Source organism: Dendrobates tinctorius, unplaced genomic scaffold (genome assembly GCF_039654945.1).
Source record: "Dendrobates tinctorius isolate UK_male_01 unplaced genomic scaffold, ASM3965494v1 ptg000084l, whole genome shotgun sequence".
Taxonomy (NCBI): domain Eukaryota; kingdom Metazoa; phylum Chordata; class Amphibia; order Anura; family Dendrobatidae; genus Dendrobates; species Dendrobates tinctorius.
In genome coordinates, this window is record NW_027361752.1 from 25,736,300 (window position 1) to 26,024,657 (window position 288,358).

General features: G+C 42.9%; 2 protein-coding genes across 6 annotated transcripts in view; one reads left to right on the forward strand and one right to left on the reverse strand.

Annotated features, from left to right (window-relative positions):
* Positions 1 to 18,091: 18,091 nt before the first annotated feature.
* CHODL (chondrolectin) lies at positions 18,092 to 142,815 on the forward strand. 5 transcript variants are annotated; one of them, XM_073584496.1, is made up of 7 exons: positions 18,092 to 18,240; positions 80,578 to 80,890; positions 98,107 to 98,264; positions 104,090 to 104,137; positions 108,694 to 108,777; positions 109,139 to 109,241; positions 142,240 to 142,815. In XM_073584496.1, exons 1-7 carry the CDS (start codon positions 18,231 to 18,233, stop codon positions 142,322 to 142,324), a joined length of 801 nt encoding a protein of 266 aa, XP_073440597.1. In that variant the 5' UTR covers positions 18,092 to 18,230; the 3' UTR covers positions 142,325 to 142,815. The 5 variants fall into 5 exon arrangements, with proteins under 5 accessions (XP_073440597.1, XP_073440596.1, XP_073440593.1 ...); XM_073584495.1 differs by lacking the exon at positions 18,092 to 18,240 and adding an exon at positions 19,066 to 19,393 and having other exon boundaries at positions 142,142 to 142,255; XM_073584492.1 differs by lacking the exon at positions 18,092 to 18,240 and adding an exon at positions 19,068 to 19,393.
* A 65,084-nt stretch (positions 142,816 to 207,899) lies between these two features.
* The window catches only part of TMPRSS15 (transmembrane serine protease 15), a 473,521-nt gene continuing 393,062 nt past the window's right edge, over positions 207,900 to 288,358 (reverse strand). The window contains exons 19-25 of the mRNA XM_073584497.1: positions 261,804 to 261,899; positions 245,484 to 245,533; positions 243,028 to 243,193; positions 239,833 to 240,014; positions 215,670 to 215,765; positions 212,849 to 212,988; positions 207,900 to 208,207 (exon numbers count right to left, since the gene is read on the reverse strand). Of these exons, the coding sequence (XP_073440598.1) occupies positions 208,052 to 208,207; positions 212,849 to 212,988; positions 215,670 to 215,765; positions 239,833 to 240,014; positions 243,028 to 243,193; positions 245,484 to 245,533; positions 261,804 to 261,899 (886 nt within the window). The 3' untranslated portion in view covers positions 207,900 to 208,051. The remainder of the gene's footprint in view (positions 208,208 to 212,848; positions 212,989 to 215,669; positions 215,766 to 239,832; positions 240,015 to 243,027; positions 243,194 to 245,483; positions 245,534 to 261,803; positions 261,900 to 288,358) is intronic.

The window sequence follows — 288,358 nt, forward strand, 5'->3', positions numbered from 1 at the left end:
TTGGAAAAAGAAACCAACATTGTTGTCATAGTTCATTCTCCTTCTCATAATAATTAATGAGAGCAAAGCCTGAAGGTATGTTTCCACGTACCGTAATGTGTGCGCTTTGGATGGAGCGGAAACCCTGCTCCGCCCAAAGCCCCGCCCCCTTCTGTACACGCGGTGATTCCGGATGTGCTCATTGAACACATCCGGAATCGCCGCAGGGTCGCCATAGAGTAGGTAGTTTACCTTGCGGAGACTGATCGTCTCCACAAGGTAAACCGACATGCTGCAGTCTAAAAAACGCGCCGCATGTCCGGATAAGCGGGTGTGTCACCTGCGTAATCGGACGCATAGGGGAGACGGGATTTCATAAAATCCCCTCCACTGTGCTGGAACATCTGGCTGCTGCCGATTAAACGCTGCGGCAGGACGCAGCCTTCAATCCACAGCAAATACTGAATGTTTCCGGACCGTGGAAACATGCCCTTAAAGTGAACTTGTATATTGTTTTGTGAATTAATGCCATGTTAAATCCATGGTGGTTGGCTTGAAGGTCTAATCAGGTTTTATTGGGAAACTGCCAGGATTTCTCTGATGTCAGCAGATGCCATTGGAGGTCAGTGGTCTTTCCAATGTTGATTTTATGGACACATTGGCTGTGTCAGGCCAATAGTTTTTGTGTAACACTATGTCAAGGTGTTCCAACATTTTGAGGCCTTTACGTTCTAGTATTTTTAGATACTGGAAAAGGTTTAAATTATTCAATAAAAATGTATAACGCTTTTTAACATTCAAATTCTGGAAACCTGGTCACTAGATCCATTGGGTTAAAGACAGCAAGTCCGATGAAGTCTTCAGCATTGAGTACGTGTAAAGTCAAAGGTTGGTCACAGAGCTGTTCGGTATGTTTTACTTGAAATGTGGCCACATCAATCTCATGACTGTGGAGGCCCAAGTGTCTTTTGATGTCCATAATCATTAGTTTATGGCTCATCTTAGCTCTACACTCTAATCTCTACTATCTCTCTGACCATAACTATCTGATAGTCCAGAAAGTTAAGCTGCTCCGCTCTGGCCATAAGTATCAATTAACACTTCTGTCCAAATGAAAATGGTGCATACCACTTCAAAAATATAGTTTATAAACATTACCTGAGTACCAAGTCACAGGATCAAAAGAACACATGCCAGAATAAGTCATTAACAAAATTCAGATTTTTTTATTTATGAGTTCAAATATTACAAAATTGGGAATGACCAGGGAATACCTCCTATGAGTACACATATACCATACAGGATCTATAAAGAATAAATAGAATAAATAACTAAACCCACAGTCACAATAATCTATTTGCAAAATGCAAGTACAAGTTAATAGAGTATATATTTTCATGCTCTACAGTGGCGCAAGTGGATTTGTAGACCCACTGTGCCACAGGGTCAGGCCAGTCTAGGAAGGGGCGTAGCTAAGCGGCTACTGGGTGTGAACTGGAGCTCCTGATGGTAGAGAGAGACTCGGCTGCAGGTAGCTAACAGGTACCATTCTTAGGCAGATGCCTGTTGTGAGCTCATTTTCAGGTTTGCCTCTGGCTTCTGGTGAGGGTTATGGAGCTGGCTGTGCTGACAGAGGAGTAGTGAGTTCTCTATCTGGACTCCCTCTGTTGGTGAAGGGAGGTGATGAAGCTGATCTAAATGGCAGAGACCCGCCACCTGAGGAAGAGGACTGCGATTGGACATCAGGAGTTTCTGATTGGATTTAAGGCAGCCGACTCCCTAGTTTCTTGCTGGTGATTTTTCCTGACTCTGGCTCCTGGTTTCCAGTTTGGTTCCTGCCTTCCTAAAGCTAAGTTTTCTCTGCTATTGTTCATATGAGTTTTTGTCTGGTTTACTTAGTTTTTGTGTTCAGCCAGCCCTGGCTGGGACTGGGCTGAATCCCCATTTTGTCTCTGATCAGTTGATCTCTTTTGTTCTGTCTTCAGAATATACCTGAGTGCTGATATAGTGTTTTGAAGTCTAGCGACTTCAGGGCCTTTTACTGTCAGACATGTTGGACATTATTATGGCAGGGTTTTTTGCGTGATTGCAGACAGCGGCTTTTCTTTCCTGTCCTTTCTAGTTAGTGAGGGCCCCATCGTTTGCTCAGCCTATCTTTCTATCTGTGTCTGTGTTTTCATCTTGTTTCACCAACAATACATGTTGGGGGCTGTCTATTGCTTTGGGGTCTGCTCTGGGACAGTTTATATTTTCCCTTTCTTTCTTTAGGCTTATTTACTTTTCCGGCCGTGACGAGGCATCTAGGACCACCGTAGGCACGCTCCATGGCTACTGCTAGTTGTTGTGGATAGGATCAGGGGTCTGCAATCCGCTAGTTACCAACCTCTCCGGTTTTCTGGGCTTAGCTTGCTTTTTGTTTTTCCTCCTCGGTGACTCATTCATAACAGATGCCAGTACTGCAGCTGCTAATCCCGGGGGTCAGGTATGCTGACACAGGCTAGGACTATGTTCACATGCACGTCTAGGATACTGAATCAGGGACTGGCTACACACGGAGCGAGGAACAATCTTCAGGCACTGGCCGCACTGGGACCAGGGAACTTTGGGAACAGGTCTGGCCACTCTGCAACCAGGGGACAACATTCAGCCACTGTCCACACTAGGACTAGGGATTCAGGTTAAGGACACTGGCCACATCTGAACCGGTGATTCGGGTTCAGGACACTGGCCACACCAGGACCCGGTGACAATGTTCAGTACACTGCCACACCAAGACCAGGGATTCGAGTTCAGAAATCTGGCCACACCGGGACCAGGGATTTGGGTTCAGAATATTTTCCACACAGGGACCAGGAGACAACATTTGGGACAATAGCCACACCAGGACTAGAGATTCATGTTCAGGACACTGTCCACACTGGGACCAGGGGACTTCACAACTGCAATGGTAGAACACTACGCTATCTAATGACTAATCTCATTGCTTGGCGACTTGGGAGAGGGAGTCTTTTATACGGGATGACTCCCAGCAATAGGATGAGAGGCATCCAGCATGTGAAGTCATTATACTTAATGCCTCTGAGTATCAGGCTGAGTGCATTTTACTATATGTGCGCTGCTCTGTTAAAAGCAGGGGAGCACGTGTCACCGGAACTAGAGGTGCAAATTCATCCAGGGCACTTTGAAGTATTTCATTGTAATGCTTCAGTGCAGAATCAGGACATGAGAGGGAGGAGATAGAGGCCAATGAAGACTGCAAGTTCTTCATAAGTTTCTGGGTGTTAATGGCATGTATGTTTCTATAAGTATGGACAGTGGGGATGACCTGAGCGGCCTGGCAGTTCTTGATAGAGAATGAAAGAAGGTTGTGGTCAGAGAGCGGGAGAGTGGAGTTTGCGAAATCATCCACTAAACAAAGCCAAGAGAGGACCAAGTCGAGGGAGTTTACGTCTTCATGCGTTGGAGAATTAGTAAATGCGAAAGGCTAAACGAGGAGGTTAGAGATAAAAGGTGAGTAGCAGATGGGGAGAAGGGAAGAGCAATGGGGATGTTGAAATTGCCCATGATGAGGGTAGGTATTCACAGGAGAGAATATGTGGAAGCCAAGTGGCAAAATGATCCAGGAACTGATGGGATGGGCCGGGAGGATGATACACCACCGCCACTCGCATGGAGAAGGGGGTGTAGAGTCTGATGGCATGGACCTCAAATGAAGGTTGATATTGCGGTCATGTCTCCATCCAGGTCCTCATATTTAGTTATGTTCCTAGGTTTGAGAGGCGTCAAATAGAAAAAAAAGTGAAACAAAAAATGTAGGCAATTCTCTACTAATACCCCCTATCCTGGTATATATATATGTCCCCAATCCAGGTATACAATGCCCCCTCATCTCTATCCTGGTATGCATGGCCTCCTCATCCCTATCCTAGTTTGCTTGGCCCCCTCATCCCTATCCTGGTATGCAATATGCCCATCCCCATCCCTACCCTGGTAGGCATGGCACCCATCCTCATCCTGGTATGCATGGCCCTCTCATCCCCACCCTGGTATGCATGATCTCCTCATTCCCATCCTGGTATGCATGGCCCCCTCATCCCTATCCTAGTATACATGGTCCCCTCATCCCCATTCTGCAATACATGGCCCCCTCATCCCCATCCTGGTATGCATGGCCCCCTCATCCCTATTTTGGTATGCATGGCCCCATCATCCCTATCCTGGTATGTATGGCCCCTTCATCCCAATCCTGGTATGCATGACTACCTCGTCCCCATCCTGGTATACATGGTTTCCATCCCTATTCTGGTTTGCATAGTCCCCTCATCCCTATCCTGGTATTCATGACCCCCTCAGTTTACAATGCAACTCCTCCTCATAGAATACAATACAACCCCCCTGCGAGTATAAGGCAGCGCCCCCTCAGAGTATAATGCAGCACCCCTTCAGGGAATGATGCAGTTCCCCCTCATAGAGTATAATGCAGCACCCCCTTAAAGAGTATAATGCAACGCCTCCCTCATAGAGTATAATACAGCCCCCTCATAGAGTATAATACAGCTCCCTCACATAGTATAATACAACCCATCACACACAATATAATGCAGCCACCCTAAACACACAGTATAATGCAGCCCACCCACACACTTTATAATGCACCCCCCACACATACTGTAGTATAATGCAACCCTCCCCCCACACACAGTATAATGCAGCCCCCCCACACACAGTATAATGCAGCCCTTCACTCACGAAGTATAATGCAGCCCCTACACACAAACTATAATGCAGCCTCCCCTACACACACATACACACAAATACAATGCAGTCCCACAGTCCAGCAGTATTATACACGCTATAATGCAGACACAAACAATACTTAGCTTTCTCTATTCCACCACTGCTCTGGCTTCTGCAGCACGTCTCATCGGCTCCACTACTGGCACAGCATGACGCATGATGAAGTGAGGTCATCATGCTCCCGCTGAGTCAGAAGCAGAGGAGGAATAATGGGAGAGGGAGCGTCATCTGATGCCCCCTCCTCCATCACTATTTTCAACTGTATCGGCATCTATGATGCTCTCATAGTGGCTTGGTCTGCCTGTCCCAAATGCCGGCCCTGCCTGTCCCTAATGCCAGCTCTTCCTGTGGACCGCATGAAGCAACCTCAGTTTGAGACCACTGGCTCAGACAATTTATGTGGTTTGAGGCCCTGGACCTGGACAAATCTAACGTAGATCAAATTAAACCCTGCCCCACTGTCCCAAAAGGCTGAAATAACCACCTTATTATTGCCCAGATGGATCTTAGCTGGTAAAAAAATTATGACCTACCCACAGAGAAAATATGTACATCTGGGTTGTCAACCTCCCTCCTTAGTTTTCTGGCTGCTGTTGAACAATGCGATAAGGAATGACATGCACCCACAATAAGACCCTTTCCACCATGGAAAAAACACACTCCCCCTTTATGTCCAGCTACAGTTGGACTAAAAGAGTGAGTAGATTCCCTTGACCAAGGACCGGCTGCAAATTGGAGTTTCTCTTTATGTCTCTGGCAAAGCCACCTCAAGGGAAACCAGTCTCTCATACACAGCAAAGGCATCCTTTATCTTTACAGATAGCCTTTGACTGAAGTGGCTATGGAGCACGGGGTCATTCCGTTTTATATCTGTGGACCACCTCTGCAACCTGGAGAAATACTTGTCTGTTGGCCGGTCTCCCTGCTGAATCTGACGTAGTGTAGACTTGGCCAGGGAGACGCGGTCCGGGTCGACGTATATATGACCCAGCACATGAAAAAATTCCTCAGCTGTCTGAAGCAACTGAGAGTCTGCCAGTAGAGAAAATGCCTATACTTGGGGGGTCACCCTGAAGGAGAGAAATTATAATATCCACGCATTGCTTCTTGTTTCCTTAGGACTTGGAGTGAAGACATAATTTAAAGTAAAGGTTACAGGCCTTCCTGAAACAACAAACTTGTCTCGCCCACAGAGAACATGTCAGGCAAAGTGATCTTGGGCTCCACCAGGGGATGCCTATAAGTCACGGTCCTTAAAGACATGTTTAAGTGCTGCAAAACAAAAGTGCGTATGTCTACCACCTCCAGGCTGAATTTCTGCAGTTGCCTTGCCAGAGCTAGATAAAAAAAAATCCTTTGGGCCAGTGTTAATGTCACAGCACTGTTGCAGGATAACCTGGGGTTATTGGCTCCCTCCCTATTCCTAAAACTAAGGGCACCTTAGCTATCCATTCCCTGCATTACGTCTGATTGTGAAGATGCCAACACCACATGCCATGCTGAGCTCTAAAATCAGCCCTTATCTGTCCACTCCCCCACCCAGGAAAGTGGGGAGTTGTAGTGTATAAGAATACACCAGCCAGACTGCCAAGGAAAGACGTATAGGGATAAATGAAAATACCAATGCCACTAGTATGGAGTCAAAAACAACAGAGCGGAACACTAGGAAGTAAAGGAGAAGGAAAAACCAAATAGGAGAGGATGAGGATATGCACACTGACAATTTACCAAGCAACAGTCTTCTGAACAACACTCCAAACACCTCCTCAAATAGCTAACACCTACAACTCCAGAACCATGCAGTATGAAACTATCACTGGCAATGTGTTGCCAGAGGCGAATATAAAAAGCAGGGGAGAGACACCAACAGTGAACAGCTCAGACCATCTAAGCAAGAAATCTCCAGGAGCTCTTAACTGAACAGATTACCCCTATACTGTTAGCAGGAACCAGCATTAAATTTAATACAATGATGAAGTGCTTCTAATTAGTGCAGGAGTATGTGAAGTCAGACACCAAAGTCTTCTGTCCCCTACCTGTTGTGGTATACCGGTGACACCTAGACTGTAAATTTAAAAGTTGCACTTATATATTTTATATGTTGATTAGGCTTTATTGCTTTAACACTGAAAAGCCCTTTAATCTTGGATTGAAATCACCCAAGCAACTACAGATATATCCATTTTATTGTCAGCTGCTGGGTAAAATTTTACAGTAGCAGTGAAATTTGTATATCTTGATTGTTGACTTCAATATCCGTTACGCCCCATCTCCTACCTCCACCACTATCAATTTTATTGCTAGAAAAGATCTATTTTCCAGATTAAACTATCTTGAAATGTTTCAGCAGATCTTATTTCATTACCTGTAATCTAAAATCTATATAATAGGAGTCTGAGCAGAAATGTTTTATGCCTTATATGATCTGTCCAGCTAGTTTCTTAAAAGCTGCAGTATTAACTGATTTATGCATTTATCTTTGTATGATGTGATCCTTGTTTTTCATGGATTTATATTGCATGTTGGGCATGACACTTGATATACGTGTTTTTTTAATGGGTCATTTGAGTAGTAAGGCGCTGCTAATGGTATTTCAATATTTTTACTGGTAGTGGTAGTTGTGATTGAATCACAGTTTTCTCTGATGTAGATCAAGCAGAGTTTGGAATTCTGAGCTGTGTATAACCCCACCCACACCACTGATTGGCTAAGTTATCTGTATAGTGGTGGGGAAGTGGTTGGACTAGGAAGCACGAGGCGACTTGTCCACTAGTGATAATCACCTGTTTATAAAGCACTGGTTGTAAATGAGCAACATGAGGCCCAGTAAGTGACACATCCCTGGAATCAGGGTATCTGTCCCTACATCATGGTGCTTTCAGATAACATAGAAAGAACCTGATGACAGATTCACTTTAAGGAACTCAAAGGTTAAGGTACATCAGTGTCAAATCACACCATTATTCACTGTCTTGACTAAATTGGGCTTCATGACAGATGACTAAGGAGCAAACCACTGTTGAAAGAAAATCAAACATTAGACTTGAATTTACCAAAATGCATATTAACAAGCCATAAAATCTTTTGGGAGAAGGTTCTTTTGACAAATAAGACAAAACTAAAGCTTTTGCAAGTCCCATCAGCTCTATGTTAACAGACGGAAAAATAAGACATACAAAGAAGACGACATTGTGCCTACTGTGAAACATGTAGGAGGCTCCATTATGTTTTAGGATTGCTTTGCTGCATTTGGCACAGGGAGTCTTGAAACTATAAAAGGTGCAATGAAATTACAAGACTATCAAGGCATTTTATGATCAAATATGCTGCTCAATGTCAGAGCATATGGTCTGAGTTGCAGGTCATGGGCCCACCAACAGGATAATGACCCTAAACACTCATCTAAAACATCCAAGAATGGCTGAGAGCAAAGCATTGGACTATTCTGAAGTGGTTTCTACAAGCACTGATCTAAAAATATATACTGTTCAAGCTCTTTTGAGGAAGTACCAAGAAATGGGTAACTTTGATAACCATAGAGGCAGTGGTCAGCCAAATAAACTTAATTCAGCAGATTAAAGACACATTAAGTTTATTTCCCTTCAAAATCATAAACTGCCAAGCAGTTCCATCAACTCAGGACTGGCAGCAAACAGTGCGACCAAGATACAAAGATCTACTGTTTGGAAAAGTGTGGCCAAAAGCCATGCATTCGACATGGAAACAAGGCCATGTGACTCAACTATGATTTATAACATAGAAACTAGGGTACATTAAAATGGCAGCAGGTGCTCTGGACTGTGGAGTCAAATATTTGACTATTACAACGAAGGGCTTGAGCGGGATAATATGGGTCTGCAGGTAACAGTGAAGCATAGAGGAGGGTCCTTGCAAATTTGGGGCTCAATTTCAGCAAATGGAGTTCGGGATTTGATCAGGATTAATGGTGTCCTAAATGATGAGAAATAGAAGCAGAAACTTACCCATCATGCAATAGCATCAGGAAGGTCCTGACTGTCTCTAAATTTATTCTCCAACAGAATCACGACCCCAAACATAAAGCCAATGTAACTAATCTTCAACATAAAGAAAAGCAAAAAGTCCTTTAAGTGATGAAATGGCCTCACAGAAGCCCTGATCACAGTAACGTCAAGTCTGTCTGGGATTACATGAAGAGACATCTTCTGCACAGGATGCTTTCAGAAATAGTGTTAATTGTCTAATTTTATCAATAAACAAAATGCAGATTGAGTGAACAAAAAAAAGAAATCTATACATGAACAAAATAAAAAAATTCAATGCTGACACACTTCTCAACATTGAAATTGCAACACCAAGAAAGAAAAGTCAGGGAATTATGACGTTATGTAGTTCACAGGATCAATAGACATGTTAGTCATAACCAAATTATGAAAATACAACATTTTAAAACATCTCAATTTATTCAGTGTCAACTCTGAGCACCACACGCACAAACACACGTACTGTACAGTAAATAAAGTACAAGATTTGACTGCTATTCATAGAATCATAGAATCAGAATCGTAGAATGTTAAAGTTGGAAGGGACCTCCAGGGTCATCGTGTCAGACCCCCTGCTCAATATAGAATTCACTAAACCATCTCAGACAGATGTCTGTTCAGACTCTGTTTGAAGACTTCCATTGAATGAGAACTCACCACCTCTCGTGGCAGCCTGTTCCACTCATTGATCACCCTCACAGAGTTTTGTCTAATATGTAATCTGCATCTTCTCCCTTTAAGTTTCATTCCATTGCTTCTCATGCTTCTATGTGCAAATGAGAATAAGAATGATCCTTCTACACTGTGACATCTCTTCAGATATTTGTAGACAGCAATTAAGTCTCCCCTTAGCCTTCTTTTCTGCAAGCTAAACATTCTCAGACCTTTTAACCATTCCTCATAGGACATACTTTGCAGTCTGCTCACCATCCTGGTAGCTCTTCTCTGAATTTGCTCCATTTTTTTGTCTTTTTTAAAAAGTGGTGCCCAGAACTGGTCACAGTATTCCAGATGAGACCTAACCAAGGAGGAGTAGAGCGGGATAATTACTTCACATGATCTAGACTCTATGCTTCTCTTAATTCATCCCAGAATTATGTATGCCTTTTTTGCTGCTGCATCACGCAGTTGACTCATGTGCAGTCTGTGATCTATTAGTATACTAAAGTCTTTTTCACACATGCTGTTACCTAATTATATTTCTCCCATTCTGTAAATGTAATTTTTGTCATTCTTACACAAATGTAGAATCTTGCATTTCTCCCTGTTACATACCATCCAATTAGTCGATGCCCATTGTTCAAGCTTATCTAGATCCTTCTTAAACCTTTCTCTGTCTTCTCTAGTGTTAGCTATCCCTCCTAGCTTTGCATCATCTGCAAATTTGACTAGTTTATCTTCAGATACTTTAGCTAAATAATTTATAAAAAATGTTGAACAACACTGGGGCCAGGACAAAGCCTTATGGTACTCCACTTTTCCAATTGTATGTGCAACCATTTATTACTGTGATGTCACGGGTGACTGGATACTCTGCCTCCAGCACGGCGAATATATATGACACCCGTGATCCTGGATACACCGCCTCCAGCTGTGCGAATTTAAACAACGAAATGTGCAGCCGGATACACCGCCTCCAGCAGGTGAATTTCAATAGTTACACGTGTATCTGGATACACCGCCTCCAGCAGGGCGAATTTACAGAGATAAGGGAAACACCAGGCAAACTGATACAATGGAGGGCCCTGCAATAGGGAACAGGGACGTGGAGACCTCCTGCACTCCCCTGAGTCAGTGTCTCTACTCTCCTGACGGTCCCTAGGCAGGTTCCACACCTGGCGACGAGCAGGATACCTAAAAACCCTAGCTCGCCCTGCACCTATCCCTTTCTAATGAATTGGATGGTGCAGAAACTCATCCCACCACTGCACTAAAACACACATAAGGAAAGTTACAAACAGGGAAAAACCACTTAGCTTTGCTTTGTTGCTATTGCTCCCAGCAACAGAGTCCAGCACCTGAGTGCAGCTTTCCTCCTGAATAGATGCTACTTCACCAAACCTTTGTCAGAGCTGCAAGGAACTCCTCACGGTTGCTCCTTCCACACCAGGACTCTGACTGAGCTGCAAGGAATTCTTCTCTAGCTCCTTCCTCCACCAAGGATGGTTGGAAATGACCAATATCACCAACAGTGAGTGAGACACCTGACTCTCCTTTAAAGGCACGAGCCAGAGCAATCACACCTGCTAGTGATTCCCATGTAATACTAGCCACAACCGGGGGAAAAACTAGAACTAAAGACACCACTGTGTAATGACCCTAATGGCCACCGGGGGCAAAACTAACTTTAAGCAAACAGCTTAAAGGAAATAAAAAGGTTACATGTGATTTTATCTGTCACAATCCAGCATGGATCATGACAATAACCACTCATTGAGTATGATCACTGAGCCAGTTATAAATCCACCTAACGGTAGCCTTGTCAATCCCAAAAAGGATTCCATGAGATACATTATCATATGCTTTGCTGAAATTGAGATATACTAAATCTACTGCATTTCCCTTATCCACCCAGTCAGTAATTCCATCACTGAAGAAAATTAGAATAGTCTGGCATGACTTGTTTGCTACAAACCCATGCTGGCTCTGGTTAATTATTGCATTCTCTTCCAAGTATTTAAATACATGCTGTTTATTAATTTGTTCAAAGATCTTTCCTGGTAAAGAAGTAATGCTCACTGGCATGTAATTTCCTGACTCCATCTTCTTTCCTTTTTTTAACATAGGGACAACATTTTCTGGGGCTTCTCTTGTTCACCAGGAATTGAGTGACTAATGGTTCTGCAATTTCCTCTGCTATCTCTTTCAGTACACTAGGATGTCATTCATCTGGACCAGGAGATTTAAATTAATTTAAATTAGCTAAGTGTTCCCTCACCATCTCTCTGTTTATAGATAGCGTGTATTCTGTTTGGCTACCCATCCATGCCTCTTACCTCCGCTTCTGATCCCCAAGGTCTGTGCACATCTGTCAAATCAACTGGCAGTGCACTTATGGCATGCGCGTGCTTGCTTCCCGTCTCTTGAAGAGACAGAGAGCACTCTTGACAATGATCCTGGCACAGCTATGTCTAACCTATAACCTGCTTGCATTCCTATCACATCTGCTTTCCAGAAGCCACAAAGTCTGTACCAATACCAGTGTCCATCCTTTATGCGATCCAGAACCACAGAGTCTGTACCAGTACCAATGGTAGTCCTATCATCTATCCAGAACTGCACAGTCTGAACTCGCAACGGTGGCTGTCTTGTGTGCTATCCCAAGCCGCACAGTCCGTATCTGTACCAGCCGCCATCCTGTCCTGTCTGGGATACTCTATCCGAAAGAACATATCTAACTCTTGGGGTCAGCTACTATTTTTCTGGACACTGCCCTGGAGTGGTACCTGGCAGCTACCTGCTGCACAAGCCTGACCTCAGAGGCTCCAGTGAAAACTAGGAATCTGCTAAGTTACGCCCCTCAAGGGTAAGCCCAGCCTGTGGTGCAGTGGGTCCATGTTCCACGAGCGTTACAGATTTATTTATTCCTTCGATAGCATGGTACAGATCAGTAAATGTTACATTTGCTTTCTTATATAACGCTGATGCAAAAAAGGAATTTAAAATTTTATTAAAGTTTTTTAATTTATTAATAGAGTAATTAATATTATTAATAAGGTTATTAATAGGTGACTGAAAAATATTCTGTCACACTGAATGCACTTGGGCAAATCATCAAGATCCACTGCTGGCAGTTCCTTTGCAATTGCCCATCAGTGGCATTCCATAAGTGCTCAAGTCTGAAGACGTTGCAGAATATGGTAGCATATTTAGGTCACACAGGCTGCTCATAGTAACATAAGCAACATGCTCAACAAAACATGCTGTTATTGAACGAAAAGTTATGAGTCTCAGAAAATGGTGACTCAAACCAATTTATTTTTTTACAAATCTCAGATTTTTTTTTTACTCATGAAAACATAAAAAAAAAGCTATAAAACTTTGGCATTACCGTCTTTGTATTGACCCGAAGAATCATGATGCCAAATGATTTTCAATATAATATGTATGGATATGTAAAAATTAAACCCAAAAACAAAGGTGTCATTGTGTGTTTTTTTCACAATCTTACCACACTTGGAAATTTTTCTATTTTTCAGCACATTAAGTGAAAAAGTGAATGATACCATTCAAAACTACAACTATAACTGCAACTCAGAAAAAGTAGCCTCTATTGTTATATTGACATCAAAATAAAACAGTTATGGCTCTTGGAAAAGGGAGGAAAATGGAAATTGAAGTAATAAAAAAAGGCCCGGTCTTGAAACGGTTAAAAATAGACCACCAGTGAAATAGTTTAATAGAATTTATATTAGTATAGTTTTTATTTGCCTTTGTTGTAGCAATTATTTAGTTACATGTGAAACATCTTACAAAATACAATATACCGTAATTGCAATATATGCTGTATACAGGTACAACACGTTCCAGTCTGTTCCGGCATTACTGTATATGAGATTATTCAGGTAGGAGCATTCAGTGTGGAAAGCTGCTGACCTGTCTTTAGCGCACCCTTCCACCCTTTCTTCAATCTCACTTCTTTAGCAAAGATGTTAAAATGCTCCTTTGACCCTGATTTGATTATCAATCAACCTGACTGGAATTTGGTTCCATTTTCTACTGGCGAAGCATTTCAGTCCGCACAAGCGCTTAGGTCTGAAAGCAGAAAAAAGCCTCTGACCACTTGCAAGATGAACGAGGGCCTATTCATTTAGTAATAATGGACAGAGTAGACATAGAGGCACGCCGAGAAATCACAGCTAATCATACAGGAGGGAAACAAGTATTTTTTTTCTTTCTTTTCTCCTGCTTCTTTCCGTTTTCATCATTTCTCCTTCCCTTTTTGTTTTCCTTCCTTCTTTCTTTCTTCATATAATGCAACCCTATAGTCCTCTATATAGTATTGTGCTCTCCCCATAGTCCTTCATATAGTATAATGCACCCCATTGTCCTTCATGTAATATCATGTACCCCTCATAGTCCTCCATCTAGTATAATGTGCCCCCTTGGTCCACATAGTATAAGGCACCCCATTGTCCTCCATATAGTACAATGTAGTCCTTCATGTAGTATAATGCACCCTCCATATATAATGCACAGCCCATAGCCCTCCATATAGTATAATGCACTAATTATCAAACCAGACAAGACGACACAGTAATCTCACAGAAATTGAGGGATTTTCATCCATTCTGGCTTGGAAAATTCTTCAAACAGGAACTGGAAGACTTTTGGCTCGCTGCAAAAAGGGTTTACAAGCTGTGATACTTTGAAGATGGGGTGCTAGTAGGTACTAACCATGCAGGGTGCTCAAACTTTTGCATTGGCCCATTTTCCTTTCAGTAATTTTTAAAATATAATAGATGTAAATATCTGTCATCTTTAACTTTAGGCCTTTTGGAGATCATTTCATCTTTAACTTGCTTAACTGTTCACAGTAACATTTTGATCAGGTGTGCCCAAATTTTTACATGACAGTGCAATATAATGAACACCCCATAGTCCTACATACACAGGCCATTCATAGTCCTATATATAGTTTACTGCACATGGATATTAGTACAATACGAAGCACATAACCTTCATATAATATATCTCATGATTCATCCCCACAGTGTGTCTGAGATGCAGTTACTGACAGCTCAGTCACCAATCTGGTACCCGGGTGTACTGAAGCTGTCAGTACTTTGAGTGACAGTTCAGTCATCCAGTTTGGTGCAGGGGCATTCTAACCTGTTAATGTGTTGATTGACAGCTCGGCCATCCAATTTGAGACTGGGAGGCGCTGGCTGTCTCCAGATGTTCATTGTCCCAGGTGATTGATAGGCTACTGGGCTGTTACCCCCAGACCTCTGACACACGTACATTCAGCTAACTGTGCTTTGTCTCTTTGTGCCTTGTGTTCTGTTTGTAGATCTTTTGTTGCCTGACCTTGGACCTCGTTCTGTCCATCCATCTGTTTAACCCCTTCTGCTCTGATCGATTATCTTCCTGGTATTCTGACCTCAGAACATTACCTGACTATGCCTCTGTCTTTTCCTTCTGTTTATAACATACCATCCACGTTTTTGACTTCGTACTTTTTGACTATCTGGTCTCATGGCTTGGCTGGCTCTACGTCAAAATAAGACACACAGCCCATATCCTTCATATAGTATAATGCACGGCCCTTAGTCATATATGTAGTAGTATGGCCACCACCATATACTCACCTATTTAAAAAGTAACTCACCTTCCCTGCGCTTCACCGCCACGCGGTGTCGTCTTCAAAAGGCGGGCAAACGATTGGAGCACATGACATCACTGCCATGCACCCCAAGTCATATGCACATCATCGTCAGCTGCTGGCCTCTAATTGGCCAGAACTGTGTTTTGCTGCACACAAGCCCAAACTGTCTGTGCACCACAATACCCTTTAGCTGAGTGCACATCCGAGGACGCACATCCACCTGAAGCATTTGCTGGTGTTGGCGGGTTCCTCACCAGCTGGACCTGGAAATAAGTATTATAAAACATACACTTTTGTGATAATGCAGCCAGACTCTGACTTATGCTGAGAGCTGACTTGTCAGACAATACACATATGGGCCGATTGATTAGAACATGTGTTGTACATGCCAGTCTTAACGAATGGGGCTGATGTAGTAGGATGAGTCTAATTAATTGAGAAGCACACCCAAGTTACAGAATCACTCCCTTCAACGTTTTTACTCTCTTTATTATCATATTATATAGCACTGTATATTTACAATTGCTCATTTTGCCTTTCTATCAAGTTAATTTTTGTCTTTTTCATTAGACATATAACATCCCATGATTAAAAACAGACTAGCTGAATCCTTCCAAGCTCTATGTAGAAGCAGGAGGTCTCTTTTCCCTGCATGAGTCATCACAGCAAAAGTTCCTGGCAGGGAGGAGGAGGGAACAGCAGAGTAAGGAGTTGATGTGGGGGATGAATCATGAAGGAAAAAGAGACTTCATGTTTCTACATATTTCATTTTGGGTAGAAAAGCAAAATGAGCAATTGCAAGTACACAGTGCTATATAGAGTTGTGCTCAAAAGTTTACATACTCTGGCAGAATTTTTGCTTTCTTGTCCTTTTTTTCAGAGAATATGAATGATAACACCAAAACTTTTTCTCCACTCATGGTTAGTGGTTGAGTGAAGTCATTTATTGTCAAACTACTGTATTTTCTCTTTTTAAATCATAATGACCACCCAAAATATCCAAATGACCCTAATAAAAAGTTTACATACCCCATTTCTTAATACCGTGTATTGCCCACTGTAACATCAATGCCAGCTTGAAGTCTTTTGTGGTAGTTGTGGATGAGGTTCTTTATTTTCTCAGATGGTAAAGCTGCCCACTTTTCTGGACAAAAATCCTCCAGTTCCTGTAAATTCCTGGGCTGTCTACAATGAACTGCACGCTTGAGCTCTCTCCAGAGTGGCTCAATGATACTGAGGTCAGGAAAGTCCAAGTACGTCCCATGCACAGCAGTATTTGCTGATAACATGCTGCATTCATTGTTCCTTCAACTGTGACCAAGTTTCCTGTGCCTCTGTAGCTCACACATCTCTAAAATATCATAGATCCACCTCCATGCTTTACAGTAGGAATGGTATTCCTTTCATCATAGGCCTTGTTGACCTCTCTCCAAATGTAACGTTTATAGTTGTGGCCAAAAAGTTCAATTTTGGTCTTATCACTCCAAATTACCTTTGTTCCAGAAGTTTTGAGACTTGTCTCTGTGCTGTTTTGCATATTGTAGGTGAGATCATTTGTGACATTTGTGCTTTAATGGCTTTCTTCTGGTGACTCGACCATGCAGCCCATATTTCTTCAAATGTCTCCTTATTGAAAACAGCCACACCGCTAGTTTTCAGAGAGTCCAGTATTTCAGCTGATGTTATTTGTGCGTTTTTCTTTGCATCCCAAATGATTTTCCTGGCAGTTGTGGATGAAATTTTTGTTGGTCTACCTGATCATGGTTTTGTTTTTACAGAGCCCCTGATTTTCCATTTGTTAATCACAGTTTGAACGCTGCTGACTAGCATTATCAATTCTTTGGATATCTTTTTGTATACCTTTCCTGTTTTATACAGTTCTACTACCTTTTCCCGTAGATCCATTGACAATTCTTTTGCTTTCCCCATGACTCACAATTCAGAATCGGTGGCTGGGTGAAAGATGCAAGAGTCTGTCTGGATTCCAGAAACTCACTCAGCTTTTATGCACACACACTGATTACAAGCAATCAGGTCACATGTGAGGATGTTACCTTTAGTAGCCAGTCAAACCCATTTGTGTCAACTTCTGTGCATGTTATCAGACCAAAATCACCAGGGTATGTAAACTTTTGATCAGGGTCATTTGAATGTTTTGGGTTTTCATTATGATTTAAAAAGTGAAAACACAGTAGTTTGACAATAAATGGCTTCACCCATCCACTAACCATGAGTGGAGAAAAAGTTTTGGTGTTATTATTCATATTCTCTGAAAAAAGACCAAGAAAACAAAAATTTTGCTGGGGTATGTAAACTTTAGAGCACAACTGTAATTTGATGACTGCAATTTAGTAAGATAAAAATTTTGATGGGAGGAGGAGGAGAGCTTCTGAATTAGGTGCATCTTACAAGTTCCATGCATCTCCATCAGAAATGTTCTCCAGTCAGGGACTAGAGTACATTCCTGGAGAAGTTTGCACCAACAAAGTAGAGTTAATGTTCTTCAGAGTCACACCCTGTCCTCCCTGTGCTCCGCTCATTTTGGTAAAGCTGGCCAGAACTTCAGTGAAATCATCAAAAGTAAGAAAATTCTTCTGCAAAACTTTTCTGAATTTTTATTATGTTTCAAGTCTAAATTCTGCCGCAAGCACAATAATAAATCAGACCCATAGTCCCTGTTCAGCTTCATGCTCCCTGTGGTTCAGACAGTATGAGTCATACGGGTTTCACTTAGAGAAGCACTCCTCCTCCTCCCATTGAAGTTTTTATTTTCTTAATATATTGCAGTCCCCATATTATCTAGCACTGTGTTCTCACAATTGCTCATTTTGCCTTTCTACCCAGCTAATTCTTCTCTTTTCCATTTGGTCTATGACATCATATGATTAAGAGCAGACTTGCTGTATCCTTATAAGCTCTTTGTAGAAACAGGAGGTCAGTTTTCCCCTGTATGAGTCATGAGTCACTGCAAAAGTCCCCGAGGAGGAGTGGAGCAGCTGAGTCAGATGTTGAAGAGAGGAATGATAAATGCACGGAGAAGAGACTTTATGTTTGGACACAAAGCGAAGAAAGGAGAAGAATTAGCTGAGTAGAAAGGCAACAAAATGAGCAATTGTAAGTACACAGTGCTATATAATATAATGACTGCAATATAGTGAGATCATAAAAACTGTGATGAAATGGCATTTTTAAGGCTGGGTTCACATTACCTCCTGAGCTTCCATCTAAGGTCTTATAGTTTCCTTTTTCACTTTCTACTGATAAGAAGACGGACACCTTAATGGAAACCCGACGAAAAATAGTCAGTGGGGTCCCACAGAAGCTGCTTGCGTTCATGTGACTGATCTATTTCCATTTTTTTCTGTTCATATAGCAGAACAATGATCAGAATGCCAGTGTGAACTTATGTGCACACGTTGGAGATTTTGATGCGGATCTGCAGCGTTTTTGGACACACGGAATTGCATCAAATCCTGCAGTGTAGCGCACAGGCAATGGTAAATTAAGAATTGCTGGGCACATGCACGCAAAATTGCAGCGTTTTTTTTTTTCCCGCAGCATGTCAATTTTTTTTGCGGATCCGCAGCAGTGGCTTTTAGTCTGGCACATATTCTCTTTCTTTGCAGTTCCCCTGCCAGGACCTACGATGTCCATCTTTGATCCTATAAATGTCTAAAGGATGAAAGCTTAGGGACCAACATCATAATACTTTTCAATGCGACTAGCATAGTTTCTTCCTCTTGCATCCAGGTAATGAAGTAAAATGATTCCAGAACATCATTCTACTTCTTTGCACCTTGTAGAAGAACTGCAGCTCTGACAACTTGCTTCTACCTCTCTGTGCCAAATCTATGGTTCAGCTATGGTCTATTACATAAAGCAAAAAAGCCTTGGGATTGGCTGCAACAGGATGGAGGGGACAGAAATCAATAGCTCTGGGATGGAGCTGGTGACTGCAGAGTTCTCCAGGCATTCACAAGCTTTGCTCATTAGAGAACAGGCTGTGCTTAACATGACTTCAAACAGCCAGTGATCCCAGGCTGCCAGGCACAGGGGATGTGAGGAGCACACTGCCAGCTCTGCCAGGACCACAGCTCAGGAGGCGGATTCCCTGCACTCACATTTTTATATAGATATATATTTTTATTATTTTTATTCCTGGACATCTGTGTGATCATGCAGCCAATGCTTTACTCAAACCCATTCCTGGTGCTGCTCAGTGCCATCCTCTGGGGGCACAGCTCCTCAGATACTCGGGTGGTGAGTGGTAAGTAATGTGCCAATGTGCAAACTTTCATCAGGAGCCTGTATGTGTGCTGGGGATCATATGTAACATATGGCTGGAAATGTAATATGGTTAACCTAACCATACTGTATATATGTATTTTAACCTGCAGTCCTATGTAAAATATGTCATGAATTGTGCTAACTAGCAAATTTCTGCGCTCACGTAACTTTTATTCCCAGGTCCTCATGTTACAATGTTTCTTGATGCTTTGTTGTAGCTAGGAAACTGCTACATTCAGAATCCAAGAGTCTCGGTATTTGTAGATGGAGCCAAAAACGGAATACAAGTTATTTAGAAACTTTATATAGTTTATAAACTTTAGGCTATGTTCACACTGGGCGTTTTTGCTGCATTTTTATGCTAATTTTCAGCTGAATTTGACAGTACCGGCTATGTCTTTGAGATGTCAGAGATTGTTTTTTTTTTTTTTTTTGTCATCAGTATTTTGTATTTTGCAGCGTTTTTAGGGCATAGAGCATGTCGCTTCATTTAGCATTTTTCAACCATTGAATTGAATGGAAAAAATGCAGCAAAATCGCAGCGATACCTGCGTTTTTGCCGCAACTTCTTTCCTGCCTAGCACTCAGGTTTTGCTGCAGAAATAAAAAAATATGCAGCCAAAACGCCCAGTGTGAAGATAGCCTTATTGTATTTTGGAGTGAATTTGCAGATGTCAAACAAACTTCACAAAGTTAAAGCAAAAGTGTCCGGAAAGTAGTGACTAGCCTTTAACCAAGCACCACAGGGATTGTTGAGTTTCAGGATCTGCAGGTGGCCATGACTGTAAAAATGGGTGGCTGTATAAAAAAATTGGAGACCCCAAAATATTATCCTAGTGACTCTAACAATGTAGGAAGTGACAAGTTCATCCCTGCTATGTCTATTGCAACACTTTGTTTGTTACGGGACTTTTTATGGCACCCACATAAGGCTCTGTTCACACATCAATATTTTTTGATCAGTATTTCTATGCCAAAAACCAGGAGCGTTTACAGAACATAGAACAGGTGTCAATTTTTCAGCTATAGTTTTTTCTCTGTAAGGTTCAATCCTCGTTTTGGAATATAAGAACTAGAGAAAAATACGGACATGTGAATGAGGCTTAAGTCATAGCGCTGCGCGTAAAAATGGCTAAATAGACAGACTGATGGCGCGTTCACACGCTCAGTATTTGGTCAGTATTTGACATCAGTATTTGTAAGAAAAAAACAGAAGTGGTGACGTGTTTCTATACTGAGGTACAATACTGACCAAATACTGAACGTGTGAACGTAGCCTGATAGTCTACATGTAGGTGTTGTTTAAGGAGTGTACACTCAAGTTTAGTATCCATCCCCAAAAGTGTAGATGGACAGATGTAGCAGTGCTGAGATTTCCAGTAGTGTTGAGTTTGTAATTTGGCATATTTCATTGTGATATTACTTATTTATGATTACTACTAAGCATATTATTATGATCAGATTAATGTTATTTGGGGTCTTACATAGGACTGCAGATAAACACAATGAAGTATAATATCCAAGGGATTAAATTCCATGTTCAGTTCCAAACTTAAAGGGGAATTCCAGCTACAAGTTATCTCCTATGCACGGGATTGATGATTACTAGTAGATTTGTGGGGATCCGACCACTATAGGACTTGTGGAGGTAGTCGAGTACAGTGCTCGGTTATCGCGCCCAGTCCTATAGAGATGGCACATCGCAGCGTGCGCACATGTGCAATTACTTGTCTGTTTTGACACATCGGTAGGAGGGATGTCACAAGCCCCTCCATTCTGGAGATCATTGGGGGGATTCGGCGGTTGATCTCCCAGCATTAGATATCTATGGATAGGTGATAACTTGTAATTAGTGATGAGCGTGAGTGCTCGTTACGCGAGTTTGGCGAGGGTGCGCAGGTATGCACCAAGTATCGCGGGGGCTCAAGTGAGAAGGTCGAGTCCCAGTGGCCACAAGTTTCGCGGCTGTTAGACAGCCACAAAACATGAAGGGATTGAACCTGTTTGTCAGGCAATCCTCGCATGTTTTGTGGCTGTCTAAGAGTCACGAAACATGACACCAGTCCATGGGGACACGTCACTCGAGCACCCGCGATACTCGATGCATACCCGAGCACACTTGGCAAACTTGAGTAGCGAGCATTTGTGCGCATCACTTGTGATAACTACAATATCCCTTTAAGATAACTCTGGTATCTCAGTTTGGGTCTGTTATCATGCATAAACAATGTAGTATCTATGAGTTGGAAGGAAAATTCAGCTCTGCTGCACCTCTATAGTAATAATTGATGAGTTACAATGGGTTAATACACTGCTGAACACAGTCGAGCTGTCAAGTGATGTCAGGTTCAGTTTTAAAGCAAATTTGGCAAGTCCATGCGGCTGTGTGCATAATGGATAGGTAAGAGCCGGGCACTGTAATGAGCACTTGGCTATTATTTTAAAGTGCATGAGTGTAGAGATAGGGGCAATGAACCAAAATCTCCATTCTGCAGATCCATGGGAAAATGGAGCCAAATGACTAAGGACTGCGATATAGCGACATCTCCAATGCTTTATGCTGTAGATACGATTTATATAGTCACATATTTCATTTATTTACTAATAAGTGACTGCAGATTAAGTTTCCTCACTTGGGAGAAGTGTTGTGCCTCTCACATGTGGAGTAAAGTGTGATTATTATTATTATTATTTATATAGCGCCATTAATTCCATGGTGCTGTACATGAGAAGGGGGGGTTACATACAAAGTTATAGATATCGTTAACAGTAAACAAATTTACAATGACAGACTGGTGCAGAGGGGAGAGGACCCTGGCCTTGCAGACTTACATTCTACTGGATAGCGGGGAAGAGACAGAAGGTCGGGGGTGCAGCAGCTCTGGTGGTGATGAGGCGGCAGCTCAGGCGGTGGTGAGGCGCCAGAATGGTTATTGCAGTCAGTAAGCTTTCCTGAAAAGATGGGTTTTCAGGTTCCGTTTGAAGGATCCGAGGGTGGTGGATAATCGGACGTGTTGAGGCATGGCATTCCAGAGGATGGGGGATATTCGGTAGAAATCTTCGAGGCGGTTGTGTGAGGAACAAATAAGTGTGGAGGAGAGTAGGAGGTCTTGAGAGGATCGAAGAGTACGTGAGGGAAGATATTGGGAGATTAGTTCAGAGATATAGGGAGGGGAAAGGTTGTGGATGGCTTTGTAGGTCAGTGTTAGTAGTTTGAACTGGATTCGCTGGGGAATTGGGAGCCAATGGAAGGATTTGCAGAGGGGAGAGACCGGGGAGTAGCGAGGAGAGAGGTGGATTAGTCAGGTAGCAGAATTGAGGACAGACTGGAGTGGTGCAAGAGAGTTAGCAGGGAGGCCACAGAGGAGAGTGTTGCAGTAGTCAAGGCGGGAGATGATGAGGGCATGTACAAGAGTTTTAGTAGATTGAGGACTGAGGAAGGGACGGATTTTGGAAATATTTTTGAGTTGGAGGCGACAGGAGGTGGCAAGAGATTGGACGTGCGGTTTGAAGGACAGGGCAGAGTCGAGAGTTACTTCAAGGCAGCAGATTTCAGGTGCCGGAGAGAGCATGATGCCATTTACCATAATAGATAGATCGGGTAGGGAAGATACGTGAGATGGAGGAAAGATAATGAGCGTGATGTAAATGCTTATTTGGGAACTTGGAGCCATGTAATATAAAGTTTTCCATTGAATGATACTGAATATGTGATAGCGGCAGGCAGGGGATTCCGCTCTTGTAGACCAATATTGAGAAGATTTACCCATTAACGGGATGGTCCAGACGTGTGTATTTTTCACCACTTGTAACTTTTTTCCCTGCCCCAGCCAAAAGTTTCTTAGTTTGTAATTTACCGTGGGCTGACTCTTTGGCAGTAAGTTTATGTATGTAAACCCTTAGTTTACTATATAATAATAATAATAATAATAATCTTTATTTATATAGCGCCAACATATTCCGCAGCGCTTTACAGTTGAACAGTTTCAAACACAACAGTCATAAGTAACAACGTTAACAATACAATAATTAAAGCGAAATAAGACGACCCTGCTCGTGGAGCTTACAATCTACAATGAGGTGGGGGAGATACAAAGCATAGGTTTGTATTTACAATGATGTATTTACAATGACGGTCCAGCCATCTTCAGGGGGTGGGGGTTAGATGGAGATAGTGAATGGGCTACACACAAACATAACATGACTTTGATTACTGAATGTGATAGGCCGCTCTGAACAAATGTGTTTTGAGCGAGCGCCTAAAACTATGCAAATTGTGGATGGTCCTAATATCTTGGGGTAGAGCATTCCAGAGGATTGGCGCAGCCCGGGAGAAGTCTTGGAGTCGGGAGTGGGAGGTACGGATTAGGGCAGAGGTTAGTCGAAAGTCATTTGCAGAGCGCAGCGGTCGGTTAGGCCGATAGACAGAAATGAGGGAGGAGATGTAAGGGGGTTTACAATATAAAGATCCTTTCACCGTTCCTACGAGGAGCTGGAAATGTTTAGCTTTCAAAAAAGAAGGTTAAGAGGAGACTTAATAGCTGTCTACAAATATCTGAAGTGATGTCACAGTGTAGAGGGATCATCATTATTCTCAGTTGAACATGGAAACACAAGAAGCAATGGGATGAAACTGAAAGGGAGAAGATGCAGATTAGATATTAGAAAAAACTTTTTGACAGTGAGGGTGATCAATGAGTGGAACAGGCTGCCACGAGAGGTGGTGAGTTCTCCTTCAATGGAAGTCTTCAAATAGAGGCTGTACATCTGTCTGAGATGGCTTAGTGAATCCTGCATTAAGCAGGGGTTTGAACACGATGACCCTGGAGGTCTCTTACAACTCTAACATTCTATGATTCTGTGATTCTATCAGGTTGTACAAGAGGTGCAATAATATAAGTTCATGTTATTCTCATTACTATATGGTCACTGAAGACTGTACAGAGTTAGAGAGTTAAACACCAGGGAGTGATAGGGGAAGAAGGGGGATAGCATAAAAAATTATTTTATCCACCTCCCTGGGGTGACTGGAGGAGAGACAGGTGCAGAATAGAGCCCCTGTGCAAGGACAGTATATGGGCCATTTGCTGTCCAGTGATGTGCATGTCCATATCAAATGACAATTTTGGGGAGATCCTCAGATAGATCCGTCTGTGTATCTTCTCACTTACATGTGGTCTGTCTTTTCTTAAAGAAGAAGTTCCTGTAACTTCGAAAGGCGTAGAATGAATAAAAACCACAATTAATTTATTAAACTTTATCTCGGACTGATGTCTCTCCACCATTCAGCAGCACGGAGGATCTCCACAAAAACTTCCTTTCGTATGGATATCTAATGGTCACAGTGTGACCTGTGGATCTGCAGCACCTGATAAGTACAGCATACAAGCAATAAAAAACTTACATCAGGTTAGCACATTTTGACATACTTTCCTTGCTGTACATAAAACCCTATTGAGCGCTATTCTTTATCCCTAGTATATTTATTAATAATGCGTATGTGACAGAAGCAGTTTGCTGCTTTGGAGTTAGGTAGTGGCCCCCTTACCTCTTGGGACCCTTTTCAGCTGAACAGGTTACGCCGATGAAATTTCCGCGCCTAGGAAGAGAGAACAACGCTGGGATGTGACGATTCCTTCTGGTCTTATTTTCAGCCCCTTTTACTTATGAAAAAGCCCACATAGTTGGGCATAGGTCATGCATCTCATAGGGTTTTTCCCACTAAAGAAAGAAGTTGCAATTTTTTGTCTTTCCATAGAAAGGTTTAGTATCTCAACATTACAGCAACAGTTCAGACGGTGGCTTTCTGTAATAACGGCACTCATACATCTCAGGGTGCTTTACTATGGCCGGTGATGGATCTTGTGCCATTTAACTTTTTCTTATTGGTTTCAGTCTATTTTTCTCAATACTCTTTAGTACCTCAGGTCTGCATTCTTCCAGTGATATGATGGCAAACATGCATCTCAGTTGTTCAGACCCACACCTTAATCTGGGCACCTGGTACAGTCTAAGGCCAAGTACAGACAAATGTATTTTTGGTCAGTGTGCGATTCAGCAAAACGTCGAATTGCAGATCGACCAGTGGTAATTTATTGGGCTGCGCACATGTTCAATTTTTTCCTCAGATCGAGCCAATTATTTCCACACACTTGGCCTTGCAAGTCAATGAGTGCATGGAAATAATCGTACTACACTCAGATGTCATGTGAGTGCACTCTGACTTCCACGCACTGACGGAATGGAGAAGATGGAGAAATTTTGTCCTCCATCTTCTTCGCACAATGTGCTTGTCACGGTGATGTGTTTGTGTATATATGTATATAATATAATGACAGGGTCTCTGGCAATGTAATGTACACACGTACATTACAAATTGCCAAAATACCTGTCGAGAGGTGTAGAAGTCTCATTGACAGTTACCGGAATCGTTTGATTGCAGTGATTGCCTCAAAAGGTTGTGTAACAAAATATTAAGTTAAGGGGACCATCACTTCTGTCCAGGACTATTTCACGAGTTTTATTTTTTAAAAAATTCTGTGGAAGCATGGTTGAAAAGCAATGTCTGACTTTCATTTTCATAGATATTTGATTTATTATTACTTTTGTCCGATTCAAGTTATTTATGTTACTATTGTGGGTTTTTCTGTCATTAAACAAGGGGTACCAACAATTTTGACCACGTGCGTATGTGAGAAGAAATATGTATCACGAAGATTAGATTGCGATCTTCTGTGATGTGAAAACCCAGAAGTTTCTCTCCAGCATGTCATGTCCTGAGAGAGGTTAATCTGCCGTGACAGGGTTGGGTTTTTTGTGAATGGCTGTAAGAGATGGGCGGGACAGTCACTCACCATAATCCCTCACTAAGGGTGTGGTTCGGCAAGATAAATATCTGACCACTGAGTTTTCTTCTGTCTGTGGATCTGAAGTCAGGAAGCTCCAGAGAAGAGTTTATGTGCAACTGCGCTGGACTCTGTTGATTTGACCCTGAGCAGGTGGATCCCCACAAGCATATGGACTATACTATACACTATCTTTTGTTTTCCAGGCCAAAAAGGCCATGTTTGTGTTTTTGAACGCTGCTCTGGTTTATGCCGTGTTTGAATAAACCAGCAGAAGATCACTTCTTGTGTCTCCCTCTGTGAGTAGCTATATATACACATATATATAAGTTTAGCATTGCTGTAATCAACATTGACTTGAAGAACTAAGCTTTAACACTCATTGAACGTTGTAAAAAATCAAACCCAAAAAACTACAGCGGAAAAGCATTTTTTATATTCACTTTTTTTACCTCACTTGTAATTTTTATCTACATTTTTCCTATGCACCGGTAATAAAATGAATGGTGTCATTCAAACAACATATCATTTCACATAAAAACAAGGCCTTGTATGGCTATGTTGAAAAAATATAAATAATAACAGGGCTATAAATAATAAGGAAGAAACTATGTGACAGTAGATGACACTATACAAGAAAAAGCGAATCATTTAACAATGAATCACAATACTGCAAAGCAACCATTTAACCTGAAAAGTAGTGTGTAACACCCTCAAGTCTCCTAGGACTGTATCTAAACTCTTTCAAGATCTTTAACACATAAATGGTCAAAAACAATGTCACAGTGACCTCACCATAGAAATGGATGGTAAACGGTAATAACTAACAGTTCTTTTAATCACACAGTGCACTGTCAGACTTTCATGTCTTTTAAATAAAAAAATGGTCAAAATGTATCCCTCTTAGTCATTTGTGGTTAAACACACTGTGAGTCACAAATTGTGACCGCGCAGTCTGCACAAAAATACGCTGTGTGTTCTCTGCACCCATATCTGTGGGAGTACTGTCCTTTAAGCCACTGTGTGTACTCTGAACTCCGTGCCAGTGGGAGTACTGGCCTTTAAGCAACTCTGTGTACTGTGCACCTTCCTACTTGTGGGAGAACTGTCCTTTAGGGCAGTTTCACACGTCCAGATAATTCCGGTACCGGAAAAAACGGTACCGGAGCTATCCGTGTGTCCGTGTGCATACGTATGCTATCCGTGTGACATCCGTGTGCTATCCATATGTCCGTGTGTACCATCCGTGTGCTGTCTGTGTGTCTGTGTTTTTGAAAAATTATTTTCAATGTTAACCCTTTGACTTTTAAAAATGCACACGGATCGCACACATACAGCTCACGGACAGCATCCATGTGCGGTACGTGTTTACACGGACCCATTGACTTGTATGGGTCCATGTGATCCGTGCTGTTGCACAAAAACGGACATGTCAGCATGTTTTGCACACGGACACACGGTCCATGCAAACACGCTGACATCTGCATAGACACATTCATTCAATGTGTCTACGTGTGTCAGTGTCTCCGGTACGTGAGAAAACTGTCACTACACGTACCGGAGACACTGACCTATGAAACTGCCCTTAAGCTGCTGTTTGTGTGCTGCATCCATATATGTGGGAGTACTGCCCTTTAAGCCGCTGTGTGTACTCAGTACCCCATACCTGTGGGAGTACTGTTCTTTAAGCCGCTGTGTGTACTCTACACCCCCCCACCTGTAGGAGTACTGTCCTTAAGCTGCTGTGTGTGCTCTGCACCCACCATCTGTGGGAGTTCTGTCTTTTTATGTTGCTGTGTGCACTCTACACCTCCCCACCTGTGGGAGTATGGTCCTTTAATAAGCTGTGTGTACTCTGCACAAAAATCTGTGGGAGCACTGTCCTTTAAGCCGCTGTGTGTACTCCGCTGTGTGTACTTCTCACCCTCCCGTGTGTGGGAGTACTGTATTTTAACAAGCTGTGTGTACTCTGCACCCATATCTGTGGAAATACTGTCTTTTAACAAACTGTGACTACTCTGCACCCATATCTGTGGGAGTACTGTCATTTAAACCATTGTGTGGTTTCTAGTATGTTGAGAAATGAATAATTGGCATGAACCATCTGGTTGCCATTTCTAGGCCCCAAAAATATTTTTTCTGGACTAGTGTGTGTTTTTTGGTAGTCTGAAAAATAAATAATTGGCATCAGCTGTCTAGTTACCATATCTAGGCACAAAAAATAATTTTTCTGGACTAGTGTGTGTTTTTCAGTAGTCTTGGATATAAATAATTTGCGTCAACCATCTTGTTGCCATTTCTAGGCCATAATTTTTTTTTACTAGAATAGTGTGTGTTTTTTGGTAATTTGGGAAATAAATAGTTGGCATTAACCATCTCATTGCCATTTCTAGGCCCAAAAATAATTTTTCTGGACTAGTGTCTGTTTTTTAGTAGTTTGGGAAATAAATAATTGGCATCAATCATCTTGTTGCCAATTCTAGGTAGAAATAAAACTTTTTCAGGAGCGTTATGTGTTTTCTACTACTGTTGCAAGAATTGACAAAGTAGAAAATGGGCAGCAATGCTTAGCTGCCCATGTCTCCAAACAAAAGAACTCTCAGGATGCAGTAAACCCATGTATTAAAGATGGCGGCAACACAGGTGCAAAATACTGATAAGACAACCACTCACAGCCTACCAATTCATGGAGGGGGTGATTGCTTATTACATGATTGCACAAACGCAGCTTGTATAGGGCACTGTTTACATGCAGGTAGTGCACAGAATCTGGTTTACAGCCTATTGGTCACGCCCATACTATTAGGTCAGGCGGGCTGCCCAGCACTATCTAAATGCATCACATATGAACAGACATCCCAGTTTACAAGACCAAAAATTCTGTGCTTGGCTGCATCCTGAATAATAAAGTGCAGAAAATACATATAAATATGTGAGATATTGGTCGATATTTTGGCCAAGATATGTAAGCTTGCAACCCGCATCAAGGGTCCTCACACTTGCGAGTCCTACCACTAAATTTGATAGCAAAGCCACAAAAAGAGGACCACCACCCCTACCATTGTCACTGAGCATCTCCACATCATCCCATGGAAGTGTTCAGCTTTTTATCCCTCAAATTCTCAGTAGAAACAGGAGTCAATCCCCTAGTCACCAATGAGCTATAGTCCTGAATGACAGCATTTCCAAATTACTGGCCTTTGAAATGCTGCCATTCCAGCGGATGGAGACTAACAGTTTTAAAAACTGATTGTTGTGGCTGCCCCTTCAGTACTTGTTCCTAGCTGCCAATACGTCTCCAGGCGGGCCAACCCTACCGTGAACAAAAATGTTTTGGACCAAATCAGGTGTGCACTGCACAATGGCATCAGTGGCACAATCAACATAACTAACGATACGTGGACCAATAAACATGTCATGGGATGTTACATCTCCCTAACTGCCCACTTGGTAAATTTGGTGGCTGAGACAGAGGCGAAAAGCGTTCTATCGCATGTCCTACCACCACCTAGGATTGCTGTGCATTTATCTGTCCAGGTTTCCTCCTCCTACTACTATGCTTCCTCCACCATTCCGTCATTCAGTCACAGGAAGACATGCACAACCAACTTGAGTACAGCCAGAGGGAAACAACAGCAGGCTATTTTTAAACTCCTCTGTTTGGAGCACAAATCCCACAATGTGCATGAACTGTGGACTGGGATCAAACAGCAGAACCTCTAGCCCTGGCTCGGTGGTGTGCGATAATGGTCAAAATTTCATAGCAGCTCTGGGCCTAGCCAGTTTGACGCACACCTCTTGCCTCGCACATGTGCTGAACTTGGTGGTGCAGAGCTTCCTGAAAAACTACCCTCACTGTTGGAGCTGCTGAAAGTGTGGGCAATGTGTGCGCACTTTCAGCATTGTCACCCTGCTGCTGCTTCCCTGTCTGTACTGCAGTGTTACTTCTGCCTTCCCGCTCAACAACTGATATGGAAAGCACTAACAAGGTGGAACTCCACCTTGATTATGCTGGAGAGACTGTGTGAGCAGCAGCAGGCAATAGTGTAGTTTCAGCTGCAGCATTGCACGCAAGAGTGGAACACCATCACTTTACCACCAATGAGTGGGCCTCCATGCGGGATCGTATGTGCCAAATTGTGCTGCTTTGAATAATCCATCAATATGGCCAGCGCTGATGACACCATCATGAGCATTAATATACCACTTATATGACTGTTGGAAAAAACAATTCAGGCCATGATGGATGAGGTGGCGGCACAAGAGGAATAGGAGCAGGAGGAGGAGCAGACCCAATTCACAATGTTATCAGGCCTGTCTTCCACACATGACTTGGAGGGTGGGTTACTGGCTCAACATTGACCAGGTACCAGTTGTAGGTTATTTAAGTCAGTTCCATAACAGAAATAAAAAAAAGTCTAAAAAGGTAAAAAACAAAAAAATAATGTTGTATTACTCCTCCCTTGAATCTTTATTTTACTTAGTTATATATTGCCATTAATTCCACAGTGCTTTACAGACATTATCAGCACTGTGCTCATTTGGGTTCACAATCTTCCCTATCAGTATGTCTTTGGAGTGCAGGAGGAAACCCTCACAAACACGGGAAGAAGATAAACTTGCAGGTTTTGTCCTTGGTTGGATCTGAACAAAATATCCCAGTGCTGCAAAGCTGAAGTGCTAACCACTGAGCCACTGCGCTTCCCTGCCTCTTGCACCTATACTGCCAGGGCTACCGCCTCCTCCACTTGAACCTGTTCTGTTGTGAATTCACTTTCTGGTCTACCTCTGGTTGCTGGTGAGGGTGGTGGAGCTGGTTGTATTGACAGAGGAGTCGTGAGTTCTCTTTCCGGGCTCCCTTTGGTGGTTGCAGGAGGTAATGAAGCTGATCTAATTGACAGAGACCTGCCACCTGATAATGAGGACGACGATTGGACATCTGGAGTCTCTGACTGGATTTAAGACAGCCGACTCCCTCTATCCCTGCTGGTGATTTTCCTGCCTCCTGAGGTCTTAGTTTCCAGTTCAGTCCCTGCATTGTTACTGCTTGTGCCCGTTTGCTTTTTGTCCCTTATTAGATTGGCTTCTTTTTGCTCTGTTTTCAGAATATGCCAGAGTGCTGATATAGTGGATGAAGTCTAGTGACTTCAGGGTTTTTTTGCTATCAGAAGTGTTGGACATTTTTGCAGGGTTTTTTGGCATGATTGCAGACAGTATCTTTCCTTTCCTGTCCTGTCTAGTCAGTGTGAGCCCCATCGTTTGCTCAGCCTATTTTCCTACCTGGGTTTGTGTTTTCATCTTGTCTCACCGACAATATATGTTTGGGGGCTATCTTTTCCTTTGGGGTCCGCTTTGGGGCAGTTTAGATTTCCCCTTTTCTTGCTTTAGGCTTATTTAGTCCTCCGGCTGTGTCGAGGCGTCTAGAATCATCATAGGTACGCTCCATGGCTACTGCTAGTTGTGTGGATAGGATCAGCGATCTCCAATCTGCTTAGTTACCAACCTCTCTGGTTTTCTGTGGCTTAGCTTGGTCTTGTTTTCCTCCTCGGTGACCCAATCATAACACTGTTCCTCCTGGTTCAAGATTCTTTTTTTTACTTCTGCTCTGCTTAGCATATGTAAAGGTGCAGCTTTAGTGAAGGACAGTGTTAGGATTTGTGTGTGTGCAGTTTTTTAAAAACACAATATGTTTACTGTGCACCTGTATCTGTGATAGTACCATGCGTAACCAAAAGTTTTAATCATCTTCAACTGTGTCTGTGGGAGTGATGTGCTTCTAAACATATTTTTCTACTCTTATGCAATCATGTCTGTGATAGTACTGTCCAAAAAGCTGCTGTGTGGATTATTTACCACTTATCTGTGGATGTACTTTTGCAAAAGCCACTGTTTGTATTGTTTAACACATATCTATGGGACTACTGTGCCTTTAAGCCGCTGTGTGTACTCTACAACCCTGCTTGTGGGGGTACTGTGCCCCATTGTCTTGGTGTGACATTTTTAATCAACTTTCTCAAGGAATTGTGAAAACATGCTCTGTGTCTGAAATTTGTTATTAGCTTCTGTAGGGGTTTTTGTGCCCAAAAGCCTCTGTGGACTCTACAGCCGTGTCTCTATGAGTAGTGTGACTAAAAAATAATTTTACTCAACCTTTATGGCCAGGCCTAATTCTCATTAAACGATGTAACTACTCATTCCAGTTACAGAGCCTCTAAAATTAACATTGCTGTCTATTCTGTCTTGCAACATCAACTGCTGACTCAGTTGAGAATTGGTTAATTTGCTTGACTGTTGCCTTCAAATTAACCAATGTGAAGGATGTGGTACCCATTTATCAGTCCACTTTTCCGGAACATAACCCTGATTCTACATTACCGGTGTGTAGTCTGCAACCTCGCCTGTGGGCAGTTTGAGATTGGATAGCTGAGAGTGCCTCCATTTCCTTCACTTTGTGTTCCACCGGGTCACCTCTTAATCATGGCCCCAGTTCAAACAGACAAGAAAAAAGAAGCAGAGTACAATTCCATTATCCCTAGCTGGAGTATTTGGGTGTGGTCGAGTGATATCAAACTCTTATTTTTTCAATGAAAACACTTCAGACCCCCCGGGACCCTGAAGCAACAGCATTGGGGAGGTGTCCCAAGACAAATATTCTGGGACTGGCAGAAGTCAAACTCGCTGAGGCCCGCCAGCTGTATCCAGAATCAAACTGAGTTTTTTATTTGCTGCTGCTTGTATGCTACTGGAGGTGAAATTTTGGAGCTGTGGGGGAAATGTGAAAACATGCTCTGTGGGTGAAATTATTAATAAGATTCTGTGGGGGTTCTCTGGACCTTGGTCTGTTGGTGAAATTTTTAAGCAGATTCTATGGGGGTACTCCGCCCCATGCTCTCTGGGTGAAATATTTAACAGGACTGCTGGTAGAAAGCCTTACTGCAGACTGCCAGCTTAATTCACGATCATGCTACGAGCTTTTCCATTGGTGGCATTTGTAACATACACTACTGTAGCAGACATTTTTGAGCTGGGGGGGTACTGTGCCTCACTGTCTGAGTGTGAAATTTTTAATCAGCTTTCTCATTAAAATGTGAAAAAATTTTCTGTGGGTGAAACGTACCATAGTCTTATGTGAGGGTATTGTTCCCCATGTTCTGAGGCTGAAATGTTTAACCTTCTTCTATGGGGGTGTTGTGAACCATGCTTTGTTGCTGAAATTTGAAGGGTCCAAAAAAAAAAGGATGCACAATTGTCTAATTCAGACTGGTGCTAAAGGCCCTAATTCTGGCGTGGTTGCCTACTTTGAACAGTAAGTTTTTCAAGGTAACGTCTTCAGGATTTGAAACATACTATATTTTCTTCAGATGCATTTGCAGTACACACAGTACTGTAGCATACATTTTTGAACATTTGGCGTATCATGACCCATGCTCTGTGGCTAAAATTTACTGTATTCTTAAGGGGTATTGTTCCCCATACTCTGAGGTTGACATTTTTAACCTTCTGTGGGAGAATTATGCCCCATGTTCTGTGGCTAATTTTTTTATATTCTTATATGGGGGTATTCCCCATTCTCTGTGGGTAAATATGAATCGGCCTCTGTGGGGGTACTGGGCCACATGGTCTGAGAGTAAAGTTTGTATGCTGCTTCTGTGCGGATACTGTCCCCCATGCTCTGTGGGTGAAATTACTAACTGGACTGGAAGCAAGCCTCTGTCTCTGTGGGGCACTGTTAACATTTTTATGTTATTCATTTGCTTCCTATTTTACCATGATTGCTATGGTGACAGAACTTTAAGTCTTTTACCTATCTACATTTGTTTGCAGGGCAATTGTCCCTCTCTTGCCCCCATTTTTCTTCCTCTTGCAGCCTCCTAGCCCTTTCTCCGACCATTATACAGCCATTTTACAGCAGTGAAGTTCGGGTCCCCATTTACTTATATAGGGTTTGGTGTCCAAGGTAAAGTTTGGACTTTTTAAAAAGACTGGCAAGACCCAGCAATCCCGAACATGTATGGGTTCGCTCATCACTAGATAGGTCCAAAAAGCTAGCACCAGCAATGTGGCGCTATATTGGTGTGGCATGTACGGATGTAAAATTTGATTAGTAATACAACTGCACAAAGCAATTGCTTACAACACACACTTCATGTGGTAGAAAGTTACAGATACAGGGAACCTGTTACTATGAAAATACAGTCCTATCTAAGGCATCATGTTATAGAGCAGGAATACCTGAGCAGTTTGCTATATATTTGTGTGTTAAAATTCAGTATAACCGGTGTTTTCATCATTTAATTCTCCCCTTCTGGGATTTTCGGTCCAGTGGGCAGTGCTATCATTGATTGATAGCTTTATTTGTGTAAGTGTGTATATAGAGATCACTGTCAGTCACCAATAGGGCTGCCCACTGGACCAAGAAATCCCAGAAAGAGCAGAGGTTTAAATGATGAAAATACAGGTAATACTGAATCTTTTCTCACAAAACTATATATTATTCCACTCAGCTCCCACTGCTCTATAACATGAGATCTGCAGAGTGGACTGCATTTTCATGGTGACAGGTTCCATTTAAACTTCTCAAATATGGGGAATTTTGCTTTGTATTATAATACAATTATTCCCCCTTTCATAAAAGGATTGTAAAAGAGGCACAGAAACTCAGTACAGTTGCTAGTAACAAACATTAATGCTGTTTTTGACTAACAGTGACATAAAAACATTTTCTTAAAAAATATTGTGCTCCCTAGCTGGTGCTTTCTTGTGCATTAAGAATGAAATAAAAATGTGTATCTGTAATTGAACTGCAGCAGTACAAATGCCAGCAACACCATATTGCTGATCAATCACTCTGATTCTGATACTGCTACTACTAGCACGTCTCCTATCTCTCTCTTGCTATCAAGTGAAACTCTATTATTGTTAGATTACTACTCTCACCTTCACTGCTGAAATTATTTACCACATTGCTGTCTGAAGTATTTGTCCAATTCTTTAGGGCTTTCTCTTCCTGTCTCTATTGTTGGGCTGTGAGTTCCGATATCCTTTCAGTATTCTAAATCACCCTAAAAGATCTGCTGCATTCCCTGCCTTGACATTTTGCAAAGGCTATGATAGTTCTTCTGGTTTGCTGCACTATACCATGTAATGTGATAAAACGTTGGTGAGAATATTTTTGATGACCCAATAGAATCGAATCTCAAATTGCTTGAAATGGCCGGGACCTGTAAAGGTTATGAAATGTATCTAAAAGTCAATTTGCAGTGGATTGATTTGATCAATACAGGGAACAGACTGTATAGTAATGGACAGTATTATGTAATAATGGATGGGTTATACATAATAAGGGAGAACACTGTAGTAATGAAAGGCTTTATACATAATAAGTGAGGACACTATATAATAACGGATGGCGTTATCCATAATTAGTGGATTGCGCAATGCAAAATAAGAGAAAATATTCAATTTTTTTCTTGCTAGTGAATATGATATTTGATCTTACCGCGATTGCTGAGCCCACCCCTTTTCTCTGGTAGGCAGCACTATTCTAATTAAAAATAATTAATTATGATTTTATTTCTTTAGCGCCAACTTGTTCCGCAGCACTACAAATCAGAAGGGACATGTACAAACTACATAAGGCATTACACACCAATGTATTAGTCTAACAAGTCGCAATTTTACAATTTCTTTATCTATACTAGACTCAAGTGGCGTCCAGTGGCAGTCCGGTTTCCAGACTTCAGGCTCCTCTATGGCACAAAGGCAGATGTCAGGAATAAAGGCATGTCTTAGTTGAGTAGATATGTCAAGCATTGGGGTGGGGTGACATTAGAGATTAGACAGTGAGAATATTTTTTTTTATTAAAGGTATGGCAAGGCTAGCACCATCTCCCATCTTATGGCACACCATTAACTGTGGAGCTGCAGGAAGCCATCTTTGGATCACTGCTTAGTTGTGCAATGGTAGGACAGGTGACCACGTGCGAATGTAGCACTATGTCCTGAAGTTCAGCGAAATTGTGGAGACTTCCATTCCAGCAATTACCTACAAATTCAACATTGATTATCACAGGACCAGTGAATAGCATTCAGGTAGAATGCAGAGATGTCAATCTATGATAGCCCTATCAGGGTGATTTTTAAGCAAAAATTGGATTGGTCTCTTGATGGTGTGGCTTAGGCTACTTTCACACATCAGGTTTTTTCCGACAGGCAGGATCTGGCTATTTTTAGAAAAACCTGAAATGGTGAAATCTGCAGCCGGAACCGTTTTTTCTCATTTACTTGTATTAGCGCCTGAACGCGCCACATGGCCTCCCGTTTTTTCCGATTTTTGCTGGATCCAGCTAAAATTTTGATTCCTGCATCTGGAAAAAACATCTCAAGTAAAGATTTTTTGCCTGCGGCGAAAAACCGGAGAGAGCAGTATCCGGCGCTTCCGGCTTTTTGCTACAATGCAAGTCTATGGGCGCCAGAATGCACTAGATCCGGAAAAAGACGGATCCGGCTACTGGATCCGGTTTTTTAATTCTGAGCATGCTCAGATCCAATTGGCCAGCCCCCAGGAAACGAATATAGTGAGGCCCTCATCCATTACCAGCCTGCTAGACGGATCCAGCAGAAAAATGGATCCGTTTCATCAGTTTTCCACAATTTACGCTGGATTCGTCGCTCCGGCGCAACGCTGGATCCTGCCTGTTGGGAAAAAACCTGATGTGTGAAAGTAGCCTCATAAAAAAATAGAGTGGTACAATCTGTGAAATAATAATAATTTTATTTTTTTATATAGCGCTAACATATTCCGCTATTCCGCAGCGCTTTACAGTTTGCACACATTATTATCACTGTCCCCGATGGGGCTCACAATCTAAATTCCCTATCAGTATGTCTTTAGAATGTGGGAGGAAACCCACGCAAACACGGGGAGAACATACAAACTCCTTGCAGATGGTGTCCTTGGTGGGATTCGAACCCAGGACCCCAGTGCTGCAAGTCTGCTAACCACTGAGCCACCGAGCCGCCCCTAAATATAAATAAAAGAAGAAAAATATATATATATCTAAAAGCAAATGTAGTCTGGTCTATATAGCAGTAATACAGATCGAAGTTTCTATCTTCAATGTCCACATTCTTTTTAGTGTTCTCAGATGACTGAAACACTTCTCAAATATATTTTTTTACTTCCATTAATCCAGGCCTTAGCTTCAAGGTTTACACCATATTTTGTAAGCCCGCAAGTGCAGAGCCCTCTCCTTTCTAGTCTGTCATTGTTAGTTTCTTGATTGTAATCAATATGTGTATTTTGTATGACATCCCGTCTCATGTACAGCACCATAGAATCAATGGTGCTCAAAAAACAAATAATATTATTTTTAATTGTTAACAAAAAATGATTTTTGGTGAAACAGATGCCAATGGATATATTTTAAAGTGAGTATATCCCCTTTTTTAATATATACAGTACAGACCAAAAGTTTGGACACACCGTCTCATTCAAAGAGTTTTCTTTATTTTCATGACTATGAAAATTGTAGATTCAATCTGAAGGCATCAAAACTATGAATTAACACATGTGGAATTATATAATTAACAAAAAAGTGTGAAGCAACTGAAAATATGTCTTATATTCTAGGTTCTTCAAAGTAGCCACCTTTTGCTTTGATTACTGCTTTGCACACTCTTGGCATTCTCTTGATGAGCTTCAAAAGGTAGTCACTGGAAATGGTCTTCCAACAGTCTTGAAGGAGTTCCCAGAGATGCTTAGCACTTGTTGGCCCTTTTGCCTTCACTCTGCGGTCCAGCTCACCCCAAACCATCTCGATTGGGTTCAGGTCTTGTGACTGTGGAGGCCAGGTCATCTGGCGTAGCACCCCATCACTCTCCTTCTTGGTCAAATAGCCCTTACACAGCCTGGAGGTGTGTTTGGGGTCATTGTCCTGTTGAAAAATAAATGATGGTCCAACTAAACGCAAACCGGATGGAATAGCATGCCGCTGTAAGATGCTGTGGTAGCCACGCTGGTTCAGTATGCTTTCAATTTTGAATAAATCCCCAACAGTGTCACCAGCAAAGCACCTCCACACCATCACACCTCCTCCTCCATGCTTCATGGTGGGAACCAGGCATGTAGAGTGGTTGGAACCAAAGATCTCAAATTTGGACTCATCAGACCAAAGCACAGATTTCCACTGGTCTAATGTCCATTCCTTGTGTTCTTTAGCCTAAACAAGTCTCTTCTGCTTGTTGCCTATCCTTAGCAGTGGTTTCCTAGCAGCTGTTTTACCATGAAGGTCTGCTGCACAAAGTCTCCTCTTAACAGTTGTTGTAGAGATGTGTCTGCTGCTAGAACTCTGTGTGGCATTGACCTGGTCTCTAATCTGAGCTGCTGTTAACCTGCGATTTCTGAGGCTGGTGACTCAGATGAACATATCCTCTGCAGCAGAGGCGACTCTTGGTCTTCCTTTCCTGGGGCGGTCCTCATGTGAGCCAGCTTCTTTGTAGCGTTTGATGGTTTTTGCCACTGCACTTTGGGACACTTTCAAAGTTTTCCCAATTTTTTGGACTGACTGACATTCATTTCTTAAAGTAATGATGGCCACACGTTTTTCTTTACTTGGCTGCTTTTTTTTTGCCATAATACAAATTCTAACAGTCTATTCAGTAGGACTATCAGCTGTGCATCCACCAGACTTCTGCACAACACAACTGATGGTTCCAACCTCATTTATAAGGCAAGAAATCCTACTTATTAAACCTGACAGGGCACACCTGTGAAGTGAAAACCAATTCCGGTGACTACCTCTTGAAGCTCAACAAGAGAATGCCAAGAGAGGGCTAAGAAACCGTTGGTCATGGGGGCGGAGTTATAGGGAACCGGGAAAGTTATAAATTTGACAGGAGGGTTCCAGAAAGCTCCAGTCCCCAGGGGGAGCTCAAGTGACGAGGAGACTGTGACAGTTGCTGCACTGTGAGGAAAACCCAACCAGGGGGACTGAGGAGAAAGGAAGTCAGGGGGGTGGTACTGACACGAAGTGCCGCAGTATAGATGAGGCTCCGGGTGTGGGACACCGTATTGGAATGACGCTTGACCAGTAACATTACTGTTGGTGTATAGGCCTAAGGCAGCCACAGTAATGGAGCTGTCAGAGCGTCACTGAGTGTAAAGGGGGCGGTACGTAAATATACGCCCCTGGAGAAAGTGTGTCACCCAGTATTCTGTAACCGGAGAACCGTGAAGAAAAGTGCCATGTGCTGTGAGGCCGTCTGGCAGACGGCGAGAGAAAGAATAAACTTGGACCTGTTGCTCCCGAAACTTGCCTCCAGCTTGTTTCTGAACGTTACTGCGCGGTATCCAGAGGGACCACCCCCCAGCCCGGCCCACCGACCCTTCACTTGGCGTAGTCAGCAGGATCAACACCGCTAATACAATATCTTCTGCGGCAGGCCTTCCTCTGAGGAGTGGGAACGGACTTGGACTGCACTGTGTGGATTATAAACACCTGTGGATTACAAATTACCAACCTGTGGATTACAAATTGGGAGTGCTATGGCGTATCTGCGTTGCCAGCAGAGGACCCGGGGTGGTACAAGGTCCCGAGCAAGATGGTGGTGCTGCTTCAGCGTAGAGGAGAGATCCAGGTGTTTGCCGTTGTCTCCAATGGACTGGGGCCCCCTCCTATGTACCCTTGGGGACGGCAATATGTACCAGGAGGCTGATGCTCCCACATACTGGACCCTGACAAGTGGGTGGAAAGGCCTGCTGGCGCCCCACCCAGCAGAGGGAGTGGAACAGAGAAAAAGATTGTCTGCGGCTGTTTGGAGCCATTTCAATTGCTGCCCACTGGACGGGATGCGACGCTGCGGTTGTAGAGGCATTGGCCGCTTGGAGTGGCGATGGCGGCGGGAGGTTGAGCTCCGCCAGAAGATCTATACCTCGGAGTCACGAACAGCCAGTCCGGTTTCGGGTGGCGGAGCGGAGCCATGGCGGATCCCACGGGAGCAGCCGCCCAAGATACCAGCAGAGAGCCCCTCCGTGGAACCTCTGGGCCTGGAGGCCAGCCTCGCCGGTTGGTGGAGTGAAGAGCGAAGACTGCAGGAGCAGCCACGGGAAGATGTGATGGAGACCGTGATGCCGGGGAAAGTGAGAGTTCCCCCGGCTCTGCCAGCGGCTCCGCAAGCGGCCCCCACCACTCAGCCGCAGCACGCGGCCTCCTGTGATCCCGAAAGGCTGGCCAAGGAAGACCCCACTGTCTATGCGGAGCTGAGTGGGCCCTCCACTCCCAGCCCCGAGCCACCTCGCCCGGTGACGCCACGCCCGGTTTCGCCGGTGCGGAGCCTGTTTCCAGAAGACGCTGTTGCGTCCCCCCTGCAAGTGGTGACATCCTCCCCGAAACCAGCTGTTAATCCGGTTATGACGGCTCCGGCTGAAGGTCCGGATGCAGTCCACCCTGCGGCCGCGGTTATGCCGGCATTGGAATTGGCTGCGGTCTATTTGTCAGGCCCTGTGGCCCAACATGCAGAAAACCTGTCTGCCCCTATCCGCCACCCGGCCACAGCGGCAGCTGGACCGCAGACGTCACCAGCCACCTCTGCCCAGTTTTTGTCCCCGGCTAAGTCCCGCCCACTGGACTCCCGGGCTCACACCGGACCCTCCGTTTGGGTCGCAGAAGTGGTAAAAAAGAAGAAAGCCAGGGAGCAGGAAGTATGGAATCTGCTTCATGCAAAGGGGGAGGCTGGCATGGCGGTGACATGATCTATGGGACGGCTCGTGTATACGAATATACCCAGGGGGTATGGGTTCATACGCGATCTGGCTACCGGCCAGAAGGTTTATATTAATGTGGCCTCTATTCATCATGGCCGGGCTCTACATGAGGGGGACTTGGTGTCGTACTACAAAGAGTACTGTCCCCATGGCTACTACGTGGTAGCTGTGATTGCCGAATCCTAAGGTCACGAGCCCCCATAGGAAGAACTCACAGGACACTCCTTACATCCCGGGAGCTCCAAGGCTGTGGGGCCCCTCGTTGCTGGCCACTAGGAGGTGGCTTGAACTTTCGAAATTTCGTTGCACTGTTGTGCAAATCACAATGACAGTTTGCGTCCAAGTTAATGAAAAAAAAGTTTAATATAAAAATTGAAGCTTTTTTTGTGTGTTAAGCCTGACAAAGTGGGGATGTAAGGAGAGAGGAAGTGTCCATGTTAAAGGAAGGGGGAGGAGAAAATCTGATATGTTTATGTTTATTATATGTTGGTTTTAACAAGCAATAGAAAAAATGTAAGAAAATGGGGTACTTGTGATATTATAGAGTTGTTCTGATGTATGATATGCACAAGAAAATGCGACAGGTCCGGGTAAGGGAAGGTCTGTGTGACCAAAGGAAGCGTGAGACCGAAGGGGTCTATGTGTTGAGAGGGTCTGGGAGACCGAGACGCCGACCATGACTGGTAACTAAGAGAAAGACAAAGAGATGGAAGATGTGAAGCAGACAGTAGTCCTAGGTCAGGCCCCAGACACCACGGGTACCCGAGGAAGAGGAAGGCAGGCGCCGGCGATGATCTGGTAGGTGTAAGGCCTCGATCATGGCGTACCGGATTGTGAAAAGTGACAGAAGGGAAGAGTAGGAGAATAAGATTGTCAAGGATGAAAATAGATAAAGGAAGGAGGAGTGTAGGGAAGGTGACCTGACGGACGGACTGACTGGTAAGATTTCAAAAGGGAAAACAGCTAGGAAAGTGTAGGTGACGTGCAGTACCTTGAACTGACATTAGAGGGTGGGGAGGAGTGTGAGCATAGGACTTGACATCAGCTTAGGGCTAAGAAACCATTGGTCATGGGGGGCAGAGTTATAGGGAACCGGGAAAGTTATAAATTTGACAGGAGGGTTCCAGAAAGTTCCAGTCCCCAGGGGGAGTTCAAGTGACGAGGAGACTGTGACAGTTGCTGCACTGTGAGGAAAACCCAACCAGGGGGGACTGAGGAGAAAGGAAGTCAGGGGGGTGGTCCTGACACGAAGTACCACAGTACAGACGAGGCTCCGGGTGTGGGACACCGTATTGGAATGACGCTTGACCAGTAACATTACTGTTGGTGTATAGGCCTAAGGCAGCCACAGTGACGGAGCTGTCAGAGCGTCACTGAGTGTAAAGGGGACGGTACGTAAATATACGCCCCTGGAGAAAGTGTGTCACCCTGTTTTCTGTAACCGGAGAACCGTCAAGAAAAGTGCGGTGTGCTGTGAGGCCGTCTGGCGGACGGCGAGAGAAAGAATAAACTTGGACCTGTTGCACCTGAAACTTGCCTCCAGCTTGTGTCTGTACGTTACTGCGTGGAATCCAGAGGGACCACCCCCCAGCCCGGCCCACCGACCCTACACTAGAATATAAGACATATTTTCAGTTGTTTCACACTTTTTTGTTAATTATATAATTCCACATGTGTTAATTCATAGTTTTGATGCCTTCAGAGTGAATTTACAATTTTCATAGTCATGAAAATAAAGAAAACTCTTTGAATGAGAAGGTGTGTCCAAACTTTTGGTCTGCACTGTACATTGCATCTGTTTACATTCTTTTTTTTGTAAATGATATGGAGGGGGAGTAAAAAAACGGATAGAAAAACTGATGCAGATGTATGACAGTACGTATACACCCATTTTTCATACATTGCAGTGTTCTAAAATAACGGAACCTGATTTCATTTTTTTTTAAGGATGAAAAAGTGCAGTAGGCTGAATTTATCTCATCCTGTTAAAAAAAAAGGATATGTGGGCAAACGTATGTCAAACAGATATTGATTTAACATTCATTTTTAACATTATATTGTAGGTAAATGCAAATGGATCTATCTAAGTATGTTCTTCTTACATCACAAATGGACACATCAAGTACTCCGCAAAAACATGGTGAGAAACTAAGGGAACTTAGAGCATCTCTATATTGGTGCCATCCGGATAAGTGAGTTTGAGTGAACCTAAACCTCTTCCGAAATGCTGAATTTTTATCTTTTTCTGCAAACGTCCGCTTTGTACATAATTCACCCTGCATGAACCAATACATTTATTACTTACAATAAAATCCCTAAAAACCAGAACCTCAGTAGTAAACAAGCATCTTCCATATGTTTCAACACGCCGCGTAATCTGAAAATTGCATCTGGGAACCACACATTTCTGTTCATGGCATCTTTGCATTTTTCATAATATTCATCCCCTTGATGAGAAATATTTGTGAATATATCTTTCCTTTCCATGTAGGTTATTTCAGATACCAACACCTGGGTATTTCGACTGAATAAACAGCATCACATTAACTCCCGTGGCTGCGGATGTAGCATTCAGCATATCCAAGTCACATCCACTTATGATTTGAGCTCAGTTTAGTACCAGAGATGATTTTGCCGGATTGGTGGAGGGTGGGGGGGGCGACGATACAAGCGGCATTCATTACTTTTTTAATAACTCATAGATAGAATAAATCTCGTACTTGCAGATCAACATTTTCAGCCTCCCGTAGACAGCTGTAGGGTGGCGATGCAAATCTGCTCTATTCTTCCACCTCGACTGCAGCGCTCTCCCATGACTTCATAAAGAATGAGAAGTGATGATAATGCACTTCGTAGAGATGCAATTACTTTAAGTATATATTGGGCAGGAAAGATGCAAGCTAATCTTGTTACTCGCCATTTAACGACCAGTGTATTAATCATAGCCATTATACCTTAATGACTGCTGTTTACTGCATTCTATTTTTTTTTAAAGTCGGCTGCTATTTATATGAACGATTGCTGTTCCTTTTACTTCTGGATTACAGTCGCTCCATAATGCAGTGTTTCCCAAACGTAACAAATTCCTTGTTACCGTCTTACGTTTGGGCAGCTCTTTTTTTGATGCCTCCATACAGTGTTCTGGTCCTTAGGGATCATCATGCTTGTTATTGACTTCACCGATATTTTAAGGGATTTTACCACCGCCAAGAAGATCGTTTGCGGCAGGAGTCTCCATTTCCATCTTTTATTGCTATACTGCATTAAAGAGGTGGGTGGCATGACAGGTCAGAGATTAGAACTGGTGTCCCGTGTTGGAATATGACCAAAGCCAGCAGCTACATGGAGTTTGTATGTTCTCACCATGTTTGTATGCACCCCCTTATAGTAGTCTGAGTTTCTGCCACACACCAAAAAATATTGAAAGATTAATGAAGATGTCTAGCACTCACATGTTGATGACTTATCAGGGGGATAGGTCATCAATATGAGATGTAAGGGGGTCCAACACCTGGTATCCCCAGTGATGACAGCTGTCTATCTAGCAGCACAGCAAACACACCAACAGGCAGATACTGATAGCAGAGGGCCATTGTACTGGATGGGTGCTTGGGCCTCTACCTGTATGCATAAAATAAGCATATAAACATTCATATACACATATACTGTATGCTTTACACATATATACATTATACACAAAATTTACACTTTGTGTTATATTGCTCAGATGATCAGAGTTTGTATTATTTTGCTTTCACTGGGTGGGACCATGTACTGTAGCTTATAGGGATGCCAAGCTAGCATTCCAATTGGGTTTCTGTGCATTCTGTAGATGGGTTCAGATGGCTACATAAAAAATTGAGCCAGCCTTGACTGGAAATAGTAAACATGACTTGCTACGTATACCGCTTTGTGTGCTCGGGTGCATGAGCCACCTAAGGAAAGGCAGGATCCCAGCGGAAACCTTGGCGGAGGCCGGCATGGCATTGGGTTGGAAGGAGTGGGGGTGTTTTAGTTACAGAGGGGTGGCCCCAAATTCGGGAGATTTATATGGACAGGAAAGGGAGGGGTCCTACATTATCTAGCTCTCAGGGGTCATGAATAGCACTCTCTTAAGTTCTAGCATTTCGGATTGTTGATAGTTTGGGACATTTTTGTGACATAGGTTATGGTGCTCCCGAGCCAGTGGGGTAAGGGCTGGGAATAATTATGGTTTATGGTTTCTGTTTTGGTAATCAGCAGATTTTTGGAGCTTCAAGGACCCTACCATTATTATATTAAACTTAAATTTATTATGTGTTTAAAGGCTGATGTGACCAAAATTATCCAAACTACAGTGTCATGGCTTTTATTGGTAAATCCTAAGTGGGAGAGGTTTTGGGTTAGGGGACATTAAGGTTTGGGTGTACGGTTATCTCACTGGAGGATCGATAACACCAGTGTCATGTATTGCATGCATTATTCTAGTCCATAAAATAGCAAAGTAGTGCATGTTGTGAGTTTCTCCATGCAGACCATCGGTCCAAATTGCCCATGTGTACTGGCACAATTGCTCTAATGGGTCCGTGGGCTATCTGCAATCCGTGACACACACAGAACAGCATACGGACCAATTGTTTGACCGTGAAGGAAAGCCCTAAGGGTGGGAAATGTTACAGATTTTGCATTGGATCCCAGGAGCTTGGAGTCACACATCTCCATGTTGTCCAATAGTTACTATCTTCTAGCTGCACCAATGGCACACATAACGATTAAAGCCAGTTAACCAGACTCAGTGCTCATGCACACAATCATATTTTTGGTCCAAGGTGCTATCAGACCAATGTTATTCAATGAGTCAATGGTGCAGAGCGATTATTTTCACTGGCCGAATCAGAGCATGCACAATTTGCCTCCATAAATCGAATAAGACTCGCCCATTCACGTCTATTGGTGCACAAAAAAAATGATATGCCATATGGAGCCACAGTATAGAATCCATTTTTTTATGGATACTTTGTAATTCTCTAACAGGAAACTGTAAATGGTTCTGTAAATGATAACTAGCTGCTGCTGTAAAAAATACATACTGTATATGGACTTCACATGGCTCGCACAAGGGCGTCAAGTTCTTGCCTGGAGTATATATATCACATAACTGACCATTCTCGACTCAGACACAGATGAATCCCCCCAGCATACAGTGTATGCTCTGGGGAATTCATAAATCTGCAGTCCCATCGAGTGACTGTTGACTTATCATTCTAGACCAAACAACCCATTTAAGGAGTAGCCACCAGAAGGCCTTTACATATTCATTGGATACATACTAATTTTCACCTCTGCTGTCTAGGACATCGAATTGTAGATGGCTACATATATTAATTTAGTACTAACTCATCTGCTTCGTAGCATGGCATGGGTTGCCAGAATAGGGGTATACCCACGCAAGTATATTGTGCCCCCTAATCCGTGGATCATTAACATTCCTTGAGTTCTTTCCACAAGCCGGATATTGAACCTCGTATTCCCAAAGCAAATTTATTGTAATTTAACAACATATTAATGTAACTAAAATAAGACCAGGTTCATATTTATGTACATTGTTTCATTTAGAGGCATAAATGGAATTCATGTGCAGAAGTCTCAATTTCTATTTAATAGGCAAAATTTTACAATTAATAGAATTTGGTGCCTGATAGAACCTCCCCTGTGTCCTCCTTACCGACCCCCACTTATGCTGCACCGCCGCATCTACCAACATCCTGGGGCATTGTACTGGATGTTCCCTTTGGTTAGGTGTGTCAGTTTTTGGCTACAAAGCTCTTCATTGAATTGCTGCCATATCTATGTTGTCAGGGGTGGAAATAATAAGACTGATTGCTCAAGCAACCAGGGCTGCCAGCTTTGGCTTAGTAAATGTTTCGAGGCTTTTACACTGATTTACAAAAAACTTTTTACAGTTAAGTCTTAATTTATCAAATTCCATCCTCTCTGTTTGACTTCAGAGATCTCATCAGTCATATCAGTCTTTTTAGAATGATATGGACTACATTACAAAATAGGAAGCAGGCCTAATAATTAAAATATATAACGGAGCTTGAAGATACAGTATATTTAAGGCATTTAAAAGTAATTCTGATTGGACGGCATCAGGTTATAAATGGACACACCCTAAATGAATAATACCCATTAAATTACAGTAATAAATTATTAAAATAATTAACCGAGGAACAGCAAAATGCAAATGTCAAGGAAAAGATGCTCCAGAATTGCTCTGTTATATCGTATAAAAATAGTTAATAAAATAGGAGCTGACAGGTTCTTTTTAGAGAATATCTGTCACCAGGTCAGATGTGGTCAGTTTTTGCTTCTATTTTATTTCCATTGCTCTTCTGAGTATTAAGGTTTTTTTCTATTCCTGAGATACGGCACTTTTTTTATCGCTAAATTTTTCTAAGTGGGTGTCGCCCTTAGGATCTGCCGGGGGTCGGCGTGTAAGTAGGCTGTTCTGCAATATAAAGACAATAAAAGATAAAAGGGCCCATGTCTCTGATATTGTATGGCAGATTCAAAAAAAGTAGGGATAAAATAAGAGCAAAAGCTGTCCTTTGCTCTGGTGACAGGTTCCCTTTAACTAACTTATTAATTTTAGTTTAGGTTTGCCTGATTAAAAAAACAAAGAAACAAAAATGACCTGTACTGTATGTTTGCATGTCTATGTTAGCACTAATTTGTTCATCTGTGACATCAGTTTTTCCAGTACCAAAGAACTGCGTCATCAATCATTCCAAATTTTCTTTGTTGCCCATAGCAACCAATCACATTGCAGTTTTCATATTTCTAGAATGTAAAGCAAAATTAAAGGATTGTGATTGGTTGCTATGGAGGACAAAATTGTTATATCTTGGGTGGGACATACTGTATATAGGACTAAGAGGGGCAGAGTTGGTCTGAGGGGCCTAAGAGCTGCCAGAATGAGTTTGATATGTGTTTGTCATCATTTGGATTACAGGAAGTCAGAGACCGATTTCCTGTCTATACCAGAGAGCATGTACTGGACTGGTTGTCAGACTGGAGATCACATGACACAGCTGCCCACAATGAAAAGGGGGACAGTATGGAGTAAACTTAGCTGGGCTGAGACAAGTTACACTGTCAGCGTTGTACACAACTGTTAAAGTACCAGTGTTACTTTTATTTTTCCATGCACTGCCATAGGAGCTAAGTTGTAGTACCTGAGAGCGGCACACTACACAGTGTACTTCTGACACCACAAAACCTGTTAATACAGTGGGTACAGAAAGTATGCAGACTCCTTTAAATTTTTCACTTCTTGTTTCATTGCAGCCAATGAAAAATTTTTTGGTAAATTCAAAAAAGTTCATTTTTTTTCTCATTAATTTACACTCTGTACCCCATCTTGACTGAAAAAAACGGAAATGTAGAAATTTTTGCAAACTTATTAAAAAAGAAAAAAATTAAATATCACATGGTCATAAATACTGTATTCAGACCCTTTGCTCATTATTGAGTAGAAGCACCTTTTTGAGCTAGTATAGCCATGAGTCTTCTCTGGAATAATGCAACAAGTTTTTCACACCTGGATTTGGGGATCCTCTGCCTTTCTTCCTTGCAGATCCTATCCAGACCCATCAGGGTGAATGGTGAACGTTGGTGGACAGCCATTTTCAGGTCTCTCCAGAAATGTTCAACTGGGTTTAGGTCAGGGCTCTAGCTGGACCACTCAAGAATGTCACAGAGTTGTTCTGAAGCCACTCCTTTGTTATTTTAGCTGTGTGCTTAGGGTCTTTGTCTTGTTGGAAGGTGAACCTTCTGCCAAGTCTGAGTCCAGAGCACTCTGGAAGATGATTTCATCCAGGATATCTCTGTACTTGGCCGAATTCATGTTTCCTTCAATTACAACCAGTCATCCTGTCCCTGCAGCTGAAAAACACCCCATAGCATGATGCTGCCACCACCTTGTTTCATTGTTGGGAATGTATTGGGCAGGTGACGAACAGTGCCTGGTTTTCGCCACACATACCTCTTGAAATTATCACCAAAAAGTTCTATCTTTGTCTAATCAGACCAAAGAATCTTATGTCTCATAGTCTAGGAGTCCTTCATGCATTTTTTAGCAAACTCTATGTAGGCTTTCATATGTCTTGCACTGAGGAGAGGTTTCCATCGGGCCACTCTGCCAAAAAGGCCCCACTGGTGGAGGGCAGCAGTGATAGTTGACTTTGTGGAACTTTATCCCATCTCCCTACTGCATCTGTGGAGCTCAGCCACAGTGATCTTGGGGTTCTTTTTTATCTCTCTTACCAAGCCTCTTCTTCCACAATTGCTCAGTATGGCTGGACGGCCAGGTCTAGGAAGACTTCTTCGATTGAAGGATTATTGAAGCAACTGTGCTCTTAGGAACCTTTAGTACTGCAGAAATTCTTGGCCAGATCTGTGCCTTGCCACAATTCTGTCTCTGAGCTCCATGGCCAGTTCCTTTGACCTCATGATTCTCATTTGGTCTGACATGCACTGTGAGCTGTGAGGTCTTATATAGACAGGTGTGCGCCTTTACAAATCAAGTCCTATCAGATTAAACACAGCTGGACTCCAATGAAGGAATAGAACCATCTCAAGGAGGATCACAAGGAAATGGACAGCATGTGACTTAAATATGAGTGTCTGAGCAAAGGGTCTGAATACTTATGACCATGTAATATTTCAGTTTTTCTTTTTCAATAAATATGCAAAAATGTCTACATTTCTGTTTTTTCTTTCAGTCAAGATGGGGTGCAGAGTGTTCATTAATGAGAAAAAAAATGAACTTTTTTTAATTTACCAAATGGATGCATTGAAACAAATTTATAGGGGTCTGAATAATTTCCGTACCCACTGTATATGATTGCGTGGTGCAACATGTCAGATTATATGACCTGTTATTAATCCCTAGATTATAATATCTAAATCCTAAATACCCCTTTGACATAAGAAGTTTCTATTTTGTTTTTTTCCCTAAACCCTCATAATTATGTATGTTATGTAGTGCAAGTGTATTAAGAAACTTACTAATTGCCATCTTCCACGTTTTCCAGCATTGTTCCAGTTTGCTTTGGCCCAATCCTCAGATTTCCAAGATCAAACTATATGAAGTGATGCTACTTTTCCATTGTAGGTCGATGAGACCCCAAACAAGGCTTCTGTGTGAGCTCGTTAGACTATGGTCATACAACCATTTTCCTCTCTTTCTACAAAATCGGTCCGATTATGCTAATCACACTCTGATCAGACTCTGGGAAGATTTTGATCAGAGTGTGATCCAATTTTCTCTGAGGTGGAGAGAAAAAAAAGTTTCTCTATATTGTCAGTCCATGAAAATTGGACTTCACTCTTATGTCATCTGACTGTGGTCTGATTTTTTTCACGGACCCAGAAAATTGAGTGAGTGCCATCAGATTCTCAGAGACAAACTGTGCATGCTGCAATTTCTTTATCAGACCGTCTTGGTCTAAGGAATATATTGGACATGTGTACAACCCCATAGAATAACATGTGAATGGGTGCAACCAATCAAAACGATGGATAGCACTCGCCTGATTTTTAAAGTCGTCTGCATGAGCCCTTAGTCTGTTTTCAACACACTTGGCCCAGAAGACGACCGGAGTGGCAGTGAAAACCTGTGAAAATAGTGATCAATAAGTATTGCACTACATGACAAACTGTGCATAATTAGAAGGAATTGGGAAAAAGAAAAGTTACTGAGACTTCTCCTTTAAAGGGAATCTGTCACATATTTTTTCGCCTATAAGCTGCGGCCACCGCCATCAAGGACTTATCTACAGCATTCTGTAATGCTGTAGATAAGCCCCCGATGTAACCTGAAAGAGAAGAAAAACGAGTTATATTATACTTACCCAGGGGCGATCCGGTCTTGGTCCGTTGGATGTCGCAGTCCGGTCTGGTGCCTCCCATCATCTAGCGATGACGTCCTCTTCTTTGCTTCCTGTCCTGGCTCCGGCGCAGGTGCACTGCTCTGCCCTGTTGAGGGCAGGGCAGAGTACTGCAGTGCGCAGGTGACGGGAAAGGTCAGAGAGGTCCGGCGCCTGCGCACTGAAGTACTCTGCTCTGCCGTCAACAGGGCAGAGTAGTGCTCAGGAGCCGGAGCCACGACGGGAAGCAAAGAAGAGGTTGTCATCGCTAGAAGATGGGAGGCTCCGGACCTGGACCACGACACCCATCGGACCCAGACTGGACCAGTACCGCCCCTGGGTGAGTATAATATAACTCGTTTTTCTTCTCTTTCAGGTTACATCGTGGGCTTATCTACAGCATTACAGAATACTGTAGATAATCCCCTGATGGCAGTGGCCGCAGCTTATGGTTGAAAAAATAGGTGACAGATTCCCTTTAATAAACCGAATTGATCCCACAGCTCTTTGGTGGGTGCATTGTGCCAATGAAGGATATTGTGTCATTTTTTGGTTCTGTACAGCAAGTCAACATTTTTTTTATTGGGGAAATGGCCAGATTGCATCTTACTATCAAAAAAATAATGCCATTTTTCCTTACTCTATATTTACAGTTACAGGTTTTTCATCTGTAACATGGGCAAAGTGGAATGCCAAATAAATATGTGTACGGGAGAGTGAGCTTGTCAACCCTTGGGCTCCTACATATGTTAACATCAGGTCTGATAAATGGGGAGCAGAGATCTATTTAGCTGCTGCATTTTGCTCCATGTATTCAACAACCTGACAAGAAAAAACACAGAAAGCTATAGCATTCATGATTTCATACATACAATGTACAAATTGAGGTTTACTTCTCTCACTAGATTTGACCTTGCTGTGAGCATAAATGCTTTTTTTTATTTCATGTACAATGATTACGGATACATTTCTTTATGTTGTAGAATTTGCCTCAAATCTCTTTCTGCTCCCTCCATGAGAGTTTGGACACATTTATTGTAGTAGTTCATAGGTAAATACAGAATGAGACATTCACGAGGACCATATACACCTTATATTTTTATCTTATGTTTAAATATATTCTGATAATGCTGAATTTAATCCTGCAAAACTATATACCGTAACATTTTTTATGTATATAAACATTTTAGACTTTTAACAATCTAGCACCCAAGTAATTGATCTGTAGAAAATAATCTTATAAAGAGAAATATTGTTCATATTGTTTTTGCATTTAAAATCAAGGATTTTTGTACAAAAGCAGCAGAGACAATTGTTTAACAGCGATAAAAAGAAATTGGTCATGGCTATTAGGGACAAAAATATTGTGGCTAACAAGGTGCCCTCTGAATCCCTTAAAAAAGTTGTCTAGTCATACGATATCTATCCTTAGATCTGATATTAGACTTGCATTCCAAAGAACTGGTTCAGCAAGAGAAAATTCTTAGAGAGCAGAGTTCGAGGTTCATGTTATGGTAGTTCTTAGATCATTAGCTGGGTAGAGTTGTAGTTAGAGATGAGGGAGATGTAGGTCAGTGCAGAATTGCAGAGAGCTTTGAGAGTGAGAGTGATAAGTTTATGATGTATTTAATAGAAGATGGACAACTAGTGCAAAGGCTGGCACAGCGTGGAGGCATAAATGTAGTGGCTGGACAGAAATATGATCCTGAGAGTTTAATAAGAAGGAAAACTATTAGCAGAGAATTGCAGTAGTCAAGATGTGAATGAATCAGAGTGATAGTAAGAGTCTTCACAGTTTTAAAAGTAAAAAAGGTCAGATTTTTATATGTTTTAAGGTGCAGGTGCCATAAAAAAGTGAGTGGATGTAGGAAGTGAAGAAAAGATCTAAGTCTAATGTAACCCCAAGACAGTGAACATGCTGCTTGGTAGTTATAGAAGAACCATGCACAGAAATAGAAATATATGGTTTAGGTAGATTATTAGGAACCACAAGGAGTTCAGTTTTGGAAAGATTTTGCAAGATAGAGAGTGTGTATGATGTTACATGAATAGTCAATTATTGGCATTTTATAAAGCATTATAAAGAGCAGCTGTGTATAATTGGTGTGTTCAGCATAAGGATGGTACTGAGGGACACAATTGCTGATAATTTGCCTCCTAGGGGCAATATAGTGAAAAAAGAGGTGGAGATCTAGGACAGAACCCTGAGAAACCACAAAGGAATGAGAAGAGGAAAAACAGCCAACAAAAAAATACAGTGAAGGAGCGATTCTAGAGGTAGGAGGAGAAACAAGAGAGAGTGTATGGTCTAGACCAATAGAGCAGAGTACAGTGAGGAGGAGCTGGTGATCCAGTGTCGAATGCTGCAGAGAAACCCAGGAGAATTAGCATGGAGTAGTGACCATTAGATTTAGCTTTTAGTAGATTATTAAAGATAATAGTAAGGTAAAATGGTAGTTTTTGTACAGTGTTCAGTGAAGAAACCATATTGTAAAGGGTCAAGAAGTGAGATATACAGTTTCATGAAAAAGTTTGGGCAACCCTGGTCAAAATTATTGTTATTATGAACAGTTAATCAAGTTGAAGATAAAATTATCTCTGAAACCCTAAAGTTAAAGATCATAGAATCATAGAATGCTGGAGTTGGGAGGGACCTCCAGGGTCATCGTGTCCAACCCCCTGCTCAATGCAGGATTCACTGAACCATCTCAGACAGATGTCTGTCCAGCCGCTGTTTAAAAACTTCCATTGAAAGAGAACTCACCGCCTATCATGGCAACCTGTTCCAATCATTGATCACCCTCACTGTCAAAAAGTTTGTTTCTAATATCTAATCTGTATCTTCTCCCTTTCAGTTCATTGCTTCTCATGTTTCCATGTGCAAATGAGAATAAGGATGATCCCTCTACACCGCGACAGCCCTTCAGTTATTTATAGACAGCAATTAAGTGTCTTCTTAGCCTTCTATTTTGCAAGCTAAACATTCCCAGATTTTTTAAGGCTCTGTTCACACTGGGCGTTTTTGCTGGGGTTTTTTTGCTGCCTTTTTTATGCTGATTTTCAGCTGTTTTTACAGTATTAGCAAAGCCTATGAGATTTCCGAAATATCATGCACACATTTTTTTTTTTGTCATCGGTATTTTCTGCTTTGCATTTTTTTTGGACATAGAGCATGTCATGTCTTTCAGCATTTTTTCAGTGTTTTTCACCCATTGACTTACGAATAGGTGAATGAAAAAACACTGCAAAAACGCAGGTATCATTTTTATGTAGCCTGTTTGCTGCAGAAGAGTCAAGGACAGCAGGATCTGACCTCACAGTCAGCTTTGCTGCATCTAGATGGCAGGCTGCATGATGTGACCATATAGCCTGTCATCCAGCAGAGAGACTGAGCAGCAGATCCGAACACGGACCTCATTCATTGAGTGGAGGCCCAAACATCCAGTGTTTGCCACCCTTCCAAGCTCTGCCATGCGCCCAAACAGTGTTTTACCCCCACATATGGGGTATCAGCCTACTCAGGATAAATTGCAAAACAACTTTTGGGGTCCAATTTCTCCTGTTACCCGTAGGAAAATAAAAAATTGGGGGCAAAAATATCATTTTGGTGGAAAAAAATGATTTTTTTATTTTCACGCCTGGGCGTTATAAACTTCTGTGAAGCACTTGGGGGTTCAAAGTGCTCACCACACATCTAGATAAGTTCCGTGGGGGGTCTAGTTTCCAAAATGGGGTCACTTGTGGGGAGTTTCAATAGTTTAGGTACATCAGAGGCTCTCCAAACGCACACGACACCCGCAGACCATTCCATCAAAGTCTGCATTCCAAAACGTCACTACTTCCCTTCCGAGCCCCGACGTGGGCCCATACAGTAGTTTTCTCCCACATATGAGGTATTAGCGTACTCAGGACAAATTGGACAACAATTTTAGGTGTCCAATTTCTTCTGTTACCCTTGGGAAAATAAAAAAATTGGGGACTAAATGATCATGTATGTGGAAAAAATACGATTTTTTTATTTTCATGCCCGGGCATTATAAACTTCTGTGAAACCCTTGGGGGTTCAAAGTGCTCACCACACATCTAGATAAGTTCCTCAGGTGGTCTAGTTTCCAAAATGGTGTCATTTGTGGGGGGTTTCCACTGTTTAGGTACATTAGGGGCTCCAAAGGTAACATGACACCAGCAGAGCATTCCATCAAAATCTGCATTCCAAAACGTCACTACTTCCCTTCCGAGCCGAGACGTGTGCCCATACAGTAGTTTTCTCCCACATATGGGGTATGAGCATACTCAGGACAAATTGGACAACAACTTTTGGGGTCCAATTTCTCCTGGTACCCTTGGGAAAATAAAAAAGTTGGTGACTAAAAGATCATGTTTGTGGAAAAAATACGATTTTTTTATTTTCACGCCCGGGCGTTATAAACTTCTGTGAAGCACTGGGGGGTTCAAAGTGCTCATCACACATCTAGATAAGTTCCTTGGGGGGTCTAGTTTCCAAAATGGTGTCATTTATGGGGGGGTTCCACTGTTTTGGTACATCAGGGGTTTTCCAATTGCGACATGGTGTCCGATCTCAATTCCAGCCAAAAAAGTCAAATGGCGCTGCTTCCCTTCCGAGCTCTGCCATGCGCCCAAATAGTCGTTTACACCCACATGTAGGGTATCAGCAGACTCAGGACAAATTGCACAATAACTTTTATGGTCCTCTTACCCTTGGGAAATTAAAAATTGGGGGTGAAAAGATCATTTTTGTGGAAAAAATATGATTTTTTAATTGTACCGCTGTATGTTATAAACTTCTGTGAAGTTCTCACCACATATCTAGATAAGTTCCTTGGGGGGTCTAGTTTACAAAATGGGGTCACTTGTGGGAGGTTTCCACTGTTTAGGTACATCAGAGGCTCATCAAATGTGACATGGCGTCCGATCTGAATTCCAGCCAATTTTGCATTGAAAAAGTCAAACGGCGCTCCTTCCCTTCTGAGCTCTGCCATGCGCCGAAACAGTGGTTCCCCCCCACATATCAGGTATCAGTGTACTCAGGAGAAATTGGACTGCAAAAGTTATTGTGTAGTTTGTCCTGTCACCCTTGGTAAAATAAAAAAAATTGAACCTGAAGTATTTTTTTGTGAAAAAAAGTTAAATGTTCATTTTTTTTAAATATTCAAAAAATTCCTGTGAAGCACCTGAAGGGTTAATAAACTTCTTGAATGTGGTTTTGAGCATCTTAAGGTGTGCAGTTTTTAGAATGGTGTCTCTTTTGGGTATTTTCTTTCATATAGACCCCTCAAAGTGGCTTCAAATGTGATGTGGTCCGTAAAAATAAAATGGTGTTGCAAAAATGAGAAATCGCTGGTCAACTTTTAACCCTTATAACTTCCTAACAAAAAAAAATTTTGGTTCCAAAATTGTGCTGATGTAAAGTAAACATGTGAGAAATGTTACTTAATAAGTTTTTTGTGTGCCGTATCTCTGTGATTTAATGGCATAAAAATTCAAATTTGGAAAATTGCAAAATTTTCAAAATTTTCGCCAAATTTCCATTTTTTTCACAAATAAATGCAAGTTATTTGAATGAAATTTTACCACTATCATGAAGTACAATATGTCACGAGAAAACAATGTCAGAATCACCGGGATCCATGGAAGCGTTTCAGAGTTATTACCTCATAAAGGGACAGTGGTCAGAATTGTAAAAATTGGCCCGGTCATGAACGTGCAATCCACCCTTGGGGATTAAGGGGTTAACGAGGCTTGCAATATGACTTAGGATAAGAGCCAAGTCAGAATCTCAATTTGCAGACACAGCGTTTCGTGCAATTGGCCATCGTTCAATTGGCTCGTCAGTGCAAAGTATGAGAACTGATTTGGCTAGGTGAGAGGTCTAAGGGATACAATTGCATATTAAATTTCCCAGAGGATCACTACACGGCAAATAAGCCTCCTTACCTTCACATGCCAGAGCTAAAATGTCACTTTCCACAAGGTGAAACCTTAGACCTCAGTCAAGAGCCTCTCATCTAGCCAAATCAGTTCTCATACTTTGCACTGATGAGGGCCAATAGCCCAAAAACACCGTGTCTGCAAATTGAGATTCTGATTTGGCTCTTATCCCAAGTCATATTGCAAGACTCGTTAAACAACAAGCAGCAAATATTTTCTCAAATGATGAACCTGCTTCAAATTTTCTAACAAATTGTTTATTAAGTTTCTTATATATCACATTATTTATTAAGTATCATTCTCCATATTCCTTCCATGATTAGCATTCTTTGCAAACCATTTCAAAATGTCCACAGTAGCCTGGTCCATTCATTGCATATCTTTCTGATTTACATCACAATTTGCAATCATATTCTACAATTTTGATTGCTTCCAGGCTTTTTTGACTTTTTTATTGTTCCCTATTTATGTTTGAATTTTGCTGATACTGAAGATAAGGATTGTAACTTAATAACTTGCTGTTTCAGCAATAAAATAATCCAAGCAGCTTGCTTTAAGAAAGATTGGTAGCCAGTCATAAACTCTTCTGAAAAATTGGATAAATGAATTTGACTAATAGGAACAAGAAAACCCAATTACTGGAGTAGTATGGATCAGATCCTGGGTAATTAGTCATAAATTCTATTAGGATTGCAAGACAGACCTCAGTAGAAGGCAATATTAAACATATCAACATGAAGTTACTGCTAATATGAGTTCAATCAAATAAAACCTAGTAAGAAAATGTAATAACTATAGTATATGTGATCCACATCACAGAAAATATGAAATCATGAAGGATAAAAAACACAGAAACAAAACCTAATTAAAGATATTGAAAAGTAAATGATTAGCTATTGCAGTAATACCTATACTGTAATACTACATTGTAAAGATATACACTTCTCTAGTATAAACCTTGGCACTCTGCACTGGCCCTAGTTGTGAGGGCACTCTCTTGGCTAGGTCATCTGATGCTCCAACTATTGTGAGGGCTCTGGCTGTGCTAAATGTGAGTGTTATTTGCGCACTGTATAGTGGCATTATTTATATGTACAGTATGGTACAACTATGTAAATGTATTGTATAATGGTATAGCTTATGTGTACAATGTGGCAGCATTATCTGTGTGGACATTATTCATTCACGATGTAATGGATGTAAATATGCATAATACAGTACAATGCACGAGCCTCTCTTGAGAAAAGTCTTCACAAATTTCTAGATATTTTGTGGTCTCAAAGTATTTGCTGGGATATTTAACTAAAATGTTAATATTTACCAAATTCTAATATAATATTTAAATCCCTTCATTCTACTCCTTTCCTAGATGTTCACTAGACCTTGGTCCTTGATGTTCATCATCTATAGGCAACAAAGTTGTAAGCAGGAGATGTCAGATATCCAGTATTATTCGTGCTTCCAGCTTCCATTGGGGTTGCCACCCTTGCCTACATCAGAAGCCAACATCATTGTTTGGCTCCCCAGAAATGAGACCTGGGGTTTCAGAAAGTGAGAAACCAACTTTGTTTTTACTTTCCAAAGACTATGGGAAGTTGTTCCTAAAAGTCTAAGGAATGCTTTTGGCCAGAACACAAGCAGCTCTGATCGGTGGTACGATTATTACTGCCGGACAGAGAGCTGCAGTTCCCTTGCTGTAAGGTGACAGCATGAGCCAGCAGCTGTGACCGGCAGTAAAAACTTTACCTCCGGTCACAGGCATCGGCTGATGATAGAGTACAACACTCATCAGCCTATGCCTGATGAGAGTATTCATCAGCCAGCACCTGTGCTGTGTAAATAAATAAATTAAAAAAATGACTTTGGGGTCTGCACTATTTTTGATAACCAGCACTGTCAAAACTGACAGCTACAGGCTGCAACCCTCAGCTGTCAGTTTTATCATTGCTGGAAATCAAATATAGAGGTATCCTCACACGGTTTTTCAAAATCATTTAAATAATTAAAAAAAACGTCATGTGGTCTCCCCCATTTTTGACAACCAGCCAATCTAAAGCAGACACCTGGGGGCTGGTATTCTCAGGCAGGTAAGAGGTCATGGATATTGCCCCCCCAGCCTAAAAATGGCAGCCTGCAGCCACCCCAGAAATGGTGCATCTATTAGATGTACCAATTCTGGTTCTTTGCTCAGCTCTTCCCACTAGAGCTCTGGCAGTCACAAGTTGGATAATGGTTGTGGGGTTGATGTCAACTATTTTATGATGCCTATCCATTAATAACCCCATAGTTTGATTGGAAAAAAGCCAGAATAAAGTCCTTTATTTGAAAGAAAAACACTGACTCCTTTATTTGAAATAAAAATAACAAAGCACAGTTATACTCACCTTAAACCCATTCCAATGAAGCCCTTGTCCCCTGTAAAAAAAACCTGAAAATAATAACAACAAATATACTCATATTATGCCCATTCCATCAAAGCCCTTGTTCCCAGTAAAAAAAAGAAAAATAATAACCATATTCCTCATCTGTCTGAAATGAAGATGTCCCATGCCATAATCCATCTCTGCGATATGTGGTTTACAACCTTGATGGTGCCATAATGCGACTATCCAGGCTGAAAACCACGGGAGAATGAGGTGCTTTGATGTCACTCACGGTGACGTCATAGAGTTCATCCCTGGTCATTGAATCTGCTTTCCTACACTTTACTGTGAGCCTGGACAATCACTGCGAACACCATGAACAGCATGAAAATTCAAGAATTGGGAGAGAATTGTTGGCCTTAATTAGTGATGAGCAAGTATACTCGTTGCTCGGGTTTCTCCCTAGCATGCTCTGGTGACCGAGTATTTTGGCGTGCTTGGAGATTTAGTGTTTGTCGATGCAGCTGCATGATTTGCGTCTGCTAGACAGGCTGAATACATGTGGGGGTTGCCTGTTTGTTAGGAATTCCACACATGTATTCAGCCTGTCTAGCAGCCGCAAATCATGCAGCTGTGTCGACAAACACTAAATCTCCGAGTATGCCAAAATACTCGTAGACCATCTGAGCATGCTCGGGGAAACCCAAGCAATGAGTAAACTCGCTCAATACTAGTCTTGATGAATCAGCAGTTTTTTTTATATGTGATAGAGTGTATAACACCTTTTTAAGCAGTCAATTATTTTTTGCCTACGAAATTAAAAATTAACATTATAAGTTGTAAGATGAAGAAAATGATTACAGTTAATTGTGCACTGATCAACAGCGGCTTTTATGTTGAACAGTAGATTGATCAAGTGCAAAATTTACTCTGTAGATTGTGAACTGGCCTTTGTCCAGCAGAGTTCAAAGAAAAGTAATCACTTTGGTGCCTTTGTGTAAAAATTTTGGAGCTGGATTTTTTTTTGTCTCATTGTTTTTGCCCTTTGAAACCCTTTGTAAGTAAATTGAAATTTCACGTATGTTGAAGTCTTTTCTAAAACTGTACTTGAATGACATTATAAAATACACCACTTGGGCAAATCATGTCAATTGTGTGCGTAAAGCCCCATACCGCTTTTCATTTCTTGCAATTGATCTTTCATGTTGACTCGGTTCTGTTCATTTTCTTCTTTTTTTTCCCACCTGCCTCCTCCTGTTTTCAATCTAACTTCTTTGCTTCGAAAAACACAATTTGGATTTCCATTTATGTAAATTCTCGTCGGCAACCTCCATTAACTTTCTTTGGCGGTGATTAGTCACAGCTGCGCTCAATCCTATATTAATGTAGTGTTATGCATTAAATTTCATGAGGTAATGTACGACCTAACCTTACGAAGGTTTTGCTATCAGCCGGAATCATTTATTTTACAACGTACCCCCCACTTCTGTGGAGCATGATAGGCCTCCTTGTTTCTTACGTGATGGCCTCCGGTGAGTCATCTGTCACAAATGAGCTGAGTCATAAAGTCCATGGAAATGAGTAAACAGAAAAGATCCATTTGCATCTAATGTGGAATAGTAAAGCGTCAGCGATGGGCCGCCAGATAGTATAAAAATGTATTAAGTGGACAAGGGGCTAAATTACAGAAAAGAATCCATTTTGGACAATCAATGTTTAATATACAGTATGGAGCAGACGCCAACGATATGGACATCTTTTCCACTTAAAAGCTACTGTAAAATTGCCATGACTAAGACTCTTGGCTCAGAAGCCTTTGTCATATAACACATTGAAGATCTTTCCCAGATAGAGATATTTGGCGACGGACGTACAGTCTCATTTGAAGAAATACAGAAGCTCATAATTATTCTGGTCATATTAGCAATAACTGGCAAAAAAAGTGCTGAGGGAATAGTTTCATTCCTGGACGTGTCGCATCTGTCTTGCGTCATGTTCTTGGCAGTTAAATTTATGGAAGACTGGAAGTACTGTACTTATAGGCTAAGATTAACAACTCTGCTTAAATAAACTGCTGGCTTTCACAGGGGTTTTCCACTTTCAGTTGTACACAATACTTATTAAAATGTTGAGTCCTTATGGCCCTTGTGTCAATAAATCTAATGCGTATTCTCCGAGCTGTCCATGACTGTCTGCTTTAAATACAATTATATTAAAAAGTCAGCCTTGATTTGTAAACTACACATGCGGCAGGGAGTTTTTTTTATTGAAATTGTACCTGCCATTTCACCCAAAACCCAAGTAGAAGCATGGTCTTTCTGCCTTCACCCATGACGATACGTTAAAACTGCTTTTGGTGCACTCATCAGTCTAATATATCTAGAAATTGTGCCTATTGTCATACATTGTAGCTTATAATCCCCTCTTTTTTAATGAGTCATTCCACTTTATCGGCCTTCTGCCATCACTTTTGATGTTTGAACTGACTTTGCTTCTCTACCCAATATGTATTGCTTCTTCCACTATATAATGACTTGTCTGATATGAAATCAGAACTCACCTATTTATCATGAGCTTTACAGATAGTAACTGCCTGCAGTCAGTGACCCCTTTTGTATCAGGTACTGGCACCATTTCCCACACTATTGAAGCACCATTGAGCTGGCTAACATCATTTTGCATTGACACACGAGCCTCCCCATAATGCCCTGCAGCTATAATATCTTATGGGTTATTATTCCTTGTTTAGGAGGTTCAGTTACTGAGTTTGTTCGTCAGAGTCACTAGTTAATTCTCTCTCTCTTGTAGAGGGTAAGCTCTTATGGTCAGTGGACTCCTCTCTCGTTCTCTCTGCTGTAGAGTTTAAGGTCTTATGGTCTGCGTAGTCCTCACTTGTTCACTGTGCTTTAGCCTTTAGGCTCTTATGAACAGTGGGATTCTATTTCTTGCCTGTAAAGTGTAAGCTCTTATGGTTAGCAGGGTTTTCTCTCTATATCCAGTCCCCATGTGTATTTTCAATGAATATTTTTAAGCTCTAGTGTGGGTATTACCAGAGAGATTTCACTGGGGGCGTGTATTTCTTCCTCTTTCTGATGCTGACCAATCATGAGCAGTCAGCAACGCATTGGGGAAAGAAGAACACTCCCCCAAAATAGCTTAAAACAGGCTTAGTGCGAGATAGGTATTCACAAACAGTCTATTTTCCTCACTGCTGAGTGATGAAATGTGCTGGAGCACAGCAGACCCGAGTGTGATAAACGGTCAGATTTCTGCTCTTATCTCTTGTAGTCGGTGTGGTGGGAGGTGTAGTCAGGTGCTTCAGAGTTGAGTTTCATTACAAACATTTCTAGCAGTTCTCTCATAATGCTGCTAGCTCTGTCAATTATAGGCAGGTATCCACACACAGGGAAAAAAGAAAATGCCCCCACTTAGTGTGTTCTTTCCCCAGTGTGTGCCTACTTATGATTCAACAGCATCAAAAAGAGGAAGAAGCACATGTCCCCACTGAAATCTCTCTGGTAATGCAAATTAGAGTAAAATAATAACTGTTTAGGTAACAAATACTTTGATTACCAATCTGTAATGGAGATGCAAAATAAAAATGTTTTATTCTGCTCTGCAGCACATATCATCATGTGTCCAGTTCAACAAGAAAAATTTGGTGAAAGTGTAAGTATATTGGACTGTGCTGCAGCATTCTTACCACTGAAGACACCAATTGGGTTGTGTGTGAATAGTGTCCTGTTTCTTTGTCAATATTATGTCATGGGAATTGTGTTGTACTGTTAGTATTGTACAGTATAGGATGTATAGTGTATGACATTGTGTGTTAGATAGTATAGGGAAAGATAGTTGATGGTAGTTTAGGTAACGATGACAGTAGGGTAAGATAGTTAATGTTTTCGACTAGCCCATAGTGGGAAAAGGTTGATATTAGAGCAAATGATTGCTTCCTGTAGGTACATAGTTCGAGTTTAAAAGGTCAAGTGAGCAGTGCTGCCAAAAATGGGCAATCCATAGAATTAAGAGACAGGCCAGGGATAACTAGATCTTAAAGAAGTCATAGTGGACTTCCAAAGGAGGCATTCATGGATAGGATGCTGAGTCACAACCCCTACCTTGCAACACCGAAGGTAACGGATCTAAACAGGACTGAGTTTGTGTGACTGGTTGGTGTTCCGAGCAGTAGATCCAGGGCTCCAGTTATATAAGAAATAGGATGTGGAACAGCTGAATAAGTAGAGAGACTTGCTGATCAAGACTGTAGTGTTTAGGCGGGGTTGTGGCGATGTAGCAAAGCACAGGGTGGCAGCTGCGGTGGAGGCACTCGTCCCCCTGGCGCACTTCATGAAAGAGTGGGTCCTGGCTGGTTGTTGATGTTGGTGTTGTGAGGGCCTTCTGCCTATGCAGGCCACCTATAGCTGATGGTGTTGCCTGGCCAGGACCATAGGTTTCAAAGTTCAATATAGGAGACTCCTGTTCTAAACCACAGTCTTTACTTAACGGTAACTTGGTAAGGGTTATGTACAAGTAGTAGCGGCTACAATGTCTTATTGATATGTCTATCACAGTGTAAAGAATTTTTACACACATTGTTTCCTTCCTCTCTACTCAAAGACCGGTGAAGCACACTGTTTTGCCCTACTTCGTCTCAGCCTAACTTGTCACCACAGTCCTGATCAGCTCTCTACCTGCTCAGTGGTTCCACATCCTGTTTCTTCCACTTTTGGCACCCTGGATCTAACACTTGTGACCACCCACTAGCCCCACAAACTCAGTCCTGTTTAGGTCCATTACCTTAGAGGTTGGAGTGTCAAGTGAGCAGTGCTGCCAAAAAGGGGCGATCCACCGAATTAAGAGACAGGCCAGGGATAGCTAGATCTTAAAGAAGTCATAGTGGACTTCCAAAAGGATGCATTCATAATACGATGCTGAGTCAAGACCCCTACCTTGCAAAGCCAAAGGTATCGGATCTAAACAGGACTGAGTTTGTGTGACTGGTGGGCATTCCGAGCAGTAAATCCAGGGCTCCAGTAATAGAAGAAATAGGATGTGGAACTGCTGAATAAGTAGAGAGACTTGCTGATCAAGTCTGTAGTGTTCAGTTGGGATTGTGGCGATGTAGCACAGCACTGGGTGGCAGCAGCGGGAGAGGCACTCGTCCCCCTGGCATCTTCATGAAAGAGTGGGTCCTGGCTGGTTGTTGATGCTGGTGTTGTGAGGGCCTTCTGCCTGTGCAGGCCACCTGTAGCCGATGGTGTTGGCTGGCCAGGACCATAGGTTTCAAAGTTCAATATAGGAGACTCCTGTTCTAAAACACAGTCTTTACTTAATGGTAACTTGGTAAGGGTTATGTACAAGTGGTAGCAGCTACAATGTCTTATTGATGTGTCTATCACAGTGTAAAGCATTTTCACACACATTGTTTCCTTCCACTCTACTCAAAGGCCGGTGAAGCACATTGTTTCGCCCTACTTCGTCTCAGCCTAACTTGTCACCACAGTCCTGATGAGCTCTCTACCTGCTCAGTGGTTCCAAATCCTATTTCTTCCACTTTTGGCACCCTGGATCTAACTCTTGGGACCATCCACTAGCCCCACAAACTCAGTCCTGTTTAGGTCCGTTACCTTTGAGGTTTTGCAAGATCATGGTTTCTCATGACATGTTTTCCAATCCAAGGACTCCTTTAAGGTGGAAGGCCACTCTGTCTCATCTTTGGTCAGTTTCAGTTTGCGCCATTACATGTCCCTTAAGGGGGCTATACACATAGCGATATCGCTAAAGCGTCACCGATTTTGTGACTCAGCAGCGATATCGCTAGTGATATCACTACATGTGATACTTACCTCTGACTGGCTCCCCCGCTGGCTATCGCTGATCATGCGAGATCATCCACATTCATTTCTCGTCGTCAGCTTCCTTCTGGTGCCGACGAGCGAGCTATGGACGCGGGTGGAAGACAGCGGTCATCGCTTCGTCTGAAAGGTAAGTATGACCGCCGAGCATTGCTACATCGCTGGTGAGATCTGCCTGTGTGGCAGCTCACTAGCGACCATTTAGCGATGCACCAGCGATCCTGACCGGGTCGTATCGTGGTCGGGATCGCTGGTGCATCGCTAAATGTAAAGGAGCCTTTAGTCTCCTTTGCTGCAGTTTACCCACAGTGGCAACATTACTCACAGACACTTCCTACTACTACTTGACTTTCTTTTTATCTGCCTGACTACAAGAAGTGGTCTCTTTCCTTAACACAAAGCCCTTTCCCACTATGGGCTAGTCCTGAACGTTCACATTATCCTTACCCTAACGTCACTATCTAACTACAGTCACTATTTATGCTACCTATCTTTTTGTCCTATAATCTAAAGTTTGTATTTCCTATGCTATACACTATTTCCTGCACTTTCATATCTTACATTATGCGTTATACAGGAACATATCACATGGCACATTATGTACAAAGATGCAAGGCATAATACATATTACAATGTGATTGGTGTTTCCAGGGATAGGAAGGTGTCAGCTATTGCCCACCACCCTTACGGCGATGTAGGATGAAGCAGTGTGTCTGCAGAGCCCTAGAGTAGAAATAAGGAGGAAGGATACGGTGTGAAGAGAAAATGCTTTATACTGCAGAGGAAACGGTAAACCCAGCCAGGACCCACACTTTCATGTAGCTTGGCCAGTTCGTAAAAGGAGATGAGTGCCTCACCCGCGGCTACCGCCCTGTGCCTTTTCTACAAAAGGTCCTCTTTACGGCGGAAGTCATCTGACTCCATATACAGCTTTGTGTAGTGTGCACAGTTGGTGGAACGGCCTTGCATTGACACATGAACTGTAAAATGAACTCAGTGGTGATATTGATGTAATTGGCACAAGACTGTTGAGCCTAGTGATTGACTGCAGTGGTCACTTACCATAGTCATGACTTTTCCAATACAACCTGTCAATCTAAACCTGGGAAAGCAGCAAGGAGGCATCACCTTATCCGAGCACAATCTCTTATCACTAATTGTCATCTTGACTTTTTAACGATAAGCCAAACTGCACCTTTATTTGTAAAATCTGCTGCTTCCTAACAAAAAAAGCCATGCTTTAATCAATATGCAAAAGAAGCTGAAGTGCTCCGGGCAAAATCAGCACTTGAGAGCCTTTTCCTCCCCAGATTTATTCCCTATCTAGATCCACTTTCTTATTGTTTAGTGCCAGCTGATAGACTTGAATGACTGAGGGGGAGGAATATCAGGAAGGCAGAGACTTGGTAAATCCCCCCCGTTTCGCCCAGAGCATTGCAGCCTCATGTGCATGTGGATTAAAATGAAATGTGTTATGGAGATTTCATCAATAAAGATACCGACTGGTTTATCTTTCAAAGACTTGCATGACAATACAAGTAGTGTGGAGGGAGATTGATAGTCAAGACGGATTGCATATAAGTGTTTAAAGGTTCTTCATAAAATCAATAAACTGTATGGGAAATGCATGGACACCGCCCTTCTAATCAACAAACAATTGTTTTAATTGCTCTCTAGCTCATGTATGTAGGTTCAGACCCTCTGCCCTAATATTATTTGTAAGATAGGTTTTTACAAACCAGAAAGTTCCTTTAAATGTTGTGATATTGTAATTACTTATAGTATCTTCCTAAAGAAAAACAGGTGGAATTTTCCTTTAAGGGTAAATTAAAAAAAAAATAAAATTGATATTTTAACATACTGCTGCCTATAAAGATATAATATCTGCTGATATCATCATCCAAAAATAATAATGCTGCAGTGTAAAATGTGAAGCCAATGCAATATAGATGCTCTTCTGGGATGGTTATTTATTACTGTTGTCATTAAGTCCTAATATAATGTAATTAAATGCATCTAGTTAGCTGTTTGAGCCATCCGATGCTGAATCACTGCGGCATCACTCATTCCTGGACTGTCTACCGATAATGATGAGCAGTGCAGTCAGAGCCATCAATCTTCTGGGATTACACTCAATAAAATGCCTCTGCTTTGTATTAAACGCATTGTTAAATGGTATTGTGAGATGCAAAATTCGTTCGCCACCGTTACTTTTAATAGCTTGTCCACATGACGGCTACATGTCCCGTCTGTATATACTGTAGGGATATATTCCTATATCCAAAGTAGTAGAAACAGATTCCAGACCTCTCCCACCCACTCTGGACTATATAAATATATATATTTTTGTATGATAGTAGTTAGTTGTTTTCAGCTTTTGGCCTTAAAGTGGATCTGTCACCAGTAGTGATGATTGAACATGCTCGGATAACTATTTTGGGTGTGCTCAGATAATATATTCAAGGTCCGGCGGCTGTGTGTTTTGTAGCCGCAGGGACTAGTACATTTTATCCGAGCACACCCAAAAAACTGGGATAACACCCGAGCCTGCTCAGAACGCATTATCCGAGCACGATCGCTCATCACTAGTCACCAGGTTTCATAACAAAAACTGCCTAAATTTCAAAATAGATCCTCTTAGACCTGATAAAGTTGATGTGCTTAATTTGAAAATCCATGTCAGAATGGCTCAAAATTTTTTTATGAACGTTTGACTCAATCTCTGTCCACCTAGTTTGATTGACAGCTTATCAGTGTCCCGCCTCCCTACTGAGCTCTCACACTGCTCGATATTACCTGCAGCTATCAGTCATGCTTTGTGAGCAGAGACTAAATATACAGGTGCATCTCACAAAATTAGAATATCATTAAAAAGTTAATTTACTTCGGTTATACAATACAAAAAGTCAAACTCGTAAATTATATAGAGTCATTACAGACAGAGTGATCTATTGCAAGTGTTTATTTCTGTTAATGTTGATGATTATGGCTTATGGTAGAAAAAGGTGCACAAGCAACTGGGATAACTGCAGCATTGAAAGAATTGTTAAGCAAAGGTCATTCAAAAATTTGGGGGAGATTCACAAGGATAGAACTGCTGCTGGAATCATTGCTTCAAGAGCCACCACACACAGACATGTCCAGGACATGGGCTACATGTGTCACATTCCTTGTGTCAAGCCACTCATGACCAATAGACAATGCCAGAAGCGTCTTACCTGGGCCAAGGAGAAAAAGAACTGGACTGTTACTCAGTGGCCCAAGGTGTTGTTTTCAGATGAAAATAAATTTTGCATTTCATTTGGAAATCAAGGTTCCAGAATCTGGAGGAAGAGTGGAGAGGCCACAATCCAAGCTGCTGGAGGTCTAGTGTGAAGTTTCCACAATCAGTGATGGTTTGGGGAGCCATGTCATCTGCTGGTGTAGGTCCACTGTGTTTTATCAAGCACAAAGTCAGCGCAGCTGTCTGCCAGGAAACTTTGTTGAACTTTATGTTTCCCTCTGCCGACAAGCTTTTCAAGATGGAATTTTCATTCTTCAGCAGGACTTGGCACCTGTCCACACTGCCTAAAGTACCATTACCTGGTTTAAAAACAACAGTATCACTGTGCTTGATTGGCAGCAAACTCACCTGACCTTAACTCTATAGAGAATCTATGTGGTATTGTCAAGAGAAAGATAAGAGACACCAGACCCAACAATGCAGACAAGCTGAAGGCTGCTATGAAAGCAACCTGGGCTTCCATAACCCCTCAGCAGTGCCACAGGCTGATCGCCTCCATGCCACGCCACATTGATGCAGTAACTGATGCAAAAGGAGCCCTGACTGAGTATTGAGTGCATTTACATTTTGGATTTTAAAATCATTTTCAAGCTGGTGCTATAAAGTATTCTGATTTACTGAGATAATGACTTTTCTGTTTTCATTGGCTGTAAGTCATAATCATGAACACTTGAAATAGATCACTCTGTGTGTAATGAGTCTATATATAATATATGAATTTCACTTTCTGTATTGAAGAACTGAAATAAATTAACTTTTTGATGATATTCCAATTTTGTGAGAAGCACCTGTACTTGGATTCATTACCTACTTCACTTATAGGACTTTGTATCTTGGTCTCTATTTACCAAAGCATCAAAGCAGTTTAAAATTTGATTCACATGAAACTTATTCAATGGTAGTCGTATGAGGCCTGATTATAGCAATAGCTAATCCTTAAAGTGGACTTAAAAAACCCATCACCTTAGCACTAACAGGCATGTACCCGACACCAGACATTGACCGCTCCTGCCGTAGATTCAGTTGCTCCCCATCAACAGAACAGCAGTCTGTGTTGGAATGGTGAGACTACTGGTGTCATGCTGATTTACAGACAGCTTCTCCCAGTTAGGCAGCAGGAGCCATCTGTCAGTATGGCACCAGTAGTCCCACCCTGTTAACAGAAAAAGGAACTGTCACTCTGACTTGATGTCAACAGAAGTCTGTGACTGCTCTGTGTCTGCGGAGAATGGCGCTGGGCATCACAGGCAGGTAGGTGGCAACTACCTGCCTGTTAGTGCTAAGGTACTTTTTTTTTCTTTAGACTTCCAGGTATTCCTTTAAGCAATCTTACCTAAAGATGTCAAAAGGCACAACAAGGCCAGAAGCATGAAGAAGAATGAATAGAAGACTAGTATGGCACCCAAGAAGCCAGTGGAGGACAGGCAGAGCTCTGCGAGGGGCTATAGATGAATTTTTTTTTTTTTTTTTTAAACAAAGTGTCTAAAAGGAACTTGTCATCTGTTTCATGCTGCTCAAACCACAGGTAGCATGAATAAGGGCCTGGCTGCAGGATTGCAGTCAGGTATTATTATTATTATTATTTACGAGATGGTGGCCCGATTCTAACGCATCGGGTATTCTAGAATATATATGCAGTTTATTTTTGAAGATTTAATAATAATGCAATAATGCACCCCCCAATCCTGATATGTATGGTTCTCTCACCCCCAATCCTGATATGTATGGTTCTCTCACCCCCAATCCTGATATGCATGCTACCCCTCAACCCTCTATCCTGGTATGCATGGTCCCCTGACCCCCCAATCCTGGAATGCATGGTCCTCTCACCCCCTAATCCTGTTATGCATGGTCCTCTCACCTCTCTTTCCTGGTATGCATCGTCTTCTTACTCCCCTTTTGGGGTGTGCATGGTCCCCTCACCCCCCCAATCCTGGTATGCATGGTCCTCTCACCCCTCTTTCCTGGTATGCATGGTCCCCTCACCTCCCAATCCTGGTATGCATGGTCCCCTCACCCCCCTATCCTGGTAGGCATGGTCCCCTCACCCCCCTTTCTTGGTATGCATGGTCCCCTCACCCCCTTTGCTGGTATGCATGGTCCCCTCACACTCCAATCCTGGTATGTATGCTCACCGTCAGCCCCCTTTCCTGGTATGTATGGTCCCCTCACCCCCCAATCCTGGTATGCATGGTATCTTCACCCCCCTTTCCTGGTATGCATGGTCCCCTCACCCCCCTTTCCTGATATGCATGGTCCGCTCACCCCCCAATCCTGGTATGCATGGTCCTCTTACCCTCCTAATGGGGTATGCATGGTTCCCTCACCCCCCAGTCCTGGTATGCATGGTCCTCTCACCCCCCAATCCTGGTACGCATGGTCCCCTCACCCCCCTATCCTGGTATGCATGGTCCCTTTACCCCCCTTTCTTGGTATGCATGGTCCTCTCACACCCCAATCTTGGTATGTATGCTCACCGTTACCCCCTTTCCTGGTATGCATGGTATCCTCACCCCCCTTTCCTGGTATGCATGGTATCCTCACCCCCCTTTCCTGGTATGCATGATCCCCTCACCCCCCTTTCCTGATATGCATGGTCCCCTCTCCCCCCAATCCTGGTATGCATGGTCCTCTTACCCCCCTTTTGGGGTATGCATCGTCCCCTCACCCCCCCCCCCAGTCCTGGTATGCATGGTCCCCTCACCCCCCAGTCCTGGTATGCATGGTCCTCTCACCCCCCAATCCTGGTATGCATGGTCCCCTCACCCCCTTTCCTTGTATACATGGTCCCTTCACCCCCCTTTCTTGGTATGTATGGTCCCCTCACCCCCTTTCATGGTATGCATGGTCCCCTCACCCCCCTATCCTGGTATGCATGGTCCCCTCACCCCCCAATCCTGGTATGCATGGTCCCCTCACCCCCCAATCCTGGTATGCATGGTCCCCTCACCCCCCAATCCTGGTATGCATGGTCCCCTCACCCCCCATTCCTGGTATGCATGGTCCCCTCACCCCCTTTTCCGTGTAGCCACGACCAATCACTGCCGCGACCCTGTACAAAAATAATATTAAAAAATAAAAAAAAGTTATTCTCACCTTCCGACGGCCTCCTGTCTTCTTTCCATGCGCCCGGCCTCGCGTTCCCAGTAATGCTTTGCGGCTTAGACCGCTGATGACGTCGGTCTTTTTTCTCGCTCTCGCGAGAGTGACGTCGGTCTTCTTTCTCGCTCTCGCGAGAGTGACGTCATCAGCGGTCTAAGCCGCAAAGCATTACTGGGAACACGAGGCTGGGCATGTGGGATGAAGACAGGAGGCTGTCGGAAGGTGAAAATAAGTTTTTCTTTTAATTTTAATTCTCTTTTTTTTTTTACAGATTAAGGCCTGCGCTTGCCGCTGATTGGTCGCAGCCTGGCGGCCGCGACCAATTAGCGGCAGGCACAGCTTACCATTACAAACAGCTGCGCCTGTCGCTGATAGGTCAGCGGCCCGTGATTTCGGTTACAGACAGACACAATAAGGCGTTTATATATATATATATATATATTATTATAGCACCATTTATGTCATGGAGCTTTACATGTGGGGGGGTATACATAATAAATACAAGTACAGTAATCTTAAACAATACAAGTCACAACTGGTACAGGATGAGAGAGAGGACCCTGCCCATGAGGGCTCATCTACAAGGGATGGATGCGGAAACAGTAGGTGAGGGTAGAGCAGGTCGTGCAGTGGTTTGGTGGATCGGTGGTTACTGCAGGTTGTAGGCTTGTCAGAAGAGGTAGGTCTTCAGGTTCTTTTTGAAGGTTTCCATGGTAGGTGAGAGTCTGATATGTTGTGGTAGAGAGTTCCAGAGTAGGGGGGATGCACGAGAGAAATCTTGTATGCGATTGTGGTAAGAGGAGATAAGAGGGAAGTAGAGAAGGAGATCTTGTGAGGATCGGAGGTTGCGTGCAGGTAAGTACCGGGAGATGAGGTCACAGATGTATGGAGGACTCAGGTTGTGGATGGCTTTGTATGTCATGGTTAGAGTTTTGAACTGGAGTCTTTGGGTAATGGGGAGCCAGTGCAGGGATTGACAGAGGGGAGAGGCTGGGGAATAGCATGGGGACAGGTGGATTAGTTGGGCAGCAGAGTTTAGAATAGATTGCAGGGGTGTAAGAGTGTTAGAGGGGAGGCCACAGAGCAGGATGTTGCAGTAGTCAAGGTGGGAGATGATGAGGGCATGGACTAGGTTTTTGCAGATTCTTGGTTGAGGAATGTACGGATCCATGAAATATTTTGAGTTGAAGTCGGCAGGAAGTGCAAAGGGCTTAGATATGTGGTTTGAAAGAGAGATCAGTGTCAAGGATAACCCCAATGCAGCAAGCTTGTGGGACTGGAGAGAGTGGGCAGCCGTTTACTTTAATGGATAGGTCCATTGAGGGGCGTCGCGTGAGATGGGGCAAAGATGATGAATTCTGTTTTGTCCATATTAAGTTTTAGAAATCTAGCAGAAAAGAAGGATGAAATAGCAGACAGACATTGAGGGATTCTGGTTAGTAGGGAGATGATATCAGGTCCAGAGATGTATATCTGTATGTCATCAGCATAGAGGTGATACTGAAAGCCATGAGATTCTATGAGCTGTCCGAGGCCGAAGGTGTAAATGGACAAGAGCAGGGGCCCTAGGACTGAACCTTGCGGGACTCCAACGGATAGGGGACACGGTGAGGATGTAGTGTGTGAGTGGGAGATGCTGAATGTCCGGTCTGTTAGGTATGACGCGATCCAAGATAGGGCCAAGTCTGCGATACCAATAGATGAGAGGATCTGTAGTAATAGGGAATGGTCCACTGTGTCAGTGGCAGAGGGCAGGTCCAGGAGGAGGAGGACAGAGTAGTGTCGCTTGGCCTTGGCGGTTAATAGGTCATTGGTGACCTAAGTTAGGGCAGTTTCAGTGGAGTAGTGTGGCTGGAAGCCAGATTGTCAAAGAGGGAGCAAGTAGAGAGGTGGGAGGACAGTTCAAAATGGACATGTTGTTCCAGTAGTTTTGAGACATAGGGAAGAAGTGATATAGGGCGATAGCTAGATATAGAGGATGGGTTAAGAGAGGGCTTTTTGAGGATAGGTGTGATTGAGGCATGTTTAAAGCTTGAGGGGAAAACACCAGTTGTTAGTGATAGGTTGAAGACATGGGTTAGGGTTGGGATGAAGACTGTGGTGAGGTTTTGGATGAAGTGGGATGGGATCAGGTCAAGTGCACAGGTGGTGAGATGTGATCTTGAGAGTAGAGTGGAGAGTGAATCTTCTGTAATGGTGGAGAAGTTGGTTTTGAAGGAGGAGGGCTGGGCAGTTAGGAGGAAGGGCTCTGGGGGTTGTCGACCAAAACTGTCTCTCATGTTATCAATCTTCTACTTGAAAAATGAGGCAAAGTCTTCAGCTGAGAAGAGTGGGGAGGAGGTGCTGGGGGACGGAGGAGAGAATTGAAGGTGTTGATTAACTGTTTAGGGTTGTGAGACAGGGAGGATATGAGAGATGAGAAGTGGGTTTGTTTTGCTGCAGCAAGTGTGGCCTTGAAAGTAGTGAGGGACTGTTTGAATGCAATGAAGTCCTCATTGGAGTGGGATCTTTTCCATCTCCGCTCAGCAGCCCTGGAAGCTCGCCTGGTGTGCCAGGGCTGTCTGTTGATTTTGCGAGCTTTAGTATGTTTTACACTGAAATACTAGGATGTTTTAGAGAAACTATAAGATCTGACCAGGAATTACTGGACGAGACCAGACTAGTCTAGTGCTGTCCATGGCTGGTTTCTCCTCTGACTGTTCCAGCTGATTGACAGGTTTCACTCATGTATGGATGTACCGCAGTAGGAGACCTGTCAGTCACCTAGTGCGGTGCAGGAAAAAAGTCAGCTAGTGGCAGTGCTAGCCTAATGTGGCCTTTGTCTAGAGTCCCCGGATCTTCAAAATATATTTTCTTGGAAATGCCAGAGCAGAGTATAACATACCTGTCTGCAATAGTATGCCATCAGTAGCGTAACTTGAAGCTCATGGGCCCCAATGCAAAATCTTCCAATGAAGCCCCCAATTATTGCAAGTCTTGCATAGTATTGGTCTTTTCATATAGGCCAAAGGAACTTTTTGGACCCTTTAGGCTCCAGAGTTCGGGTGTGATGAAACCCCCACACCTATTCTAGTTACACCCCTGGCATCCAGGCCCTGATTCATGGTACCCAAGGGTTTGGGCAGCAAGAATCTCCTGACTTGTTCCCTTTAACTTTTTTATTGTGCCATCGTAGGATAAATGAGTAATTGCACTTTTCCCATTTAAATCAATAAGCTGTCAGTATAGACATGTAAAAGATGGAAGGAAAGAGGAAAATGACTGTATGTGTATATAATAGTCCTTATAACTGCCCTGCAATATGACTAGTGATATTATCCAAGCTATACAGACAGCCCAGTTGCAAGGTTCGGACTTTGCATTGCAGCACAGCTGCCTCCACTAGGTGGCACTAGCACACTAGTTTTCCATGTATTCAGGAGATAGTTCATTTGCATATTTTTCCCATGCAGCACTGCTAATAAAAGTCCATGCCTAGCTAGCCTCCTTAAGGAGAGCCAGACCCTTAAAGATGTATCCCAGGCATGTTTACATTCACTTACTGTTGACTTTTGAGCCACTAGTACAAACACTCCACTTTTTACTAAGATTTGCCTAATAGTTAATTATACAAATCAGATTAATGAAGCAGACAGCCTCTTAACATACTGGAAAATCACATGCTGCTATCCTAATTTTTTTTTTTTTACGACCATCATTATTGCATTACCTTTTAAATTCTGTATCAAGTAGATGTGAAGCCCTGTCCATGCGTATTTGGCACAGAGTGTAACCGGATTATCAGTGTGTCGGTGCTGCAGTGAATTGGATTTCCACAAGGAACTGTATTATTCTAATTGATTGGCGCAGCGTTCGAAAACTTCCATTGTTTTCAGATCTCATTTCGCAGAGTATTTCTCTCTAGACCACATAGTGGTTTGGTGTACTTCCAGAAGCGAAACCATTTATATTTGATAAGACACTAGAGATCTCTTCTCGCTTTATTGGCTAAAGTAATTCTGACAGTAAAGAAATGTTATGCACGGACGGACAATGATCTTTAATGTGAAAGTGAAAAAAAAAAATGCTCAACTTTAATTTTTCATCACCGCTATTTCCATAATTGAGGTTTATGTAAATGAGGCATGAAATCTTTAAACAGGCCTGAACAAGGTGCGCTGTGCAGTTCATGGAGGCCTCAATGAAAACGTTGCACCGAAAATAACGGTAACCGTTACAACATATCAGATACCAGATTATATTTTAGGTTACTTTTTACTGTCCGTTTTTCAATGTAGGGTAGCAGTGAATGTGAAGACACAGACATGGAAATTCCATCAATCTGGATTATTTGGAATCTAAGTTGTCTTATTCCCAAATAATAATTTCAAAGTGCCGGCCACTAGTTGTCTCGTCTTTCTGTAAAGTGATGTTTCTGCATTTTTCCTCAGGTTTTTTTCTGCACCTTTTTTTCATGAAAAATGCAGCATTTTACTCTCCCAATGAATTGAATGAGATTTCTCCAATCTCATACGGAGATTATTTTTTCCTTGCCAATTTCAATAAGTTTCAAATCTGCAGTCTGTTAATTCTTTCAGAGCTATTGCAACATTTTTCACCCTTCATCATAAATGGAAAAAACACATAAAAGAGGCACACATAAACACAGCCAAAAAAAAATTTCACGTTTTTTATGCAGCCAAGAGATATGTTTTTGGTGCAGAAATATCTGCAGCAAATGCTTCACCCCTTCGTGACATCTGCCGTACATGTACTGCACGTGTCGAAAGTGGGTTAGATGTGAATGTGGTTTATTTCGTCAACGCGTTTCAAGGTTTTCAAACCTCTTCATCAGGACAAAACCACAATAATATATGAGCTGTTGTGGGTGTAGGGAACAAGCTCGTCCAAGTCCTGGCAGGTGATGGCTGTGTATTATAGCCACCAACAGCCGCTAACAATCACAAAATTTCACAATTTCACTGCACTTGGATTTTTTTCCCCATTTTCCAGTACACTGTGTGATAAAATGAACGGTGTCATTCAAAAGTACAACTTGTCCCACTAAAAGCAAGCCCTTATATGTCTACGTGGACAGAAATTTGAAGAGTTATGGCTCTGGTAAGAAGGAGAGGAAAAAACAAAAATGCAAAAATGGAAATTGGCCGTGGTATGAAGGTGTTAAAGGAGGGGTCCGAAAGTAAAATCTATTATAATAACCCTAAATGCCTATCTATTTAATGTATCACTCTAATGATTGTTTGTAAAACACATTAATAAAAAGTCCCAATCCTGCTCGTTTTATTTATTTATTTTTTACTACTTCCTTTGATTACGCTATCCCAGTGCATGCTGGGATAGCCAAACAGAGTCATCAGGGGCAGAGGCTGCAGTCACTACCGCATCCTCTGCCTCCTCCATGAATCGAAGGGTCATTATTGACTGAGCTACTTCCTACTCTACTGAGAATGCGTCGGTTGTCAATTGATGTATGCTCAGTAGGTTCTGTCAGTAGATTCTGTTATTAGTTCTCCAGTATTTTCAGCCCAGCTGTCTCCAATCAATTTGCAATTGTAAAAGTTTTCCTTCAATTTAAATTCTCGTTTGTGGTGGCGACGCTGGTCTCTGCTTTGTCTGTACTGAGTACAATAACAACGCTCACTGACAGTGTGCTCTCGTGCCAGTTCACTACATCTGATCAGGGTCGGCAAGGGGAGCGCACTGTCACTGTGCATATTGCATAGTAGCAGAATCTGAGAATCTTTGTCTGTACTGAGTACAATAACAACGCTCACTGACAGTGTGCTCTCGTGCCAGTTCACTACATCCTATCAGGGTCGGCAAGGGGAGCGCACTGTCACTGTGCATATTGCATAGTAGCAGAATCTGAGAATCTTTGTCTGTACTGAGTACAATAACAACGCTCACTGACAGTGTGCTCTCGTGCCAGTTCACTACATCTGATCAGGGTCGGCAAGGGGAGCGCACTGTCACTGTGCATATAGCATAGTAGCAGAATCTGAGAATCTAATTCGAAGGAGAACTGTTACAATTGTAAATTGTGAAATCCCTTTAATGCATGCATATACCCTAACTTTCTGCCCACTGTTATCACATGTAATCTGTCTCTACTTGCAGAGATACCGAGACATACTACAGAAAGAGAGGATGTGTCTCTGCCCCTGCTTTCAAGCATAATCCATTTGTAGCTGCTGAGACACTGTGATAGATTAGAGGAAGCATGACTAGTCTTTGTAACTTTGCTTCTACTTGTCTATCAAACTTTATATATAGTGTTACAGGGTCACTGGCAATGTATTTGAGGGGAGATATATGTCGTGAAAGTTGCTATACCCTATGATGTGAAGCCAAGAAGTTTCTCTCCAACATATATGTGCTGAGGGTTAATCGGCCATGATAGGGTTGGATTATTTCTGAGTAGCTATAAGAGATGGGCAGGACAGCTACTCTCTATATCTCCTCCCCGAGGGTGTGGTTCAGTAGGTTAAATGTCTGGCCACAGACTTCATAGAAAATAGACTGTGTGTGTGGAAGCGAGGACGTTTCTAGTCTGGAGCTCAAGTGTGATCTTACATTTGTAGTTTTCACAAGGCTGGAATCGCTCTGGAAATTACTTCTTAAGTGCTGTTTATTTTTCAGTTATGGCAGAAATGACTGTTTTGCATTGCTATTTTTGTTTTGCTTGTTTATATAGTGATAAACCAGCCCCAGACTTTAATCCCAATTATTCCTGTGTCTACTGAAAGTAGCCGACAAGTGAGTAGTGCTATCACAGTAGGCATAATAAAAAAACAGCCTTTCATTTTGGGGTAGGCAAGCAATAAAGCTGTAAGAAAATGTCAGGAACAATGTTGACTAGGAAGTGATGAAATAAAAGTCCCGCACCAATAGGACTGGAGAAATGCTGATGAAAAGAAGCTTAAAAAATAGTTGACTACATTGTAGAGCATGAGACTTGGGACAGGTTCTGGATATATTTGACTGGGATGAGCAGAATTAAGTTTTTTGGTATTTGATGGTAACAAGCCCACTCTTTTCTACAGGTTTTGCACAAGAAGACACATATGTTGAACAGAGTGGTGGTCAGGTACGGACTGGGGCTGAAATTCAGCCCTGGCATTTGAAATCACACAGGCCCATGGTGTCCCCGTCCCTAAGCACCAGATGGGATATATTACTACTATACTAATATTACCCTGGATGGAGGAAAGCAAGTGACTGAGTCAGCAACCTTGTGTTCCATCATAACTCTTAACAGCATGGGTGTCTTGAGAACACCGATTCTGTTAACAACGTAGCAGACAAGGCAGCCCACAACAAGACAGTCCCTTCTGGCATTTGCCAGAATTGCCAGATGGCCAGTCCGGCCCAGGTGTTGGTAGATATAGGAATCTTATAGCTGAAACAATGCATCATCACACACTCCAGCTGTGCTTCCATTCTATTAGCAAATAAAACAAAACCAGTGATTCCAATTAACCTACACTCCTCTCTCTAGACTGAAATCAAAACTAACAGAAACAGCACAGAACAAAAAAAAAAAACAGGTGCAAAAAACATGAAAAATGTGATGAAGAGCAAAGAAAAAAATAAGCTTTCCAAATGTTGCAAAACACACAAGAAAATATAAGAATACTTACCTCCTAACCTTACACTATGTATTAGTTGGCTTACTTTGGTTCAAGTTACACCAAATTCGCTATTTTTGATATAATAAAAATGATCCATACACAGAAGTCATTTGTCTGTGGTGATTAGTGATCTGTTTAGTGAAATAGTAAGAGCCAGAAATACAGCCCTGAATGAAAGCTAATGGTGATATAAAGCATTCTGTCTCAGCCATTAGTCTGGCATTTTACCAATGATCATAATTACCATTCATCACTGTTGGATTTTTATGGCACACATGTTAATAATTATGATGGGGGAAGGATAATTCATGTTAATATTCTGTCAAAGGGTCTGAAGAGAATGACTCTTCCCCCTTTGTTCATAGAAGAGTAATAGTTAATATGGGGAAATATCACAGTATAATATAGAGGTATATAAAGAGGGTCTCTCACCTTTCTCAGCTTACTTTTCATATCTTGCAAGTATTTAGAGTTTTTTTTTTTCAAAAGTATTCTAACTTGGAGTAGTTGAAGTGGATCTGTCAAATCAGATTTTACAATACAAACTACACACATTATACCCTAAATATCTCAGAAAATACTTTGAATAGTAAAGTCACAATAGCTGTAAAATCCTGATATGAAGATTCACATTTTATGAGTCCAGTTATAGAATTAAATAGCTCATGAGTCCAAGTGTATTCATCTTCTGTCCACCTAACATTATTGACAGCTGCAGCTTGTACTGAGCAGTGTGAGATCTCAGGAGGGACACTGAGGAGCTTAGAAAGAGTTTAAATTTTTGGTTCCAACCTCATCAGGTCTAAGAGATCAATTTAACCCTGATACAACCGATATTAAAGGGGCCTGTTCTACATCATTTGTGATTTTGTAACACTAGACAGACATCAACTAAGAGAAATGTCAAAGCTGAAAAGTGTCCCTTGTGAAAAAAAGTGTTAAATTATAATAAATGTTATTATTTTCAGTAATTTTTTTGTCCATTACTAGTGTTAGTATTACATAAATTAAAAAAAAGGAAAAAAGTTATACATTGAGCAAACCCAAATTGCAAAGTTCGGGGTTCATACCAGACACCTAGTGTCCATTACTGAACCCCGAACACTGACTTTTTACACGATGTCTGGTTTACTGTTCGGGTTTGGTGACAAATAAAGTTTGTTGAAATTCTTCTTAATGATTCTCGCAACGTCTAATAGGGAAATTTCATTTTTTGCATGATGAAATTTTTATTTTACTGTACTTTTTTACATTGCTCTCAAACAAAAGAAGGAAATAAGTGATATGCTAATGTTTTGCCTTTTAAAATGGCTCCTAGATAAACTACAGAATCAATGTAAAATAATTGTGAAATGTTGGCAAGGAAAAGTGAAGAAAAAATTACAAAACTTAGTTTAACCATAGTGAAATACATGTTAAATGTGACCTACAATTATTCTAAATTGGTTATTTTCATTACAGGTCGGAAGGTTTGCTATGCAGATTATAAACATCCATGTTACAAAATTGCTTATTTTCAAGACTTGACAGCACGGGTTGGCTACCATCAGGCACGTGAGGTTTGTGAAGGGGAAGGAGGCCATCTTCTGAGCATTGAAAGTGAAGCAGAGCAAAAACTCATCGAAAGAATGCTTCAAAATCTCACAAATTCAGGTTCTGGAAAATCTGATGGGGATTTCTGGATCGGACTCTCAAGGAACCGAGAATCCATGGCTTCATCTAGTGCTTGTCCAGACCTCTATAGGTGGGATGATGGAAGCACTTCCCGGTTCAGGTAATTATCAATGTGCCTCATATACTAAACTGTCAAAGGGCCGTGCATCATAAAAAAAACTATAGGTCTTTATTGGAGGTGAGAGAATTTCCCAAATTTTTTTTTCCAGGCAGATTCCCTGAAGTCACCTGGCATATTCAATTTGGTCCAATAAAAATGTGTTCGTTGTAATCACACTGTTCTGTCCTCACTAAATGAAGCATAATTCATGTAGCTATACAGGCAGTTAAACGGCTATACTGGGGGTCCAATAAGGAGACTGCAGATTGAATCTGTGCTCTATTGAATGTGATGGTATATTGACGCGGTGACACTACAAACAAAAACATATATGCATACAATCAATACTGGGTTCATCCAGGATTCATATATACATAATACATCATCTGCACTAATAGCTAACCAAGGTAGAACTAACTAAGCAGGGTAGTATGAGGCAGGAATTGGATATAGGAAACATAAGTACATACCAGCGATCCTGTCACAAGGGGAGAAGAAAATTGAGATGCTTCCTGAATGCAGGCAGAAGGAAAATGGTGGACTGGAGGGAAAATGGGGGCTGAACTAACTTGCAAAAGGCTACCAGGATGCATTGCAACCTTACCAGAATGCACTGCAAATGGAGGGAAATAGCAAAGTGAAAGTAAACACATAATAACACTGCGGTTATGACACTGGTCACTAGATGGAGCCAGAAAACACTGTAAATATTAACAAGCAGATAATTAGGATTTTGAGTCAGATGTCAAAGACAGAACACACACTAAGGTAGAGCGGACAGAACTTTAAGAAGACAACAACAAATGTGTTCTGTAAAGACACAAGGTTCAGCTCCTCTGTACTGTGTTAGTTATAATCACAAACAGCTCCGCAGTGAGAGCAGGAGGCATAGACTGTCAGTTATGAAAATTTCACACTGATATTGCCCTTTTAATTTTAAATAAGCTCTGGAGGGAGATTCTCAGGGAGACCTAGGTCCGGCCTAGAGATTTTAACAGCTCATTTACATATTAACAAAAATGTGGATTTCTCTGGAATAAGATATCTGATATCAAGGTATGATTTTATTCAGCTTCCTATGACTTACATGCCCATATAGATGGCTTAGGATAGTTGTTTCTGCTGACAGATTTCCTGTCAATCTCAAGTGACTATGGCTTACATGCCATTAAAATGCTCCGAGGACTCTCCAAACTGCAAACCATAATAAGCAGAAAGAAGAGTTCAAAAACATTTACCTACCGGTCCTAGATCCTTACCTGGTTCTTTACGCCATCTCCTGGCACTTTGCAACTCCCAGTTCTCTGCAATGGTGTTTAGTCCCTTCAGCACATAGGCCAACAGATTAATTGATGTAAATGCCTCCTATGTGACTGTGTGGGTCTCAGCAATTAAAGAATTGAGGACTGATTCTTGTGAAGGACCAGGAGATGAGACAGATGTTGTAAAGAGTCAAGGGAGGACCTAGAGCAGGTGAGTATTTTTTTATTTGATCCTTCCAAGACTCACAAAAATCCAGCAAAGTCAAGTCAAATTCTGAAAATTTTGGATTCACCGTAATCCAAAATTTTGGAGAAATTTGTAACAAAACTGATTCATAACAATGTTGATTTGCTTATCTTTATTCTTCCCTATTTGTAGTCACAATAGTACAAAAATTGTTGTGCCACTTAGCAAAAATGAGCAGTGACAAAATTCAGTGGACTAATTTCTCCAATGGGGGTTGAGCCCCCACCTATTAGGCCTTAGAATTTCTGTTGTGTACACAGGCATGTCAGTCACTATAAAGAGGGGAGGGAGGAGGCGGAGGTGCTCTCCTTATAAATATACGGGACTTATAAGTATAAGTCCACTGTACTGTTGCAATCTCTCACAACTTTAGCTTGAACCTCACAACATGTTTTGTCTTCTAAGAATACAGACCTGAATCTGCTGCTCTCCAGCACATAAGCTGACAGATCTGCTTTTACTAGGTCAATTAGTGCATTCATTGTAGCAAAACAAGTTAATTGAGTTTATTATAACATGTTATTAAGAAATTCTTACAACTTGCAGATGGAAGGCAGATTCCTGTTGCCTCATTCAGCGATTATCCACTAAACATTTATTTTTAGAACAATTTAACAAATATATGTTTTTAATTTTAAAATTTGGAAACAAGCAGTAAAGGAGAAATGAACGGGACCCGGAGATTATTTCATAGGATGTTTTCATGCATTTTCCTACAGTGACATGTTACAGCTATAATCTACAGAATTTCCTGTAAATCACATTGTATGTCAACTAAAGATGATGCTAAATGAATTCTATGAAATTATAAAAGCATACTTGCTCTCTTATAGAATTAGTGACATTGCTCTTGCACTCAGTGTAGAAGCTTATGTTCATTCATTTTAATGGAGTCTTACTGTATTACCAACCAGTGCCCATGGACAAGGTGGTGCTGTCATAAAGAGAGTAGCAATGTATTTCTAATCTCACAAAACTATATAATTTTATAAATTCATATGATAAAATTAATTTGTGTTTTGGTGTTATTTTTTTCACTTAAGTTTTTATTATTATTATTATTATTATTATTTTATTTATTTTAAACACTATTCATTTCAGGCTCTATAATTGGAAAGTGGAGTCAGATTCATATAATTTAAAAATGATACAAGTTGAAAAAACTAAGGCTAGTTTCATACTAGCGTATAGCCGAGGTGCGGAGGGCTGCGGGCTTCCTCCGTGAAGCCCCGCCCCCATCCGCACCTCCTCCGTTCTGCCTCGCCTCTGTCGGCATGCGTACCCTATCTTTAGCATTAGGTATGCAGGCTGTGCCGATTAATGCAGATGCTTCTGCATGCGTCTTTTTGACAAGCGCACCAAAATGCAACATGCTGCGTTTGGCGGAGGCCGCCGCACTGTCAAAACTAAGGCAGACTCATACCGAGGGGAGAGGGCCCTGCCCTCATGGTTTTTGGGAAGGAGACAGTGGGTTAACGGAATGGAACTGCTCCGGTGGTAGTGAGGTGGCACCGTGGTTTTTGGAGGCTGCAGGCTTTACTGACGTGATGAGTTTTATGGTTGTATCTCAAGATTTCAATAAAGTGTCAAATTGGAAGAAAACGTGGATATTCCCCGCGCTGCTGTAGCAATGACGATCCAGACATATAGATGATAAAGGATGGTATTTTATTCTCTATTCTCAAGGCGTATCGAAGTCAGTACGACTTCCTCATCTAGATCATCTATATGTCTGGATCGTCATTGCTACAGCAGCGTGGGGAATATTCTCGTTTTCTTCCAATTTGACACTTCAAATCGGTCAGTGAAATGACTGGTGGATCTGCGGCTGCTGTCAACTCTGATGAGTCTTATACGCTCTAATAGTATAGAATAATATCTGAGTACAAACCAAGTGTTTTTTCCAAATTTACCACCAGATAAGGCCCTATTGGTGCTTTTTGTCTCCTATAGTGTTTCTAAGATTTCAATAAAGGAAGACAACCTGATGTGTTGCAGCAATTAATTTTAGAGGATGGGAAATGCTTGGGAGAAATCGTGAAGATTATTGGGGGACATACATATAAGGACAGAGTAGGGAGAGTGAGTCTCACGGGAGTATCAGTAACCAAATAATTGATGGCATAAAATATATATCTAGAGATGTCTCATAAATAGAGGAACAGATGAAAAAAACAATAATAATCAGCATAGCCATAGTCATAATAAATTTATGACTACAGCAGAGTAACATTGTGAACACTTAATCCAGATAACTATCTAATCAATTAAGTAAACACCCAGATAGCCATTCTTACCCATGTTTTCCCCTGTGCGACACCAGACTAGCAGCCCCAATGCGCGTTTCGCTTGGGCTTCCTTGGGGGGGGGGAGTCTGTCTATACTACACTGTAAATATTCGAGTCTGTAAATGAAAATGCAGACACTATTTTTTTAACAGCCTATTATTCTTTTTTTTTTTTTTTTAAATTTGTTTATTGAACAAAAAGGAGAATAACATACATATTGGCTTATGATAATAAAATACACGCATAGCCCTTACAAATATACAGAAAACAGCCGGTTATACATTGTGAAGCATGTATATCCATTGACTTTCACCAGCTGTTATCATATTATTCATTCATATAATAAAGAACATTCCTAAACTACAACTATATCAACTGGTGCCTGCTACTGCGCAGCCTAATATCGTATATCATGTTATCTCACATATGATGTCTCAGTTTTGCAAAGTAAGGTGAGAGGAATTCCACCTCTCCCAGATCTTCTCAAACTTGCCCGGGCAGCCCCTATTTTGATAAAGTGTACGTTCGTATGGAACAATCGAGTTCACCAGGTCAATCCACATTCTAAGGGAGGGACATGAACCCCCCATCCACCGTAGTGCCAACACCTTCCGTGCCATAAATAGTGTTTCACGCAGAAAAATCCCATCATAATGACCCCAATTCTCCTCATCCCATACCCCAAACAAGCAGACCCATGGTACAAGAGGAACTGGGGCCCGCATCAAGGGTGACAAAATCAGGGTCACCTCTTTCCAGTACTGCAAAATAATGGGACATTGCCAGATCATATGAACAAAATCCGCATCTGGTGAATGACATCGCAGACATTCTGATGATTGAAGACGACCCATCCTGAAAAGTCATGTCGGAGTTAGGTATGATTGATTAATTATATACAGCTGTATCATTCTATTATTAATAGATGGTGATACTCCAATTGGAGACTCCAGGATCTCCTCCCACTCCTCTCCCTGAGCATCAGGGATGAGTCTGTCCCATTTACTTTTAATAGAGCTTATAGCAGATTCCGTTCCCGCATGTACGTGTATAAAGAGGAGATAAGACCCTGGGGACCCTGTGAATTAAGGATTCCTATCAGAGGCAGAGATGAAATAGTACTGTCCCCACCCCCACATCTCATGTGTGATTGAAGAGCCGACCTCAGCTGTAAATAGCGGAAAAAGTGGGATCTCGGAATATCATGTGCAACCTGTAATTGCTCAAAAGACACCAAGGTCCCCCTGTCATACAAGTCTCCCATTGAGGAAACATTATGTTGCATCCACAAAACAGTGGATGGATGGTTCAGTAGTTCTGGGAAATAGTCATTATTCCATAGGGGCATTTCAGCTATAAAATCTTTAAACCCAATCGCTTTCTTAATCTGTCTCCATACTAATCGCGCCAGTCAGAGCAAGGGTAGTAGACGAGGGACAGTAGTCCTCTCCAACTCAAGGAAACCTAGTGGGCAGTCAGTTCGCGCAGCATGGAGTAGGTGGCTTTCCGAATTGGGGAGGCAACTACCCAGCATCCATTTATTTAAAGCTTTAGCTTGCCCAGCCAAATAGTATAAGAAAAAATCTGGTAACGCCGCCCCACCTCCCTTTTTTGGTCTCTGCAGGGTGGTCAATTTAAGTTTGGGCCTAGTTTTCCCCTAGATGAAAGATGTGATCTGGGAAATGAGATTTACAAAGAAGGATTTGGGTACTATTACAGCACTATGCCGAAGGGAGTAGCTAAGCTTGGGGAGTAATATCATTTTAATTAGGTTTATACGTCCGGCCAATGCTCCAAGTTGTGAATTTCATTTTAACTAGTTCCAGCAGTGGGTGAATATTGAGTGAGTTGTGAGTCAAGCGTACTATTTGGAGATATATATATATATATATATATATATATATATACCCAAATATTTAAAACTAGATACAATAGGCAGCGAGGAGAGAGCTTCTAGTTTGGGGCATTGGGGCGTGAGAAAGGGGTAGCAGAGTGGACTTCTCTCAAATTATATATAGACCAGAGTATTTACTGAATCTATCTATAATGGCAATTACTTGTGGTAGAGTCTCCTCCGCTTCATCCATGAATATCACCATATCGTCAGCATATAGACCAATGGTGTCTACCAGACCCGCTATATTTATACCTTTAATACCAGGGGAAGATCTAATACGTATTGCCAATGCCTCAATCGCAAGAGCAAATAGGGCCGGGGAGAGGGGGCACCATTGACGAGTCCCCCTATGCAATGGAAAAGACTCAGACACAGAGTTGTTCACTATAATACGGGCTTTGGGTTTCATATATAGTATTTTGATCCATTTTATAAATTTATGCCCAAAGCCATATCTTTGTAAGCACGCGGAGAGGAAAGGCCACTCAAGAGAGTCAAAAGCTTTGGCAGCATCTAGCGATGCCAGTGCCCACTTGTCTGGCATTAGAGAGCTATATTGGGCTATTGACTGGACCCGTCTGATGTTAATGGAAGTGCTCTTACCAGGCATAAAACCTGTTTCATCAGAATGTATAAGGCTCAATATAATCTAATTCAGTCTGGTAGCTAGAATCTTAGTAAATATTTTATAGTCCACATTTACTAACGAGATAGGGCGGTAGGATCCACATTCCAATGGGTCCTTCCCCTTCTTCTTAAGCACTATGATATTAGCTTCGTAAAAGGATTCAGGCATAGATTTCCCTTTCCAAATTCCCCAAAATATTTTAACCAAAAGTGGTGTTAATATATCCCTATATTTCCTGTACAATTCAATAGGGAATCCATCCGGCCTTGGTGCCTTCCCGGAGGCCATGTCTGTTATGGCATTTTCTATCTCCTCCGCAGTAAATTCAGCGTCCATAAGGGCCCGTTGTTCAGGATCTAAAGTAGGGAATGTCACATCTGACAGTCTAAACACTATTCTGAGTATTAAGCTTTTCCTCAGTTGCTTTAAACACACTTCTATTATTTTGCACATAACTGACGTCTGGTTTAATAAATACTTGCATTTACCATGGCATAACAGTTCTGGAACATTTATTCTTAATTTCCTTTTCTCTTTAATTTCTCTTAGAAATGTATAAAAATCAACAAATGGGCATCATTATTTTTCTTTGTCGACGGGATGTTGACAGTGTCACAGTGTGAAGGACACACCCTATTGTCAAGGGGTTATGTACCTTTCTATATTCTTGCGCCATCTGTCTCTAATCTCGGCCACCAGTGCACTGCCTTGGCACGAGGTCCAGACTGTAGAGGGTATGGTGTTGATGTCACGGCTCGTTTGTGCATTGTCTGCCCAGCCCATCATTGCCATCACTACACTGTATGTGGTAGGGCAGTGTAATGGCCCTCGGTCAGCCCTTAGTTCCTTACCCTCCTACTGGGCAAAGTAATCACTGCCTCGATCCAAACTAAGATTTGTTATTTATGAATGAAGCTGCTTAGCAAATTATGTATCCTATTGGTGCACACATTGTCTCTGCCAATTATAAGCATTTATTACAGCTCCTGATGCATTATACTTCACCTTGTGTATCCTAACTTTCAACCTGGCTTTTTAGTCACTTCCCTTTTGCTTGACCATTGCATTAATGGACTTCTGGGCTTTACCTTGGATATGACCTTGCCTATTGATTCTCTAACCTACTTGCTTATCCTTTGTTTTTCTCTTATCCTTCATCCTGCCTTCTGATTTTGTTGGCCTGACCTGGAAATATCAAAATCTTTCTGCCAACTCGTTTCACTAGCCAGCAGCTATTCTGTGGAAATAATTCTTGATCTTTGACAACAAAGTCAAGATCCCTGTATAGGGGTGAAAACCAAAGTATTTCTTGGAATCTGCTACAAGTTGAGTTCACAATGGAGGAAAAATGATGAACTCCAATACTCCATTTATTCTTACATTTCCAGGAGTAATTTAACCTCTTAGCAACAAGAGGATTTGGCACTTACACCCATTAATTCCCTCTTTATGCAAAATTGTTTTTTTTTTTAATTTCATGGGTTACTAAAATTATTATTTTTTATTATACACAGGGCTATTATTTTCCCATTTTATACATGTTGCAGTTTTATTAAAGGGTTAAAGGCTTAAAAGTAATGTGTCATCAGAAATTGACCTATTGTTTAGACCAGATTTTTATGTTAAATGTTTTTTTTTTTTTTCATATCACAATCTTTATTGAAAATAAAAATGAGAAATCTTGCAACTTGCACACTGCTTTGTTATTTTTAAGATCTAACTTCCGGTTGTTTCATGAAATAACACATTAGCAGCAATAGATTGACTCAGATCCTGTCTTTTATTCTGAAGTATCTAATGAGCATATCAAAAGTTCATTGTACAGGTTGGTAGGAGGGGAATCTGTGACATCCTCTATAGGTGTCATCTGTCATAATAATCCTACCTCTGATGATAAGGAGACTGCAGAAAACTCTAAAATGACAGGAAGTATGAATCTAGCCCCAGTTGCCAGTGTAAAAATTGTGAGACTACTAATTTTTTTTTTTTTACTAATTGTGATATAAAAACAAATTGAAAACATTTTTTAAAAATATACAGTGGGGGGAATACGTATTTGATCCCTTGCTGATTTTGTAAGTTTGCCCACTGGCAAAGACAAGAACAGACTATAATTTTAAGGGTAGGTTAATTTTAACATTGAGGGATATAATATCAAAAATAAAATCCAGAAAATCACATTGTATAAATTATATAAATTTATTTGCATTTTGCAGTGAGAAATAAGTATTTGATCCACTGGCAGACAAGATTTAATACTTGGTGGCAAAACCCTTGTTGGCAAGCACAGGGTTGCGCACATGTCAGGAGAAATTTTGGCGCACTCCTCTTTGCAGATCATCTCTAAATCATTAAGATTTTGAGGCTGTCACTTGGCAACTTGGAGCTTCATCTCCCTACATAAGTTTTCTATGGGATTAAGGTCTGGAGACTGGCTAGGCCACTCCATGACCTTAATGTGCTTCTTTTTGAGTCACTCCTTTGTTGCTTTGGCTGTGTGTTTTAGGTCATTGTCTTGCGAAGACCCAGCCACGACCCTTTTTTAATGTCTTGACGGAGGGAAGAAGGTTGTTACTCAGGATTTTACGGTACATGGCTTCATCCATTCTCTCATTGATGTGGTGAAGTAGTCCTGTGCCCTTATCAGAGCAACACCCCCAATACATAATGTTTACACCTCCATGCTTGACAGTGGGGTCAGTGTTCTTTGGGTCATAGGCAAAATTTCTCTTCCTCCAAACACGGCAAGTTGAGTTAATGCCAAAGACCTCAATTATTGTCTCACCTGACCACAGCACCTTCTCCCAATCAATCACAAAATTATCCAGATGTTCATTGGCAAACTTCAGTCGGGCATGCACATGTGGCTTCTTGAGCAGGGGGATCTTGCTGGCACTGCAGGATTTTAAACCTTAATGGCGTAATGTGTTGCCAATGGTTTTCTTGGCGACTGTTGTCCCAGCTGCCTTGAGATCATTAACAAGTTCCCCCGTGTAGTTTTAGGCTGATCTCTCACCTTCCTCATGGTCAAGGATACTCCGCAAGATGAGATGTGCATGGTGCCCCAGATCGATGTCCATTGACAGTCATTTTGTATTTCTTCCATTTTCTTACTATTGCACCAACAGCTCTCTCCTTCTCACCCAGCGTCTTACTTATAGTTTTGTAGCCCATTCCAGCTTTGTGCAGGTCTATGATCTTGTCCCTGACATCTTTATAAAGCTCTTTGGTCTTGCCCATGTTGCAGAGGTTTGAGTCTGACTAATTAATTGATTCTGTGGACAGGAGTCTTTTATAATGGTGACTATGTAAGACAGCTGTCTTTAATGCTGGTATCGAGTTGATTAGGAGCATCTAACTCCAAGGTCTCAAACACGAGGCCCGTGGGCCGCATGCAGCCCCTGAGGCAGGCATCTATGGCCCATGGTGGACCACATGTCTCACTCCCTGAGGCAGGGGGAAGGTGCGCATTTAGGAGCGCGTGATGGCTGTTCTGTGTGCACACACTGCACAGGACCTGGGATGAGGTCACAGCAGGGGGAGGAGTCAGGGGTCACATGATCAGGGGCCTCAGTGTATGCAGGACGCTGCTGTCTGTGGTGGTTGTCATGGTGCTGGATGAAGGTAAGTTTGTGTGGGGTCAGGAGGGGTTTACAGGGTGGATGTAGCAGAGCCATGTGTGTACGGAGTGGAGCCATATGTGTACAAAGTGTATGGAGCGCAGCTGTGTGTGTGTACGAGGTGTGCAGAGCGGAGCCATGTGTGTATGAAGTGTATGGCACAGAGCTGTGTGTGTACAAGGTGTACGGAGAGGAGCCATGTGTGTAAGAGGTGTATGGAGAGGACCCGTGTGTGTACGAGGTGTACAGAGTGGAGCCGTGTGTGTACGAGGTGAACGGAGCGGAGCCGTGTGCGTACGAGGTGTACGGAGCGGAGCCGTGTGTGTACGAGGTGTACGAAGCGGAGCCGTGTGTGCACGAGGTGTATGAAGCGGAGCCGTGTGTGTACGAGGTGTTTGAAGTTGAGCCGTGTGTGTACGAGGTGTATGGAGAGGAGCCACGTGTGCGAGGTGTGTTAAGCTTGAAAGGAATGCGGCCCCCCCAGCTCAAATTTTTTTTTTATGTGCGGCCCATTTACTCTGCCGAGTTTGAGACCCCTGGTCTAACTGGTCTGTAGGAGCCAGAACTCTTAATGGTTGGTAGGGGATCAAATACTTATTTCTCACTGCAAAATGCAAATAAATTTAGATAATTTATACAATGTGATTTTCTGGATTTTATTTTTGATGTTCTATCTCTCAATGTTAAAATTAACCTACCCTTAAAATTATAGACTGTTTATGTCTTTGTTAGTGGGCAAATGTACAAAATCAGCAAGGGATCAAATACTTATTTCCCCCACTGTACATGTAACACAAAAACTAGATTTATTTTAAATAGGTTATTCCCTTTAAGACTGCCCTCACCCCTTCCAGCTCATCTGTATGTAAAACTGACATCTGCTAGTGGAAAATTAACACTACAAGTGATATTTACAGTTGCTAGACAGCTTTATAGACAGCAATCCAATGGAAAAGGAGTAAATGGAAGAGAGAGAATTATAGGTTTGGCCGTGCCCAACCCCCTACTAATAACCATATGAGAAGGCGTATTAATTTATGTGAATACTAGTGTTGAGCATTCCGATACTGCAAATATCGAGTATTGGCCGATATTCCCTGTCTGTGCTGACTGCGGAGGTTCTGTGCCGACTGTCGGGGGTCTGTACGGGCCTCTCGGGGGTCTGTACAGGCCTGTCGGGGGCCTGTGCCGGCTGCCGGTGGTCTGTACGGGCCTCTCGGGGGCCTGTGCCTGCTGCCGGTGTTCTGTACGGGCCTCTCGGGGGTCTGTACAGGCCTGTCGGGGGCCTGTGCCGGCTTCCGGTGGTCTATACGGGCCTCTCGGGGGCCTGTGTTGGCTGTCGGTGGTCTGTGCCGGATGCTGGGGGCCTGTGCCGGCTGCCGGTGGTCTGTACGGGCCTCTCGGGGGCCTGTGCCTGCTGCCGGTGTTCTGTACGGGCCTCTCGGGGGTCTGTACAGGCCTCTCGGGGGCCTGTGTCGGCTGTCGGTGGTCTGTGCCGGATGCTGGGGGCCTGTGCCGGCTGCCGGTGGTCTGTACGGGCCTCTCGGTGGTCTGTGCCGGCTGCTGGGGGCCTGTGCCGGCTGCCAGTGGTCTGTGCGGGCCTGCCAGGGGTCTTGTGTGTGTGCAGGCATCATCCGATCGGACTACAAGTCCCATCGGGCGATGCCTGCTACACTGACAGTGATTGACACATTTGCCAATGATGGGACAGTAGTAGTCCCATCATCCGGCTAATGTGTTGAATGTAAAAAAAAAAAACCATACTACATACATACTACATACAGTATATACTACATTCATACAACATACATATATACTACATACAACATACATGCTACATATATACTACATTCATACAACATACATACATACTACATACATACTACATGTATACTACATTCATACAACATACATACATGGTACATACATGCTACATATATACTACATTCATACAACATACATACATACTACATACATACTACATGTATACTACAATCATACAACATACATATATACTACATCCATACAACATACATACTACGTACATAATACATATATGCTACATTCATACAACATACATACATACTACATTCATACAACATACATGCATACTACATACATACTAATATATACTACATTCATACAACAAACATACATACTACATATGTGCTACATTCATGCAACATACATACATACATACTACCTATATACTACATTCATACAACATACATACTACATATATGCTACATTCATACAACATACATACATGCTACATATATACTACATTCATACAACATACATACATACTACATATATGCTACATTCATACAACATACATACATGCTACATATATACTACATTCATACAACATACTGCATACTACATACACTCACTGGCCACTTTATTAGGTACACCTGTCCAACTGTGTGTTAAGACTTAATTTCTAATCAGCCAATCACATGGCGGCAACTCAGTGCATTTAGGCATGTAGACATGGTCAAGACAATCTCCTGCAGTTCAAACCGAGCATCAGTATGGGGAAGAAAGGTGATTTGAGTGCCTTTGAACGTGGCATGATTGTTGGTGCCAGAAGGGCTGGTCTGAGTATTTCAGAAACTGCTGATCTACTGGGATTTTCACGCACAACCATCTCTAGGGTTTACAGAGAATGGTCCGAAAAAGAAAAAAAATCCAGTGAGCGGCAGTTCTGTGGCCGGAAATGCCTTGTTGATGCCAGAGGTCAGAGGAGAATGGGCATACTGGTTCGAGCTGATAGAAAGGCAACAGTGACTCAAATTGCCACCCGTTACAACCAAGGTAGGCAGAAGAGCATCTCTGAACGCACAGTGCGTCGAACTTTGAGGCAGATGGGCTACAGCAGCAGAAGACCACACCGGGTACCACTCCTCTCAGCTAAGAACAGGAAACTGAGGCTACAATTTGCACAAGCTCATCGAAATTGGACAGTAGAAGATTGTAAAAACGTTGCCTGGTCTGATGAGTCTCGATTTCTGCTGCGACATTCGGATGGTAGGGTCAGAATTTGGCGTAAACAACATGAAAGCATGGATCCATCCTGCCTTGTATCAACGGTTCAGGCTGGTGGTGGTGGTGTCATGGTGTGGGGAATTTTTTCTTGGCACTCTTTGGGCCCCTTGGTACCAATTGAGCATCGTTGCAACGCCACAGCCTACCTGAGTATTGTTGCTGACCATGTCCATCCCTTTATGACCACAATGTACCCAACATCTGATGGCTACTTTCAGCAGGATAATGCGCCATGTCATAAAGCTCGAATCATCTCAGATTGGTTTCTTGAACATGACAATGAGTTCACTGTACTCAAATGGCCTCCTCAGTCACCAGATCTCAATCCAATAGAGCATCTTTGGGATGTGGTGGAACGGGAGATTCGCATCAGGGATGTGCAGCCGACAAATCTGCGCCAACTGTGTGATGCCATCATGTCAATATGGTCCAAAATCTCTGAGGAATGCTTCCAGCACCTTGTTGAATCTCTGCCACGAAGAATTGAGGCAGTTCTGAAGGCAAAAGGGGGTCCAACCCCTTACTAGCATGGTGTACCTAATAAAGTGGCCAGTGAGTGTACATACGTACATACTACATTCATACAGCATGCTACAGACATACAACATACATACATACTGCATACAATACATTCATACATTCATGCAATACATACATAGACATACAGTACATATAACATAGAGAACATACTCACCATCACTTGTCACTTTGTTCCCCGAAGCCAGTGTCATTCTCACTGTAAAAAATATGAAAACAAACAAACAATATACTCCCTGATCCGCAGAAATTCATGCGTGTGTGTCCCACGTCAATCTCCCGTGGAGAACAGCAGCATCAGCTGATGCAACCGCTCTCTATGGGGCTCCAGGAATCCAGTGATGGGAGGTAGGTATCCTTCCGCACTGTATTCCTCCGCCACTGTATAAAAATAGTCCCTAGTCTCACTTTTGGCATTGCTGTGTGAGAAAGTTCCCATGCAGCTTTTGCCATAAAGTGAGACCAGGGACTATTTTTTACAGTGGCGGAGGAATACAGTGCGGAAGGATACCTACCTCCCGTCACTGGATTCCTGGAGCCCCATAGAGAGCGGTCGCATCAGCTGATGCTGCTGTTCTCCACGGGAGATCGGCTTGGGACACACATGCGTGGATTTCTGCGGATCAGGGAGTATATTGTTTGTTTGTTATTTTCATATTTTTCCACAGATGACACTGGCTTCGGGGAACAATGTGACAAGTGATGGTGAGTATGTTCTCTATGTTAGATGTACTGTATGTCTATCTATGTATTGTATGAATGTACTGTATGTAGTATGTATGTTGTATGAATGTTGTATGAATGTAGTATATATGTAGCATGTATGTAGTATGTATGTTGAATGAATGTAGTATATATGTAGCATGTATGTAGTATGTATGTTGTATGAATGTATTATATATGTAGCATGTATGTAGTATATATCTATTGTGGTGTAGTGACCACTATGTCCGCTAGGGGGCGCTGTGTGGGTGTCCCAGGATGGGTGTACAAGCACATTCAGTGTGGTAACAGGAGCAGGGTCCTAAATGACCTTTATGGGTCTCAAAGTGGGTGGCCTTGGGATGCAGGCTCCAGGGTGTATTGATCAGCAGAGGTACTGCTGATATTTCTGTTACACTGTGTCAGGGAAGCCTGTGTGTGTCTATGTGCAATAGAACCTTTAGTGATGTCATAGCCATGTGAGCACCTGTGGGTGTGGTTACAGGGCTATGTAATTGAGGTGTTTGGCACGTGTGAAGGAGTGTGAGGGAGTCTGTCAGAGTGTGGACAGACTTCGACGTGTCCAGGTGGGACCCTACAGAAAGTGGTCTGTGTGCTAAGGAAGGAGAAGCCTTCCTGTGTCTGCGGCTGCAGATGGAGCGTTGCTCTGGACATTGCCCTGAGCTGGGTATATTAGTTGTATATGGGGAGGACTACAGCTCCCAGCATGTGCTGAGACTTTCGGTCCGAGTCTCCAACCACGGACGTTTTGTGTTGCTTTGCCTGAGCTGAAGGTTACTTTTCAGTGTTACGCTGCCTTGTGGGTTTATGAAGTGAATAAACCACATGAACTTTGGGAAGAACCTGTCTCAAGATTGTCCCCCGCTGCACCTAAGCGAGTCACATCCCTACAGTATGTTGTATGAATGCAGTATATATTTAGCATGTATGTAGTATGTAGTATGTATGTTGTATGAATGTGGTATATATGTAGCATGTATGTAGTATGTATGTATGTATGTATGTTGTATGAATGTAGTATATATGTATCATGTATGTAGTATGCATGTATGTTGTATGAATTTTGTATGTATGTATGTTGTATGAATGTAGTAGTATACATGCAGTATGTATGTATTATATATGTATGTTATATGAATGTAGTATATATGTAGCATGTATGTTGTATGAATGTAGTATATATGTAGCATGTATGTAGTATGTATGTATGTAGTATATCTGTAGTATGTTTTTTTTTTTTGTATGTATGTTACATGTAGTATATATGTAGTATGCATGTTGTATGTATGTAGCATGTATGTAGCATGTAAATTTTTTTTTTTTTTTACATTCAACACATTAGCCGGATGATGGGACTACTACTGTCCCATCATTGGCTAATGTGTCAATCACTGTCATTGTAGCAGGCATCGCCTGATGGGACTTGTAGTCCGATCGGACGATGCCTGCACACACACACAAGACCCCCGGCAGGCCCACACAGACCACCGGCAGCTGGCACAGGCCCCCGGCAGTCGGCACAGACCCCTGAGAGGCCCTTACTGACCACCGGCAGCTGGCACAGTCCCCCGAGAGGCCCGCACAAGCCCCGGCCGCACACACAGACATGCACAGAGTCCGCCCACGCACCGCCCACACTCTTCCCCCCTCCCGAACAGGATGTACAAGGAAAGAAAGGGTTTTTTTTAATTCTGATATTTCTGTCCCATTGACTTGAATGGGACTTCCGGGATCGGAATCGGCGATACCCAATACTTTTTTTTGTATCGGGCCGATCCAATCCGATCCGATATTTCTGAATATCGGATGGTATCGCTCAACACTAGTGAATACTGTATATGTGGGTGAATAAGTAAGGAAAATATCTGCAAGGAGTTTGTATGTTCTCCCTGTGTTTGCGTGGGTTTCCTCCGGGCTCTCTTTTCTTTCAAAGATATACTAATAGAGAATCTAGATTGTGATCCCCATTGGGGACAGTGATGTTTATGTATGTAAAGTGCTGGAGAATATGATAGCGCTGTATAAGCAATGCATAATAAATATGATTCTGTAAATGTATACATGTACTGTATATCTGTGTATGTCTTAAAAGGTTTCTCAAGGTTATCACATATCTGCAGATGATAATTTGCCAATTTGACCACTTGGAACCCCATGAATTCCAAAAACAAGGCTCAGAAACACCCAGTTGGAATGAAGAATTGGTAGTGTTTCTGGAGTGCAGAACTTGGCTTTTTCTGACAGGCCCATAGACAATGAATGGACAGCCGGAATACAGTAGTGATCACGCATGCCAGCCACTTCTCTATTCATTGTTTATGGGTCTTCCGGAGAAAGCCATGCACAGCGCCCCACTGTCATAAATGGTGTACGTGGTAGTAGTGAGTATGTGCTGCCACCTATACATTTTCACAGGTCATATCAGAGTCCTGTTCATGAGATCTGGAGGGTCAGATAAGTCGAACACACTTCAATTAGCAAATTATCACCTTGTTGTGAAGGGTGATATATTACCAAAGTGAGAAAATCCCTTTGAGTATATACTCGACCCCACCTTTCAGTAATAGTAATTCTTTTTTGTTCTACTTTACATTTATAAACCAGGAAACTCTGGATGAATGGTGGTTTAGGTTTTAGCAGAGTATCAGAAGCTGCTCTATACACGTGTATATTCATATATTTTTTGCTGTAGTTTTGACATATATTATTGTGTATAATATATATATATATATATATATATGTGTGTATCTTTATGGAATTATATTTATTGACTTCAGTTGGAGAGTGTTGTGAATATGAAACATGATTTGTACAGAGGTCATTATGCAGAGAGGATGAAGAGGTAAGCTGTGACTATCACTTATTAAAAATGGCAGACAATGTGTTATCTCTAAACTGTATGCCATTTTTTCATGACACATTGCCTTTAAGTATATATGAGTTGAAATATTTGTGTACATTGGTAGGAACTGGTATGCAGATGAACCATCTTGTGGTAGTGAAGCATGTGTCGTCATGTATCATCAGCCAACAGCAAATCCTGGTATTGGAGGCCCTTATCTTTACCAGTGGAATGATGACCGCTGTAATATGAAGCACAATTTCATATGTAAATACCCCCCTGGTAAGTGAATTTACATTCTTCACCTTTTTTATTATAGTTTATATTATTGTCATTATTTATTGTGTTTATACTTTTTATACTTCCAATATTTGTACCTTGTAAATTGGTTTATAAAACATATACCATGTGTATATATATATACACAGTGCCTTGTGAAAGTATTCGGCCCCCTGGAACTTTTCAACCTTCTCCCACATATCATGCTTCAAACATAAAGATACCAAATGTAAATTTTTGGTGAAGAATCAACAACAAGTGGGGCACAATTGTGAAGGTGAACGAAATTTATTGGTTATTTTACATTTTTGTGGAAATTCAAACACTGAAAAGTGGGGCGCGCAATATTATTCGGCCCCTTTACTTTCAGTGCAGCAAACTCACTCCAGAAGTTCATTGTGGACTCTGAATGATCCAATGTTGTCCTAAATGACTAATGATGATAAATATAATCCACCTGTGTGTAATCAAGTCTCCGAATAAATGCACCTGCTCTGTGATAGTCTCAGGGATCTGTTTGAAGCACAGAGAGCATCTTGAAGACCAAGGAACACAACATGCAGGTCCGTGATACTGTTGTGGAGAAGTTTAAAGCCGGATTTGGATACAAAATGATTTCCAAAACTTTAAACATCCCAAGGAGCACTGTGCAAGCGATCATGTTGAAATGGAAGGAGTATCATACCACTGCAAATCTACCAAGACCCGGCCGTCCCTCTAAACTTTCATCTAAAACAAGGAGAAAACTGATCAGAGATGCAGCCAAGAGGCCCATGATCACTCTGGATGAACTGCAGAGATCTACAGCTGAGGTGGGACAGTCTGTCCATAGGACAACAATCAGTCATATACTGCACAAATCTGGCCTTTATGGAAGAGTGGCAAGAAGAAAGCCATTTCTCAAAGATATCCATAAAAAGTGTAGTTTAAAGTTTGCAACAAACCACCTGGAAGACACACCAAACATGTGGAAGAAGGTGCTCTGGTCAGATGAAACCAAAATCAAACATGGTGTGGTAGCTTCATGGTTTGGGCCTGCTTTTCTTCAGTAGGGACAGGGAAGATGGTTAAAATTGATGGGAAGATGGATGGAGCCACATACAGGACCACTCTTGAAGAAAACCTGTTGGAGTCTGCAAAAGACTTGAGTCTGGGACGGAGATTTGTCTTCCAACAAGACAATGATCCCAAACAAAAAGCAAAATCTACAATGAAATGGTTCACAAATAAACGTATCCAGGTGTTAGAATGGCCAAGTCAAAGTCCAGACCTGAATCCAATCGAGAATCTGTGGAAAGAGCTGAAAACTGCTGTTCACAAATGATCTCCATCAAACCACACTGAGCTCAAGCTGTTTGCCAAGGAAGAATGGGCAAGAATTTCAGTCTCTCGATGTACGAAACTGATAGACATACCCCAAGCAACTTGCAGCTGTAATCGCAGCAAAAGGTGGCGCAACAGAGTATTAAGTTAAAGGGGCCGAATAATATTGCACACCCCACTTTTCAGTTTTTGTATTTCCACAAAAATTTAAAACAACCAATAAATTTCGTTCAACTTCACAATTGTGTCCCACTTGTTGTTGATTCTTCACCAAAAATTTATATTTGATATCTATATGTTTGAAGCATGATATGTGGGAAAAGTTTGAAAAGTTCCAGTGGGCCGAATACTTTTGAAAGTCACTGTATATATTTATTTTATCTATATATATAGTAGGGATTCATTCTCTCTGGTAAGCATTTGGTAGTATTCACATAGGCAATGGGGTTTGGTCCAAACAGGTGTAGTGTTATTGCTTTCATAAAACTCCAAAGGATTCAAAAACAAAAACAGCCTCTTCTGGGCACTAGGGTATCACAGCACATTAACAGTTCATTTAGCAAGGCACCTATGGCAGTGCAGGCTTGCCTAAACAGAATTCAGTCCTTTCTTCCAGAGCAAACATCATACACTAAGGAGGTACAGTCCTACCATGTCTCGGTATCCCCTTCAGCCTAAGCTCCTTCAGTTTCTAGTGCCAAACAGAAGTATTCAACTTTGTGCACAGTTCACACCGAACAGGCTGCAGCTTCCACACGGTTCTCTCCAGCTCCAACCCACAGACTGTTCAATTTTCCTAGCTGACCCTTGCAGTTTCCATTCAGAAAGCAAAATTGGCTTGTCTCTCTACCAGCTATATCTCACATTTTCGCTGAGCACTCACCAGCAGCACATTCGACTCAGCTTCATTATCCAGCAGACTGACCCACCTAGTGAACATAGGCTCTGGTTCTCAGTCAAAGCAAGTCAGGTGTATCTTATCAAGACTTGAAGTGAAGTGCTAGGATTTAGCCCTAGCCTAACTGGCTTTGATATATATATGTTATTCTGTAGCTATCTAATATACAATTTTGTGGTGTTAAATACCTTCAAATTTGACAATTTTTTTGCGCAACTTAAAAATGTGATGTTTGGCATTTTTATGTCAGTTCTTATCAGCTTTACCAAAATAGGCAGTGCATGGGTGGGACAGAGCGTGACTACATCTGTTTATCTTATTCAAGAATATGTATGCCAATTTAATGGTGTACATTATGCCAGTAATATATTTTCAATGGAGGCGCATATCAGTTATAAGATGCGCCTAATTCATGATGTGACATGTTCCTCTGAAAGAATTAACCACATTTTATACCAGATCACTCATTCATGAACCCAGGTGTGCAGAATGCCAGACTTTAACGAACTGGAGCCTTTGTGCTTCATTTGCTCATTGCTTTATACATTAGCGTTTGGAAATTTGTGAACTCTTCAGAATTTTAAATATTTCAACATAAATTTGATTGAAAACTACATCATATTTTCACACAAATCCCAAATGCAGATAATGAGAACCAAATGAAACAAATGAGTAAAATTTTAGATTTTGTCATTATTGTTATTGTGGAAAATGATCCAATATCACATGTCTGTAATTGGCGAAAGTAAGTGAACTTTAAGGATTCGCAAAAAAATTGAAGGTGAAATTAGAGTTATGTGTTTTCAATAAATGGGATGATAATAAGGTGTGACTGGGAGACTTGTCTTATTTAAACAGCGGGAATCTTATTAAACTTTGACCAGCATAACACATTAGTGGAAACGTAACATAGTACGAACAAATCGGATGTCTGAAAATCTCTGAAGAAGAGTTGTTGATGTTCATCAGCTACAAAAGGTTACAAAACCATCTAAAAAGAAATTGGGACTTCACCAACTCACAGTCATAATGTGTACAGCTGAAGGAACTTCAAGACCATTATTATCCAGGGATGGTCAACCAAAAAAATACTCCAAGAGGAAAGTGTATAATAGTCCACAAGGTCATTAAGAAACCCAAGTTAATCCTTGAGCAGTTAAATGCCTCTCTTACATCAACTAATATCAATGTTCAGGCATGTTTGGCAGGTGTTTCAAGGAGAAAGCCATTTCTCGCCAAAAAGGACATTACTTCTCATTTGAAGTTTTCTAAAGATCATCTTGACAATACAGAAAGATATTAGAACAATATTTTGTAAACAGAAGAGATAAAAAAATAAAGCTTTTTGGGTTAAATAAAAAATGTTATATTTGGAGAAAGAAAAACACTATACTACATAAAAAAAAATCATACGTCTGTGAAACACGGTGGTGGTAGCATCATGGCTTGGGTCTGTTTTGCTACATCTTGGCCAGACGGCTGCCATCATTAATGGAACAATGAATACTGAATTTTCTCAGCAAACTCTAAAGAAAAATGTCAGGGTTCTATCCATAAGCTGAATCTCAAGAGATCCTTGATCATGCAGCAAGACAATAACCCAAAGCACACAAGACATTCTACAAAAGAATAGTGAAAAAAGAATAAAGATAAAGTATTAGAATGGCCAAGTCAAAGTCCTGACTTTAATCCTAAAGAAATGTTGTGGAGGGACCTGAAGCGAGCAGTTCACGGGAGAAAACCCACCAACATTAAAGAGTTGAAGCGGCTTTGTAGGGAAGATTGGGCTTTCATCCTTAGAGGTGTGCCTGGCACAATTATACACACCTCATGACACTGAGAGCTATAAAGATGCCCAGTGCATCGCTTAAACGCTTAACTGGAGTTCATAGCTTCACACTTTTGTGTTGTCTACTATAATTTTAGTGTTATTTAGTCTGTACTCTCTGGCTGGCATGACCTGCGGATTTAGGTCATGTCACCGTGATGACATCATCACAGGTCCTTCTACACTTCTATGTTTCTGCTTATTAAGATTGGTCAGCGTCATACCGGAAGTACAAGCCCACAGTAAAAACAATCTGATAATACACACTTGAACTTAAGTAAAGTCAAATCATTATATGTCAATTATTTGATTGCTAATATTTCCACAACTGGAAGGTGAAATAATAAAAAACAAAACTTTTTATTCTTCTCTGCAGTCACTATTACATAGTGTGTGCAGCTCAACATGAAAAATTTGGTGAAAGGTCATCTTTGAAGTACCATTCCAGTGTTTTGTTTTATTTCAGCTCTGGAGTGGTGCTACTAATCTATGTTACCTGACCCTAGTCTTAAACTTACAAGTCTGTGTCTTCAGCTCTTCCCAACTACTCTCCAGTCCCGTGGTACCATTTGACTGACCGGAAGGCAGAGGTAATAGTAACAAGCTCTCAATCTAGGTCTATGAGAACCTCGCTCTGCCCTCATTCTAGCTCTTATAGACTTATATTGAGTTATGACTTCCAAATTGCTCCAGTATACACTGACACGATCTGGCAGGTCACAACTGGAAGGGTGCCGAGAACAGAAGAAGACAGCGCCTGGTAAGTATAAGACTGGGAGCAGGCAACTTAGCCTAGTAGCTCAAGAAAAAAATGTAAACTACATGCATTATTGTTTTTTGATCGATATCTACTATACCGCGGTTTATATTTATATATTAATGCTTGTTTCTTTTGCTATTTTAGTTTTTATTTTACTTTTTGCTATTGCTTCACTATTGTGCCTTTTTGTACTTTTATTAACTTGGCATTTGGTATGTTATATACAAAGGTATCAGCTGGTATTTTATGGATAGGGTTGGGGAATCACCCCTTATATATGTGCTTTTTGAGTGTTTTTAATTTTAATTTGCATCTCATTTTGCATTATTTCATTAAATATATTTGCTATATATTTTTCAATATTAGTTTTGAGGGTGTGCATAGGTTTCTTTATATGTGAATCTCTCTCTTTTGTGTAGTAAATGAGCAAATGATAGACACCATGTCAGAAATCTTTTCGACTTTTGTACCTATGATAGATTAGTAAAACAGAAATATGCAGATGTAAATCCAGCCTACAAGGAACCAATATTTGCTCTAATCTAATTTGTTCAATTATTTTAATTTTCTTAGATGCATATTTTATAGTACATTTTGCCATGAGTGGAACAAGCTGCCACGAGAAGTGGTGAGTTCTCCTTCAATGGAAGTCTTCAAACAGAGGCTGGACAGACATCTGACTGGGATGATTTAGCGAATCCTGCTTTGAGCAGGGGGTTGGACCAGATGGCCCAGGAGGTCCCTTCCAACTCTACGATTCTATGATTCTATGATTCTATGAAAGTTTTGTTTCAAGTAGTCATGACAATCTGGTCCCTAATGCATATTTAGGGACACAATGCAGTAATAGGTTTATTCCTGCAGTGCCTGCAGTACAAGCTGAGTCCCTGTCCACGTAGTTATGTACTATTTTAGCATGCTCATTGTGATCCACTTTACTTGGCATGAAAAATGAGTGCTTGTTACATGGAGCTAACAGAGTTTCTACACCTCTTGGGCAATTCTCTTTTCTTTAACAGAAAATATCCTAGAGAAAGAATTAGGAGACAGAGCAGAGCCAGATCATGGTAAGAAACTGAAAGCCTTTCAAATACAGAAAGTATCCCATGATTCACTGGCCAAAAGGATAACTCAATTATTATGGACGTATTTATGGACGAATATAGAGATGGAGAAGTAATCTCATAGAGGATAATAATAATTGAGCATGGTTCTGAAATGTTCCCTTCTGGTTTGCTCTAATTTCATTTCCAGACTTCATGTAATGTGACAGTGAATCCTGAGTTTTTTTTTTTTTTGCATTTTGATTATGTTGTCAGAATCTAGAGAACGGAAATGTTAAAAAAAAAAATGTGCATATGGATAAAACATTAGATTCTATAACATGTTCCATAATAAGCCCATAAAGTGACGACTGGAGGCAAGGAAATACAGTAGACTATTTAGGGTTACTTTCCCTTCCGTGAGCCTTACGGCAATTCATTTGTGCTGAGGAGGCTCATATGTGAACATGTAGATATGAGAAAATCGATTTGAAGTAAATTGAATTCAATCGTCAAAAAAAATTCTGCATCAGTTAGGCTGGTTTCACATTTGCGTTTTTTAGCGCTGGAAAAAAATGCACACCTGCGCATGCGTTTTTTCCCCTATATTTAACATGGGTGCGCATACCTGCGCACTGGTCAGCGCATGTATGCGATTTTCATGCGCTGCGTTTTTTTGGGGTGTGCGATTGGATTTTCCAGACGCAGCATGTTGCATTTTTTGGCCCTGCAAAAAAGCGCATGCGCACATATGCGCACGTTTTGCGCTAAAAATGGCCATTATAGCCTATGGATGCGCATATGTGCGCACTGGCATGCTCATGTATACGTTTTTTTGCATATGCGTTTTTTTTTTTAAACCATGGAATTTAGGGGTTTGGGTTAGAGTTAGGGTTAGTTAAGGGGGTTTAGGGTTAGGGTTATGGTCAGGGTCAGGGTTAGGGTTAGGGTTAGGGTCAGGGTTAGGGTTAAGTATGGTTTTGTTAAGGATTAGGGTCATGGTTAGGGTCAGGATTAGGGTTAAGTATGGTTTTGTTAAGGGTTAGGGTCAGGGTTAGGGTTAGGGTTAGGGTTAGGGTCAGGGTTAGGGTTAGGGTTAGGGTTAGGGTCAGGGTTAGGGTCAGGATTAGGGTTAAGTATGGTTTTGTTAAGGATTAGGGTCAGGGTTAGGGTCAGGATTAGGGTTAAGTATGGTTTTGTTAAGGGTTAGGGTCAGGGCTAGGGTTAGGGTTAGGGTTAGGGTCAGGGTTAGGGTTAGGGTTAGGGTCAGGGTTAGGGTCAGGATTAGGGTTAAGTATGGTTTTGTTAAGGATTAGGGTCAGGGTTAGGGTCAGGATTAGGGTTAAGTATGGTTTTGTTAAGGGTTAGGGTCAGGGTTAGGGTTAGGGTTAGGGTTAGGGTCAGGGTTAGGGTTAGGGTTAGGGTTAGGGTCAGGGTTAGGGTTAAGTATGGTTTTGTTAAGGGTTAGGGTCAGGGTTAGGGTTAGGGTTAGGGTCAGGGTTAGGGTTAGGGTTAGGGTTAGGGTCAGGGTTAGGGTTAGGGTTAGGGTCAGGGTTAGGGTTAGGGTTAGGGTCAGGGTTAGGGTTAGGGTTAGGGTCAGGGTTAGGGTTAGGGTTAGGGTTAGTTAGGGTTTAGGGTTTGGGTTAGGGTTAAGTATGATTTGGTTAAGGGTTAGGGTCAGGGTTAGGGTTAGGGTTAGGGTCAGGGTTAGGGTTAGGGTTAGGGTCAGGGTTAGGGTTAGTAAAGTCATGGTTTGGGTAGTGTGAGGGGCCACCTAAAAAGGTTGGAAAAAAACGCAAACGCGGTAAAAACGCGCTAAAAACGCATACAAACGCATAAAAACGCTGCGTTTTTTTCATGCATGCTCATAAAAATGCTTGAAAAAAACGCAGCAGTTGTATGCTTATGTATGCGTTTTTTCAATGCGTTTTTTTGCGGGAAAAACGCGCTGCAAAAAAAAGCAAGTGTGAAACTAGCCTTAGAGAGGGCTCATATTGGCTCGTGTATGGCTGAGCAGGCTTTCAAAAAATGACTTAAATCTATCATACTACATGGAATATTATGCAGCTACTCATAGGGACTATAATAGCCTATGTAAAAGCAGATGCAGGGAATACAGCAGCGGTTTTATGGTGAATCTTAGGTATGGGCAAATTAATTCTAGTGGAATTGAATTTGGCTCAAATTTTGCAAAACCTCGTATTCCCCAGAATATGGATTTTTGTTAATTAACTTTGTGTAAATTCAGGGGGAAAAAAGCAAAATGACTGACATTTTGCCACCGAAAGTTTATAAAAAAAAGTGGCATTTGGCATTCACAGCTCTTCTTCTGTCGTTGGTCTGTGCGTCTCTCGTGTCTTTACTCTTAGGTGGGACTTCTGAGCACAACCAAGCAACTTGGTGTAGCTCATATTGAACAGTTGGACTTATGCTAAGTTTTGCTTTGGGAACCTATAATTTCATTTTATGCTCCTGCTTGATACGATTCTTTGACTTCAAACATCCCTATTTCATTGATCAAGTACGGACTGCAATTTCCAGATTGGATGAGGGTCTTCTGACCTGAACTAGCATCATTATAGGCATATATGAGTCCCAAAATGTGAAATGTGGATGTTTAATGTCAGCCTTAGGCTGAGTTAAGACGATGTGGCTTAAATCACTCTGCATGCGGAATACAATGGTATCACAATACTTTAGTCCATCAAAACCACAATATTGCACGACAATTGGCAGTGCTATTCTGGTAATGATTTTGGACCTATGGAGCAATTGGCCATGAAGACCCAAATTCAACCTGCATAATTTTCATTGCAAATCACGAAACAGCTTGTATATAAAGAGTAGATTGACTATAAATGCTATAATTTGTATACATATATACACGTGGTCAAAATTGTTGGTACCCCTTGTTTAATGGCAGGAAAACCCACAATGGTCACAGAAAAAACATGGATCTGAGAAAAGTAATAACTAAAAATCTATGATAATGAACAAATGAAAGTCAGACATTGCTTTTCAACCATGCTTCCACAGAATTTAAAAAAAATAAAACTCATGAAATAAGCCTGGACAGAAATGATGGTACCCCTGAAAATAATGTGACAAAAGGGTCATGTTAAATCAAGGTGTGTCCACTAATTAGCATCACAAGTATCTACAATCTTGGAATCAGTGAGTGGCCTGTATAGAGGGCTACAGATACTCACGTGCTGTTTGGTGACATGGTGTGTATCACACTCAACATGGACCAGAGGAAGCGAAGGAAAGAGTTGTCTCAGGAAATTAGAAAGAAAATTATAGACAAACATGTTAAAAGGTAAAAGTTATAAGACCATCTCCAAGCAGCTTGATGCTCCTGTGACTACAGTTGCGCATATTATTCAGAAATTAAAGCTCCATGGGACTGTAGCCAACCTACCTGGACGTGGCCGCAGGAGGAAAATTGATGACAAATCAAAGAGACGGATAATACGAATGGTAAGAAAAGAGCCCAGAAAAACTAATACACAGATTAAAGGGGAACTTCAAGCTCAAAGAACATCAGTGTCAGATTGCACCATCAGTCGGTATATGAGCCAAAGTGGACTTCATGGGAGACGATCATTGAGGACACCATTGTTGAAAAAAACCATTAAAAATCCAGACTGGAATTTGCCAAACTACATGTTGATAAGCCACAAAGCTTCTGGGAGAATGTCCAATGGACTGATGAGACAAAAATGGAACTTTGTGGCAAGGCACATCAGGTCTATGTTCACAGACGAAAAAATGAAGCATATCAAGAAAAGAACACTGTCCCTACTGTGAAAAATTGAGGAGTCTTTGTTATGTTCTGGGGCTGCTTTGCTGCATCTGGCACAGGGTGTCTAGAATCTGTGCAGGGTACAATGAAATCTCAAGACTATCAAAGGATTCTAGAGAGAAATGTGCTGCCCAGTGTCAGACACTAGGTCTCAGTCGCATGTCATGGGTCTTGCAACAGGATAATGACCCAAAACACACAGCTAAAAACACCCAAGAATGGCTAAGAGGAAAACATTGGACTATTCTGAAGTGGCCTTCTATGAGTCCTGACCTAAATCCTCTTTAGCATCTTTGGAAAGAGCTGAAACATGCCGTCTGGAAAAGGCAGCCTAAAAACACGAGACAACTGGAGCAGTTTGCTCTTGAGGAGTGGGCCAAAATACCTGTTGAGAGGGGCTGAAGTCTCATTGACAGTTATAGAAATCGTTTGATTGCAGTGATTTCCTCAAAAGGTTGTGCAACAAAATATTAGGTTAAGGGTGCCATCATTTCTGTCCAGGCCTATTTCATAAGTTTTATTTTTTTTATTCTGTGGAAGCATGGTTGAAAAGCAATGTCTGACTTTCATTTGTTCATTATCATAGATTTTTTAGTTATTATTACTTTTGTCATATTCAAGTTATTTCTGTCACCATTGAGGGTTTTTCTGTCATCAAACAAGGGGTACCAACAATTTTGACCACGTGTGTATCTAAAAAAAAAACTGATCACTAATGATAGTAAAAATAATACTACCAATACCAAAAATAATTTACTTTGTTTCCGACTTCTAGACCCACTGTCTCCTGTGACCACCGATATAACTTTCGCTACAAGCAAGCCGGAAGACTCCTCTCATGTATCCATGGCAGAAACAGGTGATTTGTTTCCATTAAGTCGAAACAGCTCAGCTAAAATTCATTTGTGTGGGCGAAATGCTTACTTCATTTTCCAATAAGAGCAGCAGCGTGCAGTAAATATTCCCATAATATAGTTGTCAGGCTGAAGAAAGGCAGCGGCCTGTGCTGTATCTCAGAGCAGTAATTAAGGCTGTGATAGCGGCTGATCATTTATTAATTATCAATACTTTTAAAGGCTGGAATAAATATAATTATATTGCTGTTTAAGCAGAGAACATTAGTTATGTGCAGCAAACTGCTGCGTGGAACAATTGAGTGGGAAGGTGGATTGTTAATATTTTTTTTTCTGTTTGCTTTCTTCTTTCTCTTCATCTTCTAGGAATTATGCCAAACCTAATCTATGTTATTATACCCACCATACCGCTGCTGCTGCTGATACTGGTGGCGTTCGGGACCTGCTGTTTCCAAATGCTACATAAAAGGTACAAAGTATCGCTGCACAAATGCTGCTCTGTGTAAATTAGTCTCCGGGTGGAATTGCAACTGTTTCAGGTCATCATAACGAACGAGGAGTCAGATAATTAGGATGAAGGCATAGATCATAAATTTGGACCTCTGACTATTAGAGAGAGGGTCTGGACTGGAGACAACATGTAACTCCAAAATAAATGTATTTGGAATATACAGTATACTGTACGTGTGTGTGTGTATATATATACTAGCTGAAGAGCCCGGCGCTGCCCGGGCATAGTAACTAACTGTGGCTAGTTATAACAAATTATAATTATCCTCCATCCCATAGTCCCGTGCCCATATACCCTTCATACATATCCACAATCCCATAGTCGAGTGCCCATATACCCATCACACATCCTCCATCCCATAGTTCCATGCCCATTTAACCATCATACATATTCTCCATCCCATAGTCCCATGCCCATATACCCGTCATACATATTCGCCATCCCATAGTCGAGTGCCCATATACCCATCACACATCCTTCATCTCATAGTCCCATGCCCATATAACCATCATTCATATCCTCCATCCCATAGTCCCGTGCTCATATACCCATCATACATATCCTTCATCCCATAGTCCAGTGCCCATATACCCATCACACATCCTCCATCCCATAGTCCCGTGCCCATATACATATCCGCCATCCTATAGTCCCGTGCCCATATACCCATCATACATATCCTCCATCCCATAGTCCCGTGCCCATATACCCATCATACATATCCACCATCCCATAGTCCCGTGCCCATATACCCATCATACATATCCTCCATCCCATAATCCAGTGCCCATATACCCATCACACATCCTCCATCCCATAGTACCGTGCCCATATACCCATCATACATATCCTCCATCCCATAGTCCAGTGCCCATATACCCATCACACATCCTCCATCCCATAGTACCGTGCCCATATACATATCCACCATCCCATAGTTCCGTGCCCATATACCCATCATACATATCCTCCATCCCATAGTCCAGTGCCCATATACCCATCACACATCCTCCATCCCATAGTCAACCATTATGACATCATAATGAGCGGCGGCAGGGCTTGCAACCTATGATGACATCAGCGTCGCCATGGCAACCATTTTGACATCATAATGAGGGGCGGGCTTGATACGCACACACTGTTTCCCCAGTATGCAAATAGAGGCATTATGACATCATAATGAGGGGCGGGGCTTGACGCACACACACTTTTTCCCCAGTATGTAGATAGGGGCAAAATTGTTTGGTGAATTGGAACGCGCGGGGTTAACATTTAGCCTCACAACATAGCTTAGGATGCTCTCGGGGTCCAGACGTGTGACTGTGCCAAATTTTGTGGCTGTAGCTGCGACAGTGCGGATGCCAATCCCGAACATACACACACACATACATGCACACACACATACATACATACATACTGTACATACATACATACACACTTTGAGCTTTATATATTAGATACAGTCATGGCCAAAAGTATTGACACCCCTGCAATTCTGTCAGATAATGCTCAGTTTCTTCCTGAAAATGATTGCAAACACAAATTCTTTGGTATTATTATCTTCATTTAATTTGTCTTAAATCAAAAAACACAAACGAGAATGAAGCAAAAAGCAAAACATTGATCATTTCACACAAAACTCTAAAAATGTGCCAGACAAAAGTATTGGCACCCTCAGCCTAATACTTGGTTGCACAACCTTTAGCCAAAATAACTGCGACCAACCGCTTCCGGTAGCCATCAATGAGTTTCTTGCAATGCTCTGCTGGAATTTTAGACCATTCTTCTTTGGCAAACTGCTCCAGGTCCCTGATATTTGAAGGGTGCCTTCTCCAAACTGCCATTTTTAGATCTCTCCACAGGTGTTCTATGGGATTCAGGTCTGGACTCATTGCTGGCCACCTTAGAAGTCTCCAGTGCTTTCTCTCAAACCATTTTCTAGTGCTTTTTGAAGTGTGTTTTGGGTCATTGTCCTGCTGGAAGACCCATGACCTCTGAGGGAGACCCAGCTTTCTCACACTGGGCCCTACATTATGCTGCAAAATTTCTTGGTAGTCTTCAGACTTCATAATGCCATGCACACGGTCAAGCAGTCCAGTGCCAGAGGCAGCAAAGCAACCCCAAAACATCAGGGAACCTCTGCCATGTTTGACTGTAGGGACCGTGTTCTTTTCTTTGAATGCCTCTTTTTTTCTCCTGTAAACTCTATGTTGATGCCTTTGCCCAAAAACCTCTACTTTTGTCTCAACTGACCACAGAACATTCTTCCAAAACATTTTAGGCTTTTTCAGGTAAGTTTTGGGAAACTCCAGCCTGGCTTTTTTATGTCTCGGGTTGAGAAGTGGGGTCTTCCTGGGTCTCCTACCATACAGTCCCTTTTCATTCAGATGCCGACGGATAGTACGGGTTGACACTGTTGTACCCTCGGACTGCAGGGCAGCTTGAACTTGTTTGGATGTTAGTCGAAGTTCTTTATCCAACATCCGCACAATCTTGTGTTGAAATCTCTTGTCAATTTTTCTTTTCCGTCCACATCTAGGGAGGTTAGCCACAGTGCCATGGGCTTTAAACTTCTTGATGACACTGCGCACGGTAGACACAGGAACATTCAGGTCTTTGGAGATGAACTTGTAGCCTTGAGATTTCTCATGCTTCCTCACAATTTGGTTTCTCAAGTCCTCAGACAGTTCTTTGGTCTTCTTTCTTTTCTCCATGCTCAATGTGGTACACACGAGGACACAGGACAGAGGTTGAGTCAACTTTAATCCATGTCAACTGGCTGCAAGTGTGATTTAGCTATTGCCAACACCTGTTAGGTGCCACAGGTAAGTTACAGGTGCTGTTAATTACACAAATTAGAGAAGCATCACATGATTTTTCGAACAGTGCCAATACTTTTGTCCACCCTCCTTTTTATGTTTGGTGTGGAATTATATCCAATTTGGCTTTAGGACAATTCTTTTTGTGTTTTTTTCATTTAAGACAAATTAAATGAAGATAATAATACCAAAGAATTTGTGTTTGCAATCATTTTCAGGAAGAAACTGAGTATTATCTGACAGAATTGCAGGGGTGTCAATACTTTTGGCCATGACTGTATATATATATATATATATATATATATATATATAATGGGTACGGAAAGTATTCAGACCCCTTTAAATTTTTCACTCTTTGTTTCATTGCAGCCATTTGGCAAATTCAAAAAAGTTTATTTTTTCCTCATTAATGTACACTCTGCACCCCATCTTGACTGAAAAAAAAACAGAAATGTAGACATTTTTGCAAACTTATTGAAAAGAAAAACTGAAATATCACATTGTCATAAGTATTCGGACCCTTTGCTCAGTATTGAGTAGAAGCACCTTTTGAGCTAGAACAGCCATGAGTCGTCTTGGAAATGATGCAACAAGTTTTTCACACCTGGATTTGGGGATCCCCTGCCATTCTTCCTTGCAGATCCTCTCCAGTTCCGTCAGGTTGGATGGTAAACGTTGGTGGACAGCCATTTTCAGGTCTCTCCAGAGAAGCTCAATTGGGTTTAGGTCAGGACTCTGATTGGGCCAGTCAAGAATGGTCACAGAGTTGTTCTGAAGCCACTCTTTTGTTATTTTAGCTGTGTGCTTAGGGTCATTGTCTTGTTGGAAGGTGAACCTTCGGCCAAGTCTGAGGTCCAGAGCACTCTGGAAGAGGTTTTCATCCGGGATATCACTGTAGTTGGCCACATTCATGCTTCCTTCATTTGCAACCAGTCATCCTGTACCTGCAGCTGAAAAACACTCCCATAGCATGATGCTGCCACCACTATGTTTCACTGTTGGGATTGTATTGGGCAGGTGATGAGCAGTGCCTGGTTTTCTCCACACATACCTCTTAGAATTATCACCAAAAAGTTCTATCCTCATATCATCAGACCAGAGAATCTTATTTCTCATAGTATGGGAGTTATTCCTGTGTTTCTTAGCAAACTCTATGTGGGCTTTCATATGTCTGGCACTGAGGAGAGGCTTCTGTTGGACCACTCTGCCATAAAGGCCCGACTGGTGGAGGGCTACAGTGATAGTTGACTTTGTGGAACTTTCTCCCATTTCCATACTACATCTGTGGAGCTCAGTCACAGTGATCTTGAGGTTCTTCTCTACCTCTCTAACCAAGGCTCTTCTCCACGATTGCTCAGTTTGGCTGGACGGCCAGGTCTAGGAAGACTTCTGGTGGTCTCAAACTTCTTCCATTTAAGGATTATGGAGGACACTGTGCTCTTATGAACTTTGAGTACTGCAGAAATTCTTTTGTAACTTTGGCCAGATCTGTGTCTTGCCACAATTCTGTCTCTGAGCTCCTTGGCCTCATGATTCTCATTTGGTCTGACATGCACTGTGAGCTGTGAGGTCTTATATAGACAGGTGTGTGACTTTACAAATCAAGTCCTATCAGTTTAATTAAACACAGCTGGACTCCAATGAAGGAGTAGAACCATCTCAACGAGGATCACAAGGAAATGGACAGCATGTGACTTAAATATGAGTTCTGAGCAAAGGCTCTGAATACTTATGACCATGTGATATTTCAGTTTTTCTTTTTTAATACATTTGCAAAAATGTCTACATTTCTGTTTTTTTTTCAGTCAAGATGGGGTGCAGAGTGTACATTAATGAGAAAAAGAATGAACTTTTTTGAATTTACCAAATGGCTGCAATGAAAGATTGAAAAATTTAAAGGGGTCTGAATACTTTCTGTACTCACTGTATATACATACATATATTACTGTAGAGGCAAAATGAGTGAAATAAAAATGTTTTTTGTTTGGAAAAATAATGGTCATAAATTATATCTATCAATCTACCTACGAAAGAAAAAATTAGAGCAGCACAGAGTCCGGGTGCAAAAACCTCCCCTAGGCAAGTACCAAACTTTATATTCAGAGTTCCAAAAATACAGGAGCAGCACACCCTAATATGTGAAAAGGAGCTTTTTTATTTTAGCCCATAATGGCAACGTTTTGGTTCAGAAAAATGAACCTTTCTCAAGCAATGGGTATGTGCAAATGCTGAACATTTAAAGGGTGTACATAATTACAATATTTAACCATAATAACATAAAAAAGAGCATTACTCTTCATCATAAAGCATACACAAAAAGTGCAGTGTTATACAAATGAAAATATATCATATAAAGTGAAGTGCATATCATGTAAACATAAGAAATATTATACAAAGTGTGTTATAACACTGGCTTTTTTTTGTGAAGATCATTCAAAAACATTGGTCTGTGTTACAAAGAAATAAAGTAATAGGAGGACTCCTACCAGCCTATCCTAAATTTGTGTGTAGAAAAGCACAGACCGTGGGCGATCTCATAGCCCGCACAGAAAAGATGGCAGCCGACATATGAGTTACCACTGCTGTGAACAATGCTGCATTTGAAATTTAGCTGAGAATACAGTATGTGTGTCTGTCTGCAGCTGTCTGCATGTGTGTGTAACTGTCTGTGTGTGCACGGTTGTCTGTATGTGTGTTCAGTGTGAGGGTATCTGTGTGCGTGTGTCTGCAGGTGTGTGCTGGTGTCTGGGTACGGTAACGCTACCGCCGGTGCTGTCGGTCACAGCGCTGCGGGATAATGCTGTCAAATGTCAGTGTGATTCCGCAGCTGACTGTGACCCACAGCAGAGAAGCAGGCTTGGCCCAATGAGACTACTGCTACCATCGGACTATCTCTGGTGTCACTGATAAAAGTGACAACAGGTGCCGCTGATGGGAGAGTAGTATCATCTGCCAGAATCTGGGTCAATGAGACTACTGCTCCCATCTGGCTATCTCTGGTGTCACTGATAACAGTGACAACAGGTGCCGCCGAAGGGAGAGTAGTATCATCTGCCGGCACCTGTGCTCACCTGTTAAAAAAAAAGAAGTAAAATTACATACTGTACATATTCATTATTCACATAATACATGCATATTGATACATAATATATACATATTCACGTAGAAATAAAAATACATTATACCCACCGCACACCAAATCCCCGATGCCCTCATCTCCTAGAAATAATGTAAAATAATAAACCAATATATACTCCCAGTCTGCTGTAGTCCAAGGTAATCCAGATTGTCCTTCGGCAATCCCACGTGTAGGACAGTCACATCGAGAGATGTGACCGCGCTACCCGACCGGCGATACACTAACAGGAGATAATCGCCCCTGCAGTGTATCAGCTGTTCAGCTCCATGCTGTCACTTATGGCAATGCTGCATTAGAAAGTTCTCACACAGCAGTACTGCCGTAAAGTGAGAGCACTGGAGTGATGAACTCTGGTGAACTCTGATGGTGGCGCATTGATACACTAACAGGAAGTAATATCTCCCACAGTGTATCGTTGGAGCCATGTACAGTGGTCACATTTCCCAGTGTGACTGTTCTACACGTGAGATCATTGTGGGACACTCAGTAAATGGACTATGGCTGACAGAATAGTATTATTGTTGGTTTATTATTGTATTTTTGTTGCAGGAGACGAGGGAGTCGGGGATTTGGCTATGCAGTAAGTATGGTTAATTACAATTAATAAAGGACTTTATTCTGGCTGTGTATTTATTTACCATATACAATAACTATAGGATTAGTAATGGATAGGTGTCTTATAGATGCTTCTCCAGTACTAATCTGTGGGCTTGACGTCACCGGACAATACAAAGGTGACATCAACCCCATAATTATTACCTCACCTGCATTTCACACACTATAAGGTGGTATGTGAGCACTATATGGCAATATGTGAGCACTATAAGATGGTATATGGGCATTATATGGCAGTATGTGGGCACTATTTGGCAGTATATGAGCACTATATAACAGTAAGAGCACTATATGGCAGTATATGAGCACTATATGGCCGTATGTGAGCACTATATGTGGCAGTACATGAGCTCTGTATGGCTTTATGCATTCACTATATGGCAGTATATGAGCACTATATGCTGATATGGTGGTATAGCAAATGTTAGAGCAAGTATATATATTGTAGCTGAAGAGCCTGGCGCTGCCCGGGCATAGTATCTAACTACGGTTAATTATAACAAAATATAATGTTTATATTTATATAGTAACTAACTGTGGTTAGTTATAGCAAATTATAATTATCCTCCATCCCATAGTCCCGTGCCCATATACCCATCATACATATCCTCCATCCCATAGTCACGTGCGCATATACCCGTCATGCATATCCTCCATCCCATAGTCCAGTGCCCATATACCCATCACACATCCTCTATCCCATAGTCCCGTGCCCATATACCAGTCATACATATCCTCCATCCCATAGTCCAGTGCTCATATACCCATCACACATCCTCCATCCCATAGTCAACCATTATGACATCATAATGAGCGGCGGGGCTTGCAACCTATGATGACATCAGCGTTGCCATGGCAACCATTAAGACATCATAATGAGGGGCGGGGCTTGATAAGCGCACACTTTTTCCCCATTATGTAGATAGGGGCAAAATTGTTTGGTGAATTGGAACGCACGGGGTTAAAATTTCGCCTCACAACATAGCCTATGATGCTCTCGGGGTCCAGGCATGTGACTGCCAAATTTTTTTGGCTGTAGCTGCGACGGTGCGGATGCCAATCCTGGACATACACACATACACACACACATACATATATACACACACTTGAGCTTTATATATTAGGCCTCTTTCACATTTCAGTTTTTTGCATCAGTTCAAATCCGCCAAAAAGGCAGACAAGCGGATCCGTTCTGAACTGATGTGAACGGATGGCACAGGATCCGTTTTCAGACGGATCCTGAAAATGAGGAAATGTAAAGGAAACGCTGAGAGAGAGAGAGAGAGAGAGAATTTTTTAATGGGGAAAAAACGGATCCTCAAAAAAAAATTGAGGATCCTTTTTTTTTCAAAACCTGGCGGATTGTGACTGATTGTAAAAAACTGAAGTGTGAAAGGGGCCTTAGATATAAAGCTGAGTGTATAGCCCCAACCACTCTGCATAGCCACATTCACTATAATATCCCACATTGTCCCGTCAGCCAGAGCCACCGTACTACTACCCCTAATATCCCACATCATCAGATCAGCGAGAGCCACCGGACTACTACCACTATACATATATACATACATACATACACACACTTGAGCTTTACTTAATATATTAGACTAGCTGAAGAGCCCGGCGCTGCCCGGGCATAATAACTAACTGTGGTTAGTTATAGCACATTATAATTATCCTCCATCCCATAGTCCCATGCCCATATACCCATCATACATATCCACGATCCCATAGGCCCGTGCCCATATACCCATCATACATATCCTCTATCCCATAGTCGAGTGCCCATATACCCATCACACATCCTCCATCCCATAGTCCCGTGCCCATATACCCATCATACATATTCACCATCCCATAGTCGAGTGCCCATATACCCATCACACATCCTTCATCTCATAGTCCCATGCCCATATACCCATCATACATATCCTCCATCCCATAGTCCCGTGCCCATATACCCATCATACATATCCGCCATCCCATAGTCCCGTGCCCATATCCCCATCACACATCCTCCATCTCATAGTCCCGTGCCCATATACCCATCATACATCCTCCATCCCATAGTCAACCATTATGACATCATAGTGAGCAGCGGGGCTTGCAACCTATGATGACATCAGCGTCGCCATGGCAACCATTATGACATCATAATGAGGGGCGGAGCTTGATGCACACACACTTTTACCCCATTATGTAGATAGGGGCTAAATTGTTTGGTGAATTGGAACGCGCGGGGTTCAGACATGTGACTGTGCCAAATTTTGTGGCTGTAGCTGCGACGGTGTGGATGCCAATCCCGGACATACACACATACATACATACACACATACATACATACACACACTTGAGCTTTATATATTAGATATAAGGCTGAGTGTATAGCCCCAACCACTCTGCATAGCCACATTCACTATAATATCCCACATTGTCCCGTCAGCCAGAGCCACCGTACTACTACCCCTAATATCCCACATCATCCCATCAGCCAGAGCCACCGGACTACTACCACTAATATCCCACATCATCCCATCACAGCCGCCAGACTACTAACACTAATATCCCACATCATCCCGTCAGAGCCACCAGACTACTACCCCTAATATTCCACGTCATCCCGTCAGCCAGAACCATCGCACTACTACCCCATATATCCCACATCATCCCATCAGCCAGAGCCACCGGACTACTACCCCTAATATCCCACATTATCCCATCAGCCTGGGGTCAGAATCAGAGCGCTGAGTGGAATGGACCTAACTTCAATACCGGGGATCCCTTTAATAGAAGCCTGGGGTGAGAATCAGAGCACTGAGGGATTTACCCTAACTGCCATACCGGAGGTCCCTTTAAGAGAGGCCTGGGGTCAGTACCAAAGTGCAGAATGGATTTGCCCTCACATCCATACCGGGGATCCATTTAAGAGGGGCCTGGGGTCAGAACCAGAGTGCTGAGTGGAATTGCCCTAGCTTCCATACCAATGATCCCTTTAAGAGGCCCTGGGGTCAGAACCACAGCGCTGAGTGTAACAGACCTATCTTTCATACCAGGGATCCCTTTAAGAGAGGCCTGGGGTCAAAACCAAAGCACTGGATGGATTTGCCCTGACTTCCATACCAATGATCCCTTTAATAGAGGCCTGGGGTCAGTACCAGAGCTTTTGAAGGCAATTGCCCTGACTTCCATACCGGGGATCCCTTTAAGAGAGCCTGGGGTCAGAATCAGAGCACTGAGGGATTTGTCCTAACTTCCATACCGGAGATCCCTTTAAGAGAGGCCTGGGGTCAGTACCAAAGCGCAGAGTGGATTTGCCCTCACGTCCTTACCCGGTATCCCTTTAAGAGGGGCCTGGGGTCAGAACCAGAGTGCTTAGTGGAATTGCCCTAACTTCCATACCAATGATCCCTTTAATAGAAGCCTGGGGTCAAAATCAGAGTGCTGAGTAATTTGCCCTAACTTCCATACTGGATATCCTTTTAAGAGACCCTGGGGTCAGAATCAGAGCGCTGAGTGGAACGGTCCTAACTTCCATACCGGAGATCCCTTTAAGAGGGAAGATGTGCCTATGGGATGGAGGATGTGTGATGTGTATATGGGCACATTGTCTTCCCCCTTTCTGGGAGGCAGACAATGGCTTTGAGCTTATGTTCCCGGGGATGCTAGATTTCTCCCACCATGTCAGTGTCTGTTGAGGTGTTGTCGTGGTGTGAGAAAATTGTTGCTCATAGCAACCAATCACAGCTCAGCTTCTTTTAAACAGCTCTGGTGAAATGAAAGATGCTTCATGATTGGTTGGTGATACAAACACACACATTCAATTTTATATACTGTATATATATGCCGCCTCATCACCACCAGAGCTGCTGCACCCCCGACCTTCTGTCTCTTCCCCACTACCCCATAGAATGTAAGTCCGCAAAGACAGGGTCCCCTCCCCTCTGTACCAGTCTGTCATTGCAAATTTGTTTACTGTTAATGATAGCTATAACTTTGTATGTAACCCCCCCTTCTCATGTGCAGCACCATGGAATTAATGGTGCTATGCTATATAAATAAATAATAATAATACTTCCCCTTGATAAAGCCGTGGCGAAATGCGCGTCGGGGTTACAGCGAGGCGTCCCCCCTCTTATACTGACAGCATGGGTAAGTGGCAATAAGCATATTGGACATTATGGGTATTATCCCTTGGAGCTTTGTACGGCGATTATTTGTGCTTGGTGTAACTGCAATATAGATGTGGTGACTCCCTGATTTTGGCACCTTGGTGTAGCTCTCTATTGTTATAACTCGGGCACGTTGCAATTTTACCGCAATATTTTGCTCACTAGGGTCTGCTTTGTAGTTTCATTTACGTTACTGCTTCTGTCCTACCCTTTATTTATTTATAATGGTGATTCCTTGCTTGTTGTTTTTTCTGGATTGCTCCTCCAATCTACCTCATATATATTTATGAATGTTTGAAAAATTTTAATATATCATAATAAAGACTTGCTAATATATAAAGCTGAATGTGTGTGTGTATGTATGTATGTGTGTGTGTATGTCCGGGATTGGCATCCGCACCGTCGCAGCTACAGCCACAAAGTTTGGCACAGTCACACGTCTGGACCCCGAGAGTGTCCTAAGCTATGTTGTGAGGCAAAATTTTAACCCCGCCCATTCCAATTCACCAAACAATTTTGCCCCTATCTACATAATGGGGAAAAAGTGTGTGTATCAAGCCCCGCCCCTCATTATGATGTCATAATGGTTGCCATGGCGACGCTGATGTCATCATAGGTTGCAAGCCCCGCCGCTCATTATGATGCCATAATAGTTGACTATGGGATGGAGGATGTGTGATGAGTATCTATGGTATAGAGGATATGTATGACTAGTATATGGGCACGGGACTATGGGATGGAGGATGTGTGATGAGTATCTATGGTATGGAGGATATGTATGACTAGTATATGGGCACGGGACTATGGGATGGAGGATGTGTGATGGGTATATGGGCACTAGACTATGGGATGGAGGATATGTATGACGGGTATATGGGCACGAGACTATGGGATGGCGAATATGTATGATGGGTATATGGGCATGGGACTATGGGATGGAGAATATGTATGATGGGTATATGGGCATGGGACTATGGGATGGAGGATGTGTGATGGGTATATGGGCACTCGACTATGAGATGGAGGATATTTATGATGGGAATATGGGCACGGGCCTATGGAATGGCGGATATGTATGATGGGTATATGGGCATCGGACTATGGGATGGAGGATGTGTGATGGGTATATGGGCACTCGACTATGGGATGAAGGATGGGTGATGGGTATATGGGCACTCGACTATGGGATGGAGGATATGTATGATGGGAATATGGGCACGGGCCTATGGGATGGTGGATATGTATGATGAGTATATGGGCATCGGACTATGGGATGGAGGATGTGTGATGGGTATATGGGCATCGGACTATGGGATGGAGGATATGTATGATGGGAATATGGGAACGGGTCTATGGGATGGTGGATATGCATGATGGGTATATGGGCACGGGACTATGGGATGGAGGATAATTATAATTTGTTATAACTAACCACAGTTAGTTACTATGCCCGGGCAGCGCCTGGCTCTTCAGCTAGTAATTTATAAAACCCTTTTCTGTGGTCTATGGTTACTCCGTTTTTCTTCTGTCTGCATGTTGCTGGGAGTACTCCACACTTACCTGTTGGTCCTCCCACTGGGTGGGGGAACTATATTGGTTTTGAACTAGTTCCTGGCCACATGTGACAACTATGTTCGTTTTGAATATTTCTTTGATCCCGTAGAATGTAAGTCCGCAAAGACAGCGTCCCCCCTCTGTACCAGTCTGTTATTGTAAATTTGCTTACTGTTAACGATATCTATAACTTTGTATGTAACTCACCTTCTCATGTACAGCACCATAGAAATAATGGTGCTATATAAATAAAAAATAATATATATATATTCTCTCTCTCTCTCTCTCTCTATATATATATATATATATATATATATATATAATGTGCCTTGCGAAAGTATTCGGCGCCCTGGAACTTTTCAACCTTTTCCCACATATCATTCTTCAAACATAAAGATACCAGATGTAAAACTGAAAAGTGGGGCGTGCAATATTATTCGGCCCCTTTACTTTCAGTGCAGCAAACTCACTCCAGAAGTTCATTGTGGATCTCTGGATGATCCAATGTTGTCCTAAATGACTAATGATGATAAATATAATCCACCTGTGTGTAATCAAGTCTCTGTATAAATGCACCTGCTCTGTGATAGTCTCCGGGTTCTGTTTGAAGCACAGAGAGCATCATGAAGACCAAGGAACACAACAGGCAGGTCCATGATACTGTTGTGGAGAAGATTAAAGCCGGATTTGGATACAAAATGATTTCCAAAACTTTAAACATCCCAAGGAGCACTGTGCAAGCGATCATATTGAAATGGAAGGAGTATCATACCACTGCAAATCTACCAAGACCCGGCCGTCCCTCTAAACTTTCATCTCAAACAAGGAGAAGACTGATCAGAGATGGAGCCAAGAGGCCCATGATCACTCTGGATGAACTGCAGAGATCTACAGCTGAGGTGGGACAGTCTGTCCATAGGACAACAATCAGTCATACACTGCACAAATCTGGACTTTATAGAAGAGTGGCAAGAAGAAAGCCATTTCTCAAAGATATCCATAAAAAGTGTCATTTAAAGTTTGCAACAAGCCACCTGGGAGACACACCAAACATGTGGAAGAAGGTGGTCTGGTCAGATGAAATCAAAATCGAACTTTTTAGCAACAATGCCAAACGATATGCTTGAGGTAAAGGCAACACAGCTCGTCACCCTGAACACACCTTCCCCACTGTCAAACATGGTGGTGGCAGCTTCATGGTTTGAGCCTGCTTTTCTTCAGTAGGGACAGGGAAGATGGTTAAAATTGATGGGAAGATGGATGGAGCCAAATACAGGACCATTCTTGAAGAAAACTTGTTGGAGTCTGCAAAAGACCTGGGACTGGGATGGAGATTTATCTTCCAACAAGAAAACATAAAGCAAAATCTACAATGGACTGGTTCACAAATAAACGTATCCAGGTGTTAGAATGACCAAGTCACAGTCCAGACCTGAATCCAATCGAGAATCTGTGGAAAGAGCTGAAAACTGCTGTTCACAAACGATCTCCATCAAACCACACTGAGCTTGAGCTGTTTGCCAAGGAAGAATGGGCAAGAATTTCAGTCTCTCGATGTACAAAACTGATAGAGACATACTCCAAGCGACTTGCAGCTGTAATCGCAGCAAAAGGTGGCGCAGCAAAGTATTAAGTTAAAGGGGCCGAATAATATTGCACGCCCCACTTTTCAGTTTTTGAATTTCCACAAAAATTTAAAATAACTAATAAATTTCGTTCAACTTCACAATTGTGCTCCACTTGTTGTTGATTCTTCACCAAAAATTTACATTTGGTATCTTTATGTTTGAAGCATGATATGTGGGAAAAGTTCCAGGGGGCCAAATACTTTTGCAAGGCACTGTATATATATATATATATATATATATATATATACAGTATATATATATTTTATTTACTTATATTTGTTTTCTGTGTGTAAACATATTTGAACATGGTATGTAATGCTATTATGGTCTTCAATGGAGAATGTAAAAGAAGAGATTGGGCAAGGAAATTACATCACAATTTTTTGTTATTTGATAAATAATATATCTTTATTTAGCTTGCAAATCTGCAGACAAATCCACAGAGAAAACTACATGAAAATCTGCATCAAATCCACATGGATTTTCAACTGCGTATTCTGCCAGGAGAGGCAGAATCCATGCAGAACTTTACTAAGTGCAACGCGCAAACATACCCTTAAGTGTATGTTCACACTGGGCGTTTTTGCTGCATTTTTTTATCTGCAGCAAAACCTAATTTCTTGGCACCAGAGAAGCAAGAAAGCAGGTTTAGGTGCGTTTTTGTTGCATGTTTTGGATGAACTTGTGTCTCTTTGTGCATGCTATTAAAGTTGAGCTGCTGTCTATGACTTTTCTGCAGCAAAAGACTGCAAATAATGATACCTGTATATTTGCTGCATTTTTTATGATAATTTTCAGCTGCTTTTTAAGGCATGCTCACACTGGGCATCTTTGCTGTGTTTTTTTCTGCGTCAAAACCAGATTTCTTGTCAGGAAAGAAGCTGCAGCAAAAAAATGGGTTTACTTATATTTTTCATTTCGGCGCTTTTTTGGTGCATTTTTCATTGCGGTTTTGGTCTAACTTGTGTCTCTTTGTGCATGCTAATAAAGTTGAGTTGCTGTCTATGACTTTTCTGCAGCAAAAGACTTGCAAATATTGATACCAGCGTTTTTGCTGCTTTTTATGCTAATTTTCAGCTGCTTTAATGGTATGTTCACACTCGGCATTTTTGCTGCATCTTTTTCTGCAGCAAAACCTGATTGATTGGCAGGAAAAAAGCTGCGGCAAAAAAACAGATTTAGGTGCGTTTTTGGTGTGTTGTTCGTTGCTGTTTTGTTGCGTTTTTTGGGGGGGCTAACTTGTGTCTCTTTGTGCATGCTAATAAAGTCGAGTTGCTGTCCTTCACTTTTCTTCAGCAAAATGCTGCAAATAATGATACCTGAATTTTTGCTCCTTTTTTATGCTAATTTTCAGCTGCATTTTACAGTACCAGCAAAGCCTATGAGATTTCAGAAATCTCATGCACACACATTGGTTTTTATTGTTTTTTTTTGTCATCAGGATTTTGAGCTTTGCTGCTTTTTTGCACATAGAGCAGGTCACTTCTTTCAGAGTTTTTGCAGCGTTTTTCACCCATTGGCTTGAATGGGTGCTGAGAAAAACAAAAAAAGCCTTTTTGCTGCAGAAAAGGCATGGACAGCAACTCAACTTTATGAGCATGCACAAAGAGACACAAGTTAGCCCAAAGAACGCCAAAGAGCACCAAAATAGCAACGAAAACCACACCAAGAAGCAACTAAACTTGCTTTTTCCCCGCAGCTTCATTCCTGCCAATAAATTCGGTTTTGCTGCAGAAAAAAAGCAGGAAGAACGCCCAGTGTAAAGATACCCTTTGCGATTGAAAATCCATGCGGTTTTGATGCGGATTTTCATGTGAATTTTTCTTGCGGATTTTCATGCAGATTTGCATGCTAAATAAAGATATATTATTTAGCAAGCAAAAAAAAAAGAATTGTGATGTCATTTCCTTGTGCAACCTCTTCTTTTACATTCTCCATTGAAGACCATAATATCATTGCATACCATAAATAAATATAAGTGAATATAATATATATATATTTCCTCTAACATTTGCTATACCACCATATCAGCATATAGTGCTCATATACTGCCATATAGTGCTCATATCCCATCTTATAGTGCTCACACACTGTCATATGGTGCTCACATACGGCCATACAGTGCCTTACAAAAGTATTCGGCTCCCTGGAACATTTCAACCTTTTCCCACATATCATGCTTCAGTTTTGTACATCGAGAGACTGAAATTCTTGCCCATTCTTCCTTGGCAAACAGCTTGAGCTCAGTGAGGTTGGATGGAGATCGTTTGTGAACAGCAGTTTTCATCTCTTTCCACTGATTCTCGATTGGATTCAGGTCTGGGCTTTGACTAGGCCATTCTAACACCTGGATATGTTTATTTGTGAACCATTCCATTATAGATTTTGCTGTATGTTTGGGATCATTGTCTTGTTGGAAGACAAATCTCCGTCCCAGTCTCAGGTCTTTTGTAGACTCAAACAGGTTTACTTCAAGAATGATCCTGTATTTGGCTCCATCCATCTTCCCATCAATTTTAACCATCTTCCCTGTCCCTACTGAAGAAAAATAGGCCCAAACCATGATGCTGCCACCACCATGTTTGACAGTGGGGATGGTGTGTTCAGAGTGATGAGCTGTGTTGCCTTTACGCCAAACATATCATTTGGCATTGTTGCCAAAAAGTTCGATTTTGGTTTCATCTGACCAGAGCACCTTCTTCCACATGTTTGGTGTGTCTCCCACGTGGCTTGTTGCAAACTTTAAACAACACTTTTTATGGATATCTTTGAGAAATGGCTTTCTTCTTGTCACTCTTCCATTAAGGACAGATTTGTGCAGTGTATGACTGATTGTTGTCCTATGGACAGACTGTAGATCTCTGAAGTTCATCCAGAGTGATCATGGGCCTCTTGGCTGCATTTCTGATCAGTCTTCTCCTTGTTTGAGATGACAGTTTAGAGGGAAGGCTGGGTCTTGGTAGATTTGCAGTGGTATGATACTCCTTCCATTTCAATATGATCGCTTGCACAGTGCTCCTTGGGATGTTTAAAGTTTTGGAAATCATTTTGTATCCAAATCCGGCTTTAAATTTCTCCACAACAGTATCATGGACCTGCCTGTTGTGTTCCTTGGTCTACATGATGCTCTCTGTGCTTTAAACAGAACCCTGAGACTATCACAGAGCAGGTGCATTTATACGGAGACTTGATTACACACAGGTGGATTATATTTATCATCATTAGTCATTTAGGACAACATTGGATCATTCAGAGATCCACAATAATCTTCTGGAGTGAGTTTGCTGCACTGAAAGTAAAGGGGCCGAATAATATTGCACACCCCACTTTTCAATTTATGAATTTCCACAATAATTTAAAATAGTCAATAAATTTCGTTCAACTTCACAATTGTGTCCCACTTGTTGTTGATTTTAACCAAAAATTTACATTTGGTATCTTTATGTTTGAAGCATGATATGTGGGAAAAGGTTGAAAAGTTCCAGGGAGCCGAATACTTTTGCAAGGCACTGTATAGTGCCCACATACTGCCATATAGTGCTCACATACTGCCATATAGTGCTTGCATGCCACCTTATAGTGCGTGAAACGCAATATCTGTTTATTTTTGAAAATTTTTTTTTAAAAAAAATTGCATGGGCTCCCATGTAATTTTCATAACCAGCAGAGTTAAAGCCGATGGCTGAGGGCTGATGTTAATGTTCTGGGAAGAAGCTATTAATATCAGCTCACAGATGTTTCCTTCGCCTTCACTGGCTATTTTACAGGGGAACCCCAGAAAATAATTGACATGGGGTCCCCCTATAAAATCAAACCAGCAAAGGCTAGGCAGACAGCTGCAGGCTGATATTGATAGCCTGGGAAGGGACCATGGATATTGTCACCTTTGTGGGGTTGGTGTCACTTTTGTATTGTCCGTGACATCAAGCCCACAAATTAGTAATGGAGAAGCGTCTATAAGACACCTATCCATTTCTAATCCTATAGTTGTATGGTCAATAAAGAAACAGCCAGAATAAAGTCCTTTATTAGTCTTAATTAACCATACTTACTGCATCGCCTAATCCCTGACTCCCTCGTCTCCATAAAGTCCATTTACCGAGTGTCTCACGACTATCTCATGTGTAGAACACTCACATCAGGAGATGTGACTGCTCTACACAGCTCCAGTGAGTTCATCACTGCAGTGCTTTCACTATATGGCAGTACCGCTGTGTGAGAACGTTCCCACACAGCGGTGCCATAAGTGACAGCAGAGAGCCGATCAGCTGATACACTGCAGGGGTGATTATCTCCTGTCAGTGTATCGCCGTTCAGGTAGAGCGGTCACATCTCCCGATGTGACTGTTCTACACGTGAGGTCGCCATGGGACAATCTGGATTACCTTGGACTACAGCAGACAGGGAGTATATATTGGTTTATTATTTTACGTTATTTCTAGGAGATGAGGGCATCGGGGATTTGGTGTGCGGTAAGTATAATGTGTTTTTATTTCTATGTGAATATGTAAATATTATGTGTCAATATGTATTATGTGAATAATGAATATATTGTATATGTAATTTTATTTTTTTTTTAACAATGAACACAGGTGCCAGCAGATGATACTACTCTCCCATCAACGGCACCTGCTGTCACTGTTATCAGTGACACCAGAGGATAGTCAGATGGGAGCAGTAATATCATCGTGCCAAGCCTGCTTCAGCGCTGTGGGTCACAGTCAGCTGTGGTATCACGCTGACATCTGAAAGTATGATCCCACAGCGCTGTGACCGACTGCACCAGCGGTAGCATTACCACACACACAGACACCTGCACACACCTGCAGACACACGTACACTCAGACGGACACCCACACACACAAGCAGACACCTGCACACAGCCACACACAGGCACTGGATGTGACAAGCATACCGGCACCAGGTCTGAAATAGACCTGATGACGCTGTGCGGCCATCCAATCAATGTAATGCCACAACCACCATGGCTGCGGCATTACAGTGTGTGGCAGACAATCCCTTCATGTTGATTGTCGCTCTAAAGAGCGCCAAAACATGCAGGGTGGGTACCCGAGCTCCAGCCGAGCAACCCCTTTAATACTCAACGAGCTCTGAGCATCGCAAGCACTGCAATGCTTGGGTGAGCACCGAATAGTGGCAGGCATGCTCGCTCATCACTAATGACAACTTGTTTCCTCACAATTACCTATAGGCATTCAATTGGGTTCAGATCAGTAGACAATTGGCCAGTGAATCACTTCCACTCTGTTCTTCAAAAATGTAACAGTGGCCTTAGTTTTGTATCATTTGGGTCTAAGGGGTAATATTTCTTATACAGGGTGACATGCCTGACATGCAAGGATAAGGAGACTAGAAGGCTATGTAATGCTCTTCTGGGAATTTAAATATGCAATTTGACTCTTCAGAGAATGTTACCTCTTTGACCACAGTAAGACGCCTCTCATACAGCCAAACCAGATCTAATGCTTTGCACTGGGGAGGGGCAACACCCTGAAAAACATGTCTGTAAATTGAGATTCTGGTTTGGCTTTTATCCTAAGTCATGTGGCAAGGTTCGTGAAAGGTTTGATATTGACTTTTAGGATTGCTCCTTCCAATAGGTGGCACTAGAGGTCTAGTCCTCCTCCTCTTTGAAGAGGCAGTTTGCATTTTTGTATCATTGTTATATTGGAAAATTGCACATTTATCAAGGGCAAGGATAGAAGTTTGATGTTAGAAGTTTCTCTTTCAATATAAAGCATCTGTGAATTCATGGTACCATTATACCATCAGTGAAATGTAGCTCCCCGACCCCAGCAGCACTCATGGATCTCCTCATAAGGACAATGCCATCACCATGTTTCACTGTAGACACCATACATTTTTGCAAAATTCATTTTTTCTAAATACATGGTGCCGAAATGCATTTAGAATACTTTTTTCCTAATCACAAATACTGCACAGCCTTTTATTGCCCTGAAAAGACACGTGTACCACTCTGATGTTTCCTAGGACTGTATTGAACACTTTTCACCCTTTTAAATTAAACGACAGCCTTATTAATGTCCAAGTGACCTTTACATATATGGGTATGGGTAAAGGTATGATTGCTGATTTTCACTGCTGTGCTGTAACACACAACAAATAATGTTTATTCAGTGTTTATGACTTTATCCCCCTATTGTCATGAGCAGAACTGCAGGACAGGCAGGCAAGGGAAAGTCAGGAAAGCCACGTAAAAAAACAGGAAATCCAGAAATGTAGGCAAGAGGATAGTCAGAGTGTAGGGTTCGAGCAGGCTCACAGGATGCAGTGACGAGACACGAGACTGAATGTGGGGTGAAATAAACTTTTATAAGTTTAAAGCCGCAAGGGCTAAACTGCTTCGATCAAACAAAAGGGGAAACACCTATTTGTCCTCGCAGGGACTCGTAAAACAAACATTCAAACAAAAAGGGTCCTTATTCTCTAAAATGCACTTAGCCTTCCGGGCGTCGCTCGAGTTCACGTCCACTCAGGGATTGCAGATTTGGCTGCCTTGTAATCCACGATTTCCCGGAAGGACTTGGGTTCGTCCGGCCCTGAAGAAACTGGAACGGTGGGGCACAGCAGGCCCTGAAGAAAACTGGACGGTGGGCCGCAATGGGCCCTGAAGAAACCAGAACGATGGGGCGCAACAGGCCCTGAAGAAACTGGAACGATGGGGCGCAACCGGCCCTAAAGAAACTGAACGGTGGGGTGCAACGGGCCCTGGAGAAGCTGGAATGGTGGGGCGCAATAGGCCCTGAAGAAATGGGGACGGTGGGGCACAACAGGCCCTGAAGAAACTGTTCGGGGGGATAAATCTCCCAGCCGTCCGTTTAGAGGCGCCCGTCCCCCAGCCAGGTCATGACGCAGTTCAAAAACATAAAATCTTAACAAACTCTGCTCAGTGTCCCCTCAGTAAGCGGGACAGGGGCTCTGCGGCCGCCTATAGCGAGGTGGCGTCCCCTGAGGTCGGTAATGACGGGGTCGCAGCTGTGGGAGAAAACAGGGGGGCAGTGTCCTGGTCACTATACCGGACTGCTGTCTTGTCGCCGCGGTCGCCTGAGATCCCGGTCCTGTCACAGCACGGAGTGAATCAGAGGGCGTCAATTTATCTGTATGTATCCGGGGAGGGACTCCCGGGGAGAGTCTCTTATGCGTCGCACTTCGGACAGTCTCAAATCTTCCTTTGACAGTCTCCTGCCTGTCTCTCTTCCCCACACCGTCAGTTGCCACAGTCCTCTCCCTGCCACACGGCTCTCTCTCCCCTGTCAGGCACTCTTCCAACTGCCACCTCAGCGCGTCCCCTGCTCCTTTTACCCTCGCCCCGCCCCCTGTTGCCCTGACAACTTCAGTCGCATGTCTCCCTTTGTAATCCCCCTGATGTGGTTTCTTCAACAACCCTGATGGCGGTCCCCCTGGTTCCAGCCCAATCACTGTATGGGGGTCCTCCTCCCCACATTCCCCCACCCTGTAAGCTCGCCAGTCCTCGGGCGAGGGTGTTAGTCTATTGAGATTGGTCTGTAAAGGTGTCAATATTTGTTGCCATACGAACTGGTCTTGTTCATACCGTTCGGGGGGTTTGCCGGCTGTTGACCGCTCGGAGCGTCTAAGTTCGACTGGGGTGGAATCTTCTGGGGTGGTGGACGTCGGTGAGCTGCAAGATGCCGGTGGGTTAATTGTGTCAACTGGCTCATTATTGGGTGGAGGGCCCTTGGGAACTGGAGGGAAATCCTCGTCGTCTGAGTCCCAGCATATGGACTCCGGTTCGGATGTCTTCGGGACGGGTTCCAGTTGCTTCGGGTCGGAAGAAATACACAGGCGTAACATATTACGATGCACAATGCGAGTGGGCAGTGTTTCATCCTGCTCGGGCCGTATTTCGTACACAGGTCCTTCTGAATGGATACGGCGTAGTACCCGATAAGGACTCTCTTCCCAACGTGACTCCAGTTTATTCTGGGGGCGTTGATCTAGTACAAGCACGCGGTCCCCGCTTTGGAGATGGGGAGGGGAGGTTGTATTCTTCCCGGGGTGTTCCCAGTCTTGAAGTTTGGTATGTACAATTCGGTGAAGAGTTTGCAACCTGTGGCGATGATTTCGGACCCAAGACGACACTCCGGTCCAGGGCCGAGGCTCTTCGGGGTCCAACTCTACCTCCGTGATCCCTTTACCCTCTCGTCCGAACAGCAGGAAATAGGGAGTATAGCCCGTTACTCGATGTACCCGATTATTATAAACCCACACTAATTCAGAAACATATTCAGGCCAACGAGCTTTCTTGTCACTCTCCAGAGTGCGTAGCATTTGAATCAATGTCCGATTAAATCGCTCACAAGCCCCATTCCCTTGCGGGTGATATGGTGTGGTCCGGGATTTATCAATCCCATAAAGATGATGTAGTTCCTCCATAACTTTCCCCAAAAAACATGCTCCCTGGTCGGAATGTATGCGTTGAGGACAGCCGTACACTTGTATAAAGTTTCTGCAAATTGCGGAGGCGGCTGACTCCGCGGTCTGGTCTCGAGTAGGGGTGACCACAGCGAATTTAGTGAAATGATCCACCATGACGAGGCAGTGTTCGTATCCCTGGAATGCGGGACCAATGTGCAGATATTCCACCGTCAGGAGCTCAAAGGGTTCTGAAGTCACAATCGTCTGTGTTGCGGCCCTCTGAGCAGGCGGTTTGGCCAATTCACATAAGCGGCAGGTATGGCAAACTTCGTCCACAACAGCCGACAAGCGTGGGTGATAAACTTTCTGTTGTAACCATTGCAAAGTCTTTTTGACTCCAAAGTGGGCCCCTTTTTCGTGAGCCTCTCGAGCCAGTTCGTGTAGTTGTGCTCCGGGTGTAACCACCTGCCAAACAGTCGTTGAGGTTGTTTGCGAAGTGATTTTACGGTACAGTAGTCCCTTTCGGATAATCAGTCTCTCCCATTGTCGCAGCATCAGCGACAGGTCTTGGGTCAAAGCTTGTCATTGAGTATCAGTGGGTAATTGACCAGCGGCGACCCATGTCCGGAGAAGTCCAACTTCTTCATCTTCTTGTTGCTGTTGTATCCACTTATCACGAGATTGTTCCAGGATGCCCCTGTGGGCCTCTGGGGAAGATACTTTTGCATCAACATTGGTGAGCACGGCAGCGGTAAGAGCGAACGGTATTTCCTCTCCTTCTAATTCTTCGTCTCGATTCTGTCCGGGAGTTGTATGTCGAATCCTAGAGAGAGCATCTGCATGAACATTCTCGGCCCCTCTTTTGTAAATAATCTTGTAATTGTACTTCGCCTTTCGGGCCACCCATCGCTGCTCCAAAGCCCCCAACTTGGCGTTTTCCAAATGAGCCAGTGGGTTATTGTCAGTTCGCACTACCACCTCGGAGCCCGCTAGGTACTCTGCGAATCTCTCCGTCATAGCCCACACCACTGCGAGGAGCTCGAACTTGAAAGAGCTGTAATTGTCAGGGTTTCGCTCGGAGTCATGGAGTGAACGGCTTCCATAAGCAATCACCCTCTCCCGGCCATCCTGAACCTGTGACAACACAGCTCCTAGCCCGTGAAGACTCCCGTCAGTGTGCAGGATGAACGGCTGAGAAAAATCCGCATAAGCCAACACTGGGGCATCCGAGAGTGCAGCCTTGAGATCTCGGAAGGCCTCTTCCTGAGGGTGTTGCCACTGGATTTTTCGCCCATTGGCCCCAGCGGGAGCCCCCTTCAGCAGGTCATGCAGGGCTCGAGCTCGACATGCAAAATTCTTTACGAAACGACGGTAATATCCAGCTAACCCCAGAAAAGCCCGCACGTCTTTCACCATCTCGGGGGTAGGCCATTCCTGGATAGCAGCAATCTTCTCCCGGGATGGCCTCACACCCTCTGCTGAAACGACATGACCCAGATACTCAATCTGAGAGCGAAATAGGTGGCACTTCTGAGGCTTCACCTTCAACCCGTACTTTTGCAGCCGGCTGAGTACCTGTCCCAACCGCTTCAGGTGGTCCTCGAAGGAGGCGGCATAGACAATGATGTCGTCCAGGTAGATCAACGTGGCCTCAAAATTGAGATCCCCTAGACATCGCTCCATCAATCGCTGAAATGTCCCGGGGGCGTTGGCCAGCCCGAATGGCATTCGATTAAACTCAAACAGTCCCATGGGCATTATGAACGCCGTCTTAGCTCTGTCCTCTTCTGACATGGGCACCTGCCAGTACCCACTGGCCAAGTCCAGGGTCGAAAAATATGTTGCTTTGCCCAATGCAGACAGAGATTCTTCTATGCGGGGCAGTGGGTATGAGTCTTTGATAGTGCAAGCATTCAATTTACGATAATCCACACAGAATCGTAGTGTACCATCTTTCTTCCGGACCAACACGATGGGGGCCGCCCAAGGGCTTTGACTTTCCCGTATCACCCCTTTTTGTAGCATCTGAGCCAGCAAAGTTTTCACCTCTTGATAGAGTTGTGGCGGAATCTGTCGATATCGTTCTCGGATAGGGGCCGCTCCTGCTGTGGGGATCTCATGAGTGATGGCGGTGGTACACCCAAAGTCATCCTCATGACTAGCAAATACTTCATGGTACTGTCCCAGCAATGCTTTTACTTGTGAAAGTTGGGCCGCAGTTAGTCCAGAAAGCTCTGCCCGCATCTGCTCCAAAATATTCCGGCCCTTCTCTTGTGTCGAGACTTCGTGGGCCTGTAGGGTTCGTATTGTTACCTCCCAAGGATCCTCGGGGTGTACTCGTAATTGAACCGCAGGAGCGGGCAACACTTCTTCTAAAGGCTTTACTAGTTTGGCCAGTACAGTCCGTGCTTTCAGAATGGTATCTCGGTCTTCAAGGTTAACGCAGCGGACCAGGACGGTTCCTTTTCGCACCGTAGCGAGGGAACGAGCCACCAGTATGCCAGGAGATAAGTGCTCTGAGGGACACGGCTCCACCTGCACCTCTACGCCTTCCAAAGGTATCGGGGCCCGAATTGGCAGGGCCACCACTGTCTGTCCAGGAGGCAGCACAAGCAGGGGTGCCGCTGTCGCGATGACCTTGCCCAGAGCCTCACCCTCCCAGCAGTCCCGATACACCCGCGCACCTCGCACCAGCTGCTGGAATACCTGTCCCTGAGCCGTGCGAGAACCCCACTGCTTCAGTGTCATTTGTGTGGGATCATTAAGCAACAAGTTACCAAACTCTTTTAAAATATTCATGCCTAGGGTGACGGGGTGTCGTTGATCAGCTTCTCCTTGAGTCAGCACCACCCCTCTGCGGCCAAGGGGTTTACCGCACAACGTCACCTGCACCCACACTACCCCGGCAACCGGGACCGGCAGTTGGTTGGCGGCTACTAGTCTAATCATGGGCCCCCACTGAGGCCTTGCTGACTCCGGAAAGTTTCGCTGAAAGTACGCTGCGGGCATAGTGGTTACTTGTGACCCCGTGTCCACCAGACACCGGACGGCCCGGCCCTCTACTTCTGCCCAAACTACAGGACACTTTGCTACCAAATCTTCGGGACTTCCACCACCCCTAGTTGTGGTTTTCGGCTCCGAGCGGCGTCCCCCCAGCCCGGAGCCCTTTAGTTTAATGGCCGCCGGGGTGGGTATTTCCCATGCCGCGGACACTCTCGGGCGAAGTGGCCTGGTTCTCCACACTCATAACACCGGGCTGGTAGAGATTGACCACCCCGCGAAGAGCGTGACCCCCAGGGACCGGGATTAACACTGGGTCGCCCAGTCTCCGGTTCGGTTCTTCTCTTTACTTCAGCCAACTCGCTCTTAATATTTCTCAACTCTCGCTTCATCTCCTCCACCCATTGAGGTTCCTCAACTGTGTTCGAGGAGGCCTCCACACCTCGGACCTTCCCCACGGGGACCGCCATCCCCTGCTCTTGCTCCCGAACCCGTGCCTGACTTCCCACTTCTAAAAAGTCTATTTGGGGATTCATTCTGATCTGTTCCCGTAATGCCTGCTTTATCAGTGGATCTCGCAGTCCAGTCACCAGTAGGTCACGTAGGGTAATGTCAACAGGTCCTACCCCTACCCCGTCTTTTCTTTCAATAGCCGTATGCAACTCTTGGAGTACATTCATATACTGAGTAATCGTCTCCCCCTCTGCCTGCATCCGGCTAAACAGACGGGTCCTTAACTCTCCCACATTAGTGGGATCCCCGTCGGTCTGTTCCACTATCTGCAACACCTTTTCAAAAGTGTTGCGGTGCCCCGGAGGTTTCAACATCACTGACCTCCGCACCTCCCCGTCTAGGGCCATGAGTGCCACTTCAGCTTCCAGGTCAGGGGTCATCGGGTGCATCCGAAAAAGCCCCCGCATCCGCTCTGTCCAGCTCCATAGCATAGTATTGGAGCCAGAGAATCTAGGCAGGTTGTTCAGCATGGCCCCCAATGAAATGCTGGTACGGGGACCCTCATTATTTACAGAGCTTACAGCTCTCCCATGTTCGGGGCCACCACTGTCCGCGCTCGGAGACTGCATCCTGCCGACTACGCCAAGTGTAGGGTTCGAGCAGGCTCACAGGATGCAGTGACGAGACACGAGACTGAATGTGGGGTGAAATAAACTTTTATAAGTTTAAAGCCGCAAGGGCTAAACTGCTTCGATCAAACAAAAGGGGAAACACCTATTTGTCCTCGCAGGGACTCGTAAAACAAACATTCAAACAAAAAGGGTCCTTATTCTCTAAAATGCACTTAGCCTTCCGGGCGTCGCTCGAGTTCACGTCCACTCAGGGATTGCAGATTTGGCTCCCTTGTAATCCACGATTTCCCAGAAGGACTTGGGTTCGTCCGGCCCTGAAGAAACTGGAACGGTGGGGCACAGCAGGCCCTGAAGAAAACTGGATGGTGGGGCGCAACAGGCCCTGAAGAAACTGGAACGATGGGGCGCAACCGGCCCTACAGAAACTGAACGGTGGGGCGCAACGGGCCCTGAAGAAGCTGGAATGGTGGGGCACAGCAGGCCCTGAAGAAAACTGGACGGTGGGGCGCAACGGGCCCTGAAGAAACCAGAACGATGGGGCGCAACAGGCCCTGAATAAACTGGAACGATGGGGCGCAACCGGCCTTAAAGAAACTGAACGGTGGGGTGCAACGGGCCCTGGAGAAGCTGGAATGGTGGGGCGCAATAGGCCCTGAAGAAATGGGGACGGTGGGGCACAACAGGCCCTGAAGAAACTGTTCGGGGGGATAAATCTCCCAGGCATCCGTTTAGAGGCGCCCGTCCCCCAGCCAGGTCATGACGCAGTTCAAAAACATAAAATCTTAACAAACTCTGCTCAGTGTCCCCTCAGTAAGCGGGACAGGGGCTCTGCGGCCGCCTATAGCGAGGTGGCGTCCCCTGAGGTCGGTAATGACGGGGTCGCAGCTGTGGGAGAAAACAGGGGGGCAGTGTCCTGGTCACTATACCGGATTGCTGTCTTGTCGCCGCGGTCGCCTGAGATCCCGGTCCTGTCACAGCACGGAGTGAATCAGAGGGCGTCAATTTATCTGTATGTATCCTGGGAGGGACTCCCGGGGAGAGTCTCTTATGCGTCGCTCTTCGGACAGTCTCAAATCTTCCTTTGACAGTCTCCTGCCTGTCTCTCTTCCCCACACCGTCAGTTGCCACAGTCCTCTCCCTGCCACACGGCTCTCTCTCCCCTGTCAGGCACTCTTCCAACTGCCACCTCAGCGCGTCCCCTGCTCCTTTTACCCTCGCCCCGCCCCCTGTTGCCCTGACAACTTCAATCGCATGTCTCCCTTTGTAATCCCCCTGATGTGGTTTCTTCAACAACCCTGATGGCGGTCCCCCTGGTTCCAGCCCAATCACTGTATGGGGGTCCTCCTCCCCACAAGAGTACAAGCCGGGGTCAATATCAAGATACTCACTAAATAGAAGATACCACAGAACCACCAGCAAAGCTATAAAGGGCCTGTCACACTAAGCGATATCGCTAGCAATATCGCTATAACGTCACTGGTTTTGTGACATAGCAGCGATATTGCTAGCGATATCGCTATGTCTGATACTTACCTCCGACCGACTCCCCCACTGGTTATCGCTGATCTCGCGAGAACGTCCTGGACCGTTTCTCGTCGGGCGCTTCCTGCTGGGCTTCCTGCTGTGACGACGAGCGATGCTTGGACGCGGGCGGGAGGACGTCAGGATCGCCTCGTCTGACTGGTAAGTAGCGACCCCCGACCGCTGCTATGTCGCTGGTGAGATCTGCCTGTGTGGCAGCTCACTAGCGACCACTTAGCGATGCACCAGCGATCCTGACCGGGTCATATCGCTGGTCGGGATCGCTGGTACATCGCTAAGTGTGACAGTACCTTTACTGTCAGCCACGGAAAGAATGGTGAGGATTTAAATAGCAAGGTGCCCTCCCATGGCTCCATCAGAGAACTAATCAAAGTTGACCACTGAAGTACCAGATCAAACACAAGTCTAGCAGACCTATGTTTTAGCTGAGCAACGCTTATAGAGCTCAGCAGCAACTGCGACCTTAACGCCACTTCTCCTAGTAGACATAAGAGTCTGTTCACTCATGGATGTTACATCTATCTCTATTGCTAAGCTGTGAGGTTTGACATATTCTGAAAACCCAGGTGGAAATGCCTGAGGTTTTTATGATGCTTCTCTTCAACTTTGTGTAAAACAGCAGTGGGTATTTGTTTGGCAATTTGCACAAATCAAATTGCAAATTTTTCAAATTCACTAGGTCCTGCAAATTTGCTAAGATTTTACACAAATTTGATTTGCATCTCTACTATTTATCTATCTATTATTATTATTATTATTATTTATTGTTATAGCGCCATTTATTCCATGGCGCTTTACATGTGAGGAGGGGTATACATAAAAACAAGTACAATAATCTTAAACAATACAAGTCATAACTGGTACAGGAGGAGAGAGGACCCTGCCCGCGAGGGCTCACAATCTTCAAGGGATGGGTGATAATACAGTAGGCGAGGGTAGAGCTGGTCGTGCAGCGGTTTGGTCGATCGGTGGTTACTGCAGGTTATAGGCTTGTTGGAAGAGGTGGGTCTTCAGGCTCTTTTTGAAGGTTTCGATGGTAGGTGAGAGTCTGATATGTTGTGGTAGAGAGTTCCAGAGTAGGGGTGATGCGCGAGAGAAATCTTGTATGCGATTGTGGGAAGAGGAGATAAGAGGGGAGTAGAGAAGGAGATCTTGTGAGGATCGGAGGTTGCGTGCAGGAAAGTACCGGGAGACGAGGTCACAGATGTATGGAGGAGACAAGTTGTGGATGGCTTTGTATGTCATGGTTAGGGTTTTGTAATGGAGTCTCTGGGCAATTGGGAGCCAGTGAAGGGATTGACAGAGGGGAGAAGCTGGGGAATAGCGGGGGGGGACAGGTGGATTAGTCGGGCAGCAGAGTTTAGAATAGATTGGAGGGGTGCGAGAGTGTTTGAGGGGAGGCCGCAGAGCATGAGGTTGCAGTAGTCAAGGCGAGAGATGATGAGGGCATGGACTAGGGTTTTTGCAGATTCTTGGGTGAGGAATGAACGGATGCGTGAAATATTTTTGAGTTGAAGTCGGCAGGAAGTGGAAAGGGTTTGGATATGTGGTTTGAAGGAGAGATCAGCGTCAAGGATTACTCCGAGGCAGCGAGCTTGTGGGACTGGGGAGAGTGGGCAGTCATTTACTGTAATTGATAGGTTCGTAGGGGGGGTCACGTGAGATGGGGGAAAGATGATGAATTCTGTTTTGTCCATGTTGAGTTTCAGATATCTAGTGGAGAAGAAGGATGAAATAGTGGACAGACATTGAGGGATTCTGGTTAGTAGGGAGGTGATATCTGGTCCAGAGATGTAGATCTGTGTGTCATCAGCATAAAGATGATACTGAAAGCCATGAGATTCTATGAGCTGTCCCAGGCCAAAGGTGTAAATAGAGAACAGCAGGGGCCCTAGGACTGAACCTTGTGGGACTCCGACAGATAGGGGGCGAGGTGAGGAGGTGGTGTGTGAGTGGGAGACGCTGAATGTCCGGTCTGTTAGGTATGATGAGATCCAGGAGAGGGCCAAGTCTGTGATGCCGAGGGATGAGAGGGTCTGTAATAATAGGGAATGGTCCACTGTGTCAAAGGCAGCCGACAGGTCCAGGAGGAGGAGGACAGAGTAGTGTCGCTTGCTCTTGGCAGTTAAGAGGTCATTGGTGACCTTAGTAAGGGCAGTTTCAGTGGAGTGGTGTGACCGGAAGCCAGATTGTAAGCGGTCGAAGAGGGAGCAAGAAGAGAGATGGGAGGACAGTTCAAGGTAGACGTGTTGTTCCAGTAGCTTGGAGGCGTATGGGAGAAGTGATATAGGGCGATAGCTAGATACAGAGGATGGGTCAAGAGAGGGCTTTTTGAGGATAGGTGGGATGGAGGCATGTTTAAAGCTTGAGGGGAAAACACCAGTTGTTAGTGATAGGTTGAAGAGATGGGTTAGGGTTGGGATGAAGACTGTGGTGAGGTTTGGGATGAAGTGGGATGGGATCGGGTCGAGTGCACAGGTGGTGAGATGTGATCTTGAGAGTAGAGTGGAGAGTCGATCTTCTGTAATGGTGGAGAAGTTGGTTTTGAAGGTGGAGGGCTGGGAAGTCGGGAGGAAGGGCTCTGGGGGTTGTTGACCAAAACTGTCCCTGATGTTATCAATTTTCTGCTTGAAAAATGAGGCAAAGTCTTCAGCTGAGATGAGTGGGGAGGGAGGAGGTGCTGGGGGGCGGAGGAGAGAATTGAAGGTGTTGAATAACTGTTTAGGGTTGTGAGACAGGGAGGATATGAGAGATGAGAAGTAGGTTTGTTTAGCTGTGGCGAGTGTGGTCTTGAAAGTAGTGAGGGACTGTTTGAATGCGATGAAATGCTCGTTGGAGTGGGATCTTTTCCATCTGCGCTCAGCAGCCCTGGAAGCTCGCCTCAGCTCTTTGGTCAGGCTGGTGTGCCAGGGCTGTCTGTTGATTTTGCGAGTTTTGGTATGTGTAAGTGGGGCAGCGGATTCCAAAGCTACAGCTATTGTGGTGTTATATAGAGCGGCAGCGTCATCCGCATTGTGTAAGGAACTTATATCTGTAAGAGGGAGGAGGGATTCGGAGAATGAGTGTAGGTCAAGGTGTTTAAGATTCCTGCGAGGGTGTGAAAGTTTGTGGGGTGGGGGTTGTAGACATGGAGTGAAGAGGGAAGAGAATGTGAGCAGGTTGTGGTCAGAGAGAGGAAGAGGTGAGTTAGAGAGGTTAGATAGGGAGCAGAGGCGGGTGAAGATTAGGTCCAGTGTGTGGCCATCTTTGTGGGTGGCTGTAGAAGACCATTGAGTGAGGCCGAAGGAGGAAGTGAGAGATAGAAGTTTAGTGGCAGCTGAGAGGGAAGTGTCAATGGGGATGTTGAAGTCGCCCATGATGATAGTAGGGATGTCCGCGGAAAGGAAATGAAGTAACCAGGTGGTGAAGTGGTCAAAGAAGGTGGTGGCTGGCCCTGGGGGGCGGTAGATGACAGCCAGTTGGAGGTTGGAGGGGGAGTAGATGCGCACAGAGTGCACCTCAAAGGAAGGGAGGGTAACAGAGGGTGGCAGTGGGATTGGGGTGAAGGAGCAGGTATCTGACAGGAGAAAACCAACTCCTCCACCATGTTTGCTGCTGGGGCGGGGGGTGTGAGAAAGGTGGAAGCCGCCATACGAAAGTGCAGCAGGAGAGGCTGTGTCAGAAGGGGTGAGCCAGGTTTCGGTGATGGCGAGGAAGGAGAGTTTGGTAGTAACAAAAAGATCATGGATGTAGGAAAGCTTGTTGCAGACAGAGCGAGCGTTCCACAGAGCTCCTGTTAGTGGGACTGGGGAAGCGGGGGCTGGGTGAATGGGTATAAGGTTGGAGAGGTTACGGAAGGTTGTGATAGAGTGTGGATGGGAGGTAGAAATGACTGTGGGAATGTGGTGAGGAGGACCAGGATTTGGAGAGATATCACCAGCAGTGAGAAGGAGCAGAGAAAGTGTTACCAGGTGGGAGCAGGAGAGGGCATGAGGGGGCTGTCTGTGTTTGGAGACAGAGGATTGTATGTTAAGGAACAGTTTTGAGGCGGAGGTGAGGTGGATGGGGAGGATTGAAGAAGAGATGAACAGTTCCTTACTAGGAGTAGGGATTAGGGGAATTAGCAGAAAGTGAAGGATTATTGGGGTGAAAGTGAAAACAAACAGAAACATTGTTTACAGTGACTGTGTCCAGTTACCTTCAGTTCCCTTCTGGTTCAATTCTGGTTTTAATTCTTAAATTAATCTTCACACTTCTAGCACACACTTCTAGCAATCACAATGCAGACTGAAGTCTATGCAGACTTGTACTCTGCAATATATGTACAACTAAGTGCAGTCAGGTGTGAAGCAGAGAGGAGAGGTCTCTGCTCATCTTGGCCAGACAATTAAGAGTGGACCAGATGTATATGATCAAGCCAGAGTAAACAAGGTCATAAATAACACTTGGGTAAGCTGGGGTTAGCTGAAAGGCATACCATGTGAATGCTAGGTGCAGAGGCAAGTCTATGTGCAAAGCTGGGTGATGCACTGTGTGTCCTTCATAGACAGACAGCAGGAGAGCAGGAGAGCTGGGTGGATGGACATACCATGTGAATGCTAGGTGCAGAGGCAAGTCTATGTGCAAAGCTGGGTGATGCACTATCCATCTATCTATCTATCTATCTATCTATCTATCTATCTATCTATCTATCTATCGATGCTGCTTATCTGTAGATCTTCCACCTTTCTACATTATTTCTACTCTCAGATATATTTTTCTGTAAGATCACAGTTATTTGTTATTTTTCACTAAAGAACAGACATAAACAAGAAACTTTAGAAAGAAAATAGCCTAAAAATAAGATATATTTTCACCTCCAGAAGTTGTACCGTAATTTAATTTATCCTTTTTTCTCTTTACATACACAGAGGAAGATAACACTCATTTCTACTTTGTCTGAAGCACATCGGCTCACTCACTCTCATTCTGTAATTTTTTTTCTCTGTATTGTGTCTCTGACATGTAGCAAAGAACGTTCAAAGACCAGTCCAACTCAATCTACCCTGTGGATTTCCAAAGCCCCCAGGAGCGATACTACTATGGAAGTTTAACAAAACAATGACTCATATTTCCACAATGCAAACAAAAAGTCTCGCCTTTGTATTTTGTGGATCACTAAACTTTAAAGCATCTGCTTGGAATGACTTGCTATCTCCGCAGCATCAGTATTTTGTTCTGCGAGAAGAACTAATGGCTCCCCCTAGAGGCACATTTTAAGAACACTTTTGTAATACTCATGTTTGATTCATAAATAATCCGGAATCCGAGTCTTGCTACGTTTAGAATGAAAAGGTTGATGCTTATTTTGCTGGTTGAAAATCTTCAATTACCATGCAGCCGAGGAAACGAACAATTCTTCTTTCAATTTATACGGAGAGATGTTCTGGACGTTTGACACTGTTTGCAATGAGAATGGTTGATTTTATTATCCTGTTCCTTCTGTATTGTACTTTTTGATGAACATTAAAGTCTATTGCTATGAATATGTATTGTAAGAAACATCCCTAAATTATCTTTGCATAAAGATTTGATAGAAAAAGTGTGTTTGCATGCTGTTAATCTGTCTTCCCAACGTCGTGATACATTTACGAAGAAGCCGATAGCCACCTTCATAAAGGAGTCCGTCAGCTTTTGCCTTCATTAATCCTGTATCCTTTCAAATGATTTCTAAAGGATATGATTGCGAGGCAAAAAAATAAGAAAAAATGTGGCGGAAGCTGTCACGATGAAGGCAAAGATGAGAAGGTGTAGAAGCGCAACTATCAGTTATGAAAAGACAGCGATGCATTTCAAAGTCGATGTGACTTCTTCCTAAGATCGATTTAGAAACGCTTTGCTGTCATTTAATAAATGATTGTCATGTTTCTTTATCTTCTCATCCTTGTCTTCTTCATGACTGCATCCACCACTATATTTTAATGAGCCGTTGTGTCGGCTTCAAGGGATGAAGCAGCAATCTACATGAAAAATACCACTTTATTACTTCTCTCATCAGAGTTGTGCTTGACCTGCCCAACTCCACTAAGTGGGCAGATTCCATCTTCTCTTTCCTGTTTCTTATCACTGGAACCTCACCATGGACGGCTCCAATTTTGCCTTTTAGTTCTAATGGATATGAGTGCTGTGAAAATACTCAATTTCAGCTGGTTGAATCAAATACAGACTTTAACAACCTGCTACCTAATTCTAAAGGGATGTTCCAGGATCTAAAAATCAATTTATTTGGAAAGTCAAGTAACGAGCAAATCCTGGGACCCTAATGCAACATCTGTAACATTCGCTATGTGCCATTTATATACTTGGTCTAAATGTTCTTGAGACTTTCTTGTTTGGATGTACTCAGGGGCTTTAGTAGGGAAAAGCATAACTGTCCTGAATTTTTCATTCTAAATGTCGGTAATTTTGATACCAGCATACATGGTAGAAGGAACTTTGGCTCCAAAGTCTACACCCTGTACAGCTACGCTCGGGGCTTTAAATTGCAATATATTTAGCTCACTTATTATGGTAGCTTAACTGACATCTTTGATAGTAATTTATAAGTAGTGTTTTTTATAGCTAATTAATTTTGTTACAAATTTCCCTCAAAATTTATATTTCATTGGTGAGCTGTCCACCATTTTGCTGAATACTAAGTGCCAGGAAGGGGTTAAAAAATGTTATGCCCCCCTCTCCTACACCTCCATACCTGTCCCACTACCCATCTGTCCTCTGCTTGGCTCTGCTATCTTGTCTCTTCTTTTGTTTCCAGACCTCTGGTGCTGCTGTTCTTTATTATGGCCCCGTGCTTTTGTGGCGGGTTTGACGCAAGTAGTTAATATTAGTGGCTAGGAATGGAGACAGATGATAAAGATAGAAGAGAAAAGACAGATGATGCGAACAGCAGTGACGGGAGAGATACTGGAAGGGAGAAGTGAGAAAAAGAGGATATTTTTTTATCCCCTATCCAGGCAGATTTGATTCACCCTTAGTTTATTAGATGCAAATCGAATTTCATCTGCCGAATTTGAATTTCCAGAGATTCGCTTATCTCTATATATTAAGTAACTGTGTTGGATAAGCAGAAAAAGAAACTCTGCTTGGACAGGCACATCCCAAAGTGTAATATTTTTATTCAGTAATGTAAAAAAAAATATAAAGACAAATTAAAACCAATTAAAAACATGCACAAAACTATAGTGCCACAATGAGATTAACAGTCTAAGCTCAAGTAATGAGATACGAGACCCCACCACAGGAGATATCGGTAAATATTCAAAGAAATTGCCTAGAACCATTAGGCAAACAATACAAGGAAATAAAAGCGTGTATATATAAAAAAATGTTTCTTATTGTTTAACTCCCTTATCCTCTACCCTGGGCTGATATTGATCCAATGTGTTAATTCACATTTTTCTTATTCCTGGTACTGTTCATGTGATGTTTAATCCTGTGCTATTTTCCCATATCCCACAATAGTGGGAAAAAAAGTACAGCATTTGAAGGGGTTGTCCGATCCAAATCAATGAGTCTGCAGTCACACTCAATCCCTAACTGAACTGTAACAGCACCCAAGGTACCAATGGGTCTGGCTCTCTGCTGTGAGAAAAGTGATTTTCCCACCACAGTAAAGGCCCCGTCACACACAGCGATCTCGCTAGCAAGAACGCTGATTTTGTGACGCCACAGCGATCTCGCCAGCGAGATCGCTGTGTGTGACATGTATCAGCGACCGGCCCCCCTGCCGGGTATCGCTGATCGTGCTCCATCGTCCTGGGCCATTTTTTGATCGTTGGTCTCCCGCTGGCCAGCATGCATCGCTGCGTGTGGCAGCGAGAGACCAGTGATCAGCGACGCTGGTTTCTAATGTAAACATCGGGTATCCAGGAGCCGCGGCTCTTGGATACCTGCTGTTTACCTTTGAAACCGGCATACACACTGGTTTCCAAGGTCAACAGTGGGTATTCAGGAGCCGCGGGGTTCTTAGATACCCAATGTTTACCTTGGAAACCAGCGTGTACGCCGGTTTCCAAGGTAAACAGCGGGTATCCAAGAGCCGCGGCTCCTGGATACCCGATGTTTACGTTAGAAACCAGCTTGCTCGCTGGTCCTGATCGCTGTCCCAGCGATCCCATCCATGTCGGATCATTGGTGGGATCGCTGGGACATTGTTATGTGTAACGGGGCCTTAAGAACCAAAAAAGTCTCTCAATAGCTCTCACTGTGCGTAAAATGACCCACCCACCTGAACTGATCCCCACCCACCTAGCAATTTCATTGGCTACTGCAGGTAGGCAGGGTTTTGGCCGCGGGTGGGCAGGTTTTCAACTGCATCATGTACATATTAAATGTATGTTCATCTAGCATCCAATAGCTGGCTCTGTTTGGTGAACAGAGCCAAATGATCCAGATCCACAAAAAGAGACGGACTGTCCATCACTAACCCAGGGGTCTATTTATAGACTAAATAATTCCACTTCTTCCCGAATCCTCTACATACTTAGTGTCATGCCTCAAGTACCAACAATGAGCAGTAGATGGTGCTGAAATCTCGCTCTGCAGTGCGCAACAAAATGAACATGCACTGCAATTACAGTCTATTGTTTGTACAGTGCAATTTACACTAAACAGGATGCATTGCCCTTATTTTCTCAAAAAACTCATTGAATCAGCATGCCTGGTCAGTGGTAACTCTTCCTTGCTCAACTTCTTATTTTGCTATAACTTTCACATAAAGGGATTATGATAAAGCACAGAACAGTGTATCATCACCATACTTTACATCAGTGTCATATATTAACAGTATATCATGAAGCAACATAACAAATAAATCAATAGGTGATACAGGAAACCTTTTCAGGTGGGGTTGGTCATTTTCCACTGCTTTAAACACCTTTCCTTTTTAATGGTGTGCGTCATTGGCAACAAGGACTGGAAGAAATATAAAATAGCATAGCAACACAATGCAGGTACATTTTATAATTTTCTCACCATCTTATTCTCTTTTTTTTTCTCTGGTTCATGATAAACCATAAACTACATCCTAAACATTATTGATACTGTAGACAGTCTCTAAGACTAAGTTAAAGTCTCCAGATCCACCAAAGAGTTCTTAAATAAACGATACAGTCCCATTCATTTGTAAAGGACAGTTCTTACCTAAGAACACAGTCCTTGAATAAAGGATACAGTTCTTATATAGGTACATGTAGTTCATAACCGATTATGGTCCGTGATGCTGTAGAACCCGCCAACACATCAGTGCCCCTAATCAGCTGAAAATGGCACTCGAATATGAACTGGAACCATGCCAGGTCAAACTCTTTCTGGCCTACATTGACTAAATTAAATGGAAATTTTTATAAATACATTAATGCCAAAAAGAAAAAAACAGATGGTATTGTCCCCTTAAAAGACAACAATAACAAGATAATTATAGAGGACAAAGAAAAGGCTGAGATATTTAACAGGCACTTTTCATCCATATTCACCAATGAACTGTCTGTTACAGGAATCATTCAAGAAGACAAAAATCAAAGTTCACCACCTGATATAACTAGTTTAACACAAAAAGAAATACACCTATGTCTGAGCAATTTAAATATTGACAAATCCCCCAGCCCAGATGGCATTCATCCATGGATACTGAGGGAGTTGAGCTCAATAATTGACAGACCACTGTATCTCATATTCTTAGGCTGTCTTGTAACAGGGGTGGTGCTACTGGATTGGAGGATGGCTGATGTGATACCGATATTTAAGAAAGGTAAGAAGGTAGATCCAGGCAACTACCATCCAGTAAGCCTGACATCAGTAGTGTGCTATATTTTTGAGGGCATTATAAGAGATGACCTGCAGGAATATTGTAGATAATGTAACAACTAACAACCAGCATGGATTTTCTGAACAATAAGTCGTGTCTAACTATCATGTTGGGTTTCTATGAGAAGGTAAGTTCAAATCTGGATATTGGTAATGCAACTGATGTGATTTATCTGGACTATGCAAAGGCATTTGATACTGTTCCACATAACAACCTTATACTAAAGCTCCATAAGAAAGTACTGGGTGAAACTATATGCAGATGGGTAAGGAATTGGCTAAATGACAGAAAACGAAGTGTTGTCATAAATGGTAAATTCTCCAAATGGGATATAGTCAGCAATGGGGAGCTGCAGGGATCTGTGCTATGACTGATTATTTTTAAACTCTTCATTAAAGACCTTATGTATGGGATTGAGAGTAAAGCATCAGTCTTTACTGATGACACCAAACGATGTAGGATGTGTAGTGTCGGATCTGTCACTTTCTACCTGCTGTCTGTGTTTAGTGTGGGTGTCTGTCATTCTCTACCTTCCCACCATGTGGAATGTGGGATATTTTATTAACTACCTGACTTCTATGTGTAGGGTGGGGGTCTGTCATTCTCAACTTGCCCTCCATATTTAGTGCGTGGACTGTCACTCTCTACCTTTGCTCATAGTGTACTGCGTGATCTGCCACTTATTACCTTTGCTCTATGTGTAGTGTGTTTTGTTTCACTATCTACCCTCCATGTGTAGGGAAGGGACTGTCACTCTCTATATACCCTCCATATGTAGAGCAGGGTCGGTAACACTACCTTTGCTCTATGTGTAGTGTGGGGTCGGTCACATTACCTTTACTCTATGTGTAGTGTGGTGTTTTTCACTCCCTACCTTTGCTCTATGTGTAGAGTGGGTCGGTTACTCTCTACCTTTGCTCTATGTGTAGTGTGGGGTCTATCACTCTCTATCTGCCCTCCATGTGTAGGGCAAGGTCTGTTACTCTTTACCAGACCCCCTAGGCTCAGAAACCTGCTGAAACAGTGTGAAAAATATCTCAATGGATGACCAAATGTAAAATGTTGAAAACAGGGTGACTGTAAAGGTACTGTCACACTTAGCGATGCACCAGTAGTCCCGACAACGATATGACCCGGTCAGGATCGCTGGTGCATCGCTAAGTGGTCGCTAGTGAGCTGCCAAACAGGCAGATCTCAACAGCGACATAGCAGCGGTCGGCGGTCGTTACTTACCTGTCAGACGAGACGATGAAGACGTCCTCCCGCTCGCATCCACGCGTCGCTCGTCGCCACAGCAGGAAGCTGACGACGAGAAACGGCCCAGGCCGTTCTCGCGCGATCAGCGATAGCTAGTGGGGGAGTCGGTCGGAGGTAAGTATCACACATAGTGATATAGCTAGCAATATCGCTGCTGCATCACAAAACCAGTGACGTTATAGCGATATTGCTAGCGATATCGCTTAGTGTAACGGGCCCTTTAGACTAGGCAAGCTGACATGTGCATGAATGTCCTTCATTTATCTGTGTGCACACTCGGCAGCATCAGCTGTTTTGTGCTGGATCCTTTGATTACATTAGAGATATCAGACATGCTATTTCTGTAAGTCTTTATCTAAACTCCATTAACTTTACTGGGACTTTCTTCTACCTCAGAGAGCCTTAACTGGAGGAGTATTGATTCTGGATAAGCCAGCAGTGCTCAGGATTTTAGCTTTTGTTTTCAGTGTTACATTTTTGGCTTAGATTAGGTATTGGAAAAAAGTGAGAAACCAGAAGAGGCTTATTATCCAGACATAGAAGATGTCATTTAACTGTTTCTTCTAGGGAAAACTAGTACATATCTGCAGATCTTTAGATATTTTCAGAAAACACACTGTTATGTCTTAGCACTAGAGTTGAGCGAAACGGGTCGAAAAATTCAAAAGTTGCCGACTTTCGCCAAAGTCGGGTTTCATGAAACGAAACCCGACCTCAGCATGAGGTCGGCCACGAGGTCGGCGACTTTAGCGCCAAAGTCGCGTTTCAAAACATGCTTCAGCGCCCTTTTTCAGCCAATGAGGAAGAACGGACATGTGGGCAACGTGATGACATAGGCAGCGGTCCCCACCATCTTTGAGAAGGGCATGCAAGTGATTGGCTTGCTTTGGGGGGCGTCACACGGGGTATTAAAAGGCAGTGCAAGGGGAGGCTATATTTTGGTGGATCAGCTCTGTTGTTGTTAGGCTGCCTTGTAAGGCTACCTGATAGCTGCATTGCTGGTTTCACACTGCTTTGCAAACTGCTTTTTTAAAAGCAATCCTTTTTTTTGTCCTGGTGAGATACTGAGCATGCATTTTTTCACACCGTACAGCGGTGTACGCTGCTCTCTCAGTACTGTGTAACGGCTGTTATCACGGCCACAGTGAAGCTAAGGGTGTGACTCTGTAAGGATAAGTCGAGGAGTTGTTCCGTTCTTACAGACCTCCACCTTATAGTTTTGTCTGTTTTTCAAACAGTCTAGTCTATTTGCTGTTTGATTACATTCAAACCTATAGAGAGACAGTGTATGTCAGTCCGTATACTAAAAAAACACGGAGTTTGACAATTTAACATACACCGGACAGCGGTGTACGTGCACGCTGCTCTCTCAGTACCGTGTAACGGCGGTTATCACGGCCACAGTGAAGCTTTGGGTGTGACTCTGTAAGGATAAGTTGAGGAGTTGTTCCGTTCTTACAGACCTACAATCTAGGGAGATTCCAATCCTGCCCTGTCCTATATAACATTTTTCACACCAGCCAAATTCATCCTGTCATACAGCGGTGTGATATACACTGGGCCTGACACAATACATCAGTGTCCAGAAGTGTGTAAGGACATTTCATTTCTCCCGTCAGATAAAACATTTTTCACACCTGCCAAATTCATCCTGTCATACAGCGGTGTGATATACACTGGCCTACACAATACATCAGTGTCCAGAAGTGTGTAAGGACAATCCATTTCTGCAGTCCTATGTCACATTTTTCACACCAGTCAAATTCAGTCTGTCATACAGCGGTGTGATATACATTGGGACTCACACAATACATCAGTGTCCAGAAGTGTGTAAGGACATTCCATTTCTCCCGTCATATATCACATTTTTCACACCAGCCAAATTCAGCCTGTCATACAGCGGTGTGATATACACTGGCCTGACACAATACATCAGTGTCCAGAAGTGTGTAAGGACAATCCATTTCTGCTGTCCTATATCACATTTTTCACACCAGCCAAATTCAGCCTGTCATATAGTGGTGTGATATACATTGGGCCTCACACAATACATCAGTGTCCAGAAGTGTGTAAGGACAATCCATTTCTGCCGTCCTATGTCACATTTTTCACACCAGCCAAATTCAGCCTGTCATACAGCGGTGTGATATACATTGGACCTCACACAATACATCAGTGTCCAGAAGTGTGTAAGGACAATCCATTTCTGCCGTCCTATGTCACATTTTTCACACCAGCCTAATTCAGTCTGTAATACAGCCGTGTGATATACATTGAGCCTCACACAATACATCAGTGTCCAGAAGTGTGTAAGGACATTCAATTTCTCCCGTCATATATCACATTTTACACACCACCCAAATTCAGCCTGTCATACAGCGGTGTGATATACACTGGCCTGACACAATACATCAGTGTCCAGAAGTGTGTAACGACAATCCATTTCTGCCGTCCTATGTCACATTTTTCACACCAGCCAAATTCAGTCTGTCATACAGCGGTGTGATATACATTGAGCCTCACACAATACATCAGTGTCCAGAAGTGTGTAAGGACATTCAATTTCTCCCGTCATATATCACATTTTAAACACGAGTCAAATTCAGCCTGTCATACAGCGGTGTGATATACACTGGCCTGACACAATACATCAGTGTCCAGAAGTGTATAAGGACAATCCATTTCTGCCGTCCTATTTAACTTTTTTCACTAGCCAAATTCAGCCTGTCATACAGCGGTGTGATATACATTGGGCCTCACACAATACATCAGTGTCCAGAAGTGTGTAAGGACAATCCATTTCTGCCGTCCTGTGTCACATTTTTCACACCAGCCTAATTCAGTCTGTCATACAGCGGTGTGATATACATTGGGCCTCACACAATACATCAGTGTCCAGAAGTGTGTAAGGACATTCCATTTCTCCCGTCATATATCACATTTACACACCAGCCAAATTCAGCCTGTCATACAGCGGTGTGATATACATTGGGCTTCACACAATACATCAGTGTCCAGAAGTGTGTAAGGACAATCCATTTCTGCCGTCCTATGTCACATTTTTCACACCAGCCTAATTCAGTCTGTCATACAGCGGTGTGATATACATTGGGCCTCACACAATACATCAGTGTCCAGAAGTGTGTAAGGACAATCCATTTCTGCCGTACTATGTCACATTTTTCACACCAGCCAAATTCAGCTTGTCATACAGCGGTGTGATATACATTGGGCCTCACACAATACATCAGTGTCCAGAAGTGTGTAAGGACAATCCATTTCTGCCGTCCTATGTCACATTTTTCACACGAGCCAAATTCAGCCAGTCATACAGTGGTGTGATATACATTGGGCCTCACACTATACATCAGTGTCCAGAAGTGTGTAAGGACAATCCATTTCTGCCATCCTATGTGACATTTTTCCAACCAGCCTCATTCAGTCTGTCATACAGCGGTGTGATATACACTGGCCTGACACAATACATCAATGTCCAGAAGTGTGTAAGGACATTCTATTTCTCCCATCATATATCACATTTTACACACCAGCCAAATTCAGCCTGTCATACAGCGGTGTGATATACATTGGGCCTCACACAATACATCAGTGTCCAGAAGTGTGTAAGGACAATCCATTTCTGCCGTCCTAAGTCACATTTTTCACACCAGCCTAATTCAGTCTGTCATACAGCGGCGTGATATACATTGGGCCTCACACAATACAGCAGTGTCCAGAAGTGTGTAAGGACAATCCATTTCTGCCATCATATGTCACATTTTTCACACCAGCCTAATTCAGCCTGTCATACAGCAGTGTGATATACATTGGGCCTCACACAATACATCAGTGTCCAGAAGTGTGTAAGGACAATCCATTTCTGCCGTCCTATGTCACATTTTTCACACCAGCCTAATTCAGTCTGTCATACAGCGGTGTGATATACATTGGGCCTCACACAATACATCAGTGTCCAGAAGTGTGTAAGGACATTCCATTTCTCCCGTCATATATCACATTTTACACACCAGCCAAATTCAGTCTGTCATACAGCGGTGTGATATACACTGGCCTGACACAATACATCAGTGTCCAGAAGTGTGTAAGGACATTCCATTTCTCCCGTCATATATCACATTTACACACCAGCCAAATTCAGCCTGTCATACAGCGGTGTGATATACATTGGGCCTCACACAATACATCAGTGTCCAGAAGTGTGTAAGGACAATCCATTTCTGCCGTCCTATGTCACATTTTTCACACCAGCCAAATTCAGCTTGTCATACAGCGGTGTGATATACATTGGGCCTCACACAATACATCAGTGTCCAGAAGTGTGTAAGGACAATCCATTTCTGCCGTACTATGTCACATTTTTCACACCAGCCAAATTCAGCTTGTCATACAGCGGTGTGATATACATTGGGCCTCACACAATACATCAGTGTCCAGAAGTGTGTAAGGACAATCCATTTCTGCCGTTCTATGTCACATTTTTCACACCAGCCAAATTCAGCCTGTCATATAGTGGTGTGATATACATTGGGCCTCACACTATACATCAGTGTCCAGAAGTGTGTAAGGACAATCCATTTCTGCCATCCTATGTGACATTTTTCAAACCAGCCTGATTCAGTCTGTCATACAGCGGTGTGATATACACTGGCCTGACACAATACATCAATGTCCAGAAGTGTGTAAGGACATTCTATTTCTCCCATCATATATCACATTTTACACACCAGCCAAATTCAGCTTGTCATACAGCGGTGTGATATACATTGGGCCTCACACAATACATCAGTGTCCAGAAGTGTGTAAGGACAATCCATTTCTGCCGTCCTAAATCACATTTTTCACACCAGCCTAATTCAGTCTGTCATACAGCGGCGTGATATACATTGGGCCTCACACAATACAGCAGTGTCCAGAAGTGTGTAAGGACAATCCATTTCTGCCATCATATGTCACATTTTTCACACCAGCCTAATTCAGCCTGTCATACAGCGGTGTGATATACATTGGGCCTCACACAATACATCAGTGTCCAGAAGTGTGTAAGGACAATCCATTTCTGCCGTCCTATGTCACATTTTTCACACCAGCCTAATTCAGTCTGTCATACAGCGGTGTGATATACATTGGGCCTCACACAATACATCAGTGTCCAGAAGTGTGTAAGGACATTCCATTTCTCCCGTCATATATCACATTTTACACACCAGCCAAATTCAGTCTGTCATACAGCGGTGTGATATACACTGGCCTGACACAATACATCAGTGTCCAGAAGTGTGTAAGGACATTCCATTTCTCCCGTCATATATCACATTTACACACCAGCCAAATTCAGCCTGTCATACAGCGGTGTGATATACATTGGGCCTCACACAATACATCAGTGTCCAGAAGTGTGTAAGGACAATCCATTTCTGCCGTCCTATGTCACATTTTTCACACCAGCCTAATTCAGTCTGTCATACAGCGGTGTGATATACATTGGGCCTCACACAATACATCAGTGTCCAGAAGTGTGTAAGGACATTCCATTTCTCCCGTCATATATCACATTTTACACACCAGCCAAATTCAGTCTGTCATACAGCGGTGTGATATACACTGGCCTGACACAATACATCAGTGTCCAGAAGTGTGTAAGGACATTCCATTTCTCCCGTCATATATCACATTTACACACCAGCCAAATTCAGCCTGTCATACAGCGGTGTGATATACATTGGGCCTCACACAATACATCAGTGTCCAGAAGTGTGTAAGGACAATCCATTTCTGCCGTCCTAAGTCACATTTTTCACACCAGCCTAATTCAGTCTGTCATACAGCGGTGTGATATACATTGGGCCTCACACAATACATCAGTGTCCAGAAGTGTGTAAGGACAATCCATTTCTGCCGTCCTATGTCACATTTTTCACACCAGCCAAATTCAGTCTGTCATACAGCGGTGTGATATACATTGGGCCTCACACAATACATCAGTGTCCAGAAGTGTGTAAGGACAATCCATTTCTGCCGTCCTATGTCACATTTTTCACAACAGCCTAATTCAGTCTGTCATACAGCGGTGTGATATACATTGGGCCTCACACAATACATCAGTGTCCAGAAGTGTGTAAGGACATTCCATTTCTCTCGTCATATATCACATTTTACACACCAGCCAAATTCAGCCTGTCATACAGCGCTGTGATATACATTGGACCTCACACAATACATCAGTGTCCAGAAGTGTGTAAGGACAATCCATTTCTGCCGTCATATGTCACATTTTCCACACCAGCCAAATTCAGCCTGTCATACAGCGGTGTGATATACATTGGGCCTCACACAATACATCAGTGTCCAGAAGTGTGTAAGGACAATCCATTTCTGCCGTCCTATGTCACATTTTTCACACCAGCCTAATTCAGTCTGTCATACAGCGGTGTGATATACATTGGGCCTCACACAATACATCAGTGTCCAGAAGTGTGTAAGGACATTCCATTTCTCCCGTCATATATCACATTTTACACACCAGCCAAATTCAGCCTGTCATACAGCGGTGTGATATACATTGGGCCTCACACAATACATCAGTGTCCAGAAGTGTGTAAGGACAATCCATTTCTGCCGTCCTATGTCACATTTTTCACACCAGCCAAATTCAGCCTGTCATACAGCGGTGTGATATACATTGGGCCTCACACAATACATCAGTGTCCAGAAGTGTGTAAGGACAATCCATTTCTGCCGTCCTATGTCACATTTTTCACACCAGCCTAATTCAGTCTGTCATACAGTGGTGTGATATACATTGGGCCTCACACAATACATCAGTGTCCAGAAGTGTGTAAGGACAATCCATTTCTGCCATCCTATGTCACATTTTTCACACCAGCCTAATTCAGTCTGTCATACAGCGGTGTGATATACATTGGGCCTCACACAATACATCAGTGTCCAGAAGTGTGTAAGGACATTCCTTTTCTCCCGTCATATATCACATTTTACACACCAGCCAAATTCAGCCTGTCATACAGAGGTGTGATATACACTGGCCTGACACATTACATCAGTGTCCAGAAGTGGTAGGAGAATTAAATTCTCCCCTGTCCTATATACACCTTGTACCTTGTTTTACAGTTCCATGTCGTTGGTGGAATTGTGGGTACATTTTTCAAAAAAATGAGGAAGTGTGGTGTAAGAGGCCGTGTTAGTGGGCGGGGGTTGCCAGCTGTTAATGATGGTGTTTGTGTTGGATCTGCTGGTAGTGGCAAAAGCAAAGTAACACCTAATGCAGGAGGTGTTAAGCCTGCGTCATCATCTGGCTCCACAAGGCCTCGAAGGCTCCCTTTTCTGAGAGTAGGTAAACCGCTTTTAAAGCCCGAGCTTCAGGAACAAGTTTTGGCCTACATTGCTGACTCGGCCTCCAGCTCTATCGCCTCCTCTTCTGAATTTGTAAAAAATAAAAGCACTGAGTCGTCTTTGGAGGCTCATGGTCATGAACCACACCTTTCTTTGTGTCCTTCACCCCAACCAAAATTGAAGGATGCGGCAGGCCACACAACAGATTACTCCATGGAGCTGTTTTCACATACCATGCCTGGGTTATCAAGTGAAATGGTGAATTACCCAGGCCAAGATGAATCTGACATGGAGTGCACTGATGCACAGCCACTGATAGATGATTCTGCTGGTACATTCACTCAGAGCACGACATTGTCCTCGCAGTGTACTGAGCCAGATTCTGACCCTGATGAAACTCAGGTGCCCCTTCCCGCATACTATACCACCGTACACATTGACACAGAGGAAGGTGATGGATGACCCAGTTGTTGACCCAGATTGGCATCCATTAGGGGAAGAGGGTGCCGCTGCCAATAGCTCCGAAGAGGAGGAGGAGCATCTGCAGCAGGCATCGACATCGCAACAGCTGTTTTCTGGCAGGCACGGAGCAGTCCAAAAACGGGTTACAAAAAGCCAAAAAGTTGCTCTACTGCTTGGCCAGACGGTCAAAATAGCACAGCGTGCAAGGACGCAAAATGTCTTCCATAGTAGGAAGAGTGCAGTGTGGCACTTTTTTGAACAAAATCCTAATGATCTGGCCAAGGTTATCTGTAAGAAGTGCGCAAAGACCTTTAGCCGAGGGAAAAATCTGAAAAATTTGAATACCAGTTGCATGCTAAGACATTTAACCACCATGCACTTGCAAGCGTGGACGGAACACCAAACCTCAAGTTCCACATGTGCAAATGCTCCCAAAGAAGGTAGTCAGCAACGCTACATTGTTTCCCCCACTGAAAGCCCACCGGTTAGCACAGCAGCAAATGTTGAGGTGTCGTTGCAAGGCCAAAGCTCTCAGGGAATCACAATGTTATATCAACGAAAGACTGAATCTAGGCCATCAGAAAGAACACCATAGGCATCTCTCAGTCCAGCTCACCCTGCCAGAGACTATGAGTAGGACAAGAAAGTACTCATCCTCTCATCCGCGTACACTGGGTTTCAACGCCCACATTGCCAAACTAATCTCGTTAGAGATGATGCCCTATCCATGCTATGAACTACCCAGTCACCACTTCTTTTCTCGCAAAGCCATCCCAGTCCTCCACCTTCATGTGAAGGACCGCATTGTCCATGCACTCAAGCAATCAGTCAGTGGAAAGGTGCACCTCACAACTGATGCATGGCCCAGTAGGCATGGCCAGGGCCATTGCGCACTGGGTTAATGTGGTGGATGCAGGGTCCACAGGGGACAGCGGTGGTGGGACTGTGCTGCCTAGTCCACGGTAAAGGAAACAGTTGGCTGTAGGCCAACTACTCCTACTCCTCTAGAAACGAAAGCTCGTCCCCAGAGCGCAGTCGCAACAGCACTCCATCCGCAGCTGCCAGTGTTTCACACGAGGTGTCCCCCTATCGATCAGCTAGTGGAAAGTGTCAGCAGGCTGTGTTGAAGATGATGTGTTTGGGCGACAGACACACCGCGGAGGTACTGGCTGACTACTTTCAGCAACAAACTGAGTCATGGCTGGGCAGTCTATATCTTGAGGCAGGCAAGGTAATCAGCGATAACGGCCGTAATTTTGTGGCTGCCATAGCCCTTTCAAAACTCAGACACATACCTTGCTTGGCTCACACCTTGAACCTGGTGGTGCAGTGCTTCCTCAATAATTATCCAGAGTTAACAGGCCTGCTCCAGAAGGTTCGAAAACTGTGCTCGCACATCCGCCGGTCGCCCGTACACTCCAGTCGTATGCAGAAGCTGCAGCGATTGCTACACCTTCCCAAGCACCGGCTAATTATCGATGTTGCAACAAGGTGGAACTCCACCCTGCACATGGTTGAGCGGCTGTGCGAACAGAGGCAGGCCGTAATGCATTTGTGGGAGGATACCCGGACAGGCACTTTGAGGGCAGACATGGAGTTGACAGGTGTGCAGTGGTCAAAGCTGAAAGACCACTGTAAAGTCCTTCAGTGTTTTGAGGAATGCACACGGCTGGTAAGCGCAGACGACGCCATCATAAGCATGAGCATCCCACTTATGCGTCTGCTCATGCAAACTTTGACGCACAAATTAAGGAGCAGGCGTCTGCAGCCGAGGTTGACGAAGAGGAAGAGGAGGAGGCAATCCTTGATGACAGTCAGCCATTGTCTGCTCCGGGACCTCTCCTGGACGAGGTGGAGGAAGAAGAGGAAGAGGAGGAGGAGGGTGATGATGGGGATGATTATTTAGGGGAGGAGGATGCTTCTCGTGTGTCCAGAGAAAATGTTGGCGTGGCAAGGTCTGGTACAGGGTTTGTGCGTGACTGGAGGGATGTGGATTTGCCAGAAAGTGCTCCTCCACCAAGCAGTCGCACTGCATTATTGACACCGGGAACATTGGCCCACATGTCAGATTATGCCTTGCAGATCCTAAAAAGGGACCCCCGCATTGCCAAAATGATGAAAGATGACGACTACTGGTTGGCCAGCATCCTGGATCCACGCTATAAAGGCAAATTCCAAAACATCAAGCCACAGGAGAACCTTGACCTAATATTGGCCAACAAACAAGCTACTCTGGTAAACCGGTTGGTTGAGGCATTCCCAGCACACAGCAGCGGTGATGGTTCTCACACGAGCCGTAGGGGCCAGGGGCAGCTTGGAAGAGGTGTTCGTGGTGCACACATCAGAAGTGGCGTTGGAGACAGGGGTTTCATGACCATGTTGTGGACTGATTTTTCAAGTCCCGCTCACACGACTGGTAATACTGCATCGATGGAAAGTGACAGGAGACAGCACTTGTCAACTATGGTTACAAACTACTTTTCCTCCCATGTCGATGTTCTCCCTCACAGGTCATTCCCCTTTGACTATTGGGCCGCTAAACTGGAAACCTGGCCTGAATTGGCACAATATGCGCTACAGGAGCTTGTTTGCCCAGCTGCAAGTGTGCTATCGGAAAGAGTCTTCAGTACTGCTGGATCAATCCTGACAGAAAAAAGGACCCGTCTGTCTACCCAAAATGTGGATGATCTAACCTTCATTAAAATGAACCATGCATGGGTTTCCAAGGATTTTGTCCCACCTTCCCCTGATGACACATAGGTTGACAGAAAAATGGCTTGCTTTGGTCCTCCTCTTCCTGGGACTTGAACAATTTCGCCTTTTGCATCAGCTGAATGTCCAACATCAACATATGCCACTTTCTAAAACTCCCTAACTGTGCTGCCTCCCCCCCCCATGGCCGGGGTCACCACCTAGCGCACGAAACCGTGCGAATGCCATTGCCCTGGACAGGTAAGGTTAGTGCAAGCCTCTCCATTTACCATATACCAGGGGTTTCCCTGGTTTAAACCCTTCAACTCATGTTAAGGGATCTGGACTTTCACAGGGACCCTTGTAGCCACAGAGTTAGCTGCTGCCCGGTGGAGCAAACTGGCAGGAAGAAACATCATCATGTGCTCATCAATACCAAGAGGCCACATCAGAGTCAAAATTAAAAAGTAAGTGAAGAATTAATCAGTAGACTGAACAGGATCATGGACTAAGGATAGAGGCCAGGTAACCTTAACTTATTGACTGGTAAAGGAAGTCAGAGCATCAATGGTTTAAAAAGCAGACAGCGCCGCCCTGGACTCCCAGGAAAGAGTAATCCAAAGAAGTACTAACCACATAGCTCCCTGATTTAGCAGCACCAAAATTCCCAGGCATACAACAGGACTGTCACTGTCATGTGATGCCTGTAACAAAGACACAGTGCCACTCAAAAAACGAATCAGAGACAGAGGGGCCAGGAACCTGCACAGATGTACACTACAGAAGCAGGTATCAAAGTGTTAGTACTATTTTCTGTGGTAAATTGAGGAGATATTAGAAGGGCTCAGAGTGAGTCTTCAGTTTGAGAGGCAACTAGTATCCTGAAGCCAACTAGAGAGGAGAAGTGACAGAGCGAAAGTTTCCTCTTCCAATCTCGTAGACTTGATTATAGAAGGCACCTGTAAGAGAGGATCCACTACAACATCTCTGAGATGACTAACTACTTATGTTATCCCCAACAGAAAGGACGGTGAGATTTAGAGTCAATCAGCTGTAATCAAGAAGTGGCAGAGGAATTGTGCAATATTGAAAGGGCACCGGGTCTACCGGAGACATGATTAGACTCTAGGTTAGACAAACTGTATTCATCTAATGAAAGGTTGCAAATTGATTGAGTTCTGCCATTTTCAAAGACTTGTTGAACAGTTTTAGTCTTATGAGTTGTGATCATTTCACTTCAGAGTCTGTTTTATTTCTATTAGTTGCCATTAGTTTATTAGACTGGTGTTACGAGAAGTATGCTTGTTGCAAGGGTGTTCTTGGTAGGAATCTTGTAAAATTAAAAAAGAATGAGTTAACCACATCAATGTGTCCATAACTCGCTAACCTGATGTTTTAATCTTTTTCTCTGCACAACCTTTTTAAAAATCAGAGACCGCCTACCTGTTAATGGACACGCTGGAAAACTGTAATGAACCTTAAAGATTATAAGTGATGTATGTCTATAGCTCAGAATATGGCTAGAAGGACATCATCAGCATTCTTGTACACGGTAAAACAAAGATAAATACAGTCATAATAACCTGCACAAGATTGTTTTTTCAAAAAAACAACACTTTTTTTCTACAAGCCTGGAAGAAAAGTGCCTTATTTTTATTGACTACCCGGGATTCAGTTCCCAGATTACAAGTGATTATTTAGTCAAAAATCATTAAAAAGAAAGGAAAAGAGAAGAAACGCATTTACTCTCTAAGAAGTCCAGAAGATTTCCTTTAAAGCAAATCTGTTACCAGATTTTACAGTACAAACTGCATACACTATTAAATAGATTTTAAATCTAATGAGACTGGTGTACTTACTTTAAAGAATCCATAATAATCCTTTTTAGGGTATGTGCAAACGCTGCAGATTTGCCTCTGCGGATCAGCAGCAGTTCTGCAGACAGTGTACAGTACAATGTAAGTCTATGGGATTTACAATCCGCAGTGCACATGCTGCGGAATTTTTCCTGCGGAAAAGCTGCGGTTTGAAATCCGCAGCATGTCAATTCTTTCTGCGGATTCTGCTGCGGTTTCACACCTCTTCCATTTTCCAGGTGTCAAACCGCAGGTCACTTTACCTGCGGTTTTACCTGCGGATCTGCACGGAAAAATCCGCTGGTGAATCCGCAGTGGGTGCACATAGCCTTAAAGTCACTACTTGCTATTAAAATGAGCATTGAGGAATGCTTCTTTTAATATTACAATTATGCTACCATTCTAACATTGATTTTTTTGTAGCAAATACATCAATCTCGTGAGATAATAAACAATCTATTTAAAGGGGTTGTCCACCACCAGGAGTACCCCTTCTTGAACTAAATTTTTGGCCTTGATAAAATAAAAAAAAGCATATACTCACCTCAGGTCCGGTACCGGTGCCGTTACAGCGGTGTCAGCACTCACATTTCCTGTTGTTGTGACACGTGAGCTTGGTGCCCAATCGCCACTGGTGTCACTATCCCCACCTTCATACTAATTTAACATGAAGAAGACGTGAGAGCAGCTGCAGCCCAGATTTCCTCTTCATGTTCGATTCGTACGAAGGCGGAGACAGTGACGCCACCATTTAGTGAGCTGCTTGCTGCAATTTTTATTAAAATCACTGCTTTATCTTCTGCAGGTCTCTGAAGGCTGAGCCTTGTATTACCCCACCCACACCACTGATAGGCAGCTTTTTCGGTACACTGTGCGTAGGCAGAAAGCTGCCAATCAGTGGTGGGAGTGGGGTTCTACAGAGTCCGTGAATATGGAGGACTACATGGCACCAGTTTTACTAGTTCCCTAGTGATAATCCACAGCTGATTAAACAGTAATTTTATCAAAACTACAGAAAACATCCCAGTAAATTACACATCTCTGGATTCAGCATCTTTGTCTCTACATTATTCCGCTCTCAGATTATGTGACAAAAACCTGGTAACAGATTCCATTAAATCGCTATGTAACAAAGCATTGCCTTTACTGCCATGAAATATAAGGATGCCAGATAAATGAAGATTACTATTATGCTTTGGTATGGCTAAGTATTTATTGTTTCTTAGGTGAAGACTATAAATGGTTGTAAAGTGACCAGTGTACTTGAAATGACGTTCAATCAGGAGTCTAAACAAAGAAAATGGGACCACCACAAAAAAAGGGACCAACACAAGAAAATGAAAAATAGGTATCTCCCCTGAAGAGTGATTGTCTCTCTGCTAATCCTAGGAGTGATAACGGAAGGGCTAGAAAAAGCTGAATTAAGCAGAAATGACTGCAAAATGTCACGCTCACACATATTGTTTAAAGATGAGCGAATCTTTTGCAATTCAAATTCTCTAGCTTTCGTAAATTTTTCAAAAAAGTTCAATTGTCATCAAATCGATTAGTTTTGAATTAAAAGTACTACAAAGCCTTCTATTGCCCTGAAAACACGTTTGTCACTTTCTGAGGTCTTTTACGACTGTATCCAACACCTCACTAATTTTTTCATGTAGTCACAGCCAGGCATCCTATAGACAGGCAATCAATAAAAAATGAGTGGCCAATCTCTATAAGTTATATTTATATTTGACATTAAATTGCCTTGTTAGACGCTATTAGTAAGGCTGGATAATATGTTGCACATTTATGCCGAACATTAACAGGGTTGTCCCATCTGAGACATTTATAGTATACAGGATATGTCATAAATGTGCCATAGACGCGTACCCCAGGAAACAATTGGCAATTTTCAGAGCTCCAATACAATTCTTGTAAGATTTCCCATTTCTGACAAAGTGTGATAAGAGCCCAGTTCTCATAAAAGATAGATCCTGTATCCATCAAATATCTAAAGCTTATCCATTACAAAGAACCTGTCTCTAGGCCAAAAATGTCCCGTCTACGCTCTTATCTCATTCCTGCTGCTCACTTAAGTATTCTATTTTTTTTAATCCGTTGTAGAGTTTCAGAGACATGGGTCTGATGACAGGTTCTCTTTAAAAGGAGTCTATCACCATGTAAAGTACGGCCACTACCATTAACCCCTTCAAGACCTTGCCCATTTTCATTTTTGTGTTTCTGTTTTTTGCTCCATTTCTTCCTAGAGCTATAACTTGTATATTTTTCCGTCAATATAGCAATGTTAGGGCTTGTTTTTTGCAGGACAAGTTGCACTTTTGAACGACACCATTGGTTTTACCATATTGTTAACTCAAAAATGGGAAAAAAAATTCCAAGTGCAGTTAAATTGCAAAAAAAAGTGCCATTCCACAACGTTTTTTTCATTTTTTTTTGCAGTGTTCACCAAATGCTAAAACTGATCTACCATTATGATTAAAGTGATGAGCGAGAATTCTCGTTACTCGAGATTTACCAAGCATGCTCGGGTGATCTCCAAGTATTTTGATGTTCTCGGAGATTTAGTTTATGTCGCCGTAGCTGTATTATTTGCAGCTGCTAGACAGGCTGAATACATGTGGGGATTTCCTAACAAACAGGCAATCCCCACATGTATTCAGGCTGTCTCGAGTAACGAGTATACTCACTCATCACTGGTGAGGAAGTGCCGAGCTGACGTTTCTATTGATATTGTTTAGGTGCAGATACGATCTTTTGATCGCCCGTTATTGCATTTTGATGCAATGTCGCAGGGACCAAAAAAACTTAATTCTGGCATTTTGACTTTTTTCTCGCTACACCATTTAGCGATCTGGTTAATCCTCTTTTTATTGATAGATCGGGCTATTATGAACGCGGTGATACCAATTATGTGTATGTTTGATTTTTTTATTGTTTTATTTTGAAGGGGGCGATTTGAACTTTTAGTTTTTTAAAAAATTTTAAATATTTTTTAAAACTTTTTTTTACTGTTGACATGCTTCAATAGTCTCCATGGGAGACTAGAAGCTGCCATAATCCGATTGCCTCTGCTACATACAGGCGATGATCAGATCACCTGTATGTAGCAGAATTACTCACTTGCTATGAGCGCCAACTACCGGGCGGCAATCATGGCAAGCTGGCAGTGACAACCATACAGGTCTCCAGGACACCTCTGGTTGTCATGCCAACCCATCCGTGACCCGTGATCACGTGACGAGGTCACCGATGGGCAGATTTCTGGCCTGATGGCCGGAAGCGCGCGTTAAATGCAGCTGTATGAGATTGACAGCGGCATTTAATGGCTTAATAGCCGCGGGTGGATCACGATTCCAACAGCGGCTGTTTTGCGCACTTGTCAGCTGGGATCACCACCAGAGCTCACATCAAAGGGGAGGCACGACATGCGCCGTACTAGTACGTCGCATGTCGTGAAGGGGTTAAAGTGGTTTTTCCCATGAGCAAAGTGAATTTTAATCAACATTTCAACATTTTAATCAATAAAACTTTCAATAATAATAAGTTCCACAATTGGTTGTGTTAAAAAAATAATGTTCCTGTGCTAAGATAATCTTATAAATGTGCCCCTGCTGCCTACTGTGTAATGTCTGTGTCTGACCATACAGGAGCATTGGCTGATCATACCACATTTCCTGGACAGGAAGCAAAAGAGTACACAGACAGGACAGCATTGGATCACAGCTGATTCTTTCTTTAGTTTAAAGCATTGATTACAAACAGGCATTGAAATATTTTACCTCGTAAAAAGAATCAGCTGTGATCCCGTGTCGTTTTGTCTGTACATTCTTTTGCTTCCTCCCCTGCCCAGGAGATGTGGTATGATCAGGTGATGTTCCTGTTCAGTCAGGCACAGCTATTACACAGTACACAGCAGGGACACATTTATAAGATAATCTCAGCACAGGAACATTTTTTAACACATCCAAATGTGGAAATTATTATTATTCCAAGATCTATTAATTAAAATGTACTTTGTCCATGGGAAAACCCCTTCAAGGCCATTTTTAAAGCATAGTAGAAATCTGAAAAAAGTCCCCAATCCAGTCTGCAGATCCAAAAAATACCTTTTATTACACAGGAAGCATGGTTCAGTCCGATGGGCATCTCTTGTCTTGATTCATCATCATCTTGATCCATTTGATATCCAATCACACTCCTGCACATGAGCGCTTCTCACTGCCCCACTGAGGGCAGAGCACAGCACTGTAGTAGAAATGCCCCGGCTTTGCTTCAGGATTATTCACACACTTTGACCTTTCCTAGGGCAAGCACATTACAGTACTTTGTTCTGTCCTTGGCGGGCACAGCGAAATGCGTCGGCGCAGGAGCAGGATAGCGGACATTGTGTGGATGACAGAGGACGTGTCATCCACATGAAGCAGGGATGAAGGACAGCAGTGGAAGGAACAAAGGAGGTGCCGGATCAAGAACAGAGATGCCATCAGACCGGACTGTGCCATCTGTGGTTATAATGAAAGATTTTTTCCGGATCTGCAGACTGAATTGGAGGCATCTTACCAGTATTCTAGAATGCTGTAAAAGAGGTCTTAATGGCGGTGGATGTACTTTATATGCGGGAAACTTAGTGAAAGATTTCCCTTTAAAGCAAATCTTAGTTCAGCAGGATCACATGACCAACCTTTGGGCAACTTTTCTGAAGGACTTGGCTCATGTTTAGTTATTATTCTATAGCCATTTATTGGCTATATTTTAACAAATTTGCAAATACCTTAGGCCTGTTTCACACTTGCTTTTTTTTGCAGCGCGTTTTTCCCGCAAAAAAACGCATTGAAAAACGCATACAAAAGCATACAACTGCTGCGTTTTTTTCAAGCATTTTTATGAGCATACATGAAAAAAACGCAGCGTTTTTATGCGTTTGTATGCGTTTTTAGTGCGTTTTTACCGCGTTTGCGTTTTTTTCCAACATTAGGTGGCCCCTCACACTAACCCAAACCATGACTTTACTAACCCTAACCCTGACCATAACCCTAACCCTAACCCAGACCCTAACCCTAACCCTAACCCTTAACCAAACCATACTTAACCCTAACCCTGACCCTAACCCTTAACCAAACCATACTTAACCCTAACCCAAACCCTAACTAACCTTAACCCTAACCCTAACCCTGACCCTAACCCTAACCCTGACCCTAACCCTTAACCAAACCATACTTAACCCTAACCCTGACCCTAACCCTGACCCTAACCCTAACCCTAACCCTAACCCTGACCCTAACCCTAACCCTAACCCTTAACCAAACCATACTTAACCCTAACCCTGACCCTAACCCTTAACCAAACCATACTTAACCCTAACCCTGACCCTAACCCTAACCCTGACCCTAACCCTTAACCAAACCATACTTAACCCTAACCCTGACCCTAACCCTAACCCTAACCCTGACCCTAACCCTAACCCTAAACCCCCTTAACTAACCCTAACTTTACCCAAACCCCTAAATTCCATTGTCTAAACTAATGGTAAAAAAAAAAACGCATGTGCAAAAAAACGCATACATAAGCATGCCAATGCGCACATATGCTCACCATAGACTTATAATGGGTGTCTTGCTGTAAAAAAACGCATTGCGCGCGCATGCGTTTTTTTGAGGCAAATCGGACGCACAAAAAATGCAACAAGTTGCATTTTGTGCGCCCGAGCGCATACCGCAAAAAAACGCATGCGCGGTAAAACGCGTACAAACGCATGTGTATGCGCACATAAGCGCATCCCATGCAAAGTATAGGAAAAAAAAACGCATGCACTATTTAGCGCTAAATTACCGCGAAAAAAAACGCAAATGTGAAACCAGCCTTATTCCTTCATGAGCTTGGCCTTATGACAGGTTTCCTTTAAACTTTGCATTGGTGAGAGGTTGCTTTCTTCCATTGTAACAGATATGCATAGGCCTCTACCAAACCAGAACAATGAGCACCATCATTTCAGTAATTGTGCGACAAAATAGGGGAATATCCAGCAGCTTCAGAAAGTTACTGTATTGTAAAAAATTCCAAAAAGTTGATTTTTTTTCCATTCTTAGAATTTTTTTAACACAGTAACATCATTACAGAACAAATGCATTTTTGCTACATAGCTTAAAAGACTGAACTTGATGCTTTTACAAAGGCATAGCATGTTCTGTATAGTGCATACGGTATCACTCGTTTCATTGAAATGTTGAAATTGGGCTTATTGTAAGAAAATACTGGGAGCTTGTTCTCTGTGAATTGCTTTTCTACTGTTAAACCTAAATGAGTCAATGTAATTGCTACCCTAGATCAAAGTTAAATTACCGGTACTCCAAATATATGGGAAATAATTTTAAGATATTGATGACTTATTCCCAGGTCACTAACAGTCACTAACATCAAATCAGTGGTCCCAGCACCTCCATTGTCAGCATGTAGTATGCAATATATTATTTTCCCATTTTCTACTAAAATGTATAAAGTGGGGAAAATAAGTATTTGTTACACTGCCGATTTTGCAAGTTTTCCTATCTACAAAGAATGGAGAGGTCTGTAATTTTTATTGTAAGAACACTTTCAATTGTGAGACACAATCAAAAAAAATCCAGAAAATCACATTGTATGATTTTTACATAATTTGCATTTTATTGCATGAAAAAAAGTATTTGATACAATAGAAAAACAGATCTTATATTTGGTACAGAAACCTTTGTTTGCTATTACAGAGGTCAGACGTTAGCTGTAGTTCTTGACCATGTTTGCACACACTGCAGCAGAGACTTTGACCCACTTCTCCATTTTCTAACAGTTGTTAGGCAACAGTTGTTGCCTTCTCACCATGCTGCTTGTCTATTGTCCTGTAGCCCATTCCAGCCTTGTGCAGGTCCATAATTGTGTCCCTGGTGACAGCGCTTTGGTCTTGGCCATGGTGGAGAGGTTGGACTGTGATTGAGTGTGTGGACAGGTGTCTTATACAGGTAATGAGTTCAAACAGGTGAAATTAATACAGGTAATGAGCACAGAGTAGGAGGGCTTCTTAAAGAAGCACTAACAGGTCTGTGAGAGCCAGAATTCTTGCTGGTTGGTAGATGATCAAATATTTATTTCATGCAATAAAATGCAATTTCATTATTTAAAATCATACAATGTGATTTTCTGTTTTTAATTTTTAGATTCTGTCTTTCACAGTTGGAGTGCATCTACGATACAAATTACTGACCTCCCCATTCTTTGTGTGTGGGAAAACTTACAAAATCGGAAGTGTATCAAATACTTATTTTCATCATTGTATTTAAAACTACAACTGATCCTGCAGAAAAATAAGACCTCTTATAGTTATGTCTGCTGAAAAACAAAAAAGTTATGGCATTTCGAAATTGGGGAGGGAAAAACAAAAATAAAAAATCTGCTGGCCGCTAAGAGGTTAAGCTTTTAGGTTAAAAACAAAGGTTAATTTGTGTTTCAGTGCAATTTCTAAATAAAAACAAAAAATTATTAACTATTACCCCACTTGCAACTGCACCAGAGCATGTGGGAAGAGCAGAGGCTAAGCGCTAGTATTGGTGCATCTTATGGGACAGATGAGGGCTGATGTTCTTAGCCTAGGAGAAGAGCCAATTTCCCTGGCTATTAATATCAGTCCAGAGCTGTTTGTTTAGCCTTTGTTGGTTTGAAATTATGGGGGAACCCTACTTCAATATTTTTCTGGGGTCCCCCCAAAAAATAACCAGTAAAGACTTACCAAACAGCTGTAAGATGTTATTAATAGCCTGAGGACCTTAGGGATATTGCCCTCCTTCCTAGATTATTAGCATCATCCCCCAGCTACTGCCTTTTTCTCTGCTGCTTATGAAAATTATGGAGGACCTCACGCCATTTTTTTCATTTATTAACAAGTTCAGTAAGATACACACCCAATGATCATAGCCTTCAGATTTTCCAGCAGCTGGAGACTCCAGTAACCTTAAAATTTCCCTCAAAGTTTTCCATAAGGTTTCTGGGCATCTCAGCTTCCTGGAGACCTGGTGGCTGTGAAAGCTTACCTGAATTTAAGCTACTGGGTCTCATGATAGATCCAGTGCTGGACTGTTGAATGCCAGAGTGTCAAATGCCAGACTCGTGGGCGTTCATCAGTCCAGTATTGGCACTTGCAAAGCAAAAGAAACAGTTGCTATGATGTGACTTTGCTCTTCTTGTTAATAAATAAAAAAAAATTGAAAAAAGAAAAACGTGTGGGGGTCCCCCTTAAATTTAATAACCAGCAGAAGGAAAGACAATGGCTGAGGGCTGATGTTGATATTCTGGGAAGGAGGGTGAGCTCCCTAAAGGTTCACAGGTTATTAATATCAGTTCACAGCTGTTTGGTTAGCCTTCACTGGTTATAACAAGGGGGGACCCTAGAAAAATAATGGCATAGGGTCAACCCATAATTTCAAACCAGCAAATGCTAAACAGACAGCTGTAGACTAATATTAATAGCCAAGGAAGGGGCCAGGGAAATTGGCCCTTCTCACAGGCTAAGAACATCAGCATTCAGCCTCCCCAGAAAAGGCGCATGAATAAGATACGCCAATTCTGACACTTAATCTCACCCTTCCTAGTTGCCCTGGTGTTATGAAGTAATAGTTGTGGGGTTAATGTCAGCTTTCAATTGGCAGCTGAAATCAAGTCCAGGGGTTAGTAATGGAGAGGTGTCTGTAAGACGCCCCCATTACTAACCCCATAGTTAGATTGTAAAAAAGAATATAGTCCATTAGTGGAAATAATGACAGAGACTCTTTTACTTGAAATAAAAATAAATAGCACAATTATACTCACCTTATGCTCAATCCATTGAAGCCCATGTCATTGGCACAAGTTAGAAAATAATAAGCAAGCATCATAGTCATGTTTACACCTAATCCACCGATGCCCATGTCCCCTCGAAAATAAGAAAAATATTTAATAACCATATCCCTCACCTGTCCGACATGAACATAATCTATACAGTCCCATGACGGTATGGATTATTTGGAGAGCGGTCACATCAGTTAAGCGACAGGTATCCCCGTCAGCCAGAAAACGTTGACCGGAGCATAATGGATCCTGCAGAGTGTAGCGTTGTGTTGACGTGAGAAAGTTCACTGGAATTTCAAAGTCGATGAACACCGGTGACACCATTTATGGCACCACTCGCTGTGTGACAACTTCATGAATCAGAAGGCCAGATTTCCACTTAAAAATCACTAGGCCTAATATAGTGGTGCAGCAACGAGGCCCAACTAGCTACTCCAAATCGTTTGTGCTGAAACTGTGTTTCAGTGGCAAATCAGAAGGGCAGATTTCCATGTAAAAATTGTTAAGCACAGTGGTAGAGCCACAAGGCCCAATTAGCTACCACAAATCGTTTGTGCTAAAACTGTGTTTCAGTGTCAAAGAAGGCCACATTTCCACTTAAAAAGGCATAACAGTGTTGTTCATGCACACTATCTAAGAAAATAAACAGTGATTGTTCATTTAGTGGCAGGTGACTGACAGCTGTGGTCCTAAGGTTGTGAAACAGCAGATTACATGAGGGGAAGGCTATCTACAACATGAGTGGTGGCTATCTACAACATGAGTGGTAAAAAGCGAGGTCGTGGTTGAAGGGGGAATAGGCTTGTTGTTCAACGTGTATGTGGGATAGGTGTTAATGTGAATGAAAGCTCAACTGAACAAACACCGGCTCATCCTATCCAAAGACCTCTGACAACATCTGTTACTGGCAGGCCTACTCGACTCCCTTTCTTTGGCAGCTGCACAACAGTACGCCTTGTAGATGAGGCTCAGAAAGAACATGTGCTCCAGTGGATGACAAGCGCTACATCAAGTGTTGTCTCCTCCTCTTCCTCCACCTTAATAGCTCATACAGTACAATCCTCAGAGGTGGCACCCTAATCACCCTTATTTCCCACAGCATCAAAAATTTCCAAATGCCCGACTGACTGTGGGAACCTCAGATGGGCTATTCTGAAGAGATGTTCACACATTCTATTCCATGGGCATCAGAGGTCTGCTCAGAAGAATCACAGAATCCGGAGGAGGAAAGCATCTGCACTGATACCCAAAATTTTTTCATATTGGATCCAGAGCTGAATGAAGTTGTAACGCCGCTGTGTTTGGACCTTGATTCACGGCATTACTCTGCATCTCTGCTTTAACCATTCACTCTTTTTCCCTCTAATGTGCTGGAATGCTGTTGTCAGTTATCTGTGTGGATGCTGCCCAGCGTCCGGCACCGCCGCATAGCCGTACATGCGTGCGTGGTTCCTCTGCGCTGCATGACCACCCGTGTGTGAGGTCCCTGGCAGCCACCCGTGGGTTAATAGGTCTGCTACACATTGTGTGTCTTACCACGTGTGTTCAGGCTTCAGATTCTGCCAGGTGTCCTTTGCATTGCTGATTATGTTCTGTCTTGCTTAGGGCACGCGCAGCCACATCTCCCTTCCTTTTATCAGGAGAGGGTGTGTGCTACAATTGCTGCTCCAGCCTATGGCTGTGTGGCAGCTCCTATATAAAGGTCCCTCCCCTTTGGGGCGTTGCCAGAGCTTCGCATTGAGTTCCCGAACCTTGCCATGTGAGTCTGTATTCTGCTCTGCTCTGATTCTGTTCATTTCTGGGGGAGCTGTTGCTCTTTATCCCCTCTGTGAACTGTGTCTTGTATCTTGGCCTGCTCTGGGGGCATAATACCCAGATCGCCTTTCCTGGAGGCTGCATATCCAGGCCTGTCTGAATTGTGTCTTGTTTCTCCGCCTGCTCTGGGGGCAGTAATACCCAGATCGCCCTTCCTGGAGGCTGCATATCCAGGCCCCGTGTATGTTATGTGTTGTTTCCTGAATCCTGGATCTGCTCCTTTACCTGACCCTGTCTGAACTGTGCTCACTGTGTGATGTTCCTGAGGTCCTTCCATGCCTTGAACCCTGTGCCCAGTGACTGAGACTCTTTGCTACCTGACTTTCCGTGATCTAACCTGGGTTGATCTAGGAAGTAGGAGTCCAGTGTGTCCGCTGAGTTTCTGCTACTCAGTACTCAGCTGGGGAGTCGGTGCAATTCCCTGCCGGCTCCTGTCCAACCCGGCAGGGTTTGTACCAGACCGCTTGGGTTCCTTTCTAGGTCGCTTCCAGATGTCCGGAGCCTGATGACCGTGGTCTCTCATCCGGAGCCTGTCGTCCACGACCTGATGTCCGGTGTCTGACGACCCCTTCCTGATGTCCACCAGATGTCCTGATGTCTGATGTCTTCCTGATGTCCACCTGGTGCCCCGATGTCTGACCCGGTGTTCTGATTTCCACCTGGCGTCCAGATGTCCTGATGTCCACCTGATGTCCTGATGTCCACCCGGCGTCCAGATGTCCTGATGTCTACCTGATGTCCACCAGATGTCCAGATGTCTTCCTGATGTCCACCTGGTGTCCCGATGTCTGACCCAGTGTCCTGATGTCCGCCTGGTGCCCTGATGTCCACTCCATGTTCTTGTTGTTCACTCCGTGTTCCTGATGTCCGCTTTGTGTTGCTGATGTCCACTCCGTGATCCTGATGTCCACTCTGTGATCCTGATGTCCACTCCGTGATCCTGATGTCCGACTTAAGTCCGGATGTCTCTCTGAGTTCTGATGTCCAGCCTGCATCCAGATATCCAGTCCGTGGTTCTGGTGGTCCAAGTTGTGCTCTTAAGCCGGTCCCGTTCTCCTTCCTGGATGGAATCCTCCTCCATGGTTTCTGGGAGTTTCCAGCTCTGCTCCCTGGTGACGGTCCCACCTGCGAGTCCTGAATCCAACCAGCCTATGCCCAGTGCTATAGTGCCACCACTCCAGGACCTGCGCTATCCGAGTCCTGATCTGTTGTCCTGCCGGTTCCCTGGGGTCTTACCTGTGATGACCTCTGCCATCATCTGAAGTCCACCTGTGGTCGGCATCTGACGTTCTCCTGCTGTGCCTGTGCTACACCCGTTGCCGTACATGCGTGCGTGGATCCACTGCGCTGCATGACCACCCGCACATGCGGTCCCCCCTGGTAAGCCCGTGCCAGAGAACCTGGACCACGTCAACCCATGATGACCTCCTGCTTCGCCTGTCAACCTGAGATGGGTTTCCTTCATGATGTGCATATTCCGAAACCTGGTGTTTCTATGTTTTTGCCTTATTTCAGTAAACTTTATTTTTTCTTCATACCTGATGTTGTGCGGTGTCTTTTAGTCCTGCTTATGGCCATCTTGTCCTCAAGCTCAGCTGCCACAGACCCCGGTCGCTACCCTTCCCTAGTCCGGGAAGGTCCGGGTCCCCCCTGTGGTCCAGTGGGTCCACATTCCACGACCGCCTAGGACGCATACCCCGTCGTCGTTATAGCTCGACGACACGGGAGCGTTGGCTGTAAGCCACGCTGTGTCCGCGATCGTAACAGAAGTAGGGTCCAAGCAGAATCTGAGCACAATCCAGACCCTTGTCACTGGACGTTAACCACTAAGGGTGGAGGTGATCCAGATGAGACTCCGATACCAGAGGCGCAAGTGAACTGTACTGTGGTGTCAGGGTAGGAAGAGGAGTAGGGTGAGGTATGCAGTGTTTGGAATAAAATGTAACTTTTAATGAAAAACTCTAGAATAAACAAACCTAAAGTAAAAGGTACAAGGACAAAGAATACAAATAATGTGGTATACATGGTATATACATAGTAGTCTACTGTATATAATGGGTAAGACTTCAGGGGACCTTTAGGTCACCTACTAAATACATAAATAATTACTCCTGATAACTGAAATACTCAACATCCAATACTTCTTTTACAGGAACATAAAAACACCCACTATGATATAGAAGTCAGAAGTGGGTCGGGGTGTCTCAGAAAACATTGTGCATGTATTACCACACTGTGTGCAAGAGTACCTACAGTATATATCAATTAATGTACCAAATGGGATCAGATTGCATAGGGAAAAAAAGCCTCAATCTTTGCCCGACTTATACATATACATAATGACAGATACAATTGCACACTAGGTAGTATACTGTAGGTAGTATGTTAAAATAGCCAGATTCAGTTTAAGAATGTAATCAGACATACATACCGCTAGTGTAGACTATGGTGAATGATGTGTCTAAAACCCCTTGATCACCATATATAGTTACCATATTGAGGCTACATTCATGAAGGTGACATGCATCACTCAAAAGATTTGTCCTACCTAAAGGTATACAATGGTGGACACTCTCCCCCTTACTCACAGCTGAGTAGCTCAGCAGAGGATGTAGAGGAGGAGGAAGATGAGGAGGTAACATTATGGCTTCCAACACAGACACAAAGTGATGCAACCACAAAAAGCACTGCATCCTCAGCCCCAATTCTGGCTGTTGCAGCACAGGTCGTGAGTGTGCAGTTCGCAGTGGTTTGAAGGGTTGCTAAGCCTCGGCTTTTTTTGAGACCGCAAAGAATGACTCAAGACATGTTATGTGTCAAATTTGCAGAAAAAAAATAAGTAGAGGCAAAAACTGTAATAATTTGACAACTACATGCATGAAGCTGCACATGCGCGATCAACATAATTTAGTTTGGGAATCTCTTTGCGCTAAAATGTATGCTAGTGGGCCTCGCCAACCACAAGATGTTTCTTGAACCCCATCAGCTGCTTCTTCCTCCTCTGTCAACATTTCAAGTCTTCACACTCAGGTCTCTGGCAGGGGAAACTACAATTACAATTGTTTACCCACCACAGTTGGGGTGAGTGAGAGGGTCAGCTGTTACAGAAGTATATATAACTGCTACATCTTTCTCAATTCACCATAACATCTCCGCATGCACCTCACTCACAGTCAAGCAGTTCGTCCTGTTCTCCGTACTCCACCGTCTCTCAGCACAGCAGCCAAATCTCGGTCCCATAGTTGTGGTCACGTAAAAGAATGTTTCCTCTTACACATGGCAAAGCTAAAACCTTGAACTTCACCATCTCCAATCTGCTGGCCATGGAAATGCTGCCTTTCCACCAGGTGGATAGAGATGGTTTCCAGAGCTTGATAGCCATTGCAGTCCCCCAGTATCAGTTGCCCCGTTGCCATTACTTTTCTAAGAAAGCTGTTACCAGCATATCGCTGACAACATTATCCATTCCCTGAAAAAATCTATGTCTACCGCATGCATTTCACCAATGACACCTGGATGAGCAAACATGGGCACTGGTTGACTCTAGTGGCTGTGGGGCAGGCGATCAATGGGCTGCTCCACAAGTCTTTGAATCCCCAAGGTTTGCAAGACAAACCTCCCTTTCTAGCACTTCCTAGACTGCTTTGTCCTCCTCCAACTCTTCTATGGCCTCCACCTGTGCTCTCACCCTCTCCCTCAATCATACACGCATTTCAACAGTGCAGATAGAATCTCCCCCACCTCCAGAGACTGCGCAGCCATGGCTCACCGCAGTCAGGCAGTATTGAAATTAATATGCCTTGGAGATTGCAGTCACACAGCTCAAGAGTTGTGGACAGGTAGCCAGGCAATGGCTGTCTCCACTAAACCTGGAGCCAGGGAAGGCCATGTGCAAGAATGGTGAAAACATGGTGACGGCCCTACACCATGGCAACCTTACACATGTGTCTTGCATGGCTCATGTCCTTAACCTGGTGGTACGGCACTTTCTCCGCCACTTTTCCAGCCTGGATGGACTGGTGCAGAAAGCATGATCACTGTATACTCTCTGTAACGCCACTGTGTTTGTACACTGTTTACCCAGTGTCACTCTGCATATCTCTACTTTAACCCTTCGCTCCTTTTCCTCTAATGAGCTGGAATGCTGTTGTCAGTTACCTGTATGGATGCTACTCAGTTCCCGACTCCGCTGCGTAGCCGTACATGCGTGAGTGGCTCCAGTGCGCTGCATGACCACCCGCATGTGTGGTCCCTGGCTGCCACTGTGGAAGCTACTCGCGGTTTGCTAGGTCCTCTGCAGTTGTGTATGACTTACCACGTGTGTCTAGGCTTGCAGCTGCTGCCAGGTGTCCTTTGCTATGCTGATTTGTTTCTGGCTGTGCTTAGGGTGCGTGAGGCCACACATCCCCTGCTTTTATGAGGAATGGGTGTGTGCTTGAATTGCTGCTCCCAGCCTATCTCTCTGGGGCAGCTCCTATATAAAGTTCCCCTGCCCTGTGGGGCATTACCAGAGCTTTGCATTAAGTTTCTGAGTCTTGCTTTGTGTGTTTGGTGTTCAGCTCCTGTCCTGCCTGTGTTCAGTTCTAGGAAAGCTAATGCCTGCTTTTCCGCCTGCTCTGGGGGCAAAGTACCCAGATCCATTTCTGTTCAGTCTGTTATCAGCTTTGGGACAGCTGATGTCTGTGTTCCTGGACTTGCCCTGCTTATGTTTTGGTACCAGAGTCCTTGTTCTGATTCCTGCTGTGTGTTGTTTCTGAAGTCCTTCTGTGTCTTGAACCCTGTGCCCAGTGACTGTGACTTTTTGCTAACTGACTTTCTGTGAATATACCTGGGTTCATCTTGTAAGTTGGAGTCTGGAGTTTCTACTACTCTGTATTCAGCTTGCTACTCGGTGCAATCTCCGGCCGGCTCCAGTACAGCCTGGCGGTGCTTGCACCAGACTGCTTGAGTTCCTTTTTAGGTCACTGCCAGATGTCCGGAGCCTGACGACTGTGGCCTCTTGCCTGGAGCCTGATGACCATGGCCTGATGTCTGGTGTCTGACGACCGCTCCCAGATGTCCGGTGCCTGATGTCCTCCGCCAGAGTCTGATTCCAGTGTTCTGATGTTCTATCTGAGATCTGAGTTCTGATGTTCTACCTGAGACCTGATGTCCTGATGTCCAGATGTTCTGCCTGAGACCTGATGTCCTGTCTGAGTCCAGATGTCTGTCCGTGTTCCGATGTCCCATCCGTGTTCCGATGTCCAGTCTATGTTCCGATGTCCAGCCTGTGTCCAGATGTCCAGTCCGTGGTCCTGGTGGTCCAATTTATGCTCTTCAGTTGGTCCCGCTCATGTTCATGGATGGATTCCTCCGTAGTTCCCGGGAGTCTCCAGCTTTGTTCCCCGGTGACGGTCCCGCCAGTGAGCCCAGGACCTTACCAGCTGATGCCTGGTTCTGTAGTGCCAATGTTCCTTGACCTGTGCTATCCGTGTCTTGCTTATGTTCTGATGTCCTGCCGGTTCCCTGGGGTCTTACCCGTGATGGCTTCTGTCATTGTCTGAAGGCTGTCCGAGGTCAGTGTCAGATGTTCTCCTGCTGTGCCTGTGCTATGCCTGAGGCCTGAGAGAGAGGCCATCCTAGTATGCCCGTGCCAGATAACCGTGGACTGCATCATGACCCTAACCATCGTCTGAAGTCTGCCTGAGGTGGGTGTCTGATGTTCTCCTGCTGAGCCAGTGCCTCTCCTGTGGGCCGAGAGAGAGGTCCTCCTAGGATGCCCGAGGCCAGATGTCCCTGGACTGCGTCACCCCGTGATGACCTCTTGCCATTGTCAAAAGCTAGTCCGAGGTTGGTGTTTAATGTTCTCCTGCTGTGCCTGTGCCACTCCTGAGGCCTAAGTGTGAAGTTGGGTCTCCATCTGGTGGGTTACCTGTAGTAGAAGGTGTTACAGAGGCCTATTATACTTATTTTACTCTGTGGAAATTGATGCCACTTTAGTGCTGTGTGACAATTATTTTTTTGAAATGTGGAGACTCGAAGTTGGGTCTCCATCTGGTGGGTTGCCCCATGTAAGTAGGGCTCCCAGATAGGCAGGCCTGCACTTACTTTCAGTCAACTTCCTGTGTTACTTTCCTTACATTTTTCTACCAATATTACTGTATCAATCTGATGCTTCTGCCATCTGAGTGTGGCTGGAATAAGAAAAAAAAATTGGAGGTGTTGCATGAGGTCTCCCAGCTAAGAAGGCTTATACCACTCCCTTTATAACAGGTTGTACTGTGGGTCAATTGATGAGTCAAATACCTGTGTTACTATTCTTACATTTTTCTATTAATAGTAGTCTATGAAACAGATGTGCGTGCCACCTTAGTGTGGCTGGAACAAAAAGGAATTATGTTTAAAAAATAATGCTGATGTAAAGTAGTAAATGTTATTTATTATCTTGTGTGATATAATTGGTTCAAGGACATAGAAGTAAAAGTTTGAAAATGGTGAAATTTTTTAAATTTTTGCAAACTTTCCAATATTTTCACTAATAAACGCAAAAAATATAGACCTAAATTTACAACAACCATGAAACACAATGAGTCACAAAAAACAATCTTAGAATCATTGTGGTATGTGTAAGCATTCCAGAGTTGTCACCACATAAAGTGAAACTGGTCAAAATCGGAAAATTTGACCTGATCAGGAAGATGAAAGCAAGCTTGGAGTGAAGAAATTAATACAAAGTATGCATAAAGACTTCTCAAATAAAAGAACCTCCTTCATCTATCGTATGTGGCCTATAGCCTGTAAACTGAGCACACAACATAGCAGCAGATGGCATGAATCCAATTTTCTACGTCAAGTTACTACCTACTTGGACTTCATAACATTAGAAGGCATAACAGTTATATTAAAAAATACAAATTAAATATTAGAAAAGAAAATGAAAAGCCTATAGAAAATGGGGTGAACAAAATAGATATTGTCTGTACATTTTTATCATTTTCTTAAACTCCTAATATCTGTACAGATTCCAATAAAAAGTTGAGATCTGCTTGAATAAACTGTCTCCTGGATGCTATCCATTATCTTTTTCTGTCAGACCGAGTTTAAGTATGACTATTATACTAATTTAGTTACATTTCTGGCACAAATTGTGACATTATTAGACATAACAATACATCTGATGTGCACAATACATGCAGATAGCTCTACTTTTAACGTAAATGGCACAATTTCCCATATGTTACTTTCATTACTAACAGCTTTTGAAACAACTTCAGATCTTAATGGAACAATTTTGTATCACAACTTAGATTCCATTGCTTAGAAGTTAAACTCAGTCAGTTACATGTGCAAAATGTGGGTAAAAATACAATGCAATATTTATACTGATTGGGTGTTGGGAAAGAATCGGTGTACCAAGTTAAATGGAAAGATGAACTGGATGTCTCATTGGAAACCAATTGTACAAGATATTTCAATCATTTCGGAATATGAATCTATTGTCACTGACATTAAGAGTTTCCATTTTGTAGTTGTGGCTGGAATTAAAGTCTTCCCAAAGAATAATGCATAGAGCATTGTACTGGCCCATAGCTTATGTGGAGGCTCAGGGGTTTAGCGGATGCTCTAGTCTGCTGGTCCATAACCTCAGTGACCAAGGCTCATCCCACTGAATGCCCGCTTACCTTTTACTGTGGGCATAATACTACTCAGACAACACAGGGTGAGAGTAAAACAGTGTGGCAATACTTTATTGACCCACAAAACATACAATAGCATATAGAAAAATCCCAGCAAAATACCCAAGATGGTGCAAAATTACAGAGTCTCACACTTACAATAACTCGCCAGGAGTAGAGCAGCTGTGACTTCGAGGCTTACAGGGCTGACTACCCCCACCTTTGAGACACACAGAGACGAGGTTAACCCCTTCACCGCCAAGGGTGGTATGCATGTTCATGAGCGGGCCAATTTTTACAATTCTGACCACTGTCCCTTTATGAGGTCATAACTCTGGAACGCTTCCATGGATCCCGGTGATTCTGACATTGTTTTCTCGTGACATATTGTACTTCATGATAGTGCTAAAATTTCATTCAAATAACTTGCGTTTATTTGTGGAAAAAGTGGAAATTTGGCGTAAATTTTGAAAATTTCTCAATTTTCCAACTTTGAATTTTTAATGCCCTTAAATCACGGAGATACGGCACACAAAAAACTTGATAAGTAACATTTCCCACATGTTTACTTTACATCAGCACAATTTTGGAACCAAAATTTTTTTTTGTTAGGAAGTTATAAGGGTTAAAAATTGACCAGCGATTTCTCATTTTTGCAACACCATTTTATTTTTACGGACCACATCACATTTGAAGCCACTTTGAGGGGTCTATATGATAGAAAATACCCAAAAGTGACAACATTCTAAAAACTGCACCCCTTAAGGTGCACAAAACCACATTCAAGAAGCTTATTAACCCTTTAGGTGCGTCACAGGAATTTTTTGAATATTTTAAAAAAAAATGAACATCTACCTTTTTTTTCACAAAAAAAATACTTCAGATTCAATTTTCTTTATTTTACGATGGGTAACAGGAGAAATTGGACTGCAAAAGTTATTGTGCAATTTGTCCTGAGTACGCTGATACCTGATGTGGGGGGAACCACTGTTTCGGCGCATGGCAGAGCTCAGAAGGGAAGGAGCGTCGTTTGACTTTTTCAATGCAAAATTGGCTGGAATTCAGATCGGACGCCATGTCACGTTTGGAGAGCCCCTGATGTACCTAAACAGTGGAAACCCCCCACAAGTGATCCCATTTTGGAAACTAGACCCCCCAAGGAACTTATCTAGATATGTGGTGAGAACTTTGAACCCACAAGGGCTTTACTGAAGTTTATAACGTACAGTGGTACAATTAAAAAATCATATTTTTTCCAAAAAAAATCTTTCCACCCCCAATTTTTATTTTCCCAAGGGTAACAGGACCCTAAAAGTTATTGTGCAATTTGTCCTGAGTAGGCTGATACCCCATATGTGGGGGTAAACCACTATTTGGGTGCATGGCAGAGCTCGGAAGGGAAGCAGCGCCATTTGACGTTTTTGGCTGGAATTGAGATCGGACACCATGGAAAACCTCTGATGCACCAAAACAGTGGAAACCCCCCACAAATGACACCATTTTGGAAGCTAGACCCCCCAAGGAACTTATCTAGATGTCTGGTGAGCACTTTGAACACCCCAGTGCTTCACAGAAGTTTATAACACCCGGGTGTTAAATAAAAAATTTGTATTTTTTCTACAAACATGATCTTTTAGTCACCAATTTTTTTTATTTTCCCACGGGTACCAGGAGAAATTGGACCCCAAAAGTTGTTGTCCAATTTGTCCTGAGTACGCTGATACCCCATTTGTGGGAGAAAACTACTGTATGGGCACATGTCGGGGCTCGGAAGGGAAGTAGTGACATTTTGGAATGCAGACTTTGAAGGAATGGTCTGCGGGTGTCATGTTGCGTTTGGAGAGCCCCTAATGTACCTAAACAGTGGAAACCCCCCACAAATGACCCCATTTTGGAAACTAGACCCCCTAAGGAACTTATCTAGATGTGTGGTGAGCACTTTGAACCCCTAAGGGCTTCACAGAAGTTTATAATGCCCGGGCATGAAAATAAAAAAATCGTATTTTTTCCACAAACATGATCAATTAGTCCCCAATTTTTTTATTTTCCCAAGGGTAACAGGAGAAATTGGACACCAAACTTTGTTGTCCAATTTGTCCTGAGTACACTGATACTCCATATGTGGGAGAAAACTATTGTATGGGCACACGTCGGGGTTCGGAAGGGAAGTAGTGACGTTTTGGAATGCAGACTTTGATGGAATGGTCTGCGGGTGTCATGTGCATTTGGAGAGCCCCTGATGTACCTAAACTATTGAAACTCCACACAAATGACCCCATTTTGGACACTAGACCCCCCACAGAACTTATCTAGATGTGTGGTGAGCACTTTGAACCCCCAAGGGCTTCACAGAAGTTTATAAAACCCGGGCATGAAAATAAAAAAATTGTAATTTTTCCACAAACATGATCAATTAGTCCCCAATTTTTTTAATTTCCCAAGGGTAACAGGAGAAATTGAACCCCTAAAGTTGTTGTACAATTTGTCCTGAGTACGCTGACACCCCATATGTGGGAGAAAACTACTGTATGGACACACGTCAGGGCTCGGAAGGGAAGTAGTGACGTTTTGGAATGCAGACTTTGATGGAATGGTCTGCGGGTGTCATGTGCGTTTGGAGAGCCCCTAATGTACCTAACTATTGAAACTCCCCACAAGTGTCCCTATTTTGGACACTAGACTCACCACGGAACTTGTCTAGATGTGTGGTGAGCACTTTGAACCCCCAAGTGGTTCACAGAAGTTTATAACACCCGGGCGTGAAAATAAAAAAAATCATTTTTTTCCACAAAAATGATATTTTTGCCCCCAATTTTTTATTTTCCTAAGGGTATCAGGAGAAATTGGACCCCAAAAGTTGTTTTGCAATTTGTCCTGAGTAGGCTGATGAGTGGGGGTAAAACACTGTTTGGGCGCATGGCAGAGCTTGGAAGGGAAGGAGCACCATTTGACTTTTTCAACTCAGAATTGACTGGAATTGACATCAGACCCCATGTTGCATTTGGAGAGCACCTGATATGCCCAAACAGTGGAAACCCCCAATTCTAACTCCAACCCTAACCCCAACACACCCCTAACCCTAATCTCAGCCCTAACCATAGCCCTAACCCTAACCCTAGCCCCAGCCATAACCCTAGCCCTAGTCCTAACCCTAGCCCTAACCCTAATGGGAAAATGGAAATAAATACATTTTCTTTTAAATTCATTATTTTTCCCTAACTAAGGGGGTGATAACGGGGGGGTTTGAGTTACTATTTAAAGCGGTTTTTATGTTTGGCAGCTGTCACACGCTAAAAGACGCTTTTTATTGTAAAAATAGTTTTTGCATCACCACATATTGAGAGCTATAATTTTTCCATATTTTGACGCACCGAGTCATGTGAGGTCTTATTTTTTGCGGGACCATTTTCGGGCACGTAACATTTTTTGATCGCTTTTTATTCTGATTTTTGGGACGCAGAATGAACAAAAACCAGCATTTCATGAATATCTTTTGGGGGGGTGCGTTTACACCGTTGCGTGTGTGGTAAAATTGATAAAGCGATTTTATTCTTCGGGTCAGTACAGTTACAGCGATACCTCATTTAGGTCTTTTTCTATGTTTTGTCGGTTTTATGCAATGAAAACTATTTTATATAAAAAATTATTATTTTTGCATCGCTTTATTCTGCGAGCTATAACTTTTTTATTTTTTCGCTGATGATGCCGTTTTCAGCTGTACCATGGACATTTATATGCATCTTTTTGATTGCGCGTTATTGCACTTTTTGTTTGGCGGTATGATAATAAATAATTATTTTTTGCTTCGTTTTTTATTTTTATTTTTTAAGGGGTTCGCTAAAGGGGTTAACTAATGGGACGGTTTTATAGGGAAGTTCGTTACGGACGCGGCATTACCTAATATGTGTACTTTTATTGGGTTTTTTTATTTCCAAAAAATGGATTTATTGGGGGAATTTTTTCTTTTTTCTAATTTATTTGGCGATTTTTTAAAATTATCTTAACACTTTTTTTTTTTTAACTTTATTACATAGTCCCAGGTGGGACATCACTGTCCTTTGACAGATCGCTGATCTGTCACATCACAGATCACTGTGACAGATCAGTCGTTCTTTAACAAGATGAGAGAGACACTATACAACCTCAAGAAATAAAAAAAAAAACTTTCATTCAAAGTCATTCTGTGAGCAATAAAAATATCAGGCACAGCAAGGCAGCTTTTCTCCAGTTTCTGCAGCATCATTGGCATATATTGATAAAATGTGTCAAAATTGTGAAAAAGCTGTACAACTGTTTTTTGGTTCTTTTATTTACAATGTACAGTAGAAAATAAAAATTACCTGTCGATATGATTTTCCCAGTCATTACAATTAGCTGTCTACAAATATCTAAAGGGCTGTCACATTGTAGAAGGATCAACTTTATTCTCATTTGCACAAGGAAAGACTATAAGCAATGGGATGAAACTGAATGGGAGGAGACACAGATTAGATATTAGAAAAAACTTTTTGACAGTAAAGCCCCCGTTACACACTGCGATAGCGCTAGCAATATCGCTGTAAAGTCACCGATTTTGTGACGTTGCAGCGATATTGCTAGCGATATCGCTGCATGTGATACTTACTGTATCTCCGACCGGCTCCCCCGCTGATTATCGCTGATCGTGCGAGAAGCTGCTGGACCATTCCTCGTCGGTCACTTCCTGCGGCGCTTCCTGCTGTGATGACGAGCGACGCGTGGAGCCGGGCGGGAGGACGCAGGATCGCCGCGTCTGACAGGTAAGTAGCGATCCCCGTCCCCAGCGATGTCGCTGGTGAGATCTGCCTGAGTGGCAGCTCACTAGCGACCACCTAGCGATGCACCATATCGCTGGTCGGGATCGCTGGTGCATCGCTAGGTGTAACGGTACCCTTAGAGTGATCAATGAGTGGAACAAGCTGCCATGAGAAGTGGTGAGTTCTCCTTCATTGGAAGTCTTCAAACAGAGTCTGGACAGACATCTGACTGGGATGATTTAGCGAATCCTGCTTTGAGCAGGGGGTTGGACCAGATGGCCCAGGAGGTCCCTTCCAACTCTATGATTCTATGATTCTATAATTACAGAAATACTAAATATGGATTTTTTTTTATTCAAGTAGTGAAAAGAAATTCAGAAACTTGTAAAAAAATATTATAGTTGGGTCACCATATCAAAGACGTGAAACAATTTCAATTCTTGGTCAATAGAACTGTGTTTTCAACCCTAAGCCATTGTATTATTGATACCACACTGGGGTAGACTCGATGTTCTGATGGCCTCTCATTGCATTTTTTTTGCAGTGTTTCGAAGGCTGGAAAAAACTGTATTCTAGTTTTTTTTTGCCATTACATTGTTTACCAAATGTGTTAATTAATTTTAGACATTGATAGATTTAACTTTTATGGACATATGTGTAGTGATACCAAATATATACGGAATTTTATTTTTTAAATTTTAATGGGGGAAAAAGTGGCTGATTTAAACTCTTGTATTTCTATTAATATAAATAATAACCTTCTCCTCTGACCACCAGCTAGAAGATGGCGTTAACAGGAGTAATGTCATTGCCGGCACGGGGGTCTTCAACAGACCTCCGGTCATCATAGTGACCCATCGTCATTTACAGCATGCCTTGCTGCCAGCATGCTGTAAATGCATGCTATAAATGCTGCATGCGTGGCTGATAGAGAGAGATGATGGCTCAATAATGAATCCATCATCTACCGGCAAAGATGGGGGCTCAGTACCTGAGCCCGTGTCAAAGTCAGGGATCCGAGTAAGACATAACTGTGAGCCATATACAGGTAGGGGGTTAAAGGAGTGTTTTGGTTTTGAGAACCCCTGTTCACCAGCTGCTTACATAAAACAAAACAAACAAACCTTACTCACTCTTCCTAGGCCCGGAACTGAGTTTCCTTTGCTGCTCCCGGTGTCTTTAATTGTCTGCAGTGCTGATGTCATGTTGATAATGCTGCAGCCTTTTACCGATCTATGTGGCTCTGTGTGGTTCACATCGTTAATTCGAGCAAAACTATTAGGCTGTGTGCGCACATAGCGTTTTTTAAGCATTTCTGCAGCGCTTTTAGACAAGCGTTTCTGCTGCAGAAACGCTTAAGAAAAGCATTTCATGGATTTGTAATGGAAAACCCACATGTTGCGCCAATGGTGCGTTTTTAACCGCTGCGGAATCGCTTAGTGGTTAAAAAAGCAGCATGTTCATTAATTTTGCGGAATAGCCCGCGATTCCACATACCATCAATTATATGGGCAAAAGCGCTTAGGAAAACGCATTCAAAAACGCTTGACAAACGCTTAAAAAGGCGCGTCAAAGATGCATGTGTTTTCCCGGGAGCAGGGTGTGCGATTCTGCTCAGGTTTATTCTGCACGAGAATCGCTACATGGGCACATAGCCTTAAGCTTAGTTATTGGCTGCAGGACAGTTGATGTGACATCAGAACTGAAGACCATAACAAGCGCAGGGAGCAGAGATGGAAGCTCAGTGCTGGACCTAGAGAGGATGAGAACAGCCCGTTTTTTGTTTTTTTTTAAGCAAAGTGCAGACGAGTAAAGAGGTTTTGCAAAACTGGAAAACTGCCACATCCAACCAACAGCCTCAGCGGTAATGTCAAAATCAACTGTGACACTCAGACCCTAGTGCTGATACATAAATAGATACCAGTGATATAAACAGCAGATATTTGGTGATGACCACGATCACAGATCTTTCTTCTATTGTTCTTTTTACAACTTTATTTAACCCCAGTGGTCAGAGTGCCCAGCGAAAGTCCTCTGTACTAGGACAGTGGAAATTTCAATTGGATGCTATGATTGATGTAAGATAATAATACAGTAGTGTGAAAAGGAAAAAGATAGGTGTTCATTTGTAGCTGCTTCTACTCACTTAAGAGCCACAGAAAGTTCAGTGAAGTTTCCATCTTTGAAGTCATTTCTTTGTCATTTAGGTCCGAGAACTTCACAGTAATTTGCTGTTAGAGGTGAGGTGATAAAGTAAGAATATGACAGTTTTCATAGGCTCCTAATATTACTCAAAAATATCAAGCCTCTGCAATAAAATATACATAACTCATATCATAACAAATAGAATAAGAAGGAAAGTGTGAAACAAAAAATTATGGTTAACCCATTGACAACTGACTATTAAAGGTCAGCTGGTGCAGGACTGAGACTGCCTTTTAACCTCTTCACAACATCCACTGTCCATGTACAACGCTGCATTCCAGTCACCACAAGTTGATTTCTGCGGTCTCTGACAGCAGCCTTTCCCTGCACAACGCCCCTGGGGGCTGTACTGCTCCTCAACCAAAGCATCAGCATTTGTTGTGATTGGTTGTTCATTTCTGAACAGCCAATCACAGCAATTTGACATTAGAGTTAAAAATTAAAAAAAAAAAAAAAAAAGTCAATGTGACACACTAAGCAGCAATCACAACAGTCAAAATGGATGGGGTGATCACGACGTCACCTCTGGTGATTATCCCTTTTGGCACCAATTGACTGAACAATAGTTGATTTAAAATAGCTGTCTCTGCTCTGCATGCCATCTTTTCCTCAGATCTGTGATATCAGAGTGGTTGTATACCCCTTGTATACCTATCTCTTTGGGGGCCAGTGTGATCCTGCTGTGTCTCCTGCAATCTTCTTCTGTGCTGTGTGCTATCTGTGTGACCTTTCTGTGAACCCAGCAGTGCAGCAGCAATTCCCAAATCCCTGTAATGGGGTGGACTCAAAACCATTTTATTTATTTAAATAATTTTAAAAAAAAATTGGCGTGGGGACCCCTCTTTTTTTGATAACCAGCCAAGATAATGCTGACAGCTGAGGGCTGCAGCCCTCAGCTGTCGGTTTTGCCTATGCTGATTAGCAAAGCTAGAGGGGACCCCAATTAATTTTTTAAAATGTTATTTATGTATAGCACAGGCACTGGCTGATGAATACTCTCATCATCGTACACCTGCTCGCGCTGCTTTCAGCGAGAACAGGCTTACGATGATGAGAGTAGTACTTGTAGTTGACAGGCGGTAACCTTTTTACAGCCGGTCACAGCTGCTTGCTCACATGCTGTGATATGTATGACAGCATGGGAACCTCATTGCTTTGACCAGTGGTGATTATTAGACCTGGTGTTTCTTGCGCTGTCACACAGATGACAGCCTGGAAAACACCAGTTGTTTATTTATTTGAATGGGGTCCGGGTTCATACTAGTACTCGAACCAAACTCTTTTTAAATGTTCATCTGAATCCGCTAGATCCGAACATCCAGACGCTCACCCATTACTAATCTCTAGTTTATTTCAAACGGAGGCTAAGATTCCAAAATCTGCTCAGAAAGAGGGCAAGATATGGAATTAAACTGTGTAAACTGTGTGAGGCTACCTCAGGAAGACCAACAGATTTAGGGTTTACAATGGTTTTTCCCCCCATCCTGGGGGCGAGTTGGAAAATTATGTGGGAATTGGCACTGCTGAATAAGGGTCATCACTTCTATGTATATAACTTTTACTTCGGCATCTCACATCTGACAAATATTCAGTTGCATGCGGCACAGTGCGAAGAAATCAGAGAGGCCTCCCTAAGGAGCTAATTGGGCAACTGCTTAGAAAAGTCGACAGCAGAGCCCAATGCAGTAACAACATTTAGGGGTCAAATATAGGGACAAAGCTTTTGTGCGCTGGAGTGGTCCTGATATGGGTAAGGTCATGGGATCGTATCTGTGCATATATGTGTTTTTGGCTTATGACTCTCATTATTATCACCGGTGGTTATGTGATTTATTACTAATGTTCTGATTGCCAAACTCTGTTGACTGTTTGACAGTGCACATCTTATACAATATGGGCATCTAGCCCTTTATTTATCCCCTACCCTTCCCTTAATTTGTGCATGAGACCCATATATACTTTTTATATGTGGCTATAATATAAATTGGCCGTTGGCGACTGCACTATGCACTTTATTACCTAATGACTTGATGTGTACTTCTGGTCTCATGTATGATACCCTCTGGTGCTTTAAGGTTATACGCTGCCCGCCTGTTCTTGTGTATGTTAACTATTGTAAGCACTGATTTTGTACTTGTATTCAAATGTATGTCAATTTCTTAATAAAGACAATCTATACATTTTTAAAGTTGTCTTGGAATACAATCCTTTTGATTGAAATTCTTTGATTTTTTGCAAATAGAATTCAAAAAAACTCTCCTTTTTTTCTTATGTTTTATATATGACGGTTTCTGGGAACACACTTCTCGTAACGCCTTACAAGTACAGCACATTTAGTGAAGGGGCTAAAGGAGCAGAAAGAAGGTGTAAAATGAATGGTGAAGAAATAACATATAAAAAGCAGGGAGAACAGCAGGATTAAAACACATTTGGAGGTTAAAGACCTGGTCAATTCACAGATTTACCAAAAATGTACTAAAAATGTTAAGTTTTAATTTTAAATGGATTATATGTTATTCTCTGCAATGATTTAGCTTTTCGAATGTGGACTGATTTTGAACTTTTGTTTGCAATTGTTTTAGCTATACGACTAGTGTTGAGCGATACCACCCGATATTGAGAAATATCGGATCGGCCTATATCCAAAAAGTATCGGGTATCGCCGATTCCGATCCCGGAAGTCCCATTCAAGTCAATGGGACCGAAATATCGGAATAAAAAAAACCCCTTTCTTTCCTTGTTGGTTAATTCTACATGAAGAAAAACAACTAAGAATAATGTAGAATGTATTGGGGGAGGTGGAGGAGACATTAAAGGCATAGAGGTTTAGCCCAATCAAATGGAATAGCAGGAATTATGTTTTTTTTTTTAAGACGTTCGGAGTTACAAAGATATTTACTATGTTAACCTCTTTTATATTTTGTCAGATATGTATGTTTCACTACTTCCATGCTCTTCACCTTTTTTACTTCTCCCACACTTTCTCCTTCATGATCCTCAGCAGCAGCAGCATATTTTTCATCAACTTCTTCTTCACCTTATTCATCTTCTTCTTCACCTTCTTCCTATTATTCTTTTTTTTACATTCTTCATATTCTTCTTATTCAACTATTATTCTTCTTCTTCATATTCTACTTCTTCATCTTCTTCCTATTCTTCTTCATCATATTATTATTTGTGACAGTCATTCCTGTAGTTGCTATCTATAAAAGTTTGAAGATTACACCTTCCGTTCTGCCTGTCACAAAAGATTTACAGCAGGATTTGTCCGCATTCAGTTTGGCCTGCAGCAGCAGACATTTTCCAAGGGCACCACGAGGAGGAATGGACTCACCCCCATACACTGCTTAGTCTTCTTCTGCTTATAATTTAGATAATATCATTTGCTCTGATTTTTAGTCTTATGCTTAATGTTCTTCTGATTTTGTTTTTTCTGCTTCTTGGTCTTCTGTCTCTTGTTGTTCTGCATCTTGGTGGTTGTCTTCATGTTCTTTGTCCTCTTGGTCATCTTCTTTTTGGTCTACTTCGGTGTGGTCTTCAGAGTCGTCGTCTTCAGGGTCGTCATCAGGGAGATCCAGAGTGAGATCCAAAAACCATTTCCACAAGCTCGAACTTGGAAAAGTAGCAGAAGGTAGAAGAAGGCTGAGGAACTGCTGAGAACCAGCTGACGGTACTGGAACCTGGATGGTTAGCAGAAGGAACAAGAGCAAATGGAACTAGTGAGGACCAGCTGACGGTGCTGGAACCCGGAGGGCAGCAGAAGGAACAAGAGCCAATGGCAGAACCGTGGACCAGCTGACGGTGCTGGAACACGGTTGCTAAGCAGGAGGTACCTGTGCTAGAAAACACTACCAAGGACCAGCAGACGTTGCTGAAACTCGGATACCGAGAAGGAGGCACCTAGGCCAAAGGCACTGCTGAGAACCAGCTGATGGTGCTGGAACCAGGATGGGTAGCAGAAGGTAACCATGATAAACAAAGTTGCAAGGCCACGAGCCGGCCGCAGTTACCGAAACCTACAGTACTACAGGGGGTGCTTGTCCTATTGGCACTACAGAACCAGCCTTTATTACCAGAATCCGCAGCCCACATAGGAAACACCAAAACTGCAGGCACCATAAACTCGGCTAACCAGACTGCAACACGACAGGACAACGTATTGGTGGAAAAGTGACGTTGACACAACTCGGAAACAGCAGGCATGCTGGAACCAAGATGGGCAGGAGGGAGTACCCGTGCCAAAGACACTTCTGAGCAGCAACTGGCGATGTTGGAGCCCAGGGTCAATCAGGGTGTAGGCTGCGGCCTAATTTCATCAAGTTTAATATCTGTTGTAGACTACTGCTGATTTCAAACATGCTCCAACTAGGCCTCTGGCTCCACTCTGTCTCTAGTATTTCCCCTGGCCTCAAACCCCGCCAGTTGATGCTCAGAAGTGGCGTCTGCACAATCAACACTTGTTCCTGTGTTACTGTGGTTCAGTCACATCAGCTGAACCTCTGATGTGTGTCCGGCAATGTCTCCTGCTCTGTCCACATTCCCACTACTAGACAGAGACAGAGTGGAGCCAGAGGCCTAATTGGAGCAAGTTTGAAATCAGTAGTAGTTTGAATGTGGATGCAGCAGGAGATATTGCCGTCCACACAGCAGGGGAGCAGCTGGCATTACTGAACCCCACTAACACTGGAGCATGTGTTTCTCTCTGTGCAAACGGCACTTCCGAGCAACAACTGGCTGTGTTGAAGCCCAGGATCAGTCATAGAGCAGGCTGAGGCCTAATTGCAGCAAGTTTTATATAGGTTGTAGACTACTACTGATTGTAACCTTGCTCCACTTAGGCCTCTGGCTCCACTCTGTCTCTAGTATTTCCCCTGGCCTCCAACCCCGCCAGTTGCTGCTAAGAAGTGGCGTCTGCACAATCCACACTTGTTCCTGTGTTAGTGGGGCTCAGTCACGTCAGTTTATCCCCTGAAGTGTGTCCGGCAATGTCTCCTGCTCTGTCCACATTCCCACTACTAGTAATGTTAGTGTTTCTTATACCTGTTAGCAGCTGTTCATGAATAAGCACACTAAGCCCCCCCTTTGCACTTTTCAGCCTACCTACCAAGATGAAAGCAGGGAGTAAGGCAAGTGGGCGTGGGCATGGAGTTTCAGCAGGGAGAGGACGTGGGGATTCTGCAGGGAGAAGACGTGGGGATTCTGTGCCTGCTGCAGGCACCAGTGAGTCAGCATCCCCCAGTTTTAGCAGGCAACAGTCCTTTATGCGGAGCTTTGTAGGACCTCGCTGTACCCCACTGCTGCGGGAGGAACAAATTGAAGCTGTTGTCGGATGGATGGCAGCTAACGCATCGATTTCAATGACTTCCACGTCCTGTCAGGGCCTGAGCACTGAAGAGCAACCATCTGTCTCTTCACCCCCTGCCAAAGTGCCCAGGCAATCAGAGAGCCCTGGACAGGAGCCATCACAGTCTCTACTTCTGTTCTCTGAATCTGTTGGCTTGGAAAGAGGGGGCCAGCCAAGCAGCATTCAAGAATGTGAAGAAGAGGGAGTATGCAGTGATGCACAACTGCTTTGTCCCTCTGAATCTGAAGAGGCGGGTGGGCCAGTGCCTATGGTCAGCACACCTCAGTACGCATTAGATGATGACGAGACTCAGGTGCCACTTTCTGGTGCGTACGGTGCTGGCCAGACTATCCAGGATGAGGTCCTTGACCCATCATGGCATGAGGAACAGGAAGGTGGTGGGAGCAGCTCTGATGAAGAGATTCCCCGAATGGCCAAAACAGGAGGGAGAGGGAAGGGGCAGACTTGGTTGCCTGTAGCCTCCATTTCGACACCCGTTAGGAGCATTCCTCTTCCAAAAGCCAAAACGGGCGCTCCCAAGACTTGCAGTGCGTGGTCCTTTTTTGACACAGTTGCAGATGACATTTGCTTTGTCAACTGCAAGCTGTGTCATCAGAAAGTCAAAAGAGGGAAAAATGTCAGCAACCTCAATACCACAAATATGTGGAAACATGTGCGGACCAAGCACGTGGTGGAGTTACAGAGACACACTGAAGACGTAGGCCAACCTACATCACCACCTACCACCTCTTCAGCTCGTGTTGTAGCTTCTTCCTCCAGCTCACACACAGCTGGTTCGGCTTCCTCACAGGATGCCATCAAACAGAAGAGCGACGTGTGGTTTCTGCCAGCGAATCCCCAGCCAGGCTTGATAGTGTGTGACAATGGCCGAAATCTGGTGGCAGCTCTGGGCGTAGGCAACCTCACTCACATCCCATGTCTGGGCACATGTGCTGAACTTGGTCGTGCAGAGCTTTCTGAGGGATTATCCAGATCTTGATGCACTGCTGCACAAGGTCCGCATAGAGTGCGCTCACTTGCGGCGTTCCAGCACAGCAAGATCGCACATTGCAGCTCTGCAGCGCCGATTACGCCTTCCGGAACATTGCATCATTTGTGACCTACCCACCAGGTGGAATTCAACGTTACATATGTTGGAGCTGTTGTGTGAGCAGCAGGCAGCAGTAATGGAGTACCAGCTGCATCAGGCGCAAACAAGTCGCACTGTGTGGGGTCACACTTCAGCACCACTGAGTGGGCCTCTATGAAGGACATCTGCCTCGTTTTGCATGCCTTCGAAATTCATCCACTCAATGCCGACTTTTATTCCCCATTGACTTGCATTGGGGTCGGATTTCGGACGAAACTCCGACTTTTTTTGCCCTAGTCGGACGAGTTTCATCTGAAACAAATTTTGTTTCATGAAACCCGATCCGACCAAAGTCGCTCAACTCTAATGCACACTAATAGGAGAGTGAAAAATGAGCTGCAATAAAACAAAAATATGCATGAGGCAGTGACACACGCTGAGCGGCCTACAACCAGACGTAGCTGTAGGGCACACTACAGCGTGAGCTGCACTCACACACAGAGACCTCTGAGACAGCCGTGAACAGTGCAGATAAGTGGGCACTAGCACTGAAAGGCTGCAGTAAGGCTCCGCTGTCTACTCCTATAGTGTTTGCAACCAACGTATATGGATACGGATGGATTCACACTAATAGGAGAATGAAAAATGAGCTGCAATAAAAGAAAAATATGTGTGAGGCAGTGATGCACGCTGAGCGGCCTACAACCAGACGTAGCTGCAGGACACACTACAGTGTGAGCTGCGCTCACACACAGAGACCTCTCAGACAGCCGTGAACAGTGCAGAAAACTGGGCACTAGCACTGAAAGGCTGCAGAGAGGCTCCGCTGTCTACTCCTATAGTGTTTGCAACCAACCAATGTAGATGGATACGGATGGATGCACACTAATAGGAGAATGAAAAATGAGCAGCAAAAAAAGAAAACTATGTATGAGGCAGTGACACACGCTGAGCGGCCTACAACCAGATGTGGCTGCAGGACACACTACACAGCGTGAGTTGCACTCACACAGACTTTGCAGACAGCTGTGAACACTGCTGCAAGGCAAAAGAAAGCTACAGTGGTTGATTATGTAGCCTGGGTAAAGCACAATATGATTTTGAAAATCACTATCTCTAACTGTCCCTCAGAGTCTTGAACAGCAGCCTGTCCCTAACTGAATTCACAGCAGAGTGAACCCGAAATGGCGGCTGTGGTGGCTTTTATAGTGCATCATGATATCATTTCAGCAGCCAATCACAGCCATGCCATTAGTTAACATGCCTACATGCCTAACAAGATGTGCCCACACTTCTGAGGATTGTCATTGGCTCAATCAAATCAAACTGGCTCATAGCATTATGGGAACTTCCGATTCCGGTATTCGATATGCTAAAAGTATCGGAACTCAGTATCAGAATTCTGATACCGTGAATATCGGCCAATACCCGATACTTGCGGTATCGGAATGCTCAACACTATATACGACCACAGCTCAAAAAGCAGAAAAAAGCAATAGTGAGGGAGAATCATTACTTTTGCTTTGAGACACGATAACACAGATTTTGAAATATTAATGGACTGTTTCAATTGTCACTATTGAGCATAACAAAGACTCTTCATGAGCATCTACAAAATTACAGTTCTCCTGCCATTACCTGCATGTACTTAGCCAAACTATTAGTTTTCCTAAATTGGCAATGTTCTTCATTTTCCATTCAAACGTGATGTGACTTCACAGTCATATTAATCAAATCCAAATCTCAGAGTGATGCTTAACAAAAGAATAGAAGGTCTCTAATTGTAGTCAAAAAGTTTGTGCTATTCATTTGTAGTGTGCCAAAATACTCTTCAGAAGAGAACCACAAGGAGGGGAGTCAAATATAATTTCAGAACTAAGTTGTGAGGACATTTTTTAAGACAGAAATGTATCTCAAAATTATCATATTCTTTGTTGGGTTTTATGCAATCAATAAAACTAAGGGTTTTCAGAGTAATTCAAAGTAAAATGATGCACTAACATTTCTATTTTTTTTGTGGCTTCTTATTTTTTGAATACTCCTTTTCTTCCACCCAGAGGCATAGCTTGGGTTTTGGTTCAGGGGGGGCGAAACTTCTGAGTGGGCCCATAACCAGGTAACTTTTATTATAACTCGGTGACGCACCATAATAGTGGATGTAGGAGATGACTGCGCTGTTACTGAAAAGAATCCCTATATAAAGACCAATATTGATATTACCACCATATGGTCAGTGGTAAATACCAGTCCTACAAAACATATCTGATTACTGGACAGTTATAGTTACCGCTGACGATCTTTTTGATGGAATTGTTCACTTTTCATGTCTTTTCCATCTGGCCCAGACCGACATGACAACTCCTCCAGCCAGGACTCTGCTACAGAGAATACAACGACGACACATTTCACTTCTCATATTCCAGTCCCATCACTATCTATCTCCAACCTGCACAAACCCCTCATTCTGCTGATACCCCAATGCTGAGCCGCTGCTGCCATATGTGTCCCTATTACTTCACCTGATACCCCAATGCTGAGCCACTGCTGCCGTATGTGTCTCTATTACTGCACCTGATACCCCAATGCTGAGCCACTGCTGCCGTATGTGTCCCTATTACTGCACCTGATACCCCAATGCTGAGCCACTGCTGCCGTATGTGTCCCTATTACTGCACCTGATACCCCAATGCTGAGCCGCTGCTGCCGTATGTGTCCCTATTACTGCACCTGATACCCCAATACTGAGCTGCTGCTGCTGCCATATGTGTCCCTATTACTGCACCTGATACCACAATACTGAGCCGCTGCTGCCGTATTTGTCCCTATTACTGCACCTGATACCCCAATGCTGAGCCGCTGCTGCCGTATTTGTCCCTATTACTGCACCTGATACCCCAATGCTGAGCCGCTGCTGCTGTATGTGTCCCTATTACTGCACCTGATACCCCAATGCTGAGCCGCTGCTGCCATATGTATCCTTATTACTGCACCTGATACCCCAATACTGAGCCGCTGCTGCCATATGTGTCCCTATTACTGCACCTGATACCCCAATACTGAGCCACTGCTGCCGTATGTGTCCCTATTACTGCACCTGATACCCCAATGCTGAGCCGTTGCTGCCATATGTGTCCCTATTACTGCACCTGATACCCCAATGCTGAGCCGCTGCTGCCGTATGTGACCAAATTACTGCACCTGATACCCCAATGCTGAGCCGCTGCTGCTGTATGTGTCCCTATTACTGCACCTGATACCCCAATGCTGAGCCGCTGCTGCTGTATGTGTCCCTATTACTGCACCTGATACCCCAATGCTGAGCCGCTGCTGCCATATGTATCCTTATTACTGCACCTGATACCCCAATACTGAGCCGCTGCTGCCATATGTGTCCCTATTACTGCACCTGATACCCCAATACTGAGCCACTGCTGCCGTATGTGTCCCTATTACTGCACCTGATACCCCAATGCTGAGCCGTTGCTGCAATATGTGTCCCTATTACTGCACCTGTACCCCAATGCTGAGCCGCTGCTGCCGTATGTGACCAAATTACTGCACCTGATACCCCAATGCTGAGCTGCTGCTGCCGTATCCCTATTACTGCACCTGATACCCCAATGCTGAGCCACTGCTGTATGTGTCACTATTAATGCAGCTGATACCCCAATGCTGAGCCGCTGATGCCGCATGTGTCCCTATTACTGCACCTGATACCCCAATACTGAGCCGCTGCTGCCGTATGTGTCCCTATTACTGCACCTGATACCCAATACTGAGCCACTGTAGCCGTATGTATCCTTATTACTGCACCTGATACCCCAATACTGAGCCGCTGCTGCCGCATGTGTCCTTATTACTGCACCTGATACCCCTATACATACACGGCCCTGCTCTGCACCCCCTATACACACACAGCTCCGCTCTGTACACCTTGTACACACACAGCTCTGCTCCGTACACCCCGTACACATGGGGCTCCGCTCCATACACCTTGTACACATACGGCTCCGCTCCATACACCTTGCACACATGGCTCCGCTTCGTACACCATGTACGCACATGGCTCCACTCCGTACACCCCATACACACACGGCTCCACTCCGTACACCTTGTACACAAACGGCTCACCCAATACACACACGGCTCCGATCCGTACACACACAGAGCTAAGCTCTGCACAGCTCATACACACACATCTTCGCTCCATACACCTCATACACACATAGCTCTGCTACATCCACCCTGTAAACACCTCCTGACCCCACACATAAACTTCACCTCATCAGCACCATGACAACCAGCACACCAGAGTCCTGCAGCCACTGAAGCCCTTGATCATGTGACCCCTGACTCCGCCCTTCCTGTGACCTCATCACAGGTCCTGTGTGCACAGAATAGCCCAGGATGACATTGCTGGCTGTGAGGTGGGGGGCCCACTGCTGGAACCGGGGCCCCCCACCGCCTGCTCAGGGGCCCATAGCGGCCGGGCGGCAGAGTAGGGAGATCGATTCTCCCTGCTCTGACAAAGAATGTAACTGTATGGGCCTGCCGTGCATGTCGTTAGTTACAGTAGTGTAGCTCCGGTGGGCCCCCTCAGAGCGTGGGGCCTGGGGCCACCACTCCCTCTGCCTCCCTGGTAGCTACGCTACTGCTTCCACCACTTTGACAGTACAGATGTGTCCACCCTTAACTTTCCTTTAAAAGTGTTAAGTTATACAATTTGTCAAGATATCAATTCAATACAATATTAGCCATCCATTAACCCCTTTACCCCCAAGCCTGTTTTCAACTTCATGACCAGACCAAATTTTACAATTCTGACTAGTGTCACTTTATGTGGTAATAACTCTGGAACGCTTCTGATCCTGGGAATGTTTCCTTGTAACATATTGTACTTCATGCTAGCGGTAAAATGTGTTTGATATGACGCATTTATTTTAATTTTTATGCCCTTAAAGAAGAGAGCTATGCCAAACAAAAAAGTTAATAAATAGCATTTACCACATGTCTACTTTACATCAGCACAACTTTTGAAACATTATTTTTAGTTTGGAAGTTAGAAGGGTTAAAAGTTGCCCAGCGTCGTCTCGCTTTTCCAACAAAATATTTTTTTGGGGGGACCACATCAAATTTGAAGTGACTTTGAGTGACAGAAAATACTCAAAATTGAAATCGTTCTAAAAACTGCACCCCTCAAGGAGCTCACAACCACATTCAAAAAGTTTACTAACCTTTCAGGTGTTTCACAGGAATTTTTGCAACTGCGAAGGAAAAAATGAACATTTGCTTAGTTTTTCCCCTAAAAAAATGTTAATCTAGACCAACATTTTTTATATTCTCAAAACTAACAGGAGCAAATGGACCCCAATTTTTATGCATTTTCTCCTGAGCACGTCAATACCCCATATGTGTGGGAAAACTATTGTTTGAGTGCTTGGCAGGGCTTGGAAGGGAAAGAGCACTGATTGACTTTTTGAATGCAAAATTGGCTGGAATCATTAGCGGATGACATATCCTGTTTGGAAAGCCCCTGATGTGCCTAAAAAGTAGATACCCCCCACTAGTGACCTAATTTTTGAAAATAGACCCCCTCAAGCAGGCCCGGATTGGCAATATAACCAACCGGGCATTTTCCCGCTGGGCCGCTGTCACGTGGGCCGCGGGTGCAGCGCCCGATCATCTGGCCGCTTGCCAGCTGCTGCGGCCACTGTTGCTCCTGCCGCTGGCCCTCTGCGGGCATGGCGGTGATAGTTTCAAGTTCCTCCCGCACTGCAGGGAGATAAGCCGCCACGCCCCCCATCCTCGCCTTAGCATGAGACCCCCTCCCCCCCCGCAGCCACTCACAGCGTCGCACTCGCTTGCCTGCTCGCTCTGTTCGCAGGACCTGTGATGAGGTCACAGGAGGGGAGGAGTCAGGTGGTCACATGATCAGGAGCCTTTGTCCAGACCCCCGATCATGTCACCCCTGACTCCGCCCCTCCTGTGACCTCATCACAGGTCCTGTGCGCTCATCCTTGCCTCTACCGTCTGCAAGATTCTGCTTTGCTGTTGTTATGGTGCTGGTTGAGGTAAGTATGTGTGGGGTCAGGATTTACAGTGTGGATGTAGCAGAGCTGTGTGTGTATGAGGTGTACGGAGCGGAGCCGTGTGTGTATGAGGTGTGCGGAGCGGAGCCGTGTGTGTACGAGGTGTACGGAGCAGAGCTGTGGGTGTACGAGGTGTACGGAGTGGAGCCGTGGGTGTACGAGGTGTACGGAGCAGAGCCGTGGGTGTACGAGGTGTACAGAGCGGAGCCGTGGGTGTACGAGGTGTACGGAGAGGAGCCGCGCGTGTACGAGGTGTACGGAGAGGAGCCGCGCGTGTACGAGGTGTACGGAGCGGAGCCGTGTGTACGAGGTGTACGGAGCGGAGCCGTGTGTACGAGGTGTACGAAGCGGTGCCGCGTGTGTACGAGGTGTACAGAGAGGAGCCGTGTGTACGAGGTGGACGGAGCGGAGCCGCGCATGTACGAGGTGGACGGAGTGGAGCCGTGTGTGTATGGAGTGGAGCCATATGTGTACGGGATGTACGGAGCGGAGCCAAGTGTGTAAAAAAGCATACAAAGCGGGCTTTTCCCACGGACACAGGAGTACACGGCGGAGCCCCGAGGAGCATTTTAAAACACACACATGACGTACCACCTGAAGTGATGTGCTGGAAGCTGACCGGAAATGAGATAATTTCTTGAGGAGATTGTGACGGAACCAGGAATGCTTCAGATCCATCACCGTGTCCTCCTCCAATAGCGCAGACAGCAGGATCGCCTTGGAATCGGGGATGCCGGCCATGTGAGCGGATCATGATAGGTCCTGCACCGGGAGGCTCAGGTGGGCACTACAATGGGAGCTGGGCTGCTATAGTATCTTCACGCCCCCTGAGGAAGGAGCAGTACGCTCCGAAACGCGCATCGGGGTCCGGCCGATGCATGGTTTACCCCATTCTGTCCAGGTAATATCGCAGACCCTTTGTAGGGTTTTATTATTATGAACAATTGGTCCAGATTAGATACTTTTAATACCGGTTAGTTCTGTGTGTCTCGGTTCACTATGTATATCTATAGTATATTTACCTAATTAAGTATGACTCTTACATGAACTTCTTTGCGGTATGACCACATGGGGTTGTTTGCCTGGGAGATATGGGTGACCTACTAGGCCTTCTTTTCAGCCATTTGTGAGTCCCCTCCCCCCTTTTCCATGTACCTATGTCTTTTTATTATATATTATCAATAAAATTTTGTATTGTATGTGACATTTTGACTGCTGGCCTTCCTTTCTATATATTGATCCTTTGTGATTGCAGTCGTCTTTATCAAGTGTCCTTTATGCATATGTATTGGTTTATTCTATCTGCCATATGATGATTTGAGGCCTTTTTTGGCCCCATACATATTATGTATACCACAATTTTTACTTATTGCTATAGTATCTTTGTAGAATCTTTCCTTATTTCTTTCTCTCTTTTTCTTTCTTTCTCTGTTCTTTCATTCTCTGTTCTGTCTTTCCCTCATTTTCTTTCTCTCTCTGTTCTTTCTTTCTCTCTCTGTTCTTTCTTTCTCTCTCTAATCTTTCTTTTTTCTCTCTCTGTTCTTTCTTCCCCTCTTTCTTTCTTTTTCTTTCCTCTCTTTCTCTCTGTTCTTTCTTTCTTTTCTTTACTTCTTTCTTTCTCTCTCTGTTCTTTCTCTGTCTCTCTCTGTTCTTTCTTTCTTTCCCCTCTTTCTTTCTCTCTCTGTTCTTTCTCTGTCTCTCACTGTTCTTTCTTTGTCTCTCACTGTTCTTTCTTTCTTTCCCCTTTCTTTCTCGCTCTCTCTGTTTTCTTTTTTCTCTCTCTCTGTTTTCTCTCTTCCTTAGTGCCAGTCAGTGTGCCCATGATGCCAGCCACTGTGCCCTCAGTACCAGTCAGTGTGATCAGCTGTGCTAAATGGGTGCGATTAGGTGTGGACATGGGTGTGACTAGTTGTGAAATGGGTGTGGCTGGGCGTGGCCAAAATTTGCGGCGGCAGTCTTTGTCCATCTTTCCCTTCTTCAAAAGTTGGGAGGTAAGATAGGGGCGGCTATGACCAGGGGGTCTGGTTGCCCGATAGAGAGCAGTTCTGCCAGGAATTCTGTAATCATGCATACAAAAGGGGACAGAGCTTTGGGAGGAGTACTGTACCTAAAAGCAATAAATAGGACTGAGCTGAAATACTGGGCACAGCTGTGACTACATGTTATATAGTCGTGTTAATCTCCTCTCACTTCTTGTAAATTATAAGTGTACAAAGATATTATATAAAGATATTATATAGTCACCATGTGACTAGTGGGCCTGTGTAACTTCAAATGCCAGGGCTGAATTTTAGTCCCAGTCCGGCCCTGCCCTCAAGGAATGCATAAAGATGTGTGGTGAGCACTTTGAACCTCGAGGTGTTTCACATAAGTTTATAACTTTGAGCAGTGAAAATAAAAAAATGTAATTTTTGTCAGAAAAACATACTTTTAGCCCCAACTTTTTTTTATTTTCACAAGTGTAAAAGGAGAAATTGCACCATAACATTTGTTGTGCAATTTCTCCTAAGTGTGCTGATACCCAATATCTGGTGGAAAACTGCTGTTTGTGCAGACAGAGGGCTCCGAAAGGAAGGAGCACCATTTAACTTTTTTGAATGCAAAATTTGCTGGACTCATTAGTTGACTCCATGTCCCGTTTGGAGAGCTCCTAATGTGCCTAATCAGTGGAAACCACTCACTAGCTACCCCATGTTGCAAAATAGACCCCTCAAGGGATATGTTTAGCAATGTGATGAGCACATTTAACTCCCAGGTGCTTCACAAATGATTAGAACAATCAGCTGTAAAAATAAAAAAAGCTCATCAAAAATGTTATTTTAGCCCCCAATTTTTTAATTCCACAAGAGTAACAAAAGAAAATGGAACCCAAAATTTGTTGTGCAATTCCTCCTGATTTCGCAAATACTCCATATGTGTTAGAAAACTACTATTTACGCAGCCAGGATCATATTCCTCACCAGTCGTTACACCGATGCCTCTACCTTGTGCCTGTCATTACACTGGCTACCCATCCACTCCAGAATTCAGTATAAACTTATTACAATCACCCACAAAGCCCTCCATGGCTCAGCACCACCCTACATCTCCCTTGTTTCAGTATACCACCCTACCCGCGCCCTCCTTTCTGCTGATGACCTGAGGTTAGCATCCTCAATAATCAGAACCTCCCACTCCCATCTCCCAGACTTTACACGTGCTGCGCCAATTCTTTGGAATGCACTTCCCAGGTCAATACGATTAGTCCCCAATCCCTACAATTTTAAGCGTGCCCTGAAAACGCATTTATTCAGACTGGCCTATCGCCTCAACACATTAACCTAATCTATCCCTGTGTGGCACAGCCAAAAGTTTTACCATGACCAGGTTCTCTGCATCATGCTCCCACATGCTTATGCGTCTATAAGCCCTCTGTTTCTGTACTGTTACACACTTAACATCATGGCAATAATGGGCAACTGTTACCACCCACCTTTCGTGTCTACCTTTTTCCTCATAGACTGTAAGCTTGCGAGCAGGGCCCTCATTCCTCTTGGTATCTGTTATGATCTATGTGATTATTGTTATGCTGTAATGTCTATTGTCTGTAGAAGTCCCCTCTGAAATGTAAAGTGCTGCGAAATATGTAGGCGCTATAGAAATAAAATTTATTATTATTATTATTATTATTATTATTTACATGAACGAATTTCTCATAAAGGATTGAGTAACGTTTTGGAAAGCAGACTTTTATGGAATCGTCTGCGGGTATCATGTTGCATTTGGAGAACCCCTGATGTGCCTAAACAGTGGAAACCTCCAAAAAGTGACCCTATTTTTTAAAATAGACCCCTCAAGTAATGTATCTAGATGTGTGGTGAGAACCTGGAACCCCCAGGTACTTTACAGAGTTTTACAACATTGATCTGTGAAAATGAAGAAAAAAAAATTCCTACAAAAATGTTGTTTTAATACCAAATGTTTTCATTTTCACAAGGATAGCAAGAGAAAATGGGCCCACAAGTTTGCTGAGAAATTTCTCCTGAGTGCACGATACCCCATATGTAGTCACAAACTTCTTTTGAGGCACAGTGCAAAGCTCAGAAGGGAGGAAGTGCCATATTGGAGTTCAGATTCTGCTAGAATTGTTTGAGGATACCATGTCACATTGATAGAGACCCTAATATGCGAGAAAATCAGAAACTCACACATATGTGATTTCATTGTACAAACTACACCCGGCAATGAATTCATCTTGGGGTGGAATGATACCACAAGTGCCTCATAAAATTTTAGACCATTGGGCACTGAAGAAATGTTGTTTTACCACCAAAATGTTTTTTAGCCCCTAGTTTTTAATTTTTCTAAGGGCTAGTAGGTAAAAATGGACCTAAATGTGATGTAAAAATTTCTCCTGAATGTGCCAATACCCTTATATGTAATCAAGAAATACTTTTCAAGCACAGTGCAAAGCTCAGAGGGGAAGGAGCACTATATTATAGTGCAGATTTTACTGTTTTGTTTGGCAGTGTTATGACCCACTGGGAGAGACCCTAAGGTGTCATAACAGCACAACTCCCCATAAGTCACTAAATTAATTCATCTAAGGGTGGAGTGATCATATTGACACCACAGAGGTGTCACAGAATTTTATACCAGTAAAGATAAACTTGGCACTCAAATTGGTGAAAAAAGAAAGTTCCATTTATTTGGCATCCAGACAAAAAGTTACTGAACGTTTTTGGTCCAACACTGGACCTTCATCAGAGTAGTCATTGGTATCGTACTATAATATACAAAATAAAGGAAAAAACAAAATGAAATAAAATAGAAAAAGTCGTATGATGCATTTATTTACGAGACAAATTCATAAAATTATATTCATATTAAATATATCAAATATATCAATGTCTGCATAATCTGGCTCATAGCCCAGGGTAACATACGTATGCATAGATATTATTACGTATATACATATAAAACATAAGCAGATAAGTCATAGTCCCGATTGAGCCCTTTGGGTTCCAAAGGCTGAAGTGTGTAAATCCAATATGCTTCCCTTTTCCTGAGGGTTTTTACCCTATTTATACCTCTTCTACTCGAATCGATTTGTTCCAAGACCTGAAACCTGAGTTGCGATATGTTGTGAGTCTGTGACCCTTTTCATGACAATGATATGGGAGGGGAAGGTGAGTTCTTTTGCATCTGATGTTAGATTTATTTTAGATTTATTTATATAGTTTTTTATATTTTTGTGCTTTTACACAATAAAAACTATTTTATAGAAAAATAGTTATTTTTGCATTGCTTTATTCTGAGCTATAACTTTTTTATTTTTCCCATGTATGTCAACTATTTTTTGCGGGACACGATTATATTTTTGCAATTTTATGATGATAAAGCATCGTGAGTGCGAAATGTTATCTGTCAGAATTGCTTCTTCTGTCAGAATCGCATTTCAGTGCTTTGCAAAATTGCTTTGACTTATCCATACGGGTGGGTATTTAGTGACTTGTATGTATGGCTACGTCCAGGGTCATGAAGGGGTTAAAAGAATCATAAACATACAGCACTCAGCATAAATGAGTACCCCCTTTTGAAAAGTAAGATTTTAATCAGTACATCCCTAAAAACATTAACAATTCCCAAAATTTTGAAAAAATTTCTATATTGTCATCCATAGAATATAATGTGCTTTGTGTTACATTACAGTGATATATCACACTCAAAAAAGGTGAAAAATGTTTCTGAATTAATTTATTCATCCATAGAGTTTTACGTGCTTTCTGTTAAGTTTCAATGGTACACTCCAAAAAAGCATTTGAAACATTTTCTGTATTCAATTAGTCATCCATAGAGTATTACATGGTATCAGGGATGGCGACGGCCATCAACTTTCAGAAACTGTCTGTATCCACCAGGCGGAAAGGCAGCATTTCCGTGGCCAATAGATAGGAGATGATGGAGTTCTTAGCTTTGCCATGTGTAGGAGAAAACATTCTTTTACGTGACCACAACTGCGGGGCCGAGAGCTGGCTGTTGTGCTGAGAGAGTGAGGAGTATGGAGAACAGGGCAAACTGCTGGACTATGAGTGAGGTGCAGGCTCACTCTACGTGTGAGCCAGAAGTCTCTTTTACAATGTACACCTAGGAGCCTTGTTCTCACACACTATACACTTACATTGTGATTGCCACTGCTGGGTCACACAGAGTGCAATATGATCCTGAGAGTCTGAAAGCAGTGAAGTAACTCAGGAGAGGACCAGAACAGCACTGGATATAGGAGAAAATTGCAGTAGGTGATGTAAGGTAGCACTTGTTATTCATGTTGGGGACACTCGCTAGGCAGCCGATTAACCAGGTCCGGATCGGGTTTCTCAACATAAATCAGTCCATGTTTATTATGCAGCATAAACCATAAACAGCAACAGGCTTTTCATATCAAAACAGCATAGCGTTCATGACAGAGCTTCACTCTGTTATCCCTGTGGTCACACAGGCTGTGTTATGTCTGGTACGCAGGCTCTTGCCTAAACACAGTTAGCTCACCCTGTCCGGGTTACCTTCTTAGCTGCTTCACACTGCAGACATCTGTTCTCTCCTAGAACTGTCAGACACATGCAGCCATTACACACAGCGTCCACATGTGCTGTTCTGGAAGGCAGCCACATCTTCCATCAGTCGGCCTCACGAGACCTTCCATACGGACCAACCAGGTCCAGGCATTCACTCATGTGACCTACCCTGGTCACCTTATATGGTCCGTAGCCACGCCCACCGGATCACATGGTTATGACCTCATCGCAGGTCCTACAACCATTCATACACATACAGCTTACTATAGGCGCTTTTAGACACACGCCCCTAGGTGGGTTTGTAGGTGACTGGTCCCACCCGTCGCACCAGCCACCTGAAGGTTTCCCTGACATTCTATAACAAAACCTCAGCAGTACCTCTGCTGATCAACATACGATCAAGCCTTCATCCCAAGACCACCCACCTTGGGATACATAACGGTCATTTACCATCTTATTCCAAATGCCACAATAAACATGCCTGTATGCCTGTCCTGGGATACCCACACGGCACCCCCTAGCGGACACAGTGGTCACTGCACCACAGTGACTATATTAACACACTCACTATAAGCACATAAAAACAAGCTTCGGGAACAAAAGTTAATGGGAGGATTTTTTTAAAAGTTGAACATTAAGTCTAATTTCCAGGATGTATATATGCTTTAGAAGAATTCAGTGCAAAATGAACTTTTGCGTTGCTAAGCCATGCTATTTATGTGGGTTCTCAGTACAACACATTAGTGGGCAAATATGCTAGGCAAATAGCAAAACTGTGATACAATCTGTCATGGGCTTTCTTGGTGAGGTGGACTCTCTAAACCGCAGGACACGGTGAGTAGCAGGAGGTAATGAAGAAGAAAAGTTGGACTTGCCAGATGGCATGTAGATTTACAAGGACCAGGACAGCAGGGTATGCAGCTGACACAGAAACAGCAGTGATGCATATGCAATCTGGTATACTGCAGTAAGGGCTTGAAAAAAGGTAATTTAACATAGCAGAGCAGAAAAGAAAAATAGCATGAGAAGTAGCTGGGCTGAGCTTAGATGCTGGTTACTGCCTTGCAGACAGGAGAGGTAGGGAAAATAAATAGACACCTAACTGGATCAAATTTAAAGTGAACCTGTTATCAGGATCTTGCTAAGCAAACTACAGGCATTGTCAGGTTGGCACTGTTATTCTGTTTAAATTGATACCTGGGTTGACGAAGTCTGTCTTGTGGTTGTTGTTTAATCTGTGTTAGATGTTTTCAGTCAATGTGATGCTCGTGCTTCAGGGCGGGACTGTGGGCTGCTCTTTTTTTTGCACTCTGGCCTAGTCTTCATCATTGTGGCTTAAATGACAGGTATTAAATTAATCAGTGTAACTACGCTAACCTGACAATTCCTGTAGTTTTCTTTAGCAAAATTCTCAATTACAGGTTTGCTTTAAATAACAGATGGGGCAAACTCCTGGAAAAGTATGTGGTAACAGGATGCTCTACTTTCTGAATAGTCAGGCAGCACACCTTAAAAAGCCTTGGATAATGATGTCAGAATTGTTTGCTGAGTTTCCAGAGTAACCTGATGTGAATGTAAGGAGGTCAGGGCCTAACCCTGAAGAAGTATATATTATTTGTATTCCTTACATGTCTGTGTGCAGTATGAATGTCATGTGTATGTGTGTGTTGCGGCCACATGACATTAGTTATGTAGAGATAAGTGTAGTATTACAAAAGGGACTCTAGGAGGGGGCACAGAGCACAACCAGTTGAGAGCCTTTGGAAGGGTTAATGAGAGGAGTGGCTAGCCGGGAGCGAAAAGGGAGATAGATTTCCTGCTCGAGTGCAGAGTAGCTGGGGGTGGCCTCAGGTACTGGAAAGGATGTAGAAGTCCTGTTAAGCATGGTCGATTGAGACACAAAGTGTAGCAGAGTCTCTCAGCTATTCTGAGCAATGAAGTGCAGTGTTGTGCCTACATCAGCAGCCAGTGAGCAGGATTACTGGGGTTCCTTCAGTTGGAGACTGGGAGCTGAAGAATTAGGGAGGCTAACGGAAGAGCCTCAGAAGTCAAGTCAGTTAATGGCGGAGAGCTGAAGTGACAGCCAAGTCTGTTTATGGAAACCAGCCCATGTCTTGAATTGCTCAAGCCAGGGAGGTCAATGGGTGAGCCCCCTGTGGAAGCGACAGCTGGAGTACGGGAGCTGTGTTAAGAGTCTAGTGAGCTACAAGCCTAAGAGACGTGTGGGAGCAACAGTGCCATAAAGGGGTGAGCTATAATGGAGTAGACAGGTACCTTCGTGGGCTGAAGTCAGTCGCAGGAAGAAGGGTCGAAGTGCCGCGCTCACCGTGTTCCATGTGGCGTGCTCGCTTGTTTGTGTATTCCATCCATGTGTGATAGAAGAGGAAGTAGAGTGCTGCTGTAGTGAAGATGTATTGCTGGTACCGTGTAATGAGTCCTGAAGCCGTTTTGGACGTGCTGTGCCCTGAAGAGAATAAAGTTGAACTGTTTGTTTCCAGCCTCTGTCTGCAGTCATTTGCGTCTCAAAGCTAAACAGCATACAGGAGATGGAAAAACCTCCAGCACATTGAGTACTGGAGCGGCTGAGGAGGCTACCCCCCGGCTGCCGTGGTTTTACTTGGTCTATCATAGATGGAGATGGCCATAGTGGAAAAGAAGCAAACTCCGATGTTGGAAAGAGTTTAGTAACACAATCATTTGTTAGCATACAGCAAATGTTAATGTTGCACTTATTTCGATTTCTATATTTTAAACTCTATCTTTCTTCATCCTTTGATAAGAATATAAAAAAATAACAAGCTCAAAAATGTGACTAATAAGACTGACTTTATTTCACATTTCATTTCATAATTAGCATTTTAATATAAATATTATTAAGGTTATACATTTTAATTATAAAAGACCAGAATTTATGTAATTTTACATAGCTAAAAGTGTTTGGTTTAAATTCCTGATTGTCTTATATGATAAAATTATATATCCAGTCTGAAAATGTAGTCAGTCTTGCATATACGCCTGGTCGATTTGGTTGGGCACATCCATATCCAAATGAGGTCACACCAACCAAGATCCATCGGTTTTCTACTTGACACATGAGTGGGCCTCCAGAATCACCCTAAAATGACACAGTGACCATGTTTTTAATTAAGTCAAACATTCCTTTTGCTATATACGTCTGCTTTGCGAGAAATACATAGAACCATATGTAGTAGGCAAGAATTACTAAGCTTAGAGACATGACAATTTCTTTCTGTGAATGTTGCTTCAACAACTGGCCCATCTTCAAAAAAAAAGAATCCCCTTCCATGAAATCTGTAATCTAGGCAAGGAATCAATGAACTTTTGGGCATGCTCATACTTGATCAATGGCTCCATTAATATAGAAATTAAGAAGTGTTTTTTTTCATTAAGAATTGTTTGAAACATGGGCCTTCTTTTTTCCATAAACCGTGCCAAACTTGTACATTTGCAGTATCCTACACTGGATATTATCCCATTTCAATTGACCACTGCGCTGCAAAATGAGATACAGCTCATGAATTGGAACTATTTGATAAATAAACAGCTAACCATTAGGCTATGTGCACACGATGTGGATTTTGCTGCGGATCTGCAGTGTTTCTGGCCCTGCGGGTCCGCAGAAGAATCTGCTGCATTATACAGTACCATTTTACTCTATGTAAAATGGAAACCGCAGTGCACATACTGCGGAATTTTCCGCACGGATTTGCTGTGGTTTCTAATCCGCAGAAAGAATTGACATGTCAATTCTTTCTGCGGATTCCGCTGCGGTTTGCCATCTCCTCCATTGTACAGGTGATAAAATGCAGGGCAAACCCGCAGGCTAATCCGCAGATAAACCGCAGGTCTTTTGACCTGTGGATTTACCTGCGGATTTTCCCAAATCCACATAGACAAATCCACAGCACCTAAAACTACGTGTGCACATAGCCTTAGAGAAGAGTGAATTAATTCATAACAAATTAAATTAGTTATGAATTTCCTGAAATTTCGGCAAGTCTGAAATTTTTAGAATTTGATTTGCAAAAATCCAGCAAAAAGTCTTTATTGAAGACCAGGAATGGATAAGATAAAGTGTTATTATGTTTTGTTTCCTATGCCACAGTTTCACAGGCCTCAGCAGTAGTTTTCAGTTCTTACTGTACTTTCAAGCGTTGTTGAGTCTAGCGATTGGCCTCTGGTCATGTGTAGACGACCAGTAAACTGTATCCGAGGAGGATGAGTAAGGATAGGTGTGAGCCAGAATTGGTAAGTATTACATATTTCTACAATTCTTTGTATGTTCATCCCGTGTTTGTGTGGGTATCTTCCGGGGTCTCCAGTTTCCTCCATTACTCCAAAGACAAACTGATAGGGGATCTAGATTGTGAGCTCGAATGGGAACAGCGATGATGATGTCTGTAAATCACTGAAATATGATGGGGCTATATATGTAAGCATAATAAATAAATAATACATTATTTTTAACCCCTTCACTTTCTTCTCTTTATTATGCTTTGTGGTTAGAAGAGACCTCAGAATACAATACATTTTTTGGACCATATTAAACTGGTCTGCTGAACCTAGCTAACCTGCCTAAAAGTAAATTTGGGAGATTTCCTCATCTCTACTATCCATTTACTGAATAATGGACAATCCTTTTGAATATTTGTACATGCATGATGGAAAGTCAGAAGATAAAACCCCAACAATGAGCTCAAGATTATGTGAATGAGACTTTTGGGTAACTGAAGTCTGCGGCTCCATTCTCCCACAGATATAGACTGAAAAGTTACATAGAGGAACTTTTATGTAAGGTCACGTGACAATTTCTTGGAAACATTATTATTGTCCTAATTACAGAATTTATTTTGCGCTTTACACCGATCATTACAGGGAAATACTGTGCGCTTAACACCTACTTATGTCAAATGACTGCATTAACCTGAATATTCTACATTGTAAGGAAAAAGCAAAGTGTTTCTAAAATGTTCCTCATCTGTCTCAGCGATGACGTCTTGCAGCAATAAGAAAAGCATCTTCATAGACTGAACCTTTCACAAAGAACTCGGATATTTATTTTTCCTTTTGTATATTTTTTCCTTTTTTTTAACCTTTTGCAAACCCACCAACGCATTCTTATAAAGCAATTGCATTGAAGGAACTATTCTGGTTGTGACTATTGTGCTATCATTGTCAGAAGGTTATGGAAAGCATTTCACAACCCCAGACTGATAGAGTGCATCATAGTAAGAAATGCTAATTCATATTCATTGTTATGCACAGTAAAGCGCCAAGTGCTGTGTTACCAAGATGAAATCAATTGCCATTGACTTCAGAGCCTAGAGAGACGTAGGAGCCGTTTTAAAGGCTAGCGGCAATTTTTGGGGGGTTATTAAGCTTAGGTTAATTTTAATTTATTGACATTAATTAGATGGTGATGTCGGTGTCTGCAGAAACTTATATGGTTTCAGTTTTCTTATATTGCGAAAGACATAACGTAACTATTACATCCATATTGTCTATGCATTAGATTTTAAATCTGTGTTTTACAACTATATATTATATTACATTTTAAGATAGACATATAAAAAATAAAACAAGATTGAAAATAATTGCATCTCTGACTTTGAAGTGATCCTAAATTAGAACCTTTCTCTGTTTTTGAAAGCACAAAATAAATCAATTGATGAACATAATCTTAACCGTTCAATTCAAAATGCAATACTGGAGTTCATTATTTCTTCTTCTTTCACTTGTGGCAATGTACACATCCCACTGTTGTGCAGTCTACTAGTGATGTGGGAACTTGTCAACATTCGATTTCGGCAATTCGCTTGAATTTGGCCAAGAAAATTGATGAGGATAGTGTAAGGAGACATACATTTTCCCTGTGCTGCTGTCAGTATCCCTCAAAGAATTGCGGAGAATTAATAGAATAAAAACAATTATTTATTTCTTGGTGTGGATCTATACATTCTCTTCTTCAGGATCCCACCTGAAATGTGGTTGTATACTGAAGAAGAGGTTGAAGTATCTCAAAATGCGTAGTTCCACACCACGGAAAAAAATCATTATTTTTATTCTATTACTTCTCCGCCATCCTTTGTGGGATATTGGCAGCAGTGCAAGGAAAATGTATGTCTCCTTCCACTATCATCATGGTCCATGACCCACTGTTTGCAGCAGCTGTTTATGTACTTTCATTGTAGCAATTGTAACAAAACAAAGGGAGCACCTCCTGTTTTATCTCCTTTTTCACTGATATCGCCCTATTTGCGTTATTTTCTCCCTAGTTTCTTCACCTTTTATGTTCTAGAGTCTCGAGTTGGCAGAGCATATTAAACAGAATGAAAAAAATGAAAAACTGTATACATCTTCCCTCCAATATCCTGCTGCTGCAGCTCCTTTGTTCACTTCTGTGCACCTTGCTTTAGCATCTCTTTCGCTTCTGCATGGCATCAATATCCTCTTCCTAAATCTTTACTATATGCCTGGAGTTCTGGCACCAAGTAAACCTCTGCTGTCATGACATGTATTTTCATGACGTGCGTCACCAGAGGTGTTGACTAAATCAACTCAGCATTTACTAGGATTATGCATCAACATAATCCCAGAGTGAAAATGGAGAGATAAAAAATAAGAGGCCCACCTTGCGCAATACCATGGGTAAGAAGTGAGATTGAGCTGGAGGGTTGGTCGCTCACCTGATCAGGTTGTGCTCTGCACAACCATGTGAAGAGTGATGTATAACCCAATGGTGGCTGCTGCTCTGACTGCTATACTCATACCAAATGGAGAGAGGAAATAATAAGTAAAGGAGAGAGGCGTGTGATGGATATCGGGTGCTGCTGCTGTCAAAGTTTATTCCAGGCGGTAAGTATATATAACTTAATAATACAATTTATTGTAATGCGTTTCAGAGTAGAACTTTCTCCTTCAGGCATAACTCTTAACTATGACTGATTGTTACACCTGTAGAAGGAGTAGGCTCTACTCCGAAATGCATTGCAATAATTTGGAAGTTCCTTATACTTACCGCCTGGATTAAACATTGTCACTAGCAGCGCCAGAGAGGATGGAGGAAGAGGAGGTCACGTGCCATGAAGTAGTGAGGAAGAGAACAAATTGGTCTGCAAGAAAGCCCAGATGCGTGTAAACAGATGAGTGGGTGAGCTATTTCTTTTTCACCCCTTTTCCAGACTCTACAAATCAACAAAAAGAACTAAAATTTTTCGAAATTTGCATGAAGTGGACAACAAACAAATAATTATTTTGAGAATCTAAATTTTTAGTAAAATTCAAGGCGAATGGATCTGAAATAACTCATTTTTAAAGTCTACCTATCCCATGATGCAATATATTGGGCAGGACAGTGGCTCAGTGCTCAGTAATGTTGCCATGTTCGGAATTACCGACTTTGAATCTAGACTAAGATTAAATTTGTGAGTTCTTCCCGTTTGCCTGGATTTCTATTTGATACCCAGGCATCATCCCACAATTAAAAAAAATAATACTAAGTTAAATGGCCCAAGAAATTAGCCTCTAATATGCATCTGATACAAGGAATTTGAGCCATTTCACTCTCCATATTCTAAATAATTCAGTTTTGTTCACCTTTCTTTGAAGTTTAGAAATATTTGGATTCTTATAAAATTTGGTATTTTTACGTACTTTAGATCTTAAGGACCAACATGAATCTCTGTAAGATAAATCATTATATGCCCTATAAACCAACAACTATAATCTCTTCTACCTGGCATGTATCTATGCCGCCTTCCTCGTACCCAGCACAGATCATAGAATTGCTGATATTATATTCCGGCATTTGCTGCTGACATTTTCCATTGGATATGAGTGGAACTTTAGCCTCCTGTAATATATTTGGAACTGGACCTGATGAGAAATTACAGAAATTAAACAGTTAAGAATTAATTTGGAAGCCATAAAAATTCAAGGTGGGAAGTCTAGTCACATGTATCATTGCAGGCAAAGCCGATAATTTAATTTCAAGCTGTCCGTTTTTACACAACATATCCATTGAATCAGCATTTCCCAGTGGTTGTGCTTTTAAATTGGTGGCCTGATTGCAAAGCAGGTCAGTAATTACCAGCATTTTATTATCATGGATGTAATAAACAGTGCCAGTTTATAGGGTTATTAAAATGATTTCCACACATAAATTTTGATTTAGCAATACAGCATAATAAACTCGATGGTCATGTTGATGAGATTGTTAGTGGGAGGGTTTTTTTTCCTCTTTTTTAATTTTTTTTGTTGACTCGAAATGTTTATAGAGTTAACGTAAGGAAATGGAATTAGGACAATGAACATCTCTGCTGCATTGCAGCCAGCCCTTTTCACCTTTTCAGGTTTTGGATACAGCAATATTACTTTAAAATACACTGGAAAAAAGTCTAACTTCAGTTACTTCTTGACAATTTTATGGATTGTGAGGGTTAACAGTTTTTAGAGATGATCCATCATCCTACCATTTGCATGAGATAATCAGGGGAGTTAATATGGAAAAAAGGGTCTATGTACATGGCAAAGTTGGAAACCTGAGGTCTGAATATGGATATAGTATAATGGCATTGTAGGTTCATTATGAAGGATTGTGGATGGTAAAGTTGGTCATACATATTAGATAGCAGTCAGATAAATGATGGTTCGGCCAACATTTCTATATCTTATCTCTATTTCAAGCAAAAGGATTGGAGTGGAAATTCCATGAAGATCATTTGTTGGAGACAATTTAGGATGCTCCCATACACATATGATGGTCATCCAATCCCACTCAAATGGGCAGGTTTATTTTCACGTGTATGGGGACCTTAAGTATGTTGCTCTATGGTGTCTCTGGGCAATAGCCGTGTGGTCTGTACACTCATCAGTTAGTTCTCTGTACAAGTCAAACAAAGGAACTTTTAGCGAATGCCCCTTATCAAGACCTATAGAGTAAAAACCTAGCCGGTAAAGGGTTACCCAATGATGCCACAAAGATGGCATGCAGAAAATTGACCTTCAGAAAAGACAACCTGCTAAGAAGAGTAAGATAGCTCAGGAACTAACAGGAATATAAGCCTTGCTCCACGTGTCTTTGACTCAGAAAATGACTTGAGTAATCTGAGTAGGGTTTGAAGTGAGAAGCTGCAGATGGAGAGAGGACATCTGAAACAAATCCAGTCATGATAAGGACGGACATAGACTTGCTAGATCTGAAGAATAGAGATGAACGGATTGAATCAAAGCAAATTTAATTTGCACAAATTCCTCCAAAAAATTGTATTTGTCACAAACCAAAGTTTTTGCTATTCAATTCGCTCAGATCTGTCAAAGTGGCAGCTAGATTTTTTGTTAAACCAGGATAAAAATAAAGTATCATACACACTTTAACCCTCACCTGTTCAACTTCCACAGCCTCCTGCATGATCCTCAACTTGCTCATCATTGTCTTATGGTGCAAACTCTTAGGTCTCTGGCAAGATCCATGCTGAATAGGCTTCAAGTGTGATAGGTAACTATGGGGCGCAGTGCATGCAACCATGGGATGCAACACCTGTCATAGAGGTCAATGATATGATGTGGCCTTGTCACCGTGGAACATGTTGGAAGCTTACAGGTCACATATGGAAGAAAAACTATAGGGGAATAAAAGTGCACAAGACCTTCGGATGATACCCTTTTGAATGCAAACAAAAATAAAAGGAAGGTGCTGATGAACACCTGAAGATAGCTGCTGCTGCCTCATGTCTGGGGGATGATCTCCTTCAGGATGGTTGACCAATTTGGACAATAACATGAAATCTGCCTGTGCTGCTGTAATGAAGATTCCTAAGGACCAAGATGAGTTGAATGTTTTTCTTCACTTGAAAAAGACGCTTGTCTGGCATTGAAACGCGTTGTGGAAATGAAAAACCGTTCAACTCATCTTGGTGCTTAGAAGTCACATCTGGAAGATCATACGGAGGGAATGGAGAACCAGGCGAAGAGCTGCTGCAGCAATAGAGGTGCAAGGTTACTATAATAGGGGCTCTAAGATTTATGTATAGCTTTAGACAATTCTTATCCCTTGTGACCATATTGGCTATCCTATTGGAGTGCTCACATGTTGAGAGACAAAAACAATTTCTGTATGAATGCCATGTAAATTTGTCTACCATGTTTTACAGTATTTCAATTTTTGTCTTGCTCTTTTTTTAACTTTTCAGTTTTTGTTATTTTTGCATCATCCCATCACTACATTTTTATCGTATGGAATCAGAGAAAGCTATTCAGTGTATTTTTCCAATTTGTTACAGAAATTTCTGTAATTGAAAATCCATCCTGAATGCGGCTGTTCCTGTAGCATGTACTGTACATGGATTTTTGCAAGCCCCAATAAAATCTGTAGAAAAAAATTATGCAAAAAATTCTTTACATTTGATAATACCATGAAGGGGTTGCCCAATTTTCAATGATTGTCTCTAAGACAGTATATTAAATATGGTTGTAAAATGCACTACATTTAACTGCAGTTTCATTTAATATAACCCAACCCAACAATACTCGATTTCCAAAAATGGAGCAAAAATTACCTTGGCTTTGTGTGCGACCCCAGCCAGCTATGGTACAGTTCAGTCCTGGTGGAAATACTTCTTGGCTCTCGGGCACACATACTGGTTGAATATAATCTGTAAATAACCAATATTAGAAATTTAGGAGAGGTGATTATTTTATCTAAATTTTATATTGGCATTCCATAGAAAAAAGTAAATGTTTTGGACGCATACAGAGGAAGATGTTTGATATAAAATCTGCATAAAAAGCTCTCATAGACAGAGGATTTCCTGTATTGGGACATGACTTGAGATAACAGACATTTACCATGTGTCTGCAAATTGATATTCTGATTTGGCTTTTATCCTAAGTCCTGGTGCAAGGCTCGTTATAGGGGAAAGTGGCACTAGCATTCATGTTCTCTTCCTCTCATGAGAGGCAATTTGCATATTTAATTTCCCAGAGGAGCATTTCATAGCCTATAAATCTCCTTACTCTGGCATGTTAGGAATATCACTCTCATGCAGCCAAATCAGATCTCATGCTATGCGCTGAAGAGGGGCAACACCCTGAAACACCATGTCTGCAAATTGAGATTCTGGTTGTGGCAAGGCTCGTGAAAGGGTCAATAATGACATCATAGGATTTCTGCTTCCAATAGGTGGAAATGGAGTTCAAGTGACCTTCCTCTCTGAAGAGCCAATATGCATTTATTACATTGAGATACAAATTACAGCATCTCGTGATCACTCCAATTTCCCAAGCTTTATAATTCCTGCTTAAATTCAGTGAAATGAAAAAAGATGTTGCACCAAATTACTGTTCCAAATTGTCATTCAGGGATACGAGACTCATAGATGATGGTACCTAGAAGGCCATGTGACCACACAGTATAGACGTTGCATTTTATTAGCTGAATTTTGTGAAGAAAAACACCTGCTGTATTAATACATTCAAGCAAAGTGGATGTGATTTCATAAAAACGCTTCCCTACAGTGTCTCCAGATGCTGCAGAACTGTACATTTTCAGTGCCTTTATTTGGCAGTAGGATTTTATGTGGGAACCAGTAAAAACACATTTTAAAAAACACAATAGCTTTTTTAAGTCCAGAATTACGGCTTTTCTGTACTAACAAAATGCATTAAAAATGCTTGTCATGATCCCAGTGCAGGTTTTTCACCCGCACGACAGGGGTTAATGTCTTGAGCCAGTAGCGTAGCTACCGGGGAGCAGAGAGGGCGGTGGCCCCGGGACCCATGCTCTGAGGGGGCCCACCTGGAGCTACGCTACTGTAACTGTATAGGCGTGCACAGCACGCCCATACAGTTACATTCTGCCGCCCGATCGCTATGGGGCCCCTGAGCAGGTGGTGGGGGGCCCTGTGCCAGCAGTGGGCCACCTGCCCGTCATCGCAGGGTCTGCTATACAGCTGACCGCAATGATAACAGGAGCGAGTGCTCCTTCTCCCATCATCCCCCTCTCAGTGTCTGATGCAGATGCTGACAGGGGGCGCGATGACATCACTGCCCGGCGCCCGCTGTCAGGAGATGAGAGCGGGAGCTCAGAGCAGCGCAGGAGCCAGGAGGAAGGAGAGGTGAGTATTTATTTATTTTTTTCATGGAGTGCATTATTTTACAGCCTGCCTATTGGGGGGGTGCTGCCTTACCTAACAGTCTGCCTATGGGGGGGTCCTGCCTTACCTATAAGTCTGCCTATGGGGTGGTCCTGCCTTACCTATCATTCTGCCTTTGGGGGGTCCTGTCTTACCTATCAGTCTGCCTATGGGGGCGTCCTGCTTTACCTATCAGTCTACCTATGCGGTGGTGCTGCCTTACCTATCAGTCTGCCTTTGGGGGGTCCTGCCTTACCTATCAGTCTGTCTATGGGGGGTGCTGCCTTACCAATCAGTCTGCCTATTGGGGGATGCAGTCTTACCTATAAATCTGCCTATGGGGGGGTCTTGCCTTACCTATCAGTCTGCCTTTGAGGGGTCCTGTCTTACCTATCAGTCTGCCTATGGGGGGTCCTGCTTTACCTATCAGTCTGCCTATGGGGTGGTGCTGCCTTACCTATCAGTCTGCCTTTGGGGGGTCCTGCCTTACCTATCAGTCTGCCTATGGGGGGTGCTGCCTTACCTATCAGTCTGCCTATTGGGGGATGCAGTCTTACCTATCAGTCTGCCTATGGGGGGGTGCTGCCTTACCTAATGTTCTGCCTATGGGGGATGCTGCCTTATATTACAGTTTGCCTATGGGGGTGCTGTCTTACATTACAGTCTGCCTATGGAGGGTGCTGCCTTACATTACAGTCTGCCTATGGGGGGGTGCTGTCTTACATTACAGTCTGCCTATGGGGGGTGCTGCCTTATATTACAGTCTATCTATGGGGGTGCTGCATTATACTATAGAGTCTGCCTATGGGGGGTGCTGCCTTATATTACAGTCTGCCTATGGGAGGGTACTGCCTTACATTACAGTCTGCTTATGGGGGGCTGCATTATACTATAGAGTATGCCTAAGTGGGATGCATTATACTATATTGAGGACTATCTGGTGTATTTTGCTATATTGAGGTTATCTAGAGTGCCATCATACAGTGTGGAGATTGCAGTAAGGGGGCCATCATACAGTGTTGGAGCCATCAAAATGTTTGGGGGATAGTAAGAGGCCAGTATATATACAGTGAGGGGGCATTATATTGTGTATAAGAAAGCATCATATTGTGTATAGGGGAGCTGTACAGGGGGGACTCTGGACATTATTAAATGTAAAGTGAGCACTTATTGTTATAGGGGAACTTGGGTAACTGTGACTGTCAAAAGGGCACACACAGGGAATTTTTACTTTCTAGGGGGCAAAATGTGGGCACTGTTTTCTAGGGCACTTGCACCCAGCATCACTATATTGTAGATGGTTGCTTTAGAATTTAGAGGGCACAGAGAATCACCCAGCAGGAGCAGTAATAGGGGCACATACGGCAGCAGTGGCTCAGCATTGGGGTATCAGCAGGATGAGGAGTTTGTGCAGGTTGGAGATAGATGGTGATGGGGCTGGAATATAAGAAGTGAAATGTGTCTTTCTTGTATTCTCTGTAGCCTGGTCCTGGCTGGAGAGTTGTCATTGTCGGTCTGGGCCAGATGGAAAAGACGTGAAAAGTGAACAATTCCATCAGAAAGAACGTCGGCGGTAAGACACTATCTGTAAGGCCTCTTTCACACTTCAGTTTTTTGTGTCAGTTAAAATCCGCCAAAAAGGCGGAAAAGCGGATCCGTTCCTAACTGATGTGAATGGATGGCACAGGATCCGTTTTTTTAACGGATCCGCAGAATGAAGAATTTTAAAGGAACCGCTGGCCGGGAAGGAGAGAGAGAGAGAGAGAGAGAGAGAGAGAGAGAGAGAGAGAGAGAGAGAGAGAGAGAGAGAGAGAGAGAGAAAGAAAATTTTTTTTGCCCGCCAGAAAGGATTTCAGGGTTAAATTTCTCCCTGACTTCCTTTCTCCTGGCATGGGCACTGGAAAATGCGGATCCAACAACAAAAAAAACGTTGCAAGGTCCGTCCAGGCATGCCGACGGACACAAACAATTTGGCAGATCCTCACAAAAACGGATCCAACGGTTGGCCATCCGTCAACATCCGCCAGTAATGCAACTCAATGGGGGAAAAAACGGATCCGCAAAAAAAATGGCGGATCCGTTTTTTTCAAAACCTGGCGGATTTTGACTGATGGTCAAAAACGGAAGTGTGAAAGAGGCCTAACTCTGCTGTAATCTCTTATATGTTCTGTAGGACTGGTATCTACCACTGACCATATGGTGGTAATATCAATATTGGGTCTTTATATAGAGATTATTTACAGTAACATTGCAGTCATCTGCTGAGGTTCTCCTACATCCACTATTAGGGCTCATACTCACTTGCGAGAGACTCGCACAATTCTCGTGCGAGTCTCTCGCATGAAAACCTGGCACTGTGGCCAGCACTTGGACCGGAGCGTGAGGCTGCATAGAAAAACATGTAAACGCACGCTCCAGTCCAAGTGCCGGCAGCAGTGCCAGGTTTTCATGCGAGAGACTTGCATGAGAATTGTGCGAGTTTCTCGCAAGTGATTATGAGCCCTTAGGGTGTGTCACCGAGTTGTAATCAAGGTTACCTGGTTAGGGGCCCACTCAGAAGTTTTGCCCCCCTGAACCAAAACCCTAGCTACGCCACTGTCTTGAGCCCAGAGCAGGCTTTGACCTGCACACCTGGGGTTAATTATTGTGGCCTCTCTTTGGTTTGGGGAAAGCTTCTTATAGCCCTGCGAAGTTCCAATCCCCATCAGTTATACTTTTTCCCTAATTTACAGAGATAATGACTTTTGGGTTTTAATTGACTGTAAGCAATAATCATCAACATTAACCCCTTAATGGCCGCAGATAAACCTTTTAACGGCGGTAGTTAAGGATACTTAAACCACAGTGCCGTTAATTAACGGCGATGTGGAAAAAGTGTATATCACCCCCCAGAATCACATTTTCTCCAGGGTCTCAGCTGCCGGGGGTAGCTGAGACCCCAGAGAACATGATTTGGGTCGGTTTTTACCAATCCCGCTTTTGTGATCGCCGTTATTAACCGTATAACGGCGACCACAAAAAAAGCTGCGATTTTGCATTTACTTTCTCTCTCCTCTGATGTGATCGCACATCAGAGGAGAGAGAAATAGGGTCCCCGATCCCCCCGTTACCTTCAGGTGGTCCTTTGGCTCTCCTGGATCCTCCAGGGGCCACCTCCATCTTCTTCCAGGAAGAAAAAGGCGGGTGCATGCACAGTGCGCCCACCGAATCTGCCGGCCGGCAGAGTCCATTCATTCATTCAATATACATTTTGATCATTGTGATAAACCCTATCACAGAGCTCAAAATAAATAAAATTGTAAATAACCCCCCCCTTTATCACCCCCTTAGTTAGGGAAATATAATGAAATAAAGAAAATCTATTTATTTTCTTTTTTCCATTAGGGTTAGGGTTAGAATAAGGGTTAGGGTTAGAATTAGGGTTAGAATTGGGGTTAGGGTTAGAATTGGGGTTAGGGTTAGAATTGGGGTTAGGGTTAGAATTGGGGTTAGGGTTGGAATCAGGGTTAGGATTAGGAGTTTGTTGGGGTTAGGGTTGGAGCTAGAATTGAGGGGTTTCCACTATTTAGGCACATCAGGAGCTCTGCAAACGCAACATGATGCCCGCAGAACATTCCATCAAAGTCTGCATTCCAAAACAGCACTCTTTCCCTTCTGAGTAGTGTTGAGCGATACCTTCCGATATCGGGAAATATCAGATCGGATCGGACCGATACCCCAAAAATATCGGATATCGCCGATTCCGATACCGGAAACCAATGCAAGTCAATGGGACACAAATATCGGAATGAAAATAAACCCTTACTTTCCTTGTAGGTTAATTCTACATGAAGGAAAACAACTAAGAATAATGTAGAATGTATTGGGGGAGGTGGAGGCGACATTAAAGGTATAGAGGTTTAGCCCAACCAAATGGAATAGCAGGAGTTAATTTTTTTTAAGACGTTCGGAGTTACAAAGATATTGACTATGTTAAGCTTTTTTATATTTTGTCAGATATTTATGTTTCACTACTTCCATGCTCTTCACCTTCTTTTTTACTTCTCCCACACTTTCTCCTTCATCATCCTCTTCTGGGTCATCTTCTTGGTCTTCTTCGGTGTGGTCTTCAGGGTCGTCATCTCCAGGGTCGTCGTTTTTGGGGTCGTCGTCGTCTTCGGGGTGGTCTTCAGGGTCGTCGTGTTTAGTATCATCGTCAGGGAGATCCAGAGTGATTACCAAAACCATTTCAAAAAGCTTGAACTTGGAAATGTGGCAGAAGGTACAAGAAGGCTGAGGAACTGCTGAGAACCAGCTGACGGTACTGGAACCTGGATGGGTAGCCGAAGGTACAAGAGCCAATGAAACTACTGAGGACCAGTTGATGGTACTGGAACCCGGTTACTAAACAGGAGGTAACCGTGCCAGAAAGCACTACCAAGGACCAGCAGACGTTGGTGGAACTCGGATACCGAGAAGGAGGCACCTAAGCCAAAGGCTCTGCCTGGAACCAGATGACGTTACTGGAGCCCAGGGGGACATATTCAAGATTGACTTCCAAAGAAACAGCTAATGGTGCTGGAACTCAGATAGGCAGCAGAAGGTACACATGAAAAAAAAAGTTGCAAGGCCGCGAGCCGGCCGGAGTTACCGAAACCCACAGTCCTACAGGGGGAGCTTGTCCTATTGGCACTACGGAACCAGCCTTCATTGCCAGATCCCACAGCCCACATAGGAAGCACCTAAACTACAAGCACCATAGAGTCAGCTAACCCGACTGCAACATGACAGTACAACGTATTGGAGGCAAAGTAACGTTGACACTACCCCGAAACAGCTGGCGTGCTGGAACCAGGCTGGGCAGGAGGGAGTACCTGTGACTAGAGTTGAGCGAAACGGGTCGAAAAAATTCAAAAGTCGCCGACTTTTGGCAAAGTCGGGTATCATGAAACGAAACCCGACCCTAGGATGAGGTCGGCGACTTACGCTCCAAAGTCGCATTTCAAAAGTTTGTTTTGCGCTCTTTTTCAGCCAATCAGGATCCACGGACACTGTGGGCAACGTGATGACCTAGGCACGGGTCACCACCATCTTTCAGAAGGGCATGCAAGTGATTGGCTTGCTTTGGTGGGCGACACAGGGGGTATAAAAGGGCGTGCACGCCGACCGCCATCTTACTACTGCCGATGTTAGTATAGGGAGAGGTTGCTGCTGATTCTGTAGGGAGAGCGTTAGGCAGGGAAGAAGACAAAAAAACTGCTTCTGCTGCTAGCGATTTGGCCTGCACAACACACAAGTCACTGTGTGTGCAGTGCAAGGGGAGGCTCTATTGTGGTGTATCAGTGGTGTTGGTTGTTGGGCTGCCTTTTAAGGCTTCCTGACACGCTGGCATTGCTGTTTACCCACTGCTCCGCAAACCGCTTTTTTAAAAGCAATCCAATCTCCCTTATCCTCTAGTCACTTTGGTCACAGCTGTGCCATCGAGCCTGTCACATAGCGCTCAGATATCAGTGGGCCTCACACAATCCACAAGTGTCCAGTGTCCAAAAGTGTGCGCAGAGATTCAAAATCTCCATTATCCTCTCGTCACTTTTGTCACAGGCAGCTGTGCCATCGAGCGTGTCACATAGCGCTCAGATATCAGTGGGCCTCACACAATCCACAAGTGTCCAGTGTCCAAAAGTGTGCGCAGAGATTCAAAATCTCCATTATCCTCTCGTCACTTTTGTCTCAGGCAGCTGTGCCATCGAGCCTGTCACATAGCGCTCAGATATCAGTGGGCCTCACACAATCCACAAGTGTCCAGTGTCCAAAAGTGTGCGCAGAGATTCAAAATCTCCATTATCCTCTCGTCACTTTTGTCACAGGCAGCTGTGCCATCGAGCGTGTCACATAGCGCTCAGATATCAGTGGGCCTCACACAATCCACAAGTGTCCAGTGTCCAAAAGTGTGCGCAGAGATTCAAAATCTCCATTATCCTCTCGTCACTTTGGTCACAGGCAGCTGTGCCATCGAGCGTGTCACATAGCGCTCAGATATCAGTGGGCCTCACACAATCCACAAGTGTCCAGTGTCCAAAAGTGTGCGCAGAGATTCAAAATCTCCATTATCCTCTCGTCACTTTGGTCACAGGCAGCTGTGCCATCGAGCGTGTCAGATAGCGCTCAGATATCAGTGGGCCTCACACAATCCACAAGTGTCCAGTGTCCAAAAGTGTGCGCAGAGATTCAAGATCTCCATTATCCTCTCGTCACTTTGGTCACAGGCAGCTGTGCCATCGAGCCTGTCACATAGCGCTCAGATATCAGTGGGCCTCACACAATCCACAAGTGTCCAGTGTCCAAAAGTGTGCGCAGAGATTCAAAATCTCCATTATCCTCTCGTCACTTTGGTCACAGGCAGCTGTGCCATCGAGCCTGTCACATAGCGCTCAGATATCAGTGGGCCTCAAACAATCCAAAAGTGTCCACTGTCCACAAGTGTGTGCAGAAATTCTAAATCTCCCCTGTCCTATAGACACCTTGTACCTTGTTTTACATTACTATATAGTTTGTTGGATTTTGTCTACATTTCTACCAAAAATGAGGAAGGCTGGTGGAAGAGGCCGTGGAATTGGGCGGGGGTTGGCAGCTGGTAATGATGGTGTTGGTGGTGGATCTGATGGTAGTGGCAAGAGCAAAATAGGACCGAATGCAGGAGGTGCTGACCCTGCGTCATCGTCTGGCTACATAAGGCCTCGAACGCTTAGTTTTCTAGGAGTTGGCAAACCGCTTTTAAAGGCAGAGCATCAGGAAAAAGTTTTGTCTTACATTGCTGACTCAGCCTCCAGCTCTATCGCCTCCTCTTCTTCAGTTGTAAAAAGTAAAAGCACTGAGTCGTCATTGGAGGCTCATGTTCATGAACCACACCTTTCCTTGTGTCCTTCACCCCAACCAAGATTGAAGGATGACGCAGGCCATACTACTGATTACTCCATGGAGCTGTTTTCACATACCATGCCTGGATTATCAAGTGAAATGGTGAATTACCCAGGCCAAGATGAATCTGACATGGAGTGCACTGATGCACAGCCGCTGATGGATGATTCTGCTGGTACATTCACTCAGAGCACTACATTGTCCTCGCAGTGTACAGAGCCAGATTTTGACCCTGATGAGACTCAGGTGCCCCTTCCCGCACACTATACCACCATACACGGTGACACAGAGAAAGGTGCACATGACATAGAAGAGGAGGTGATGGATGACCCAGTTGTTGACCCAGATTGGCATCCATTAGGGGAAGAGGGTGCTGCTTCCAATAGCTCAGATGAGGAGCATCCACAGCAGACATCGACATCGCAACAGCTGTTATCTGGCAGGCCCGGAGCACTCCAAAGACAGGTTCCAAACATCAAAAGAGTTGCTGGACAGCTTGTCCAGAGGGTCAAAAGATCACAGCATGCTAGGCCGCAAAATGTCTGCCAAAGTAGGAAGAGTGCAGTGTGGCACTTTTTTGAACAAAATCCTCATGATCAGGCCAAGGTTATCTGTAAGAAGTGCGCAAAGACCTTTAGCCGAGGGAAAAATCTGAAAAATTTGAATACCAGTTGCATGCTTAGACATTTAACCAGCATGCACTTGCAAGCGTGGACACAACACCAAACCTCAAGTGCCACATGTGCAACTGATCACAACGAAGGTAGTCAGCAACGCCACATTGTTTCCCCCACTGTAAGCCCACCGGTTAGCACAGCAGCAAATGTTGAGGTGTCGTTGCAAGACCACAGCAGTCAGGGAATCCCACTGTTATATCAACGAAAGACTGATTCTAGGCCATCAGAAAGAACACCAACTCCATCACCATCATCAACCCTCTCTCAGTCCGCCCTGTCCACCGCTACTTCCACCATATGCAGCTCTCAAGTCCAGCTCACCCTCCCAGACACTATGAGTAGGTCAAGAAAGTACTCAGTCTCTCATCCGCGTACACTGGGTTTGAACGCCCACATTGCCAAACTAATCTCGTTTGAGATGATGCCCTTTCGGTTGGTGGAAAGCACAGCTTTCCGCGAACTCATGGCCTATGCAGTACCACGCTATGACCTACCCAGTCGCCACTTCTTCTCTCGCAAAGCCATCCCAGCCCTCCACCATCATGTGAAAGACAGCATTGTCCATGCACTCAAGCAGTCAGTGAGCGGAAAGGTGCACCTCACAACTGATGCATGGTCCAGTCGGCATGGCCAGGGCCGTTACATGTCCATCACTGCGCACTGGGTTAATGTGGTGGATGCAGGGTCCACAGGGGACAGCGGTGGTGGGACAGTGCTGCCTAGCCCACGGTATAGGAAACAGTTGGCTGTAGGCGTTCGACCCTCCTCCTCCTCCTCCTCCTCCAGAAGCGAAAGCTCGTCCACAGAGCGCAGTCGTACGAGCACTCCATCTGCAGCTGCCACTGTTGCACACGATGTGTCCCCCTATCGAGCAGCTAGTGGAAAGCGTCAGCAGGCTGTGTTGCAGATGATGTGTTTGGGCGACAGACACACCGCCGAGGTGCTGGCCGAGTACTTGAAGCGACAAACTGAGTCATGGCTGGGCAGTGTACATCTTGAGGCAGGCAAGGTAGTTAGTGATAACGGCCGTAATTTTGTGGCAGCCATAGCCCTTTCAAAACTCAGCCACATACCTTGCTTGGCTCACACCTTGAACCTGGTGGTGCAGTGCTTCCTCAAAAATTATCCGGAGTTAACAGCCCTGCTCCAGAAGGTGCGAAGACTGTGCACGCACATCCGCCGGTCGCCTGGACACTCCGTTCGTATGCAGAAGCTGCAGCGATTGCTCCACCTTCCCAACCACCGCCTCATTATCGACAAGGCAACAAGGTGGAACTCCACCCTGCACATGGTGGAGCGGCTGTGCGAGCAGAGGCAGGCCATAATGCATTTGTGGGAGGATACACGGCCAGGCACTTTGAGAGCAGACATGGAGTTGACAGGCGTGCAGTGGTCGAAGCTGAAAGACCTTTGTAAAGTCCTTCAGTGTTTTGAGGAATGCACACAGCTGGTAAGCGCAGACGACGCCATCCTAAGCATGAGCATCCCACTTATGCGTCTGCTCATGCAAACTTTGACGCACCTTAAGGAGCAGGCGTCTGCAGCCAATGTTGATGAGGAGGAAGAGGATGAGGGAATCCTTGATGACATTCAGCCATTGTCTGCTCAGGGACCTCTCCTGGACGAGGTGGAGGAAGAAGAGAAGGAGGAGGAGGATGATGGGGATGATTACTTAGGGGAGGAGGATGCATCTCGTGGGGCAAGTGAAAATGTTGGCGTGGCAAGGTCTGGTACAGGGTTTGTGCGTGACTGGAGGGATGTGGATTTGCCAGAAAGTGCTCCTCCACCCAGCACTCGCAGTGCATCATTGACACCGGGAACATTGGCCCACATGTCAGATTATGCCTTGCGGATCCTAAAAAGGGACCCCCGCATTGCCAAAATGATGAACGATGATGACTACTGGTTGGCCAGCATCCTGGATCCACGCTATAAAGGCAAATTACAAAACATCATGCCACAGGAGAACCTTGACCTAATATTGGCTAATAAACAAGCAACTCTGGTAAGTCGGTTGCTTGAGGCATTCCCAGCACACAGCAGCGGTGATGGTTCTCACATGAGCCGTACGGGCCGGGGGCAGCTTGGCAGAGGTGTTCGTGGTGCACACAGCAGAAGTGGCGTTGGAGACAGGGGTTTCATGACAATGTTGTGGACTGATTTTTCAAATACCGCTCACACAACTGGTAATACTGCATCGATGGAAAGTGACAGGAGACAGCAGTTGTCAACTATGGTTACAAACTACTTTTCCTCCCATATCGATGTTCTCCCACACAGGTCATTCCCCTTTGACTATTGGGCCGCTAAACTGGACACCTGGCCTGAATTGGCCCAATATGCCTTACAGGAGCTCGCTTGCCCAGCTGCAAGTGTGCTATCGGAAAGAGTCTTCAGTGCAGCTGGATCAATCCTGACAGAAAAAAGGACCCGTCTGTCAACCCAAAATGTGGATGATCTAACCTTCATTAAAATGAACCACGCATGGGTTTCCAAGGATTTTGTCCCACCTTTCCCTGATGACACATAGGGTGACAGAAAAATGGCTTGCTTTGGTCCACCTCTTCCTGGTACTTCACCTATTTCGCCTTTTGCAACAGCTGAATGTCCAACATCAACATATGCCACTTTCTAAAACTGTGCTGCCTCCCCCCCCATGGCCGGGGTCACCACCTACCGCACGACACCGTGCGAGTGCCGTTGCCCTGGACAGGTGGGTAGGCCGACTCTTGGGTGCGGGCACTGGCACAGGGTCCCTCATAGTGCAATCAAGTGTCTCTGACGGTGGTGGTGCACACCCGCTGTCAGACACACCGCTGTACTATGAGGGGCCCAGTGCCAGTACCGACGCCCACGAGTGGGCCCCCCTTGCTTGGGCAGGGCCCCAGCATTTGCAATCTTTACCTCTCCCTGCTCCTCCGCTGTGTAATCTGGGCCGTCAAATCCATACTGTGCCTGACACCGTCTGAGCCTGCCTCCTGAGACATATATTTTGAATGTGTACGCTATCCATACATGTTATCCGGGGATACGGTACCCTTTCTAACCTTTGTGCAATCACGTGCAATCCATACTGTGCCTGACACCGTCTGAGCCTGCCTCCTGAGACATATATTTTGAATGTGTACGCTATCCATACATGTTATTCAGGGATACAATACCCTTTCTAACCTTTGTGCAATCACGTCCAATCCATACTGGGCCTGACACCGTCTGAGCCTGCCTCCTGAGACATATATTTTGAATGTGTACGCTATCCAAACATGTTATCCAGGGATACGGTACCCTTTCTAACCTTTGTGCAATCACGTGCAATCCATACTGGGCCTAACACCGTCTGAGCCTGCCTCCTGAGACATATATTTTGAATGTGTACGCTATCCATACATGTTATCCGGGGATACGGTACCCTTTCTAACCTTTGTGCAATCACGTGCAATCCATACTGGGCCTAACACCGTCTGAGCCTGCCTCCTGAGACATATATTTTGAATGTGTACGCTATCCATACATGTTATCCGGTGATACGGTACCCTTTCTAACCTTTGTGCAATCACGTGCAATCCATACTGGGCCTAACACCGTCTGAGCCTGCCTCCTGAGACATATATTTTGAATGTGTACGCTATCCATACATGTTATCCGGGGATACGGTACCCTTTCTAACCTTTGTGCAATCACGTGCAATCCATACTGGGCCTAACACCGTCTGAGCCTGCCTCCTGAGACATATATTTTGAATGTGTACGCTATCCATACATGTTATCCGGGGATACGGTACCCTTTCTAACCTTTGTGCAATCACGTGCAAGCCATACTGTGCCTGACACTGTCTGAGCCTGCCTCCTGAGACATATATTTTGAATGTGTACGCTATCCATACATGTTATCCGGGGATACGGTACCCTTTCTAACCTTTGTGCAATCACGTGCAAGCCATACTGTGCCTGACACTGTCTGAGCCTGCCTCCTGAGACATATATTTTGAATGTGTATGCTATCCATACATGTTATCCAGGGATACGGTACCCTTTCTAACCTTTGTGCAATCACGTGCAATCCATACTGGGCCTAACACCGTCTGAGCCTGCCTCCTGAGACATATATTTTGAATGTGTACGCTATCCATACATGTTATCCGGGGATACGGTACCCTTTCTAACCTTTGTGCAATCATGTGCAATCCATACTGGTCCTAACACCGTCTGAGCCTGCCTCCTGAGACATATATTTTGAATGTGTACGCTATCCATACATGTTATCCGGGGATACGGTACCCTTTCTAACCTTTGTGCAATCACGTGCAATCCATACTGTGCCTGACACCGTCTGAGCCTGCCTCCTGAGACATATATTTTGAATGTGTACGCTATCCATACATGTTATCCAGGGATACGGTAACCTTTCTAACCTTTGTGCAATCACATGCAATCCATACTGGGCCTGACACCGTCTGAGCCTGCCTCCTGAGACATATATTTTCAATGTGTACGCTATCCATACATGTTATCCAGGGATACGGTACCCTTTCTAACCTTTGTGCAATCACATGCAATCCATACTGGGCGTGAGAACGGCTGGCGAGCTGTTAAGCAAGCTACAGCACCTGTCCAGACAAGTACAGGGATTCCCTAGCGAGGAGACTTATTTGATTGTTTTCAATGTTGGGACAGCAATTTTTGGGGAGCACTATACTCTGGAGAATGATAGATGGGGCCCACCATACACTGGAACATTCCAAAGGTGGACATCAGACACTGGAGCAGCATTTACAGGGCCCATTATACACTAGAGCATTAGAAATGGGGCCCATTACGTTTGGAGCATTATTTGGGCCCATAAGACAGTGGAGCTTCATCCATGGGGACCAACATATACTGTAGCATTATGTGGAGCTCATCATATACTGTTTCAAACATTATATGGGACCAATGATTCTGTATGGAGAAATAGATGGGCCTCGTCATGAGATGTAAAAAGTGAGGTATTTTTCATTGTACTATACCGCTATTTATCTGCCGTATCGGAGCATGATGAGTTGTGGTATGTGTTAAAGGGGCGCTCTTTCGCCCAGGGCACATGAAAACCTGCAGCCAGCCCTCCCCCCCCACAACTTTAGCCAAATAACCCCCATTTTTCAGTGCGTAACTTGTATTATGAAGTTAATTAAGGTTGACAAGCTTAAGTAAGAAGAATTGATGCTTTTGGCATTCAAATGGGCACTGTAGGTGTGTTTCCTGTCCTCTCACTGCCGACTTTTATTCCCCATTGACTTACATTGGGTTTCGGGACAACCCCGACTTTTCCCTATAATCGGACGATCTTGCTCGACCCGACTTTTGGAAAAGTCGGGTTTCACGAAACGAAACCCTAAAAAACCAAAAGTCGCTCAACTCTACCTGTGACACTTCTGAACAGCAACTGGCGGTGTTGGAGCCCAGGGATTACAGTAGAAACAGAGAGTAGCAAGAGGCATAATTGGATCAAGTTTAATATCTGTAGTACTGTGAATGTGGACAGAGCAGGAGAAATTGCCGGACACACAGCAGGGGATCAGCTGACGTTACTGAAACCCAATAACACTGGAGCATGTGTTGACTGTGCAGATGGCACTTCTGAGCAGCAACTGGCAGTGTTGGAGCCCAGGGTCAATAATAGAAACAGAGTGGAGGCAGAGGCCTATTTGGAGCAAGTTTAATATCTGTATTAGTGTGAATTTGGACAGAGCAGGAGAGATTGCCGGACACACAGCAGGGGATCAGCTGACGTTACTGAACCCCAATAACACTGGAGCATGTGTTGACTGTGCACATGGCACTTCTGAGCAGCAACTGGCGGTGTTGGAGCCCAGGGATTACAGTTCAGGTGGTAGAAACATGAACACAACAGGAGACCTGGATACTGTTGCCAACCAATTATTTAATCTGGAAGAGGACTTGCAAATTCCTGCGAGATCCAGGCCTTGTTCATTTTCAGAAAAGTAAACCGGTCAACGTTATCGGAGGATAGTCGCATGCGACGGTCTGTCAGTACACCACCTGCGGCACTTAAGACGCATTCCGATAATACACTAGCAGCAGGGCAAGCCAGCACCTCCAATGCATACTGGCAAAGCTCTGGCCATGTATCCAGCTTAGAGACCCAAAACTTGAAGGGGGAAGAGCCGTGTGGGAGAACACTGAGAGGGCAAGACATGTAGTCTGTCACCATCTGACGGAAACGTTGCCTCCTGCTGACTGGAGCCGTCTGTGATTTGTGGCGGGGACACAAAACTTTGCCACATTTGGGCCATACTGGTCTTGCCTTGTGCTGAGGCGCTGCTTCTGCTCCCTCTTTGTGCAGAGCTTCCTCGACGCACTGAGCTGCTTTGTAAAGCACTAGCAGCACTGCTCTCGGGTGGAATGGAGAACATGATGGAATGCACCAGTGTGTCTTGGTACTCCCGGATTTTACAGTCCCGGTTCAACGGTGTTATGAGGCTTTGTAAGTTGTCCCGGCAGCGAGGATCTAGGAGGGTGTACACCAAAAAATCAGCCGTGTTGAGAATGTGGGCGATGCGGTGGTCGTTTCTCAGGCACTGCAGCATGAAATCAACCATGTGCTGCAGACTGCCAACTGGCCAAGAAACGCTGTCCTCTGCTTGAGGCGTCATCTCTGCCTGCTCTGCATCACCCCACCCTCGCTCTACATACTGACTACTAGAGCATTGTGTACCTCCCTCCTCTGGACAGATGTCTTCCTCCTCCATTGACTCCTCCTCATCCTCCTCACAAAGTGTCCCCTGCCTAGGCCTTTGTGAGGAACCACGTTGCGCAGACTGTCCAGAAGCAGATGGCATTTGAGACTCCTCATCCTCCACCTCTTCCACAACCTCCTCCCTTAGTGCTTGCAGTGTTTTTTCAAGCAGGCAGAAAAGGGGGATAGTTATGCTGACTAGTACATCATCTGCACTCGCTATCTGCGTGGAATCATCGAAGGCATGCAAAACGTGGCAGATGTCCTTCATACAGGTCCATTCAGTGGTGGTGAAGTGTGAACGGCGCACAGTGCGACTTGTTTGTGCCTGATGCAGCTGGTACTCCATTACTGCTGCCTGCTGCTCACACAACCTCTCCAACATATGTAACGTTGAATTCCACCTGGTGGGTAGGTCACATATGATGCGATGTTCCGGAAGGCGGAATTGGCGCTGCAGAGCTGCAATGCTCGATCTTGCCATGCTGGAACGACGCAAGTGAACGCACTCTATGTGGACCTTGTGAAACAGTGCATCAAGATCCGGATAGTCCCTCAAAAAAACTCTGCATGACCAAGTTGAGCACATGTGCCAGACATGGGATGTGAGTGTGTGGCTTCGATTCCCCAAAGAAATTAATTTCAATACGACCTGTTGACGTTTGGTCACAGCTGTGCTCATATCGGTCGTAATAGGTAAGCGTTCACGGGTCCATGTGGAGGTAGACTGTGACGGCTCCTGCAGCACTGATTCAGAGGAACTGGAGTATGAGGAAGAGTCAATGTGTACACATTGGATTCCTGCAATCCTTGGAGTTGGCAGAACACGCACAGCGCCACTCTCAAGATCTGTACCCGGCTCCACAACATTTACCCAATGGGCAGTGAGGGAAAGATATCGCCCCTGTCCATGGTTACTGGTCTACGCATTGGTGGTCAGGTGGACCTTGCTACTGATGGCGTTTAGCAGCGCATGTTTAATTTTTCCCTCCACATGCTTTTGCTGGGAAGGGACGGCTTGCCTGCTGAAATAAAAGCGGCTGGGCACGTTGCATTGTGGGACTGCCAATGCCATGAAGTTACGGAAGGTGTCAGTCTCCACCAGCCTGAATGAGAGCATTTCAAGGGACTGTAGTTTTGCAATGCCAGCATTCAGAGCCTGTGCTCGGGGGTGGTTTGCCGAGTATTGGCGCCTTTTCTCCCATGCCTGTGCTACCGATGGCTGTAGACTGGCCTGGGAGTGTGAGGATGACAGGGAACGTGGTGCTGTGGGTGGAATGGCACTGTGTCTCTGTACAACAGTGCCATAGGTTCTTCCATGGCGATCCTGTGAGGAAGCCGAACCAGCTGTGTGTGAGCAGGAGGAAGAGGCTACAACACGAGCTGAAGAGGTGGTAGGTGGCGCTGTAGGTTGGCCTAGGTCTTCAGTGTGTCTTTGTAACTCCACCACGTGCTTGGTCCGCACATGTTTCCACATATTTGTGGTATTGAGGTTGCTGACACTTTTCCCTCTTTTCACTTTCTGATTACACAGCTTGCATTTTATAAAGCAAATGTCATCTGCAACTGTGTCAAAAAAGGACCAGGCACTGCAAGTCTTGGGAGCGCCCGTTTTGGGTTTTGGAAGAGGCATGCTCCTAATGGTTGCCAAAGTGGAGGCTACAGGCAACCAAGTCTGCCCCCTCCCTCTCCCTCCTCTTTTGGCCGTTCAGGAAATCTCTTCCTCAGAGCTGCTCCCACCACCTTTCTATACCTCACGCCATGATGGGTCAAGGACCTCATCATCTACACTACCCTCTTCAAACGACTGCTTCTCCTGGGTAGTCTCAACAGCACAGTACGCACCAGAAAGTGGCACCTGAGTCTCATCATCAGATGCATACTTAGGTGTGCTGACCATAGGCACTGGCCCACCCCCCTCTTCAGATTCAGAGAGACAAAGCAGTTGCGCATCACTGCATACTACCTCTTCTTCAAATTCTCGAATGCTGTTTAGCTGGCCCCCTCTTTCCAAGCCAACAGATTCAGAGAACAGAAGTAGAGATGGCTCCTGTCCAGGGCTCTCTGACTGCCTGGGCAATTTGGCAGGTGGTGAAGAGACAGATGGGTGCTCTTCAGTGCTCTGGACCTGAGAGGATCTGGAACTAATTGAAGTCGATGCATTAGCTGCCATCCATCCGACAACGGCTTCAATTTGTTCGTCCCGCAGCAGTGGGGTACGGCAAGCACCTACAAAGCTGCGCATAAAGGACTGTTCCCTGGGAAAACTGGGGGATGCTGAGTCACTGGTGCCTGCAGCAGGCACAGAATCCCCACGTCCTCTCCCTGCAGAAACTCCACGCCCACGACCACGTGCCTTACTCCCTGCCTTCTTCATCTTGGTAGACTGATAAAGATAGGCAGAAAAGTACTAAGGGCTTAGTGTGCTTATTCCTGAACAGCTGCTAACAGGTATAAGAAACACTAATTTTATAAAGTGTGGACTAGACTTTAATATGAGCTAATGTGGCCTACACAACTGTAAAGTGGAGTGTTTGGTGAACTTTATTAACTTTTTTTCACAAAAAGACACTGGATGTGCCCAAAGATGAAAAACCGATAGTATCACAAACTTTTTGTAGCTATTACAATGCAAGAAGGTAACCTACAATGCAATAGATGAGGCTCCAAAAAATAGGCTAATACTAATCTGGCTGGGGCTGCAGGGCACAAGCCAGCAGAAAGGCTCCTCTATCTACTCCTATATAGTGTTTGCAAATATTCTAGCTGGATACGGATGGAACCACACTAATAGGAGAAATCTGGAAAAATGAGCAGCACTAATGCAAAAAAGGACAATGTATGAGGCAGTGACGCACGCTGAGTGGACTACAACCGGAGATGGCTGGCTGCAGAACACACTACAGCGTGAGCTGCACTCACACACAGAGACCTCACAGACAGCCGTGAACAGCGCAGGAAGGCAAAAGAAAGCTACAGCGGTTGATAAAGTAGCCTGGGTAAAGCACAATATAGCAAATTGCTAGGTCACACTGTCCCTCAGAACAGCAGCGTCTTATCCCTAACCTAATTCACAGCAGAGTGAACCCAAAATGGCGGCGGTGGCGGCTTTTATAGTGCATCATGACAATATTTCAGCAGCCAATCACAGCCATGCCAGTAGTTACATGCCTAACATGCTCTAACAGGATGTGCCCACACTTCTTAGGATCCTCATTGGCTGAATAAAATCAAACTGGCTCATTGCATTATGGGAACTTCCGATTCCGGTATTCGATATACTGAAAGTATCTGAACTCAGTATCGGAATTCCGATACCGCGAATATCGGCCGATTCCCGATATTGCAGTATCGGAATGCTCAACACTACTTCTGAGCTTTACCATGTGCCCAAACAGTGGTTCCCCCCACATATGAGGTATCATTGTATGCAGGACAAATTGCACAACAACTTTTGTGGTCCAATTTCTCCTGTTATCCTTGGGGAAAAAAAAAAATTGAGGAAAAAAATGATTTTTTATTTTCACGGCTCTACGTTATAAACTTCTGTGAAGCATTTGGGGGTTCAAAGTGCTCATCACACATCTAGATAAGCTTCTTGGGGGGTATAGTTTCCATAATGGGGTCACTTGTGGGGGTTTCTACTGTTTAAGCACATCAGGGGCTCTGCAAACACAACATCACGCCCGCAGAACATTCCTTCAAAGTCTACATTCCAAAATGGCTCTCCTTCCCTTCTGAGCTCTCCCATATGGGGTATAGGCATACTCAGGACAAATTGGACAACAACTTTTGTGGTCCAATTTCTCCTGTTAGCCTTGTAAAAATAAAAAATAGCGGGCTAAAAAATCATTTTTGAGGAAAAAAATATTTTTTATTTTCATTGCTCTGCATTATAAACTTCTGTGAAGAACTTGGGGGTTCAAAGTGCTCACCACACATCTAGATAAGTTCCTTAAGGGGTCTAATTTCCAAAATGGTGTCACTTGTGGGGGATTTTTGACTGTTTGGGCACATCAGGTGCTCTCCAAATGCCACATGGCGTCCAATCTCAATTCCAGCCTATTCTGCATTGAAAAATCCCTTCTGAGCTCTGCCATGAGCCCAAACAGTGGTTTACCCCCACATATTGGGTATCGGTATATTCAGGAGAAATTGTGCAAAAAATTGTGAGGTTAATTTTCTCTTTTTACACTTGTGAAAATAAAAAAATGGTTCTGAAGTAAAATGTTTGTAAAAAAAGGTTAAATGTTAATTTTTTCCTTCCACATTGCTTCAGTTCCTGTGAAGCACGTAAAGGGTTAATAAAGTTCTTGAATATGGTTTTGAGCACCTTGAGGGGTGCAATATTTAGAATCGTGTCACTTTTGGGCATTTTCTGCCATATTGACCTCTCAAAGTGACTGCAAATGTGATGTGGTCCCTTAAAAAATGGTTTTGTAAATTTTGTTGTAAAAATGAGAAATCACTGGTCAAATTTTAACCCTTATAACTTTCTAACAAAAAAAAAATTGGGGTTCCAAAAATGTGGTGATGTAAATCAGACATGTGGGAAATGTTATTTATTAAGAATTTTGTGTGCCATATCTCTCTGATTCAGGGGCATAAATATTAAAAGTTTGAAAATTGCTAAATTTTAAAAATTTTCGCCATATTTTCACTTTTTTCATAAATAAATGCAAGTCATATCAAAGAAATTTTACCACTAACATGAAGTAAAATATGCCACGAAAAAACGTTCTCAGAATCAGCAGGATCCGTTAAAGCGCTCCAGAGTTATAACCTCATAAAATGACAGTGGTCAGAATTGTAAAAATTGGCCTGGTTATTAAGCTGCAAATTGGCTTCCTCACTAAGGGGTTAACAGAAATAAACACTTGAAATTGATCACTCTGTTTGTAATGACTCTATATAACATATGAGTTTCACTCTTTGTATTGAAAAACTGAAATAAATGAACTTTTTGATGATATTCTAATTTTGCGAGCAGCGCCTGTATATATACGGTACATGTATATGCCTATGTATGTATTTCTTTCTTGCATCTTATATTATGTAGACTTCATTACATAGTGTTCTTTAGAGTGAGAAAATGTGTCCTGACCAATAACTAAGCTGAAATGTGATAGAAATGCTGATTAGCACACAGACCCCAGGATGCATGGCTAAAGAGGTGCTGAATATACTGAAAATCTATGGAGAAGCAAATCAACAAGGTATGGAAGAGAGAATTTTATGACCTTTTGACACCATAAATGTTGTGTGTATCGGGCATGAAAACCAATCCCGGCTTCACACTGTGCAGCAGTCATAAACCAACCTCCAAAACAATTTGTAGAAATATAGATTTTTGTGGCTTGGCTTGTGAACTATTCTGATTTAATGCTGCAACACTGAAATTCACTTCTTAACTGTATACCACCCCTACTATCCAACACATATGCAGTACGTCTTTCGATTTGAATCTATCAGTCAATCAATCAAACCTCAACCACATCTTAGCATTAGTGATGAGCGAGAATGCTCGTTGTTCGGTTTTCCCCGAGCATGCTCGGGTGATCTCCGAGTATTTGGAAGTGATCAGAGATTTAGTTTCTGTTGCCGCAGCTGCATGATTTGCGGCTACTTGACAGCCTGAATACATGTGAGGAATGCCTGTTTGTTAGGGAATTCCCACATGTATTCAGCCTGTCTACAAGTCGCAAATCATGCAGCTGAGATGACGAAATCTAAATCTCCGAGCACGCCAAAATAGTCGGAGACCACCCGAGCATGCTGGGGAAAACCCGAGCGACGAGTATACTCGCTCATCACTAGTAACTACACTTTTGTCCCAACAGAAGTATAATATTAATGGTGGACACACAGATGGGAAAGCGGGGAATACAATTATAAAAGATATGGGAGAAGTGGTTAAACAAGTATGGTAGTTGGATTTATTCCACTATCTATATGCATGTACATATGTACAGTATAATATTTGCACACACTCATACACATGTAAGTCTATATTCATGCCTGTGTTGAAGGCGATGTTCGACCTAAAGCTGGCCTTACATGATCTACTATTTTAGTCCTCATTGTTCCAAATATACAGCCATACACAGATGTATCATTTCTTACTTTTCCTTTTGTCTCAACACTTTTCTAGATGAGTAGAACATGGTGATCAGCCCAAAAACCTCATAACTTTATTGAAATTTTTTTTGCACTATACATGACAATATGGAGCTGGCCAGTGTTAGTGATTTGATTTGCAGCCTGTCAATATTACTCACGAACAATGGCCCAAGTGCCAGGCTTTTCTGTCCTATATAGGCCTCCTCTGTGTTAGTCTCCAAAAGTTATTATGGTAACTCGGAAAGCATCTCTGATGTCATAATCCAAGTCATTTTAGAAAGGACCTGTCACCATAAAAAATGCCATTAACCTGCAGATATAGGGTTAATATGCAAGTTAATAGCGTTATTAACCTGCCCGGCACTCGCACTTAGCCAAACACTAAAGCGAGAAAGTTAACTTTATTTCTCCTGCAGCGTTCCAGTTTCAGTCATGGGGGCGGCATTGGTCCAGGTTCAGTCACTGCTCTGAGTCACCGCTTAGTATACAGAGCAGTGGCTTTAATCATGTCCCCGGCCCTGACTAACAGCCGGCTCCAATGTAGAGCGAGTGTCAGTCAGGGTTCAGAGTGTGGTTACAGTTTCTGCTCTGTATTTTCAGCGGTGACTCAGAGCAGAGACTGAGAGTCAAAGTGGTGACTTTTTTTTTGCTGTGGGCATAAAAACTAACAGGCAGATAGTTGCTAATAACCTGCCTCTTGCACGCGGTACTAACTTAGAGCAGTCACCGATCACCACTGAAAGTAATTCAGCTGCCTAACATCAACAAAGCAGCTCTTCTTCTTCTGGGTTGCTCTGTCGCCATAGCACAACTTTAGAAGTTATGCTGATTGACAGCCAACAACCCGCAGTTAGGCGTCAGGAAGTTGGCTGTCAATCAGTATGAAATCAACAGTCACGTCCTGTCAACAGAGTAGAGAAGAAGACAAGCTGGTGCTCTGGCAACATGACATTAGTTAAAGCTGCTAAGGCGGTCTATGATTGCGCTGTGCCAGCAGAGATCAGCTCTGGGCAGAACAGGCAGAAAACCCAAATGTATTATTAAAGTATATTGTAAAAAAACACATCAGATAACTCATTTAATAATGTTCAAATCCATAGGGTTTACTGGGGAATGGATGAGATGCATGGATAATTGTATCGATGTGAGGGTTGGCCAAAGAACTGCTTTTGAGATCACCAGTAGGGACCCAACAAAAATACATATTAAAGTTTTGAAAGTAAATTGTATTTCTTAGTATTTGGCTGTACAGAAGAAGTTGAAAAAATGTGTTCTCTTCTATAATGATGTCACCTCCTGCTTGGAAGTGGATTTGTAAAAACTCACAGACTTCCTTCTCCGCCCCTGCCCACATACTTTCTGCTCGGCCCATTTCATATGCTTTGTATATTATACTAGTAATATTAAGACCTCATTTCACCACCTTACGAGCTGTTTCACTGTGCTTCCCAATACAGGAGAACACAGCTATATGGAGGTAAGGGCTCCTCCGGCGTCAGCGCAGTATGCTTTGCCCAACTGTGAGCGAAGCATGCAATCACTACTGCGCATGCGCCGGTATTTTTCAGTGCGGTCTATGCCCCGGAAGTGTATCCTGCATGTGAAGACTCCCGGGGCATAGACTACGCTGGAAAATACCGGCGCATGCGCAGTAGCGATTATGTGCTTCGCCCACAGTTGGGCAAAGCATACAGCGCAGGCACCGGAGGCCTTTACAATGCGCAAGCGCGGAAACCAACATTATCTGTGATATTCACAGATGAAGATTACGTGCAGCCAGCCAAGGAGGGGGGGGAGAAGGCGACTAAGCCACACCCATCGGACCGGACCGTGGCAATTTGCATACATCCCCAACAAGGTAAAAAAGGTATTTATGCCTCAAAGGTGCGGGGTCATGGGGAATAAAAAATCCTAATAGAATCCTTATGGGTGATATATTTACATGATATCACTAAATATGGGTGACAGATTCCCTTTAACGAGTCCAATATATCCTGATGAAAATTAGATACATGCTCATGCAGACACAATTACTATGTGCAACACCCAACAGAGTAGCGTATTTTTTAAAAATAAAAGTAAGACACTGTATGTCTTATAATTTAGAATATTTTACCATATTCAAATTATCAAGTTGCCTACCTTACCCATTTCCATACCTGTATAATTAACTTGTATTTCTAGGTGCATCATGACGATGTCGCTATCTTTAGTGCGTCGGTTGTAATGTGGATTGATAACGATCTGATTGATGAATCTATTCTCTCTCGGCGGATAGGTGACGTTGGCGCTATCGTGCATCCCAAGCACGGCTTTCCAATTGGCCGGGATCATATTCCTCCTGCAGATCACAAGGAAAACTTCAAATTTATTGTCGTCCGTAGGACAAGCCTGACAGATTCCGCCTGTAGTATTTGTGCTCATCTCTGACCTCTTAAGCAGTACACATAACTTAAGCTTTCCATTGGATTAAGTGAGATAGTTTATTATAATTGGAAAGTGCTTAATGTTTCCTCGCTGCTCTGCAGGACACACATTCCCTAACACAGAACTATCAGCAGATTCCTTGATTCCGGCTAGAAAGCTATAAATTATAACAGTAGCGGGAACAACAATACAATTATGAAGGGGCTGTTAACTTAATTATTATGATTTTTTAAACAGCTAAGTTAAAAATCTCGAGCCAATTAGTCATCAGCCCCTTGACGCAGATGATTAGTATGTTCCATCTGAGAAACAATTGGTCTGAAATATTGGTTCTTGACACCTCATTTCTGCATGAGGAAAGACTAAGTGCAGTAAACACTGCAGCTTATATCTGCTTGGGAACCAAATGGGAAATCATTTGCATATCACTAAAGGCTTTATCTACCAACCACACATTTCCTGCAAATCGGTATTATATGTTAACCAAACACATGAATATAAATGACCTGAGCTAGGGTTGGTCCAATCGCAGCTGTTTGACTATTGAATTTCCCATACTTTATAAGTGAATATAGAGCGACTGTCAACTGGGCTGAGATTTTAATGGAGTATTATGGTTTCTAAAGAAGCTGTTTGATAGAAAAGAAAGTTCAGGGTGATAAATAAAGTTCATTTCTTTTTAAAATTTTAAAAAGATCACTAAAGAATGTACCGTAAATTATGGAGTTTTGTATTTTTTTCTTTAACCAAGTTGATTATTTTTATGTGTTAGTGCCTAAATGTGTTCAGGATTAAAGGTTGCAGGTGGTATTGCAATCCCTTCAAATGTACTAATACCAGACACAACGTGTAGACAAGGGTGACGCTGATTTTGGAAAAAGGCAACCATGGTTGTCACAACATATAAAGAAAAAGTCTCAAATCAAACACTCCCACTACACTATCACCTTCTCTACTTGGCAGTACCATCCAATCTTCAATTTTGCACTTACTTAATTCATCTCTCCAATCCGAAGCCCAGTGTAAGCACATACAGATCTGCTCTTCTGTATAGGGCTACTCACAGAAGTCACCATCTGGAGACCCGCTCTTCATAGCTGTTTCCTAAACCTGGTGCGATACATCATGCTGACAGACAGCTGTGAGCTACATATTAATGGTCCCCAATCCAAATGTGACTCCTGAGCCATTAGTTGGGGATCCCTGCACTAGGGCCTAAGGATGAGTGTTTTTCTTTGACCTTTTAAAGGGAATCTGTCACCCCATTTTAGCCCTATAAGCTGCGGCCACCGTCATCAGGGGCTTATCTACAGCATTCTGTAATGCTGTAGATAAGCCCCCGATGAAACCTGAAAGATAAGAAAAACGCGTTAGATTATACTCACCGGGGGGCAGAGTCAGGATCGGTGGATGTCGCGTTCCGGCGCCTCCCATCTTCATACGATGATGTCCTTCTTCTCGCTTCTCCCTCAGCTCCTGCACAGGCGTACTTTATCGGCCCTGTTGAGGGCAGAGTAAAGTACTGCAGTGCGCAGGCGCCTGGAAAGGTCAGAGAGGTCCCGCGCCTGCGCACTGCAGTTCTCTGCTCTGCCCTGAACAGGGCAGATAAAGTACACCTGCGCAGGAGCCGAGGGAGAAGCAAGGAGGAGGACATCATCGTATGAAGATGGGAGGCGCCGGACCAGACCGCGACACCCATCGGACCGGACCGAACGTCAGGGTGTGTATAATCTAACTCTTTTTTCTTATCTTTCAGGTTACATCGGGGGCTTATCTACAGCATTACAGAATTCTGTAGATAAGCCCCTGATGGCTGTGGCTGCAGCTTATAGGCCAAAAATGGGATGACAGACTCCCTTTAAGTCAATAGGTTGGGCTGTACATATCTTGACACTATCAGCACTAAGTGTGTATGAGAGATGAGCGGATTTGGCAATATTCAAATTTACCAGAAATTGCAGATTTTTCAGGGAAATTCAGTTTGCATTGAAGCTATTCTCTGCAAATTGAATGTCTGTTATGCTCTGGGGTCTCTTGAGACCCAAGAGTACAATAATTGTGATATTTAAAAAATGAAGACAAATAAAAAAATTATCCGCACCTTAGTCATCATTTCTCAGGCCAGTGTGAGAGTCACCAACCCTGGTATGGTCCTTGTCATATCTTTTTATGACAGCTGAGAACACTGAAATCCAAAGTCTCATCTTACTAAGTCGGGAATTCTGGCTCTGAGTAGTCCCAGAACAGTTCTGTACAGGTGAGTGTAATGTCATAGCACACAGTGTGATGTTGTGGCCTTATTTGTGAATATGCAGTGTCACCCCTGGCTTCATGAGAGCCAGAGGTCACAGGCTAGTGTGAAGAAGCACAGGATATAAGGTTCTCCTAGTGACAGTAAGAAGATGCAACGAAGACCAAATGGGAATGGTGAGGAACGGAGGGGCCAGAGAGGTGAGTGGTAAGGTGAGTTTAAGAATTTTTTATATTTTTAACCCTTTTCATGACCTTTTGCGGTTCACCAAAATGGCAGTCAGCTGTACATCATGTTGTCAAATTCATGTAGAAACAAATTACAAAAAATTAATGAATGAGGATTTTTGTAAAATTTGACTAGAATTCAATTCCACTTGAATAAATTGTTGCATCTCTAGTGTGCATGGGTACAGCCCAGTGAAAATAATGATTTCAAGCCCAGTGATCAAATTATTCATATACTTCATTAAATTGCAACAGAAGCACGTCACAATGCATAGTGCTACAGTCACGTGAGGAAAGCCAAATGTATGGCCTTGTACAGAGTTTTACAGAGATGTAATTACATAAACATCTCTAGACCTTCATTTTTGTTTGGAGTCTGCAACTTTCTATGAGATGCGGTTATATATCGTAAATGCATGACGTCAAAGCAACATAAAATTAGCACTTACCCATACACACAATGAGCCGCGGACACGAGCCACTCGTTGTTGACCAGCGACGCTCCACAAACTTGTCTTCCATTAAAATAAAGAGACACGATCCAAGGCCAGGCCCCGACTGCGGCATTCGTCCCACCTACTATTCTGGAACCGTTCACTTGTCTTTTTCCACATCCTGAGGGAAAATCAGCTTACATTTTAGTTTCTAACTATTTTAAGATAATATTAAATAGAAAAAACAGACAGCAGCACAAACTTGAGCAGATTTTGGGTGCGATACTTCCTGAGTAATGCGGTTGTCCAACGCAAAATATAAATGGAAAAAAATCAGGCAGCACTCCAGTTCAAGGAAAAATAGTGGTGCAACGTTTCGACCTCACAACACTTTGCTTGACAAAGACCATGCTGTGAGGTCGAAAAGTTGCACCACTTGGTGCTGGATTAAAGTCCACAATTTTTCCTTGAACTGGAGGGCTGCCTGATTATTTTCCATTTATTTTAAGATAATATTAGTTATGTTAAAAGATTATTTAAATAATCAGCCATCTTATGCCAAAAAACTAACATGAATTTATACCTGTGAATAACATCAGTCTTTATTATAAATTTGGGTTTCTTGTTCACGGCAAGTGTTAAAGTGATGGTTGGTTGGAAAGAAGGAGGAGAACATGACTATGATTTTTTAAAGTAGTTTATAGCAAGCCAACCAAGGTCAGAAAAGATAACGGGATCTCAGCATGCTTTTACTTGCAGGAGAAAACATATCACCCCTCTTCCCGTGAAAGCAGGAAAACCTGTGGTACCTTCTACTGATGTGGCAGCGATCACATAATCATGTGACACTATGGGCCACTGTCGCTGCTTCAACTGAATGCAAAGTGCTCTTTAAAGACAGGAGTGAAATGATATTTGGTTTTACTCTCTGTCTTTGGCTAAATCACATCGATCTGGAGGAAGTCAGTGCTGCTCTCTCACTTCCTCTGGATGTAAGAGGGGGTACCCCCCCAAAAAAGAGAATTACTTATTTACATTTTTTATTCAAGTTAACATCTTTAAAACATTAAGCCCCTTCAAAATACTGTTCATTAGATGATAAGCACTATTCCCAATGGTTTTCGATTGTTCATAATAACATTTTTAATATTCTTCTGAACTAATGCTGTTAGAAAGGTTGTCCACTACATTTTATAATGTCCCCATCGATTTAAACCTTGTAAATAAGTCTTCTTTAAATACATGTTCCTGCCATATATACCTCTGAGCGGCATTATTGCTGATCGCTCAGTCCGCATCACGTGACCCCGGCTGCAGCTGCCGATGACATCCGCTGATGTCATGTCAAGTTCCGGAATCCCTTCATACAGCCAGTCGTGAACCAGTTGCAGGCACACTTCCTGATTGACTGGGCTGTAGGTGGAGATTCACCACATGTCACAGCCCAGTATCTACCGAGGGCTTTCCCTCTCTCCTCTGCTTTCATTGGCCACAAGGGCGTGCTGGATACTGGGCTGTTATGTGCCCACAGCCCAGTCAATCGGAGGGATGCCTGCAACTGAGTCATGCCTGGCTGCATGAACGGATTCCAGAAATTGACATGACATCAGTGGATGTGGACTGAATGGTCAGCAATAGAGCTGCTCAGAGGCACATATGGCAGCACTATGTAGTTACAAAAATTCTTAGTTACATGGTTTAAATCGATGAGGGCATTATAAAAGGTAGTGGACAACCTCTTTAAGTGCCTCCACCAATTTTTTGTTAACCTCTTCTACGTCCTTAAAATGCTTTCCCTTTAGATTTTTCTTCATTCTTGGGAATAAGAAGAAGTCGCAGGGGGTTAGGTCAGGTGAGTAAGAGTGGTGACCCTGATTTTTAGGGGGTTCCCCCTTGTATGTGATTTATGCATAGAGTGAAACTGACTGGCCACAGGGATTGCGTGACATTTTATTTTTTTATTTATTTATTTTACTCACTTATATAGCGCCATTAATTCCACAGCACTTTACAGACATTATAATCACTGTCCCCATTGGGACACACAATTTAGATTCCCTATCAGTATGTATTTGTAGTGTGGGAGGGAATTGTAGAACCCAGAAGAAACACATTCAAATATGGGAAGAACATACAAACGTTTTGCAGATGTTGTCCCTGGTGGGATTTGAATCAAGGATGGCAATGCTGCAAAGCTGCAGTGCTAACCACTGAACCATCATACAGTGCTAACCACTGAGCCAACCTGCTGCACCATAACAACATTATGAGATCCCCCAGAGAGTCAGTGACGACACCTCTGGAAAACTGGAGGTGAGCATAAGTGTTATTATTATTCAAGGAGGAAGCATAAAGTTTCAGAAGGGGTTGTCCAAGTATTGGCCAGTCCCTTTAATAACAAGTTAGTGGTGGATGGGTACCTAAAGTCCACACATGCATGCAAAGTTAACATGTAGGTAAATAAGACTGACCTCTGGGGTTGCATTCCAGGTATATGATGTTATGGTTGGAGCAAGAGTCACTGTAATAGAAAAATAATAAGAACATGTTACTATCCGCTCGCGAATGAAGTGTCATTATTCCTCACTTCAGTAAACATCTATTTATTTCTTGATGTTGCGTTCCACGTTTTATCATCCAATACAGCAAAATGCGAATGTTTACCAAGCCACTCGCTGTCTTGTGTTCAGCCGCTTTGCTTAATGTGTTCTTCTTTTTCACTTCTTTTGTATTAAAATAAATCATAAAGACAAAATACAAGAAACTGGAGAACAGAAGAAAGACGCAAACAAGCAATTGAAGTACTTTAAAAACTCGGCACATTGATGTGGTGATGTTCTGAAGCCACCGGGAATTACAAGAATTGAAAAAAGATTTTTTTTCGGTTGTGTTTCTGAAAACTGAATATAATATAAAATATATGATTTAAAGTATCTCCATGTCCTTAAGTATTAGTTATTTTTTCCTTTTGGCCTTATTCTTCCTTCTTGCTTATTCTGAACAACTTCTGAATTTCCAAACGAAATTCAAAATTGCGGCATGCTCCATCAGATGGGGTCCCATGGGCTTCATTTAAGGCTCTAGGCAAACAGTTCTAGGTCCATGAGCACTTAGGGTGCCATCACACTAAACTATGCACCAGCGATCCCGACAATGATACGACCTTGTCAGGATCGCTGGTGCATCACTACATGATCACTGGTGAGCTGTCAAACAGGCAGACTCACCAGCGATCGGGACCAGCGAGGACGCTGGTATCCAAGGTAAATATCGGTTAACTAAGCGAGCGTGTCACTTAGTTACCCGATGTGTATCTTGGATACCAGTGTGCTTGCGCGAGAACGCAGGTATCCAAGATACACAGCGGGTAACTAAGTGACGCGCGCGCTTGGTTACCCGATATTTACCTTAGATACCAGCTCCCAGCATCTGCTTAGGCCTGTTTCACACTTCCATTTTTGACCATCAGTCAAAATCCTCCGTTTTTGCAAAAAACGGATCCGCCATTTTTTTTGGAGGATCCGTTTTTTTCCCCATTGATTTGCATTACCGGCGGATCTTGATGGATGGCCATCCGTTGGACCCGTTTTTTTGCGAATCTGTCAATTTTTTTGCGTCTGCCGAGATGCCTGTACGGACCATGTAACGTTTTTTGTGCTGCAGGATCCGCACAAAAAACGTTACATGGTCCGTACAGGCATCTCGGCAGACGCTAAAAAATCACATCAGTTAACAACGGATCCGCTTTCCGCCATTTTGGCGGATTTTAACTGACGCAAAAAAAACTGATGTGTGAAACAGGCCTTAGAGTGCTGGGAGCCTCGCTGATCATTAGCTCCCACTGCCACGTGCAGCAATGTGCGCTGGCCAGGGGGAGACCAACGATCAAAAAATGGACCAGGACATTGCTGCACGATCAGCGATACCCGGCGGGGGGGCGGTCGCTGATGCATATCACACACAGTGAGATCGCTGGGGAGATCACTGTGGCGTCACAAAATCAGCGATCTCGCTGTGTGATGGGCCTTTACACTCAACGCATTATCTGATGAGTAGTTATAAATGCAGCGATTGAGAAAAAAATATATAAAAATATACAAAAAAAGATATAAAATGTATTTAAAAGCACCCTAGAATTAAAAAAAAAAAAACAAAGTATGGTCCTTTTTAGTGCAATGCGTCCACAGAACCCTGTGCTTACATTTGTATGGATTTCGTAGATCTCAGACTCTCTTTATTAACCTTTAATTAGTCGCGTGGGGTCCACAGGTGAGTTTGTTTCGCCATATTTCAGCAAATATGGAATGTATGTAACCGTTTGTTTCATTAGCTTCCTAGCTATGTGAGATATATAAAGTGTGTAGTTCATATGCCAAATAGTTACTTGTTTTTTCATAGTACATAAGCAGATATTTAAATTTTGTTGATTCCTAAAAATGTTATATTATCTTTAGCAAAGATCTTGTACATTAAGTTGCTAAATAAAGTAAAAATATAATGCAAAAAGTCTTCTTTTAATGTATGTTGCTTATTTTTCAATATAAAAGCTGGGGTCCTTAGTAAAGTTCAACTATTTTCATTTAGGAAGCAAAATGGCTGTAAAACAGTGTTATCATTAATATTACTACAATTAATATGTCTGCTAAAGTGCCTTTAATTCCATCAAGGACATAAAGGTTAAAGGGAATCTGTCACCCCTTTTTTCAAATATGAGCTGCTGGCACCGACATCAGGGGCTTATCTACAGCATTCTGTAATGCTGTAGATAAGCCCCATATGTAACCTGAAAGAAAAGAAAAAAGTTCAATAATTCTCACCGGGGGGTGGGGGGGCAGTCCGGTCCGATAGGTGTCGCGGTCCGGCGCTTCCAATCTTCATACGATGCCGTCCTCTTCTTTCCTTCCCATTGTGGCTCCTGCGCAGGCGCACTGCTCTGCCCTGTTGAGGTGAGAGCAGAAAACTGCAGTGCGCAGGCGCTGGACCTCTCCCAGCACCTGCGCACTGCAGGACTCTGCTCTTCCCTCAACAGGGCAGAGCAGTGCACCTGCGTCAGAGCCATGACAGGAAGGAAAGAAGAGGACAGCATTGTATGAAGATGGGAGGCGCCGGACCGGACCGTGACACCCATCGGACCGGACCGCCGCCCCCCCAGAGAGTATAATCTAACTCTTTTTTCTTATCTTTCAGGTTACATCGGGGGCTTTTCTACCGCATTATAGAATGCGGTAGATAAGCCCCTGATGTCAGTGCCAGCAGCTCATATTTGAAAGAAGGGGTGACAGATTCCCTTTAAAGAAGCCCTCCTCCCATCAAAGATGTTTTTCCTCTTAATACATCTCAGTCATCATATTATATAGCACTGTGTACTTACAATTTCTCATTTTGCTTTTTTACCCAGCCAATTCCTTTCTTTACTCTAATTAACAGGTAGAAATGGAAAATGAGCAAATGTAAGTGCACAGTGCTGTATAACATGATGACTGCAATATATTAAGAGGATAAACATTCTGATGGGATGGGAAGAGGATGAGTGCTTCTTTAAGTTTTCTAACCATCTCCAAATTATTGGTGACAAATCAGCTACTGCTGTTCTGGAAACAATGTTTTGGAACCTAAGTAAAGGCCTCCTAGTGATCAATTGCTCATAGATTCTTCAACATGTTGTAAAAATCTCTTATTTACAAAAACTGAGCTCATCCGGGGAGTGTAGACCGTACAGGCTAATCTTGCATTCAGGTAGTAAAACCAACCAGCCTTATGAGCAGCTTTACACTACAGATCTATCTCTACTTCATCTGTACGTATGAATTTACTGATGTTTCTTGCGAGACGCCATCTGAAATGAAACGCTTTATTACATTGGCCACTAGAGATCAGTAGATCCTAAAGAATTGTCTGCGTTATGGCTCGATATTAGAGCAGCTTACATAGAGGTTAAACTACAGCACCATGCAAAGCATGTATTGTATTCCCCCATGGATTGAAAATACTGCAATGCTATTGCAGAACAGAAAGTAAGCGCAGAAGGCGAAAAGAAAGCAACAGTAATCAATAGGCTGTTCACACATTCACGAGAGTCTGCGCCAGGGGCTTCCCATTGTGAAAAAAAATATATTAATTAAATGGGTTAAAGCCTAAATATAAAACAGCCATTATAACACTAAAACATAAATAATAATAATAATCGTAAAATAGGTTTAAAAAAGTAATACATTGCATAAAAGAGATGAGATTTTCTACAGCAGCTGAAATCTGTGTGACTTTGAAGCTTCTATACATCGATAATACAACTAAGTAGAATGAAGAATTTGCCATGTCTCGAGATAGTGTCTTCGGCAGCATTAGTCGGGGAATTTGATTCCGCTAACACAATTTGTTGTGTTAATCTCCTCCTTTTTCTCTCTTATCAGCACATAATTGAGCTAAATGGAAATAGCAGTACAGCTCCTAAACTTAATACACACATCATCTTAACAAAATCAATTTTTTGTAATAAACGGAGCACTTGCCTCTTTCTCGCCGAGGCCACGTGAAAGCCGTCGGATTTCAGTGAACAATAGCTTCTAAATCGAAATTCGACAAGTTTGTCATGCTGATCTAGATGGGCAGGTTTCCATGGAGACAGATAAAGCAACTATTTCCCTATCTAGAGTACGTTTTCGTCTTTAAAAAGAAAAAAAAAATGCTGATCCGTTGAACAAATGATAGATTAAATTACTAGAGGACGAAAGATAAAAGGCTTCATGCTCAAGATTTTCAACTCAGTTAGCTGATAATATAGTAAGTCATAAAAAAGTTTTATATCCTATCGTATAGAACATGCATAGAGCAAATCTTATTTGGTTTTTATTGGACAGAGTTATAGTCAGAGAATACAAAGATCTAAAGGTCTTAAATATATATAAAAATATATAAAAAAACAGAACATTTTATAAACAATGAAAATGCTCCAAATGACCAACTCTTTGGAAAAACCACCCTCTTAACCAGATCTGATATCGGGCAACAGAATATAAGTTTCATACTTTATTGTGGATACTAATAAGAGTTTTCTATGCCTCTGAATGGAATTTTTCATTAAAAACTAATCAATTAACCAATAAATCACTGAGTCCAAAAAATAGTGAACATAGAGTAAATAATTTATGATGTCACAAATCTTTAATGTTATTAGAAAAATATAAAGACTTTGATCCCTTGACAAACTTGTCTGAAAATCCATCAATATTCCATGACATCCCAACATAATGGTGTAATTTGAAGCTCACGGGCTCCGATCTCCAACATTGCCCCCCAGCTATTTCAATTCTTTAATATTAATAGTCGTTTCATTTGAGCCAAAGGCAGGTATGGACTGGGGTTGAAATTCAGCCCTGGCATTTGAAATCACACAGGCCCATGTTGTTCCCATCCCTGAGCACCAGATGGGATATATTACTATTACCCTGGGTGGAGGAAAGCAAGATTTTCTACAAGACCAATATTTCTAATGATGCCTGTGGCCACTGGGGAAAGTGACAGAGTCAGTTACTGTGCTCTGTCACAACTCTTAACAGTATGGGTGTCATGAGACCACCAATTCTGCTAACATAGCAGACAAGGTGGTCCATGACCAGACAGGCCCTTTTGGCACTTGCCAGAAATGGCAGATGACCAGTCTGGTCCTGGCGAAGGGACCTTTTGGGTCATCTAGGCTCTGGGGTCCTGATATATGTCTTGATCAGCTCCAATACAGTATGTGGATACCCAAGGATTCTCCTGTAAATATTGTTTATCCAGGGATGATTGTCTTTAATTTGCTTCAATGGTAAGAAGGTTTGTGGAGTCATATATTGATTGTCACATGCAGAATTATGTATATACAGTGGGGAAAATAAGTACCATATTTGATACACTGCCGATTTTGCAAGTTTTCGCACCTACAAAGAATGGAGAGGTTTGTCACTTTTATTGTAGGTGCACTTCAACTGTGGGAGACAGAATCTAAAAATAAAAACCTGAAAATCATATTGTTTGAATTCTACATAATTAAATTACACTTTTTTTTTGCATGAAATAAGTATTTGATCACTTAACAGCCAGCAAGAATTCTGTGTCTCACAGACCTGTTAGTTTTTCTTTAAGATGCCATCATTTTTGAACTCATGTATAAAAGACACCTGTCCACACACTCAATCACAGTCCAACCTCAGCCACCATTGCCAATACCAAAGAGCTGTATAAGGACACCAGGGACAAAATTGTAGAGCTGCACAAGGCTGGTATGGGTTACAGGACAATAGTCTAGCAGCTTGGTGAGAAGGCAACAACTGATGGCACAATTATTCGAAAATGGAAGAAACACAAGATTTCTGTTAATCCTCCTCGATTTCTGTACCAAATATTAAGCTGAGTTTTTCTATTGTATCAAAATCTAATTTTATAATTATTATTATTAACCTATACATCATACATCATTTTTTTAAGGTTCTGTCTCTCACAATTAAAGTGTACCTATGAATAAAATTGCAGACCTCTCCATTCTTTGTAATTGGGAAAATTAGCGAAATTGGCAGTGTATCAAATATTTATTTTCTGCACTGTCATTTTAAGTACTGCGTTGAGTTTGCTCTGCTGATTTTTATGTTTGAGAAGTTTGGTGAATAATAAGGCAATCTAAGGACAAGTCAATATTCAGTGGGGTTGTGATATGATACATTTCCACATAGAGTCCCCACATTCACATTCAGGAGAGGTTTTTGGACTGTTAGGCTGTCATCCCGTATCAGGCGGACAGGACACACTCCATTAGGCATAAGCTTTCCCGGGACTTTCACCTCCTATGAACGCTACTTCTATCTGTCATGGTCACGTGTGTCAGGACGCAGATGATGTCGCAAGGCGAACCCATACACACGTGACCCTGGATACACCGCCTCCAGTGGGGCGAATTTAAATAATAAAACGTGCAGGTGGATACGCCACCTCCACCTGGCGAATTTGGGAATTACACGTTATACATACAATCTGGAAACCCCGCCTCCAGAAAGGCGAATTTAAATAATAAAGGGGGAACCTGGGAAACTTTAACAATGGTGGGCCCTGCGATAGGGAATGGGGAAAAGGAGACCTCCTGCACTCCCCTGAGCCAGTGTCCCTACACTCCTCACATTCCCTAAACAGGCTCCGCACCTGTCGCCGCACGCGTACCTTAACGCCCTTGCTCGCCCTGAGCCTAAACCCTCACTAGGGAATGGGTCAGTGCGGAGACTAATCCCACCACTGCACTAATAACACACATGAGGAAAGAGACAATACAGGGGAAACACCACTTATCTTTGCTCTGTTGCGTGCGCTCCTAGCAACAGAGCCCACCACCTGTGTGCATCTTCTCCTCCACCCTGATCCATCACATAACTGGATCCGTCACATCGTGCAGCCTGGGAGCAGAGTCCACCACCACTTGCAGCAGTCCAGTACACAGAGTCCCAAGATGAGTCCAGCCTCTGCCAAGAATCCCAAGCATGCTCGAGTCCAGTTCTCAGCAACCAAGTCGAACATGCTGAGTGCAACTCTCTTCCTAGTCGCCACTCCTCTAAGCCATGCCCGCACTTCCCGCCGACACCACAAACTGCGACTCCACCAAGCCATGCCAGTCCTTCCTGCAGACACCATTAGCTGGCACTCATCCTCTCTGGCTGACTGCGCAGGACTCCTATCCCGCTCCATCCTTCCACCAGGCTCTCCAACAACTCAGAAAGAAATATCACCAGCCGTGAGTGAACCCCCTAAGCACACCTTTATAGGGAGTCACACCTGATCCCTAATTAAGTGAACATTAACCTAAACCTATGGTGCGATACCGCTAACCACCACCGGGGACAGTCAAAACACCTTTGAACTCAACCAAAGTAAAAAAAGTTCACTTTGTGCTTTTAATACCGCCAGATCCAACACTGGATCATGACACTATCTCCTTATAAGTGAGAGTTTTTGAAAAAGACCAGTCGTGGTCGAAGCGTCAAATCTCAGCCTCTTCGTCCGCAAGTCTTATGTCTCACCCATTCCAATGCACCTGGTGATGCTTGTTTAAAAAGAAAAAGAAAAAAAATAATAAAGAAATACTTATGTTTGCACCATTATCTTCTGAGTGCGGCTGATACTCTACTATATATTGGATTTTGTGTTCAGCCAGCACCATTCGTCTTTAAGACAGAGTGCACATCATTCTCTTAATATTATAGATAGATTCTTGGACTTCTCATTTGCATTCTGTAAGATGATATTTGCAGTCGATGTTTATCCCCCAGAAGTGAGTACTGTGCTGAATGTGCACCTTGGTCCTAGCCTAATCTGTGAAATTAACATGAACCAAAGAAGCATAAAGCTCAGACCTTGGATGTATATTATGGAGTGACAGCTCTTCCCAGATAACAGATGCTGGAAAAAAAATAGGGAATGTTGGATTTCAGGTGGGAGAAGAGGAAAATTTTTCCAGCTCATTTTCCAAAAATGAAATATCCAAAGTAGTTCATGCCTTGTGATGTTCTCATAGATGATGCACAGCAATGGATATTATTCAGATGGTGGAAGCCATGAAATAATTACATAATTAGGAGAAAAGCAAGTTCTAGTAGACATCTTCAAAGATTAAAAAAACCCTGAATCCTTTATTTCAAAAAATTAAAATCCAACATGATAAAAAAGCATCAAGTAAAAAGTCATAGCCTGCTGTTCTTACATGTTTCAAACTGATTCTATAAAATATCGTTAGCCGTGACTAAGAAGCATTCAATAATGTTGGCACGAAATGTGTAGGATCAGAAGTTTATTTTTTCTAACTGGATTTTTTTTTTTATCATGTTGGATTTAAACATCTTTGATCCATCTGTTCTTAAGGTACATATCCTGCCTCTAGAGATGTCTAGCAGTGAATAGGTAGGTAGCCAAGGCTTAACGGGTTGTCCGGCCTTTGACTACAATTCTGCAATCAATTTATGTGACTTTAGACTTGTGAATCGCCACATCATGTGCACTGCATGCTGTGATGAGTCTTCAGTTCCAGCACCAGGAGCGGACAGTCAAGTGCATCTTGCGTACTTCCTGCCACATTCCGACTAAACTTGTCTGACCTTGATCAATACGCTTGCAATGAGCATGGCTGTGGTCTTCTAGTTGGCATGCGACCATAAGGATGCATATTTGTGGTCACGCACCAGCAGTCCCCGATGGCTGCATCGGAGAATCCTCACAGTGTGCATGATGTGAGGACTCACAAATTTGCAGTCACGTAGAGTGACTGCAAACCAGTAGTCCAAGTCTGGACAATCCTTTTAAAGAAGCACTTCCATTTATATTTTTTTTATTGTGTGTATAGGCGCTTTAATATAGTCACTCTCTCTGCGATCCAGCACTGTTCTGCTCCTCTTCGGAGTGAAGCCACTTCTCCGAACACTGTCCAGATTACACTGCACTCTGTGTGATCCCAAAGTGACGTTTACAATGTGAATTTATGGAGTGTCAGAATGAGGCTCCATAGACTTACATGGTCAAAGAGACTTCCATATAGAAAATAGACTGATCCAGATAGTCGCAAATGTGGTGACTTCACTGAGAAGAGAAGTAGATTGGCGGTGGATCCTGGAGAGGGCAGCAATAAGTGAGTATATTACTATACTCAGACTACATTACATGCACCTATACACACAATAAAACAATATAGATGGGATTGCTTCTTTAATGGTGGCTCAGTGGTTAGCACTGCTGCCTTGCAGCGTTGGGGTCCTGGTTTCAAATCTCACCCAGGACAACATCTCCAAGGAGTTTGTATGTTCTCCCTGTGTTTGCCTGGGGCCTGGGTTTCCTCCGGGTCCTCCGATTTCTTCCCTCACTCCAAAGACATACTGATAGGGAATTAGATGGTGAGCCCCATCGGGGACAGTGATGATGTCTGTAAAGCGCTGTGGAATTAATGGTGCTATGTATATGAGTAAAATAAATCAATAAATAAGTAATGATGTGTGTGAGGAGCTAAAGCTAGCTGGTCTGGCCCAATCCTATAGAAGAGCTACTGTAGCACAAATTACTGACAAAGTTAATGCTGGTTATGACAGAACCTTATAGAAACCTTATTTATGTGCAAGTATAAATCAAAGCAGCCACCCACTCATACATGATAGGTGTGTAATTAAATGTCTATCAGTATTTTACTGCTGCCTCAATCTAGTTTTATGGCTTCTGAGTGTGGCAATTCTAGACATTTGGATCAGTAAGTTTGGACTCGTTCTGAATATTTATATCTGATCTCAATTCCAGTATTGTGTTTTACGCTACACATGACATCATGGGTACATATCAGATCCACAGACAGGATAGAATATGTTACTGAGTAAGCGGCAGTCAATTGTCGACACCTGGCTATAAATTGTGCAAATTAAATCATGTAGAGGAAGGGGAACGAGGGAAAAATCACCGTACCAATGGGACTTCAAGAATTATTGAAGGCATTGTTGTTTGATCCTGTCAATTAAATAATCATTATATGTTACTATGAAATGGTAGAAATTTATAAAAGATTAAGCCGTGTATCTGCACATAAAGGATTCACTGTGCAGCAGGATATTCATCCTGATATATCATTTTTTCTATGAGCTGGACTTATTTAACAAAAATTTGTAAGTCCCCATAAATATTAGTCATTGGGATCCACCTTTATAATGTAACTGAGACTAATCACGGAATTCACACAGCTTTATGCAGCTGAGATATCAGAAAAAGGAAGCTAGGGCTATGTGCAGGCGGAGGGTTCTAGAAGCGCTCAAAAACTAAGAATTTTTTTGAGCCGAACCTGCTTAAGGATATGTGCACACATTGCGGATGCTGTTTTCCAGCGGAATTGATGCGGATTACTTGTGGGTTTTCTGCAGATTTGATGTGGATTTAAGTGCATTTTTGCTGTGAGGATTTCTCTAAACTCTACCCTCAAGGAAGTAGAGAGAGAGAGAGAGAATTTTATATACCAGACTGGAAAACGCAGCTGCGGATCCGCAAAAACAATTCACATGCTTCGTTAGATAAACCGCAGCAAATCTGCGCAGAATTTTCCGCAGCATGTGCACAGCGGATTTCATTTTCCATAGGTTTACATGGTACTGTACACCGCTGGAAAACCGCTTCGGATCTGCAGGGCCAAATCCGCTATAGATCCGCAGCTAAATCCGCAACGTGTGCACATACCCTTAGGAAATTTTTTGGAGGAGTTTTTCATTTCCTGAAGCTTTTCCCGCTTTTAAAAATTACTACTTTTTGACTATAAGATACTTCAGGGAACTTTCCTTTTCTTTGGAGCTTCGTAGTCTGTTTTACTTAATGGGTGCAGAAATGATGCAGAAAATCTGCAACATCAATATTTCACCAAAGGCTCATCATGAGAAAACTAAAAACACATGGACTATTTCATTCTACATATAGATGGAGTCATAAAACGTCCATCCTAATGTCACTATACAGCCACTCAGACCTAGATTTTCAAAAAAAGTACATCAGCCTCCTCAGGTCTAAGGTAAGTGTTTAATAATGTATGCTGTTTGCATCATGAAATATAGTGATTGATCCACTTTAAGGGTATGTGCACACGTTGTGGATTCTGCTGCGGATTTTTCCACGCGGACTTGCGTTTTACCCTCGGATTTAGTGCTGATTTCCTGAGGATTTTCTGCAGATTTTACGCGGATTTCCCCTGCGTTTTTACACCTGCAGATTTCTATAATGGAGCAGGTGTAAAACCGCTGCAGATTCCGCACAAAGAATTGACATTCTGCAGATTCAAATCTGCAGCAAATCTGCACGGAAAAATCCACAGCATGTGCACCGCGGTTTTTGTTTTACATTGAATATAATGGTACTGTACACCGCAGGAGAATCTGCTGCAGATCCGCAGGGCCAAATCTGCTGCAGATCCACAGCAGAATCCACAACGTGTGCACATACCCTAAGGCTACATGCCACATGCTGAGGTTTTCAAGCAGAAGACGCTTCAAGAAAATGACAGTATTGTTTTCCCTGAAGCATGATTTTATGTCTTCTCTTCGTCTGCCTTTGGCGATAGATTTGCTGTTTGTTTTTTCTACTAGTATGTTTGAAACAGTGAGCGTTTTTCAAGCGGAAGTTTTTGGAAACCTATAACTATTAAAAGGAATCTGCCAGCAGGTTTTTGCTATTTAATCTAATCAGCATGTTGTAAGGGTTAAAACACAGATTTCAAAGATGCCTCTCTTATCAACATGTGTTCTATTGTTTATTTGCCGTGATTGTTTTAGCACCAATAACTTATAATTGCTGGGAGACAGCAGTGCATGTCTGATAGTCTGACTCCAGCCCCTTCTGTGATAAGCAGCTCACTGTCTATAGACATTGTGAATAGAGAACCTGGTGTGGGTGGGGAAAGAATACTCAGATCTGCTGCATTGCTAAATCTAAACACTATGTTTCAGAACAGCTGCACCCAGTAAACTAAGTCAAGTGATAATCTAAAAATATGTTTCTTAATGCTGGGCAAAGACACTATATCGGTGCTGGAATCAGATAGATATCCTTAAGTTTTGTGTCAGGATAAATTGAATGAAGCCAAGATGGAGTAGGATTATGGTTGCATTCTTGAAATGAGGAAATGTATGCCAGTCAAATTAAATTCTTCTTTTTGAGAATACAGATATTTGTAAATTTGCTATAGGCAGATTCAGCAAAATGATGGCCAGTTGATCGCCACTTCACTGAACTGCAAACAGCTGAAGACAGTTTTAAAAAAGTACTTACCTCACAGCACATCTTTTTGGCCCATCTGCTGATCTTTTAATGGTCCTCAGAGAGGCCTCTATTTTCCCTCTCCATGAGCCGCATCTCCCGGTCTGTTCACTGTAGACCAAAACTTTAAGCCATGACCAGGCCTTGAAGATCACTGCTTGTTGTGGTTACATGCATGAGACACAAATCGATCTCTGAGGTCTTGTCGAGGCTGTCCTGAAGTGAAGAAGTGGAAAATGCAACAGAGGAAAAAAGTGGACCATCTTGTCATAAGAGCCTCTTTTTTTCAGCTGACAGAGCTCCAAGCTGTCATTTCTATTATGAGCCTTTTTTGTAAAATGTAAGTTGTGCTATATACCTGTCCAGGGTATTCCAGTCCAAGATTCCATCTCCTGGACATACTGCCCTCTGTGGTGGTCCACATCGGGTTTTGCAAGTTGTCCTAAGTGCATCAATGACATGACCTGTGTCTTCAGATTTTGTTTCAAGACTCTTGCTTGATATTCCTCACCTCCGGTGCACATCGTGCTAACCTGCTTTTTCCTTGATGGCTTCATTCCATCCTTCCTGTTGCTCCTAAGACTCCTGAGTGTACCACATCCTTGATCCTCACGTGACATCCTGCCAGCTGCACTGATGCCCGGGACCATGTACCCACCAGGATCTGCAGTTTAGTGGATCCACTTCACAAAGTGAAGTTGGTCATCGTTTTCCCCACTTGTTCCTTTTCACATAAAACCATTTAATTTTTCTATTAGTGTTTGTTTTCGGAGATGATCTTTGCGTGAACAATTGAAATTCACTAGAGGAACCATTGAAAATGTTTTTTTGTATAGTCACCCATCTATTTATAGATAATTACACATGTAAATGAATTAAAAAAGTTAACCAATCTACAAGCCTGAGATATGCAGACAATAAAATATGCAAATATGTCATATTCAGAGATTCTTCCCTCATCCCATTGTTTAGGAGTAATAAGCTTGGATCGGCAGCATTGTTCCTGAGCACGCACATGCAGTGGGAAGGCATGTTATAGTAACATGTCGAATGTAAGAAATGATTAGATCTGAAATGAGTTAGATTATGTTTGCACTAATAATATATCACAGAAGTATGTCACATCTAAAGGGAGACAATTAAATAATGGATTCATGATGCAGAAAAGAAATAGAGAACCCTTATTGTTATTAAAATTGTGCAATATATTATTGGAGATATTGATATTTAAAACAAATGCTAAAGGTTAATTAACCTTTTAAAATCTAGGCCTTTAATGGCTGCAAAGGCTTTAATGACCAACCATTTTTTCTTCTTATTTTTTTTGTTATTTTTCAACAGCCAAACTATTTATTTATTGATTTATTTATTATTATCTATTATTTGTATGCTTTTTTTATGTGCAATGAATTGTACAAATTTTTAGCACTGTTTTGGGCTTACAAAGGAATCACAATGAGTGTAGAAGTACATCATCTACCGTACACTTTCAAAATATTTGAACGAGGCCTGCAAGTTTTTGCATTCACGGGTCTATGGATGTCTGCATAACAATCTTTATATTTTGTTCCTGACTTCAACTATACTTTTAAAATATTTGAATGAGGCCTATCAGTTGTTGGACAAATCTATGGACAAATTGATGATCCTCCTTATAATTTTTTTCTAGCTTTGCACTGTGTACAGAGCTTTTATGTGTATAGGAGTACCATAGCTACACTTTTTCACAATATTTGAATGGAGCATCTCAGTTGGTGCCTTTAAGAGTGTATGGATGGCCCTGCTTGTAATTTTTGGGGGGCTTTGCACTGTGTGCAGATCTTTTATGAGTGTAGGAGTGCTACACCTACCGCAACTACACTTTGTTTACAATATTTGAATGAAGTGCTACAGTTGGTGCCTTCAAGGGTGTATAGGTGACCCTTTTAAAGTTTTGCAGACTTTGCACTTTGTGCAGAGCTTTTATGAGTGTAGGAGTACTACAACTACACTTTGTTCACAATATTTGAATGAGGCCCTTCAGTCGGTGCCTTCGTGGGTGTATGGATGACACTGCTTGTAATTTTTGGAAGGCTTTGCACTTAGTGCATAGCCTTTATGAGTCTAGGAGTACCACTATATGACAATTTGAACAGAATATGTATGAGGGCCTCTTTTATTTCTAATACAGGGTATATTTCAGTCCCTCTTCCATCTAGTTTTTGGCACTTCTTGCTTCCTTCATAAATTACTCTGGAATTTCCAAAAATTTTACATTTGGTTTACTTAAATTTTTAATTTTTTTAAAATTCTTTTAAAATTTATCCTGATATACAAGTCATTATACAGGAGAGAATGTTTCCTAACATTTTTTTTCCTTTAAGCTCCAATTTCTCTTTGATTTTGAATATTTTATTGTCAGTACTTAAAGTGGAGTAAAAGAATGACACCCTTGTTCTCAGCAGTAATTTGGGAGTCACTGCTGATGCCTCAAGGGGTCTTCTCCATGTTGTTTTCCATCCATTCAGCACTTTTTACATCGATTTCAACATTTTCAATAGTTAAAGTAAGGAACACAATTGACATTATCATTTAACAAAATAATTAAGATCTTATGTATTCTCTTAGAAATGAAAGGATGAGAAATTATTAAAGAAGGTTTCTAGTTCAGACGTCTTTTGCAAAAAAAATTAAGTGTTGGAGGAATAGACTTTTGGGAGCCATGCAACTACTTGATATTTTTTCGACTGAAAATAATAGCCATGAAATAAACCTACTTCAATCCATACCATAATGTATGTATCCCAACAGTATCACATTTTTTGGTTGTGCGACGTTAACCCTCAAATTTTCCCAACCAGCAAATATATCAACTATCATCCCAGTCACTTCCAATACTGACCACCCACCTTCTCACTGCCTCAGAAACACTGGAGAACGGGCATATGCCAATCAAATTTATTCTTCAAAGTGCTATTAAGAAATATAAAAATCTGCATTTTGTGTAAGTGTAGGTGCCCTTACTGTCCATTAGTAGTGACATGTCTTGGCTTTAGAGTAGATGCTTGATGGCAAAAAGCTTCGCTAGTCATGTTATATGCACTCAGAAAAAAAGTGTAAGGCTAGTTTCACACTAGCGTTTTTTAGCGATGCGCTTCGTGCGCAATAGAATCGAGTATAAAAAGCGCATCATGCATTTTGCATGCGTTTGCTTTTTTAGGCGCATGTGTTTTAACCAGTTTCTAGCCATGTTAACTCTTAAAACGCATGCGATTTTAAATGCAGGTGTGCGCATGTCCATGCGCATGCCTGCGTTCCCATAGACTGTAATGTGATTTTTTTTGTGCATTCCATGCGCAAGCGTGCGCATGCGGTTTTTTTAGGCAGGTCGGACGGACCAAAAAGGCAACAGGTTGCGTCCAGCGCACCTAGGCGCACACAACAAAAAACGCATGCGCATGAAAGCGCTTACAAACGCGTGCAAACGCTAGACCATGCGCCCCCATGTTAAAGATAGAGGCACAGGATGCATGCACATGGATGCGCACAAAGCACAGCGCTAAAAAACGCTAGTGTGAAACCAGCCTAAAGCATGCGAAAAAAAGGATAATACAGAAGCAAACAGCATTTATGGCTTATACAGAGTTCATTATTTTCAGGATAAAAATGCATACTTTTTGTTAATAGATGAAATCTTTTCACAGTGAGTGACCATACTGCTACATGACCTATACATTTAAATAGTCACATTAATAATGCAATAATAGAACATCTCCTAAAAGAAGACACTTGGTGACCCCACATCTAAAGACATCTTGTTTAAGGAGAGAACAAAAGAAAAAGCATTAAAGCATTAAAAATTTAGGGTCAAAATGGCCACAGCAGGATTCAGTTTCTTGAAAGGAAAGTAAAACTATACCAGGAAAATACTATTTAAAACGAAATTAAAGAGTGTTTTGTTCAATATTGTTGATAATATATTTGAATTTATATACTTAAAACATAACATGGCAAAAGTGTTCAGTTCCTACCTGGGTTGAAAGCTTAGACTGCCATCAAGTGCCTCAGTTAATTTTACATAAGTCAAATTTCCACTCGTCTGTACAGTAGCTGTCGTTTTCACATTCCTGCAAAGAAGTGTTAATTTTGTCAACCCAATCTGAAAATCATATTATTGAAAATAATGATATTAATAATGAGTCAACAAATTAATTTAAAAAGGTTTATCCATTTTTGCAATATGCTTTTTTTTTTCATAGTTAGAGATTAGTGAGTGGCTTCTAAATGAATCATACTCGTTATGAATTTCAAGAAAAAATTGGATTCTCCAGAATCCAACATTTTTGAAATTTGATTTGTGCAAAGTCCAGAAAAATGGAGGCCAATATTATGCTTAGTGGAGAAGAGCAAAAAAGTAGCAAAGAAGCTCGGATATAGAAAATGGTAGACGGTATACGACAGAAAAGAGAAGATAGAGACAGAGGAACCTATTGAATAATGTTTGTGAAAAGTAGAGGTATGGGGAGAAAAAAGGAGTGGTGAGTATTAGATATTTTTTAATCCCTCCCCAACTGGTTGTGTTCTCACTAAGCGTATTTGATGAAAATTGAAACTTCTTGGCCAAATTCAAGCAAATCAACCCAGTTTGAATATCTTCAAATTTGCTCCTCTCTATTAGACGGTCATGGATGCCATCTAAGAAGCAAACTTCCATGAACATCATTTATCTTAAATGAAAGAGAAATGCATAAAAAGTGGCCAAATCTCAATTAATTTGAATAAAGAAGACAGTCACTTGAATATTTTTCTTCTGATAACTGACTGTCCAAGGGATATTGATCAGGCATTTATTCCATAACTGTGTCAGATGGGAGTGTCCTTAATAACCTAATCCAAAAGACAGTTCTCCCGAGGAGCAGAAGAAAAAGCAATCTGCATAGCAGAGAATACATAATTGATTTAATTAAGTAAAAAATAAAAAAAGGAGACTAAAAAAGCAAGTGATAGGAGGAATTGTATCAAAGGTTCCACTTCAAGGCACCAAATCTTCAAATTGCTGCGGGTACCATCAGTAAAACCAAAATCTTTTCTTTCACCATAAGCTATGACTATTTTTTTTTAAAACTTACCTAAAATCAACAGTGGGAAATTTTTTAACACCTAAGACCAACCGGGCTGCCATAAAAAATGGTATTTCCCAATAGTTTATCAGTTCCTGAGAAGTCATTCAGTTTGTCCAGCAAAGCTTCAAGATAAAGGCGTAAGGCCTCAATGCAATCTCATGGACTCTATCCTTTTATGTTAATATTAAAATATTGATGTCCTATCTTGTCCAAAAAAATTGGTGCTTGAATTTAACTGCTACATCTGTATACCTCTGTATGTGAGGAGGAGAGAACAACTAGGTGGATATAATAAAAGTATCACTTTATCAATTCATTATCAAAAAGTACAATATATAGAGAAACAATAAATATAAGCAGTAAAAGACCATAGCAAGATAATCCAGATAAACCACAGGGAAGTAGCAGTGCCCTATCATGCGTACAAACAGTGTAAGATCGTAGGGTTAAATAGAAATGCTAGTGCCTGACTTGCTTCATGCATGTGGGAGAACTCCAAGCAGCAGTCCATAAAGGAAGTTCCCCTTGATAAAGTGGTGCATCCAGCACGCGAAACGCGCAGTGGGGCGTTCCATACCCGGCTCAGGGTTGCCTGCAGTGTCCCCCAGACTTTGGTGAGTTTCCTGCCTTCTGGTCCTATTCGTTTCATTGACGGTTTTGTCCATACGTTACTTCCTTTATGGACTGCTGAATTATTTCCACAGTCTCTTTATACACTGTTTTCTATGACTAGAAAGGTGAGTAACTCCGTTAATACTTTAATTGCTTTACAGATTTTTGATTTATACTGTGTTTTCATATGCATTCATGAATAATGTTCATTTAAAACATTTGCTAATTTCTTGTCACCAGAGACCAATGCTTTGTGGGGAATCAAATGGCTGCTATACAGAAAGAACTAAGCTTTTTAATTTCAAGGACAACCAGCAGAATTTTAAAAGCAACTATATAAACAAATTGTGAAAACAATGTGAAGTAAGTAATTATCAGTATGAAACCAGTATTGCAAAGTATTTACAAAGTTACTTAGCATTTTATGTAGATTTCAACTGTGTCAGATAGTTGGAAGCAGAAAAATACCTTAAAGACTTTGACTAGAGATGATAGAATTTTTCTTTAATATCCACAAATTTGAAAAACAACAAGAAAAGATTTGTTCAGAATTGATTCGCTGTGAGTCACAATACTGCAGAGCCTCCAATTTCCCTTAAAAGACCTGTGTAACACTCTGCAATCTCATATGACTGTATCCAACCCCTTTCAAGCTCTTTAATACAAACACAGTCTTAGTAATGACAAAGAGACCTCATCTTAGAAATGGGTGGTAACTAGAGTTGAGCGACTTTGGTCGGATCGGGTTTCATGAAACAAAGTTTGTTTCAGATGAAACTGGTCCGACTAGGGCAAAAAAAGTCGGAGTTTCGTCCGAAACCCGACCCCAATGCAAGTCAATGGGGAATAAAAGTCGGCATTGAGCGGAAGACATTCATCCACTCAATGCCGACTTTTATTCCCCATTGACTTGCATTGGGGTCGGGTTTCGGATGAAACTCCGACTTTTTTTGCCCTAGTCGGACCAGTTTCATCTGACACAAATTTTGTTTCATGAAACCCGATCCGACCAAAGTCGCTCAACTCTAATGGTAACCATTAGCAACCAATAGCCTATTTAAAAACACAGCATTGACAGATTTTTCTTTTTTTTTTTTATAAAAAATGGTTGAAAAATTTTCCCTCTTAATCATTTGTAATTAGACAGAGCGTTCTCTGCAGAATGCTGACTGATGGTGTCGCTGTCAGAGGTAACATTTTCCTGCTGTGGCTGAGATATATACCATAATGCCTTCCACTTGCTACCTGCTAACACTGTTGCGAATTGTGGCTTGAATTAGCTAGTACTTCTGCCTAGAAGACAAGTGCAAGTAGTCGTGATTCTTCTTCTGCTGCTACCAGCTCTCATATTTTTAGCCATGGTATGTTTTTTATTTCTTTTATACCACCCCATCCATTTCAAACGCAACTTTTTCTTTTACCATAAATTTATTCAACAATACAATTTATTTTTGACAATTGTCAACCCCAATTATTCAACCCTTGCCTTAAAAGGTAGCAAGAAATGCAAGATAGATAGGTATACGCACAGGAGGAAAAACATAGCAATGGTCTCAGTATAGGTGTGATGTGAATGCTTGTTGTACTGGATAAGTAAAAAGTGTGTAAAAACAGTCATCCACAATCAAATGCCAGCATTTAAAAAATCATTTACCCCATAATGAAGTGACAAGAAAAACTAAGTAGGTTCAAGGCAAATAAGTCAGCACCTGCAACAGGGTACTGTATTGGTCAGGCATGTACAGATGTAAAATTTTAAAAGTAAATCAAAAGTAAAAAAAAAATGGCCTCTTACATACACATTTTGTCAGGTAGATAGTCCAAGTTAAATATCAGGGAAAAAATATTTTTGTACTTTTAAAAGACAAATATTCCTCTCTTTACAAAAAGGACTGCACAATATAAAAATTCAAAAATCCAGTACTGTCACTTGTGACTAGCAAGCACACTGTCTCAGACACTAATTTCAAATGTTCCTTCTGTAAAAAATATTGTGCTTCCTTGCTGCTGTTACCTAGTGCCTTGTGAATCAAGAAAAAAACTGAGTAAGTATAATTCAAATGCAGTAGGACAGATACCTAATGCACTATATTCCCGATTAATTAAACTGATCTGGCGCTTTTGCTGCTTGCACCTGTTAGTCTCAATCCCCATATCTTTCTCTCCCTCAACTGAATCTCTATTATTCACAAGCTACTCATTTTCACTGCTACAGTTGTCCAATATTTCAGAGCTTTCTCTTCCTATCTCTATTGATGAGTTGTGACCTTTGACTATTCAAATCAACCTAGACAGGCAGCTTTATTCTCTGCCTAGACTTTTAATCTGGCTATGATAGTCCTTCTTGATTTGACTGCACTGCGCCATGTGATGTGATAGCTGTTAGGCATTATGGGGAAGCCTGTGTGATTGAGCCAGAGGTCATGTTAGCCTTCTGTGACTGATTCAATCTTTTTCTACATGTAAAAAGTCAGTGGATAATTTTTAATGGTGCTTCACTCAAATTAAACTACAAATTGTTTGAATTCACTGAGACCTGCAAATTTCAAAAACTTTATCTCAAATTTGAAACCAATAAATTGATTTGCTCACCTATAACTTGAACTAAGTGGTATTACTAATATATAACTTATGCGTCACATATATTTATGTGTTTTTTGCACTTTATCTTTCAGGGTGCAGTTGGGCCCATATAGCTCTGTAAACTGTAGTGCCTGTTCACATGGGATTCATTTTGGTTAGCACTGGGCAGCCTGCATCATCTAATAGTATGGGCATCACTAGCAGGCTGTAAGCCAGATGCTCTGCATTACCTGTGTATGAACAGTGCCGCATACAGATTAATATTTTTTGTGCACTAATATACCAAACAACCACCCCCTCCATGGATTGGTAGGTATGGTAGTGGTAGTATCATTGGTATTGCTGCTCCTGTGTTGCAGCTAACTTTAATTGGGTCCACTGCACCCTGATAGTGCCTTTGTTTGGAGGCCTTGGCGGGTAAGCATCTCTGCCTTTTTCTGGTGTTTTTTTAATTTTTGCAGGATTTTTTGTCCTCTTTTTGTGGTTTTGCTGTTTAGTGATAGGATGTTGTTTAGTGATAGGACTCGCAAATGTGGGGACCCTTGACATGGTTTGTGAGCTTCCATATTTTGGCCATAATATCAACTAATACCTCACATATATTGATATGTGTTTTTTGCACTTTTTTATCTTTCAGGGTGCAGTTTGGTCCAGATGGCTCTGTAAACTGTGGAGCCTGTTCACATGGGATGCATTTTGGTTAGCACTGGGCAGCCTGCCTGATCTAATAGTATGGGCGTCACTAATAGGCTGTAAGCCAGATGCTCTGCATTACTTGTATGTGAACAGCGCCGCATACAGATTAACATTTTATGTGCACTAATATACCAAACAACCACCCCCTTCATGGATTGGTAGGCTGAGAGTGGTAGTATCATCGGTATTGTTGCACCTGTGTTGCCGCCATCTTTAATTTGGTCCACCGCACCCTGATAGTGCATTTGTTTGAAAGCTTTGGTAGGTATACATCTCTGCCTTTTTTCTGGTGTTTTTTAAAATTTTTGGAGGTTGTGGTTTGTGGTTTAGCTGAAATTGTTTGAATTCGCTGAGACCTGCAAATTTCAAAAACTTCATCTCAAATTTGAAACCAATAAATTGATTTGCTCATCTCTAACTTGGACTGTGGTCTTACTAATATAAAATAAAAATGAAGCAGCGTGATATAACTATATAAAGTGATTCATCTTTTTGGAATACATAGCTACTATGCAGAAATTATTATTATCAGCCCACAGCTGTCTGTTTAGCCTTTGCTGCTTTGAATATATAGGGGTCCCCCGAAAAATCACAAGTAAAGTCTAAGCAAACAGCTATGAGCTGTTATTAATAGCCTGGGACCCTTTGGGATATTGCACCTTTTCTCATTTTATTAGCATCAGCCCCTAGACGTGGGCTTTTCTTCTGGTGATTATAAACATTATGTGGAAGCCCACACCATTTTTTAATACTTTATTTTACACAGGAGGTACACAGCGGGTGCTGAATACAACCCCTATCATTGTCGCCTGGTCGAATTAATCAAGAGACAATGATGAGAGTTGGCTTCAGCAGCCGGTGCCTGGGGTCAGCGCGAACTGTACTGCTTTTCCCAGGTGCCGGTATATGTCACACGGGCAGATGTAAAACATGGACACAAAAGGATACACGGACATCACACGGATCTAAAATGCGTACTACGAATGGCACATGGACACTGGATATCACCAGTTTTGTTTTTTCCTGTACAGGAATCACCAGGACGTGTGAAGGAGGCCTAATGCACACACATAAAAAAAATCATGTTTTCCATGACAAGGGTGCACATACCTTTTAAGAAAAGGTTGTTCCATTCTTATTATGAAAGTAAAAGGTTCTGAGAAATAGTGGTTAAAGGTATGACAGCTTGTGACATGAGAGCTCAGCAACCATTTCTACAGTGATTGTCATAAAGAAACAGACAGACTAATAGGAACATAAGAATCGTAAACTGAATTGATGAAAAGCGTAGGGCTCATGGAGGGATGTTGTGACAAGGCTAATTCTAAGTTAGAAATATTGCTTCCTTCTGGCAGATTTAAGTCACATAGATTTTTTTCCCTTATTTGATTCAGGTAGCCTAGATAGGGAGTTATTAGTGAGCACTGACTCAATAGAGCATAAGCCCGCTGGATACAGGGATATTTTCAATTGACGTCCCCAAATCCATTTTAACAAATATTCTCTGTTTACTTATACTTTCCATCTGTTTGAATGTAAAAAAAAGTTTTTTTCAATTATTAATGACAAAATCTACTGATTATGCATTTTAGTTTGTACATTCATTTAAATTTATTTTTTATGGACATTTTTGCAAAATGCCAATTAACACTTGAACACCGGGTTTAAACACTACGCGACCTTGCAATTTTCATTTTCTCCTCGACTTATTCCAAGAGCCATAGCTTTTTTATTCTTCTGTCAATATAGCTATACAATGTTTTATTTTTGCAAATTGAGTTGCAATTTTGAATGACACCATTAATTTTACCATGTGATGCACTGGAATGTGGGAAAAAAATTCCAAGGGCATTGAAAGTGCAAAAGAAGTGCAATTCCTCAATTGTTCGTGGGTTTTATTATTTAAAGAGAAACAAGGCGCATTATCCAACTCTTGGTAAAAAAATTGAAGACAATATTCCATTTGAAAGAGTGTTCAAAAAGTGATGCATTTCGAATATGCGCAAATGTTCTTCGTCAAAACTTTGGGTGCGTTAATACATCTGTTACATAGCATTAGTGCCGCTATGTAACGGATCCCGTTGAACGCAGGGCCATTAACGCAATGTGAACCCAGCCTTGCAAACATGTATAGATTTTTTATTAAAGTCGTAAAAAATTCAGGAATTTATAAGAAAAAATTTTTTTGCTTGTGTTACCATTTTCCCAAATCCATAACATTTTAGTTTTTTGGGACACAAGGCTGCATGAGGGCTTATGCTATTTACCCTAAGCTGACATTTTTATTGATACCATTTTGCTGTAGATTAAATCAGCCGTCATGCGCAGGGAAAGATGTCTGCATAGTACAGTACATCAAAGGTCATGAAGGGATTGAAGTATTCAAAGATTAACTAATTATGACTAAGATCAACGTAAGGCGTAGACTCTCATAAGTGCTTAATAAGGATGACTAACCAATGCTTGATAACTTTTTTTTTTTTTCAAAATATATTCCAAATAATTACCTTTTTGTCTGGAGGAAGGTGAATGTTGCTGGAAGCTTTCGTCATGTCTAATCCTACTGTAGTGCAGCTCTTGAGGATAATACCGCACAGGCTCATGTAAGCTCAGGTATGAGAAAATATGTTTAATTTAAATGGAATGACCACTATTCCACCTAGTTAATAAGCAGGCAGACAGCTTGACATTTACTCTAAGGCTGTAATATGTCCTATCTAAGGCTTAGCGACTACACACTGGCAATCCTGTACATGTATTTATCTGCATTACTTTAAATGGAAAAAATGATTTATGGGTCAAATCCAATATTTTCTTAAAATAATTTGTTTTTGGATTCTCTACTGTTTTATAGATACCAATTAAGCTTTCGTTTATGTTCTTAAGAATTTATGGCCATCAAACCTCCTTCTCCCGTACAATAAATGAAAGGGGTTTTATGCTGATGCTACTGCAGTCAGTTTATCAAAAAAAGCTTAGCCAAACATAAATTAAAAAACTACAAGATATGAAATGTGTTTACAGGCTGTCTATATTTTATAATGGAATATAAAAGCTTTCTAGATAGAGGCAACAAAATGGAAAAAAAAGTAACAGACGTTAAGGTTGCCTTAGTGTCAGGATCCTGTCAGCATCGACAACTGCCACGACTGAGCAGGGTGACTTACCCACACTGCCGGAGAGCACGGTGCCCAATATGGTAGTGAAGGATTAAGCAGACAGGACCTGAGGCACGGAAAATAGTAAGGAGTACCAGGACCTATGATCATGTGACTGCAGGGGGCGGGGCTTAGCGTCCTACCACTGCAGATGATGTAATGTACCTACTGCAGGAATACTGTAGTAGAGGAGAGGAAAACGCAGGTCAGACAAGCAGAGGTCATACACGAGAGGGCGGTGCGGTACGAAAGGGATGAGCAGAGAATAGTCAAGTCACAAGCAGAGAGTCGTACACGAGAGGGCAGTGCGGCACAAGAGGGACAGGCAGAACTCGTAACAGGGACAGAACCGGATCAAAACCAAACAAGCAAAAAGTTATCAGGCACAAGGCACACGTACACAAGAGGTCAACTAACTCAGCTGAGGGCAGGAGTATAACTGACACCGGACCTAGGTCCAGTGAGCATTAAATAGCCATACTCTGCCAGAGAGAGGCAGAAACAATTAACCCCCTGTCTGACCAGGACGGGCCAAAGCGAAACCCCGTCCTGGATCATGACACTTAGTAGGCAAATTCCTTTTCTATACAAATGGAGAAAATTAGATTGAAAGCGAATAAAATCAAATCACCTGTCTCCCCAAATTTTACCACAAAATTTGATACATATGCACAAATCTCAATAATGCAAAATCTATAAATGCCCTGAAAATAGGTACATAACATTTGGAGGTCTGCTAGGACTGTATAGACCCCTTTTGAGTTCTTTATTGCAAACAAGTGGCTTCAACCTATATGGCTAGGTGAAATCAGAATGTAAGCCATGCTAAACAACCAGTTATTTAGCCAAAAAGTGCAGCAACAGATTAGTCTCCCCACATGAAATGGGTGGTCAAGAAGATATTGGACATTTACAGTATATGATTTTATTTTCCTTGACATAATGACTAACTGCATTTTAATTTATTTGGATATTTAGACTAAAAAATTATCTTATGTATATGTGATACACTATGGTCCTGTCTGATTGACCTTAATATGGTATTTTGGAGTTTTAATCTAATATGTAACGCTCAATGTGTGTGTGTGTATGTATGTATGTGTGTATGTCCGGGATTGGCATCCGCACCGTCGTAGCTACAGCCACAAAACTTTGCACAGTCACACGTCTGGATCCTGAGAGCATCATAGGTTATGTTGTGAGGCAAAATTTTAACCCCGCGCATTCCAATTCACTAAACAATTTTGCCCCTATCTACATAATGGGGAAAAAGTGAAAGGAAAAGTGTTGGAGGCAAATTGACAGCTGCCAGATGTGAACAAGGGGGACTTAAAGAATGAGAGCGATGGCACCAAAGAGTATAAACCGTACAGTTGCTAAGGTGGGGCCCTGACATGGGATACTCACCACACACGGGGATATGAACACACACACAAAATGCCCCACACACTACCACGTGCTTCAACACATATACTGTACCACCCTCAGCACACATTTCACCACACATACACCAACCTCGCCACATAAAAGTCGAAACACAAAAGTTGCCACTCAAAACTCACCATGCTGTCCCAGAGCTGTTTAAAAGGTGAAAAATGAGCTGTGATTGGTTGCTATCAGCAACAGTTTTCTTTGTAGACAGTTGTGGTAACTGAGGCCTATTATTCTTATCATTTCTATGGCGTTATTGTCCTTCTGGAAAGCTGGAAATAACACAATTTATTACCGTGCCAGCACAGACCACCCTCTGACACAGACTGCAGGGGGAGCCCAGTATCACACAGGATTAGATACACTGCTCAGCAGTCAGTATCACACAGGAGAGGATTAGACACATGGCTCAGCAGGCAGTATCACACAGGATAGGATTAGATACACAGCTCAGCAGTCAGTATCACACAGGATAGGATTAGATACACGGCTCAGCAGTCAGTATTACACAGGATAGGATTAGATACACGGCTCAGCAGTCAGTATCACACAGGATAGGAATAGATACACGGCTCAGCAGACAGTATCACACAGGATAGGATTAGATACGCAGCTCAGCACACAGTATCACACAGAATAGTATTAGATACACGGCTCAGCAGACAGTATCACACAGAATAGGATTTGATGCATGGTTTTTATGTGCAATATAATCATTATAATTTGTTATAACTAACCACAGTTGGTTCCTCTGCCCAGGCAACGCCAGGCTCTTCAGCTAGTATCCTATATTTTTCTAATTTCATATCTGCTGTCTGTGGTTATATTTTGGCTGCAAAATTATCAGCTATACTGACTGTATTCTGAATATTTATGAATACACAGATAATCTAACTGGCTCTAAAACATAGATTTGATGACCTATAATCCTGTAGTCAGTTCCTATTATGCGGATTGCCCATTCATTATGGGTTATAGTAACCTTACTTTATTTCATTCCTACATAATAGTTTCTTGCCAAATACCAAGCAGCACAGACCCACCTTCACCATGCTCTGCTTCACCCTGGCTTATGGCGGCTTGTTGTAATGATGATGGGGGAATGACTTAATGGTCCTTCTTCATATCGTGCATAGTACCGACCATGTTCACTGGTTCAGTAGAATTTACACAGCTGCTGACAATGACCCTCTCTTTTGGCGCAGCTCTAACCTGCAGGATTGCGGGCGTGCACCATGCTACGACAAAGGATCAGTGGCACAGTAGCCCTCACTTATCTAATCCACTTTATACTTGTCAGGAACACCACACTGCACTTGCTCACTGAGCCAGTGCGCATGTTCTGATTACATAAACTGTGCACAAAGATACCTGCAGAGCGGGGAAGCAGTGTTGACGATGTATGCTCCAGGCTCACAGGACCTGAAGCACGTGACTGCTGGGGGCATGGCCTAAGCTCCACAGAGCTAGGAGCTGCAAGGAAACTCCTAGAAAGGTAACTACTGGGCAATGTTACCAAGGGGCATAGACAGAGACAGAAACCAGATCAAAGCACGGGATCGCACGACAGTACCAAATGGTTAGACAGAATGGATAGTCAGGATGTAGCAATAGATCAGAAAACCAGAACGGGCAATAGACAGTACAATAGGGACAAACTGTAACAGAGTAACGATAGCCAAGCCAGGAGGTTAGAACCAGAAAAGACAATAGTACAAAAACGAGAGACGGAGGACAGAGTGAGGGGATAGACAGGGTCATACACGGGAAACAAACAAAGCAATGCAGTATACAAGCACACCAGGGGGGTCAGACACACAGCCAGAATAACAGTATAGCTGACAGAGAACCCTGGTAAAGAGTGAGTATAAATACCCCTCCCAGATCCAGAAAGAGGCTACGTACACTTAACCCTGTGAGTGCAGGGCAAGAACCCTGCTCAAACCATGACAGTACCCCCCTCTTAACGGGGGAACACTGGACCCCCAGGCTTGTCTGAGTATCTGGCGTGGAAAGTCCGCACCAGACGATCGGCATGCACCGAACTGGCCGGAACCCATGACCGATCCTCCAGAAAGTACCCCTTCCAGTGTATCAGATACTGGAGTCTCCGGCGCACCCACCGGGAGTCAACAATGCGCCCTACTTCATACTCCAGCTGCCCCTCTACCAGCACTGGTGGAGCATTTGATGAGGGATCCTCTCTCACCGTCCCCACAGGCTTTAACAGGGACCTGTGGAAGACATCAGAAATTTTAAAGGAGGTGGGCAGCTGCAGTCGGTAGGCTACTGGGTTAACAACCTCCACAACTTTGTATGGGCCAATAAACTTTGGGCCCAGCTTTATAGATGGTATCTTAAGCTTGATATTGGGGGTGGATAGCCACACCTTCTCCCCTACTGCAAATGCTGGACCTGGCCGCCTCCTCCTGTTAGCAAACCGCTTATAGCTTTCCTGTGCCTTGGAAATATTCCTCTGAACCTCCCTCCAAAGAATTCTAAGATGTTGTGTCGCACCCTCAGCTCCAGGACAACCTGAATCCATGTGGGAAAACTCTCCAAAATGTGGGTTAAACCCATAGTTGATCTGAAATGGAGACTTCCCAGTAGATTGATTCACACTACCGTTGAATGTAAACTCTGCCATGGGCAATACCTCACACCAGTCCTCTTGCCTGGAAGAGGCCAAGCATCTCAGAATCTGCTCCAACGATTGGTTTGTGCGCTCCGTCTGTCCATTAGACTCTGGGTGGTAGGTAGAGGAGAAGGACAACGAAATCCCCAGCTTTTTGCAAAATGCCCTCCAGAACCTGGCCACAAACTGTACCCCTCTGTCTGACACCACATTCATATGCACTCCATGCAACCGAATTATATGCTGCATAAACAAGCGGGCCAGGATTTCAGCAGATGGTAACGCGGGGAGTGGTACAAAGTGGGCTTGTTTTGAAAACCTATCCACCACCACCCATATCACCGAGTTGCCCCTGGAAGGAGGAAGATTTGTGATAAAATCCATGGACAAATGTGTCCATGGTCTATCCGGAATTGGCAAAGGCACCAACTCCCCGGCCAGCCGGACCTGAGAACTTTTAGAACGAGCGCACACCCCACATGCAGTCACAAGCTTTAATATCTGTTACCATAGAGTGCCAGAAGAAACCCCTCGCAATTGCCCCCTGGGTAGCTGCAAACCAAGGGTGAGCACTCAACATAGAATCATGAAATTCCTGCATAAGTCCGAGACGGAAACGTTCCAGTACAAACATTTTACCCTGGGGTTTACCACCCGGAGCCCGAGCCTGGGCCTCCAAAATCCCTCTCTGTAACTCAGATGAGATTTTGGCCACCACTACTCCTGGCTGAAGAATGTAGGAGGGAGGTTCTGGAGGGGACACCGTATCAAAGCTTCGGGATAAGGCATCAGCCTTGATGTTTTTAGATCCCGGACAGAATGTGATGGTAAACTGAAATCGAGAAAAAAAAAAGCGCCCACCGAGCCTGTCTGGGGGTCAATCTCTTGGCAGACTCGATATAGGCCAAATTTTTGTGATCAGTAATGACTGTATTGGGATGAACGGCCCCCTCCAGGAAATGCCTCCATTCTTCAAAAGCCAACTTTACCGCCAACAACTCTCTATTGCCGACATCGTAATTTCTCTCGGCAGAGGAAAATTTTTTAGAGAAGAAGGCGCAAGGCCTCAGATTAGTAAGGGTAGGAGGGCCCTGAGACAAAACTGCCCCCACACCTACTTCCGAGGCGTCAACCTCCACGACAAAAGGTCTTGACGGGTCGGGTTGTACCAATACAGGGGCTGAAGAAAAGCACTTTTTTAATGTCATGAAAGAATTTTTTGCAGCTACAGACCAATTTTTTTCATCAGCTCCCTTGAGAGTGAGGTCCGCTAGAGGCTTTACCACCTGCGAGAAGCCCTTAATAAATTTCCTATAAAAGTCAGCAAAGCCCAAAAATCGCTGCAACCCTTTCAAGTCATGAGGCTGCACCCAATCCGTAACAGCCTGGACCATCTTAGGATCCATGCGGAACCCGTCCCCTGACACAATCAACCCCAGAAAGGATACTTCTTGCATTAAAAATGAGCATTTTTCCAACTTGGCATACAAATGATTCTCCTCCAGTCTCATGCGAACCATCCGCAAATGGTGCAAGTGAGATTGACTGTCCACCGAGTACACCAGAATGTCATCCAAATAGATGACCGCAAAACGACCAATTAAATCAGAGAAAATTACATTAATACAATTCTGAAAAACCGCAGGAGTGTTGGTGAGACCAAAGGGCATAACCAAGTTTTCGAACAGCCCTTCAGTCGTCAGGAATGCTGTTTTCCATTTGTCCCCTTCCTGGACTCTTATAAGGTTATATGCCCCACGTAAATCATCCAGTTTAGAGAACCACTTGGCCCCAGTGAGTTGGTTACATAGATCAGGAATTGGGGGAGAGGGTATGTATTTTTCACAGTAATTTTGTTTAATTCCCGAAAGTCGAGGCACGGCTGCAAACCACCATCTTTTTTCTTAACAAAAAAGCAGCCCGCCACCACAGGTGAAACAGATGGCCTAATATGCCCTTTGTAGAGACTCTCAGTAATGTACTCCTTCATGGCTAGACGTTCGGGCCGGGACAAATTGAACAGGCGAGCCTTGGGTAACTTGGCTCCAGGGACTAGATTAATGGCCCAATCAAAGGGTCAATGTGGTGGTAGTGCCTCAGCCTCACTTTCAGAAAATACGTCTTCAAAATCTTTCAGGTACTCCGGAATACCTTCCAGATCGACAGACGACACTGACACAGATTTTACTGGGGTGACAAGAGTTGTCAAGTTACAACATAGACCATTAGCCATACAACCCCACTGAATGATCTCCCCCGTGACCCAGTCAATAGTAGGATTGTGACGTTGAAGCCAAGGCATACCCAGTACCAGTTCAGCCGGCAGATTATTTAGAACAAAACACCTTAATTTTTCCACGTGAGTGGAACCCACTTTCAGAGAAAAGGTATTAGTCATGAAGCAAATTCCCTCCTGGGTGATAGGAGAAGAATCAATTGCCACGATTTTCACAGGATCTTTTAACCTGACTGTCCCTATCTTATGAAATGTCACAACTTTGGCATCGATCAGATTAATAGAAGAACCACAGTCAACAAAGGCGGTAGTCACAACCGGACCGCCTGTAAGTTCTAGTTCCACCGGAAGCAGAATTTTAGTAAGTGACTAAAAGGGTACCTGGGAGTCTGGGCAACCTCCTCGATTGTTACCCAGACTCAGTTGTTTTCCTGATGGCTTCACTGAAGCAGGGCAAGAAGGACAGTTCCTTCTCCAATGTCCAGCGGATCCACAGTAAAAGCACAATTGGATGTTTCTACGGCGTCTCCTCTCTTTTTCCTTCAATGACGTGGCACCAACCTCCATGAGCTCAGGACTAGATACAGAGTCTCTCAGATTGGAGAATAAAGGGGTCTCCTGCAGCATGACCCCTCTTGCCCGCAGCCTACGGTCCATGCGGACAGCCTGGATCATAGCGTCCTCCAAAGAATCCGGTGGAGGATGAAGGCTAGGGCATCTTTCAAACGTTCGGACAGGCCTCTACAGAACAAATCCCGGAGGGCAGCATCATCCCAGGAGACCTCCGCTGCCCAGCATCTGAACTCAGAGCAGAACCACTCGGCCGAGTGTTTCCCCTGGCACACACTCATCACCATATCCTCGGCTAGACTCACACGATTGGGTTCATCGTAGATATGCCCGAGGGCCTCGAAGAATGCATTCACTGACATTCTCTCAGGGGAGATAGGGGGAAGGGAAAAAGCCCAAGCCTGAGGGGAGCCCCTTAACAAAGACATAATGACCCCAACCCTCTGACTCTCATCCCCAGAGGAGCGTGGCCTTAACGAGAAGAAGAGTTTGCACCCCTCCTTAAAAACCTTAAATGTTTTTTTATCCCCAGAGAAAAAGTCAGGCAATTTAACAGCTGATTCAGGGGAAATTAAGGAAACATCTGAGGTACCCTCACCCTGGGCCCCAGAAGGAAAAGACCCCTGCATGGCATCAGCAACCTCCCTCTGAACCTGTTGCTGCAACTGAGCCAGGGTTCCCTGTTCCACAGACAATTTTTGCATCATTTGAGCGAGGCTATTCACTTGCTCAGAGAGAGCCTGCAGCGGATCCATGACTCAATGAAAAAAAAAGTGCAAACCTCATTTAAATGTTTTGGGTCAGCTATAATGTCAGGAACACCGCACCTCACTTGCTCACTGAGCCAGTGCGCGTGTCCTGAGTACAAAAACTGTGCACAAAGATACCTGCGGAGCGGGGAAGCAGTGGTGACGATGTATGCTCCAGGCTCACAGGACCTGAAGCACGTGACTGCTGGGGGCGTGGCCTATGTTCCACAGAGCTAGGAGCTGCAGGGAAGCTCCTAGAAAGGTAACTACTGGACAATGTTACCAAGGGGCATAGACAGAGACAGAAAGCAGATCAAAGCACGGGATCGCACAACAGTACCAAATGGTTAGACAGAGTGGATAGTCAGGATGTAGCAATAGATCAGAAAACCAGAACGGGCAATAGACGGTACAATAGGGACAAACTGTAACAGAGTAGTGATAGCCAAGCCAGGAGGTCAGAACCAGAAAAGACAATAGTACCAAAATGAGACACGGAGTACAGAGTGAGGGGACAGACGACACGGGAAGCAAACAAGCAATGCAATATACAAGCACACCAGGGGGGTCAGACACACAGCCAGAATAACAGTATAGCTGACAGAGAACCCTGGTAAAGAGTGAGTATAAATACCCCTCCCAGATCCAGAAAGAGACCACATACACTTAACCCTGTGAGTGCAGTGCAAGAACCCTGTTCAAACCATGACAATACTATTTAAAGTGCCCGGTTTTTAATAAGTCATGCCTCCCGACGAAGCCAAGAGGGCGAAACGCGTGTTGAGGTGCTACAGGTCGCCCATTTTACTGGTCCCTTGTGCAGATTCGGTTCATCATATGACCTCAGGTACTGACTACTCTAACTAGTCACAATTTGCAATTTATCTCCTTAGTTAATTGTTAGTGGTTTGTTGCACTTATGCTTACCATACCTAATCTTAATCTTATGTGAGCCTTGCCTTATGCTACTTAAAGAGTAAAAATGGTTCAAAGATACAAAGATGATGTTTGCTAATCTGTCTACACAGATATTGCTGGAGATAGAAGTATGCCACCAATGTGGCAGTTATAAAAATTACCTAAAAAAGTCATGTAAAAATAATGAGAAAATGTAAAACGGTCTTAGAAGCGCAGGAAGGAGACTCAGACAAGAGATGGGTTTAAACCACAACGCATTTCGACGGAGGATCCATCTTCATCAGGTGGAGTTCCACCTGATGAAGACGGATCCTCCATCGAAACGCGTTGTGGTTTAAACCCAACTCTTGTCTGAGTCTCCTTCCTGCGCTCCTAAGACCATTTTCCATTTTCTCATTGCTCCTATCCTTTTGTCACAAAACACTTTTTAAAAGTTGCATAAGGATTTGTGCAAACTCTATATGATTTTTTGCAATTTTATTTCGTAACTTTTACGTTTTGAAAGCAATGAGAATCATGAGTCTGACTCTATTTTATAAAAAGATATATTTTAAATAGGTTGTCCACTACTTTTTCATTGATGAACTATCCTTAGGATAGGTCATCAATGTCTGATTGGCAGGGGTCCAATACCCGGTATCCCTGCCGGTCAGATGTCATTGGTGTTGGCGGCTGCAGCCGCCAGCAAGAAATACTCACTTGCGGAGCCTGCCATCTTCTGGTAGTGGCCACGAGAGGGTACTACACATCTGCCTCCTATTGATGTGAATTGGAGGCTGATGTCCAGTACTAAGTCTCGGCCACTATCAGAAGACAGTGGGGGTTCTCCCGCCAACACCAATAACAGTTGATCAGACCCCGGCCAATCAGACATTGACGATCAATGAAAAAGTAGAGGACAATCTCTTTAAGTTAAACTTATTAACCCATGTAAAGTAAAATAAGACAAATAGCAAATATATGGTGCAAATCTATCTCTGCTTATAGCACGAGCAGACAGATTTGTTTGCCTATCAGAGAGATCAGAATGCATATACCTGTTTTAAATTTGACACAAAACTTTCCAACTACCCTCTAAACTTTGCTATAAAATCTCCAGTGTTTGCACATATTAACCACTAATTTATATATTTATTTTGCATAGGACATGTCAGACAAGAAGAAGAATATAGGATACAAATGATACGAAGTTATAAAATGCTGTAGAATTGTTCGTTTTAGGAAAGTGTTATATTTCCCTTAAAGTAACATGTTACGAGCTGATAAGTTCTGTTTCTCTTTGGACTCCTGGAAACATTTTCCTCATAGATATGGCATTGTCAGTAATGGGTTAGTCAGCATAGTTCCTCAACTCTGCTCCTCAAGAGCCACCAACAGGTCATGTTTTCAGGATTTCCTTAGTATTGCCAGGTGATAATTACATTCTGGATGGGCAAGATTTCCGTCGTCTGGGCAATACTAAGGAAATCCTGAAAACATGACCCGTTGTTAGCTCCTGAGGACTGGAGTATGGGAACGCTGGGTTAGTATAATCCACCAAACATGTCTGGCACAACCATGTGGCTCAGAATTGGAATCTGTACCAGACACAATGAGTATCAGCTTCCTGTGATGGAGGAGCGAACTGACACAATGTCCTTGCCAATGACTAAGAGAACTACAGAATGTGACGAAGAAGATCCTCGCTCTCTCATCCAGACCAATGCTGAATCCTATGATCAGCAAAGGCAGGTGGGGAATAAGCTTCTAGGACCTGCACATCACTAAAGTTGCATGGATGATGAAAGACCTCACTAGCTTCAGAAATATATATATATAAAGACCTAACCAGCTTCAGGCCAAATGATATGTCACATGCCAGAAAGGAACTTCAAAATGTAGTAGTGCATACACAGTGTGCAGTAGGGGTGTGTGCTGATGTAGGAGATGTGTGGGTGTGTGTGAGTGTGTGCATGAAAAAAAGTAGAGTTGTTTGTTGATGTAGCATAGCTGTGTGTGAATATGTGGCAGATTATCCTTTGTGTTGAAGTTGCAGAGCTGTGTGTATATGAAAACCGAAAAAAACTAAAGGATCTCTATGTAAAAGACCATCCTGATAAAGTCAACAGACCATGCTTAGAATAATCAATAATTAATGGATCCAAATGAAAGAATAAGGGGATTTATAATGAAAAATTATATAATTGTGTTACACATATAATATACAGACAAACCAGGGTATTCATGTGAGGATACAAATAGCGGCTAAAAAGGTTTCTGCATTAAACAATTAATAGTGCATCAAATAGAGAAACACGCGTCCCACACCATGTCTGCATATAAAGTAAGCGGCAAAATATTTACTATAGATGTATGGGTTAATAGATCATGCAATCTAAAACGGGCCATATATAATACATAGCCAATAAATAGATAAGCCAATAAAGCAAGTAAGATGTGGTCTACATATTACCTTGAGACATGGTGAATGTCGTGTGCAGGGGTGCTGGAGAGACGCGCAGGAACCTCGACACGCGTTTCACCGCCTTCGGCTTCGTCAGGAGGCGTGGTTTGTAAGAGAGGTAGGGAATACATATACAAAAAGTATTGGACCCATCTGCAAATGATGGGAAGGAGGACGTGCGTCATCACATCCCATCGACATAGCAACTTCTTCAGTCCGCAACGCTATAGTGGAGGCACAGCGCACGCGCGAGTTGCATCTGCGCAGGGAGCAGCATTATATCTTCGTGTAGAAGCAGCCCCGGCATTCACCGCGCATGACCAGAAGGAGAGGAATCCACTTCCCCGTCACAGCGGCGACAAGCCAAGCCGACAAAAACATAGAAAAATTACCGACTGTGCTGAAGACTCTGGATGCTAATCATAAATATTGACTTTAATTTAAACAAAGTAAAGTGTGCGCATATATATAGCAGAACTGTGTGTGTATACACGAGTCGTGTGTGTATGTAGTAGAACTGTGTGAGTAGCAGACTTGTGTGTACGTGCTAAAGCAAATGAGTATGTGAATCTACAACAGAACTGAGTGTGCATGAACTATGCATGCAGCAGTATATATGTGTGTGCACAGAAAGTGTACATTATGTTGTAAAGCTATATGTGTGTAACACAAGTACTGCAAGGAAACCGTAACAATAGAGCTAATATCTCTTTATTCTATAGACTCTAGTGTAGTAATGTTAGTGATATTAACCAGTTCACTTCTTTACACCAGCAGGAAAGTATTAATTAGTAGGAAATATTTTTTTTCTATTTTATTCTACTTGAAGCTGAAATGTATCTATAGTAAGATGCATTCCGCAGTTCAAAAATACGAACAATTGGCCTTTGAAATCTTTGAGAAAACATTATCATACACATTTGTCTTATTCATTGTTAAACCTACGTGTTATAACAGGAAATTCTTTACAATATATAAAGTACGGTGGCTTCTTTCTGGTTCCTGAAAATTCTTATTCTAACTCAGACCCAGCAGGCTTGCTTGCTGATCTTGGCTTCTGTTTCACATGTTGCACTGTGAAAACCTCTATCCTGCCTGGAAACAGCTGGAGATATGATCTAGTGTAAGGAGTGACAACTTAAAATTGCTCATTCTGCTAGTAAAAAACTCTCTCAAGGGAAAATCGTAACTAAGTAGAACAATGATTCTATCTGATATAGAGGTAAAAGCCTGATGTATTTAGCTGTATCTTCAACATCTTTGTGAAATCTTTCTGGATGGTATTTTGGAAATGTTAAAAATTATGTCTGGTAGAGAAAAATCTGTAAGCAGATTTTTCTCATTACAGCAAAAAATAGAGTGGAGGTCTGTAGGCACCAGTGGTTAGATTCTTGAACTCATGTCCCTATTTCATCAGGCTATAGCAACTTCCAAAAGGATTATGCAGTATATTGGTGGTGCATATGCTGAGTTGCAAAGTACATGAAGTGCAGAGAAGATAAGAAAAGCAGCACTCACTGAATCATTGTAGGTTAAAAGTCCTTTATTACATTACATGTGGATGGTATCCAGTGGTATGAATGTGAAAAAAGGGACACATGCGGGGGGAGGAAAAGTGGACGACGGCCATTTCGAGTCTGTCTGCCGTGTCACCGAGTCCATGTACATTAATGGTAGTTCATTGAGTGAAATGATCTTATTGTACTCGCCAATGGATCATTCTGAGTAAACAGAACTAAGGCTAGTTTCACACAAGCGCTCTTGGGCGCAGCACAGGGCCGCCGCTAAGCCTCGCCCCTGGCCGCGCTCTCTCCAGTCAGTTCCTCCTCTGATCACATGAGGCTCCATGCGATCAGCGTATCCTATATATAGCATTAGATATGTTGATTGTGAGCTGACCGTGCGCTGGTCTGATTTTGCTGTCGCTGCGCCCAGAACACAAATATGCAACACAGCGCATTTTTGTGCGCCAGGCGCAGTGCCAAAAGGGTGCAGCGCCAGCAAAATCAGACCAGCGCATGGTCAGTGCACAATCAGTGTATCCAACGCTAAATATAGGATATGCTGATCGCATGCAGCCTAATGCGATCAGAGGGGGAACTGACCAGAGGGGGTGCGGCCAGGGGCGGGGCTTAGCGGCAGCCCTGCACTGTGCCCACGAACGCTAGTGTGAAACTAGCCTAACACTGATGAAAGCCATGGTAGCCTATGCACACTGAGCTATGTATTAGCACATTATTTTCTTCTGTCTGCCAGTTTAAACAGGTTATTAGCACTTTAACGAGCGCAAAAAAGCATTTAAGCGGCGACAGTTAAGGGTACTTATTTCTCTGTGCCGCTATTTAATGGCGCTGAGAAATAAGGGTATAGCGTTCCCAGCTTTGGGAGGTCTCCGTGGTCTCAGCTACCCGGGATAACTAAGACCCTGGAGAACATAATCAGGGTTGTTTTTTTTACAATCCCCTGTCACGTGCCATTGGGTATGCATGGAGTATTGCGGATCCCTGCATTTTTTTTGGGTGTCTAACAAACATGCGATACAGGGACTGGAGAATGTCCCTCGAACACCTGTGATATTTGGTGCATACCTGAGCACCTGATGTAAACTGGAGTAGCGTGCACTTGCAGTCAGCACTAATGGCGACATATTTAATTTGACAGCCTATTGTTATCAAACTCTGTGTCGTACTTGTGGATTCAAAATGCTCACTAAACCCCTGGATAAAATCCTTGATGCATGTAGTTTCCAAAATGGTGTCACTTGAGGGGCGTTTCCACTGATTAGGCACATCGAGGGCTCTCTAAACACGACATGGCATCTGCCCTTGATTTCAGCCAATTTTGTTTTCAAAAAGTCAAACTGTGCTTTTTCCCTTCCGAGCCCTGCCGTGCACCAAAAAGTGGATTTTCCCCACATGTGGGGTTTTGGTATACTCAAGAGGAATTGCATAACAAATTTTGTGGTCCATTTTCTTTTGTTTCCCTTGTGAAAAAATAAAAAAGTTTGGGTCTAAAATAAATTTTTTGTGAAAAAAGTTAAATGTTAATTTTTTTTCCTTCCACGTTGCTTCAGTTCTTGTGAAGACCTGAAGGATTAATAAACTTCTTGAATGTGGTTTTGAAAACTTTGAGGGGTGCAGTTTTTAGAATGGTGTCACTTTTGGGCATTTTTTTTCATATAGACACCTCATAGTCACTTCAACTCTGTAGTGGTTCCTAAAAAAATGGTTTTGTAAATATTGATGAAAAATTGAGAAGTCGCTTGTCAATTTTTAACCCTTCTAACTTCCTAACAAAAAAATATGTTTCCAAAATTGTTTTGATGTAAAGTAGACATGTGAGAAATTTTATTTATAAATTATTTTGTGTGACATGACTCTCTGATTTAAGGGAACAAAAATTAAATTTTGAAACTTGCTAAATTTTTGCCAAATTTCTATTTTGTTCATAAACAAACCCAAGTCGTATCAAAGACATGTTACCACTATCATAAAGTACAATATGTCATGAAAAAAAACATTCTCAGAATTAGTGGGATATGTTGAAGCGTTCCAGAGTTATAATCAGAATAAGTGACACTAGTCAGAATGGCAAAATTTGGTTTTTAAGGTCAAAATTCCCACGGTCACTAAGGGGTTAAATGATTTCTGATCAATAAAAGTTTGCTCTGTTCTTTAGTTCAATGCATCACCATTTGGTCATGAGCACAGCTGTTAATGAAAGCTGAAAAGCAGATGCAGTCCAGAGGACTGATCCCCATGATCGTAAAGTCACGACATATCCTAGAAATATGCTGTCAATTTAAAGGTAGACATACTGTGCCCCTTGAAATTTTACAAAGTTCCCACTGGAGTCAAGAACTCTTGGGTATCCCAGAAAAAGGTGCTCTTTGTTGGTACAGTTTAATATGACTATTAGATGGATTTCCTGAATTTGGGACACGTACGTTAATTTAGAATTATCAAATAAACTATTGGACAATAGGCATCCAACGTTTCAATAGCGCAAAATTTGAAAATGTGGGCCAGTACATCAGTAGACGTACAAAGGCACATGAAGATGACCTATTCCTGGCATTCATATTAGAGTGCATAAATAACTTCAAGTGGAATTTAATTCTAATTAAATTTTCCAAAAATACGCATTCTTCAAAACGAGGATTTCTTATTTTTCACTTCCACGCATATTCGGCAAAGTGACGCCCAGCGGCCACTATTTTTCTTAACTGTAAATGATCTTCAAAAGGTTAAAAAAAATCCTTGTAGTCACTGCTCACTTCTCCAGCCTCTTTTCTCCTCACCATTAACCGTTCAGTACTCGTTGCAACCTTTGAATGTTGTCTCTAGCATTGAAATCTTCGGCTCTGATGAGGATCCGGATGGCTCTGCATATGAGTGTGCAAGGTAATGGCAGACATCACGACTTTATGAAGTTTTGCAAGCTTGCGCAAAACCATCCCAAGCCTCATCAGAACCAGAAATCACAGATCAACACGAGAGGCCCAGGTGTGTCACTGTGATGTGATGAGGACCAGACAGGTGACAGTGAGTAGTGGTGGCACCTGAGAGGTGATCAGTAAATATAATTTTTTTTGTAACCTTTTTAACCTTGACATCTTACATTTATTATACTTTGAGATGTGGAGAGATAAAAAAAATTAAAATAGCTCAGAATAACTTTTCTGTGAATTGTATTTCTCTGGAAAGTTTGAACAGGTGAATTTGAATGTTGTCTTATCCATTCATTTCTAATTCATACTTTAGCAAGACATTGAAGACTGTGCACCACAACCACAATTTTATCTATCTATCGAATTCTTGAAAAATTAGCAAAAAGGCTGATTTTTAATAGCCCATTGTGGTGATGTTTTGGAGAAAGGATCACACAAAGGACTGAAACGTCACCACAATGGGCTATTAAAAGTCTGTATTTTTGCTAATTTTTCAATTAGTGTGCTGCCTCCATTATTATCTTCATATTTGAAGGAATTGATTCTTGCCTGGGAAACTTGGCACCCCTAATCTTTGCTCATACTGTTTCTATATTTGTCATATCTATCAACACACAACTAAGTGCAGGAAAGAACAGGTCAACATGTGCTAAGCAATAATAATATTCTTTATTTTTTTCCGCAGCACTTTACAGTTTGCACACATTATCATCACTGTCCCCGATGGGGCTCACAATCTAAATTCCCTATCAGTAGGTCTTTGGAATGTGGGAGGAAACCTGAGAACCCGGAGGAAACCTACACAAACACGAGGAGAACATACAAACTCATTGCAGATGTTGTCCTTGGTGGGATTTGAACCACTGAGCCACCGTGCTGCCCAAAGTGTATAAAGTATATATAAGCACTGATAGTATACATTTTGTATACTTGTAGAACTAAGCTACTTAGCACACACAAATTAACCAAATTTATAAAGTATGTGTCCAGCTGCCACTACCAGGTATACCTCGAAATAACAACCTAAACTATGTATCTATCCTTAACAATATAAATATTAGAATAGGATTTTCTTAAATAATTAAACTCTTGCAATAGCGTATAACTGTTTAACAAGTAAATCTTCAGATAACTCAATATTTCATGTCAGTATAAAAAGATAATGTATCGGTAAAGTGCGCATGAAACATTTTCAATCCGTACATGAACAAAGTGATTTCCCTTGGCTAAATTTGAAATAAATGGCTTGGAGCAGTACAAAATTCCAAAATACAATGTTAAGATCAATCCGGAAGGTCAAATAATGAGAACTCACATAAGACATATTACTAATGGGAAAGATTAGTTTGAATATTAACAATTCATGAATAATAACGGGTCTGTAGTTTTACTGTTGTTTAATTCTCTTTCAAGCCCCCTCATATTTTTTTTCTTGTGTAATTAAATATTAAAAGGCGAGGAAAAAAAAATAAAGAAAAAGGCTAATTACGTATTTAGATCAAGAAATATGTTAATTTTCTCCATTAATCACAAAATGTCTATTAAGCCAAATAAATTGACTGGCTGCTACTGATATTTCTTACTTTTCCTGAGCAAGGAAAGATGAAAGGAATTAAAAAAAAGTTGAATGACTCAAGGGGACCGGTTACATTAATATGACTTAAAATAGTTTATTGTAGAAAAACTGATGTATGAGCAGTACGGGAGCAGTCATTTTTAATGAAATTGATACTAGAGATGGATAACTCGAGAGATTATTTAGTGATGCAATTACATTAATTTTTTTAAAGTATTTTCTTTTTACTATAAATGATGGTATATTAATATTTAAAATATGAATGAAAAAAAGCTAAGCAGCCGTATTTCTTAAAAAGTAATTTAAATTTAATTTAAATTTTTAACTATGTTTATCTTAAACATGTTGTTATTCAGAAAGATGTTCCTGAAATTTCAGTATTGTAGTTGACACTTGACAATGTTTAATTAAAGATATAAAAATAAAGCATTACAGTAAAACATTTTTGGATAGTACTGTATTTTGCTTTATTATGTGTTAGCTGTTGAGTTTCCCCCCACCGCACAGGGGGAATCTCAAGCCCTGTCCCTCTGCGGTCTCCCTTTCTTCTCCAGCCACAGAGATTCCTGCTCCGCAGAAATGTCCGTCCCAGCGTCTTGCCCAGGCTAATGCTAGGCATCTGGTTGCTCCTCCAGGCTCAGCTATAACACCATGCTTGAGTCAGCAGCGAGCAGACACTCCTGGGACTAAGTCCTGTCTTTCTCCTAGTGAGCATGCCCGTGGAGCAACCTCTCATTGGAGGTCGGAGTTCACATGCGCAGGTCCTGTTGCTGCTCCGATTGGACCACTGGGACGGTCCTGGAAGGACGCCGCTATAAAAGAGTCGCGTGGCCGCTCAGCCACGCGCTAGTATAGACTCTTATTGCTAGTTGTGTGTGTGATGATGGATGCTTGAAACTGGTGACTGACTCATTAAGACTCCCTCCCTCTGGTTGTGCTTGCTTGTAGGGTTTAAGGTTTAGAGTCAGCACCTGCTAGTGGATTTGTCTTGCGTTACTGTGCTACCAAGTCACAGCACCTCACTCAGCGCCATACTGTGTTGTTCAGCTCTAGGCACCTCAGAACCGCATTAAGTGGCTGCGTCCGCCAGTGCAGTGCCGTGAGCAAGTCTAACACTTTCCTCCCTAGTCCGGATGGTTAGTGGCTTCCATCAGAGCGGTGCATTGCGCACTCAGTGCATTATATTTCAGTTAACCTCTAGTTGGCTCCACAGTTGCGGTGCCGAGCACTAGTGGTCTTGAGGGACTCTAACCCTGTGTCCTTGGGGAAGAGTCCTGTGACTATGCACTAGAGATTACCTTGCCGAGCTCTGTGAGCATTAACAGGCTCCGGCGTTTATTTTCCTCGGCTCTGTGCAGTAACAGAGTTCGCCTCTGTACACTTCGGGTGAAGCTAACCTGCCTGTG

Excerpts from the sequence above, each read along its gene's own strand:
- CHODL (XM_073584492.1), top strand. The coding sequence starts at position 19,303 with ATGCAGCCAATGCTTTACTCAAACCCATTCCTGGTGCTGCTCAGTGCC. Across the intron at positions 108,778-109,138 it reads TGTATCCATGGCAGAAACAG|GAATTATGCCAAACCTAATC; the intron begins GTGATTTGTTTC and ends TTCATCTTCTAG. Across the intron at positions 109,242-142,239 it reads TTCCAAATGCTACATAAAAG|CAAAGAACGTTCAAAGACCA; the intron begins GTACAAAGTATC and ends TCTGACATGTAG.